Genomic DNA, 258,334 nt, shown 5'->3' with positions numbered 1-258,334 from the left:
AGACAAGATTCTCACTCTGGTGCTTTCCTCTACCTCTTTTTCCTCCATGGTTCTCTTTAATTAGATACTGATATGGTCTACAGCTTCTTCTAAGCTGAACATCCCAAAATCTTCAATCCTCCCTCCTGCCAGTGAAACAAGATGTTCTTATCAACCTCATCCTATCAATGTGGAAGTTAAAGTGACTCCCCATGGTCACAGGTATTAAGTACCTCACAGAGCAGGGCCATCAATTAAACCAGCAGAAAAACCTTTTGGAAATTCTGGAGTAGAAGGCTCCCCAGAGAGAACCTAATTATCACAATTAATTAAAGTGGTCATGTGGCAGGGTGCTGTCACTTTGCCAGCTTGACCAGTGAACATCCCTGTGGGATTGTACCTGGGTGGAGGGACACGAGTTAAGGATATAGATTCTGGCTGCATAAATTTGCCATTAGAATTTTGTGAAACCTTGGGAAGCCTTGTAAAACCTTGGCCACAAAATATCTTCCAGAGCAGGATAAAAGAGGGTCCTGGTCCAAGAGGCACCGAGAACGCATAACTCCTAATGAAATCTATGAATGTTGCAGTTTCTCAGCCTCATGTAGCAGAGGTCAGGGGGCTGGGAAGATCAGGAGAAAACTGGTAATGGAGCTGAGCAGAGTCAGTCTGGCTCCATCTCATAATATAACTGGAGAACATCTGTGTGTTTAGTAGCAGACTGTGATACAATGGTCAGATGTATATTCTCTGTTCACTTTCTTTTGGGATGGGTTTGAACTGCCTGAGCTCCCTCTGCTGCTTTGTCAGGGCAAATGAGAGACACCCACCTTGGGGAATGAGGAATCCAAAGTCAGGTACAGCTGCCATATGGCACAGGTGTGCATTGGATCTAAGAAAACTGAGCTCAAAAAGTCTGGGCTGGATAATCTGACCCCCCCTGAAGCTGCTGAGTCAAACTGAAGTCAATGTCCTGGAATGTGCTGCAGAGGCTGAGAGGAATTTAGCACTGAGCAAACACCTTGGACAAAGCTGCCCTGAGATGAGTTGTCTTCAGCATCCCAGTGTTTCCAGGGCAACCAGAGTTCGAATTCAGTTCTGTTGAAAGTTCACCAAATCCAGGCTTTTTCAGACATGATGTTTTTCACTGGCTGAACTAGCATCTTTGGAAGTTGTTTCTGAACAGTGGCTCTAGTGTGCCTGGCCATGTCAAGCATCAGCAAGGGCACAATAGGCAGACGTTACACATTTCTGGAAATGAGAGGCAGCTCCTTTGCCCTCAGTACTGTAATTGTTGCTTGGGAACACAGACATCTCTGTACTGTTGGATCCATGGACATTTGGTGGGATCACTTGTTTCTGAGAGTGTTTAGTAATGGAGACATCAGTAGAAGGTGGAAACAAGCCCTGATATCTCTTTTTTCCCGATGGTGTAATATAATTCCCTATATAAAATAGACACTGAAGTATTTGTCTCTCTTCTGGCTTTTGGGGGTTAAGTTTTTAGTTTTCAGTGTTGTAACTGTATATGTTCCTGTTACCACATCAAGATTTCTCATGTTCTGGGTTTTGAGTGTTCTCTCATTTGTAACTATGTCAAGCAAGTCATGCTGTAAAATCATAATTTGCTATTTCTCATTTCTTTGAATGACATTTTGCTCTTTTATTATATGAAAGAGAAAACAGGCACTCTTAATCCATGTGTCCTAGACTGTTCATAGTTTGATTTATTACATCTTATCCTTCCTTCCCAGATAAATGGTTCCAATCCTTCAGGTTTTTTGTTCATTGCTGTGAGAACGCTGCTTGTCCCTGAACTCCCCAATCCCATTATTTATTTTTGAAACAGACTAACAAGCACTGAAGACCGTCTTCTGATGACAGCAATCACATACATTGTGTAACTGAATTATATAACCCTTCATCCCATCCTTTATATAGATTCATCTATGTTTGCTTTTTGGATGTGGCCACACAGTGAATGCAATTCTCAACTGACCTTTCTCCAGTAACAGCCAAGGACTTTTCCTGAGTCAGTGCTTATCCTAATTTATCGTGGCACAAAGGCACACTGAACTGTGACAGCTCCACGGTATAACTCCCAGCTGTGCACATGTATGCCACAGCAAGGCTGTCCATAGAGAGGAGCTATCCCAAAATCTCTGGAATGGACTCCCATGCAGATAAGTCCTAATTTAAGGCCACATTTCAGTCTCTAGAGTCAGTTTGGGAAGAATTTCGGATCTACGTAAAGGAAAAATAAATGTACAAGCCATGAATGTTGCCATGGATAGTGGAGCAGGGAGTGCACAAGGCTGGTGTGACAGGGTGGCTAAATAAAGTGGAAGTGACACAATGAAAGACCTTGAAACATGCAGCACAAAATAAAGTATTTCCCCAAAAGACAGATCACTCAATTAAAAAAGAAAAAAAGCCCCATTTCTAGGCAGAATGAGCTGTAAATCTCTGTGAGAATAGAGACAGCAACGTTCGTCTCAAGTTACAGTGAAGGGCAGTAAATCTGCAGGTAATTCTCCTAGCGACCGTTCAGCACAATGATGGACAAAGGTCTGCAGGGCTCTGCAGCCTGGCTTGCAGCTCCTCCTGCTCGTAGATTTAGCTTGGAGAGTCATACACCAGGTCAGGCTACTGGGATTGCTTTTAGGTACTGCAGGCTGGAGAGCACTGCCTCAGCAGGCAAGACCTGTGTACTGAGATACAGGTGTTGACAAAGATATGTGCCCTGCCAGTCCCAACACACCACATACCAGAAATTTAAGAACTGAAGGCTTCAGCTGAAGCATCTCTAGAGAAAATCAGCAGAGCTCTGACAAGCACTGAAGCTGCTTTGCCAGCATGTTTAATTATCAGATGTAATTTAAATGGCTGGGGAGCTGCAGTTGGAGGGGGAATCAGTGAATCTCAGGCAGACAATGGGGTGTTATTTCCTTCAGGGCTGCTCAAGACTGAATTTTTCTTAATAATGTTGTTAAATGTCCCCAGGACTGCTGAAGTTTTGTGTTACCATGCTCCTTTTTGCTGCCCTAAGACAGACTGCCCGATAAACCTTTTCTTCTGCTGTAATTTGGAACCTGTGTGGAAATTCTATTCTTTTGGGAAGGTGCAAATAGTGGGATCAGTCTCTTACATTGCTGTTCACTGGCAATGGTCCCTGTGGTTGGGAAAACCACATGTCTGAGTACAGAGGCCAAGCCAAAGAGAGAGGAGATGAACTGATGGACTGGGGGGTTTCTTTATGTGATGTCTAGCCCCTTGCTTACTGGGAAGCTCTGGATACAGCAGCACTTCCCTCAGCAGCTGCAGTTATCCTGTCCCAGCCCATATCTCCAACACAATCTGCTCCTAAAATAGCCTGTTCCTCTGCACAGAAGTAGGAGATCTCATTTTCAAAGCATTTCCTCTGCTGGTAGCCTCCCAGCTTTTACTCACGGTGCTGGTATCCAGCACTGCTGCTGCGAACAGGCAGCAATGCCCATGCAGAGGGAGGAAGAGAAGGGACCCAAGGAGAGGAAAAAATCACCTCCCTCCACAGTGCAGGAAGCAGGGAGAGGCCATGTGCCAAAGGGCCCACACAAAAAAGGCAAGGTCTGGTGCTGCCTGGAGAAGGATGGAGCTGGGGACAGGTGGTCTGGCAGGTGTCTCAACACAATCCATACAAGGTGCTCCTGCAGTCATGTGGCAGTTCACAACCACAAGCATCAAGTGCTGCATCTTGTCCAAAAGCCGCGTGAGAGGTGATGCAGGATGCTACCAGCAGGAAATTGTTTGTGGTGGGCAGAAAGAAACACATTTGTCCCCAGGAATGAGCCCCCCATGCTTTCAGCAACAGCTCAGGTAGGAGACTGCCATCTCAGCTGCAATGGAAAGGACAGCCATGCTCAGAATCTCCCAGGTCCTGACCTCTTACTCAAATCCTTACTTTCAGTTACCTTACTCAAACCCTTTGGTCCAGAGTCATACATCCTTGACCAGCCCATTTCCCTCACCTCATATTTTCAGTCCACTATAAAATTTAAGCAATTTAAAGCTATTATAGACCATGCTTGCCATCTCTCCAAAGTGCAAAACTAACTAACTATCTATCTATCTATCTATCTATCTATCTATCTATCTACCTACTATCTATCTGTCTATCTATCTATCTATCTATCTATCTATCTATCTATCTATCTCTGAAGGTTTTCATATGTGTGGACACAGTGTTTCTGATTTCAGCCCTGTATTTCAGGAGCAAATTTCCCACCACTGCACAGGACTTTGGTAAATGCATCTTAAACAGGATTTATCTCAAGCCCCTAAAAAGCACATGTACACAGATTAATATTAATTACTAAATTAATATTCATGTTCTGCCTCTGTGGTGATTTATCTTCATAGACCTGGGTTTGGCACTGTCTGCCTCCTTCATGCTGGGATCCTTTCTCTCCACCTGATTAGTGTGCTGATATGAGGCTTCAGGTAAATGGCCAAACTTTAATTTATCTGTCCTTTAAACCAATTGTTCCTTCACAACTACAATTCTGTCTTTGTTATGAAAGTCTTGTGGTTTTCTGTGCTCTTAGAACATCACTGCTGGCTAAGCATTGCCTCCATGTACCATAACACTAAAGAAATTGCTTCTGAATCTAAATTCTCATGTCCTGGTCCAGCAGGAGCTCATCTCTTCCCTTCCCATCCACCTGTATGGCTTGTGATAGACAGTGATGGATTATTCATGGGAAAGAAAATGTGAAATTTTGAGCTGGCCTTTTTTCTCACTTTCTCTGCTAAAATGACAATTCAAAATATTTGTATAAAACCCAACCTATTTCCCCAGTAGGTTGGGTTTGGGGTTTTTTTTGTAGCAGAAATCACTTTGTAGTAAAATGTGTTCTTTGAAGCTAAGGTAAGATTTTGCCAAGTTGTTTGAATGCAATCCAACTGTCAGAAAACAAACTTCTCCCTTTTATAAAAATACCAAATCCACCATCTCCTTTCCTCTTTCACCATCCCTCTCTGGGCAACATCTGGAAACAGTCTAATTAATGGTCCTGAACATAACTCAGCAAAATCCTTTCTTGGCAGAGTGCTAGAGCTGGACCATAAACCAAAGGCCCTGTGATCTCCTGATTGTAGCCAGATCCTTGCTCATCCCACAGATCCTGCTGCCTGGACAGGGCTGCCCAGCAGTCTCCTGCTCCCTGTAAAATGTGGGTAGCCTCAGCAGTGAGGTAGCAGCTCCTGGTGGTACAGGAGGGAGATTGCTGAGGAAGTGGTGGGGCTTTCTCATCACACCAGAGCCATCTGCATACCAGCTGAAATCCCACCAGGGGTTGGGAGGTGATTTCCTTCCTGGCAAAATATCCTGCTCCAGCTGCACCAGGGCAGCATGAGGGCTGAGAGGTGGTCACGTCTGGCATTTGTGCATCTGTGGTTTGGCTTGGCTCACAAGGGCTCCCCACAACCTGCAAAAGGGATATTTCCCTCCAGTTTTCCTTCTCTATTGTACCTTGGATGGTAAGAATTTCACAGCAAGGACTTTGTTGCAGGCCCCCACAGCAGGAAAATGTTTTAGTGATACAAAAATAGACAGATGCGAAAAGAATTCCTTCGGATCCTTGAAGATTCCCTGCATTAGAGGTAGAGATGGGTTTGAAGTGAATTTTCCAGAACAGAAATGATTAGTGTAGAAATCATGGAAAACAACTCAGGAGCTCCCAGTTGAAGGGAATATCCAGCAACTCTGGCTTTCAAAATGTAAATAGGAAGCAGCCACAAAATCTTATCTGTACTTTGCAGCTAATGAAAACACTAGTTTCTCCTGGGAGCCAAGTCTTTGCTCTAATTTTAATGCATTTTCTTAGGTTTTTCCTTAGCTGTGACTAATTTGTGCTGTCAGGTGTGCCTTTTTTGAAGTTAAAAAGCATATCTGAAGTGCTACAACCTCCAGACAGAATATTTAAATTAGTGAGTATCCACATCTCAGAGCCTGTCAAGTGAGGGGATGGCACTCAGCTGCCCTCATGCTCTGCTGAGCCATGGGTACAAGCAACCTCTGCACCCACAGGAGCCTGGAGGGAATTCTTCCCAGGTGCTGGGCTGGCCCCTGGCACTATGTGGGCTGTGCACAAACAGCACTTGGACTGTCAAGCACAGAACATTCTAAAGCTAGGTCTCAGCAACCTCCTAGAAAGTGTTTAAATAGCTATAATTTGGTATATTTAATTATAACTTCATTATAATATATAACTTCAAAGACTTCACCCACCTGCTTGCTCTGGCTGTGTTCATGTCACAGATTAAACCTGGCCCTGATGATCACACCATAAAACCTCTATCCCCAGGCCCCAGAGCCTTTCAGCCAAGGGTCAAAGGCTTTAGGAGACCCTGAGGTTAAAACTTGGTGGAGTGGGGTGGGCTGGAATGGCACTGAACTATTCCTGATTGCTGCTGCTTCCTCTGGTACAGCTGAACCCTGTGCTCAGCTCTGCTCAGTGATCCAGGAGACAGAGAAGAGAGGGCTGGAGGAAACCACAAGCAGGCACCAGCCCCAGCTGGGCAGCTCACCCTGCATGGCAGGTGTAAAATACAGTGTGGACATATCTTATGGTGTCAGTGACAGATGTAATCACAGGGCACCCTGAGTTCAGGAGAGCAATTCAGGGCACCTGCTACCCACAACTACCAGGCCATGGGGGCCAGGCTCTGCCAAGGCTGTGTAGGAAGTGTCTGAACTGTTGTTAGAAGTAAAGATGGTATAGTAATGTAGTAAAATGTTTTTAAGTGCACTTCCTTCTGTGGGTAGTTTGGGATCCACATGGCTTTTCCCACCAGTGGGACTGTAAAAACCAAAGGAACTATGGTCTGTTATTACTCCAGTAAAACCAAGGAGAGTTTCAGTTGGGGTGTTCTGTGCCACGTAATGCTGTACATTCAGAAATGGGAGGGCAGGCAGGGATGAGGGCCAGAGATGAGATTGCACATGATTTACACTTAATGTCAGGCATGTGACTTGCTGCCTACAAGGCGAGGAGTTGTTTGCACATAACTGTGTCTGCATTGTCCCTGCAGCTGAGCAGAAACAAATGATTGTGCACTTGTCTGCAGACATTAACCCTGCAGAGTAGGGAGGCTTGTTCCACCAGAGCTGGATCTGCAACAGCCAGAATGAAGTCCTGCAAAAGCACAAAAGGTGTGGATGTCTGTGACACAATTAATACCATGACAGTGAATGTTTTTCTACTGGGAATGCAGCAAAAGGAGGCTTTTGTGTCTCCACAAAGTTGTCAGCCCTTCTCTCCATCCCTCCTCAACAGAACTTATTTTCTCTAAACAGGGAAATAAAGAGCAGATTTTGCAAATTTACCTATCTATCCTTGCTTTTTGACATGAAGATCAGATAAAGACATAGGTCCTTCCCAAGCACAGCAACAGCATATGTAAGCTGAGCAAAAGATCCATTCAGTGCTGGATTCCAGAGGAGAAGGTTTGGATATTCTGTGCTACCTAGAAAAAAACCTGCAGAGAGTGAGAAACAGTTGTTATTTTGTACCATCAGAGGATTTTCATTCTGTCTAATGATAGCTGTGTCTTCCTGTTTTTCTCCAATGCTGGCTGGAGCTAAATTCCTTATTTTCTGATTGATTTTCTGTGGAGACTTGCAGAACCATGGCACCTGATGAATTTTCCCATCCTTCTTCTTCTTGCTAACAATATTTACATCTGTTTTCAGTCAAATAAGACAAAAGGGCAAAATGCTGAGCAGAAGTTCATGCCGCCTTTGTGATACAGGCAGAAAAACCAGGGTAGAAAAACAAAGCACCTGTAAGCATGGCTAGTAAAGAAAAGGCTGCAAACTCATGCATCATTAGAGAATCCAGGTGGAAAGGACATCTGGTAGGTGCTGCTATTATGGGAAAACCTTCACTTGGTGATTTTGCTTGGAAGTCAGTCAGTCTGGGCACAAATCTTCAGGAGACCCGGATTCACTGGTGTTGGTGCTCAAAAATTACTTGTGCAGGTACATTACAGGTTTTGCAGGTTGCTACAAAGAGTTCTCTTTGTATCTGGTTTAGCAAAACTTGGTGCACAGCTACATTACTGCTTCCTCTTAGAAAAGGCCATCAGTGTGTCCACACCCCTTGCTGCAAATGCAGTCTGATCTTTGAAATAATTCATGTGCCACTTAACAAAACATCCAAATTTACCCCTCTAATCAGAGGTTTGCAAAGCATATAGATTCAGACCCACATCCAAACAGCACACAATGGTCACTCTCTTCCACACCCTTCACTAAAGATGCCTTCAGTGCTGCTGCTTCTCATACCTGTGATTGTAGCAAGGGGTGTTTGGCTCATACCTGTTGAACTCTAAATCATGGGATCAAATTTCAGCTGTAGGTTATTCAGGTGTTCATTGAGTGCTGCTTTTTATGTGAGTACTGCACAGCTCTGCAATTTTTTTGCATCACACAGAAATTAAATACGTCTTGAAGTGTCAATTAATTAATCTTCCCATTCACATTTGTGGAGTCTGGGAGATATGAGATGATGGGTTTCAGCTTCCAGGGAGGTGGCCAGTGTAGCCGAGGCTGTGGAAGTTGCTGTGATATATCATGCCCATATTATCTAAAAATTTGTATATTATTGACTTCCTCAGATAGCAAAAAATGCAATAAAAGTATTGGCTTCTAAATAATTTTCTGATATTTTGAATTCTGTATCAGCAGATTTGTGTGGGCATAAATTGGTCACACTGGACAGAACTTGATTGAGGAAAACGGCAGAGATCAGGATTTTTTTCATTAAGCTTCTCATATTTTTAAGCCTGTTTGGGAACCAGGCAGTGGTTAGAGAGATTCCAATCATTCTGCAGGTGACCTGGCATACTTTTCAAAAGTCATTTGGGATATCTGAGCTTTGAAATGGTGAATATCACCAGAGTGCAAAATCCCCTAAGGGGGAACATTCCAGCTTTGCAAGAACAGGTATTTAAAATAATCAAATGCCAAATGTCATCAGCTTTTCAGGCAAACAGAAGGAAAAACTTGTATAATAACCCACAGCAATTAACAATCCCAGCCAAGCCATGTTTGCCACCACTCCAGAGCGTTGTGAAAAGAAGATGGATGAAAATAAAACTGGCTCTCTAGCTGAAGTGACATCCTGAAAAGAGTTATGGCTACAAACCCCTCCAGAACCAGAAATGCCTACAACCCTCTTTAAAAATATTGCTTAAAGTTTTTGAGTTAAGATTCAGCAGAACCACTTCTCCTCCCTCTAGCTCTGCCACTACTGGCTGTCTCTGCTGGGTGTGATGGGATTGCACCGGGAGAGCGAGGAAAGCCAGACTGGAAGTAGAGCATAAGCTCTAGACTTTAACTGGTTGGGCTCAGTGATTTTGGAGGTCTTTTCCAATCTAAACGGTCCTCTGATTATCTGATTCTATTCCTCTGACCTAAGTGAGAAAATTTGTCAGATCTGTTACAGGCGGGAGATGGTCTGAATACGGCTCCTAGTGGTTAAAGACACCCATGACACGTTTCATATGAGCTCGGCTCATATTTATGTGCTCTTGGGAAATTGGATGAGGAACTCTTCCCTTTCCCTAGAATTATCCATTGTAATCTTCTTCTTCTTCTTTTTTTTCCCTCTTTTTTTTTTTATTTGATTTTCATTCTTGCTAGAATGCCTGGACTTTCTCTGTAATGAGAAGGATGACAGCTGTGAGAAAAAGGATGCAAACACAGAACGATGAATAGTGCCCTGATTCCCAGCTTTCACAGGATATTTTAAGCAACTCGTTTTGCCTTTCCCTATCTGTCTTCCCCATTTGTTCACTGCTGTGCATGTTGCATTTTGGAATTTCTGTCACAGAAAATGATCCCATTGTGACTGAAGCAATAAAAATCTGAAATGAAAAGCTAATCCTGCCCCAAATTGCTTTTGAGGTGTAAGACATGAAACAACAGATGGGTACAGTCACGGAGGGGAATTTAAGGCAACGGTGAAGCAATCCTGATGAGTGTGATAGGCATCCAGCACAGGGTATGAGCTGTTGCCAAGGCTTCTCTATTGTTGCAAAAGAAATTTTAATGAAGGATTTGAGAAAAGCTAATGAGAGAGCTCTGTAAATATTTTTGTAAGCCCAAAGCATGAGAGAAAGCGTGAAATTGATTGTTTGAACATCTAACAGTAACTAATTTGTGTAGTAAGTATGATACCCATGAATTCGTAATGGAGGTTATGAAGGTTAATTCATGACCATGTCTAAGTTGTTTAAATACCATTGAAGAGTATTGTTAAATGAATCAGGCCAGGGAAAAGTCTTAGAATAATTTTTTTAAAAGGCAGCATGATTTTAGCCAGGCAATGAGTGCAGAAATTGGAAGCTGCTAGGCCATAACCTTTTGATATCAGCCAAGGAAATCATTAAGATGAAAATTGCCAAAGGGATTTTTTAGCAATTGCAGCCTCTGCTGTATCAGATTGGGTTTTATTTTCATTTTCAGTGGCTAAAATACTGGTGGCTGCTCTGACTTCAGTACAGTATGTGTTGATTTCAAGAAATAAAAGACATCTCACTGGGGGTGACAGAACGATTTCTGTGTGTTGGCACGGAAGAACAAAAATACACGGCAAGACTTAGAGCCAACACTTTCCTGTCAAAGCAGTAAGCCCATCTCAGCACAAGTGAGGAACTGTAATGAAGGAAGCATCATAGCTAAACCCACATAAAATTTGGGTTTGAAACTATTATTTGGAACAGAAAATAACTGTCAAAGAACTTTGACTTTTAATCACATAAAACTCCTCAGAGGCAATTCCTGACATGGCCCAGTGACCCTGAACACTCTTCATCTGCTGTAGTGAAGACAACTGGGAGCACCACTCTGAAAAAGGCTTTGTATGAAGTTACAGTTATTTGTGACATGTAACAGCATCTTGAATACATTTCCCAGAAAACAGACCCTCCAGATTTTGTATGCTTTTGAATTTCTGCAAAGATTTGTCTACTACTATTTCTTAAACATATGAGATTTTCTCTGTCCTAGTTTAAAGAGTTGAATTTGAGGTTGTCAAATCTTATCTCTTTCAAAAAGCCTTTAGAAAAATCTTTCTAATGTGATTTGTGCAAGATAATTCAGGCCTGAGCAAATGTGACCCCTCTGTGCCCTATTCCTGCCTAGACAGAAGCAGTTGCCTGCAGCTGTGTCCATCTTGCCCTCAAAGGCTTGTTAAAGTGCCACTTGACACACTAAATGTATTTGAATGAATATTTTCTGTCATTACCAATTGAAATGACTCCTGTCTTCTCCTCATGACCTTCAGAGCTGGAGCCCATAGAAGAACAGCATTCTTCCTCCCTCTTCCAGACAATTATGTGTCTGATCACCCTACACCAAAAGGGAAGTTTATGACATGGGAAGTATTTCCCTGTCCTTGAAGGGAGGTGGTGGGTTAGATGATCTGTGTAGGCTGATGTTAAATTAATTTAACAAGTCCTGAGCTCTGGTTTCAAGCAAGCTCACAGGAGCTCACTCTGTGGCTGTGGACACATATGCTGGGGTATTTTATCAAGTCAATTTTTTAAAGTCTCTTGAAACAGGATTGCTGAATCTCAGTGAAAATCAAATAGGCAGTTTTCCAGGGGTATCTGAGACTAGGCTTACCAAGAGTTAAGTGGCCAGAGACAAAAGGACCTGGGATTTTCTCAGCTGGAAGACACTGCACATAAAAAGGAAGATAAAAGGAGTACTTTGTGGTGGGGGAAACCCCTCAGTTACAGGAAACAGTTCATTGCAAGTAGATCCTTCAGAGAAAATAGGACTTTGATTTCACACACTGGCAGGAATGAATAATTGTGGCTTTTTCTCCTCTGTTATCAGCAGCAGAAGAGAAGGGATGGGAAGTCCACAGTTCAACTGCACTTTATCTGATTTCTGTTTTTTAGAGAGAGGGTAAATAATTTTCCCTGGAGTTTCCTCAGAGATGTCCTTAGCTGCCAAGAAGCCACATGGCCATACATGTCTAATTTATATTGGCTGAAACCACAGTCACAGAGGCAGCCTTTCTGATAATTTCTATTAAGCTACTCCAAACTCAATATATAAAAACATAGTCAAACCAGTAGGTACTTTTGAAATTCCTTGCCTCCATTTAGGATGTGCTTACACTCCAGAGAAAGAATAGAAGAAGAAGGTACACTCTTCATCTGTGCCTTAAAGATCTCCTTGTTTATTAAATTTGAAGAGCACTAGCTGAATACAATATAACAGAGGTAATTACATGTGTACATCTAGTTCAGCCTTTTACCTTCCGTGTTCCCAGTGTTTCTTTGCTTTGAACAGATGGAGTAAGGTAAATAAGCTGGATAAAATAAATCCTGTGGAGCTACTGTATCTATTTTATCTGCACAGATATGAAACAAAGAAGAAGGCAGTTCAGGTCCTGAGTGTCAAGGCATGATGGCAACAAACACTGTTTGCCTGACAGAGAAGAAAGCTGCTCACTGATTTTTCCTTTGTGATATTACAGACATGAGACATGGTGAAGAGAGGTGCAGATAGAATTATTTTATTTCTAAACCAGAGGAACCAAATAACAGCATTACTGTGCATCATACAGAAAATGCTCCTGGTACTACTCAACACAAGTGGGCTGTCAGGGAAGGCAAATCCAGTTTGTTAATTTTTGTTCATCTGAACTATAAACTTTGAGCTAACCTATTGGGCAGAGTCATTTGCCAGTCTTAGTAATTGTTAGCAGTCAAAACAAAAAGGTGCAAAAACCCTCCATAATAATCTGCTTAGTTATTCAAATGATAGACTAAGAACTGAATGCCAGATGACTTCCAGCATGGGGTTTCTCCCTCATCAGTTGTAGCTGGAAAGATGCAGACACACAAATGTTTCTTGAAAAACTTGCATTTTTTCCATATGTATGTATTATTTATTCTTGTATCTCTGAACCCTTATTAGAACAACTAATCTGAGATTTATCACATCAATCTTTCGGTACCATCTGAAGTATCCAAGCTGAAATCCAGTCTAAGCTCCTTCTGTTCTCAGTGGTTTCATCTCAGTGTCAGTTTGAATGCTGCTCTAAGTTGCTCCACAGTTGTTACAAGTAGGAAGTAACTTTCAAAACTTTGCAATCATCTTTATATCCTGCTGGGTGTAAGCAGTATCTACAGGCCTGAAGCATGACACACAGGAGAGAACACTTGCTTTGGCCTGCTAACATAAAAAAACTACTTGGCAGTGAAGCTCAGAAACTCAAATGCTGTGGAGCATCCTTACCTGTCACCAGCTTTTGCATTGTTGGTTACTTGTGGGTAGTCTTGGAAGATAGGCATTATCTGGTTATGGAGTAACAACTGTTTTCTTATACCACATTGGCCACACCACCAATCAAAAGGGGACCTTTGTTTACAGTTCCATGATTTGTATCCAGGATATTTGTACACCCTTACAAAGGCAGGCTCTTTCCAGGAAGAGCATGCATGTTTACAGGGTGCCACAAACAGCTGTCATATCTGTCATATAAATGCATCAATAGCATACAGAATTTCCCCTTTCTTTCCCAAGAAAATCATTATCACAGAATCACAGAAGAGTTTGGGTTGGAGGGGACTGTAAAGATCATCTCGTTCCAACCCCTGCCATGGACAGGGACACCTTCCACTAGATCAGGGTGCTCAGAGCTCCATCCAACATGGCCTTGAACACTTCCAGGGATGGAGCATCCACAGCTTCTCTGGGAAACCTGTGCTAGTGCCTCACCACCCTCACAGTAAAGAATTTCTTCCTAATATCTAATTGCAAATCCACTGTGACATTCTTCACTTGGCATTGCTAATTCCATAGCTGTCATTGGGCCTGTAACTGTTCTGCAGCTGCTGAGGTTTGGAAACTTTGTTTCTGTTTGATCTGCAAGAACTTTGTTTCTGTTTGATCTGCAAGAACCCAGTTTGAAACATTCAAAGCACTTTTCATCAACATATGCAAGATAAACACGGCGCAGTACTCACCAGTAAATGTGTGCAGCCTTTTTCCAAGCTTGTACTTTGCTTATTCCTTTCAGTGTTACCAGAAGTAATTTTTTTCCTGCTTCTGTTAAAAAGTGGACAATGGTGAGAGCAGAGGATTAAAACTTAAAAAGAAAATAGCTGCAGTGGAGGAAGGTAGATAGCAATGACTCGTGCTCACCTTTGGATGTGAAACCAATCAGTACTTCAGTTTGCAGCAACTCTGGTTTGCCAGCCTTTAGTACTGTCTTGTTGTTGACTTTTTCTTAACCTGCTGAGAAATCATCTGTGTTACATGTATCAAGATTGTATTTATTTACCCAAAAAAACAGCAATGAAAGTAAAGAACTTAAACTGATAATTGAAAGAATTTAAATTGACAACTGAAAGTTTTATTGTTTCAGTCTCTGCAGTGGTGGATTTGGCCTTGGCTGGCTGACAAACACCACTCAGTTGTTCTCCCTCTCCCTCCGCAACAGGATGGGGACAGGAATGAGATGGAAAAACTCAAGGTCAATATAAAGACAGACAGATCCCGTACCAGTTACCATCATGGCAAAACAGACTTGGGAAAACTATTTTAATATATTGCCAATTAAAGATAAAGCGGGATAGTGAGAAGAAAAGATAGAGCTGAAAACACCTTGCTCCCACTCTCTCCTATTTCCTAGGCTCAACTTTGCTTCTTTCTTCTGAACTCTTCTACACCCCTGTCTCTCTCTGTTCCATGCAGGGGGATGCAGAATAGGGGTTGTGGTCAGCCCATGGCACTTCCTCTCTGCTGCTCCTTCCTCCTCACACTCTTCCCCTGCTGCAGTGTGGAGTCCCTTTAACAGGATAGAATCCTTCATGTACTTCTCCAAGGTGGATCCTTCCCATGGGCTGCAGCTCTTCAAGAGCTGCTTCAGTGTGTGTCCTTTTCATGGGATACAGACCTTAAGGGACACAGTATTCCAACACAGGTCCCCCACAGGCCACAGGTCCTGCCAGAAAGCTGCTCCTGAATGGGCTCCTCTTCACAAGCTGCAGAGTTCTCTGGTGTGGATTCTTCACAGGCAGCAGCTTCCTTCAGGGTACAGCTGCTCCAGAGGGGCCTTCCATGGGCTCCAGGAAAACAACCTGCACAGTCTTCTCCATGAGCTACAAGGGAATCTTCCCTGGTGCCTGGAACACGTCCTCCCCTCCTTCTCCACAGAACTTGCTGTCAACAGTGTTGCTTCCGTCATATTTTTCTCACTCCTCTCAGCTGCTGTGCAGATTTTTTGTCCTTTCTAAACTGTTTTCCCAGAGGTGCCACTAGTATAGTAGATTGTCCCAGTTGTGTCCTGTGGTGGGTCCATTTTGGAGCTGGCTGGAGCTGGCTCTGACACAGGGGAGTCCTTGGCCTCTTCCCACAGACATCACCCCTGCAGCTCCTCCACTGACAACACCTGGACATGGTCACTCAATACACCATCTCTTATAAAATGTGGGATCAAAGAAAAACTCAAGTTGGAAGGGAACTCTGGAGGTGTCTAGTTAATCCCCCTGCTTGAAGCAAGGCTAACAAGGAAATAGGGTGCTCAGAAATAGGATTTTCACCTCTCTTCATCAATTAGAAGGAATTAAAACTGGATGGGTAGATGACTTGCAGGAGGGGAGACCAGAGATAAATTTGCAATTTGGATTTAATCTTACTGAGGGTGGCTGAATGCCATGAAATTGTAAATGTGAAATCAGTATTGGCATCCCCACAGTTTGCAGTGAGATGTGTTCACATGACAGCAGTCATGTTACAGCTACCACTAACTGCTTCCATTCTGCCTTGAGGCAGAATATGCAATGAGGGTGAGGAAAGATGGAGAGAAAACATTCCCTAGGGGAAAGATTTCGAGTTTATACTGCATTTAACAAAATCTGGATCCTGATGGCTTTAGGCACCATTGGAGTACAAGTTCTAATGACTTCTGTAGGAACCATTGAGAGCTCCATTTCCAAAGGTAAGGGTCAGGCAAACTGTAAACTCTGTAAAACTCTGTACAACTGAAAAACCTGATCACCTCAGCCTCCATCCTGACCCCTTGCTTTCACAGAAACCTTGCATGTTTCCCTGTGGCAAATCAGAAAAGGTCTTGTACATGACAAAGGACAAAATTATTCACTGGCCATTTCCATTATGCCTTTCAGTGGTGCTTTAACTACCGGGTGAAAACAACCTTAACAAATGTTGAGCACAGAAACCAGAGGATACTTTAAAAGCCCCTATTTTTCTAGTGTGCATAGTTCAGGGTTACTGTGATCACAGGCAATCTGACCCCTGTCATCCTAGGGAGTGAGAACAGATGCCTGGCTGAGATGCACCACTCCCTGGCCTAGGAAACAGGATGAATGAGATGTCCTGAGCTAGAAATCTCATGGGAGAGCTGTGAAGAGCTGGGCATGCTTTTTCTACCTTAAACTGAATGGGAAAGCAGAAGTCAGTATCTGTTGCTTATGAACTGGCAACCTTTGAATCTTCATCTCATTCACCTCTTTTTCCTTGCTGGCAGCTGGAGGGGTAAGCACACCAAGTCAGAGCTCTGCTGTTGACTAGAGAGGTAGCCATGGATGTTGTGTTATCATAGAGTGGCAAGGTGTTAGAGCTGGCTTTGCTGTCTGAAATGAGACAGGTAGTGAAAGATAATAAGGAGAAAACCTTGCCTGATGATCTAAGTGAGATGCAGTTAAAATTAATATGAAAGCAAGGCCACAGACTTTGCATATTTATGCAATCACTTGTCTGGAGGATGTGGCTGTTATATTTAAATTCTGATATTTATTTTAACTAAGCAGAACTGAATGCCATCTGTACTCAGAGAATAAAGACAAAACAAGCCCATGTTGCTTGGCTGTGGGTTCTGTAAGCTCTTCTGTGCCATGGGGCTGTGGGGCACTGAGCATCAGTGGTGTTATAAGCCCCATGGGGTATTTAGGTGCTAGGAAAAATAAATTCAATAGTTGGCTTAGTGCTGAATTACAAATTCCACTCGGTGCCAAAGCTTTAATGCTGTTCATGTTTAAGGCTTGCTTTTTGGCTGTGCTGAAAAACAGAAGGCTTGGCTGTTGTTACTTGACAAGAATTAGAAAGGTCCAGATCACTTGGAAACTCGAGGGTTGCAGTCTCACAAACAAAATTTGCTGCTTTTTAAAGATGTTAATATTGAAATAAATGCAGCCTTTATATCTTATTGTAACTCTATACTACAGCACAGTGCCTTGTAGCACTTTTCTTGGCACTGCTTTAATTATAAAGTCTTTGATTCCTTCCTGGTTAGCTGATTGGTCTTGTTACAGTTACTCTAAAGACTTCCATACTGAGATTCAGGTTTTGCTCCACAAGAGACTGAAAGTTTCTGGACAGTGCATAAATAAATTACCTTCTTTCCTTTGAAATCTTTATCATAATTGCATGATTTGCAGGGGTAATCATGCATGTCATTATAAAGTGGTGATTGTATCTTGTTCAAGTCAGTCAGCTCTCTACTGGTGCTGCAATATATTGGCAGAAAATCTCTGTAAGAAAGCTTCCATGAAAAATCTTGTTAAATGTGGGAGAAAACCCAGAGAAATATGAATTAAAGAAGAGACTTTTCAGGAAAATCTGTTTGTACATTCATTTATGAACTCCACTAATGTGCTTTCTCAATTAAACAATGCTGCTTTTTTGTAATTATAGCCAGGAAAGGAAGCAGAAATTCTGTTGAACCAGCTTTTATGAGCAGCATGTACTGTGGTCATCAAAGACACATGGATTCTATCAGTGTATGATTGGCTTTTTGACCTATGAGCAACTTGCAGTGCCTGAAGAAAGGTCTGAAAAGGAATGCCTCACACGGCTGTGCCAAACTGCACATTCCTAACATGCTCTAAAAATCACCTCTCCTTTGGTGCAACAGGGACAATGCAGAATGATGCATTTCACAATTTATATTCATGTCCTTTCCAGCCATGTTCAGTGAAGGGGCCAAACGGGGCAATCTGCCGAAAGACGTAAACCAGCTTTCCTTGAAAACAATGGAGAACTTTAACAGAGATAGCAGAAGGCAGTTGGTTATTGTTGTGCTGTTTCCGCAGCCTTGGACCGGTGCCCTACTCTGCAGGATGACTGAGCTCCACTCGGAGAAACGCCTCCCGCCCTCAGGCATTTCCAGTCTCAGGTTTCAGTGCGATAATGAGTTGTGTGGGATTGATCCTGAGGAATAATTAAAAAAAAAAGAAAAAAAAAAAAAAGAAAAAAAAAAGAGAGGTGAACACTTAATTTTAGGAAAGATGCAGCAAGTGAACTTGCCAGTGCAAAAAATGGAGTTGGGAACAGAACAAATAAGAAATTGTTTATGTTGTTTATCTGTTCAGTCTGCACAATGTGAAAACTCTAAACAATCTGGATTTTTTAGACAGGACATAAAAGCAATTACCATTCTCTAGAAAAGTAGTAATAACTTTATTTCTAAATCTAGCTTGGGCTATACCTGGTTTTAGTTTTTCATACTTACTTAATACAAACTATAATTCTATATGTTTTTATATTACATCACTTCTACTCTCAGTAGGTGAACAATATTACAGGAGCTATGAGCAGTGTTTTCTGAGTCATTGCTTCTCTTAGGAGGAAGCTTTCCCAAATCATATGACAAACTCCTTTTCCACCCCAGTAACTGTCTTTGCCCTCACAACAACTCTTAATAAAATAAAAGAGCTCTTTTTTTCCACAGTCACCATGAACACTCCTGTAACATATTATAACTTGGCAGGTAAACAAGCTGGGCTCCTGGTGTTGTGTGTGCTCTGCAAACACAGAAAACTAAGAGCCACCCTTCAGGAGAATCATCCTGCACTAGGAAGGCCAGATGTCATTAATGGTTTGCTCTTTCTGACACTTGAAAATTGGACATAAGGTTAATCTTTCTGGACTATGAACCCACTCTTATAATTTTCAGTAATTTCCATTTATGTCAGTTTATGTTATTTCCTCATGTAAAATATTATATTTTATAGATTACAGGTGAATTAATTCTGAAAATTTTTCTAACTACCAGAGAACAATAAATTGAAACAAGGAAAACAACATTAGATTCAACTGCGCCAGAAAAGGAAGCCTAAATTGCTCTGAAAATTATTTAAAATATTTTTGAGGAATAATTCACCCTGGTAGGTGAGATATTCTCTCTGCTCTTCAACTAACTGGATGCCCCTACAGAAAACTGAAATAGCCACTACAGAGGAATAAACAAGAACCACAGACAACAAGACATTGAGGACACGCTGTCAGTTAAGGTTTCCAACCCAAAATTTGCTGGGTTTTTTTTTGTTTGTTTTTAACATTAGAAGTACAACATGGAAAACAAGCACAGACTATTGGGTAGTGTTTGTACAAAAGCCCTTTTCTCTGTAAAGTCAGTTGTGCAGAATCCTCCTTGTTCTAACTGTAGAAGTTGACACATGATTAACTAGGAGTTAATTATTTATGAGGTTATGTTCTGCCCAGTTTCAGTCATACATGACACAGCAACACATGCCTAATTCCTATATTTGATATGTCAGGCAATATTTAAATACACTCCCTTTATAGTGCTATACCAGTACACCTAAAAATATGTTTAGTCATGCAAATAGTTGAACTTTGTTCTCTGTCTGCTGCACTGTTAAATCTCTAAGGAACCTGAGATGCAAATAAAGCAATATGGGCTTAATAATAGAATCAAAGACAAATGTTGTTTAGAAGGGACCTTTGGAGGTCTCTTGTCCAACTCTTTGCTCAAAGCAACAACAACTTCCAAGCTAGATCAGGTTGCTCTGCTTCTCATCAAGCCAAGTTTCAAAAATCTCTAAGGAAGGAGGTCACGCTGGCTCCTTGGAGAACCCGTTGAAGTGCTTAATCATTCTCATGGTGAAAACATTTTTCCTTGTACTCAATCAAAAATCCCTTGCTGCAACTTTCAACTGTTGGCTCCTGCGCTCCCACTGCGTGCCTCTAAATTTGTGTTGCTCTTTATGACCTCTCTTTGGGACAATGGCACTTGGATTCTCCTTAATCTTCACTTACAGCTGCTCTTCCCTTCAGCCTTCACCAACGGTGGCACCCACAGCTTGCTGAGGACATCTTTCACCCCATGCTCCACATCAATGGGGAAGATGCCAAGTATTTTTAGCCCTGCATCAAACACTGAGGAATGCCATTCACTCAGGTCAGATTTCAAGCTGTTCACCCCAACCCTTCAAACTGATGGTCCAGCCAGTTTTCAACCACCTTGTGGTCCATCTGTCTGGTCCACATCTTCCTAGCTTTGGATACAATGGTGTGAGATTTTTCTGTCCCTTCCGTGCCTACAAAAGATTTCCATGAGGCTTTGCTCCGCAATGTAGCACTGTCTGCTAGGAATGAGGAGTGGCAGCATGGAATGCTGACAAGTTGGGATGGTCTCACATTACCCACAGCCACACTCCCTAATACCTGTGAATTCTCTGTATTAGGCTGTTCTAAAGGATACTTGGTATGTGCTGCCTTTCTGTGGTTCTTCTTAAAGCATTTTTGATCTGAAGATAAGCAGAGGTCACTTGGAAGCTGGTTATTTTACATGGAAAATAAGATGGCTGGTTGGATCCAAACTTGGATTAATCTTCTTCAACAGCTTTGTTATGTGAATATTTAAAAATGAAAAACCTTTTCATATATAAAGAGTTCACCAGCTTAGAGAAGATTGTTTCTTATATAACAAAGATCATTTTGTTTACATATGCTGTTTTTCATAACAAGAGTGATGTAAGGGCTCCTACAAAATAGCAAGAGGGAAAGTGTTTGGCCTTTAATATGTATTGAACTAAGCAAAAATTAATTAAGGGTGAAGTTTACTATATGGTGCTTTTGTTCAGCTATGAAACTGCTGAAAGATCTTTTCTGAACACAGTGGAGTATCTCAAGAGATTCCCCAGATTCCAAGGAGAAAAAGCAAGCATACTTTATTACTTTTAAAAAAGCGAAAAGCAGTTCATAGTTATGAATGATGATATCTATGCTGATGTATTTTAAGGTTTCTTACAGTGATGTATACAAGAAGCTAGTACACAAAACCTGGTCTATCTGAAATTTAATTTTCTGTACCTGACTGACAATCTTTGTGCACTACTTGATCTCTTGTCTCTCTTGTCCCACCACTTCAGGAATTCTGAGTCTGCATTTCTCTTACAGCAATGCTGTAAAAGAACAAATGTTATAAAATCTTAATGCTACTATAAAAAGCAGCTGCAAAATCTCCTTGGCTGCCTCAAATTGTGCCAGATGGTAAAGAACTGGAAGTATAATAAATGTCATATTAATCCAGTCAGATTTGAGGGACACATTATGCATCCCACATAAATAAAACACCACTAAAACTGCCCCTGGAGTGATGAGATTCAGGAATAAGCCCTTCTGTAGCCTCAGGAATATCTCACAGTATCTACATTGCAAAGTGTTTCTAATATTCAGAGCACTCACATTAATCTGGTTCTTTGCCAAGGCCTGACAGCTCTGTGTTGCTACATCTCTCTAGATGCGGGGGCTGTGATAAAGCTAATCTCCTTTTTTTCCCTCCTAGGACTTTCACCTTTTTTTTTTTTTCTTTAAAAAATAAAATTACAGCCAGCTTCCTTATCGGAAATATAGAGGTGATGAGAAATAAGTACTGTATTGACACCCAAAGCTATTTCCTTGGGACTCAGTTATCCCATCACAGAAAAATTGTGTCTGTCTGAAAGGTCATTGACAGTACAACTGGTTGAGGATTTTCCCTGTTTTGTTTGCTATAATTCTAACATCTTGTTTCCTTCATACACAAATTTTTAACCCTCCTGCTGTGTTAGTACACAGAGCCCCTGAGAATGGCAGAATCATCCATGCCAGAGAGAACCTCAGGAGATCTGTAGTCCAACCTCCTGCATGAAGCAGGGTCAGCTGTCAAGTCAGCCCAGTTTGCTCAGAGTTTTCTTCAGTCTCTTCTTGAAAACCTTTGCGGATGGAGACAGCACAGCTCCAAGCCTCTGCTGCCTGATTCTAGTACATGCTCTGCCTTTCTCAGAGATGACAGAGAAACACAACAAAATCCTTTGGCATATGGGGATAAATCACAGGGATCTGAACTTCAAGGGGCATTTCCCTAGAAAAGGTTGAACTGGGGGTACATTTCCATAGGTCAGGAGCTGAGGAGACAGGAGGCAGCAGGTGACTTCTCCAGCACATGGGCAGGTTCAAGCTGAGAACACAAATCCCACACTGACACACTGTAAAACCTGCTCCATGTTGGCATTTTTCTGTAATGCCAGTGAAACACAACCAGGTATTCTTAAAGAGATGCATGACAAATGACAGGCAATGTTGCAGAAAATTTGTATCCTGTAATACCGTAAATGGTGACAGCACAAACCAGACAAGCCAAGTAAAATAGAAAGAAGATGCAAATAAAACTGTTAATAGGTTCAGAGATCTCTGAACTGTCCTCCTTTCCCTCTGACATGTCTACGCTCAACCTGGTGATCTCTTACAGAATAATTGTGAGGCCAAAGTCGTTGCACTCAGCTAGACAACACCTGAAACAATAAAGAATTCTCATAGTAGGTTTTTGTAGCATTATTAAGAATGGCAATAAGTCTCTGAGGCACTGAGAGAGAAATTTTAAGTCTGTGCAGAGCTCTAATTTGAAAATCCTGATTTGATTTGCATAGTCAGTAGTTGCTTGGTAGCTAATTTCAGTGTAAATTTAGAAAGTGAATTGTCCTGAATGAAAGAAATGTTAGGTCTGTCAGTAAAGATCTTTCACTGCAGATTCCCAGAAGTCTCCTGCTTCATTATTCTGTAAGAAGGAATATAAAATGAGAAATGCTAACATGAGAGAGAATATGTCAACCTGACTCTCTGAGTTTTGTTCAAAATAAATCCCTCACCCTATGAATGACCTTGATGATAAGAACATAAGAACTGTATTTAGAGATAAGGAGTTTAAAATCCTGAGAGGTGGTGTTTTTAAATGGACTCCCAGACTGCAAAGAGTTGTCTGATATGTATTAGAGCAGCACAGGTCAACCTGCGTGTCCTGTCTTCTCTTTGGCTAGAACACACAGTTCTTACTGGACAGAATAAAGATTTCTTATTTATGCAGTCGTGCTTAGCATGGACACAGAAATCAGAATTATGGAATAGTCTAGGTTGGAAGTGACCTTTAAAGGTCACCAAGTGCAATCCCCTTGCAATGATCAGGGACATCTTCAATCAGATCAGGTTGCTCAGAGCCCTGTTCAGCCTGACCTGAATGTTTCCATGGATGGGGCACCCATCACCTCTCCGGACAATGTATCTTCCTGTAAGCCAGGCAGTGGAAGGCAGCAGTGGTCTGAGTTCCAGTTCTTACTTACAGACACTGCTGTGCCACAACCTTGACCATAAGCCCAGGAAAAGGATTTAACTATCAATAAACCTGCTGAACATGAGTGATGTCTGTATTCAGTTTCAAAATGAAAATTCCTGCAGACCTTACACCCATCATGGTGAAACATGATGCTCTGTTAGTCACTGTGTAGTTTTTAGCACTGTCTGGAAAGGGGCAGAAGCATGAGTGAAAATCAGACTTTCCCATGCTGGTTTTCTGCAGTTATCCTGTCTTATTTATCTGTATGTGTTGGGGGTAGGGGGGGGGAGGGGTGGGGGGTGTGGACTCTTCCTTTAATCTTACAGTTTTGGCCAACATACCTGTAAAGTCCCTTGATAAATTCAGCTTCATTTGTGCTTTTGGCTTTCCTGATCCAATCTCTACACATCTGGGCAGTGTCCCCATACTCTTCCCAGGACACCTGTCTCTGGTTCTACTGATTGTGCATTTCCTTCTTACACTTCAGGGGAACCAGGAGGTCCTGACTGACCCAGGCCATTCTCCTGCTTTCCTCACTTCATTTCTTACACATGGGAGTTAAACGCTCTTGCATTCAAAGAATTTTGTCCTCAGAGAGCTGCCAGCTCTTTTCAGCTCCTTGAGAGCAGTTTCCCAGGGCATGCCATTCACTAATTCTTTATGGAGCTGAAAATTTGCTCTCTTAAAATTCAGAGTCCAGACTCTTCATCTGGCCCACATCCCTCAGGACTGAGGTGTTTGCAGTGAAGGTGTCTACAACTCAACAAGTCACTCATTTTATAAGCAAGATCACACCAAAGAAACACAACTAGTGAAATTATTTTCTCCCCTAAACAGTCTGGCTAAAACAGAAACACTGTATTTGGAAGGTAAATTAGATTCTATGCCAAGAGAATTTTTAATTATTTAGATATGGCCCTGTAGGTCTGATAAAGTCTTTCCCATGTTGAAGACATATCAAAAACTGCAGTTTTTTCTGCATTTAGCTGCCAGTACACCTCAGAGAGTTAACAAACAAACATTTACTGTATTTGTGATCTTACAAAAAGAAAACACATATTAAAAGCTGGCATTTCTTCCTCAGCTGACAATTTTTCTTAGGAAGAAAATTACTCAGCTACATGAATCTCTTTTAGCACAGAGGAATTCTTCTCCCTGTGAATGATTCTGTCTCTTACCAGTGACCCCATACTGCAGGTTTCCTGCTTCCAGGGTTCTTGAGATTTTACCAGATTCACATTAGTACCTTTCATCTTGGAGCTCTGTTTTGATAATAACCTCACTGTATCTTTGCTTTGAGTGCTACATTAATTATGAACAAGAATCATCCAGCATTTATCATTGCAAATAGCAGAGAAATCAGATGATCATGATACAGATTAATTAAGTATAGGTGACCTGAATTGCTTAACAGTCTTGGTTCATTTGTAATTTTCTTATAATATGGTCAACTGCTTGGTCATAATCATAGGTCAAGCAATGTAAGATGTAGGATTGTCATGTTGGAAGTAACAACCCTAAGAAAACTGAATCCTGTGGCAGTGGATAACTAATTAAACACTACACCCTTTCTGAATGATTCATGTATCTGTCTGTCTCTGTTTTAATTAGGTGGGGATATCAGTCAGAAACAGCAATGGGATTTACCACTGAGCATTCAGCAATAATACAGCTTTGGTTTTGGTGTTCCTAATTCAAAAATAATACCGGAAAATTTTGAAATTTTTGAGAAAAGATGCACAAAAGTGATTAGGGATGGAGTTTTAAAAATATGAGATGCATAATCTTTTAGAAAGAGAGATTAATAATTTTGAACTCTGCAGAGAGAAATCTTTTAATAGTAAAAAGTCTGTTCAAGCAACAGCCAATATATGTAACATGATCCAGTGCCGAAGAGCTAAGCTAAAAAGTAAAACTAAAACTGAGATGCTCAACATTTAACAGTGACTGTTAACAATTCCTATGGCATGGCCTCAGCCAGAAGTTACTGTATTAATACAGGATTCACTCTGATTCTGTGATCTGGGCTACACAGGCTAAACAGGATTGTTTTAACAATCTCTTATGACCTCAGAGTTCATGAATATAAATCTTTGAACCTTGGGTCTCCTTCTACCACTTTGGAGAAGTGATCCCTGAAACTTCCAGGTTTTCAAGAATTTTCTCCTTTAAATCACTGCTTTATGAACAGTTTCCTATATTCTGGATGTGTGTCTTCCTCAAAATTTGAGACAATCAGAGGCCGTATAATCTTGAGCTTTAACATAAAAATTCAGATAATAAAACCCACGTGAAATAATAAAATTACCTCGTTCTTTATACTTTTTGAGGAGACCTGATTTGACTCCTGAACTGATAAGAAGTTCATGAGATCCTGGAGCCATTTAGACAGGGAATGTTTTTGCATTTAAAATACCAGAACACTAGTCCACAAAAAAATGTTTGTGGTTGTGATGAAACTTTATCTTGTACCTCCAGTTTCAGAGAAACCGATCTCTGGTTTCGGGTACTTTACGCTCCGGTCCCGGAGGAATTACATTCTCTCAGTGCAGATCTGCACAGAGCCAATACATATGGAGTGACTCATGGTGTATTTAGATTAAGCAGCTCAAGAAGAAACCTCGGAGTTCCCTGTGCTGTGCCTCTGCTGCTCCAGAGGGGAAACACGGCGCAGCCTGTACTACCTCTGTGCTTACAGCCCGTGGAAACTGTGACCCGTGGTAATGTAAAGAGAAAACTCCCGTGTAGTGGCAGTGATAGTCCTGATGAAGTGACACAGTCCTGCTGAGTCACCTGCAGCAAACAGCAGGGAATGGCTGTGCTTCACAAGGAGCCAGACCATGACATCATCCACGTCTGACAGGGTGACAGGCAGCCCTGAGGCAACTCAGCCCCTGTTGGCCAACAGCCCCACGAGGAAAACAGCCCGTGGAGAAAAATTAACTCGACCTTGAGTCGGAAAGTGTCTTTCCCAGGGGCTGTCCCGGTGAGACAGTGAAACGAGGTGAGGAAAGAATGACGGAACGGTTTGGGTTGGAAGAGAACTTGAAGATCATCCAGTTGCAAGTCTCTGCCATGGGCAGGGAGCAGCTTCCACTAGGGCAGGCTGCTCAGAACCCCATCCAGCCTGGTCTGGAACACTTTCAAGAGATGGAGCAATTAAGTCCTCACCTTGTTGCTTAAAACCAGCAAATATTATAGTCCTTGGTTATGTCAACGTAGAAATCGAGTGACTGTAAATCACAAACCCCATCACTATTTTTAACGGGGCCAGGGGTATCTCAGCCGCTGAGCCCTGCACCCTAAGCCCTCAGTCCCTCAGCCTTCAGCCCTAAGCCCCTCAACCCCTCAGCTCTCAGTCCCTCAAGCCTGAACCCCTCAGCCCAGAGCCCATCATCCTCCAGCACTTCATCCTTACAAGTCTCAACCCCCAGCCCCTCAACTCCCTCCTCTCATCCTCCATCCCTCAATCCCGAGCCCTCAACACCTCGGACCGGAGCACCTCAGCCCTCCGCCCCCTCAGCGCGCTCACCCCAAAGCCCCGCCCCGCCCGGCCCACCGCACACCTTACCGTTCTGATTGGCCACGGCTCCTTAGAGTGACAGGGGAACAGCCAATCAAAATGCGGTGAGTGGCGACAGGCGGGGAGGGTTCCCCTGCGCCGCGCGGGCGCTCCTCCCCACCCCGCGGGGCGGGACCGGGCGGCGCTGAGGGCGGGAAGGCGCCGCTGTCCCGAGGGCAGGAGCCGCTGCCCGCAGGGAAGGAGCCGCCCTGTCCCGGCTGTGCCATGGAGGACGTGCTGCCCTCAGGCCTGCTGGAGATCTGTCTGCTGGTCGGGGCGCCCACAGAGCGGGTGCGGGCGCTGCTCCAGGTGAGCGGGGTTCGGGCGGGCGGTGCCAGTGTGCAGGGCTGGGTTTGTCAGCGCGTGGAGCTGAAATGTCCCGACAGAAAGTTGTTTTGACAGGCGAACGTCGGCAAAACAGGGAGAATTTGGTAGCGGTGTAAGGTAGCTGCACTTTTCCAAAGGTCTGAGTTTAGCTGGAGAACTCACTGTAGGTTTATATAAGCAGGGACAGCAAAACGCTTAACGATGCGTTCTTTACTGGGTGTTACTGCACGACCTGGCTCCGCTGGAGAGAAAGGCAAAAGAATAAAGGCTGGTAACTCTTATCCTCAGGAAAACACGAGATCTAAATCTCTGTGAGCTCAAGTGCTCTGAGTTTGGCGTAACCTGAACCACTTGGATACGGCAGGAGCTGGTGGGTCGGTTACTGCTTTGAATACGTGGTTTATAATTTGTTTATTATTTCCACATGTGGTCTCACAATGACAGCCCTCTCCTCCTGTTTCTGCTCGGTTCGAGTGTGCTGATGGGTTTGTTCTGTACCTACGAGCTGCCCCGCTGTGGGAAGAGCTGTGCTGCCAGCACGTGCAAAAAAGGCCAGACAGCTCCCAGGGATCTCAACTGCTGCGTTTGAACTTGAATTTGATTGTGCTCTAATAGCATTAGATAAAGAAGTCTTTGTTGGACTTGTTGCTTGTTCACTCGCTCAGGAGACAGCTTTTGCTGATGTCAGCTTCTTAAGTGATAACAGCCAAGCAGAGGTTCACATTCCAGGATCTCATTCATGTGTACTTCAGAATGGGAAAATAGTTCCTTAATGTCAGCACCAGACTTCTGAAATCTGTGTGTACATGGTATTTTATCAGAAGCATGAGAAGTGAACCCAAAGGAAGGGGAATTTCTTATTCATTCCAGTTTGCTTAGTTCTCACTGCTTTCTGAAAAAAAACTCTGTGGAACAACAACAAATAAGAAATTTGCTACAGAAAGCAGAAGCCATTCTGATATTCTGATCACACTGCAGGTTCTGAATTGTTTCTTTGCTCAAGATACAAAAAGGTATGAGAAAACAAAGTAGTCCTTTCTTTTGTTAATATGAACTTCAGTAAAGTCCCTGCAAACTGTTGCATCACGGGGTTTTCAGTCACTGTTTAGGGAAAGCTTACAGATTTACTCCACTTCCTTTTCCTTCTGCAGCACTATCTACATGAGAAGAGTGGAATATGTTTTTATGGCTAATTTTAGTGATTGTAGAAAGAAAATACTTTACTGAGAGAAGATAACATTCTAAATGAAAGTAGTGGATCTCTGATGATATTTACAGATTAAGCAGTGGGTAAAAATCCTAATAGTGCTTCAAACTGTGGTCTTCGCAGTGTGTTGGTGCATTCTTAACTGTATTTAAACATGGAGTGATAAAGTAAATGAAGTCAGTGGGACAATGATATAACCCACCCCCAAGGTAAGAAAAGTTTTGTATGACTGACCTGTTGTCAATGGAGACTCCAGAAAAAAAAAAGTAGTTTTCCACTGAGGCTCCTGAAAAAGAAATTTCCGGGCTGTCATCCATTGCTTGTCCTTATTGCCAAGAAAATTGTCACTCTGAGATTTTCATTTGAAAAGATCAAAGGCTGCTATTTTCAGCTAGAAATTTCTTTCTTAGCACTGGAAGTGTGTATTTTGTAAGAATGAAATGAACAGAAGTGATGCTTCTTTTCCCTAAGTTATCTACAGCTATAAAGCTGGGTTTTGGCAAGCGTGTGCAACCTGTCTGTGACATGTCTCAGATCTTCAACAGGTTCCATCAGTGGGTTCTGTATCTGCCCACCACAGTCAGTGGTACAGAGCTGTGTCGTGCTCTCTGGCCCTGCTGATGCTGACAATTTTTCACCAAAACAATTTTTTCTGCTTCTGTAATGCCTCCTTGGCTGTCAAGGTGCCTGAAAGAAATGAAGTGTGATCACACTGAGCATCAGTCAGCAGTGTGTGCATGTTGCAGTGAAAAGCAACTGGAAAAGCTCTAGAAGTGAATCCATGGAAATCCTGGAAATCAACAAAGCCAAGTGCAAGGTGCTGCCCCTAAGTCAAGGCAGTCCCTGCTCTTGGTACAGACTGGGTGATGCAGGGAGCCCTGCCAAGGAGGACTTGGGAGTGCTGGTGGATGAGAGCTTGGACATGCAGTGGCCATGGGCACTTGCAGCCCAGAAAGCCAAACATGTCCTGGGCTGCATCCAAAGCAGTGTGGGCAGCAGGGGAGGGAGGAGATTCAACCCCTCTGCTCTACCTGGAGTGCTAATCCAGCTCTGGGGTCCTAAGCACAGGAAAGAGACATGGAGCTCTTGGGGTTGGGTCCAGAGGAGGCCCACAAAGATTATTAGAGGAGCACTTCTCATATGAGGAAAGGCTGAGAGAGTTGAGGCTGTATGGCCTGGAGAAGAAAAGGCTCTGGGGTCACCTTATTGTGGATTTTCAGTACCTGAAGGGTCTCCAAGAGAGCTGGAGAGGGACTTCTGACAAGGGCATGGAGTGGTAGAATGGGAGGAACAGCTTCAACTGACAGAGGGCAGGGTTAAATTAGATATTAGGGAGAATTTTACTGTGAGGGTGGTGAGGCCCTGGCACAGTTTGCTCAGGGAAGCTGTGGATGCACCATCCATGGAAGTGCTCAAGGTCAAATCGGGTGGGGCTTTGGCTGGCTCAGTCTCGTGGAAGATGCCCCTGCCCATGGCAGAAGGATTCAAATGAGATGATAATTGAGGGTCCCTCCCAACCCAAGCTGTTGTGTGATCATCTTATAGGTAACTGTGTTATGGCCTGCATCATCAGGACTGTGGCTCACAGGCACAGGGAAGCGATTATTGCTGTTACTGTTACTATTCAAAACCCTTGAGTTCACATCTAGAATATTGTCTGACCTTTGGGTACCTTTATACTGGAGAGCTGCTGGCAAACAAGAATGAGACCAGAAGAAGCTGTGCTGAGGGCTGAGGGATAAGGGAGGGAGAGTCTCCTTCCCAAGGGACTTGTGAAACTTGACTGGATGAAACCCAGTGCAAGCAGACCTAATGTCAGCCTTGTCATTAGTTTGAGCAAAGTGTTGCACAAGAATCTGCAGAGATCATCCTACAATTGTTTGGGTTGGAAGGGACGTCAAAGATCATCCAGTTCTGCTACCCCTGCCATGGGGCTGAACACCTTCCACTGAACCAGCTTGCTCAGAGATCCATCCAGCCTGACTTAGGACACTTCCAGAGATGGAGCATCCACAGCCTCTCTGGGCAACCTGTTCCAGTGCCTCACCACCCTCACAATAAAGAATTTTTTCCTAATATCTAATCTAAACATGCCCTCTGTTGGTTTAAAACATTCCCTTTGTCCTCTTACTACAACCTAATTGTCCTGCCCAATCTAATTTTCCTGAGGCTTCAGACTTTCCCTGTCTAATTATTTGTTAAAGAAACCAATTCTTTCATGACATTCAAAGTGAAATTAACTTCTTCAGTGATGGGAAGAGGAGAATGAGGTCAAGGAAACACCAGATAGCTGAAATCATGCTCTGATTTGTGGTTTCAACACACTACTGTTTGTGTCTAAATAGTGCAGTCATTGTAAAAGTCTGTCTTGTATCACTGTCCTTTACAGCAGTGCTGTTACAGGAACACCATCAAATGGGGATGGAGTGAAATCCCCCACTGCTGTTGGTAAGAATCTATGTGTGATGCACGGAGATTTGGTAGCAAGAAGCTACAAAAGGGAAGTATTTCAAAGTGAAGAAGTAACACTAGCAGCAGAAAAGATAAAATGTTCAAAGAATAGCAGAAACAAGTGAATATTGTTCTGTTGCTATTCACTATCCCTGAACTCATGGAATAAGAAAATGTGACTTTGGCCAAGACATTAATATGAGCTGACTCAAGTGCTGGAGACTGAGTCAGTGGGTCAGTGACAGTGCTGACAGAGCTGTTCTGTGGGGGAAAATGGTGTTTAATGTCTCTATAGTAGTTCAAGACATCAAGGATCTGCCATTTCAGGAGCTGTTAGGCTGTGAGGCCATTAAACTGCTGGCTGCCATCCAGCACTTTGGAGCACAGAGATGCCTCAGTGTAAGGCAGGGATTGCCCTGTCAAAGCAACTCTGTGTGAAAACCTCAGCAGGGCAAATCTGCCAAGTTGAAAATGCTGCTGTTGGAGTGTCTGTGTTCTTCTTGCATAACTGCCTCAGGGCTGAGCCTTAATTCTTAATTTCCTCCTGAAATGTTTAGCTGCATGTTAGTTTGAGGGTGATCATGGTGAATTTATCTGTGTTTCCAGTTTCTTCACTGCCTTTGTCAGCTGCCAACTAAGGAATGACACTTGAAGTTCTTAGCATGTGAGGATGTGGCACCCAGTACCCCCAGTCATGATATGCTTTTTAAAGTCACTGCTATCTTTTGACTGTCCCACTGGATACTTACCTGAACTTTTCCACTCCAATTTACTTCTAGTTCAGGCTCTTTGTTCATTAAAAAGTGTGTTTTTTCACTTCTTATTTTTAGTGAACTAATTTCTTTAGAATATCCTATTATAATTACAGTTTAGTTTATGGAATTTAAGAGACCATAACTAGCATGTCATGAAGCATTCCTTCACATTTTTCCTATGATGCTCAAGTGTGGGAAAGAAAACTATTAGTGGACATATCTTTTGGGATGTAAAAGCTGAGACTTCTGTCTCAAAAGCTGGACAGTGGAAGACTGGAAACAGAGCTTTCTATGTTGTAGCTATTTTTTTTTTTAATAGGAAAATGATGGGTGAGGCCAGAACTGGTTCTCAGGGGGCATCTTGCATCATATCTGGTGATAAAAGCAGCATGTATGCTTCACCTCCTCTGACTTTGAAGATGTTTGCAAAAAGTTAAAAACAAAACAACTTTTTACCACAGTGGGGCTCGCCTTTCCTGTTTCCAAATATCCGTTGGTTAAACAAAGCTTTTACTTGTTTTTTTAACCTTGCAGGAAGAATTAAAATTGCAATGAAGTAATTGGAAATGCAGCTACTTGGCTGGACTGTATGGTCAAGAATACAAAAAGTGCTCCTCAGTATGAGGAAATCTCTGTGATCACTTCCTGCACAGCTTGTCATTGCAGGGCAGTGAGGGCTTTCAGGCCAGTCACACTTTGCAAAGCTGCCTACAAAAGTGTTGTAATTTCAAACGTGCACTTGGGATGCCTGTTACATTGAGTGATCAGTGTATGGAGGGATTCTCATGGCTTCAGTGTCTTCAAGTTGTATTTATTGTAACAATGATTGTAGTTTTTAATTGTGCTTTGTTAATTGCCTTATAAAATTAAGCATTGTCTTGTGAAAGTCTGTGTTTGTGTTGTTTAGGGTTTGTTTTTGGTTTTTTTTTTTTTGGTGTGTGTTATTTGTTCTGAGTTGAAAGGAAGCTTTTCCTGAAGTCAAACAAAGACTTATCTAAGAGGCTCAGCTGTTTCTGTTTCTTTTTCATTTATTTACTGCCTGTTTTTTTGTTGCTGTTGCCAGTGTTTATTTTAAATATAATTTAAGTATATCTTAACACTGAAAAGGAGGAAATATGGTATTTGGTATCTGTTAGTTTCTTTTGCCAAAGGCGTAATACTGATATGGGATATTTTGAATGATGAAGGATTCCTTGCCTGCTAAAAATGCCCATTTTCCTTGCGTTAACATACATAAAACAAAAACTTAAAAGGAAAAATCAATTATTTAGGAAGCAGAAAAATATATTTGACACCCACAATTTTAGGGGTAGAAGAAAACCAACATAAAAATTATGAAAAAAGCCCCACATATTAGGAAGAGTGTCATCTTAGAGTTTGGGGTTTTTTTGTTGTTTTTTTTCTACAGGGCACTCAAAGAAAACTCAGAAATCTTCCTCCCCTTGATCCAGAAGTTCTTTCAGTATTTGTGCCTCCATTTATCAACAGAGATGATGTTCAGATGATTCATGCTGGTAATAATTTAAACAAAAGCAAACGCCGCTCCTTCCGAAAGAAAAAAGAGAGACCCAAGATTGAAAATGTCAAAACCTTCAATGGGGAGCAGAAAACACCTGACACAGAAGATGTGACAGTTCCAAAGGACATTGATCTTATTGCTTTGCCACAGCTCTGCTTCCCAGGTACATGAGGGTTCACACTTCTTGTTCAGAACTGTAAATATTAATGTAAATATTTCTTGACCTATAGTTCAGCCCTTATCCTTTGTTGGTAAATCTTGGTTTGAGTGAAGTGCAAATATGCACACACTTGAAAAATTATTTTTTGCCCCAAAATGGTTGAGTACTCTCTCACTTTTCATTTGGTGTTTTGATATACCTGAAGTAGTGAATATTTCCTCCATGTTTAATTGGAGAAATTCTAATACCTGTGTCATTATTGCAGGCCTTTTTAATATCTTGGGGAAAAAAGTTATTTAAACCCATTTCTTGTATTTTGCCTCTGAAAATGCAGAATAATTTCATCTTTGCTTCTTCAGTAATGTGCAGCTTACAACCTCTGTAACAACCCTTACTTCAAATGGACTGTATATTACATTTTAATCTCTTAAAATGAAACATTTCTCTTGAAATGAAGTGGCAATGTGCAGTACTTGTCATGAATTGTCTTTCACACAACTGTACTTCAATATATAATTCAAAATATGATTGCTGCCCTCATTTCAGGAGGACTTTATGTAACTTCTGAATTAAAAGAGGACCACATCCATTTCCTGGTCTTCACTGACGTCTGTGGTAACAGAACATATGGAGTTGTTGCACAGTACTACCAGTCTATGCAAGTATGTTATTTAACTCATTCTTCTATTAAAATTTATTAAAAGATATAAAAACAAAACACTTTGAAAATAATGTCAGATTTAATTTATCAAATTAGTTAACAGGTGGGTTTTTATGTTAGGAGGAGTACAGGACAAATCATACTTTTATGGTGCCATTTTAAATGAAGTACTTTGGAACACACTGCATTAGGAAAAACTGTTATGGATTTCATTTAGGAGATTTGGATATTGAGGAGCAGACTTTATCCCCTGGATTTTTTTTTTGGTAAAGATTGTTCTTTCCAAACAATGAAAGATGTTCTTTCTAAATACATTTTGTGCTGAAATTCTTTTGAATACATGTTGTTTATGTCTCATAGACTTTTTCTGAAGACCTAAAGGGAGATAGACATCAAAATCCCTTTGAAATATAGAGGGAATTAGATATCACATCTCTAAGGTTCTCAAGAAAATATCAGCCATAAATTCATGATTAACATAAAGTCATTAATGTGCAGTTTTCTTGCAGGATGGTTGTTCCTCCTCCAATGGGCAGGGCCCTTGGGAATCTGCACAGACTGGGAAGGTGCCTGCCTGCTTTGTACCCTGTGCTGTTTGTGTTATATCCAGATACCCATATTTTAGTGCCCTCAAGGATTGTCTCTCTTGGTAAGATTTGCTCTCCTGTGTGTTTCTGCTGGAAATGACTGCAGGTTTTTAATACCTGAATTTTCTTGATGTGATCAGGAGAGCTGTGTGATGCTAAAGCAGTGGTTAGTTTTATGTTAAGGTAGTGTGGGAGAGGAAAAGAAGAAATGCTATGTCAATGTTGCCCAGACAGGAAGTGGAAATTCTGAATACCAAGAGTATTAGTTATGGTGTTGTCTTCATTTTCTTTGGGGGTTTTTGCTAATGTGTAGGGAATGGATATTTTACAGATATTATTGGCTTTTTTTTGGAGTGGTTTTTTCCACTCTTATGAAAATCGCTTTCAAAGCACAAAAAGCTTTTTATAAAGCACCAAATAAATGTCATAAGAACATGAATATATGTATTAATAAGCAGTTAATGACACATTAGGGAAATAATCCAAGTCACTTGAGGAAGTAGAGTGGTTACTTGGATGTTGTAGAAATAGGAGAGAAATTCTTATGATACGCTGGTTAGAAACAGTCAAATACTCTGCAGTGTAGATGATGTAAAAGCTAAGTGAACATGGATCTATCTTGTTATTAAGTAATTTCTCTTATTTTGGGGTTTCTTTACTGTTAAATTGTTAAGATCTATTTGCATCAGTTTTGGATTAAAACCTTCTCACATCAGGGAATCTGCCTGGGTACATTGGCCATTACTGTGTGTCTTCACTTGCAGACCTGTTGTCCAAAGGTAGAAGAGGTTTTCTTCACTAAATTTCAGTCAAGCTTTCTAGAGTCAAATCTGAATTCAGTTGCAGGTGTTTGCTTCTTGTACATAGTTTGAAAGATGTTGGTATTTTAGGCTGGAGCTTGAGTCTTCCCCTTTGTTCTGCTGGAGCTCATATCCAGAGCAGATGAGCAAGGGAGCACTCCCTGGGTGCCAGCTGAGGTTCATCCCCAGCCCCTAACCTGGCTCCAGCCCAAATGAGTCCTGAGCACTCATTTCTCCAGCCCATGCACCTCTTCTTCCCTGTGCTGTGGATTTGGATCTTGGAGCACTGACTGGCTTTCCCTGGGCTGCATGAAGAGAGCCCTGGAGGAGCAAAGCAGTGCCTTCCTCCTGGGCATTTTAGACATTGACTCCAAAAGGCTGTGAGATCAGAAATTAGTCACTCTGGCAGCCCTTTTAAGGGCATGTACCTCTGCTCTGTAATTTTTAAAGTATTAGTGGAGGGGTTTAATGTGGACAAGGCACTTCAACATAATGGAAACAGGGTGTGCACAGGTCAGTGTGAAATCAAAATAAATGTTCAGTGAAATAAAAAGGAAATGTTTGTTTTCCTTTCTCCTTTCCTGCCCAGATCACTCCCCCCTCCCTTTATATTTAAGTGAATTACATCAGCCCTTGGTATTGCAGGAACTGATTCACTGCTGCCTTTTATTAGTCTCAAATCTCAAGTTGCTGCTAATCTGCATATGGAACCCTTCCAGCTGTGACTACAGCTGTGGCTACTGTTTCCATTCAGCGTTTATAGTGGGGTTCCTGCTGCTTTGCTACTGTCAGCTCAGCCTGTGAGAGGACTCACCTCACACCAGCTTTCCACCGGGTGGGAAATGGATTCACTTTGACAGTTACAGTACTCATCAGTGGTTTATGTAGAGTATTCATAAATGAGTAATTTCTTCTCTGAAGTGAGATATCCTCTGAGCTGGCAGAAGCAGTCAATTAGCAAATGGATTTTAAAAGAGCCTACTGAGGGAGAAGTGGAAAAATCTTCAGGACAGCCTTGGAAAATTCCAGATGTTCTAAAAGTCTTTCTAGTTCTTGTATCTGTTTAGAGGAGGCAGTGACCAGATAGAATTAACCCTCTAGATCTGCTTCTGCCTCTGGCAGGGTGTTTTAAACTTAGTAACTATTTAAACATTATAATTAAACACCTCTGCCCTGATCTTATATAGTAGGGCTTGGCACTCATTTAAAGCATTAATGTCTACAGATGGCTTTTCTCTTTTGAGTCTGTATTGGTTTCTGAGAGGAGTTCAGTTGATCAGTACTGTACAATCTCAGCTTCAAGTGATTTGTAAATATGTGAATAATTATAGGGAAGTTCAACAGGACAATAACCTTCCACTTTAGTCTTGTGTGTTGTCTTGGTCTTTTAACTGGGGAATTTTTCACACAGCTGCACAGTTCTTCCCCTTTTTTGCTGTTGCATCTGTGAGATGGGAGTGTGTGTAACTGGAGGGGGGTGAATGCCAGTAACAGAGCTGAATTTGGTGTTGGCATTTCCCATGGTGCTGGAAACTCAACTGATTAGGTTTCCATTAAATTTAATTCTTTTTTTTTTCTAATTTCCTTTTTATTGATAGTATTTAATGGCTCATTTCAGAATGTCTGCCCTTCTGGTTTTGGTGTTTTGGGGGTTTTTTTTAGAAAAAGTGTTTCACTGTGCTAGAGTACACTAGGGTGGAGGGGAGGAAAGCGGTGGAGAGGTACAGGTTTTCCTTATTTTGGCTGTACTACTGAAATGTTTCCATGTGGCACGAAACAGCTGCTGGGGCGTGTGGCTGTTCTGAATGCAACATAAACAATTGCAGCCAAGACCTCAAGGAGATATTTTGAGTGTAGTGCCCTGTACAGCTGCAGATGTTCTGACTTTTTGGGACATTACAAAGCACTGACATAATGTTTCTGTAAACTAGAAAGGGACTTACTGTGTATCATCAGGTGACCAATGGGTTAATAAACTAATTAAGTGGTTTTGTTGCTTGAATGTACTCAGGTAGCAGTGCCTCTTATACTTAACAAATAATAACACCTTCAACGGCACACTTGTATCCTTGGTATGCTGCAGAGCTGTTTTGCAGGATGCTTCAACTGATTAATCATTCTCCAGGCAGGAGTTCTGAAAGCATTTGCTGGTGGACCTCAAACCACCTATTTCTAGTGTGTAGCCCTTTCATTGTGATACCTAGTGCAAGAATGCTGTTGCTCCTGAAGATCTGATGTTGAAGTGGCATTTAAAGGGGTTCTGCTTCCATCCAGGATGATTTTTTGCAGCAAAAGATTTTTTTTTCCTCTAGAAATCTGTGTATAGATTATTTTCTTCAGTATCTAAGTGCACAGAATTGCTTATAGGTGAGGTGGTACTTGTTTTCAGTCAGAACAATCATCAAAAGTATTTTTTAATGTAAGTATTCCTAGATAAAATCCAGGTTCCTAAACTTTTTCAAGTGGCAGAGTAGAAATCACAACTGAAAACTGAACCAAGCTGAGATGCACAGACAACATCGAGCTATAAATCCAGGTAGGTGCTTTGAACTGCGAAGGAATCTGCAAGCTGTCATCATTGTAATGAAGGTCTTTGTATTCTGTGCCATTAATTGTATAACTAATTTCCATATTGCTAGCACTCAGTGCTTCCAAATCCAGAACATTTTGTGTGGGGTGTGTCTGCCTTTCTCCAGAGCAAGCAGATGTGTACCTAAATGGTTTCACAGCACGGTGGCTGTTGGATTATTCTACATTTTTTGAAAAGGTTCAGTTTAACTTGAGAGGTTTTGGCACTTTGCACATGTAGTATTACCTCAATCTGTTATACTGCATGAAAAGTGAAATATTCCTGGCAGTAATCTCCGGGATGAACTCTTGTCTTGGATGGATGAATAGGCTCCATTCAAACAGTAAATCTTCCAACCTGTGTACTTGTCCTTTCAGCTGCCTTGAGAAAAAGTGGGAGTGTGCAAATTGCTCCCAGCACTGAAGCAGTACAAAGGGCCTATTCTGAGCTGCTCTTGCTTTCTGAAACACCTGTCTGTGGACAGTTAATAGCAGTAATGAAAGGTTCATAAACTCCTTAGCTCTCCACTTGAGTGTTTCAGAGATTACTTCATTTATTTCTGCAGACGTTTGCAGTGCAGAGCTGTCAGCTGCGGTTAGGCTGCATTAATGGGGCACCATGCCCTGAACAGGGAGCTCTGACTGTCCTCTCTGTACATCTGCTGCTTTCTCTGTCATGTTGTGTCTGTTTTGACATTTACTGTCTTGATAAGAGCTTTTTGTCTCAAAGGAAAGAAAAAAAAAAAAAGGCAGGTCTCCTTACTCTGTTTGGCCAAATCTGAGGCATCACTAATTGTGACGGAGTATTTGTTTAAATGATTGGTTCAACTGTCTGGTTTTCTTTGATAATTCTTAAACTCCCTCTTCTCTACACCCCTGAAGAGCTGATGGACTTTTTAGGAATATTTATGTAACAGTAAGGGCTTTCTTCAAATAGGAAAATAGTGAATTTAAATATTTCATTTGAAAGGTCAGCAGAATATGTTTGGTTTTTTTCTTGAATCTAAATGCTGTACACAAGTGTGGTGTCCTGGATCCTTATATATCTCTTAACCTATTCACTTTCTTCCTTCCTGAAGAGCAAGTGTTCTTCTGCAGGAAACCAGTAAAGCTGCAAACTGAAGTAAAACCTCCAGGGAGAAGAAAACCATATTCAGTTCCTAGTTTCTCTATATATAGATTTGCAGGCTTAGATTTCTGATTTTGTAAATATTTGGGGATTTTTGCTATAAATGTGTAAGTGAATCTTCTACTGAACAAAACACCCTTTATGACCACAAATACCTAACTTGGTAATTGCTACATTTCAGAAATGCTGTGGGAGTTAGTAGTTTTCAGTCTTCATTGTGTGTACATTTAAATGTAACAGAATTTATTTGGTGTGCAACATAAACCATGTGACCTTTGCTAGGGTAATACAGTTTAAAACCAGAAACATTTAGCAGGTTTGGACAAATGTTCTTACTCTTTGTGTGGGCAGGAGTGACAGCAAAGAGCAGTGTCCATACAGGCTTAAGCTTATGCTAAATATGGCTCTTGTTTCACATTCCTCTGCAGTCAAACTCAGGTCCACAACCTCTCTTTTCCTCTGGTGCTGTTTTCCATCTCTGAGCTGGTGTCTGATGCTTGGGATGGAGGAGCACTAAGTGTTGAGGCTGTGGGTGTTGGTTCCTCAAGCAGTCTTTTGAAGACACTTCCTGTAGCTACACCTCACCATCTCACCTCACACATGGTTTCCTTTGGCCATCAAGCCACTGTGCTGTGTCCCCTGATGGATGTAATGCAGCAGTATGTTATGCATGGGAGTAAAAAAACCTCTGCTTTTGACACAGAAGCATCATTAAAATTTAATGAAGCTGCTCAAGTATCTAATAAATTAGAAATTAATTAGCTGAAATAATAGCTTCATTACTCATAATAATTTTTTCTAGATTATCATCAGAAAGAGTTTTTTGTGTTTGCATGTTACTATTGATAAGTAATTTCCTATCATTTAATTACAGCCTACTGGTGCAGCTACGACCTTTGAGGGATTTAGATGTCGAGGAGCACATAAAAGAATTTGCAGCAAAGCTGTTTTTAATCCCCAGCCCCCCACCAGGATCACTCCACTTGGTAATTACTCCTCCTGAATTTCATCATGATTTTAACATTATGTCTTCTAAGATACTAAGATGCTGTTTTCAATAAACTGGGCGACATTCATGAGTGTCAGGTCAGAGATTACTTGGTGATGTGAAACTGATGTCAATACCTGTGCTTTAAAAATCAGGCTGTGCATTATTAGTAGAGAAGATAACAGTGTGACCAGGATTCAGGCTGGAGTGTTGGCATACCAGTCATATTCTTTAGTTTTCAATACTCCTCTGGGAAGGCTTTGGCTCATGCCAACTATTTGTGGTGTGAGATGATGCCTGGGCAGGCCTGGGAGCAGCAGAACAGTGTGCAGTGGATGAAATGTTGAGTTGGCTGCTGCCTGGATTAAACCAAGCTGAGAGGGGAAACTCACATCAACATTTGTATTCAGTGCTGTGTATTTGTTCCTTTCTGACCCTTCCCAAGTTCCAGCCGGATGTCAGCAGGGTCAGTGATTTCAGCACACACTGATAGCTACTGCAGTGGCTTCTAGGGAAGTAGAACTTCAGCCAAGAGCTCTTCCTTAGCTGCTTTCCTTGACCCTGGGATGAGGGGTTAGGAAGGGAGGAAAAATAGCATAGCTGGAAAATATCTGGGTGATTGGCTAAACCAGCTGGGAGTGCTGAAATGTGCAGCACGTGCAGGACCTGACCCCCAGAGATTTGAGCTGAAGTATTGAAACACTGAGACCTCATTCCTTTTGGTTTGTTTTATTTTCTTAGCATGACAACCTATGCTTATTTATTTTATTCATATTTTTTGCTGTTTCCTGTATGAATTTTATCAATAGTTTTGGTTTCCCAGTTGTATCTACAAATACAAATTCAATTATTTTGTTATGCTTATATTTATTTTGTTAGGCTTATATTTGCATTTATTATGCTAGAATAAAGCAAGTTGTATTATGTTACAAGATGTTTTTAAAAAAATGTACTGGCCAATCACCCTATGAGAATAAGAGGAGACAAGTACACATTAATCTTTCAAACTACTCATGTCTTTTAATATTTTCCTCTCTTTTTATTTTACTTTTCTGCAGTTTGCAAATACCTGTCTTCTTGCTCTCAAAGTTAGTATTTTGTAGTTGGAACTAAAATCCTGAATTAAATGTGCTGTGGGAACATTCTCATTAAGGAGTAAACAGAAAGCATGTGTTATTTCTGTTTCTATATTATCTGTTATAATACAGGTATTTCATATGAAACCACTTCAAATAATAATTCCTTCACGAGAGGATCCAGACAGTCCAATTATTGACTTGGATCTCCATCTTCCATTGCTGTGTTTCAAGCCAGAGCAGGTGCTGCAGGTAAAACTAATTCATACTTTTAAATGTTTTAGAGATTGACAGTATTGATAATTTGCAGTTTAGGAAAAAGAACCAAGATGTTTATTTACTCAAAAAACTTTATAAACCCAGGAATTCAGAATAGTCTTAGTTCTGAATATTAGAGCTATGGGAAAATAAACTATACTTCTCCTTAAGATACTTTGTTATTGATAGACCTGATTAGATTCAAGGATATTACATGTCTTTGCCTGTGGTCTAGAAATAGGTGCTGATTTTTTTAAGAATATATTTTAAAATGTAACTACCCAAGCCAACTGACAGATCTTATTTTGAATTTTCACTATATGCATTTCCACAAGATTTGTAATAATTTTTTCATGTTTAAGAAAGGAGCCTGTGGGAAGGATTGATGACAATTGGCACTCTCATACAAATAAGGTGTAAATGGTGTGGAAATACAAAATACAAAAAGCTATTTGCAAAGAATTTTTTTTCAGTGTTTCACAGAACCTTACAATAATGTAAGCTGGAGTGTCCTTTGTAGGTTTCCTGATCCAATTCCCTGCTCAAAGGCCACCTGTTAAGTTAAATTAGGTTTTTTAAGGTCATCAGTTTTATCTAAGCCACTTTCTCTAAGAAACCTCCTCAATCATGAGAGTTGGCTGCTCTGCCTTATTTTTTTGGGGTTTTGCCCAAACATGCATGTTATGAATAAAAGTATCTCAAATCCTAAATGGTGCAGCTGATGCATCTTGAAATGGGCATTATTTCATTTTATACATCTGTAAGGTGACTACTAAAAATGAGAATTTTGAGGTTGACTCTCACAAACAAATGAAATATTTGCATTTCTTGTGTGCTCTAAATACCTCTTTGCAAACATTTAACATTCTGGCTTTGTTTTCCAGATCATGACCTGTATTTTGACTGAGCAGAGAATTGTTTTCTTCTCTTCTGACTGGGCTCTGCTGACACTCGTTGCTGAATGCTTTATGCTGTACCTTCACCCCCTTCAGTGGCAGCACACTTTTGTGCCCATCCTGTCCAGGCAAATGCTGGATTTTGTGATGGCTCCAACATCTTTCCTCATGGGATGTCATATTGATCATTTTGATGAAGTGAGCACGGTATGTTTCACACCATTACCACTCTTGATTTTTACTTGCAGTGCATTTGTCCCCTTCCATATTAGGGCATATTAGATTACTAAGTGTTTTATGTACTGGGATTAACATCTGTTAAGGCAATTGCATTTATTTTTCTTGAATGTAATTGTTTAGTTAACTGCACCATTTTCTACTTGTGGAAAAAATTTCAGTCCTTTTCTGGCTTACTTCCTTGATGAAATTAATTGTCTGAGAAGTATGTAAATAAGAAGTAAATATTTTTGCAATAAATGTACAGTCATTCTATTTTCTTTTGTTAAAAGGAAGGTGAAGATTTAATTCTAATTAATATAGATAATGGAGATATTTCACATTCAAAAATGGTTGAAGAGGAACTTGAGATTCCAGATGTTCCAGCACAAGCAGCAGAAACTTTCATAAAAAGGTAACAATATCTTGAAGATGTGTCTATCTTAGTGCATTAACCATGCTTGATGCTCTAAGTTTTTTATTTTCTATTATTTATTATTATTATATTATTTCATTCATATAAACCCCACTGTATTTTAAAAAAGGGCAAATGGAAAATTTCAAATAATTAGTATAGAAGTGGCTTTAAGCAGTCATAATCACCAAATTATTTTGCAACAACTGGAATGCATGTTTCTTTTCTATTATTGATGCAGATTATACTCTGAACTTTACAAAGAAGACTGAGTGCACTGTGATTTAATTGAGTGGGGCTCCCTGCAATCTTGTTAGCTTGTCAGCACTTGTAAATCAATCTTGCACTTCTCTAGCTGTAAGATGCATGGACCTAAATTACTTTTTCTTTTTTTTAAGGGATGAAAAAATTGTTGGTGTTAGGATGTAAGTTAATAGTTTTCTTCTGTGTGTAGAGTGGAGGGTCTACAGCTGCACTTTGATTTGGAGCTCTGCCATCTCCGAGCCAGCACAGACCTTGGTGAGCTCCAAAGCCACAGGAGGGCTTGGCAGCAGAAACTGAACATGGATGTGCAGCAAACCATGTTGCAGTTAATTGTTAATATCTTCAGGTAAGTGGGTGTGGTATTTTCTAGAATAAGAGCATGTGGTACTGGTTAAGGCACTTTGGGCATCAGTGAAAATATTCTCATGTTGTCTTACTTTATAGATATTTTGTGGAGCTTAGGTTTTGTTAGGGAACATGAGAAGGAGGTCCTGTAGCCTGATGGAATGTAAGTCATTGATTTTGATGTATATAAACATTATTAGAATATTTTAGATAAAACTCTTCTGCTTTTGAGCTTGTCTTTTGTAGGAAGATTTCAGGAAGAAAAGTGCAGTCCTTGGAAAAGCTTAGGGATATCAGTCAAGTTTTGGTCCCTCTTGTTAGAGGCACATGAATGCAAACCAGGACAGGGTAGAAGAGCTGAAAGCAGGAACAAGAGTTCAGAATACCTGAGTATGTTTGGACTGAGAATGGATGAGATCCCTCAAGAGTACATCACCTGAGAATGAAGGAGGGAGAGGAGCTGTTTAAGCTCAAGGGCAAAGTGTTGGCACAAGAAGGGACAATTGGCCAGGAGCTGGACTCAATGATCCTTGTAGGTCCATTCCTGCTCAGGGTATTCCATAATTCTATGGTAAGAAATGTGGGGCACTGGCTATGTTTGGGACTGTCATTTTAACAATGATGTGGCCTCTTGCTGGAGGTGGTTCTTCCCTTTGCATCACTTACTGAATTGCTCACAGGAATTCTCCTTGACACTTTCAGTCAGAAGGAGCTGGGTTAATTTACAGAGTCCAAATACCAGGTGTCTATTATTGGATCAGCTTAAAGGGGTGTTCTTGCAGGTGTCTGGACCCTCCAAGAAGGGCAGTAGCTGCTGGGTGGGGGGAATAGAACAATCTTTACAGATAGCTGATTATGGAATCTGAGATGCATTTATTTCCACAGTGGGAATTTGTGTATTTCGGTGTTTGGCAACGATAATTCCAGACAAAGATGAGGAGAAATGCATTTTTGCTCATAACAGCTTGAACTCTTTAATGCACTAAACATTTGGCTGCATAAAATGAACAGATGCTTTGCTCTCTAAGAGATAATATGTATCACAAAGGGGTTTATTCTTTTGCTTTCTTTCTCCTTTCCTTCAAACTTTTTCTTTGTTCTTTTTTTCAGCCTTATTTCTTCTATCTCCTAATTCTGCCAGCATCCAGGAGTGAAGGAAAGTAACTTTCTGATGCAATTGTTCTGTCTTCAGCAAATCATTGTAGTGATTTTGTGTGTGGAGGTTCCATGTTTAAAGCAGACAGTGCTAAATTATACAGAATTACATAGAACTATGTACTTTCTTTGACCATTTCCTGACCCCGTATGGTTGGATAAACTTTAACAAGATGTAGTAAGAACCCTGTTTTTCATGTGCCTGTTACAGATGCAATGTGATGGGACAGTATGAGGTCAGGTCACATTTTTCAATTGCCCATGATAGGTGCACTTGTGTTTTGTGCTCCAGTGGGTTGTGAGTGATTCAGGAACTGTGTATGTAAACAGGATTCCAGGATTGAAGCCTAAGTCGTGATTTACACAGATTCTCCATCATGGTTTACTAAGTCTTAGAGAGTGTATGTGAGTTTGGCAGCAGATAGACTACCTTACTTGTAAGCATTTAAATTCTTTTTTCTATGATTCAGTAACACAGACTTGTTCATTAAAACTGAGTTTGCTTTCTAATACTGCAGCACATTTCTATTTTGTCTTCTGATGCTGCAGCATATTTCCAGTAGTACCAGTGGGGGCTGCTGCTATTTCAAAAGTATGACTTGCTTACAAATCTCCAAGGAGATTTATCTATTTATTTATTTTTGTCTCCAGGGAGGTAAAAGACCATCTAAATTATGAACACAGAGTGTTTAACAGTGAAGAATTTCTGAAAACAAGGGCAGTAGGAGACCAGCCATTCTACAAAAAGGTAAATTCAGTGCTGTGATTATCTGCTATTAATAATTTTTTATTTCAGGATTAATGCCAATATCTGCAAATTTAAAGGTAACAAAGTAATAACTCCTATATGAGAAACAGTGTTTGTTGGATAAAGCTTCCAATGGAATGTTGTTGTGATGTGCAAACATTCTTAAAAAGAAACAGACTTAAAGGAAAATCTTAATAATACATCCTCAGGAGAGAAATTGATTGGAAATCTTAATGCTATAAATGAAATGGTGCCAATTTTATGAATTTAAATTTAATATTAGTTAAAAACTCAGATGTACATATTTAAGAAGAGCTTTGAGCAGCTGACTCACTTAAATACCAAATAGTAAAGTGGCAGGTTTGCTTTCAAGTAAATCTTAGAAAATAACACACTATGGAGTAGTTACTAGTGGTGGCAGGAATTATATTAAGAAAACTCAAAAAAAAATCCACTAGAAAGGACTAAGATTTGGAATCTCCTGGACATACAATCGCTGGCAAACTATGCCACCTACTGGAGGAATATTGGAAATTGGGAATCCTAGTGCTTTTGGAGATGGTGTTTTACATTGTGCCTTGCAAATGGATTAGTAAGAGGCATTTGAACATTTATATAATAGACGTGTTGTATTGCCTCAAATTCCACATTTCGTCTTGTTTAACTGTGCAGTGATGAGAAGTGGTGGCTTTCCCTCTTTTTAATTCCTGCCTGGAGTTTTTTGTTGTGTCCTCTATCCTAAAAGTGGCAATTTGATCTTTTTAGAAAGTTATTTCTGGATGACACCACAATAATTACCTGAGCAGGAAACAATTTTGGGGGTTACCAGAAGAAAAGATGATTCACTTGTCTTTTCAGTATGATGGCATAATGTTAATTTAGATTACCTCCAAATTCTTATTCCAAACCATACACAGTACTATCAGCACTTGGTTTAAGTAGAAAAGATAATAATAAACTTGTAGCTCTGTTTTGCTCAGTATTTCTCATTTTCATTTGGTTTCATCTCTTGGAGGGCAGTTTGAGATTACCGTTTGCCACTATGCAAGTATCATCAAAGTCCAGAAAGTGAATGGAAACTTAATTAATTTTCTCTTGAAGCTTTCAATCTTTTTTTTGTGATTGCTTTCAATCTTTTTTTTTGTGATTGCTAAATAGTAAGGTCTCAGGTTTGCATGTGTAAACGTAATAAAAATGAGCAAGACATGCTAATAAAGATGTAAATTTATAAAGGATCCACAGTTAACTCCTTTGTGTCTCACAGGTTTTAGAGACCTACATGTTTCACTCGTTCCTTAAAGCTCGTCTGAACAGAAAGATGGATGCTTTTGCTCGCCTTGACTTGAGTACCCAGTCTGAAGAGGATAGGTCGGTAGAGTTTTCTCTTTTCTTATTTTGGTTTTGAATCTTCTGGTGGTATCAGTGATAGAAGTCCTTTTGTCTCTATTGGTATGAGTTTTGGTCATCTACAAATAAGATTATGATTAATTGCTAACTCTTTTAATTATGATGACTGTAAAAGAATTACATGAACAGATGCTGAAATTGTAGATTTAATACTATTATACAAAAAAGAAAAAAAAAAACCAGGCAGTAATTTAGTGTGTACGTGTGAGTTCTGAAACTAGTGATGTGCTGGTTTTATTTTCCTCAGGTTAGATTTGATGTTTCCCACCCCCAGAAGGCTGACGATAGAGAAAATGGCTTCCAAGCGCATGAGCGCCGCGCGCAAGGCCAGCCGGCGCATGGTGATCAGCATGCCCAACCTGCAGGACATCCAGCTGCCAGAGGGCCCCTCCAGGAACTCCTCACTTCGAAAAGTGCAAAGAGGTGTTGGTAAGGGAACGCTGTGATGGACAAAGACTCTGCTGTTGTCTTTTGGGGTGGCATCACTGAGTAATTTGAGGAGTGTTTGAAGGAGCTGGGGCTGTTTAGCCTGGAGAAGAGGAGGCTCAGAGGTGCCTTTATTGCTCTCTACACCTTCCTGAAGGGAGGCTGTAGACGGTGGGGGTTGGTCTCTTCCACCGGACAGAACAAGAGGACGCTGTCTCTGGCTACGTCAGGGAAGGCAGAGGTTGGATATTAGGAAGAAATTTTTCCCCAAAAGAGTAATAAAGTACTGGAATGATCTTCCCAGGGAGGTGGTAGAATCACCATCTCTGGATGTGTTTAAAGAAAGCCTGGACATGGCACTTGGTGCTGTAGTCTAGCTGAGGTGTTAGGGCATAGGTTGGACTCAATGATCTTAGAGGTCTCTTCCAACCTCATTATTCTGTGATTCTGTAATTGTCACAGAAACGCTATCAGCTGCTGGGAAGAAATGATGGCTGAGTCACTTTGGGCTGGGGCCTGTCTGTGCTTCCCCTGGCTTGTGAAGTCAGTCTGTAGCCTGCTGGAAGTTTTGCTGGACCACAGAAGAATGATTGGTCCCAGCGGGATTGATATTGGAGAATTGATTTCTGTGTCCTCACCCACCTTATGTCCAGTTGTCTATTACCTGTAATTTAAACACAGGCTTAAGTTTATCACTGTTCAATGAGGGTTTTTTTCTTTCCTTTTTTTTTTACACTTTTCCAGAATTGATGTTATCTGATGAGGCAATATTCTCATAATAGAGGCGATAGATACAGAAATGTATTTGTGTCCCTAGCACAGCTGTAATCCTTCTTGTTTCTTGTAATTGATTGTTGCTGTGATGGGGGTTCTGTTTGTTGTTTGTAGTATTGCAGGTTGCAAAGATATTTACACTTCTGCTCCTTTCCCTGATCAATGTACTCTCTTGCTGTTTGTTTCTAGCTATGAGAACACCCTCCAAATCCATCACCACGTTCAAAATCCCTGAAATTCACTTTCCTCTGCTGTTCCAGTGTGTTCACTCCTACTACACAGACTTCTTCAACCACCTCAGCAAAGCGATCAGTACCTTACCCCCTGAGAACTCCGTTTTGCTGGCAAGGTACTTCTACCTCCGGGGCCTTGTTAGCTTGATGCAAGGGAAACTACTAAATGCACTTTCTGACTTTCAGAACCTAGAAAAAACAGACTTAAGAATTTTCCCTACTGATCTTGTAAGAAAAATAGTGGAGACCCTGCCTCGCTCGGAGCGCTTGCAGGCAGACCGCAAACCTGAGCTCAAGAGGCTGATAAGTCGAGTGATGGAAAAACAAAGGGAAGTTCTGAAAATGGATGACCATGTAAAAAATTTTGAATTGCCAAAAACACACATGCAGCTGGATGATTTTGTGAAGAGAATTCAGGAGTCTGGGATTGTCAGGGATATAGACACTATCCACCGGTTATTCGATGCCCTTACAGTAGGTGAGTATGAGGTTGTTGGGGTTTTTTTGATTATTATTTAGCACTGTCACTTGAAAAAAGGAGATTTACTCAAACTCTTAGTGTTGTTTGGTCTGTCAGTGCCCTGGGAGAGCTGAGCCTCTTGTGCCTGACCAGTCTGTCAGTGTTCCATTGTGGAAACCCGTCACTGAACAGCTGCTGCGTGGAGGGTCCCCTGCCAAACAGAGAGCCCCCTCCTGGGTGTCCTTTACCCACTGCCAGCACCCTTGCAGGACTTATATTAACAGCTTAAAGAAGAACACTCTCTATTAGTAAAATTATCAGAGGTTAAAGTCTGAGAATTTCCAGTTGTAATATTTGACTACAAAAATACATTTAAAGCAATATATTAATTCAAAGCCTTATATTGACAAGCTCTAATCCCCATTAAAAGCCAGCTTGAAATAATGATTTGGTGTGCCTAGAGTATGATTCTTACCCAGCAGGTGATCCTATAGGGGAGAAGACAAGTTCAGCCTGTTGGCTGATCCCAGAATTTATATGGAATCTTCTCTAACTTCTCCCCATTCTTAACTCACTTTTATACTGTTCCTTTATATTTAGGTGGAGGTGGAATAACTTTAGTCACACTTTTTACTCAGTAAGGAGAGGTTCTACCTTTGAGGGGGGGAATCTCAGGAGAGTGCCTGAGATAACCTTGGGATGGGGACATGTGCCTAGAATGTCTATATTTATATGCACAATAAAGAGGCACAATCTGACAGTTACTGTCTTTCTAAACCCATCTTCCTGTACAAATCTGTGTAATAGTTTCTCACACTAAAGGGGTTTTAAAATTTTTTTAGGACAGCAGAAACAAATTGATCCTGAAACATTCCGAGATTTCTACAACTACTGGAAAGAAACTGAAGCAGAAGCTCAAGAGGTGAATCTGCCACCAGCAGTAATTGAGCATCTAGATAAAAATGAATGTGTGTACAAGTTATCCTGCTCAGTTAAAACCAGCTATGGTGTGGGGAAAATAGCTCTGACCCAGAAGCGCTTGTTCCTGCTGACTGAGGGAGGCCGTCCTGGCTATGTCCCAATTGCTACTTTCAGGGATATAGAGGTGAGCATCAACTTCCTCTCCTCTGGCATGCCTGGGGATATAGGTTATGTCCCATTCTCCAGAGTGAGCTGGCTCTCAACATAAGGTTTCAGTAAGGAGAGTAGGAAACAGTGCTGAAGTCACTATGAGAGTGATCAGGTAAAATTCTGGGGGTTTGGACCAAAAATTTCATGACTGAAAATCAAAAGGTTGTACTCTCAGATAAATAGATACAGAGTGGATAAGTTTAATAACATGAGCATTAAATGTGCCCATGTGACTGAGGTATCAGTGGGTCAGCTTATATCCACTGTGGAGCCAAGGCTGTATGATGACATTTAAACTTATTTTCATAAATCCAGCTCTGTTTAATTTGGTGTATGGACAACTGAAATAATTAGCTGTAATTAGACAAAGCTGCCCTGTGGGCTGAGTGCTGAATCATCTGTTATCTGGGTACATTCTCTTTGTTTTCTCTTTCCTGTAACTTTCCAGGATGTTAAGAGTACAACTGTAGCTTTCCTTCTTTTGAGAATACCTACTCTGAGGATTAAAACATTATCTAAAAAAGAAGTCTTTGAAGCCAACCTTAAAACTGAGTGTGATCTCTGGTACCTGATAGTGAAAGAAATGTGGGCTGGAAAGAAAATGGCATATGATCACAAGGTATAAATATGGGAATTTGTAACCAATAATATGAAGAATATGCTGTCTGTCTCTGTTCTAAGTAATTCATGCACTAATCTTAGAATTTCATGGTGCTTCTCTCCCATAAAGAAAGATCCAGTTTGGAAATGGGTATCCATCCTATGTCTGCTTTTCATATGGTTTTGTTTGCACATCCTGTATCAAGGTTGTGTCAGATCTGAAGTATTCCTGTAATAACACTGGCTTCTGACTCCCTGCTCCAAGACCTAGCTTGGAACATGGGATGTGGGAGTGAGGTCTGCCAGCAAGTGGCAGGAATTGTGCTGCAGGGCAGCAGCAGCCTGGTGCTTGTGCTAAGTGTTGTGATTTTGAGCATGGTGTCTTGTAAGAATAATGAGCAATAGATAAACTACAGTAAGACTTCTGTCTTTAGGATCCTCAGTATATCGAGCAAGCACTGACAAATGTTCTCCTGATGGATGCTGTGGTTGGTGCCCTGCAGTCCTCCAAAAGCATCTATGCAGCCTCTAAACTGTCTTATTTTGACAGGATGAAAAATGAAGGTCAGTGACAGCAATGCTGCAAAGCCTGTTGGTATTGCATCATCTCTTTCTGCTCTCCCAGTGTGTATGTGTTCAAACTAGTTATGTGTAGAAATACTAAAAGACATTTGCCTGATTGCACTTTCACAAATGCAATTTATTTAATAGTAAGTAGAAAGTTTAGGGTTTGAGCTTTTTTTTCCTTTTTATCCCCCCCCCTTTTTTTTTTTCTTTTTGTTTGGTTTGGTTTTGGTTTTTGCTTCTGTCACCATTTTGGATGCTGTGTTTTGTCTTGGCTTTTTAGACTCCTTGGGTGGTGGATGCCTCTGCTACCAGAATTCATACAAATGGTGTTTGGGCTCTCAGCTAAAGCTAGAGGGAAAGAAAAGTGAAAAATGTGAATGAATGGTATATAATTGCTATCTCATAAGAATTGGAGTTCTGTTTCAGGCTTAAATGTGCGCTTCATTACCTTCTAAAAATCTATTTTAGTGCCTATGATGGTCCCCAAAACAACTTCAGAGACACTAAAGCACAAGATTAACCCCTCAGCTGGTGAGACATTTCCACAGGCAATAGATGTCTTGCTTTATACCCCAGGTAAGGTGATGTGTTGCTCTCTTTAGGTTAGCCCAGCTTTAATTAGCCTATAAAGTGCATTATCTTATAACACCTGGTATTATGCCTGCCTGATGTGTTCATATTCTGACATGGATTGGTTGTGTGTTGAATACTAAACCTGAAAAATAATTTAAAAAGAACAGTAATGTTGCATATTAAGATACTCCAAGGCATAGTTTTCACTGTCTTAATTTGCCTTTCTCTGCACATGTGCCTTATCACAGACTTCAATTCTGTGTTAATGGGCTGATTTCTCATTAAGATTTCTGGCTCACTTACTGAGCCAAGTGGATGGATGGATGATGCTCCCCCATTGATCAATATTCATTGTTAGGTTTTTATTTTTCCATAGAGTCCTGGGGGGGAGTTAGTTTGAACCACAGTGCAAGGAATGCTGGGGAGGGTGTTGGATGCAGTGGTGCTTTTCTTTCTTCATACTATGAGAGGCTCTGATGGAGTAGACAAGAGTGAGTGAATTTATTAGTTGTATTTATAGGGCTTAAAAGCCTTACTGCAATCTCAGTGAGCTCAGCTCTTAGTCATCAATGAAAGGGATTATCTCTGCTCTGAGTATCTTGGAGTGTAAGATTAAATCATTGGGTGAGCTCAGCAAATAGATGACAACAAGCACAATGCCTTGTGAGAACTGTGTCAGTCCATAAGTGATGATGCAAACTCCAGAAGATGCATTTCATTACAAACCTGCTCTGCCTAATAACGGCTTTCCCACAGGTCTCCAAAAATATTATGTGTTCTTTGACTTCTCTCCTCTTCTCTGCTTTACTTCTAGGGCATCTTGACCCTTCAGAAAGACTAGACAATGCTCATCCAAAACTCTGGTGTGCTTTAAATGAGGGGAAGGTTGTGATCTTTGATGCCTCTACCTGGTCTATCCAGCAACACTGCTTCAAAATGGGCCGCTCTAAACTGGTAAGGCTGGCACAGGATCACAGTTCCTGCTGCAGCTGGGTGTGCATTTGTTGCTGTAGCCTGTCTGACCCCAAATCACATCATTCCTTAAGAGTTGTTGAGTTGTTTTGGCTTCAGTTAACCTGGAAAAGTGGAGATTTTTGAGAAAAGCAGAAAGGAGGCTAAATGGATTAATAGTAAAACAAGTCAATGTGGTGAGAAGTGATGGATTGGATTTAGGAGGGCCTGATGGGGTTCTTGGAGCAGGAAAGCAGGGTTGAAATAATTGAGGAGAAAGAATAAAAGACAATTAAAGAGAAGGGGAATCCTAGGAATAGATAAAAATTCACCCATACTGAAGAACTGGAGATTGGGAAGAGGTATAAGGAAACCAGGTAGATGGTATTAAAATAGAGATAGAGCTCTAAAAGAAATGTCTGAGCTAGCAGGTGAAAGGGAGTGGTTTGTCAAAGACCACCTGAAAGAGTAACTCTCTCTGTGAAAAGGGAATCTCAACCAGGCATGAAACCTGGGTGAAAAACACACAGTAGAGAGAACACACAGGAAGAGGGATTGGACATGTCACTTGTGTGAAAGATGAAAGAGATTGCTGTGGATGAGTGTGGGAGAGAGTTAAAAAGGGAGGGGTAGAGCTGATGGTGAAGAGCTGGGTGGAGGAAAGATAGAATTCCAGAAGAGTCAGATACCTAAAAGAAGTTAAAAAAAGTTGCAAGTGATGGCTGGAGGGAGGTAAATGAAGAGTGTGTGATGAAGGAGAAGGACATTCCAGAGACAGCAGAGGAGACAGTATTTTCTTAAACACTACTTTTAGATGAACTAGGAAGTGTGGCTGTATTGGACAGTTTGATTGGCTTCCAATCCAGAGAAAAGGAGCACACAAACCTCTCTAGTTCCCCTGATGCCCTCTGTAACTTCTACTTTGTTTGGGCAGGAAGCACACCTTTAGTCAGTCCCTAAGATAAATTATTAATCCTATTTACTGAAGGATAAACTTTGCAAAGAGATCTGTCCTCTCACTATTTATAGAGCAGAGCAAAGGATAGAACACTGTAGAGCCAAGTCTTCATCTCCTACAGTGATCACCAGCAAACTGCAGCATCTGAATACAGCCTTTTCCATGTTACATTAAAGACTGATTTCTCTCCTAGGCTTTATTTAACCTGAGCTTTTTCTCCCCAGACTTGCATGGTCATGGTGGAACAGAGTCAGGTGTGGATTGGCTCTCAGGACTCCATTATTTATATCATCAACACCCACAGTATGTCTTGTAATAAGCAACTGAATGATCATCGCTCTGATGTTACAGACATCATTGTGGAGAAGAAGAATGGAACACCCAGGTAGATCTAATTTGATTTTCCTAGATCTTGAAAGAATTTATTGTTTTAAATGGGAGGGTTTATCCTGCTAATAAAGTCTTCATTTAGCTCATTTTCGTAGCTCCCATATTGTGTATGTCAACTCAGAATTTCCTTTTAAAATAAAGAGCCCTGTGTAGTTTGGAACAAAGAGGATAAAGGAATGCTCTTTTGGATGAGGATGAGAACAGCCAGGAACTGGCAGCATCCAGTGAAGAACTGATACAGATGCAGTTTAAAGACCACTTCACTTTTGCTTTGAGCACTTCATTGACTACATGTTTACAGCAAGCTTCTGGATTTTTCCTGCCTGTTTATAAAAAACAAACAAACAAAACATTTATTGTTCTGTTCAGGCAAAATGCTTTTCATCCTTTGGTAGCACTGGGAAAATGTTGGCTGAAGGCCTTAACCTGCTGTCTTCCCATGGGAAAAGCAGCTCCAGTGGTGCAGCAGGTGTGACTGGGTTTCAGGAATAATTTGTTTAAGTGTTGTTGGAACCTTCTGAAAAAGGTTTGCTCATTTTAAAACAACAAATGTTAAAGGTAAAAAGAAAAGGGACAGTATAATTTGTTTTCTCAGGTGCAGTAACAAATAAGAACAGTTTGAGATATTTTTGTTCTAACTCAAGAGAAAATCCATCAGGCAACATTGTTCAGAGGAATTATAGGGAATGTTTTGTTGTGCTCTACTCCTCATGCCTGATGTAATGTGCTCTCATTCACTGAGCTCTGAGTTAGCCTGCAGTGTTTCTAGATGATACAGAGTTTGTAAAGGATAATCTTGAAGGTAATTTAAAAATCAACATTAATTTAGCTTACTGCAAAATTGGTTATTTTGCAATTCTCTTCTGTATGTGCACTCTTTTCTGAACATGAATGCACACTATACATCTTCATTTTTAAAATCTGTGCCAACAGTGAAGCATATTCCAGCAGTTTAGATGGAATGGTGATTGCTTGGAACATCAGCACTCTCAAAGTGAACCGTGTCTCTCAGCTGCCCTGCCAAAATCTCACCTCTATGAAGCTTCATAATGACCAACTGTGGTGCTGTAAGTGCCTTCCTCAAATTGTAATAATTACAAAAATCATCTTCACATAAAGAAACAAGACAGTTTTTGGATGTTCCATTTTATTTTGCTTTTTTCATCCATGTTTTGTAGAGATGGAAGAAGTAGGCACCTGTTACTAACTATATATCTTTAATATTGAAGGTACCAGAAGTTGCATTCTTGTAGTGTCAACCCAGGAGTTTGGACCGCAGATGAAAATCGAGCACCACCTGAAGGATGTGTGTTCCTCTTTCCTTGGCTTCCAGCTCTTTCCAGAGGTATTGCACTTACTCTGGTGATACAGTTTAATGGAGGCAGGGCCATGTGACATTACAAGCCCTGGTTATTTTGATCCATTTTGACATTTCTGTCAGCAGTGCTGAAATGTATCTTTCTGTGCTTTAGAGAGATGAAGTGTGGGCCTCTTATTCGGGGAGTAGTGATCTGTACATTTGGAACACCAAAGACCTTTCAAGTACACCTCAAAAGATTCATCTTCAGGATTGCTCTGAGATTACTTGTATGATAAGAGTTAAAAATCAGGTAAGAGACATCTGGGCTGGTTTTTGCCTCTTCTGGATTTTTTTTACTGAAGATTTGTTTGTTTGCAGCTCTCATGGGCTCTCATTGCTTCCTCACTGGGTGGGTGCATAAGTACTCAAGGTTTGGAATGTTAATTCCTCTTTGAAATCGGAGAAGCTAAAGACTGCCTAACACAAATGGCTGCTGCACGTGTACCCCAAAATGCATGGCAAGCAAAACCCCTCATCAGTAGTTAAATGTCTGGTGACATTTATTAGGCATTGACATTTCCAGGGAACTGTAGAAAGTTTAGGTCCTTTGATATTTTATCTCAGGGCTCCTCAGACTAAGCCTTGAAAAAAGGTTACCAGACAAACAACAAATGCCAATTAATTGGCCTGTTTTTGTAGATGACCTTTTCCTTGATTAGTTAGCACATTCCTAATTCAGGACAGACCAAAGGAGCCAATGGATTCCTGCCTTGGCCTCTTGTGTCCATGTCACTATTGGCCTCTGTGTACCTGCTTTTATGTGGTATCAGGAGCTGTGCAAATGATTGTAGCTGTGCTACCACAGGGGCCCATTCAAGGTTACTTTGCAAATAAATAGCTAATGTATATCTGCTGGGAAAACAACTTTTGGAATCCTCTTCTCAGATTTTCCCTCCTTCCTTCCTCAAAAATGATTTTTTAAAATGGAATAAGGAGGTTTTCTCTGTATTCAGCCTCTGATTAGACTTTTGTAGTAAAATGAAAAATCATTTTAGGATATTCTTCCTCAAAGCAGAGATTGATATATTTAACCTCTGTAAGGGAGTGAGAGGATTGTTTGGAACCCCCCCAAGGCATTAAGCTCTCTTTTTTTCTACTGAAGAACTTTGTTCCTTTTTCTTCTCTTCTTTAAGTAATTTATGAATAAGTTAATACTGAGCCCAGTACTGACCCCTGGGGGACACCACTAGTGACAAGGCTCCAAGCAGACCCTGTGCCATCACTCACACTCCTGTTCCCTCTACACAGCAATGAGTTATGGAGAGTGAACTTGCAGCCTGGTAAAGGCTGACAACAACATTGGTAGGACTGTCAGTCACAGGCTTAAATTAAAAACAGGCCATTGTTTTTCTTTAAGAAACTGGGGAGAAACTCCAGCATGCTGTGGCTGTCTGAAATAGGATGTGTTCTGTCTGGCACCTTGGCCTGTATCTTTTATTACCTATTATTTGACCCAGTCTCTGTGGCTGTGATTTCATTTTGAACTTGCTGGTGCCACAGTTCCCTGGAGAGCAGCAGGTTCATGAATTTCACTGCCAGCCCTCTACAGAGAAGTACTTTCTTCTCAGTGAAACGGAACTATTTCTAGTTCCCACGTGTCCCTGACTTCCTTAATTTCAGGGTGGAGCAGTGGTTCTACATTCAGCTTATCTGCTCTTCTGTTAGTTCATAAACCTTTTGTAAAGGCTTCTTAGCTGCCTTTTTTCCAACCTAAGGAGTCTTGGCTTTTCCATCTTCCCTGTGAGGGTGATGAGGCCTGGCACAGATTGCCCAGAGAAGCTGTGGCTGCCCCCATCCCATTCAAGGCCAGGTTGGATGGAGCCCTGAGCAGCCTGGTCTCATGGAAGCTGTCCCTGACCATGGCAGGAGATTGAAACGAGATCTTTAAAGTCCCCCTCAACCCAAGACATTTTCTGATCTTTGCTCATATGACCCCAGGACACAACTGTTCCTTTCTCTCGGCAGTTTTAGTTGCTCTTCCCTGGATTTTCTCTGCTCTTCAGTGCAAGGGCACATTGTGCCTTACACAGGGGTGAGGGAGAGCAGCTCCAGAGCTCGCACAGTCGGCAGCTGAACATTCCAGCATGGGGCACAGGGGCTTTCCTGAACTGAGGGAACCAGAGGGGAGCAAAGACAACCACCAGGAGCCCTCAGCTCATACCACAACAGCTGAGGAGACTTGGAGGTGGCCAGAAGCAATGGTGGCCAAGCCCCTTATTTATACTGATAAGGAAATTTTCAGTGTTTCCCTTTTCCAGCCAAGCATGAGGGAGCCCTCACTGTACCAATGTGCCACATAAACCTCCTTGACTGTGTGCTGGACTGAAATCTGAAATAGTGAAAATGTGGGTTTGTTTTCTTCCTCCAGCTGTGGGTTGGCAGCAGTGGGAAGCTGCAGGGCAAGAGCAAAGGGAAGGTCTACGTGGTCAGTGCTGAGAGGAAGAGTGTGGAGAAGGAGCTGGTGGGCCACGCCGACGCGGTGAAGGCGCTGTGCTCGGCAGAGGACAGGTACGTCCTCAGCGGCTCGGGGAAGGAAGAAGGGAAGATTGCCATTTGGAAGGCCGGATAGCCACGCTATTCCAAATGGGTCTGCCTCCTCTGGGGAAAGGCAAAGACCTGGGACTGTGTTTACTTCAGCATTTTGCATCTACTTCAACCACCTGCCAGTGTTATTGTCTTGTATTTATTTGGTTTCCGTCCCTGCGTTGTAGAAAATGGAAATCAAAGCAAATCTTCCCTTACACCTTGTCCTCCTCCTGCACATTTGGTAAAGGAACAGAAATGGGAGAAGACAGGTCACTGTCCTCTAACTGGACATGAGGTGGTGTGGAGGCTTGGGGTTACCTGCCTGGGGCAGGTCACGTTGGCAACACCAGAGCCAACTCAGTAATTCTATAGGAGCTCTCTCTCAGCAGTGCAAGGTTGATTAAAAAAAGGATTTCATTATGTCTTTACAGCCTGTAATAGGTGGAAAAGGGCACTGAAAGGAAAAAAACAAGTGCACTTGGACTTACCGAGTTGTTACTGTGATCATCTTACTGAGCTCAGAGCTGTGGGTGGGCAGTGTCCCTTACCCTTGGTGGGATTTCTGGAGCTGTTTTGTTTAAAATGCAGGCACAGGCAGGCTCTCCCCACAGCACTGAAATCCCCTCCAGCTGAAGCAATGTATTTCAAATGAATATTTTATTTTTTTAAATGTATTTTTTCTTTGAAAACAGTGCACAGCACTTGGCATTTGGAACAGTTTGTGAAACTGATATTTTTTTTTATCTGAAGCATTAATTTATTTAATTCCTGTATATATTATACTTGCTTTTGGAAGTACCTCTCAGCCTCTGTGCAGACCAACCTCTGCCCCTCCTCCCTTCAGTTCTTGTTCCTGCAATCAGAGGAACTGCTGTTATTTTGGGTAAAACCTGCTTCATTTTTAAGTTCTGCACAGTCCTGAAGCCCCTACTCAAACCCTGGAGCAAGCACCAGGGGCTGCAGCTGGAGGAGTCTCCAGAGCAGCATTCCCTGATTGGTGCATGATGCACGGTGGTTTTTCCACTGGTGACTTTTATCTGCAAATAAAACAATACATCTGTGCAAAACAGTTCTGTCTGCATCAGTGCAGAGTGGAAAACACTGTCTAAAAGACTGTAAATAGAAGGACAAAATGGGCTACTACTTTTCTTAATAAATATAAACCAATGTAGGGCTAAATAGAAGGGTATAAACAACTGGAAAATATTATGACTAGAAATTTTATGACTCTGTATAATATTTCTGCTGATAAAAGTTTTTATCATAGCATGGTAACAAAAATGTCACTTTTTTAGCTTTTATATCAATTTAAGAATATTAAACAATATATTGATACTCTGGCCTCTGTACTTTGTTTGTTTTCCTGTTGATACTCACAAATGATGATTTTAGCACTGACTTGCTCTTCTCTGTGTGCTGTAACAAATAATTGCCTGGGATTTTTTTCTCTGCATATTCTCCTTTCTGAAACAGCTTCTGCTGTAACATGTCCCCTTTTGAGCCCCATATCTGTGACTTTCAGACTCCCTCTTTCCTCCCCTGGCTTGGTCAGGCTGCTTGGGATAAGTGACAGGAATTAAATACTGAATTTACTGAAGACACAGGAGCTCTTGTTAATGAACTTTCCCTGGCTGCAGAAATGAACCAGCTGTACCAACCTGCTGCCCACCTGTTGCTGTCTTTATTGATTTTCATTCCTGGCATACTTTTTAGACCTGGTTTTGTCTTCTTAGCTGGTTTTTAGGTGCTCACTGACCATCTCAGCTTTGCTCCAGGATTTCAGCTGTGGGAATGGACCCGCAGTCACAGCACTGTGAGGTTTTGTTCAGTTTTCAGTAGAGTTTCAGGTACTTCCCATGGGCCCTTTGGTGGTGGTAAGGCACCTCTGAGCTCCTCAGAGCTGCTCTTTTCCATCTGCCAGTGAGAGCTTGGCCAGGTGTAGTTGCCTCTGTGAGTCACTGTCTCCCAGAGGAGGGACAAAGGGAGCAGGAGCTGCCCCTGGCAGGAGAAGGGAGGCTGTGAGTGACCAGGCTCAGCACACCCCATCCCTGTCTGGCCCTAAGGCCGTGCTGCTGTTGGGCTTGGTCAGCCTCTGTCTGAGTCTGAATCCAGCTTGTGCTGCCATCCCCTTCCCTTCTCTCTCAGGGAAATGTTGTCTCTTACTTGGAAACCTCAAATTTAATGTTTGTTCAGCTCCTTTTTGCTGCTGTTTTTTTTTTTTTTTTCCCTGGTCTCCCAGCCTGAAAAACTAGAGAGGAGTAGAGAGACCTGCCAGGAGCCCATGGCACTCTTGGTCTTAGGGTCCAGTTTTTGAAGGCACTGTGTAGAGCAGGGACTTGAACTCAATGATCCATATAAGTCACTTCCAAATTGAGCTGTTCTGTGATTCTTTGATCAAACCAAGGGATGGCAGTGTCTGCTTCCAGAAATAACCCAGCTGTGGAGATGGGAACTGCTTGGAAATTCAGGTTCTTGTGTGCTGGCTGTGATCTCCCCAGCAGGGCCATGCAGGGAGGGAGGAAACAGCCCCTTCCTCTGCCTCCCAGCCTGTGCTCACAGGCTGCTGGGGGGTTTCATGGGACCAGTCCCCATTTTGCTTCAGTGGCAGCTGAGCCCTTTTGGAGGCAAATGGAACTAAACCCCATCTTCACCCCCTGATTGTGCATTCCTTAACTGCATCCATTTCATCTGCCACTGTAGCCTCCAGGTTTCTTCCTGGCTTCTTGCTTCCCTCTCCATGGTGAGTTCTCCAGTGTCTTGGCATAGGTCCCCTGCTCTCAGAGGCAGTGGGTGACCCTGTGCCACCCCAGCTGTCAGGACAGTGACACTGCTGCACAAATGCATAGGATGCTACCACCAGCCACCCTTGTCCCCAGGATTTGGGGCACTGTTCTGCTGAAACTCTTCTCTGGCCCTGCTGGGTGGCTGCTGCCCCAATGTGAGGGGGTGTGGGATGGCACCTGGAAGATGGGGAAATCCCACAGGCACAGCCTGTGTCCCCAGTGAGCTCTGTGTGCAATGAGTGTTCCACAGCCAGGCTGACACTGCTGCAGGGTCTGCAAATGCACGAGGTTTCGGTTGGGGATAGACATGGGGACCATGGGGATGTGGGGATGGGAGCTACCCTGGCTGCTGCAGAGCCTGGAGAATGCAGGGACTCACCCCACTAGGGCAGACTGGGCTGGGGGAGGTATAATACTGGTTTTTGGTTGTTATTGGTCCAGACTGAGAAGTTGAGGCAGCACTGGAGCAGCTCCTCTCCAGGCTGTTCTGAACCGCTCCAAGGCCACTGTGAGTTATTCTGTAACAAGCAACAGCTCGGGGGCTGACCCAGATCCACTGTCCTCACCCCCATCCCAGCACACTCCAGCCGGCCCAGACCCAGCACCCTGCTCCCAGCCTAAGCAGGAACCTCCTTCTCTTGGACAAGGATCACAGAGTCCCACTCCTAGGGCCAGGGATGAGTCACAACCCCTGAGCAGAGCAGGGGGATCACCCTAAAGGAACAACAGACTGCAGAAGGTTTCTGCTTCTTGTCCCTCTTTCCAGGCCTCATCCTGCCATGGTGCTGGAAGGGATCAGGGAGGTTTCCCCTCTTCCTACACGTGGCCCCTTCACTTGTGATTGTGCCAGGTGAAGACAGGGAGGGAGGAAAATCCCTTGCACCTAATCCCCCCCTCACTTTGGGCTCTCCAGGTACACGTGTCCCTCAAGGTGAGGATGAGCCCAAGACTCTGCTGGGCAAAGTGGGGCCAGGAGGGGAGGCTAGTAGCTACTAGGAAGTAACTCAGCTCTATCCCACCCAAACCCAGCACAGCCCCTCTCTGGGTGTCCTGCAGGTGTCTGGAGAGATTCCTGCACCACTATGGAAAGTCCCCATTCTCCTCTCTGTACTGATGAAAAAGCAACTGCATAGACTGTACCTGTACGGTTTATTTTAAGTTTTCACATCTTCCTTAAACTCATGTCCAGGGAAAAGTGTATGGTTGAGCTTTGTTTGGCCAAAAGGGGACTGAGTGCAGTTGCCAGAGTGCTCACTTAGCATGTGAGAGGTAGTAGCATTGGTGGCTTCATTCCCCAGTGTTTTTAAGGCCAAGGGTGAAAACACCAGCTTGGATGGGGGTGCCAATGTGCTGGAGGGTAGGAAGGCCCTGTGGAGGGATGTGTAGAGGCTGGATGGATGGTGCAAGGCCAGCAGGGTGAGAAAGAGCAAGGCCTGGGTCCTGCCCTCATGTCCCAAGAAATCCCAGCAGTGCTCCAGGCTGGGGGCAGAGTGGCTGGAAATCAGCCTGGCAGCAAAAGCCCTGGGAGTGCCATCCGCCAGCAGCCAAACCTGAGCTGGTGCGTGCCCAGCTGGGTAGGGAGGCCCGTGGTCTCCTGGGCTTCTGTGTCAGCACTGGTATGGCCAGCAGGACCCAGGCAGTGACTGCCCCTCTGTGCTCGGCACTGTGGAGGCCACACCTCGAGTGCTGTGTGCAGATGTGTGGCCCTGTTGAGATGGGATTAGCAAGAGATGATTCAGCCCAAACTAAGTTGCCAACAAGACCAACTGTCAAAATCAACAACAGAGATTTATTTCACTGTAAATGTGGGGATACCGAGATAGAAAGAGACAGGAAAGAGGAGGGTGAGAAGGAAAAAGGGGTAAGTGTAGGGTGCTTGGGGTGGAGAATGGAGGGGTTGGGCTTGGGAGATCTGGAGTGGGATGGGGAAAATTTGGGGTGGTGAGGCACGTGGAAGAGCAGGCCTGGAATGAGCTGAGGAAGAGATTAAACAGACAACAGTCCAAGAGGCTGGGCTCCCATAGTGTCCTGTCCCTCACCCTGTGTTTCTCTGCAACGGAGGCCAGGTGGTGCCTCTAGAGGTGAAGGCGCCAGGTTAACATACAGATTAACATCCAGGGTTAACACCTTTATACAGTCCTTGTTGCAGGTATGCAGAGAGGCATTTTCCTGTCTACCTTGTGAAGAGAGGATAGCTTTGCCTTCATTTACCAGCAATGCTGAGGCCCAAGGAGCATTTCTCAACTCCTAACCCTAACTGAGGGCAGGGCTGGGATGCCACTTGAAAATGCAGGCCAGGCCTGAATTCAGCTGCTCCGGGATTCTACAAGGCAGCACTGTCATCCTTCCTCAGCCAGCTCTCCTTGACCGGGCTGCCTTGCTGTTGGCTTGGGGTGAAGGGCTGGGGCCGGCAGCAGGGCCTGCCTTTGGCAAGTGGCTGCCTTGGCCACCATCCTCCTATCCACCCATGCATCCCGCCTTTTCATCTCCCAGGTGCCGTTCCCTCTGGGACCTGCCGCTGCCCCAGGGAGTTGGGCGTCCCCAGGGTGAGCCGGCATCTTTGGCCACCGTCCTGCTGCTGACCCTGGGCTCACTCCTCTGGCTGCCCCCTGAGGCAGCTGAAGGAGAAAAGGCGGCGCAGAGCCCGCCGGGCCCTCTTGGCCATGGAGCGCCATGGCCGTGGGGCCGGGGGCTGCGGGACGGCTGCGCTGCCAGCGGGGCAAGCAGGAACACTGCGGGCCAGGGGCTGGGCAGGATCCGGGCAAGCTCCTGCCGGCGGCTCATCCCCGCAGGGCTTTTCCTGGGGAGGGGCGGCCTGGGCACAGCCAGCCTCCATGCCTCCTGCCTTGGCCTCATCCGCGGCATCGGCAGGCGAGGCACAACCCGCAAACCCCTTTGGCTCTTGGGGCAGTGCCGTGGGAAGAGGCTCGCTGTGCCCCCTGCCGCAGGGATCACTGTCCAGAGAAGAAGGTGCTGGCTCATCGTCTTCTTCTCCCGGGGTGGGAAACAACGGGATCTCTGACTCGCTGTCCCCCTCTCCTGCCGCTGCTCGGCCAAGGAGCTTTCCTCCCTCCCGCTTTGCTAGGAGCTCATTTAGAAGAGCATCACAGGATGGCTCATTGACAGAGGCAGAGCGCAGGTGTGCCAACCGGTCAGGAGCTGCCCTTTCTGTGTTGTTTTCTGTCTCTCCTGCTGAGTCTTTGGTCACACCTGAAATGCTGTGCAGCCCCTGGGAGCCTGCAGCAAATTCCGGGGTGACACTTGATGCGTCTTTGAGGACACATCCTGCTTTGACTTGCTGCGGGAGAAGCAAGGCACTCTCTGGCTCTCTGTCCCTCTGTCCTGCTGCTTCTCTGTTCAGGAGCTGTTCTCGCTCCCAGTTTTCCAGGAGCCCTTTAACAGGAGCATTGCAGGACAGAGAGTGATCAGAGACAGGGCACAGCTCGACCAACAACTCGTCGAGAGACACAAGCTCTGAGTACTTTGGTGTCTCTCCTGTGACATCTTTGGCCACGCAGGATGTGCTGCTGTGCCTCTCTGAATGGCCTTCAGCTGGCTCCAGGACTTGGTTTGGTGGATCCCTGAGAATGCTCCTGGACAGCATGGGGCTTTCTTTGTTCCCTGTGCCTCCTGGAGGGCCTTACCCACCTGGAGATTCTCATAGTGGACCTGTTCTCCCACAAATACGGGCCCAAGCCTGTGAACAGGTCACTGCAGGTGTTGCCCCCATGCCCTGCCTGCACCTTGATGAGCACCTCTGTCTCACAGAGCCCCAGGTGCTTCCAAGCCGGCTGAGTCACAGTGCAGAGCGGCACACCATGTGCAGCTTGCACAGGTGGCAGGCCATGGCCTCCTCAGAGAGCTGCTCTGGTGGGAGTGGCCCCTGCAGGGTATTTATAGCCCCAAGGGCCCTGACATGGACCCGCGACACAATGGGCACCATGTCACTGCGGGTCACAAAGGCCTGGTGGCCATGGCCGCCCGTGGTCCCCGAGGCCTGGTGGGTTCCATGCAGATGCCCCTGGAAACAAAGGTCTTTTTTAGGCCGTTCCCCTCAGTTTGCCTACACTTGTTCTTCTCTTATTGACCTGCAGCTCTCTCTTGTCCCACGTTGTGTGATCTGGCACTAAACATCCCCAAGGAAGCCCTGTGCTGTGCCCAAGTGCTATTGCCACCCAACCCACCATGTGTCCCTGCCCTGATCCCAGGTGGAAAGGTCATCAGAATTGCAAAAACCTGTTTGAATTTCATCTGGCCACTCCCTTTAAGGACAATAAATGGTCTTTGTTAGGAAAGATTAGGAACACAGGGGTGCCAAGGAAAATCACCCTTCTTTAATCGATGTGGGGATGAGGGCAATATGGTCACAAGGGACGAGGAGAAGGCTGAGGTGTGGAATGCCTTCTTTGCCTCAGCCTTCAACAGTCAGGTGGGTTCTCCTGAGGACAGGCAGTCCCCTGAGCTGGCACACAGGGACAGGGAGCAGAGCAGACCCCCTGCAATTCTGCAGGAAGTCTTTAGTGACTTGTGCAGCCACTTAGACCCTGCCAAGTCTGTGAACCTGGCCCAGAGTCCCCCAGGGGTGCTGAAGGAGCCCATGGAAGAGCTCACTAAGCCTCTCCCATCCTTCATTGTCATCATTCCTGGCTAGCTGGGGAGGTCCCAGATGACTGGAGGTGGCAGAGTGACACTCATGCCCTAGAAGGGCCACAGGGAGGCTGTGGGGAACTGCAGGCCTTGAGGTCAGCCTGACCTCGGGGCCCAGCAAGGTTCTGGAGCAGATCCTCGTGAGGGGGATCACAGGGCCAGAGAGGGCAGCTGAGGGATCAGGCCCAGGGAGTTTGGGTTTAGGAAAGGCAGGTCCTGCCTGAGCAACCTGATATCCCTTGGGCTGTGGATGACCCGCCTCAGGCCTGAGGGAAAAGTGGGGCATGGAGCCTCCCTGGACTTCAGCAAAACCTTTGACTCCATCTTGCACAGCAGAGTCCTGAAAAAGCCGTGAGCACAGGGCTTGTGCAGGGGCACTCTTTGCTGGGTTAGGAACTGTCAGCATGGCCGGGTCCAGAGATTGGTGGGGAATGGTGTCACATCCGGTGTTGTCTGGTCACTAGCTGTGTCCCCTGGGCCCAGTCTTGTTTGGTGTCTGTCCTGTGGATTTGGACAAGGTCATATAAGTACCCTCAGTAGTAAATTTGTGATGATGTCAAGGTGGGTGGGGGTGTTGACATGCTGGAAGGTAGGAAGGCTCTGCAGGCTGGCTGGATGGTGTGAGGCCAGTGGGGTGAGGTTCAAGAAGAGCAAGGCCTGGGTCTTGCCCAAGAAGCATTTGCAGTGCTCCACACTGGGGGCAGAGTGGCTCAAAATCTGCCCAGGAGGAAAGGACTGGAAGTTGGCAGTGGCCAAACCTGAGCTGGTGTGTGCCCAAGTGGGCAAAGGGGAGGGTGGCATCCTGGGCTTCTGTGTCAGCACCAGTGTGGCCAGCAGGGTCAGGGCTGTGACCGTCCCTCTGTGCAGGGCAATGGGGAGGCCACTCCTTGATGGTGTTTCTGTTGTTTGGCCCCTTATGGGAAGACAGACATTGAACTGCGGAGGTGTGTCCAGGGATAGACTATGGCACTGGGAAAGGTCTGGGACACAAGTGTGGTGAGGAGTAGCTGAGGGATCTGTGGGGTCTCCGTCTGGAGGAAAGGAGGCTCAGGCAAGAGTTTGTCACTCTTGAAAACTCTGTGAGAGGAGGTTGTAGCCAGGTTGGCATCATCCTCTTTCTAAGTCACAAGCATAGAATCACAGAATCAACTAAGTTGGAAAAGACCTTGGAGATAATCAGGTCCATCCTATGAACAGGACAAGCTGAAATAGCCTCATTTAGCACCCGGGGAAGTTTAGGTTGAGTATTAGGAAGAATTTCTCCATGGAATGGGGTGCCAAGCACTGGGAGGGGCTGCCCAGGGAGGTGGTGGAGTCACCGTTCCTCAAGGTGTTTAAGGAAAGACTGGATGTGACACTCAGTGGTCTGGTTTACTTAACAAAGGTGGTGATTGGTCATAGGCTGGATTCAATCTTGAAGGTATTTTCCAGTGTAATTAATTCTGTGATGATTCTATGAAAAATGAACCGAGAGCTGTTGATACTTGTTCTGAGGAATTTACTTTAGGAAGAATCACAGATGAAATCTGTAAAGGAAACTAGAAATCAAATGGGACAAGTGAGCTCTTCACTGCAAGTTTACCCATCAGCTGGTGTTCGTGATCTGGCTCCAGCTTTCCCTTCCTGTTTGCAATAGTCCCAGAGGCTGATGAGTTTGGATGTGAACTGATGTCTTTGGGAGCTGCTTGTGGCTATTAAATCATAGACTCAGAGGTGACTGGGGAGACCCTCAGCTCTTCAGCCCTAGCGATGGCATGAGTGGTGACAGATTCTGTGTGACAGCCACCACCCTTTGTCAGAGCAGAGCCTGGAGCTGGGGACACATACCTGCCCCAGGTATCCCCATTTTGCTCCACCTGTGCTGTCTCCTGGGTTACACCTGAACCCTGCAAGTGTCAGGTGAGTTTAGAACCATCTCTGAATTGCAACACCTACATTCTTGCCAGGCAATGCTTGGCAGTAGCATTTTTGGAAATACTCATGAAGCTTTGGGGTACAGATGAGTGTTATTTGCCTTGCACAGCTCAGGGACCAGATGACCCTCTGCTCACCTTCCCTAGAAACACCGCAGGGACACGAGCCACCAACTCTTACTGAAATGTTTATTAAGATCGAACTTCGGAACAACAGATTGGAACACAATGTCTCGTGGAGTAGAATATTTCTAAACTGATTTTTTTCTTTTCTATGCATAAATGAAAAAAAATCAAGATTATACAAAAAGAACAGAAAGTGCAGAACACAATAAAACAGTTCTCATGCAACAATTTTTTTAACCTTTAAACAGAATATAAGCTCAACAGTGTAGAAATAAAAATCATACATACATTATGCCGTCTACGCACTCAAACATTCATCTGTGACATCACTTTTCTTTATCCCTTTTTCCTCATAAAACAACATTATGTGTTTAACACATGCTTATAAACATTGCTAAACTCAGCAAGAGCTATTATAGTGCCCCAACTTAATAAGTTGATAAAAAAGTAGTTGTCATATGGCCAGTTCACAAAGGAACTAAATATTCTCTTTTTTCTTTTTTTTTTTATTTTTAATTTTTTTCCCCACTATGAGATGCCTATATGCAGCTTTCTAGTAATACGAGGCATTTAAAATAAGCTGGTCATTTGGCTACTTAAAGGGCTTAGTGTTCATGTTACATCAGGCAAAACAAATTCACATTGGGAACTGCCAATTTGTTGAGAGAAAAGTCAGGATTTTGGGGTAATTTATTACAATTTGGCTGTCACTAAGGTCTGAGTAGATGCACAGTAAATAAGTTGACACTAAGTTTGATTAAATGCTCTCAGAGCTTCACCCCAAACTTCCAAATTTAGGAATAAATGTGCCAGAGCAGGTCAAATTGAACCATGCTCTGCATTTTCCTTAAAATTTTAGCAGGTCGCAAGGGCATCAAAAGCCCATTAATTACAGCAGATGCTCTCTTTTGGTGGGGGGTGTATTTGTCCTCCTGGGCACCCCTTGTACTCCCATGGGCGAGGGAAGCTGAGGTGGAAATTCAGGTGAAGCTGCTCAGGTTGAGGAACCAAACTAAATTGGTTTTCCAGGAGGTGATTTTAATTTAAACGACAGGAAAACCTGGAACACCTTAATGAGCAGATCACTGGGTGTGAGTGCCATGCCAGGAAAAAAAAATTGAGCCTTTTTTTTGTTTTCTAAGGCAGTTTCTGAACTGCTGAGCCTCAAATTCAAACCCCAGTTGGTGTTTGAGCTGCTGCAGCTCCTTTGGATGCAACATGACAAAGAGAAAACTTTGGGTAGCTCCACTTTTTCCAAATGACCATTTTGTGACATGCTTTACAAACGTTCAGCTTTGTCATTTAAGGAAGGAAAACAGCTAAAGGACTCTCTGGAACCATAAAGTTTCTGCAAAGAAAAATAAAATTTGGTATTTCTTCCACACAGTCATCAGTAACATTTCTGTGCAATATTTGGTGTCCATTACATTTATTTGGCCTATTCAAAGGAAACGAGGACAAAACAGCTGCAAAGAAAACCAACTTCTCTTTCACCACAGACACTTCCGATGCCGAAGCTGCTACATGTGCTTGGAGTATCATGCAGGAGTTAATTTGTTCATTTAAATAGGATACATATTTATAGCTGAGCTTGTCTTGCATTGGACTAGGATGAGGGAAACCTGGAAGAACTCAGTTGAAAACATTGTGGAGTAGTGACAGCAACATAAAACCCCCAAAGGTATTTTGGCCCGAGCAGTGTGTCTGGAAATGTACAAACACAGAGGTACAGATGCACACACGTCCCTAAAAACCCCCAAATCTCAGCACCTGCCTTCTGTGATTCCCTCTGCCCAGATGTCCCAGCTCTCCCAGGAACAGTGTGACCCTCTCTACCTTTACTCATAGATGTGGCCTCAACCTGCATGGCTGTGAGATCTGGCAGCCAGGAAAATCCTGCTTTTCATGGTGGATGCTGGAGGAAGCCAAGCTCATCCCAGACCAAGGGCAGGGGACATGTTCTTAATGATGGAAGTGAGGTTTTAATGAGGTACCTGGCAAAAAGCACCGTGGTTGCTGCTGTCATTCCAAGTGCTGGAGAGTTCAGATGAGGTGGGAGAGGGATAAGAAAGACTCAGTCCTTGCCTGTGAGGAAAACCTCATGCAGCCTGCTCCATCCTGGGGTCTGAGTGCCAGCATTGGCATTGATGTGCTGGGAATATTTCAGTGCCTAGAAAAAGGCTCCAAATGAAAGGGGAAAAGGACACTGTGTGTTTCAAGAGCACAAACCTCCATTGGATTTACTGGCCTCCTCCCTCCTGATGATGAACAACCCCTGTCTTTCCACAACTACTCATAGCCAGCGCCAGCAAAACACCATATTTGTGTTATTAAAAGGCTATTTAGGCAATAAATCTCTATGAAAGTCAACCAACCAGCAGGAAGGGAAACTAAGAGAAACTAAGAAATTATTGCTTCTGGAGTCTGAAATTGCTGTCCACAAACAGCACAGATCTCACTGGACTGAAATAGCCCAACAGGGTAAAACCCACACTGCGCCTTTCTGAGGGGTGAAAGTTAAAGCTCCTCTGCTCTCACAGGAAACATCTCGAGATCTGCAGCTGATCAACCCCAGCCCCTGAGGGTCTGGGGGCAGTGCCTAGTGTCACATATCACTGCAGCAGAACATGTTAAGCAGAACATGTTAAAATTGTTAGTATTGAACAACACAGAACTGAACCCCTAAACCTTAGTCCTCCTACACTGATGGTCCAATGGGATGACTTCAACTAGACAGGTATACAAACAAAAACAAAGATGTTAGTTGTCACCAGGAATAACAAAAAAAGCCACCTAAAACTTCTCTTTCCACAAACTCTACAACAAACACATAAAACTGTACTAGTTTAATTATGGCCAAAAAAAATCATTTCTGTATGAAAAGACAAAATAAGGGACAGGTGAAGAAATAAATCATTGCCCACTCTACACTGAGCAGTGCTGGGGCTAAAAGATAACTTTCACATCCAAGCAAAAGCCCTTGGGACACCTCAATGGGGGAAGCCAGTGTGGGGGTTTCCAAGGCTGGCCCAAGGACAGGGGGAGATGCTTTGGCTGGGGCTCCCTAAGTTAATTCTTCTGGCAACACTACAAAAAACTTCAGCACATTTACAATGAATAATTATTTCCTTTGCCTTTACCAGGGAGTGAAATCAGCTTCCTGCTGTGGCAGTGTGTGTATTCCTGCATTATGAGCCCCATAAACAACTCCAAACACAGATTTTAACATCCAGCTCTTAGAAATGAAGCCATGCCAAATGCTGACAAAACTGGCCCTGCCCTGCCTTTGCTTGAAGCTTCTGGGTTCCAAATGAAAGGTCCCTCCTCTGTCCTTGCCCTTCCCTGGCTGAGAAAGCTCCATGAACATGGGTGAGCTCACTCCTAAAATGGTTTCATGTTCCCTCTGTGGGATCTGAAGTCAGAGGGAGCTTCAGCTTCTCCACCCTCTCTGCAGCTACTTGGTCAGTGTGACGGTGCAGTGAAAGAGATCTTGGCTTAGAAAGTGCAATGTGGAGTAATGGAGATTTGATCCATGCTGGTCCATGGAACCCCTGGGAAAAAGGTAAGGCTGGCACCAGTCAGAAGATGCAGGTTTTTAAACTGTTGAAGAATCTTTCCAGCAGTAGAGATTAAAATAAGGAGTACTTGACAGCGGTTATTTAACCAAAAGCAGAATCTTCAAGGAGCTTCAAAACTAAAATATTAAAGCCACTTTAAAATGTGTAACTCAGCATGTAACTTACATGAATGCCAGTTCTAGGGTGAAACACAACACTTGTCTCTCACACATGAATATCACCAGAATATATTAAATGTAACTGAGATGATAAAATTCACGGCAGAATTTCTCACAACTGTTTTCTTCAGTAAGGTCTCACACTCTTCAGTAGTATTGCTCCCCTGGCTGAATGCAGTTCACAGTACATGTTCTACATAAAAAGTATTCACCATAGAAAAAGAAAGACTTCCTCAAGACACTTGGAAAAACAAATACAACCCCAAGTCCTGTGTGATTACATGTACTTCAGTGCTCTGTGATGTCACCAGCCTAAAAACATCATCACCCTTGATAGCAGAGGCCATAGGCATTGACTGGAAAGCCTTCAGAGAAACCCACGGATGCCACCTACAAATACACTCAAACATCCATTTCTCAAAAACATTGACAATTCAAGTAATTAATTAAAAACTGCTTTTCATATTGAAATATAGCTTCTTTGTCTGAATGCCTGGACTGCAGCGTGATTGACACAGGCATTTGCAAGTCTTGGAGGAGGAGGAGGAGTTTGAGGCAGCAGGAATCTCACACCGTGTTGTATTTGCCTGTCCAGCACACGGATTGAGGCAGCCTGGGGGGCCCAAGCCAAAATGAGTCAACAGCATCACAAACATGTCTTACAAATGACAACTGGAAGTTTGTGAAACACAAGTTTCAAAACTTGCTTTAAATGGCTGCTGGATAATGATCCAAACCTATTTCAAATCAAGTTAGCATAACTCTCTGAACCTCTTTCCAGAAAAGTATCTTTGCACTGCAGCTGTGTCCTGAATCACAGAAGGGGACATGGAGGATGCGCTGACAGCATTGGTATGGCAGCTCAGAAGAGCTCTGGCCTACAATTCCTCCAACACAGGGACTGGAACAGCAACGTTTGAATTTTAAGGCCTAAAAACTGTTTCTGACACAGAGTTTTATACACCCAGACTATGCCATAAAGTGACAGAGGTAGGCCTTGGGTTCTCCTTGTTGTACTGACCCCGTGCCTTTACCTTGGCTGCTGCATTCCCAGCCAAGAGGTTAAAGGATTGTAAAAAGTGCAATTAATCAATGACTTCCTTTCCCTACGGAAGAGAATCCGCACGCCCCCTTCTACAAAGCCGACCCCAGAGATGCCTTTCTCCACGGCAGCTTCATCCAGAGATGATCAGGTTTAAATGCTGAGAAAACCCCCGAGTTCACCAGCACGTGAAACTCTCAGCTAAAAATTGTCACAGCGTATTCCAACGACATTCATAAAATGCAGCACTTGTGATAAAGAAACCTGTGAGTGCTGGTCACCTCTCCCAGCTGCTGCTCCTTCCATCTACAGCTGACATCCAGCACCCAGTGTCACCCTCTCCTGACAAGCAGCAGATTTGGGAGTGGTTGTGAATAGTATGACTAAAAGAATTCACGGCAGTTTCTTAGAAACTGCAGTAATTGCTTTTTTTTTTTTTCCTTGAAAATAATTGCAAATAAAAGGAGTCTGCAGTAATTGCAGTATGAAAAACATGAAATCTAAAATTAACGTAGCTGTCAGACCAGTAATATCATGCTCGTGAAAAAAATCGATTGATGTCTAAGCATAGTGAAATCTGAAATGTTCAGACAAAAAAATGGCAAGAGACTATAGGTTGAGATAGCTTCCATTTTCTGTTAGTTTAAAAACAGCTGAAAACTTAATTTTTCTAACTGCTAATTGTATACACTGTGAGTCTCATGCAGATTAATAAAACTTATTTGAAATCTAAATGTATTCTTAATAAAAAGTGTTCAGAAATGATGTTTTTAAGTTGTAGAGAAAGCAATTAGCATCAGAGCGACTTGCTCAAACCTAGAGGAAGGACTACAGAATTTCATTTACATTTTTGCATGAAACTGCCTTTTCTTCTGCAAATTTTAGCTACAAGTAGTGAAGGTCCTAATTTGCTTTCCTGGAAAAAGAAAACCACAACAGAAGTTCTTGATCCTGCACCTGCACTCCTTGGAATGTGCGTGAACAAGAGTCGGTGGCCTCACACGGCTGACTCGCCCTCCGGCTCCGCCGCCGCGGCTCCTTTGCGCGTCAGCTTCAGCACCGTCGGCTTCTCTGCGCCCGCGCCGCTGCCCTCGGCTGTCTCTGGAGGACCCAGTCCCTTTGGCTCTTCCTTTGGCTCTTCGTTGACTTCAGGGTAAATCACCAAGAAAGTCGCTGTCAAAAAACCCAGGAAGGATCCCACCGAAGCCACCATGGGGATGACTCTGACCGTGCCGACCATGTCCACCACGCCGCCGAGCGCGGAGGCCACCAGGATCTGGGAGATGTAAACCTGACACGACAGGATGGCGCAGTCGATGCCAAACCCTCGCTTCGAGTTCCCAGGGCTGTGGTGAATGTACTGCGAAAAGACAAGAAATGTGGTAGGAGGTAAAACAATGGATGAAAGCAATACTTAAACACCAGAACTTTCCTCAAATTTCTCAGCCCCATGGTCAACTTTATAACATCTTTGTGCAGCACCATGACACAACTGCAGAGCAAGAGCCTCCTTATCTGCTCATCAACAGCCACCTCAGGACCCTGCAGCACGAGGCAGGTCTTGACAAAGACACTTCTAGCCCACATCAGTGCCAAGATTAGGTTTGGTAAAAACAACTTTACATGAAACATTTGGTGTTACATGAAACATTAATTTTATGAACATAACAAGCAATCCCCCCCCCCCCCCCCCCCCCCCCCCCCAATCGCAATTCAGGAACTCATAATAGAAGTTCCTCCTGTAGTTTGTGATCCAAATGGAGCAGTGGAATGACACTGTTGGGAAGTAAAACTGTCCTTGTTTCCAGCAGAATTGTTTTGCTTTATGCATCCTTAAAATAACAGCTGCATTTCCAGACTCATTTCAAAATCTAAGACTGTGAAAAACCTGAGTAATGCTACCATACCACATCAAGACAGGAGTAACCACTAGATATATAGTAAATATTCACTCCAATAATAATTAAATTTCTCTTCATCTGCCATTCACACCCAGATTGTATTATAGGAAAAGCACAGGAAAAAGCAATCGTGATCTCCTCTGAGCCAACTCAGTGTGAAGACTATCTGATTTCAGCACCAGCTCCTGTTATTTACTATTCATTCAAGCTTTGGCACACATCCCAGCCAAGCAGGTATCTTCAATAATGGGATTTAACAAATCTATTTTGCCACCGTGATTTAAAGAGAAACATGGATGTTCTGCCTTGATTCACATATATACTCCAAATATTCCACATACCTGTTTTATCTCATGGTATTGTCCCAAAAGCGCGTAGGGGCAGTAGGAGATGCTCATGGAGACTATTCCCATCGTGCTGATCATTATCATGGTGACATACACATTGGGGAACATGGCCATCACTGCAGTGCCCAGGGAAAAGCCCAGCGTGCCCAGGATGTAGATCACTTTTATGCTAAGGTCGTAGTTGTCCAAGTATTTCTGCAACAAGGCTGCAGAGATAAAGAATAAAACAGGAATCACAGAATGGTTTGCGCTGGAAGAGCCTTAAAGGGCAATCACCCCTGCCATGGGCAGGGACACCTTCTACTATCCCAGCTTGCCCCAAGCCCCATCCAACCTGGCCCTGAACACTTTAGGGATGGGGCAACCACAGCTTCTCTGGGCAACCTGTGCCAGAGCCTCACACCCTCAAAGGGAAGAATTTTTTCCCAGTATCCAATCTAAGCCTACTTTTTTTGGTTTGAAGCCATTTCCCCTTTAATATCAATTTACTCAGTAAAATTTTAGGGGATTGATGTGGCCATGGCAACCCTATATCCTGTTTAGGAGGTGGATGCTCATAATTGGGCTGTCTGACCAGCACAGCCCTGCCCTCACTGGGAACAGGATGTGTTCCTGCTTCAGAAAGAGCCATCCCCACAGTACTGAGCTGAGCAGGCATGCCTGCTGTGTGCTGCAAAAGGCAGAATTTAACTTTGGCAAAAACTCTCAATTCCAGAGTCTATTGCAAGTGCAAATTATCTGCAGAATGCTTTTCAGAAATACATATTTATAATTTTGATTTAAAAACAGTCTTTGCAAGAACTCTCTTGCATAAATCTACCAAGCATGATTTTAATTTCCTGAAGGCTTGTTAAATGCCACTGAATATCCTTTGATTTCATTTTGTGCTTTATGCCACTTAACCATCTGTTCATATTTCCACCTCTACATTTGGAGGAACTTTTTAATATTGATTCTTAAAGAAGCACTTCTCCTTATGACCGCAAGAAATGCTTTTCCAAAATATCCTTTACCTTAACCAAGGAGATGGATACCAACTGAAGCAACACTATTTCAGGAGGGCAAGGTGTTGGATGATTTTTGTGGGTCCCTTTCAACTCAGAATATTTCATGATTCACTTTCACCTTAGAAATACATGCATGAGGTGCATTCCACTGTGTGACTGCACAGTCTCTTACCTGAACAAACAGCAGCAGTAGCAGCATAAATCACCAGCCCCCAGCATCCCATCTGAACCCCAGCATTGTAGGCATGCAGCTCAGTTGAGTTTGAAGGGGCCTGCAACAGACACAAACACCAACACCACTTTGTTGTACTGAGCACATCTCAGAAACGAGGGACTCTGAGCAGGTCTGCCCATGGGAACAGCTCTCCTACCTTTGGATCGCCCTGGAAGATGACCTGTCCCATGAAATCTGTATAGAACACAGCTTCAGCAATGATGGAAAACCAGGTCAGGAGATGGCAGACACACAGCCTCAGCAGCTCCTTGGGCATCTTCAGCATCGACAGCCACAAGAGCCTGACAGTGGTTTCGGTCTCGCCCTCTTCGCTCTCCGTGTCCCCGCTGGAGTTGGTGTTGCCGCTCTGGTTGCGGTGCCGGCAGCGCTGCCGCTGCCATTTCTGCATGTCGTAGATGTCGTTCATGCTGCGTGAGGACTTGATCAGCAGGATGGCGTTGGCGCGGCGGAAGCGGTACTGGTGGGAGCCGATCTTGCCGTAGTAGGAGAAGGTGTAGGACGGCTGCCGGTAGAACATGTGCCTGCGCCGCCGCATGGAGTTGGAAGTGCTGGATTGCTTCATGCCTATTCTGGCGTGGCCGTTGAGGAACTCCTTTGGCAGGGAGCCGTTGATGTTTGGGACTTTATCTTCATTTAAACGATTATCAAGCAACATTTCCTCCTCCTTCTCATTCTCCCTGAGGAAAGCAGACAGGTGGTTGAGCTTGGACTTCATGATCTCCTGGCTCGTGTTGTGGGGAGTGTTTGGGTATGAAGTATCCTGAAAAATGGAGGGTTCGATGTCATGCAGGAAAAGCAGCTCTGATTCAATTTCCAGTGTGGCATCAGGCATGTGCAGAACTGAGTCACTCTTGCTTCTCACAATGTTCACCTCAAGGAACTCCATATTGAGGTCATGCTCCGACTGAACCTCATCATGGAACATGGAAGCTCCATAGGGCTCTTCCTCACTAATTACATTCAGCCGATTCAGAGGGGGGAGACTGCCACTGAATTTGGCACTGGAAAGTGTGTCTCCTTCGTCATCGATCCTGTCCTGCTGAGGGTTATATTGCTCTTCTTCAATGCTGAAAAGGTGGAGAGCAACGGAGACAGAGAAAATAATGGCTGCAAAGAAAAAAAGGACTTGCTCTTGAGACTTAAAAATGCTACCCAAGAAGGTCTGTGTCCAGTCCAGCCCTCCTAACATATAACCAATTGCTCCTCCAAGACCTGTGGAACAGAAAAAAGTGAGATGTGAGTTCAGGAATAATTAATTCAGCCACAACCTGGTCTTCAGGAAGACTGAACAGCTGCCAAAAACATCTCAGCTAACTCCCTACCAGCTGAAAATGCATGGATATTCAGGGCCATGTCTTGTTCTTCACTGTCCACCACATCCAACAAGTAGGCCCGAATTGGCCCTTCAGTTGCATCAGCGCAGAAGTCCAACACCACCACCCCAAGCACCGTGAGAACTATTCCAATGGGCTGCTTGTCCGGGACATCACCAATAGCCAGACCTGGGGAGAAATGGGAGAGGTGTCTGAGCATCTCACTTAAAAAGGGCAAACTCCTAAGAACAAGCTTAACACCTTAAGAGAGAGGTGGCCAACATGTTCACTGCAAAAACTTCTTTATGGAACAAAATGGCAATTTCAGCTCTTTGGCACAGCATCATGGAAGGCCTGGGACACAGATGGTTTTTATGTTCTTCAGACTGACATTTATCAAAATGTTATTTTATAAAGCATCTCTTAAACCTCTGGGAGCACTGGATATTATTCCATATTCATCCCATGTATTTTCATTCAGATGCTGAAGGCTATTTTTATAAAAGACAGCCATGGTGAGAAAGGGGAGCATCCAAAATGACATATTTCATCTGTCAGACACATCCACAGGTAACTGCACTGCTGGCAGCACTCCTCACACAATGCTTAATGTGTAGCAGTCACAGTACACCAGGATAAAGTGAAATTTAACCCCTTCATTGCTCTCTTTGCTTTTCTTAAACATTCCTATTTTCTAGATCGCTTTTTATAAGCAAAACTTTTAAGGAGGAAGCAACATGGATGTATTTTGCATTGCAAAAAGCATCAGTCAGCTTCTGTTGACAGCATAAGATGAAATGCTTTTTGTCTACAGAGTAGAAAGGCAGTATTAGTGCAGAGCTGGATAATTTGTCATGAGATGAACCAGTGACAAAAGCACGAATTACTCGAATCACAGAGATTTAGAAGTTACACATGTGAGGCTGATAAAACCATTAGTGTAACTGATTAAAATTTCTGTGGAAGGAGATGAACTGGCTAAGCCACCAAAAATCATCTAAATCTCAAGTGCTGATTCCTGCATATTGAATCCTCATTTATATCAAGCTCCTTGAAGGCTAAAGAAATTTATAAATGTTCCACATTCAGCTGAACCCTACAGCAGAAAACACCAACGCCGCTGTAGATCTGCTGGAAATCGGAACAGGGCAGGAGAGAACAGGAGTTGGGTAAGGTGTTCTCCTGGGACATGACTGTATCACAATCGGGATTAGCAAACCTCTGTGCTCTTGGTTCCCCGCCCTATGACTCCTCCTGACAGAAGTCACATTATGAAAGAGGTTCTGGTACAGTTTTTGCAGCATCTCCTGTTGTCCCAAATTGCAATTAGGATTGCAAGTAACTGGAGACTGAGGATAGGCAAGCGAAGAAGAAAACTTGACAATATTTTGTGCTGATTTATTAAAAGGCTTCTAAATAAGCCTATAAGCTGAGCCTGAGGTTTGCTTGCTGGTATCAATGACTTCTGATCTAAACTACTGTATGGAACTGAGAGCTCTCATCACTTAAAATCTTGTAAGGGGGTTGCAGCCTAACATCCTGCAAACATCTGGAGGAAGATGAATAAGTCTTGGAGACACAACAACTAAATAAAATTGATGACAACTAAATACAATTGATATCAAACCATACAGTCACCCCAGGACCATGCCATATGATAACAATTCAAATAAATAATATTTATTCTTTGGCTAAATTAAAAAAGCATAAACTAAATGTCATCTATTTGAATAGTTTGTCCACTTCAGTTTGCAGAGAATTGAAACCAATCCTATGACATTCCAGTCTGGCTTCAACAGGTTAAGCCAAGGTAACATTCCACTCATTTCCCTCAATTAGTAGACCTGTTTCACAATAGAGCTGCATCTAGCCCCAAAAAACAGAGCCAAGAGGATGTTATTAGGTGCTAAGTTTCTTTTGTTTGCATCAGTCCAATCATTTTGTAAACATTTTCCTAAACGTACTTGCTGTCACCTCTCCTACAATAAATTTACAAAGAGATTGTAGATTAAATTCGTAGTAAACTATGTTCAAGGGAAACTATTTTTACCAGCTTTGATGGGGGCTCAGGAAAAATTATTTTCCCACATAGTTTTTGATAAACAAATATTAACTGTGCTCTGGACTTTTTCAATACTGGGTCTAAGAAAAGCACAAGAAAAAGTGAAAAGATAATTTTTGAAATAATGCTGGAAACAGGATGTGTTGCCAGATATGCATTAAAGGGAAAATGGATCACAACAGGAAACATTTCCCTGTGAACAGGTTGCTACAATTTTCCCATGTCAAGGATCGACCAAATTCGTCTCAGGGACTGCAAACATTATGCTGGCAACCATTGTATTAATAACATTGTTATTAATACCAGTTACAGCTAGGATTGCACAATGCTCAGCACAGTGCTGTAACTCTGAGTCCAAATAATAACAGGCAAGATGGACAGAGCTCAAGTGCAGGGTTGTGGAGATTTCTAATGATTTTAACATTAAATACGAGGTAAACCAACTGCAGAACATTATCTTTATTTCCTGCATTAAAATCTCAAAGCAGGTACATTAGCAGGGGATGCATGTAGGGGATTTCCTTGTTATTTACCTATCACAGAGCCATTAAGGAAAAGTGCAACTCCAAAGAGGACCCCAATGCAGAGAGCAAGGATAAAAGGCCGCCGGCGGCCCCAGCTCAGAGTGCAGCGGTCACTGGCCGAACCTATGAGCGGAGTGAAGATCAAGCCCAGGATAGGGCTGAGGAACCAAGTGAGGCTGTAGTATTGTTCAGGAAGACCTAAAATGAAGACAAAAATGATGGAAAGGTTATGTGGTACATACCAAACATCTCACTCTATACATGAAGCTTTGTTAAAGCATTGAAAAGGGTAAATTGAGGGTAATTTCTCTACAGTGAATTCTCTCCCAGCTTAAAAACTCATTTAGGATTCTTTAGCAATGGTTAAAAAACAGCTAAGGAAAGCACAGATTGTTTGCCTTTCAAATACCTGGGCAATAAGAAGGTAACAATTGAAATATTTCTGCTACTGAGTCCTCCTATTGATTTGTGGAACATAAACCCAAAGATTTTAGGGTGCTTGGAAGCTGCCTGGCTGTCATATATACAGATCCCCTGCTCAACAAACTTTTAAGATTCAAAATTGAACATTATAGTGGTACTGCTTTCATCTAAGACCAGTCCCCCAAAAGGGTTAATAAAGATTTAATGGACTTGAGAATGAAGGACAGAATTTGAATGTCTGGTGAAATGTCCCATTTCTAAGCACAAAAATGTTTACTTACAAAAATGAATGACAGACAATAAAAACAACAATTAGCAATTATTCAGCAACTTTGATAAATCCAAGGTTTCCTTGTCCCCACTGTCTTTGCTTTCTTTAAGAACAGAGATGACTATTCATAGGATCAGACGGGAAAAATTTAAAGTTTAGTACATAGCACTTACAAGAAAGCAACAACTTGCTAGAAATAATTAATTTCTGGAGAAGAAAGAGCTCCCAAGCCCTGCTCTGCACATCTCCAGCATGGAGCAAAGGCCTGCAGATGGCAGACTGGCCACAGCAGCAGCTCCTCTGGGACCTGCCTCCTGCTCGTTTATCCACACTGAGCAGGTAACACTCCGGCATGGTTCTTAGAATAATGTTGAAAACAAAACAACCTATTTCTTGCAGTCCAACTGATGCCAAGACAGAAAAACTCAGTGTCTTTATCCCAGGAAGGAAAACCATTTATTATCCAAACCCATATTTGGTGAGTGCGAGCAGCACTTGACCTTTGCTGGCGAGATCAACCTGTACCTTGTGCTCCCTGTTCAGCACATTGAGGCATCCATTTCCAAGCAGGATTATACCAATCCCTGCCCAAAATAGCCTCTGATGCAAATTTGGAAGTCTAATCTGCTGCTGTTTAAAAGTAGCACCAAATCTTGACTAGCAGCACTGACTTCTTCCACGAGGCAGATCAGATTTTCCCAAGAGTGTTGTACACTCTGTGGTGATGCAGAGATTATATTATGGAAAACAAAGCTATTTTTTGGCATAAATAATCAATTTCATCATCAGGATTCAAAATCCAGGTCTGAGGCCAAGGTCTGTGTGATTTGACTCAACTTTGGCTAATGAACAAGCTAACAGTGACAACTGCCCTGAGGAGTCCAGGGTTATTGGAAGGGACCTGCCCCGGCTGAAACTCCCCAACCTGTGTTTGCCATGAACCTTGTGCCACAAGGAATGGCATCATGGTTCAGCCACCTCTCCTTGTTACAGGCAGCTGCAGGCCTGCACTGAGGCCAATACTCCCCATCAGTACTTACCATGGAACTGTTGATTCCTTTTGCACAGGATTTAGATCTTTAGGAAAGGGCTGTGTTTGTACAGGTGGCACTGTGTTCACATCATGATTCAAATCACTATCTCCTGCTTAGCTTTTCCTGCTCTTTGGTGATGTCTTGGCTGACATGGAAGTATTAGCTGAGGCATAACTCTGTGTGTTTACATATTAGACCTAAAGCTCTTGTTCCAGAAGCCACAGTGCTTCCAGACTGCAGCATTTATTTGCACCATGCAGCTTCTCTTCAGGAACACTATCCCCATCAAAGATGCAAGTCAGGAAGCCAGCAATTCAAGCAGAAGTGCAAGGAAAACTTCCATCCCCTAAATGGCTTTAACATTCCCTTTAACTTCACCAGGTTCAACAGCTTCCCAAGCACACAAGCAGGTTCAGGCACCTCATGTTTAACTGGCACCTCACCTGCTCCGAGATGTTGACACTTATGAGTGCCTGAGCTGGCTTAATGATGGGGAAGACGAAACATTTAGTCCAAGGCAAGTAAAACTAAAGGCTAGCCATGATTCATTTAGGGTGACTGATTTTTCTGCAGGACACAGAAGAAATGGCAACATGTAAATACTCATCCCATTTAGCCTGCACAGAGCCATCCTGGGAGCAGTGGTTCAGCACCCAAGGTTGCTACTGTGTGAGGCCAAGTCCCTGCAGAGTCTGTTTCAAACACAGTGAGAAGCTGCAGCTTAACCAATGTCATGGATCTTTACTGTAGTGATCACCAACATCTGGAATAACTTGATGGCGTTTCACTGCACGAGGGCTGTGTGTTGAAAGCAGACACTTCTTTTCTGAATTATGTTGTGACTTGTGAGTTATGAGCTGGGATGTCTCAGTCGAGCTCATCCATCAGTAAACACTTGCGAGACGCTGGGACGGTTTGCAGTAAATCATACAGAGACTAAATAAACACAGGAGTGAAGGCTGGCAAGAGCTCTGTCATCAGCCTAACAAGCCTCATCACATCTTATGTGAATAAACAATCAGACACATTTAAATAAAATGGACACAAAGATTCTCTTTTAATAATCCAACATTCATTGAGACAAAGAATTTGTTTTAATAGAGACTGTGAGCAGAAACAACAAGGAAACACTGGTATAGATCAGGGACAAGCAACAGAAGGGCAAATCAGGGATACCAGGGGTTGGCACAGCTCACTGTCCCTCTGTCTTTGAGGCCACCACTTTGTCTCCAGTCTGCAATGCCACTTCTCTGTGGTGTCTTAACAAAAAAAAAAGAAGTTTTGGAAACACACAAACCATTTGAAATGATGATTTGAAATTACTTCTGCAGAGAACTAAAAAATGTTTACAAATATTTCTCCTTCAAATGTAAAACCTGCACATTTTTAAACTGGATGGACAGGTATTTTTTATGCTTTATAGCCACAGCTAACTGTCAGAAAAATGTCCTAAAATTATTTAAAAAACATTCAGTACTTGACTTAAGTACTTTCAAGATCAACTTTGCATGTAGTAACTCAAAATCAGATTAAGGTCTGGTTTGATTTTACAGGTCAGTAAAAGGAAGGAAAAAAGGTTTTTTACCTAACCTTTGATGCATGACTAAAATTAATGAGTTTTATCTTTCCATGTGTGAGTCAGAGGACAAAGACTGAAATGCTTTCTTGGGAAGAATTTATTTTTACTTATTGCAAAGGGTGATCTTCCTAACATCTAAGTATTATAAATAAAAGCCTAAATCTAAATATTTACAGTGAAACTGGCTTACTTTGCAGAAGACATGAATCTCAATGATTTCAGAACAAAGCCATGGATGTAGCTTTTATGGAAGGGTAAAAAGGACACTTGAAACCCCAAGAACATTATGTTTCAAGATTCTTTTTTAGAAAAAAAACTTTGATTTTTTTTATTGAACTACTCATTACCAGCCAAAATATCTATCTTTAGAAAAAGATAGATAAAAATCTATACAAGAATTAATAGCCCCATGCCAAGAAAAATGGAAGAATTTCTAAAAAGCTTTGAGTGCTCCCCCAAGTAAACAGGAAAGGGATGACTTTCAAGTGAAACACGAGCCATTCCCATAGATTGGGTAATGGCAGGAATCACTGACATGAGCACAACCTGCTTTCTCTCTTGCTGGAGAAGCCATGCCATGGGACTGCTTCCATAAGCTAAATGGCAGGGCCCTGATAAATTGCATTCCAAGAGTAAGCCAGCAGTTTATAAAGTCATCATGTGTGTTTTACATACAGTTATGCAGAATTCCAAACTGTTACCATTTATTAAGTGATGTGTATGGCTTTACTTTGTAAGTATGTAAACTGTGAGTTTGTCACATCAGAATGTAATTGGTTACTCAAGTGGAAAACAACTGAGTGGGGTTAGAGAAGACTCCTGGTGGGAAGCAGGCACACATAAAAACTAAAAGCAGTACAAGAAAAAAAATTAATCTGCTGTTGGGAGAATTCCCTCCTCAACCTGACAGACTCTTCATCTGAGCAATGCACAGGCAGACAGAGCTATCATTGTAGCAATGGGCAGGAAAATGAATTATCCAGAGTTTCTTTTTGTGTTTGCTTTCTAGATCTGAAAATTGAGATGTGCAATTGATAAACTCAGTCTGCCAAAACTCTGAAGAGCTCTAGTGAAGAGCTGTAGTGCCCAGAAGATTCTTTCTTTGTACAGATTTAGGTGTCACCTCTGATGTCTGTGCTCAGCATTGTTGCTGGGAAATCAGACTTTTGTAAAGCTCACAGCCATGTTCTACCAGGAGTTTCCAGGAAAGAGCTTTCTGAGGCACTGAGCACAACCTCCACTGTCCCATGAAGTGAGACTTCAAAAGGTACCTCACAGATGCTTTTCCTAAAATTCACCTTTCATGCTGGCAGAGTCTGCAGGACCTTCATCATTTCAACAGTAGCTTGCTTTAGTGCTAGACATTTTTATATAAATGAGAACATTCCAGACAGACAAGGAGAACTCCAACCCCAAAATACTATTCTTCCCTTAAAAGAGGCTATTCTGGTTTTAGTATCTTGAATGTCTGCACACATGATGTGTGTATTTAGGTTGGCGAGTGTGATTTGGCAGAAGAAGAAAAAAAAAAGGCTGAAAATTGAAATACTTAAAGAAATTGTGTGTGTATGTGTGTATGTCCGTATTAAAACAACAGAAACCCCTCCTAAGTCTTCCAGAAGTCTTCTGCCTCACAGAACTCCAAATATGAAACTTTATAGAAGTTCTGTCTGCTAGAGCATTAGAAAGTTGTGGAAGGTAATTGTATATCCTAATGGTTACTTTCTCTGTATATGTATGCTGCTAAACCTAGAGAATGTTACCATTTTATGCAATATTTTAAAATGGGAAGACAGTTCAGAAGGCAGCTGAGGCAGGAAAGACAACAATAAGCAGAAATGTAGACAGAGGGAATGTTTTGACACACCAAGAAGTTCCTTCTTACGCCCCCATTCAGTGGCAAGGACTCAGCTGGGGGGTGTATTTTAAATAAACTTGGCTATGGTTACGTGCTGGGCCAGCAGCCCTGCACCATCCAGTCTCTGACGTGCACAACAGATGCACAGATGCTGGCTTGGACTGGATTTCAAGGCAGCACAGCCATGACGTTGTCATCCATTTGACAGCCTGTCCACAACCTCTTGCAGCCAGAAGTGAAATGTCCCAACTGCTGAGAGCTGCTGTGTCTCCCTAGAACAGGCCACAGCTCAGCTGGGACTGATTTTGTATGGCCAAGAGTGGTTTCACGCAGCACATGCCTTTACCAAAGGTTGCTGAGACACACATGCAGACTCAAAGGCCAAAGCAGCTGCGTCCCATTACCAATTTAATGCTGTTCCTTTATTTTGTCTGTAATTTTCCACCTCCACACTTGCCTTGCCAGGTAGCAGCTCTTAGAGCAAACCACCATCCACCAACTTGGAAAAGCAGCCTGGTGGCCTCACGGGGGAGGAATAATAACTGGAGGATTATTATTTAGCCTTTTACTGACAGCTAATCTGAGGAGGGAAAAAACATATTGGATAAACAAGGTTAGTATTTGTGGCAGAATGTGAACTGAATGTGGAGCAGGTCACAAGGCAGACTCAGAAGTCTCATACAAATCAGTGAGAAAAAGAGCAAAACACAACAACAGCTTCTGTTAGGAGCGACGACTGCCACTGAGACCCTTGTAATATGGCATTTCCCAGCCAGCTACAAACAAACAGGACACTGGCTTCTAGTAAATAAGGGTTTGTTTTTTCCCAGACAAAAAAAGTGCCCAACAATAGTGGGACCAGCACTGCTCACGGTTCACAGGAAATGCTCACTGTGTCACCATCAGTCTAAGGGCTGCGTGAGGTCACGAGTTACATGGAAGAAAGATTAAGTCACATACAGCAGTTTCTATTCAAAATCTCTTTTTGATAAGTTCTATTGGGGGAAAAATAGTTCTTTATAAGCTTAACAATAAGATCTGATATGGGAATAGGATGCTATGGTCCTATTTTCATTTGTTAGAAATCATCACCTAGAGACTTGTTTATACACTTTAAATAAACACCATACAAATTTCTGAATGAACACAAGAAGCTGTCGTGCCCTGCAAATGCTTTCTATTCCACACTCTCATCCTTGTATAAAATACTGTGTGCTGCTAAAATTATTTCACATTGATCTGTTTAAAACTGCATTTCTTATACTTCTTGTTTAGACTATTTTTAAGGAGTGCACCAAGCAGAACCAATCCTTATCAAAAAGCTGTGGAAAAGTTTGAACTCTGCTATCTGTTTTTCATCTTATACATAAAAATTATACGAACCACTGCAAACTGAAGCAGTTTAGTTTTGGAGGATCTATATGAGGAGTAGGGGCTTCAGAGCAATTTCATAAATTCAGCCAAATATGCATTCTCTTATATTTAAAATGAAAATATGGACTTGGCACACATTTGTGTCTCCCAGAGAAACGGCAAACAAGCTGCAATGCCTGTTCTGGCACCATGAAACTGACCATATATTCTTTGCTTCTTGCTATCTCCGCTGAGATTACAGGATTTTTAATGGGTTCGAGTGGGACCCTGAGCTGCCAGAGAAACCTGAGCCAACATATGTTGAACCAATGCACTGGAATAGGCCTGACTGGTGGTCTGAGCACTACTGAGGAACAGTCAGCACTTGTACATAGAGTTTGCTGCACCCTTGAGAAACCACATTCTAACTTCTGGATTGAAACAGGAACGCTGACTAACAGGGAATGGCTAAAAAAAAAAAGCACAGAAAGCACAGTAATTGGTCCTGGTGCCCATTACCATGATCTGAGCAGTGAGAGTACAAGCTTTTAAGAAGGAAATAATTTAAAGTACTTCTTGAAATCAGAGTCTGGCAGCACATGAGACGAGACAGCCTCTAATTTGCAGCCCTAATGCAACAGTATCTTACAGCTGCTGGGGTGAGAAGAAATGAAGCTTATACAGGACTTCATTTTTAGACTAAAAATTTGCTTTCATTCAATGACTCCTGCCCAGCCTGCATAAGGCACTTGCTCAAGCCAAGTGCTTGTTCAGAACCTGCTTGGAAGAAGCAGCAAACAGCACAACAGTGGTGAAAAATTGACCAATACTTCTGATCACGGGGCTCAGTTCAGTTGCAAGAGAGCAGGTGGAAGAACTCAGAACAAAACTGTGAGGTTTTTCACTGCTGCTTAGCATCTTACATTAAAATGATTGCCCAGCAAGGTGTCAGGCATCTTGATTTGCTCAGAGTCTCAGGAACAACCTACTGCATAAACAGCATCTCAAAACTGTGGCTTCAATCTGGTAAAATTCACATGCTGAAATTCCTCTTGTGCCTGTGGAATCAGAGCTCTTGTGCTTAGCCTGCAACATTCAGGAGCTGTCAGCACATTATCCCCATCTCACAGGCAGGAGTACTTGTGCCCTGCAAGCCGAACACTGCAGGAGCACAAACATCAGCCCCTTGCAAGAAATCTCTCCTCTCCCTCATCCTCCTCCTGTAAGGCCTTGTTGGCAGGGATGGCTGCGCAAGGGCTGGGATGCTGAGCTCTCAGCTCACTCAGCTGCTCTGTTACTGCTCTGGAGGATATTCAGGGCTGCCTCCTCTGTGCAAACAAGGAATTTTTTGTGGGACACAAGACCGGAGGGATAAAGCACAATTTCTCCATTGGATGGGGTTATGGGCACTGAGGAGAGTGATAATCAAGAGAACAAATAATTAGCAGGAATCTTGCAGAGACATAAAAAACATGGCACTGCATAACCTGACATCCAGGGGCAAAAGGCAGAAAATTCATTCCAAAACTAACAGCAGAAGTCAGCTGTTAGCTGCAGCTACTCTGGAATGGTCAGGAAAAACCCAGAGGACCAAAGAGACACTTTGAGGGGAGAGGGCTGGCGCACTGTCTTCTAGGACAGGAACCTGCTTCCTGCATTGCTGTGATATTCAAACCTACAGCACATTCAGACCTTTAAAATGCACCCACATTTCTGCTTTAGTCACTCCCTATCATAAGGACAGGACTCAAGACAAAATCTGCATCCACATTAGAGACACAGGAACAAATAATTAATAGGAAAATTATGATATTAGGTTAGAGATGTAGGAAAACTGACGTTTTCTTAAAACTTGTATTTGAAATTTTTGATTTCATTAGGAGTTGGATGCTAACAAGTCAACACTGTTACAGCGGAATTAACTCCCAAAAATTTGGAAACTATTTCATGCCATGTCTGCACCTAGACTAGAGCCATGCATTTTGAAAGACCAGCTAAACTGGTAATAAAACAAAGCCCTTGCCCTTCAACAGCTTCAGTACAGAAATATTACTGTGGTGTTTATCACAGAGAATTCTGGAGGTGTTTTTAAGCTGCAGAAGAGTAAATCTCCTTCTGGCAAAGTTGTTCTGCCTTTTGAAACTTCCTATGCAATAGCATGCCAGCAGCAACCACGGTGGGTTAAATAACACTTCTGGAAAATGGAATTAAGGAAATAAGTGACAGGCCTCTTAAAGGATTTCATCATCCCGCTCTCCCATTTTCTGTCTCTGCTCAATTATTGCTTCTCACCCTCCTACAACTGTCCTCCCCTTCTCATATTTGGCAGCTCTGGGAGTCGTCAGTGTTTCATTAAGCTCTGCTGCTGCACGGCTGCTCTGCCAAAGTTGTAGAAAGGTTTATGTGGCTTTCCTGACAATTTCTGGTTTATAACCCAGTTTTATGGTACTGTGTCAGGAAAGAGAAGCGTATGTTAAGAGAAGCGAGCCAAAGGTATGTGTGGAAGGGGGAGAGGGGAAGCAAAAGCCTGGGAACAGCTGAGGTTTGAGGAATCAGAGAGAGAACACATGGGCTGATCCGTAGGCAGGCAAATGTGATTTTCCTTTTAGCATGATCACAAATGCTGTCAAGCATAGCTTTTAAAGCTTCCATTATTTATTTTAAAGTTTCTAATCCTCCTACTAACCTACTTCCACAGGGGTAACCTATGGTAATTCAGGTAGAAGACTGTTTCTAGCTTACTGCCTTTATAACAATTCAGTTTCCTATTTCCTTATCCAATATTGACACATGTGTCTATTACTTGATTTATTTGGTACTCCTGCTGCTGCAGAGGAGGAGGAATCAAAAGCAATGCTTATGACCGGCCCTGCTCAAGGAAAGGCCACAGAATCAACTGCTGCTGTAGATTTTTTTTTTACTGTAGCTAATTAGCAATTTCTACAGGTTTCACTGAATTATATCCTTATCAAACCCACAGTATTTATTTTTGCCAGGGTACAGTGTAAAGTGACAGCTTTACTTAAGACAGAAGATGAACCTTTTATGCTCAAATACTGAGAATGCCAAACAAGCTTTCCCCATGCTGCAGCAGGAAAATAAACTGCAGAGAGAGCAAGGAAACACAACATTGCCAAGAGCTCCCACCTACTGCTGAAGCTGATTCACTCACGTTTGCCAGATTATCTGTGCTGTCCTTTTTGGCTCTTGGGAAACTTGTTTTTAACTTTTCTTGCCCTCTCACTTATTAACCAATATTTAGAAATATATCACTTTGACACTAATAAGAAATTTGCCTCACAGTGTTTAACAAGCTGAAATGGAGTATAGATTAAATCTGATGCAACTTCCAGTGTGCTGAACCAGCACTAATAAAAAAATTTCTTTTTAACCACCACTGTTGAGCAGTTTTAAGGGTATATCAGAGGTGTTTACATCAAGTAAAAAACTGAAAACTTTCTTCTGTGTTCCAGAAAAACATAGGTGGTGGTCTGTATCATAGAATCACCCAAGGCTGACTTCACAATGTCAGGGTATTTATTCCCAGCCTGTCTCCTGTTGATGGCTGGTTAAGCAAGCTGGAGACACAGGACTCGAAGGTCACACACACAACATCAGCATCCATTTCCCTTCACTACTAAGTGTCTAAATGTATGCAGGCCCATGTATGAATGCAGCAGTCAATAAGCTGTTTCAGCACACTGATCCTTCCCTCGCCCTTATGGGATGTAATTGAAAGGCAGCAGCCGTCCGTGATGCCCCACTTGGGCTCGGCGCATTACGTAACGCTGCAGCACTTCCCGCTCCTCTAGCTGCAGGATTACACATCAATTACTGTGACATGTGTTGCCTGAAGAGATGCAGCATCCCAGTTTATCCAAAGCTCAATAGGGTTTTTCGTCACTGTTTCTAGAATATTGACAAATTTATAAACACAGGACTTTGGCTTGAATTCCTTGAAAATTCCCAGACCCAAGAGGTTCCTACACACACACAGAAAATCCTTCAGCAACCTGTTCTGTTAATCAACAGTGGAGCTTTTGTTGCAGTGATTAACACATTAATACCCTAGAATATGACCATCTACAAGGCTGTGTAATCCCAACCAAAAACTCATGTTAACCCCTAGCTCTAACTCCAAGTAGAGTCAAACCTGAACAGTTAATTCTGGGTATATAAACCAGACTGATGCAACCCTCCCACCTCCTAAAAAAGTCTGGTCAACAAACAACTTTTCACCTTAAGAACAAGTTTTTGATTAAAAACCTACTGACTTAAGAGAGTCCAATTCAATATGAGGCTGCCCAGCAGCACCATGAGGCAGCAGTAGATGCAGCCTGTTCCCTCCTTGCTCTGGTGCTGTTCTGCTCCACAGGGCAGAGAGTTTGTGCCCAAAGGAAGCTTTGAGTACCATTCCACACTGCTCTACCCAGACCTTCAGGGTAGGTGAAAGCCTGATTGACATAACTAAGCAATGGCAAGATGATCAGCAGGGCTAGGAGATCCCAAATGTTCTGGGATTTGCTCATGGCCAAGACTTTTTAACTGCCATTGTAGCAAACACTGGGCTAGAAGGCATCACCAAGATAGTAATTCCTTTCCGCTGCAGAAGAAGTTTCCCCTCATGGTCTGTTCCACTCCACCAACTCCCAAGCCCTAGGGAATCATAAAGGATCTGGTTCACCCTGCCAAACAAATGACTGGCATATACATAGTCCAGCATGGCATCTGCTCAGTGTATCCAGGAACAGAACTTGAAAAAGGATGGCAAGCAGACTCGAGGGTAGCCAAAAAAGTTTTTTTTTTTTGTTGAGTAGGCAGCCAGACAGTCGGGTCAGCACAATATTTGTGCCCTTGAATTGCAAGCAGCAAAGAAAACAGTTCATTTCCAGCCTCAAGAGTAAAATGCAAGGAGCTTGTCTCTGCACATTGATAAAAATCATTCCTTCCTTCCCCAGTTTTTAGACTTGACTACATGCTTGGAAGTCACATGAAAACATTGACTTAAGGAGGTGTTTTTTGGCCTGTGCAGCCCTGCTGACACCATCTGAGAACTTTTTTCTTCCTGGGGATTAGTGACCAGACAGTTGATCTTTAGCTGGGATCACATTTTCATAGTCCTTTTAAGGGTCAGAAGGTGGTGCAGGCAGCTCCTTCTACAATTACCCTGGTTGACCCAACAGAAAAAAATGTAATACCTAATAAATGTTATAGCTACCCAATATACACTTCATATTCCAAAAGTCATTTCCCCCCAAACTGCCAGAAAAGAAAAAAGCTGAATTGATCCTTCCTACACTCCTTAGCCCATTGACATCACGCAGTCCTCAAAGTGCTTTACTTCCCTTTTCAATACTCAAAGCCTCACAAAAAAGCACCATTCTCATGACAGGCTTACAAAAAGTGCATTGTTAATTGTTACCATGCTGAAAAATCAACCTTCTGGACTTTCTAAAAGCTTTTGGACCACAGGTTTGTTTATGACAGGAATAAACACTCTGTCTGGGATCATTTTGGTCATAACTGTGCTACTGGGAAGCTCTACCAGAAAGTCAGCAGAGAGTGGTAACACAGCATCTGATTTTTAATTATTTTCTGTTTTAAAATTGTTGCTGAATTATATGAATGAATATATAAAGAAACGTGCTGATTCTTTTAACTCATTATTCATTGTTTGCTTTAAAAAAAAACCCAAACAGGCGAATTTTGCAAATAACCTACCCTAAGCCCCTAAAGAGAAACTGCATTCCTCTATGCAGTTGCCTTTATTGAGGTTAATTCCTCATGTGGCTACATCAAGCGGAACAGAAATCCTATTAGTGCTTTGCCTGTTTGCTGCAACAAATGAACAGCATGTTGGAGTTTGCAGGCAGTTTTCCATGTACACTGCTCCAGGAAAAACACTGCACTTCACCACAGGCTGAACAATCTCTAGATATAAGCATGAGGACTATCAGACAGAGAGTTTTAATCAACTGAGGATTTTCCCTGCCAAAAAATGTGGGTTTTCTCTGTAGCTATTCATGCCATCAACCACCTGCCTTGTGGTAAAGCATTATAGAAAACCATCCTCTCAGATGAAATTCTGGGGCTGATTAAAGACACTGTCGGTGTTTATGGAACCTGCCTCAAACATTCAAACTTTCCTAACTTGCATGTTTTGGCTTGAACATTAACTTACGTGAAACACGTTCTATACGTGTACAGGGGAGATTTAAAAGCTGAGTTGCTTTCACCTAGCAGTTTTCTAAATCCTAGTTAATAAAATCCTTGATCGTAATATTTTGAGCTTGCAGGGTCATACTACAGGGCTGCTCTCATAGGAAATTTTATTAACAAGTGCAGAGTCTCACGCATCACTCCAAATAACTCACTCACTGTGTCCCAGAGAAGTGGCTCCCCACCCTCACTCAGCTGTTTAAAAATTATACAACTGCATTTGTACGTGAAGGATAATGAAATCCATGGAGTCCCTCCCTTTGCACCAAATAACAGGAATTGATAGTCTGGAATAAAATGGAATAATGCAAGATGAATATTACTTCTTACTGCAGACTCTTAAATGTGATCTTTACTCACCTGTATTATGTTGCCCAATCAGTGAAGCTACATGTGGAAAGATAAATTTACCAATAAAACCTGAAGTTAAACAAGCAGAGCACACCAGCACAAACAACAGCAAACATTTCCTTTCCAAATGTGCAAGTTATGAGACTTAGACTCCACTGGAGAGGAAGCAGAACAGAACAGAACTCTATCCCAACAACCAGATAAGTGTTTTTATATATTGTGAAAACCAGTTTTTTAAATATCACTCTCCAGATAATTCGTTCTTGCCATTTAACCTTACAAAAGAATGGAACCAGTTATATTTTATATATACATGCACACATACACACACACACACACACATATATATATATATGTATGTATGTATGTTATTTATACATAAATTACAGGTGTAGCAACACAGCATTATTCAGTCATCCAACAAAGACCCTGAATAATTTTTAAGATTCAAAAGTAAATAATTTGCAAGATTTGGCAATCCTGTCATACCTGACAAAGTTGTACCAAACTGTTCTCCTGAATGTTACAGCTTAAAAACATTTGAAAATTTATTTTAAACACATTTGCCACATCAATAGTGTAGAATGCACAGTGCAGAAAAATAACCTTCCTCTTCAATTATCTCCACAACCTTTGGCACATACTGACTCTCTCCAGACTGATGGAGTCCCTGGCACAAAATTTATGATGCATGACTTTGACTACCTCAGAGAAAGGGGAGCACTTGGTGCACTATGGCTTAATTAAATTACAGAGAAAGAACCACCCTCAGCCTTTTAACTGATTACAAAATTTTATTTTCTCATGCCAACCTCAAATATTGTGAAGGCTCCCCCATGCACTTCTTGAGCTTCTCCAAAGTTACGCAGTGAGACCATACTGGGGGGACCCAGGAAGTCATTGAGGAAGGGATGTCAACACTGCTGCTCACCACAGGCCCAGCCATGAGCTCTGAAATGTCAGCCAGTTTGGGCTTGAAAGCTCTGTTTCTGGCATACTTTTGTTGCTTGGAATGGAATGGAAAGGAAATAATTTCTGTTTTAATTTCATACAGATGACAAAGCTTCCTTCTGCTCTTATTTAAGGTCAGTGTTAAGTAAGCATTATTTGCTTTGTGTTAGAGGGTAGGTTTAGATTGGATATTAGGAAAAAATTCTACCCTGTGAGGCCCTGGTGCAGGTTGCCCAGAGAAGTTGTGGCTGACCCATCCCTGGAAATGTCCAAGGCCAGGCTGGACAGAGCTCTGAGCACCCTGATCTAGTGGAAAGTTCCCTGCCCATGGCAGGGGGATGGAACTGGATGGTCTTGAAGGTTCCTTGCAGCCCAAGCCATTCTGTGATTCTATGTTATGAAGGCATTAATATCAGGAATACCCAAACCCTTTTTTATAAAACAGCAAATGTAGTGCAGAACCACTACAGAGGTGATAAACTGACACCAAAGTCTAGCAACCAGAAATTTATTCCTTTAAAGTTTAGCAGAATAATGACTTAAAGGGAGGAAAAAAGAGCAAAGAACACTGCATCTGCTCTTCTTTTCTGCTGCAGCTTGGAAGAAAACAGCAGATCAGATATTTCAGTGACATCCAATCGCTGCACAAATTGTTTAAATTGCAGCTGAGTATGATAAACAATCATTTTGAAGTCACCTGATGCAGTCCATATAAGACAGCAGGTATGCCTGTAATGACTCTTCCTTGCCAGAAAATGTCTGGCTTGGTAGGACACTGACTCTGACTTTCCAAATCAGGCAAAGAAAACATAATGAATACCACAACTGTTTCCACTACAACTAATTAACCCCAGTAAACAATCATTTATCTGAATACCCAAGACACTTTGGTTTAAATTCATGAAGATTCTTCCCAGAGTGCCCAAGTTTAATAACTAATTTTAGAATATGTAATTTAATATTTTTTTTCCTGCCACCTACATGAACTCTTAAGGGTATGAACTTGATCTCTATTCTCCAAAGAAATACTTTACTTTCCAGAAGTGTCCAGATATAACATTTGTAAGAGGTATTAAAACACTTCCAGATCAAGAGCTCATTTAAAGCAGGATATTTTTGGAATTTGCAGATTATCCTAGGGGGTGTGGGGGCGGGTAAGCTCAATTCTGATAGACTGAATTATTGAAAGACTATTGTTTACAGAGCAGCACAACAGATAAAAGCAGGAAATTCATGTTTTTATACAGCCAATACTGAGAATACATAGAAAATGATCCAGCTCTGTTTATCACTTGAGCCAGAAAGAACAGACACTGGGATTCAGGGGAGAATAGAAATTCAAGGTGAAGATGATCTGAGCAGAAGTTATACAAAATTTATGGGCATAATAAAAGCAATTGCACTGCCTCATGATGGGACACTTGCCAGAGACAAAGCTTATACCAAGGAGAGAACCAGGCCACTGTAGGGAGTGAGCCTTTCTGTTCACCCTTCCCTGTACCAGCACCTCCATGGGGAAAAGCATTCTTGCTCTGGAAGTGTGTTAAGACATTTTTGAGCCAAGTGTGGAAGCTCTCTCCTCACATGGAGCACTCCCAAAAGCCTGGAAAGATGATACCAAACTTTACTGTGGAAAACTGTAGCCCAGAAGTCACCACTCCCTAAAAACAGAAGCTCAGATTCAAATTCTTCAATTTACGTGCTCTGTATCTACTACCCTGGAAAAAATTCACCTAGAGGTTCCATATGTTAACAGAGTTGGGTTCATCTGTTTTTGGAAAAATCTGCATTTGTGCTGCTCTGTACCCAGCTATTCAAGACTTCAGGGAGAGGAAGATGTTTATGGAGTTACATGAGCTATAGGAGATTTATCCAAACCAATGCAGACATAATCCATAACATGGATTTTCCCTATTTAGTTAAATGGACTTGTATTAAATATTATCAAACTGAATCAGTAGCACAAAACATTTCCAATAATTTCTTGCAAAACAGCCTGCAGGAAGTGTATCTGAAACCTCTTCAACCGTTGTTTGGTGAAAAGAGGATGAATAAATGGGGTCCCAGAGGGGCATCACAACAGAAAGACTCTTGCAACAAGCACACAGGAGACTGAGGGGAACAGAGCTCACAGGGCTGGCTGCAGCTCTGAAAATCCTATATTAAAACATTACATGAGTTGGCCTGCTAACAGTCTTAATTTCCAAAGTAGCTTTAATCCTATTTCCTTGAAAAGTAAGACTCCTGTTCACTGACAAGTTCCCAGCTATTCCTTTTTCATAACTTGTCTCTCAGTCCACATTGAACAGAAACCCACTGAAGTCAGCTGTGGGGTCACCAGTTCCAGTGCTGGGCATCCAAATCTCAGTTCTGCATCTGCAAGTCTTTGCCACCAGAACCCCATGCAAGAGCTGAAAGGTTTCTTTTTACAGTAAAGAACAGGCAATTGCCTGCTGGAAAATTGCCCTGGTGGCAATTACTTTGTAATAAAGGAGCATGGAAGCACTATCATGTTTCACCTGTTATTGCTATGGCAAAGTTACCTCAGTCAGAGCTGAGGGTCAAACTCAAATTCTGAGCAGAAAAATTCATGTATGTACAGTCAAGGCCTCTCCTGACATCTTGTTCCAGATGAGGGTGTTTAGACAGAAGTACAAAGAGATATTGGGCATGTAGTGGAAAGCAGATTAAGAGGAAGGGTTTAAGCGAAGAAAGATGTTGTGTAAATGCGTGTTTAACACCACTCAATTTTAGTGCATTTCCAGGAGGCCAAAGTCTGTCTCTACTTCTCTCCTCTTTTCCCCACTACTCACAGGGAATCTTAGTAAAAATCCAGGGATCCTGCAGTTCCTTTATTCCTATCTGTTTTCCTTTATTTCAATCTCTAGAACTGCCCTTGAAAGCAGCAGAAAGGCTTGCCTTGTGTCTCACAACAAGGTGGGTCTAGTATGTGTGAGAAGAAAGAATTTCAAGTCAATTTGGTGATGCAATAAGAGAAATATAAAAACCCTGTTTACAATAGACAGAAAAAAGAATTTAATGGTATTGGCTGATAGGAAAATTTTTAAAAAAGTTCTTTATTAATATGGTCCCATACCCAGTTCACCAACTAAACTTCCACTTAGTTAGTTAGTAACTGAATAGTTCTTATTTCTGTGTTTTACTAGATCTTTGGGCAGGAGAAAAGGAACTTGGGAAAGAAGGGGAACAGAGATCTCAAAGTATACCTATGGCATGACAAACAGTTTACCTCTCCTAACCGTTGGCTACTCCAGATAAAAAAGTAGGAAGCATGCTGGAAATATCTACAAGTAGGAAACAGCAGCTACATAAGGATAGAGATGTACATTTCCTTCTTAGAGAGTGATTATTTTTGGAGGCTTTAAGCTCTTCTGACAAATCACAGACTAAAACATCTATTGCTGCAGAAAAAAAAAAGTATTTGAAGAAAAGAGGTGACAATGAAATCAAAAATTGCTTTTAAACCTCCATCCTTTGCTGACAGCCTGCATTTTTACACAGTTGGCTTTACCCTGCACTGTGCTGCTTCTATCAGCCCACAGTTTTCAGATCTACTGATATTTCTTGTGTCATATACTGGTCACTTGCTCTATCCTCAGACCACACAAACTCTAAAAATGAAAACCTCTGAGGATTCAAAGAGTGTTCACACAACAGTTTTTACTGTGAACACTCTTTATGCTGGGGGAAAAAACCCCAAACCACATTAAAATTCCCACAGTACACAATTAAAAGCTCAAGGAATTCTGTTAAAGATTTGGAATGGGAAAAAGCAGCACCATAATAAATACGAACCTTATTTTAGAAGAAGCTTCTCCAGTGAGCTTTATTCAGCCAAAAAAAAAGGGAACAAAAAGTTTCCTACTGGTAAGTAGCAATAGGAAACATATTTAATGCTATGGAAGAAGCCTCTGAAGCCATTTGCACTTAACTTCCCTCTCCTAGAATGGCTTTTCATCCAAACTCACAGTCTGTAGGACCCTAGAGCCAGCAGGAATCCTCACATTACCCAGCTGAAAATCTGCCATGTGTTATCAGTGGTGCCTCTGAATGCCAGATTCAGTGTTACTTAAAGAAAAACAGAACATTGATATAAAAAATGCTGTAAAGAACAGCTCTTGCACAACTGCCAAGCTGCATGGCATTTGCCTTCATATGGAAATAAAGCACATGCTCCTAACTGGCCCCAGGATTAAAAATCTTAACGGTTCCATAGCATATTTTTTTTAAAAGGGCTTTGACTATATCTTCAACCCAACCTTCCACTAAGGCTATCTGTGCTCAAAATCTGTGCTGCTATTGCTTCGAGGTTAAAAGATATTTTATGTAAGAGTGATACATGATATGAAAGCCTTCTTGCTTGTTAGTTTAAAAAAAGTACAGTAAAAGTAGTCTTACACAATCCCTTAGCGAGCATAAAATTAGTCAATAAGTAAAAAAAGATGGGTGGGGAGGTTTTATAGAGCAATTAACATGTGCCTCAGGCACAGTATTTGCAGTCTTATACATTCCACCACAAGAGATGTGAATACAAACTTTACAGGATCTTACAGACTAACTAAAGCTAACAAGGCTGAAAAAAGGATTTAATTGTTTATTATTCCAGGTTTTCTGGATCCACTGTATATTCAGTTCCTGCCCTCAGGTTAGCTGTGTTACAGCCCTCTCTTGGGACAGGTCAGCTCTCCAGCCATTAATTCTTCCAAAGAGAAATTCAGATCCTGCAATTCACTCTCAGCATCAAATGGAGCCATGCCTGGGAGCACAGATGCAGCTGGACTGAAGAGGAATTTAACTTTGGAAGTAAAAGGCCAGGTTATAGCAACTCAATTTCTTCCTGGTAAGACAAGGTAAGGTAGGACACAGCTGAAATGGAAGATGAAGCTTTGCAGAAAGGCAGTTAAAAATACATAACCTTAATGTAACCTCTGGCAGAGATGAGGAATAAACTCAACTACTGGAGCTAAGCTGAAAGAGACTCAGTGCTGCTTTGTGTTGAAGAGCTTCCTCCATCTGCAAGAGGCTTTCCAGCCACTCGTCTCTTTTTCATTTAAATTACAGGCAGCCTCTAACAGCCCATGCAACCCTTTGCTCCCTTCTTTCCCAAGAAATCTTTCAGGTTTTTAGATTTCCTTTGATCTCAAGCTTAGCCTTAGGAAGGCTATCCGCTTCCACAGGAATTGAGTCAGCAATTGATACCTTAATTCCTTTGAAGAAACAGACCTAGAAGCCAATTCATCTGTAACATTTCATGCTTGGTTTCTAAATACATCTCCATAATCTCCCGTTACCTACAAGCATTCTTCTCAGGCAGGTATCAACACTACATTTCAATGGAGAGAGTCACTTCAGCAAACTAAAAGAATTCACTCTGGAATATTGAATCTCTTCTGCATAATGAGTTCTCAGCTACCACAGAGATTTCTCAAAATCAGCAGTTTGAGTTATTGCTTAACACACTTTTTCCATACTGGCAATTTCACATGAACTACATTTCAGGACCCTTAATGCATAGTCTGCTAAGCTTTAGGCTGGATGAATTTTGAATGCTAGACAATTTCTTTTTTAATGAGATATTATATCTGCTTTAGCTGTAAAATAACAGCCCAAAGCCCAGAACAGCTTTCCTATGTATATGAGACTAGAGCAACTACAGCATTTTGCTGATTTGAAAGAATCTAATGAGAGAAATAATTTCCAAACAAAAATAATCTATGATATTCTGCTCTGTGTAGCTCAGCCTTTCTTTTTAATGAAATCTAATAATTAGCAGTGACATATACAATTTCTAGAAATTCTATTTTTCAGTGTTGTGGCCTAAAAACAACACTGATGATCAGGGTTAAGCTGAAAATGACCAACTTCAATATTTAATGGTAGACTAGCCAATGTTTACTACAAGAACCCATTAACTCTCACAGTAAAACAAAGTGATGCCATCACAGAGAGGCACTCAGATATAAAATGCATAAAAAACCACAGCTATTCCTGCAGCATACCACACAAGCATCCCTAAATTTAAGTGACATTATAAAGGCAAGCAGCACATGTAAACTCATTTTCCTTATGTTCCTTATGAAACTATGTAAATGTACATAGATACTTTTAAAGAGCACCAGTGTAATATATTTAATTGACTCAGGAGAACGAGGAACAGCTCTGGTGCTGACAGTCAATTCTGGATCTATTAACTATTCATAAAAAGCTCAATAGCATTGAAAGAGCCTTTGAAGCAACAGTAAAGGCTTGACAAAGCTTTTATCATATTAAATATAAAATGTGAATTCCATGTTTACAGCTACCACTACTCAGACAGTGAGTTTTTCATGCTGAAAGCAGCAGCCACCCCAAGTCACAAAATACAGATTTTTTCTTTCTTCAACAGTCCTAATGAAACAGGTACATGGATCCCACCTTTCAGAAGAACTGAAATGAATTTACATCTTGTATTAAAACCAAAATTTTGTTTGAATAAAAGTAGAAATAATCTGAAATTACCAAGTTATGTATTTATTAATGGTTTAAAGTGTTATTAACAGAAGTACTGTATTGTTGTTTCACTGAACAAGTTTCTTCAAGAAGCAGTTTCTCCAAGTTTATGCCACACCAGTCTTTGGTTTCTCCTCCTTTTACTTTTATTCACACAAAGTCCCGTGCAAAATAAATTTATCATTTATCCAAATCTTCCATGAACTTATGAACTGGGATGATTTTAGAGATTTAATCCTTAGAAGCCAAGTTTAATGATGGAAGAATATACACTGTCATTTATAAACAATAGCAGGGATTTTAATTCTCTCTCCCAGATAAGCAGCATTAAGTACCAGATGTTTTGGAAGACAAAGGCCTCATCCTGCTCCTATGGAATTTGTAGTTTCTGTGCAGGGGAAGCAAACAGCAGTGTTAATAGTCAAGAATAACATCAATCACTCAGTTTCTCAAAATCCTTCGACTCATGAACAAGTAAAACTTAAGTTCTGAAGGTGCTGAAAGCTTATTTTCTAGTAAAATTTAACAGTGGCTGGGAGAAACTGCTTATTGAACAGGTCCCACAAAGGTTAATGGAGATTTTTAGAGGGTATAACTTCTGCAAGTGTCAATCAATATAATTTCATCTGGACTCTAACTAGAATTCTCATATTTTTTTACAGTTTGAATTCTAAACAAGTTCACTGCTTCATTTTGAATTCTTAAGTTGCAGATACTAAGAAACCAAAGAGCAAGCTGTAATTAAAAAAAACATGTAATATATATTTGGCTTGTACTTGTTGCTAGGCTACCAAAGCCCAGTTATGGCTACAAGGCTATAAATTTGTAGCTGCATTTCTGACACAGTAATGTAACATCAATTATAGCAATAAAGAAAATGATTAAAGTCAGAAATTAGAGTTTCTTTCAGTGGGGTGCCGTAAATTGGGTGCTTCAGCACTTTTCTACTTCACAGTATGCAATGAGTCAATGAGTCAAGTAGTTTCCACTGATGCTTTAAAGTTCTCTTGCTAAAATTTCAGAACTTCAGGAAACTTAAACATAATGAATTCAACGACCACTGAACTGGAAAGGGACCGTCCCAGTGACCATCTCCTTCAGCTGATAAAATCTTGTGGGTTACAGAACAAGTAGGACAGGTTGGTCATCTGCCAAATCATAACTACACCTCTGATCCAGGGTACTCAAACTGCAAAGAAAGTCAAATGCTTGCAAGCAGCACCATATTAATGTGGCTAAGGTTTTTATGGTGATATCTGATAAGAATCTCAGATTATTTCAGTGATCAAAGTTTTCCCAGGTACAGAAAAGCACAAGCACACACTGTAAAGTTTAATTGTTAATATTCAACACACTCTGTAAAGAGTCATCTTTTTTTGCATACCCAAAAGGCTTCTTGTTCTTCAGTGTTTTATAAGCAAAATTGGTTGAGTCACCCCACTTCCCCAGGTGCCAATTCTCAAATATAGTTTCTCGAGCCAATTTAATCTCACAGAAACTGATCTTTGCTTTTACCAAAACAAGAAGCAAAGGGAATATTACATTAGTTCAACAGCTATATTGCAACCCCCTCCAGTGAGGAATAAATATAGTTCATGCTGAGACAGACAGATGTTGAGGTTGATAAAGGTAAACAGAACCATGTAAGAGGTAATTAACAAAGAGGCCAGATAAGTCACCCGTGAATAACTTAACCCTTCAGTGAATCCAACATTGTTTTTAGCCCTGCTGAGGGCACAGGAGCCAAGCAGAAAGATTTCAATTAGCTCCCAAAGCACTGACATTTGTAACTGCTACCTCCGTTTCTTATCTCTGTGGCTTGGAACATTACTGCTGCATGCCCACAGACTTTGACATCTTTGTCAATTTGCAGCTTTTCTAGAAATGGGAGCCCTCTTCTTCCCTTTCCCCAAATCCCAATGTTATTTTGATCACTGGAGTTAGGGAAGGAAAGGAAGAGATATTTCTCAATTATCTGGAGGAAACAGCTAGAAAAGCTCACAAAAGAAATGTAAACTGGAAGACAGGTCAGTAATTAGGAGGATGGTATATTTACACTGTCTGACCTTACCCTATGGTAAGGTAAAGTCAGCTTAGCCAGCCATACATTTTAATCATCCAAATGCCAGCACAAACAAAGCAAACAAAAATGTACAGGTCACTTACAAAACCAGGGGTCTTCTCCATGCAAAGCAGGATGCAAGTTTTTGAGTTTATGGTAGACAATTACTGAATCAATGCTGCTAGTCTCTAAATCTCAACTTATCCAAAAGGCAAAACCTCAGAACAAGTTATAAACATTACAAACATTCCTAGATGAATCTTCATGTGTTTTATTTAGCAAGTCAGGTTGATCAGAAAAGCTCTGTTTTTGGAGCTTTTTAGAATCTGTTTTAACTATGCAAACAATAGATCCATGAAGACCATCTGAGGAGGTCTGAAAATCAAAAATTTCAGGAAAACATAGAGGCTTAACTCTTCAGCATCTCCCACGGCACTAACTGCATTGTTTATTCACTCCATTCACTCAAAATAAACCAACAAGCAATTTAATATGAAAACACATTTTTAACTGCAGCAAGACTGCATGAAAGGACTTGCATATCACACGCTCACAAGTTGAATCTAAAATGCCTTTTTCTCATGTCAAACAAACAAAAACCCCCCATGTATTTCATTCAGGATGCTAACCTGGAAATTTTAAAACAGTGTTGTAAATAGTATTCATTGAACATTATTATTTAGTTGGTTGAGCGTTTCTGTTTGGCCACAGCTGAGCAAGCTGTAAAGCACACCTGCACAGCTAAGCCAAAGCACACATATAATATACAAATATATGGACAATTATACAGTGCACACGCATGGTTGGTTTACTCCCCACTCAGTCTGGCATTTCCATTCCGTGTTGTGTCATATTTTCTGATATATGATTGATAAGTTTCTGTATTTGATAAAGGCAATATCAGATCCTCTTAATAATGGAAACAGTTTATTTAAAACCTAATGACAATACTCACCATGAAATTTAACATTGACAACCCATATTCTAAACCATATCCCTCCCCCCATTATCACCTAGGCTATTGGTATCATAGTTTATTCATGTATATATTCACATGCTGTAAACTGCAGATTAATCACACAAAACAAGACTCTCTAGTGGTTAGAAATAAATGCAGTAGTTCACTGGAAAAACCAATTTTTCTAACTGTTTAGATATTGTAAAGTACTGTAATCTGAAGCATTTCTCCATAAATTAAAAAAATGCTTCCCTGCAATCCTTTATAGCCTAACATTGTTTCTAGGACACTTACCTTGTAGTAGGAATTTTAGAATTACATCAGTTTACATTTTTTACAGAGGGAAGCAATATTAGACAGAAGATGAATGCATGATTACCACTTAAACATGATCACACAGTTGAATCTGTGCTACAGGCACTAAGGAAAAAAACCAAAATCCTTTTTACCTTGTGTACCTTTAGCTGGCAGACGTATCTTCCCTCTTTGCCTGGCTTCAATCAATGCAAAAATATACAGAAAGCTTTGATTCACAGAAATGAGAATTACTTACCAATTTGTAACAATACAGGTGTTACCAAAGCTGTCTCCATGGCATAACAAAATTCCCTGCCAAACATTACTGCACCATGCATCACCCACAGGCGTATCGGTATCCGGTCTATGGATCCTTCACTAATGGTCTCCTCCCTACTTTCATTCTCCTTGTTTTCTGGTTTCTGAAGCTGTGCCACAGGTAGATCTTGAACTTGCATAGATTCCGAGTCAGCATTCTGAGGAGCCATTTTCATTACCATAAAAAATATATATATTTGTTATATCTATATAAATAATACTACCATAACTCCACGAACAAGTTAGGGTGTCTTCTCTTTCAGCTTCTGTTCCTCAGGCAAGTAATGCTTATATTCCTCTTGTACAAACAGGTATCTTGCAACTTCTTGTAGAGATACGAGACATTAAGAATGAAAAGCTATTTGGTAAGAATTTCAACATATGGCTTGCTGGTTTACTGTGAGTTAGAGTTAAAAATCCATAATTGCCATTCAGTTAATACCAGTTTCATAATTATTATTGAAGAAGTGCTGAAGTTGTTATTCGTGCTACACAGAGGTGGAAAGGCGACACAAAGAGGTGCTCCACTGTTAATCCCCATCGAGTGGCTGATTAATCTGCAACAAAAAGCAAGCATTTAAAAATTTCAATAGGCTTTTTCAGGATATTGTGTCCCCCCCCTTAACCATATAACCTATTTCCTGCTTCATGCTTTCCATTGTCCTTGCCTAGAGTAGGGTCTTTTATTCCACGTTCCCTCCTACCTCTGCACTTTCCATTGAAAAGCAGTTGTGCCTTGTATTTAAATGATGCTTTACTGTACTCCAGTTCCTCTGGTTTGTGATCCTACACAAAGCCACAGAAGAATGTCAGGGTACTTGTCCAAGATCCTCAGAACACCGAACACAAGACTAAAATTCTGGGAAATTTAAAGCAGGTTGCATTTGAGAAATAGCATAGGATATTCCAGTTCTATGCCAGGAAGATGATTCATCAATTACCATGGTCACACACACATCTCCATTTAGATTTTTGGAAGTTGCAAGTTACTTTGCAGCAATGATCACGCCATTTTATACTGAACATATTTCTCAAGGAAGCATGAGCAAAATAAGCCATGATGAATATAACTAAGGATTGATATTTAAATATTTAAACTTCAATGAAGATATACACAGCATATGAATTCATCTTCTTTCTGCACACAGGACCAGACTATCTTACTCCCACATCCTGTGAGGCTGCTGAAATTTGTGGAAGCAGAATGGTACAGTATCTTCCACATTAAAATTATTAAAATATATTCTAAACAGGTAAGACAAGCTTCGTCTGTACCTTCCCCTCCGTTGTGCCATAGACAAAATCTAAGTAGATGTAAAAATACTGAATCATGCCAATCAAAATGTGTTTAAGCACTTAGGAGAAGAAAACAAAGCATCTTATAAAAAGTAAGATTACATAAAGTTTGTATTAGAAGGATGCATGTTTACATCTCTGCACACAGGGCAACTGAGCTGTGACCCCAGGACAAAACCCCTCAGGGATATGGTTCCATGAAATGCTGGCTCTGGCAGCAAAGCTGGCCTCAGTAGAAGTTCCTCACGCTGCAATTCCCTGTCTTCAGTTGTGGCAACAAAACCTCTTTGTGGGCCTGAGCACACACCAGATCATTAAGTGGTGAGCCTAAAACTGAGCCTTAGGAAAGGGATGCCAAGGTTGATGTTTAATCACAAGAGCAGCTCTGTTTCAATAGGACCTGAGACACTGTTCTACTAAAAGTGCATCATGAGAACACCATCTTGAGCACTCCCTCTTGCTGACACCCTCCTTAGAGTTGTTTATTGCACATATTTTATTCTTCCATTCAAAAGCATGTTTTTGGTACACATCTTTTCTTCTTCCAGACTCCCCAAGATTACTGGAACTCTCACATTTCATCACCTCAACAGCAAACTAATGTTAAAATTTTATTTTGAGCTGGACAAACCTTTAAATAACAAGAGAAAGTTAAAATAACTTACTGAACTAGAGTATAAAGCAAGTTTTAAGTTCAAGGTTTTATCTATAAGCATTAAATAGCTCAGAACAAAAAGGACTTGGAAAGTATTTCTCTACCCACTCAGAATTAACAGAAATTAAGATGTAAGTAGTTTATCATAAATGTAAAGTACTCTGTGTATTAAAAAAAAACACATCCACCTTACATAACATGAGTTCTGAGAGAGTAAAGCCTACAAAATACATGTTCTGGAGTAGGAGCAATTATTTTAATTACAGACTAGTCATAAAATGTTTAACTGCTGGCAGACTCAGGCATCACGACTTTCAGTCGAATTTGAAAGTATACATGTGAGCCCTTATTATCCAAAACAACAGAACATCTATGTTGCATTACAGACTAAGGGTCATGGATTACTCTCCTGCACAATCTAGTTTAAAGTCTCTACAATTTTCTCATGACTGATTTCCCCTCCTGTGAATTCCCTTTCCCTAACACCTCCTTCCATATGCAGTTGCAGGGTGAGGCATTGAGGAAGGCAGTTCATCACTCCAGAATATTCTGTGATGCACTGGGGCAGCCTGCACATGGCAAGGAGGATGACACCAAGCCAGGAACATTTGTTCTGAGAAAGGATAAAGAGGCAGGACAAAAGCAGATACCTGAGATTTAGCCCATTTGAGCAAGGCTCTTAAAGGATGAATGAAAAAGTTATTTCTGAAGTGGAAGATGATGGGGAGTGATCAGATAATTTAAGAGCCAGGAATAATGGGTGGTAGATGGAGGTAGACTTTGAAGCTGTAATTGACACAGATAAGAACAGCATATTTTAAACATGCCAGAAAAAGCAGTTACAGTGTTCAAGTGCAATAGAAGGAGGCACAATGGACAGGTTTTATCTAAAAGAACAGAGAATTACTGTTCCATTATGTCAATTTTGTGGTAAGCATAACGCTAGACTTCCTGCAGCACTTTCATCTGACTCCAAGTGCACGTCTAATACAAGAGCCAGAGAATAACAAGAGCCTCTCAGAAAGGTCCTCAGTTCTTTCCTAAGCCCTGCTCAGTTGTGTTTATGTTCATTTTAGACTGATATATATTCTGCTTCTTTTTTTCCAAGTTCATTTTGAATCTGGCAAGATTGAATACTGGCATTCTTTCTTCTGAAAGAGGGAGAGAAATTCATTTACCTGATGGAAGTAAATATAACAGAGGCTTTTGTGCAGCAAAGAACTCCAAAGTAAAGGGCACCTGAAGAGAAGCTGGATTAAAATACCAACGCAGAATTCTCTGATGTCTGCATCCAGCGCTAATTGTTTTTCATGGCTGGTTTTCAAGGGTATTTTCATAACTAACAACAAATAAAGCAGAAGAATGAAGAATTTCATCCATGGGAAAAGATTCCTGTTGGGCATTGTACAAAGGTTGGGTGGAAAGAGAACATTAGATACAGAAATATTTCTGATCTTGCTGAGTGTTTATGGGAGGAGGGGACTGATGACACTGGCTCTTTGTCAGCTTAACTGCATATATTTTACCCTGACCTTTGGCCATGTTTTAGCCATGACAAAAACATATAAAGCAATAGTTAATATTCCAACAAAACAGGTGAGTAATATAGTCCAAAAGCTAATCTGTAAGCAAAATTTTATAAAGCTTTGCAAATTGCTTGCAATCTTATCTTTGTTGTACTTTTACTACCTACTTTCCACTGAGGCATAACACAAAACTGAGTCAACACAAAACATGTTACAGGCTTGACAAGTCAGTAATCCTCAAATAGGTACTCTTCACAGACAGAGCCTGTGAACCATCAAAGAACCAAAGGAAAATCACTGCCTTTCCTCAGGGTTTGCCAAAGAAGAGGAAGTGTTATATAGGTCATATCTGTAGCCCACAAAATCACATGGTTTTCTTTTCCCTAGGGAGCACTATGATGCTTAGGATGCACAAAGAGCTCATGCTACATAATTATCTAACATGATGCCTCAGGCAAATTACTTCTATCACACATCTCAGTGTGTTTTTAAGTTCAGGACTTGGGGATTTGATAAGCAGTGTTCCTGCATTTGTGATGCCACCATCTGGAGGCCAGGAGACTGGTAGCACACCCAACAATACCAAAATAAAATGAGGCTAACAGTGATCCTGCCCAAATTGTTTAAGACTGTACTATTTTTGATGCATGTTTCCAGATCGCTCTTGCTAACGAGGAATTGGAATGCACTGTTTGACAAGTAACTAGAATTTCTGAACCAGTGCCAAAGCACATGACTGTAAGCTGTGGAGTACACAGCACGTTTCAGGTAATCACAAATGTATTTTTCTGAGCTGTAATACAGCTGGCAAATAGGAAATAGTTAAATGGGCCCAACTGCATACCACGAGAAGATTTCAAATCTTTCAGATGGTTTTCTTCCTATAAAGCCATTGGGCATTTCCTAAGGCATTTACTAGTGTAGGAAACAATCTCAGAAGAGATGGTATGCACTAATTGTAAAAATCCAAGACAACGACAAAAATAAGCACAGCCTATGAAAAACTGGAATGAGCAAACTGAAAATGATGGAAACACTTCTGTCCAAGCATTACTGAATATCTAAGGAAAAAAGGAGAGGATTGAACAGAGATAAACTACCCCTTATCTCATCCTCTTCTTTGAACTTTATTGCATTAACTTCCAGTCATTCATGTAGTTATCTCCTGTCTTCAAGTTCTGCCTTTTCCATTATCATGACTCTCTTTTACATGCAAGGATACAGACTGACCAAAGCTGTCTCAAATCATGAAGAGCTGCATTCAGTTGTGCTCACAGGAATTATTTTCTAATGATGTTGGAATTACTCTAACTCAAAGATTCTACGGTTTAAATTAATTTTACCTTCTTAATGAGGAGAGGAAGGATGAAGAGACACCTTGAGCCATCATTGCATACAATGACTTTTCATTGTTAATCACTACCTTCACAAGGGAAAATAGCTAAGATTCAATTAATCAGTTATTACAGAATTTAAATAGGTTTTAATAATTCTAGTCACAGTTGTCATCGTCACATTAGGACCTGTCAGTGATCCATTCTGCTCAACACATCAAAAAGCCCCAAACAACAAAAAACCCCAAGTAAGTGTACTTCTTCATGAAATTTTCAAATATTTACATGGAAAAAAAGTGTAAGACTGCAGAAGCAGCTAGTCTAATAGGAGAGGATTTTCATTCCTCCCCAGAGCCTTAAAAGTTACCCTCCTCCAATGAGTGCATCCCACAGACATCCATGCTAGCAACCACACTATTTCACCTGTGAATCATGTCAGATTGACAAGCCTGTAAGTGCCCAGTCATTCCATTTATTTGTCAAATACTTTTCTGCCAAGTTGGTTTACGTTCAGGTTTTCAAGTAATCTGGTCATATCTTGAAGAGTTATCTAGATTGATTTAAGTTTAGCTTTAATATTAGCATTAGAAAGAAAGGTATTCTGAGTTTATCTGTCTTTTCTTCAGGCTGAATAAATGTTTGGCTGAGCACTTCTACCACCATGTTGCATATAAACATCACTTATTATTCCTTCCACAATTCAATGCAAGTGGACAATGGGCATCTGACTGGCTTGTGGAAGGACACATCGTTTGGGCTTGTGCCTTTTCAAGAGTAAAATGGCTTTTGTCCAAGCATAACTGCTGGTGTTTTGAGTTCAAATGTTCAGTGCTCCACCACACCAACAGACAAAGAGAATGCTACTGTAAAAGAGCAGTTCTTAAAAGTAAGACTGACCTTCAATCCCTTCTACAAGCATGGCTGCACCACCTTACAAAGCCTCGTCCATTCTCAAAATACATTAAAAACTACTCTGTAAGATCAGGCACCTGATTTGGTAAAGAAATATCACATAAAATCCATTACCAGCTTATTCCACTGCTTACACTCTAGGTTTCTCATTCACTTTAAGCTGGTATGAACAAGTACTTCCTCTAAGAGCACCATTCTGATCTTCCTTTTCTTTGCCCCTTGTTCCTTACTCCCACTGCTTCCTGTGCAGCCACATGAGCAGCACAGCAGTGAACCAGACACTGTAACTGATCCAGGCTGAAAACGAAGCTGACAAAAACATGTCCAAGCAGCTAAAGAAATCCTTTCTAAAATCCTATTGGCTGCAGGGATCCATACCACAGTAACAGGGAGGCACAGGAGTGTCTGGAAATGTCCCTTTGGGCAGCAATACCCAAAGCCAGAGTGAAAGTGCAGCTCACAGAGGAGAGGAGCTGTTGGTGGGTCCCTAAGGCTACAAGATCAAAAAGCAAACTCATCTGCCCAGCTCCAGACACCTGCTGTGCAGAAGGCAGAAGGATCCTCAGGCATGCTGGGAGAGTTCTCTTGTATTCTCCTTGTACTTGCCAGATGCAAGGCAGAACACCACTTGCTTGGCCAACAGGCAGCTATTTTCTCCCTGGCAGTTTTGTGGCTCCGTTGCTAACAATTAGCTGCTGTTTATAGTAACAGAACTGGTGACAAGGGATGTTTTTTTGGCATACCTGGAAGTTTTGGCCCAGCTGGATAAATGTGCTCAACTACCCTACTCGAAGTTCAGAGGAAGGGCTGTATCCTTCTGTGATCTGATGAAGTTCTTCCATCATAAAGGTGTAGACAAACTCTATGTCTTTCTATATAGGTGAGTCATTTGGTTCAAAAGGGCAGCAATTATAGGAAGGCAGTTGTTTCAATCCTCTTTAAGACTTCTGACAGCTAAATGCAAACATTGAAAGCTTTGTAGCTACTACTTTCTAAAAACAGAATTGTATTAACCCTATCGGAGGGAGAAGACTACACTTGGTCAGGAATCATTTTTTTTAAAAATCAATCATACTACGTATTACTTAACAACATTTCCATATATGAGATATGTTACCTCCAAATCCTGAAAGTCAATCTCTCACTTTAAAACAGTCTTACGTTACACTGGACTGGCCTGTTGTGAATCACTAAAACCCTGCCAAAGGAAAAAGTTTAAGACTAACTGGGTGCAATAAAGAACCACATTTGACATGTCCTAACATCTAATTAATCATTTAGGTAATCAAAGGCATTGAAACACAACAGCATAAACCAGCTTCTTCTACAAGGACACTGTGCCCAAACAACCCGATGACTAATACCAACTGCAGGTCAGCAAGTTCATCTTGAAACCTGAGATTTGAAAAAAAGAAAAAGAAAAAGAAAAAAAAAAAAGAGAGAGAAAAGAGCCACTGGAAACAACACGGTGCTTTTGCATCGTGACCTACTTTTGAAGCTACCACACAATTTAGGCCACAGAAGCAAGATCTGGACAGGGGTAAGTCATTCTGCAGCACGTTGTGAATTAAAACAAATATGAAGCAATCCACCTCACACGGAGAAACAGCATTTTTCCCCACTTCTTCCAACACAAACTTTTGCCTGCCTTCAGGACTCCTCACATACTCTAATTCAGTTGATGTCTTTTACAACCTTGCTGTTTAAGCCAAAACACAATGTTTCTAATACAAATTCATCTAAGAGAAGCAGATGACGCTGGCAGCTTTTCTACTCTAAACGCTGAACATCTGACATCCTCTACTCCCCCAACAAATAAATATCCAAACCACAATCTAAAACATAAAAGGAATGGTGTGAACAGCTTGATTTTGGAAGGGTTAATGAAGACTTGTTGCACTCTTTCCTCGGTATGTATACAAAATTCCAGAAATTATTAAAGCCTGACAGGCTTACAAACTCCAGCCCTGCCTAAGTTAAATCTTCCATAGGGTTTCCTGCTTCCTTCTTTCTATAAAGTGTGGCCTTGATTAGAACCCCCTTGGCTTTCTTGGGACCCTCTTTCCACCCCCTCACAGCTTACTCAGAAAATAACCAAGAGTAAGATTTTGGCTCCTGCTGGAAGATGTGGTGATGCAGTCACAGATGGCAGTCTGGGCATGACAAACTCCCCTGGTGGGAATTTTCCTGCCTGGACACATGAGGAGGAATAGAAAGCTCAAGAGGTAAGGTGGAAAGGTGAAGGTGCTTGTGACATCAGGGAAAGAACAGCTTTGTAAGACAGCACTACTTCATCATTATTTGTATTTGGGGGCCAACATAATTTCTCCATTCATTACTGCGAAAAATACATAGGAAATCATGGGTCTTTATGCAATTTCTGAAACAATTCTGGGAAGCCATCTTTTTAAGAGGGATCCAGAATTTAATGTGAGACAGACTTTATTCAGTGGATTGGATATTATACTGCTCCCTAAAGGCATAGCCTGTTACTAATATTAGATCAGATTACATTGTTAAATCACGGCTGCTGCTGTTTTTAGTAGGAAATACTTCATTTTGTTAAACTGGAAAGGTGGTATTATCTGATTTAACTTGTATTTTGATTTACTGATATGTAAAAAAGTCATATATACTCACATTACCTTCATGTTTATTAATACAGATACATTAAACAAGTAAACAGCTAAGGGCATATGTGCATAAATAGCAGCAGAGAAGCCTTCAGAGCTAATGGAAAACGTAACAGCTGAGACCAGGGATGCTGGGAAGAAAACAAGCACTAAGAAGCAGTTTCACAGCATAGCAAACACGTAGGCATGCTTGATTTGTGATAGCTGCATCTCCAGTTAGCAGGTTCTACATCCAAAATTAGGTAAAGGGCAAGACAGCAAGCACTAACAGCTTTCAAAACCAAAAGCTAACAACCACGTCACCACAAAAGCACAAAACTCAAAACCTCATGGGGAGAGAGATCACTCAGGCCAGCGTGCAAACATGGTGTTATGGGCTGACACTGCTGCAAGCCACTAAGAAAACTCACTGATTTGGTCAGATAGGCACAAACTCCAGTCTGGCCTGAGCTAAAGCTATGGTCCAGCTTGGAATGTCCTATTAAAAGATCCTCAAGTTTTTAAACCATGTTGACCCCAAATGTTATCTCCCATCAGAATTAAACAGATTTGTTCCCTCTGTCTCTATGAAGTAGAACAACAGACAAAAACAAAATTAAGACTATCATCAGCAAGCATCTTAATCCATAACCAAGTGGGTTAACTGCACCAATCCCACCTTCCTGCAGAAGGAAGGGCAAGGTCTAACCCAGCTGGGCTGGTGGTGCAAGAATAATCCTACTGGGACATTGCTGCCAGTAGCATTTTTTTGCAAGTTTTTTCACCAAGGCTGTCCTCTCAAATGCAGTGGGGAAAATGGAATACACCAGAGCAACCTTTGCTGATTCTCCAGAATAAGAAATACTATCTATAACAGGTTGAGACTACAGTTTTGCATAAAAATAGTCAAGCCCGGACTGTAGTTAGACTGTATCTGTGAAGTTAGACATCCCTTGCAGATGCTACTGAGAAAAGCACATTATTTCCACATACTGGCATTTAAACTAATCATATTCGCTGCCTGAAAATTCACAGGCTGGTTTCTTTGGGCTGCAAATACTTAAGAAACCCAAATACTGACAGAATATGTATTAGACAATTACAGAAGCTATTCAATAGATCAAGACAAAAAAAAGAGCACAGCATAGATCTTCATAAGCTGACTTCCTCTAGCATATCATTAATGTGTGCAAAGTCTAATTCATTGGAATTATCTTCAATTACCAGTCCCTAAACGCATTACCATCATTCAATCTCAGAAAACTCTGTTAAAGGAAGCTTTTGAAAACATCCATAGAATTTTGTTCTATGTCCCTCCAACAAAGAGGGGAGAAGTCAGGTTTTGACCGGATTTTAGTAACTATGAGGAAATAATTACTCCCTCAGAGAAAAGCCAAAACATCTCAGAAGAGGGTTTCTCACATTTCAGATTCTCCAAAGGGTTTGTAAACAAGTATATATCACTGTTTATATCATCTTGCACTAAGTGCTCTCATTTTGCCTTGTTTGAGTGGACTCACAGATTAAAGAGGAACCTCATCACCATGATTGCTTGGTAAAGAAACCAGCATTTACAGCCTAACCTGCAGTTTGAGCCCACACCGACTCAACATGATTGCTGGAAATTGTCTCCTGTCAGCACAAGGGAGAGAGATTCCTTCCCTACCCCACGCAAGCTTTGCCGAGCTTCCCTCCATCCGAGCCAAGGAAAATACTCTAACATCCCCTGATGAAGTATTAAATAGAACTCAACACTTCAGTACTGAAAGAAAAGGAATAAAAGGTGTTTAGAGATAACATTTATTTCTTACTTCCTGGCACCAAAAGAATACCACCTCCTCCAAAATCTACTGCAAAGGGTGTGGTAAAAGAGCTGCTTTCCACCCCTCTGGCCCCACACCTGCGATGCATGAGGTGGTGCTAGTAGAGGAAACTGCAGGTTTAGGGCGCAGCACCTTCGGTAAACATCTCCAGCGCCTCCCTTTAGCAGCACAAATCATTACAAACAAACGTTGAGAAAGCACACTCCATAAAAAGTACTGCAGAAGCACTTGAACAGATCCCTGCTCCAGTTTTTGAGGCTGTCCCAAATACCAGTGTGACAGACGTGTTTATGTACACTGCCATGAAGTAGAGCTATTTGATTTAGTTTCTCAATTATTTAAATAAACATTTGAACGGACCTAGCAGTGATGCACAGCCTGTATATTTTAAGTAAGGTGTAAGATTACAAAACAAGACAAACAAAATGAAGAATTCCCTCTTAACCCAAATAACTATTAAACCTTAAAATCAGAGAATTTGGTCAATAATAGGGATAAATCAGCACTTAAAAGGGTTGCATCACCACACTGATTTCAGACCTCATTTACAGCATTTAGGATCAATACAGTAAGAACTTCCACAACGAGTACTTTTAACAAAGTAGGGAACCCACACCACATAAGTTACACCTTACAGGAGACAGAAATACAGGTAATAAACAGACTATATTTTGGCCAAGTTACAAACCATCCATTTTAATGCAAATAAAATGCTTTAGATAGCTGGTTTATAAGCAGCCCCATAGAAAGCTGAAGGCCACATTTAAGAGCAGCTTGATCAGGACATTTTGATTTTGGATGATGAACAAATGCTATTTTAGAATGTGTTTTGCCAAGCTCTAAGCCTGTTAGAACTGTCAGGATAAGATATTTACTGACATGTACACTAAATAATAAGAGGTTACAAGTGCTTGGCACTTGGACTTGACACATGAAGACCAGCTAGCAGGGCAATATTTAGAGGACACAAACCTCTTCCATTTGTGACTCTGGAGAACTATGAAATACTTGGCAAAGGCTTGCCAGAATTTGGCATTTTTACCTAATTTGGGAATGACTGTCAGCTGCTCTCCTCTTAGAGGATGCACAAGCTCCAGCCTCCATGCCACTCCAACAGCAGACATCTGGACCACTCTGGGGTGAGACCAGCAGCACTCCTGCACCAGAGAAGTGTTTGTACCCTGCTGTCACATCAGTGCAATTACTACAGAAGTCCTTGCAGGTGAAAATATTTGAAAGCAAACACAGCTCCCAGTCTAGGTTTAGCCCTGTCACAGTCAGACAATTCAGTCATGCTCTGTCAGCCTCAACAACTTTTCCTGTGTGCTTCCAGCAAAACACACAGCTGCCATGCTCCAAGGGAAACTCAGTATATAACCCAAGGGACAAAGCTGCTCTGTGAGATGGAGGCAGATCTCACCCATGGAACTCTAACCATCCCCATCCTCATTTCATCCAGATCATGGGTCTTGCACCCCTCTAAGTCCCCACAGAGACCAGTTTCCAAGGCAGAGTGGTTAAGAGGAATCAATGGTTTCAGCAGCTGCTCTATAACTATTTGTTACAAGGCAGCTGGGACTACCACAAGTAGGTTGTAAAGGCAGTAGAGATGCTAATGTACATTTAAATGCCTTGAACATTGGTTGCCCTTGTGAGCTATTATTCCTATCTCCTGCCAAACAAAACCAAAACCAACCCACCCAAAACAACAAGCAAATGCTGTTTGAAAGGCATCTAGCCTCCTAAAAGCATTTTGTTGGAGGTTACTATCAGATAACACAGATGGATTACCTAGAACATCCTTGGTGAATCAATCTTTCACATGCTAAAGCTGCTTTTCTTGAATATCTATAAGAACAAAAACATTGTTGCAATAGTGTCTACAGGACTAGGCAGGCTTCTTCTAGGAAGGGGAGAGTTTCTCTGCATTAAAAAGGTATTTAAAATCAACAAGTCATAGCCAATGTTAACTTAGCTGTAAGATTCAAAGTGATTGCATTGAGTCATTCTACAGATACAGGGCTGCTGACATAAAGAACAGGGCAGTGAGAGGTTCAGCCTATACAAGCACGATTGATTGTTTAGAAAACAAAGCTAATCTAATGGTTGTTTCTTTATGCAAGGCTAATTGCATACCAGCTGGAGTGCCTTTCCAGATCATTCTCAGAGGCAGAATGAATTTGTGGTCAGATAATATCACAGGTATTTCTCTAAGTAGGCAGAGCTGCTTTAATGTGTGCAGGCACTCTGAAAGCAGCATAGGTGAAGAGCAAAACAATGAAGGAAACACCAGAACTGAAGTGCACAAAGTAGTTTGATACTGAAGGGTAACAGCTGAGCTGGCAGGTTATCCTACTAGACATCTAATATCCCTCAGAAAGGGATGGGATCCTCTCTGCAAAGTGCACTTAGAGAACAAGCAATCTCTTTTGCTCATTCTATTACCCTGGATAGATCCTGAAATCTCAAGCCAAGGGGGATATCCAGAGAAAGAAGTAGAAACCTGAACAGCCGACAAGATGAATTTGGCTTTGTGCCTTTATTGTTTAAAGAGACACCAAAATACACGTGCAGTTAGTGTAAGCTATCTTCAGAGGAAGGAATATAAAAGGGACTCCACAGACTGAGTGTAAATAACAGCTATAGCTGCAATTCAGGACTGAGTATTTCCTAATAATTTTAAAAGGCACACCAACTACAGCTTGGAGAGTGGGTGCTGATTTGAAGGATAAACAGGAACAGCAACATCTTGCTCAGATAAATCTTTAGAATTAGTCTAGAGGCACCTAACATTAAAGGACCTCAGCTCAGGGACTGTAGGGTAATTCACAGAACAGAGGAAGAGCTCACTAAACTGTGAGCTGATCAGTGAATGCTGCCTTCAGTGCTCTGAGGCTACCTGCTTATGCATCTCACCAGACTGACAGGAACATTCTCTAAACTTGAGTAATAGCAACTAACAAGAGTGTGGGCTTCATGAAGAGAGTTAAGTTAAATAGCTCTCTTTCATAATCTGTCATCCACTCACCTTTATTATAGTGCTTAAAGTCTGTGGTTCCATCACTGACTTTTCATCTTGTTCCACTCACATTCAGTCTGGATTCATGTCTGCTGCTCTGCTCAGATGGCAGAAGAAATACCAGAACAAGAGTTTTAGGCTCTACTCTTTTCTGTGGTTTAATCATCTTTATGGTTTGGCAGCAGCTGTTGGGAACAGGCACACCACAAGACAGGGACTCAGCTCTGTAAACTCTCAGAGCTTTCTATTCTCTGATCCTAGAAGTATCATGGATGCAGAGTCTTCTCACTGCTCCCCTGGAAAGCTAAGCCTGACCTCACAGAATTCCAGATGTTACATTTCCAGCTGCCTGATCTGTCAACTCCTAATCAACTTGCAACTTATTATTGCAAGAGTCTACTTGCAGTAATATATTAAATTTCTCAATTTTCAAAACTGTCTTGATGTTTGTCTTCCAGGAGATTGCCCACAGCAGACTGTTTGGTGTTTCTGACTAGATAAATTTCAAAGGGACGTTCTCTTTCTGTGCTGCAGAAGAAATCAAGGGTTGCATCTATTGTAAGAAATGGGAGAGACCAGGAGAACAATTGTCATATCTACCAGGGGATGAGTTAAAGTTACAAAGCTAAAGTCAGGTACTTGAATGAATACTGCACATATTACCTAATCCCAATTTTGCAAAGAGTTTTACATCTTCAGACTATTTCTTTAAACAACTGCTCTACTTTCTCTTATCAGTTTATTCTGGTACAAGATAGTGGCTTGGCTTCCACCCCAGTTCCCATGAAGATAGTTAACACAGATTCCTTTCTCTACCATCACAACCAGCTAAATCCATTTATCATACATGGAATTGATAAGGGATACAACATTCATTCCTGAATTATTTTGCTGTCTCATTGTCTGCAAGGCATTTATAAGTAACAGTTTGTTGAAATTAACAGCTGTCATTCAACTTTACCACCCCAAGTCCTTGAAAAGCAGACAAAAAGTTGTTACTTTCATATAGTGACACATATAGTCCTAAGTATTTGAAGTGCTACACCTGCTTGAAGTATACAGCTGTTAAGAGCAGGCAAACCAAAAATATGAAGTGAATGAGGCTTTAAGCAACTGGCAGTTATTCTGGTGACACTAACTTTGCCTAGAATTTAAAAGCCTTGTGTAAGCATTTTTGGCATATTGGATAGCTTGTTATAGGCCTCTGGTTCAAGGAAGAGATTTTAGAATTGATACTAAACAAGTAGAATTGCCTGAATTGGGTCACTCAAGAAGTCTTCCAAGGAAATCCTACTCTGAAACACTTGAAGGTTTTAATAAATTAGCAATCACATAGGATTTCACAAGTCTTAATAAGCAGTAGGATGTGCCACGCATTCCTGAATATATTCAGGCTCTGTCAAACTTTTATGAAACCATCACTGAAGTGGGTGGGACACTCAGACTCAAATGACATCACAACAGCTCCCACAAATTTTGCTGTGAAGAGTAGTTGGAGTGTTCTTTAGTAGCTGGAGTATTCCAAAACAGCATTCCCAAGAAGGGTTTCAGGAGCTTTCTGGTATTGGTCCAGAAATATTATCAGCCCATGCACTGAGAGCAGGTTTACTGAACAGGGATCTCTCTGTAAGGATTCAACAGCATAATGTGAAATAAAACCAAAAACCTTACAAATATTTATTCAAACATTGCTTCCTGATAGTGGTTTAGAGAAGGGATTGCACATTTTTTAGGAAGACCTGTGGATTTCAACAGAGAAGCACAACCCAAGTCAGTACATCCTGTTGAAAGGAGATATTCTCACTTTTGTCCCAATGTTCTTTCAGAGGTGAGGATCACCTCATATGAGAAATGATTCCTCGTCAAGCACAACAATATTCAAGCCAAACACTTCAGTGAGCAAAGCATGCTGTACATCAAATTGAACCAAACAGAAAAAACTGAGAGAGGAAATAATCAAAAGGACAGGAACCAGAAGACATGACTACAAAGTCTGAAAGTCATGAGATTATTTTCAGACAAAGCCTCGACAGAGGGTTTCAAATGTAGAAGCTGTTAAAAGAACAGCATGACCTGATCTCTCCATCAGAAAGGTAATGATGGGCCCAAGCTGTAACAGAATTAGACAATATTTTCTAGATGTGATGGGAACAGAAGTGCTATTATCCATCACAGGGAGGACAACCAGCAGGTTCACTCCTTCCTTGCCCCATTCATGGATCAACTTCTAATGACTCTACAAGCTGAGGTTGCTCCCTGCCATTTTTTCATCCTCCTTGTGAGCACACACAGTTTCCCATCTCCCAGAGCCCACAAAGGCACAGACATTTGCATGTGCTGCGTGTGTAGGTGTGAGTCTTCAGCACTAACACAGGAAGCTGAGGAAGAAAACTATTCATTTCTTGTACCTTGTGAACAGGAAAATACATTTAGTATTTGACTAACAAAATCTTAATGCAAGTTACTGGTCAGTTCACAGGTATTTGACATTTTACACTTTAGTCACTTGTCAGAGTGAGGAAGCCCTTAGGGTGATAAATTTCACGGTTACTGAACCTTATTTTAATGAAATGCATGGCTTGCCCTTCTGGGCTGTGTTTTATTTTGGCAGCTTTACTGAGAACATTGTGCTTAGTCATTTTACTTTTTCAATTACAGGACCAGCATATGCAATAAACTAATGTTTTTATCGTTTGAATAATCACCTGACAGATTTTCAAGAGGAATAAGATTTGATTAAAGCAATCAGCAGTTAACCATAATATATCCTTAACTGTTTTAGGTTTTGAGAGCCTAAATAGATTTGAAATAATTTAATGTTGCTTTATACAGCAGTCAAGATTTAACAGATAAAACAGGGGCACCACATCCTTGTTATCTCATTTAAGTGAAATCCATTTATCATCCTGTTAAGTTTTTATTCTTCCAGTAACAAATTTCAAAGTTCAATGTATTGCCTCTATATAAAGATTTCTCCAAAATCTTTATATAGTGGGCAGACTTTTGACCCATAGACTTCTTTACAGTAATACATATGATCATATAGTAAAACAGGCATAATTCAAAAGGTCACTTCCATTTTGTTTTAAACCTTTCCTTTAAAGCCCAAAGACATTTAAAATTAAGTTTCAATTCCACATTAAAACAGCTATGATGTGACACATTACTATCCTTAACTTGTATTCTGGTTTTCAATCAAGCTGCAGTCAGTTTATGTTAACTTAATTGGGGTAGAGAGTTAAGGAATAGAAATGTCTTAGTTTATCAGGAAAAAGTACAACCTGCAGGAAAAGAGTTCACATGGTGCCTGCAAAATTCTTCCTACTTATCTGTAGTAATGCGAACAGCAGTGTGCGTAACTCAAACAAGTTTTTGCTATGAAAGCTTTTTCATCTTCCTCTGAGTACTTTGTGTGACCTTGCTCACCACTCATACATGAAGTCTGGAAAAACACAACGAATATAAAATGTGCAACTGTATTCTGTATTTTACCCAATGAAAGAATACTTGTCATGTTACAATGAGCATCAACCAGGCTTAAACCTTCACTGGCAAGAAGAGCAAAACTCAGCCTTCAAAATGTAGAACTGAAATTTACATAGACAAATTTCCCAGGTATGAAATGTGAATTCCTTCTGAAGAACAGAGTAATCAAAACAGACTTCAGTTTACTTTAGGACACATGGGCTAAATCAGCCATCTGGGTAGGATCTTCAGAGGCTTGATCCCAGATTTCTTTGCTGAACAGAAAACAAACTGCACACATGTATGTGCCTTCTCATATGCTTTTTATTAAACACTCCCTACCATGAGGAGCAGGCTGGACAACCATTTGCTGAGATTAAACTATTTCAGAAACACTGGCAGTTCAATGTTGCAGCCACAGCTGAATCCCACCAGTCTGTGAGCAGTGACACCTGTCTGCCACTTTGGATACATCCTCCCCACATAGGCTGGGAGTGAAACCCCCCCATCTACCAGATGAAAAAAGCTTCCCAGACTTCCAGGCTTTTGCTGCAAAATCCACAGTTTAATTTTGCACCTAAACTACTTAGTCTTAGAAGAGAGCGAAGATCTAACATGAAATTACAGGCTCAGATATAAACAATGCAGGATGTATTCATTGCTCATGTAAGCCTGCTGTATTTTCATTATTTCCTGCAAGGCTGGAAGGGTCACAGCATTATTACAAGCCTAAGCCCTTTCAGATGCAAAAAGACAGACTTGTGCAGCTTTAGTCTTAGCTGCTCACATCAAGCAACTTAGAGCTCCAGTTTGTCGTGTGAGGCCAACAAATTAATGAAGGAAAATTCTGGGCTCTTGCTTGCTTTATCAGATAGGATGGAGTAGAGAAGTTTCCAGCCTTGGCTTCCTGCTTTCCTCTCAGTCCAGCCCAATATTTTAAAAATTTCTCTGGTGAAAGCCAAGAATTGGCCAGTGTTCTTGTTTTTCTCATTCTTTGAAAAGATATGACTATTACCTAGACAATGAGAAAGGAAGTTATTTAAACCCTACATCAACAGTGAGTAAGAAAATGAAGTATCATAATGGCATGAGCATAACTGCATCAGGTAAGAATTAAAAATTATGCTGGACAGTCATTAATGCAAAAATAAGGAACCCATTTTTATTTAATATTTTGACATAGGCAGGCTTCCACTAAGTTACAGGGAAATGCAATATTAATGAACTGAATGCTGCTACTGGAGATAAACCAAGTGTTGCTTTCATTTGCACAGTACTTTCACCCTGATCACATTCATTTAGATGCAAGAAGGAGAGGATAGTGCATAGTGAAGGTATTATAAATACAGAGTTGAAATATTCAAACACATGCCCTTATTAGAAAATATACCTTTAGTATTAAAGCTTGGAGAACCACCACCAACACCTCTTTATTTCAGACTATTTTTTTCCACAGAAAAAGCAATTTTACTGTGAATGCCTGAAGCACAGAACTGCAGCAACTTTCTTATCCCATCTTCGAGGGCAAGATCTCCAAATTTTTCTGACAGCAGCAATTTCTGCATGTAAAGCTGAGATCTTATCCCCTACTTAAAGAATTTGTCTTTTGTATGCTATGGTGTGTGCGTGTATATATATATATATCTCCAGTGAATACAATAATTATATGTAGGGACTTAAAGCTTTCTCTGGTAGTGATGTTTGACCATGGGGCATTTAGAGCATGGCTTTGTCAGTGGGTAGCCCCTAAAACTTCAAAGGCCAGAAAAGGCCATCAGGGACACACCAGTTACTAAGTTTCAAACAGACAGAATGAGGCTGTGATCCACAATCAGGGCAACTCACCAGGTTCATTGAAGGACCCTGCAAGTGAGATACTCAGCAACACACAGACTCCTCACAGAGCCACCCAGACAGGGAGTCTGTTGACAAAGAGCTTCTTGAAGAGGCTGAAGCACAGGGAACAGCGTAGCCAGTATTGTAGCAGTCATAAATTAAGGCATTAATTACAGCCAGTTATTCAGTAACCAGCCTTAACAAAGAACTGGAACTGATCTCTTAGAATGTGTTAATTTAGGAGCATAGTTAATGAGGAAAACTACTAAGTGCAGTTGAAGGAAATACCATGCAGTGTTGGGCTGCTGGAATGAGCTGGAAGTTTGTAGTCTGATGAATGTACCTGTTTTGTAGTTTGCAGTAATTGAGCACCAAGTTTCGGTGTTTTTTTATGTGTATCTTTACCACAAAGAGGTAGGCTGATGCAGTGAAATTGTTCAAGGTGCAGAGTCAAGTTTATACTGTATATCCCTGAGACTCATTAGGTTTTACAATGACAAAGTGATGTTACAGACATTTAGCCACAACCAGGCTAAGAATACTCCGGGACAGAGTAGTGAGGCTTTATCCTAAGTCATCACACCAAGGCCATTACTTGTCCACAAATATATCCTGCTGCTCCTAACTAGTAAAAGACTTACTAACAATGTAATACCAAACTCACTAGACACACAAGCATCTGATGTTAGCACAAAATTCACTGTATGGGAACCCAAACCCTTTTATATACAGCTTAATTGGGGGCTACTACACAATTGAACACCCATGGTAGTGTCAGGTCATATGCATACAAAGGAGATTAGAAATCCCACTAGTGCTTTAGGGTCAAAAGGCTTATTTTCAACCAGCACCCTGAATTGTCACACAAACTATTCCAGAGCAATTGTCTGGAAGGGGGCACACCTTATCTGATTCAATTCCATTTCTTCAGTAGACTGAAAGATCTGCTATGCAGCTGCATAGTGAGAGTTTTGAACACACTGTACCTGTAAGATGACAAATTAGAAAGGTGATTTGAAAACAAAGCAGCAGAAAAAGCTCCAACTGTAAGGCCAGAAATGACTGTAGGAACATGAAGGGAACAGGTAACTGCCCATTCACTCTCTTTTTTCAATTCATTAAGGGAATTTGACTTTTAGGGAGGTTGAAGTGCTATGATGTTGGAAACAATTAGGGTACCTGTGCACTGAGAAGTGGAAGCCTTTTCCCTCCACACCAAAGTTAGAAGCAGAACAAGAGCCAAGAAAAAGAACAAGCCTACATCACAAGCTGATTCCTCCAGCTATGAATCAGACAGCAAACAGTACACGCACTAGAAGTGCTAGTGTTAAAGCAAGCTGTGCATTTGTTTTGGGTTATTTTTTGAACTCTTGGGAGTTAGCTGGCCAGCCACACTACTCTAAGGAGCAATAGTTCAGACTGTCAGATCACTCCTCTGGGAGTACCCGGAGCCAGACTGCTCAGGCAGTGTACTTGCTCAGATATTCCTCTCATGAAATGAGAAGGATTTTTTACCATGCCTTCTTCCCCCGCCCCCCCCCCCCCTCAAAAAAAAAGAACAAACAAAAAAAATAAACCCCCTCAAGTTACCTGGAGGCCCAGATCCAGCATCAAGACTATTTAAGAGTTGACTCCTGTTTCTGTTATTTGTACCTCCACGTGATTGATAAGGAAGTTGTAGGTTAAACAGTGCTCATTTAAACATATTCTGGAAGACTGTTTGCTGTGTGTAAGTGATGATAGGAAATTAAGTGGCACAGAAATCTGACTGCTCTGCAGTCATCGCTTGCTGGGTTAAGCCACTGGTTTCTGGATGTGGTCCAGAAAGATTGATCATATATTCAAGGGCAGAACGCAGAAGATAAGAGTGACATGCCGTTGTGCTTTTGTAAAAGAACACTGGGTTCGGCCCCCAGTTAGATCATTTATTTATCTGGCACTGAAGGGTGATAATGGCTTGTTTTCAAGTCTCCAAAATAAATGAACTACACTGCATGCAGAAGTAGTCCAGGCCAGCCAGCAGAGGATAGAAAATATGCAGGGTCAGCATAACACTGGTTTCAATTTCAGTTACAAAAACATTAGAGCTCTCATTTAAAACAAGATGAGGAAACTAGGTCCTCTCTCCACTCTGCTGAGAGAACCAACCTTCTCTCCCCAAAATACTGACAAAATCCACTTCAAACAGAGTTCAGCAAAACAATTCAGGGTAACACCGTTCTGCTGCCATTTACACACTAGAATTTTCTTTAAAGTATCTTTGGCTCACTCTAGAGACGAAGCCTTATCTCCTACCCTTTTGTGCCTTGCTATATGAGCAGCAGCTATTGACTGACAATTTCAGTCGTGCAAAGAAAGTATGTCTCAGTCTCCTCCCAGAACACCTCAGGCCACCAGATTAGTCAGTCTTCATATAACACTGCAAAAGAGATTGAGTCAAGCCTGAAGTGTCAGGCCAGACAGGTCTCCTAAAGCTGAAGTTTAATAGTCTTTATCCTCCATAAATGGGAGTCCTGGAAATCAAGTCTTCCCCATCTTTAACTGGGTCTTAAGTTTTGGTAGTGGTCCACATTGTAGAGACCAACTTCCCATCATCTATAGATTGAGATTCATGTTTTGAGCAGAATACATGCCAGCAAGAGCCAAACCAAGGTCAGGAGCAGCTCTTAAGCCAAATCAAATCATTACCCAACAAAAGCCTTGTGTCCTGATGCTTGCCAGAGTCACTTGCCAAGAGCAAGTTTGATGAGGAAACCTGGCTGCTTGTCCCGAGTTGTTACAAAGCCGTATGCCAGCTGCAGTCTAAATGACCGCACAGCACTTGTTGGAAGTACCAGCAAGAAGGGGCTTTAGTTAATAGCCACCATGTGCCAGTTAGGTCACAGCACAAACCACTCCATGGCTCAGACACTGCAGTGCTCTGAACCCATCACTGAAATGCCCAAAGCCCAGCTTTTAACTCAAGGCAAATTCAGTCTTGGGCAACTCTATTGGAGGTCTAGATTTAATAGCTGGAAATCAGCTCTTTTTCACGCAGAGTACCTTGGAGGAATATTATGCCTCTTTACCACACTAAAGAGTAATAATTTTATTTAGAAGAGCAATTACTCGGTGCTTGGATACAAGAGTCCCTCACAGTCCCAGAAGCAGGATATTATATCTGTTTACCAGTGGAAGCTTTGGGTAGTTTCTCTGGGCAGGGCTGTGACCCAACTGCAAGATGTGTGGGTAACTGATAAGCTGCTGACCGTAAAAGTCACCTGACAGCAGCAGCTTACTGAAAGCACGCAGTCCCTAGTTCACAACACGCCACAGCTTAAGAATGTCTGCTGCCATGCTTGGTTTCTGGGCTGCCCAGGATCTCCTGTCTGAAAGGTGACCCTCAGGTTGAAACATCAGCTGTCAAGCTACACACATGGTGTCACTCATCCTGACAGCATTCTGCTTCAACTTTGACAACTGGATTGTTTTCTGGTTTTGCATGGAGCCTTAAACACACAACAGCTAGAAAGTTTATTGGACTTGATACAGCCATTACTGGGCAGGTGTAATGCTCTGCTTAGGAAAAGTATTGTTTCACTCATGTCATGTTTAATGCTGATATATTAAGCTAAGCAATGCTCTCTGCACTCTGTAATCCCCAAGTCAATGGACTGCTGCTGAATCAAAGTCTTCAATAAGGCTGACACTAAGCTGAAGGACCCATGAGCTCCAACAGAACAGGTATCAGATCAGTTAACCCATCTCTAAGGGAAACAACTGCACACAAGGCTGTTCTGTTGGCAGTTTTGGTGAATCTTATGCCTGTAGCTGGGATAGGTCACAGCCTGGCATCTTGCAAGTATTACAGATAAAAAGGTCTTGGGAGTGACCCTTGCAAAACTAAAACACAGCACAAACAGTTCTTCACATTACTCATTACTCCACAAGCTGCTAAAGCTTCCTTCTCCATCACGATAGCCTTGTCACTTCCACACGACTCTCCTGGCAGACCAGCTGGAAAGCTCCATTAGCTTTGCCTCTGTTCAGCATGCTTTTACACTATTAAAAGTAGCCTATAGCATTGCAGTCAGTTTGAAGGGCAAGTGAAGCTTGTTTTTATGTCAAACATGACACCAGCACACATACACTGTTGCTCAACAGATACTGCTTGATCATTTGATGAAATTATTTTAGGATGGCTTATGTTGTTAGAGGGGCAGAGGAGTTACAGACCTCAAGTTAAGCTCAAAAGCAGCTGCCAGCTCCAGCTTCTTGTGATGAACAATGTGAAGGATTTCACTCGTTTTGCCTACCATGCAAGCAGCAGTGCCCACATACTGCCGGTGGACCTGGCTTTCTACTCTAGGAATTGATGCTGGAAGTCATAAGAAGCTCAAATGAGCAGTGCATCACAAGCAAAGTTTACAGACTAAGCTAGACAAGATCAAATGCTCCTGTGTAAAGGAACTGTTTATAGCTTAAATCAGTGCCTACTGAAAGTCCTGAAGTGTTACATGCAGCTGTGTTCACAACTGCAGGCATCACCTGGCCTTTCCAGCCATCATCTTCCCACCCAGGAACTCATGACCCCTAAAGCTTCAGCATCTTTTCTAAGCCGCTCAGTTGGCAACATATTTTAACTGCAAGAAAAGTTTTTCAAATGTTAGATGCAGGTTCACTGATGAATTACTCTGCAGGTACCATCCAATGTTAATAGTCTCCTTGCTTTTAAAAATGATCCATTTAAGTTTATACAGGGATAGAGGAAGAGTTCATGCATTCCTGCCTCAGCATATAAGCAGAGCAACATTATATTACCAAGTCTTCACTCCTGGATTCTCTGGCAGCTAGAAAGTTGAGTGAGTTTAAAAGTAATTAACCTTGGAGGCCACAGCCCTGTGAGACAGGTCCAACTTCAGCCTGCTCTCTCAGAGCCTGGATTTCCACCTGGAGGAATCAAGGCAGTTACTTCAGAAAGCTCCTCAGACAGGGTCAACACTGGCTTCAGTGTGAAAACTTGAGGTCACATGCACTTAGACATACAAGTATGTGCATTGTTTGAGTCAGAGTTACACCACGCTTCATTGGAAGCCACGAAAATATTCCACTTGTGCCACCCCACTGAAAAGGCACATGAACAAAGTTGCACTTCTTGAGTTTTGCTATAACACAACACAGAAGGAACAGCAGGTTCACCAGCTGTCAGTCAGTGTTCCTGCCACCTTTTCATGACTAATAAGGACACCTCCAGCAGAAAACAACCTCCCAAGACAGCACAATAAAACTGTACTTAAAACAGACTGATTTTTTTAGGCACATTTCATCTTGGAGGGAGAGGATTGCCCTCGATTGCAGGCAGTCCCCACAGCATCCAAGCAAGATCACGTCAGCAGATACTGCTCATTCCTTTCTCAGCAACAGACTCCCAGAGAGCAGCAGGCTCCTGCAGGAGTTAACCCACAGCTACACAGGAGGGTTTATCTGTAGAACCACACGTTTTCCTTTTGCTGAAGATGCCTCAGTCATACATAATTGAACACAAGAACTGCTATCATTTACTTGCTTGGAGAGGCACAAGCCAACCCATGTAAACCAGCCTCTGACACTACAAATAGCAAACTAAAATAGAAGTTGTTCCACTGATCCCACCCATTGCATCATGGAAACTGTTATTTTGTCATGAAAACTCCCTTAAGTATCCAATTTAATCTCATTTATAGAGGAATGAAGCTCTCACTTCCAAGACAGCAGCTGCCACTACCTTTGACATAAACAGGAACTCACAGATGTTTTTGGATGCATCAGAGACTACTGGATGCATCTTTAGGAGTTTATAGGTAGTGCAGCTCTTCAAACTTACAGTAAAAAGCACTTCTGTAAGCATTTATAGCCAAATTGTCAAGTAAATAGCTTAATCTCCTGTTTGAAACCTCTTCCCTTATTTAGGTAGGGAAGAATTAGGCATGCTGAACATTTGATCAATCCACTATAATCACTAAACAACCCAAGCAAGGAAGACCTTATCTTTCACAGTACTGGTAGGAGGGAAGAAGTCACACAAGCTATAGCAGTGCAATCACATCAGCAACCCCCCTCTGCCAGATATTTACAAAAAAGTCTGACTTGGGGAGGGAAGCAGAAAGTATTCAACAGCTCACTCTTTGAGCTCAAGCACCTGCTCAAGCCGTATTTCATTAAATATTTTAGTAGCACTGTCTGATCACAGCAGTGGAACATGACGCAGCTCACACTGGAGCAGTTTTTGCAGAGCAGAGGATACATGCTGTAACAGTGCAATTCCTTCCCACGGATCCTCATAATGATGCAGTTCTTTGGCTGTGCCCTGTACCTAGTGCTGCCTCTCCTTGTAGATCCAATTCTTGTAAAAGCTCTTTTCCTGAAGGAGAAAACATCTCCTCTAACATTCAATATCCTGCAATAGCTCTCCTATGCTTTCCCACTTGTAAGTCCCTGAATTAGCCAGGCTCCAGAAACATTGATTCACTCACCGCACCCAGTGCCAAGTCAGCCTCGGCAAAATCTTTTCCTCCCCTCCTTTTCCCCCTTTATACCTACAGCATACTGAAGGCAAAGCACTTCAACAGAAAACTGCCCCATGGAGAGAGTATTTTTCAAGGTCAAGCAGAGTTTTTGCACCTGCTAAAGGTGCTAAATTGAGGCATTTTAAGAGTTGCAGATCACTGATAATATGATCTTAAGAAAAACTGCTGCATTCAGTTTTAAGAGCAAAGTTGGAAGTAGTTTCTATCCTCAGTACCCTCCCACCATCATATCAGGCAAGGAGAGACTCAATTGTTTTGTGATAAAGCTTTGAGATCAGGTGACAGATTAAGTGTGGAATTATTCAAATGGCAGACCACTGAAGTTTAATAGTCTGAAAAGGCACACTAATTTCCATCTTTGTGCTGGAAGAGGACTTGACAAAGGGACCAGTCTTCACCCAACACAATCCTAAAGGGGCACTTAATGAAATCTGATGAGAAAGAGGCGGCTATCTCAGACACCCCAAACAAGTCTCTCCAACATCACCTTACTCATTCCTCCATTCATTTCTCATCCCTTCCCAACCTCTGCAGCCCAACATCTCCTTTGACCTGATTTCTCACCACAGCACATGGCACTTCCAATTTCCACCCCTGCAGCCTAACATGTCCCAAGATCCTCACTGTCTTCCCATCTTCATGACTTCACATACCCACACCCCAAAGCTCCTCAACCCTCTCACCTTTCCAGTCCCATAACTCCTTCACCCTAAAAGCTTTTCAGCCCCTAACCCCAAACCTTCCTCATCTTCACCCCAAGGCTTTCCTCACCTTCACCAGCCCCTCACCTCCCTCACCCTAAACCCTTCCTCACCTTCACCAGCCCCTCACCTCCCTCACCCTAAACCCTTCCTCACCTTCACCAGCCCTTCACCTCCCTCACCCTAAACCCTTCCTCACCTTCACCAGCCCCTCACCCCAAACCCTTCCTCACCTTCACTAGCCTCTCACCTCCCTAACCCATAACCCTTCCTCGCCTTCACCAGCCCCTCACCCCCGTCACTCCACAGCTCCTCAGCCGCCCCTCGCTTCCACACGCCGTCCTCACTCCAGACACCTCTCACAGCCCAAGCTCCCGCCGCCCCCCTTACCTGCCCCCGGGTCTCCCCCAGCACCCGGGACCTGCTCCGTGCGGCGGAGGGGGGAGGCGGCAGCGCCGGGGAGGGCGGGGGGAATGAGGGAGGGAAGGAGGGAAGGGACGAGGTCACTGACGGCGGCGCGAGCGCGGCGGCACTGGGCAGCGGCGGCCGCTTTATACCGGGTCCTCGGGAACCGGCACCCGCTTCCGCTTCCGCTTCCGCCCCCTCCCGCCCCCGGGGTCATGAATATGCAGCGAGTGAGGCGTGGTCTCCCGGGGATACGTGAAGTGTGGGTTATGAATATGTATTAAAAGGCGTGGTGTCCCGCAAGTTATGGGCGTGGTTTATGAATATGTAATGAGGGGCGTGGTCTCGGGGAGGGTGGGGACGGGTGGGGGGCGTTGCTGGGTGACGGCGGGCGGGCTACGGGGGTGCCCAGCCCTCCGCCGCAGGGATGCCCACGTGAGGTGAGCCGAGGCGGGCGATGGCGGGGCCGGTGTTGGAGGGTGACGGCGTCGCAGAGTGACACAGAGTATTCACCAATCGAGTCCAACTCCTGGCCCTGCGCAGGACAGCCCCAACAATCCCCAACAATCCAAACAAACTCTTGTGCCTGCGAGAGCTGTCCAAACACACCCTGAGCTCTGCTACGCTTGGTGCTGTGACCGCTTGCCTGGGAAGCTGTTGCAGTGCCCAACTACCCTCTGGGTGAAGATCCTTTTTGTAATATCCAGCCTAAACCTCTTGGACACGACATCAGGGCATTCCCTTGAGTCGTGTCAAGGGTCACCCACAGAAAAGAGATCAGCCCTTCTTCCCCTAACAAGGAAATTGTAACTGCAATGAGGTCTCCCCTCAGTCTTCTCCAGGGTGAACAGACTGAGTGTCCTCAGCCATTTCTCATATTCCTTGTCTCCTCAAAGTCCTTCACCATCTTTATTACCCTCCTTTGGTCGCTCTCTAATAGCTTTCTATCTTATATTGCGGCACCCAAAACCACACACAATATTCAAGGTGAGGCCACCCCAGGGCAGAGCAGAGCAGAACAATCCCCTCCCTTGCCCAGCTGGTGATGTTGTGCCTGACGGCCCCAGGACAGGGTTGGTCCTCCTGAATGCCAGGACACTGCTGACTCATATTCATCTTGCCATCAACCAGGACCCTCAGATCCCTTCCTGAAATGCTTCTTCCCAGCATCTCATTCCCCAGTTTGTGTGGCAGGTTTTCTCTCTGCCCAGGGTTGAAGGATGAGGCTGTTGGCACTGCCCCCGGGGTGAAGGGGGGCTCTTGGTTGGAATGGGAGCGCGAGTGGCAACCTGTGGGTGGATGGAGGCTCTACCTGCACTGTCCCAGCCAAGGTAGTGGACATTTGCACAGAAACAGAGCACAGACCCCCTTGCTCTTCTCAGGCAAAGTTGTGCCAAGGACAGGTGCAAGCCAACAACTTGGAAAGTGCAGGAGTGGGTGCTGTTCTCTGCCTGAAATACTGCAAACATGCTGGCCCCAAGTTGCTGAAATTGTCCTTCATCATGAAGGACAATAATAGCTTTTCCTCATGTTTGGCTGCAGTCAAGGTCCCATCCTGCCTCCCCACCTTCCCCCTCTCCTCATGTCCAGCCCAGCCCTTTGACAGGGTATGTGCCAGGCCACCATGGAGAGGGTGACATGTGGCATTTATTATGTATTTGTCTGCAGAGCACAACCGTCAACACACAGCACCCAGTGACTCTCAGGACATGAAAACACTTCATTCCCCATGGCAGCCATAGCCCTGCCAAATTGGAAGAACCCTTTGCAAACTTGCCATAAAAGACTGTGTTTTTTTAGCGCTGGTGTGTGTTTTTTTTATTCCCAATTAAAGTCTCCTAGCTTTAATTGTGCTGACTGCATTGTGCAGGCTAGCATGATATTTAATTTTCATTACTTACATAAACTGGGGACACATAAAGCAGCCTGCAAGTGGCATGTAAAAATGCACGTTACGTTGCATAAGTGTAATTGTTTTCTGTTTCTTGACACACCATTAAGTAGATATTCCAAAACAAGTTTTTTTAATGGTGAATTTTTTTTTCTACAACTCATGAATAAATAAACCGCAAAGCATACCAGACTTCAGAAAAGGAAAACCACAGAAGGCAAAATGGAAGAACTGTACACATCTATTAAAAAGCAAGATGAATCTTGAGTCTAACAGAGAGACTCTATTACAACTCCTAAAGAAAAAAAATAAAATTGAGCAATATTTAGTTCTATGATGCTGTTATCAATATGTTTTTGGTTTTAGGCTAATTCAGACTGAGGGCTGAAAAGCATGCATGACCAGTCATGCACAACTCACTAAATTAAACATCCTCTGGTGAGGATGTCCAAAGTCCGTTCAAAGAGTGATGGTTTTTAAGACATACTACAGATGTTTATAAACACAAAAAGTGGCCAAATAATTATGTTAAGTAGCCAAATGGTGAAGATAAAGGATAAACACCCATAACAACCCAGTGTAACACCTACTCTTGACAGCAAAACAACATCCATTGTATCAAAACTGATACACATGAATAAAACATTAAAGGTTCTTCCACAGAAGAAACAAAATATACCTATACTTATAGAAATGTCTAATGTTCTGTGGTAAGAAAAAAGTATTTAATGACTTTAGTGGAAATACTGAGACCATAACACACCTAAAAACACCAAGAAAAGATCTCAAGATATTATTACAACTTCTAAGATGTGCTTCTTGTTACCCATGAGTTTGTGGCAGCCCCAGCTACCTCATGTTTTGACACCTCATTCTAAAATAACTGAAAAAAATTTAAAAGTACTTATTTTTCAGTCCTTTTGTTGCCTGCTGTTGCAGTGAAGCGTGATCCTTACCTCAGCCTGACATTTTAGACCCGTTCTGGCAATGTCCAGACATGTCCAGACGTGTCCAGATATTTCTCCATGGTATTTCCTCATGTTATTTTCACTCAGGAGTTGTTAATTCTCAGCTTTTAGCTGAGCCTAAAGTCAGAAAGGGGATTTTTCCATAAACCAAACATTTTAGTTTAAAAAATGTGATTTTTCATACTGAGTGAGGGGGTAGAAAAAATCCAAGGAAACAGACCCACCTTTTCCCTTTGAGGTTCTTACTCAACTCCAAATATTTAACCCATAATAAATAAACGCACTCTCATGTCTTGGCAGGGGAGGAACGAGTGTCAGTCAGGAGCCTGATGTGCTGTCCAGACGTGTGCTACGTTTGCCTGGGCGAGGGGAGAAAAGCCCCTGGACCGAGGCTGAGAGCAGGATTGGAGACAACCCCTGAGCACTCCCCTCAGGTCCCTCCTCAGCAGGGTGACGAATCCTGTTCTTTGTCCCTAGGCAACGTGTAGGGATTTGAGGCACTTCAGGGAGAGCTTTTTTTAAAGAAAGCATCCAGAAGTCACCTTAAGATCTCTCTCTGGCTCTTGGCGTGAATGTATCCACTTCATGAGTCACCTAGTAGGAGAACCCCCCCAAGGTACTGATCCCTTGCTTACCCTCACTTCCCCTGGTTTGTTTGGCATGGAGTACCCCAGGACTTTAAAAGAGAAATAACCTACCAGACCTCAAACCACCGGAGAGCAGCATCCTGCTCCAAACACCTTGCCTTGTGTCTTGGCATAGATGCTGAAGCAAGGGGTCTTCCCTATTTAATGAGATGTTAATCAACCAGACGGCAGGCTCATCAACAAGCTGCCATGAGTTCTCTGTACTCCATTTCACAGGTACTTGGCTTACCAAATTGTTATGAAAACTCACCATCCAGCCAAGCCAAACAAACACCACCCCCAATATTATTTTACACGCGTGTCAAAAGAAATAACTTGCCGCAGGCCAAGCGGGTGAAGGAATTTTACGAGGCTGCGGCTGATCCTCCCTTCTCCCCTCCCTTAGACAGTTAAAGAAACGTTTGCATGATGAAAGGGGTAAGGGAGCAGAGGACAGCTGGTTAGGAATTAATGAAATGTTTGAGCATTATCAGGCGATAATGGATTTAGCTGACTGTTTGCCAGTGTTCAGATCTAGTGTGAATTGCTTTATATGAAACAAGGGGATTCCTAGATTATACAAACCTCCTGAGAACGCTGCTGCTCCTAAATCCTTTCAAAGCTGCGATTTAAAAAAAATAAATGTAATTCTCCCCCTGGATGGACAGAAGCCCTTGGGATTGTTTTGACTTGCTTTCAGACTTAATGATATTTGACACAGCCAGCTCTCTGAGGTGTCTCCTGATTGGGAGTGGCCGTGGGTTTGGGGAGCCTGAGGCTATGCTTGAAGCAAATCTGAACACCCAGAAACCCAGGTGAGGTCTCCCAGCCAGGACATTTATAAACAGGACATGAAAAATGAGTCTCAACTTTTACACATTTGGCCTGTAACTCAGCCCCGGGGTGATATATCTGATGGGAGACCCAGACTCTGGACTTGAAACTGCTGTTTATCCTTCTTCCCACTCTCCCTCAACACATGCTGTCATGACAATGGAACTTTAATGGCTGTACAAAATGGGCCATGTCCCTTGATGCCTAGTTGTTTGTTTTTTTCCCTAAAAGCATTGGGATGCTTCTGTTTTTTTCAGATGTGAACTTGTGGCTAGTCAACCAAAGATATTTTATCTGGACACAGACAAGTCTCAAGAAGGTTTTATGAGGAAGAGCAGGAGATTGTGTGAATTTGTGACTGGCACCCAGACAGGCAGATTTTCAGATCCATCCAGGTTGCCCATGTTAGCCAAAATTGACTTCTAATTCTTAGAGCCAAAGGGCTTCCAACAGAACTCAAGGTGTAGAGTGTGACTCAGCCCTTTGCCCTGTCACCAGCCCAAAGTCCACCCATCCCGAGCCAGTTGGTTCATGCCACCCCAGAGCAATGTCAACAGTCCTGAGCAAACAGGGTGGTGGAGGTGTAGGTTCCCTTTGCCCTCCTCCTGCACTGAAGCCTGGAATCCCCCTGTGCTGGGCTTTGGTGAGGTCACACTTCAAATCCTTTGTTCACTTTTGGACCCCTAACAACAAGGACATTGAGATCCTGGAGTGTGTCCAAAGGACAGTGGAGCTAGGGAAGGGTCTGGATGACCTTTCTGGATGAGTGGCTGAGAGTACAGGGGGTGTTCAGCCTGGAGGAAGGAGGCTGAGAGGTGACCTCATCACTGTCTACAAGAGAGATGATGGAGGTGATCTTCATCACTCTTGGGGAGATAGTTCAGTGGTGCACTTGGCAGTGCTGGGTTAATGGTTGGATTTTATGTTCCTAAAGGTCTTTTCCAACTGAAATGATTGTATGACTCTAAAAGCAGTAGCTATAACTTCTCTCACATCACCCTCATATGGGAAATAAACAACTCATGATAGCAGTTCTGTTACAAGGTGCTCCTACAGGCTCTAAGATTGGGTTTGGTGTTTCTGCCACTTGTGAGGTCTCATCATGAGTTCATGCCTTGAAGAATGAGAGTTCCCTGTCATTATTTTCCTGGCTTACACAGCTGAAACCTGGTATTAATGGCTGCAGAAATTATCCTGCCTCTTGAGTTTATGTGGTCTATAATTATCTTCACAATCAAACTGTGAGGAATTAAGCTTCAGAATAGTTTATAGGTGTCAAGGGGTGATGTGACAGTCCTTCTAGAACTGTGGCTTTCAGTCCTCAAGTGCCAAGAGCAGTTAAGATACTGCTAGACAGCACTTAAGAACTGCAGGGCTTGTTCAGTTCAGTCACTGCTTCCCTTGTCTTGGAGAGATCAGAACCTCTATTTTTAATTTTTTTTTTTACTTCTGTTTACTTTTCTGAAACTTTTCTGTTTCTCTGCACTTGGGCAATGAGCTGAGATTAGTCAGTTTTCCTTCTGAGCTGCCTCTTATGAAATATGACTGTGATGTTTATGAGGTTTCCATTGCTGCACAGGGATATTTGTATTTTGGTTGCTCTATTTTTATTGAAAAATGGATGTATTTTCATCATATTGTGTGTGCAGAGAACCAAAATCCTGAACCAAAGCCTGAAGTACAGGAGACTGCTTAAGTCTGAGATGATTTTCAAGTGACTTAATTCACGTTAGCTTTACCCTGGTGAAAGTTGACTGGTAATATTTTCAGTTTACACTGGTGAATGTCTATAAAAAGACCGGTTACTCTTCTGCTTGCACAGACTCCTGCTGCCTCCCATAAAGCCAAATTTTCTGAAATTTCACCTCAGAGATCTTGTGGCCTTTCAGTACTTGATGGAAGCTTATAAAAAAAGATGGAGAGGGACTTTTTATACAGACAGAAAGCGATAAAACAAGAGAGAACAGTTTTAAACTAAAAGAGGGGAGAGTTAAGATTAGGTATTAAGAAGAAATTCTTTTCTGAGAGGGTAGTGAAGCACTGGCATGAATTATCCAGAGAAGCTGTGGATGCCCCATCCCTGGAAATGTTCAAGACCAGGTTGGATGGGGATTGGAGCAACCTGGGATAGTGGAAGATGTCCCTGCCTGTGGCAGGGGGATTGGAATGAGATGGGCTTCAAGGTCCCTTCCAACACAAACCATTCTGTAGTTCTTGGTTACTTAATGCTTTCTCATAATAACACAAAATTTTATGGATTAATTAATAGATGATAGGCAGTTGAGCTAATCCAGAGAGAAGAAAATACCATTTCTTACCTGATCACCACACAAATGCTTAGTTTGTAGCTCTAAACACTAAGTGATGACCTCTAGTTAACTGAGCATTTATCCCTGTTCACACTGCCTGCTTGTTTTGCAGCCTTGTGGCTCCAGCTGGATGCAAACTGTGCAGGTGTTACTGGGCACACTGTTTTGATCACCAGGTGGGACCTGAATCCTCTGTAGCCTTCTTGGAGGATTTGCTTTACTCTCTGCTCTGCTAAGGCCTGTTACAACCACGTGCTTTGATTTATCTCATCTCTCCCCTTGCTTAATCAGTCACATACCTAATTGGTGTTTGCAATATTTTGGGTCCCAGCATAAACAAATTGTTTAGCCCTGTGTCATCAAAACTGCATCTGGACAACCATCAGCATTCTCCATATTTTTGGAAAGTCCTAGGAAAGAACTCAGAAGCTACACCTGTTTTAGTGACTTCTGCAGATATGACTCAGTGTTAGCAGTCACAGAAATGGACACTGTTGTGCTGACTGTATTCAGAGTGTTTTCACATTTCCATGAAAACATGAGTAACACTCACCTGGGTGATGGAAAAGTGAGTTGGATTGGCACTGGTTGGCAATGGGATGGAAAATTAGTATGTAAAGAACCTAGTGATTAAGATAATGAAAAACAATGTTAAGAGTCTTAGGTGAAGCCAAGTTTTGTAGCCCTCGAGCTTTTAGTTGTGAAATTGTTGGCTCTTGTGTTGTTTCTGAAATAGAAATCTATTTAAATTACTTAAGCAACCCAAGTTTCAAGAATAACCCCAAGCAGGCTGTTTTACTTGTGACTGAGAAACCAAATTGGTGAATACTTTTTATTCTAATTGCTTGAATTTCTAAACATGACCAGAGAACCAAACAGCTGCAGACCCTAAAGTGTTTGTTATGAAACTAATTTTAAACTTTGAGTAAAAAATGAAATGCCAAAGTTGATTGGAATGGAAATCCCCTACAAAATACTGAGATTTTTTTAGGATTCTTTTAATCATTCCCCCCCACCCCCAACCCACTGTTCCTAAAAGCTGAGTGTAAACTGAAACATTTGCAGTTTTTGGAATTAACTCAAAACACTTGTTTTGAGTTACTTGTGTTTAGCAATTTCCCCTTTTCCTAGACCTGAATGTCACCCCAGTCATTGATTTTCATGGAGTGTTGGACTTGTGAAAGTCCCTCTACCTGAAGTACAATGTGGATAGTTCACACCACTGTTCTATGGCTCTAGTTTCGCTTTTCAACCTAAATGATTTTAAAACCACTTACTCCCAAAAGGAGTAACTTTTCCTTTCCCTTTCATCTCCTCGTGCTCTATGGAATCATAGAATATCTCAATTTGGAAAAGACCCATAAGGGTCATTTACTCCAGCTCCCTGCTCCTTGCAGAACCTAAAACTAAACCATATGACATTGTCCAGGCACTGCTTGAACTCTGTAGGGGCCCTTTCGAAGAACCCCACAAATACAGTGCTCTCCTTAAATGACTGCACTGGATAGAAGCCTTTTGGAATGTGGGATAGGTAATGCAATTTGCAGACATTTTTGTGGGGATAAATACATGGCAATACACTGTGGAACACCAGAACTCTGCCTAAGGAATTGTAAGAGTTTAGTCTTGCAACGAATCAGATCATCTAATTGATTTGGTAGAAAACCCTAAAAAAAAAGAAGTATAATTTTCTGTTGAAGAAACTGCACACATTGACTTGTGCCACGGTCCTACACCTTGTGTGAGTCTGCCAAGGCTGGCAGGTCATGGTCAGGCGCTTTCACAGAACAAATCAGCCTCCAGCTCTCACTTCTAACTCCTATAAAAACAGCTTCATTTTCCAGTTTCTCCTCAAACAATTTCATAATTTTCCCTCAAACACTTCCCAGACCTTCCAAGGGCTAGAACACAACCTGCTGAAGAGGGACCTGAAGGTGTCCTGTGTGCATGAACACTGCCAACAGCAGAGGCCAAGAAGATTAGGATGGAGTTGTGCTTTCCTGCTGCTCTTCTTCCTTAGACAATCCTATTGGTTCAGCAGCTTCTTTCCTTATTTATATCGGGAGCCTGGCAACTAAGCTCCAGATTTAAGCACCTCAAAGACTCAAGGCTGCTTTGGTAGGACCAAAAGTTTTGTATTACTGTCAGAATAGGAATAAAGAACCTTTCTCCTTGAACGGGTTCCAGCCCATTTCTTTGGACTGGTGATGCATTTACACTGTGCAGATGGATGCTCTCCACAGGGATGTGTTGGCCCTCACCTGGGCCAGAGCACAGAAGGACAACAGATGATTTGAATGGAGATCATTTGCAACCTGGAGAGCAGACTCAAGAGGTTACAGCTGAAGATAAAGAAGTTTGTAAAACTGAGAGAAAGTTCCTAGCAATGGGGTTATTTGGGAGGATTAACAAGCTCCCCAGGGAAGCATTGTTCCTGTGGATAACTTTGAGAAGAGACTAGGAGAAATGTTTTTGAGGAGTTTAGATTTTTTCTGTCAAGTAGTCAGCTATATTTCTGCCAGGAAAGGCCTTCCCCAGTCCCAATTAAACAAGAACTGGCCTGAGTGGATTGCCCCAAATTTGAACAAAACCTTTTTCTTTTTTTCAGCTGGCAAATATTTTATATCTTTTCCTTGCTCTTTCTCCTTTCCCCACCCCCCCGCCCCACCCCACCATTAGTGGTTTTGGTAAGAGCATAGGCATATTGGTAAGAGCATAGGCACGTGGTTGTAGAATCTGCAAGAAAAAAATATTTTCACAGTTGATGGATTGATTTCCTAAATGCCTTTAAAATATTTTCAGTCAGTGCCCAGGTAGTTTCCCACTAACCAAGTATTCTCCCAAACCATTTCTTAAAGGACCGGGCCTTGTTGTTGACTGCAAACTTGAACCTGTTTTCCCGTGGTTTGAATAGGTACAAGGGCTCTCTACCACATGGATTTACTCACATCAAATACCACAAACCCCATATTTTAGATGAGCTACAAATTTCCTCCTCTAAGAGCTAATTTTAACAAACTTGCACCATTTCATCCTTTCTGTGGTTTTGATGTCTCTCTGAAATGCAGCTGAAGCCAAGATATTTAGAACTTCGTAGGACAAGGGATGCACTGTTTGACCAACCTCGCCTCCTTAGATTACTGGTGTAAAATTCAGAGGCAGGGACAAGCCTATAAACTGGAACCCCCCCAATATTTCCAGGGCTTGAAGGCTGAGTTTTGAATGCTTGAATGCTGAGTTTTGCCCCAGCTCCCTGAGCTTTGTCTGAATTTTGCACTTGAAGCAAGCCCTGTGGAAACTTAGAGCTCTTCACACCTTTGCTTTTTGTTTGCGGGTGACAAAAAGCACAGAACTGGTTGTAGTAGAGTTCTGGCAGCTGCACTGTTAATAAGAAAGAGAGGAAGGAAGGAAGGAAGGAAGGAAGGAAGGAAGGAAGGAAGGAAGGAAGGAAGGAAGGAAGGAAGGAAGGAAGGAAGGAAGGAAGGAAGGAAGGAAAAGAAAGAAAGAAAAGAAAGAAAGAAAAGAAAGAAAGAAAGAAAGAAAGAAAGAAAGAAAGAAAGAAAGAAAGAAAGAAAGAAAGAAAGAAAGAAAGAAAGAAAGAAAGAAAGAAAGAAAGAAAGAAAGAAAGAAAGAAAGAAAGGAAAAGCTGTTCAGCTGATCCATGACCATCTCCAATTCATCCTGAGATGCATTATTTGAACCACAAAAACCCTCCACACATTTTGTGCCTTGCAGGGATGGATGTTCCACCGCCTGTCGCACTGGTGGTTTGCAGGATTTACTTTTTTTTTAATCAGAAAGAGTGCAGAGGTGCAGAAATACCCGTTATTTTCAGAGTACAAAGTATCTTCTGCGTGTGTGTGTATTTCATTCACAGACTTTACTTTCTCTCAAATGACCTATGAGTATCTCTTGTCTCATGGAATTGAGTGTTGTTTGCTTGTTCACAGCTTCCTTTCCTTCCGTTATCCAGCAAAGAAAGTTTGCTTAAGTGGCTTTTGTGAACTCTTTCAAGATCCCCAGAAGGATGATACAGGAAACAGAGAGTTTCCTTTCTATACAAACTTCTAGGGTGTTCCCATAATAGCCTGAAATTTATCTGCCCTCAGCAGCCTGCAATTGGACAAAAAATTAATGGACTGTCAAGGGATCAGGCCAAACACAATTAACATATCAGAGACGACAGTTTGGAATAAGAAAAAAATCCTCCACTTACACACCACCTTTTATCCCCTGCTGCCAGACATTTTCTTTCTGAGTTTCCAGTTACTTTACATGCTGGCCATGCTTTAACCATCCAGCCTGAAATTTTCCATAATTGCTCCCTGCCTCATGTTGAATACATTTTCAGAGAGCAGTGAAGGGGGAAAAACTTCAGAAAAAAACCTGACCCTCTTAAAAAGATGCAGTTATATTGCACTGAGCTTGAAGCTAATGAATTAATGTTAGGGGTGTTTAAGTATTGTCCCTCTTTATTTTCAAGAGCATGTTTGCACCTCAAGAGGCCAGAGTGGGAATGAGACTCCTGGCACAGCAGCAGTGCTGGGGATGAGAATCTGTCACCATTGCCGTGAAAATGCATCTGGGTTTGTCCAAAGATAAACCACAGACAAACCCCTATTTCAGTGTTTTAGAGGCAGGTTTGTACCTCGGTTTTATTCCTTCTGACTGCTGTGCCTATAGTTTCTGCAGCCCCCTAAAAAGCAGCCCCTGTAAGCAGAACATCTGGACAGGGTGCTGACAAAATGGATTCTCATCCTTCAGAGTTTCACCTGGTATGACCTGGCACTGTGGGTGAGATCTGGGAGGATTGTAGCACTGGGAGGGAGGGCAGGGCCCGTGCTGAAAGCTGACAAGGTAGAAATGTGAGTCATTAAAAGGCAAAGACCAATCTGTAAAGAAACAATTACTTACATATTTAAAAAAAAAAAAAATCTGATCTGGAAGACACGTTCACCTGGTGGTTGACACTCCCTACAACAGCACTGTGTTGTTCCAAAAGTCTCCCATGAGATGAACAAACCTTGCCAGGAATAATCACAGATCTGGAGTTGTATAATTGCTCAACTAAAGGCAGGCAGGGAACAGATAGGGAACCTGTGCTTTGCTTTTTCTGCCCACTTCCTTGTTTTCATGGCTGTGCACTGCTCTGGAGCACTGGGGCTTGTATTGGCCAGAGTAGTCAGGACATCAGGGGAAAAAAAAAAAGCTTCTAAGCAACAGCTTCACGGCGTGTGCTGTTTTTAACTCCATTCATAAAAGCAGCGAGCTGGGCTGTGTGAGGCAGGCCGGGGCTCTGAGCTCTTGTGTCTGTTTGGAGCAGAAAGCTCTCAACGTGCTTGAGCCGAGCACCGGCAGTTTCATACCCTTCCAGCACTAATCCAGCAATAAAGAAAATGGCTTTAAGCCACTTCACACCCATTAGTACTCTGCAGAATGCTAATATAGCATAGAGATGAAAGGACTGCAGTGAGGGGAATGAAATGTGGGTAACAACTTTGCCTTCCCTCTTAGGGAGGTTTGGTTCATTCTCTCAAGGAGCAGAGGCCAAATTTGGGGAGTAGATGCCGTGGCAGCACAGCACAGCAGCGCTCCCAAATCATGGTACTCTGTCAGCATTAATGACAGGGCTGGGGTGCTTTATTTTTTAGTGGTAATTCATGGTTAACCAGAAATCTGATACTTGATCTGCAGCAGCCTGGAATGCCAAGACCATTTTTATGACTTGTATTTGTGTGGCCACAGGTGGGAGATGATGTGAAAATCATTTGGTAATAGCAATTAGCACAGCAATAGTTTTTCTTTATTTTCTAAATAGGCTTGGAAAAATTAATCTTTTTTAAATTAAGAAGCAAGGTTTGTCACTTTTAAAATCAAGGGGCTCATGTTTACTGAGAGGGTCTATGTTTAGTGCCAAGAGCCTATATTTTTTCCCAACCCAAAAATCCTCTGTGAAACAGCACTATTAAAAAAGTCCCCGAGAAAAGGTAAAGAGGTTCTGCTAGAAAGTCTCAGGATGGAGGGAAAGAAACTGAGGAGGATGGTTGATGGACCATCTGGGACTTCACAGGTTTGGAAAAGGACTGTGGAGCTCCAGGATGTTTACACTGCAGTAGGGAAGGTGAGAAGAGATTTTGTCCAGAAATACCTGCAGTAGAAGAAGGTGCCAGTTGAAAGCAGGCTGCCAAATCTATTAGAGCTGTTTGCTGGAGATGAAAACAAGAGATGTTCCTGCTGAAGACCAGGACCAGAGGTTAATTAATTATAGGAACATCCTACTGAGAAGCCATCCTGTGAATTCCTATGTGATGGCTCAGGGGCATTGCCATCAGATGCTTTAGGTGTCCCATGAAGCTGCTCACCACGTTGTTGTGGAGATAACCTGCTTTTCCACTGGTTCCAGATGGATGCCAGCACTCCTGCTGCAGATCCCCAAACCTCAGGACTGTGGATACCCCGGGTGCCTGCTGCAGGACTGTGCCCTACTTTAGTGTTTCTCAGTGAAAGAGCCTCATCAAGGCTCTGGAAAAAAAAAAGCAAAACAAGGACAAAGTTCTGCCCTTCCACTACTCTGTTTTCATTTACAGCCAAATTCTGCCAATCTTTTAGTGCCTGTTTAAGACCTCCATTTCCTTCCCACCAGCCCGTTTCCGTGCTGGGGTGCATGTTCCCTTTTTCTTTTTCTTTTTCTTTTTCTTTTTCTTTTTCTTTTTCTTTTTCTTTTTCTTTTTCTTTTTCTTTTTCTTTTTCTTTTTCTTTTTCTTTTTCTTTTTCTTTTTCTTTTTCTTTTTCTTTTTCTTTTTCTTTTTCTTTCCACCTGATGATACTCATCACTTATCACTCCAGACACACAAGGACCCTGAGCTGAGCCCAGTCTATGTGCAGACACTGTTACATGAGGTGTCAGAGCCTGCTGCATATCCAGGGGAGGAGACTGTGCCTGATTCTCCTTGGCTGTGACACTGTGGCTCAGCCTGGAACTGACAGCTGTGGAAAATTAATGGATGGGCCCTGTTTCCAAGGAATGGCCGTCAAGGTCACGGTTTTAAGGCTGTAAGGGCATAGCCCTTTCCTACTTGCAGCCAGTGTACATGCCAGCTTTGCTGTCCCCTCTTCAGATGTCACCATGTCACCAGATTGCTGTCACATGAGGACACTGTGGGTGAGGGGGTGACTTTGGCTGCCCAGCCTGTTTTCATGCCCAGGGACTCTATGAATATAGCCTGATGATGCTCGAGGTGTAACTGAAACCTGCTCTGCAGACACAGCTCCTGCCTGAACTGTCCCTGCCCCTGCAAGGCTGAGCAGAGGAGTTTGTCCAAAGCAGCCTTCAGGACAGGGTCACCCCGTGCAGCAGTGTGTACTCTCTGCTGAGGGTGCTGGCCTGTGTAGGGCTCTTCTCCATCTGTTTGGTGGTAGGCCTACTTGAGTGGAGCCAATTTGCTTGCAAAGAAATGGAATCTTTCCCAGGCACAGAAGCCAGAGATGAATCCTTTTGGGCATGGAGTGTCTGGGCTTGGAATACATTGAGCTCTGTCTCTGGGCAGTTTAATCTCACCAGCCAGAAACCTGTATGGATTTACACTTCCATATGAAACTGTTTGATAATCATGTTGCCATGGCTACATTTGAATCCTGCAATAAATGTGTAATTTCACACATTTACATCAAAAGGAGCTCCAGAACATACAGCTGCCTCACAAAGCAGCTGATCTCTCGACAAAAGCACTTTCCATTTTTAACTCCATATTATTGTACTCACTGGTGTGCTTCTTTTGGAAGGGGGGTGAGGTCTGTAGGGCAGGTTTGGCAGTCAGGTTCTTGAAGTCTGATCCATACTGAGGTTCCCTCAATGTTGGCAGCAGGGCAGTTGTCCTGCTGGGGTCAGAGCAGCCATTTCTAGGGCAGTGCTGGTTCTGCAGCCACACCAGCTAGGGGGACCGAGATCCTTTGAAATTAAAGGACAAAATTAAACACAAGGTGCTGGTGTGCCCAAAATGCAGGGACAAGGACTGAGAAAGAGGAGTGGAGTGTGAGGCTCTGCTCAGGGATGACACCCACCTCTCTTGGCAGTTTGGTCTCTTCATTGCCTTTTCATCTCACTCCTCTCAGCTCTTCCTCCCTGGTTCATTGCCTCCTTTCTCCCACCCCCTGCCAGCCTGATTGCTCCTTATCTCACCAGCTAGCTTGTCCCAGTGTCTTGCCCCCAGGCTACCTTTCCCTCCAGTGCTCTCTGTCCTACTTGTGATGGCTTCTTGTCCCACAGACACCCTCTGTTAATCCCGTGGGCAGCTTTTTCCTTGGTCCAAGCCTCTTTCTCTCCCTCTGACAAGAGGCAATGGGCAGGGAACTGTTAAGAGGGGCAGGTCACAGGGGGAGCAAAGAGGCTGTACCAGGATACAGCTTCAACCAGCAGCAGCTGAATGAAGTGGTAGCTGGCACCCACTGATCATCAGATCTGGAGAGAAATTTGCATCCAGATTCTATCCCTGCTGACTTAAACAGATTTTTTCAGGAACTTGAAACTTGGACAGTTCTGCCTTTTTCCTATAGCAACAGCAGCTGGAACAATGTTGGCACCAAGGCAGGGCTGCAGCTGGTCTCCTCCTTGCTCAGAGCAAAGAGATGCTGGAGAGTCTTCAGCAGTCACAGAATGTGGACAAAGCAAACATTTCAGTTCACTCCATGAATTTACTGTTGTGTGGAGAGAGAGGAGATTTGACTGTGACAAGTGCCCAATACTGACAATTTCTGTGTGCGAAACTGGAAGAAGGAAAAATATTGGAAAAGCATAAGATTCTATTTTTTTTCTCAGCTGTTTATACAATTGGAAAAGTTAAGTAAGTCTAATTATTGAGGTTATTGGTTTTAATGAGTCACCACCTTGCTGTTATTATTCCTGGTTCCTGTTGCCATAGGACAAGAAGCTGCAGCTGGGCTGAGCTGTGCTACGCAACAAATCCTCATGCTTGCTATTCCAAGATTAAGACATAGGAAAATGGGTGGCTCAGACAAATGGGAACATTGAGAAGGAAAGTGATATTTGCCAGTGTGTTGTGTGGCAACATGACCAGTATGCAGATTTTGGGAGCAAAGATAGGTTTCTATCAGAGACTGATTTTTGGAGGTTTTTTGAGGAGCATTTCCAAAGACACGATAGAAAGGAGGTTGGCCACCATTGTGGGCTGGTTGTTGGTGGGAAGGGCTATGGACAGAGAAGTCACAGGGTGTTAGAGTAAAGACCTGAGTTTGGTGTTATGGGAAGGGATGAACCAGTGAAGGGATACAGCCTGAGAAACAGGCCAAAAGAGAAAGGTTAGGAGAAAAATCTCTGTGGTGGTGTCATGAGTGGGTAAGAGTGAAGTGTGACCAGGGGCCACGAGAAGTGCTTCAGTAACAGATGAAGGAAGAGCTATGCAAGAGATTTACCTGCAGAGCTGGAGAAGCTGGGCTTGAAGAATTCTGCAAGGTTTAACTGCAGCCTAAATTCATGGGCTTTGAAGGAGAGGTATGAAGTGGCATCAGGAGCAGTTGCCTGCATGGCAGATAAACCAGCATGTTGCCCACTGTGTTTTGAGAAGATTTAGGTAAAAGGTGTGGGAGAAAAGGGATATCAAAAACTCTGTTTTATCCAGGCTGGGCTTTAGATAATAATTAAACACCCATGAGATATCCTGGAGGATCAGATGTCTCTGGAGGATCTGTGCTTGAATGTGCATTAGCATGGGAACCAGCTCTGGGCTGCTGTTGGGATCAGACAGAGCCCATGGGTTGGAGGCAGGAACGTGCCAACCCCCAGTGTTTCATCGATTGGTTTCAATTGATCAGTTGTGTAGAAACAAAGTGAATGAAGTTTCTGGTCTCTTGGATGTTGCAGAAGGTGTCAGGTTTGCTTGCAGCTGCTTGAGCTTGCTTTTTCAGCTGATCATGCACTTTCAGTTCTTTCTCCAGGATGGCAAATTCCTTTTGAGCTGGGCTCAGAAATGAAAGGGAAGATCTACTAGAGCAATGGGCTGTCCGACAGGTTTTCTTTCCCTCTCAAATGCATGCAAGGGTGCCTGCTGAAAATTTCATGGGAGAAGCACAGGAGGAGTAGGACCAAGTATGAAAGTCATCCTCAAGCCATTGGCTTTTTCCCAGTGTGGCCTCTCCCTGTAAGCCCCACAAGGAGAGTGGCACAGTCTTTTTTCACCCAGTTTGGACACCGTGTCCATTCAGTTGTAGCATCCATGGCCTGGGAGGAGAGGGAAACCCTCCCCTTTATCTCTACGGCATGGGTAATGTGTGTCTTTCCTTTTCACAGCTACCAAAATCTGGCATTTCCTGTTCTATTATCCATTTCCTAATACTTCCCAGGACTTAAAAGCTGGACTCGGCCAAGACTCCAGAGAGGGATTAGTGTGGACTTGCCTTGGCCGTGGATGACCTTCATTCTCTTTAGCATTTATTTTTTCTAGAGGATTGAGGAGGAGAAAGGGAGGGTGAGCCACAGCTAAATCCTGTTCTTGGATCTCCCTTCAGCCATTGAAGAATGAGCTGAGTGCCTAAATGAACCCAAAAGGCACCATGGGGTGAGGCACATCACATCCAAGCTGGACGTGGTGGCCTATTCCCAAGTTCCTGAGCTGCCACACGCTCCAGCCGTGCTTCAGCAGGCAGAACAGCCCAGGGACTCTGGGGACTGTGACAGGGCTGCTGCCAAGGCTCTGAGCTCCCCTCTGGGTGACTGAAAAACAGCAAAGACACAGGTCATGAATGCTGTCTGGAGTGAGTGACCTGGATGTGTCTGCCCAGACTCGGTACAAAGAGGCAACGTGGCCCCGGCTCCGTTGCTCCCAGGGCTTTGTGCTGGAGGCTGAAGTGGATCCTGTCCAACGTGTAGAGAGCCACAGCTCTTGCCCAGTTGCAGGAGAGGCCTCTGTTCTCTCTGGTACCCAGAGAGGCTCTGCAGACCTGGCTGCACAATAGACTGGTCGAAATGGATGCCAGGAACATCTCTGTCATCACTGCCAAACTTCCTGATTACAGACTGCTCTGCAGCCTAACGCAGCTCATGAGGGGGAATTCGGATGCTCAGATGAGAACTGCATAATATACTGGCAGCTGTCCATGTCTTTTCACTTTTGGGGCCACTTAACTTTTTCACATATCATGCCAAGCCCCCCCTGTGCAGCACCACTGCCGTGAATTTTGTAGGTTGCTAAAGTTAAGCTGTGTTTTTCTTTGTGTGCTGATCATTGCTTTCTCTGTAGACTTGTGTATATGAGAATTGTTTTCCTAAGGTCTCTTGCCGCTCTTCCAAAGCACACTGAATCCTCTGGCCATGGCAAGAAGAACCTGGCTTACCACCCAGCTCATTCTCTCCCTCTCCCAACAGGTACTCGCCTGAAGTTTGTGAACACAGGAATCAAACCCAGAAGTTCCCAGCTCACAGCACAGTCATGATCCCAGACAGAAGTTGCTTCTGTGCCTGACAATTAGGTAAGAATTACCTCAAATACCCTCAGATAGGTCTGACAGGACAAGTGCAGGAGGCATGGGAGAGGTTGATCAGATTGACTCCAGTACTGCACAGGGCTCAATCCACTCTATCCACTGAATCCATGGCTATTGGGTTTGTTTCTTCTCTGCCTTGTAAAATTATATGATGAAATGCTTTTCCCTAGGCATTTGCTGCTTCTGAACATTATTTTGTGCATTGCAGTAGAAATAAAGGAAAATACTAAATTTCTGCTCTTTTTTTTTGTTGGCTTGAGGGTCAAATTTTATATCCCCCTAACCTTTTTTGGCAGGTTAAAATTAATGGACTTTTCAGGGTGATGAAGGGAGAAATAGAGTATCAGTCTCTTACCAAATGAGACAACATGGGAAATGTTAATTAGATAATCTTGAATAAATACCTTTTTGCCCTGGTCTTCCCATCAGATCAGTGTATGGGGTACCAGGGCCAGACAAGTAGAAACATCCTTTCATCTCTGCCATGTGGGAAGAGAGGGATTTTGGCCATTTCTTTCTCTTAGTTATGAGCAAATAGCACATGGCCATCACTCACCACTAAGAAGCCCAGTTAATGTATCTGGTGATTACACCCTGGCTGCCCTGAGGTGCTGTTGTGCAATGGAAGTTGATAAATTGGGCCAAAAAAATGCCTTAAAATCTCCTTGCTTCCACAGTAGCTTAAACTTCGGGTCAGAGTGGGCTCAAAATACAGTGGGCCATAAATGAGACTCTACAGACACTATCTATTTCCCTCCACATTTCTTTTTACCACCAAGAATTCAGCTAATTTAGCATAACATCCCAAACAACAGGAGTTAGTGTCAGTGTTGAAGAATAACACTGCTTCTACAACCCCCTGCATGCCATCTGAGAAGAGTCAATGTGCCCTTCCTGGAAAAGCTGTCGCAGTGATAAGAAGATGAAGGATGTGTTATTAGACTAGTATGTATATGCAAGGTCCAGGATGTCAGATTTCTGCAGAAAGGTGTGACCTTGTCTAACTTAAGTTTGGAAATAGATGATCTTTAAGATCCTTTCCAACCGAAACCATCCTGTAATTCTGTCTTCAGGAGAACTGGTGACATGAAATGGTTTAGTGCTTGATTTTCCATGAAGATACCCCTCAGACTCCGTGCCCACCAGCACAGACACACCAGTGCTACGTGAGAGCCCTCCCAACCCCTGCCATTAGGAAAAAACAAGAGCTGGCATGAGATGGTAAATGCTGCCGTGCAGTGTTCACAGAAAACCTGTTTGCGTGGGATGTGCTGGAAAAATTGCTCAAGAATGGTGCATTCTCATAAGAAAAATGATCTGGCTGCTGTTCAGGTCAGTGGTTTTGTATCAGGGCTGCGGGCTGTGTGGTTGCTTCAGTATATGGTGCAGCCACTGACAAAGTGTTTGCTGTGCGTGTGATACAATTCCCCTTGTTCTGGGGTGTTGGAGGCCCTTGCCCTCACCCAGTTTTGGGTCTGGGTCCATGTTCTCAGAGCAGCTTGCACTGACACAGGGCTCCATGGCAGAGAAAGGCACCCTGTGGATGTCACCCCAGAGGAGAACAGGGCAGTCTGGATCTGTTTGCTGGTGGGGCTTCATCTTTTCATGGTAGGATGGTGTGAAGGATAAAATGCTATGCCCATGTCAATAGCAAGTGATAGCCAGGATTCTGACCCCTGCCAAGCAAAACAGTGACCCTGCTTGGAGAGGTTTCTGAAAACACAGATCATGAACCAGCGTTAGTAGCTGGAAGAACTAAATTACAGGAATGCCTAAGTGTTAACTGGTTCTTCCAGCCTCTGCCTAACAAGCTGTCAACAAGGCACTAAGGGGGAAGCCTTCACTCCATCTCCTTTTTCACCTTAGATGAAGGGGGAAGGAAAAAACCATGTGGAAGGTCTCCTGCCGGCTAGAGAGCTGTAAAACCTCCCTCCCTCATCGTTCTTCCTCTCATACCAGCAGACCCCCTGACTTTGACAACAGCAACATTGGTCTGTGCTTGGTTCCTGTACCCTTCAGGACTAGAACCATCAGCAGGACTGCCACTAGCACCAGCCAACCCCTGTGATTTCATGAGGTGAGGTCTAACAGGCATGTTTTAATAGGAATGCTCAGTAGAGAGGGCCCTTTTTCCTCAACAACATTAAACAAAATAATACAAACAGTAAATTTAATGAATGAAAATGAAGTAGCCCTCCAAGGTAGCCTGCTGCTTCTGCAGAGGATGTGCTCTTACAAGAATGGTTTTGTTCTGGTCAGTCCTGAAGCAGCCACTGGGAATGAGACCAGAGTAAGGTTGTATCAGAGGAAGGTTGTGCTTTAGGTTCCTTGTGCTACTGTTTTTTAAAAAAATAAGCCTTCACAGCAACTGCTCTTTTCCCTCTGGAAATGTTTGCAATGCAAAATTTAATAGAGAAATGAGGAAGGAGCATATTCCCCTTTTCTTGCAAACACACAATATCTCTCAATTGTGGCTTTGTGCATTGCTGACAAGTACAGACAGTGATGGGTTAGTGCAAGGAGCACTCTCTGCCGTCACAAGCCCTTGTCCCCTTCACATCCCAGACCTGTCCAGCACACACCAATGCCATCTCTCCCTTTTGATCCCTGGTCACCTTCTCTCCAGGAAGATTCACTGCTATTTGCCTGCCTTTCCAATCCCCATCCTGTATAAATCAACCCTGCCAAGTTGCCCTCCATGGCATTTTCGCTATGCCACTCCAGCTGGAGCTGCGAATCAACTCAGACCTTGTGTCCTTGCTGTGTCCATGCAGGAGATCCTATGGGAGCACTAGGCATTTGACACCAGCTTTTGAGGAACAGCCACCAGTTTTATCCATGAGATGCCCAAGCCCATGAGCACTGAAAGCTCTGGGAGGGATCACCATGTTAAACCCAGCCAGGCTGTCCTTTTAAAAGCACAGCCCTGCCTAACACTCATCATCACAGCTACAGTAATTCCTTGGCTGCACAGCCAGGTTTGGGGTACAATGAGCAGTTCATGTCTCTTCTCCCCAAACACAGATGCACTTTCACACCCACACACAAAACTGGGGTGGTAAAAACTTCCCTGTGGTGGATCTTTCACAGGCAGCGTTTCTGGGAAGGCCTGGCATTCAGATGACAGGCAGGACAGCTGGTATCAGCAGCGCCTGTCATTGTGGTGTCAGGGCTTTGCAAAGCCAGGTCTGTCTTTGAAAATATATATATATTTTTTTTAATTTATTAAGAGTAGCCCTGTAAGCTAAGGTTTTCCTGCTCCTGACTATCTCAGAAGATAAATCATACCAAACAATGTTCCCCTGCCTTGGGATTATTGTACCATTTCAAAACATCAGCCTGGTCTGGTAATTGTGCATTTTAACCCCTCTGCCAGGCTGCCTCCTTTAGCTGCCAGCAAGCATCCTTTTCCCAAATTAACCCGACCACAATGAGCTGCAGCAGAATCCACATAATTGCTCTTTTTTTGCTCCATACAGCCCGAGTTACAAAGGGGACATTCCCTGCAGCAGCCAGCCCTGCTATATTCATTATTCCTAAATCAGGTTGCGGTATCTTTATGCTCAGCTACCGCCTTTAATCTCACACTCTGCCTTCAGCGGCACCGCTGGCTGCAGCAATCCCTAAAGATGCCCTCTTTCCATCCTCTCCCAGGCAAGCAAGCCAGGACGCTCCCGATGGAGCCGGCAGTCACCCAGCCAGAGCTGCATCCCCCCTTGGAGACCGGCATGCAACTTCCACCTGCGCGGGCAGGCGCGGAGCACTCACGTTGGCGGCAGCGCGGATCCCTTTCAGCAGCTTAACTGCGGCTCATTTTTTAACCCCGGCCAGCGGATCTAAGCTGCTCTCCGCAGGGCTCAGACGGAGCTGCCTGCATGACACCGAGGCATCCAGACGCCGGCTCGCCAGCTGACATGTCAAAGCAACGTCGTGGTTAGCAAGCTCATAACAAATCGACTGACAACCCACACATCGGCGGGAGCGGGTCTCTGCGTTCCGTGCCGCCGCCGCCGCTCCGGGTTCGTGCAGCCCCGTCGAACTCGGTGTTGCTATCTGGCGTTTTCTGCCGGTGTCTAAAATAGCATCAGGAACGTTCCCTGTTGATTTCCCCGGCAGTGCTTGCTGAGCTATGCCGGGGAGCACGGCTCCCGCAACCCGCCTGCACGCAGCACGTTAAAAACATTTTCTTGCCTTTTCCCTCCAAAGGAGGTGGAGGGGGGGGGAAAGCCCTGTTGATGTTTTTCTGCCCAGCTACCAGCAAATCCCGACCTTAGCTAATTCTGCTATGGCTGAAAGCAGAGGATGTCTGCAGTGCATGAAGCTGATTTGCTGACTTACCCTTCATCTCTCCCAGGAATGCCAGGTGAAGAAGCCGGCCTCTCGCTCCAGGAAAGAGCCACGAGAACCTGGGTAGCAGCCACTGCAGAGCCGGATCAGAAGTTCGCTCCCTCTGTCACAGTGTGTGCAGCTTGCCAGGTATAGCCGGGATGAGAACACCCCGTGCTTTTCCCAGGATGAATGAGATCAGCACATATTCAGTCAAGGAAAAAAAAATAAATATATGTGATGATTTAAGACCCAGAGGAGAAGTGTTGGTCCACAAGTTGCTCTGCTTTACTATTCAGGATTTTCTGGGGAGAATTTCATCGGGAGAGGAGTTTCTCCTCTGCATTTGGTGTTGTTAGATGTGGTAAAAAGCAAGCAAATGGTGGTGATATCCATGGGGTAGGCAGGAACCCATCCTTAGCCACATGAGGTGGAGGGCATGTGAAGGGCACCCTTACAATCAGCAGAGATGCCTTTATAACCTGCAGGCTGATGCCTTCTGACTCAAACCAGCACCTTGTTACAGGCTCCACATGGGCTGTGCAAATCCAGACTCCACTGGTCCTGGCTTTCCTGAGTGGAGTTGTTTGGATTAAAATCTCTTCCACTTGGCTGCTCCATGACTCCCCAGGTTGACAAAGTCCCTTTCTTCTGCCATGTCCTTCACATCAAGCATCTCTCAAGGCTCACCTGCCTGTCAGGCTGGGGATATCACTGAGCTGAAGCTCTGGGGTGACAGGGAGGCAGAAAAAGGACAAGAGGTGCTCAGAGGACTCAGGTGGACTGAAACATTTTGGTGTCAGTGTTATGTCAAAGAGAATCTTGTATCTCTGGGTCTCTATTTTGTGCTGGGGGGATCCTATGCTCCAGTGCAAGAAGCTCATGGCATGGCAAGAGTTTTGTGTCTGCCTTGGTCTTAGCTAATGGCTGGGAATCTGTGGGGCACAAGGAACATGGCATTTTCCTTTAGTCTTGGAACTAGAGTGACTGCACTGGAGGAAAATGAGATTATTTACTCAGGATCAGGCCCCAAGGCTTGTGTGGCTGGGAACCCAGCTTGTGTCCCCAACTCCCTGGCTTTATCTACTGCCAACCCCCTCCCTTTCTCTCTCCCAAAGCCCAGGGCTAGGAGCCACTGAGGTACTGACCTCTGCCACGGACTCTCTGCATAACCCTGGGTGTGTCCCTGCACCTCCCATCCCACTCATTTGCACAAAGTTCCTGTGCAGCTCATCCGTGCAGGGAATGGGTTCCCTGCCTCCCACACCTGGCCTCATTCCCTGCTGACAGCCAGACTGGAATGTGGGGTTTGATGTGGCTGAGACAGTCCCTGTGAACAGGCTGAGGGGGAAGCCTGGCTCCCCCGGTGTCACCTCAGCAGGATGCAGCAGGGCAGTGTGCTGCGCTCACCTGTCATCTCCCAAGGCCAGGTTTGTTCTCCTGCATCAGCACAACTCATGGGTGGCTGCCAGCCAGACCCCAAGGGAAGGTTTATCCCACCTGCACTCCAGGACTGGCAGAGCCTTGGGCAACTTGGTGCTTGTCCAAGCAAGTTGGCTTCAGCTGGTGGATGTGCCCAGGGCTCACTGGATGGGAGAGCAGGGAATGAAGAAATCATGGAGAGCTAGAGAAGATGCAGGAGAAAAGGCCATTTGAGGGCAAGCTTGGCAGGAGTCCTGGGGACATGGGGACATGGTCCCCTGGGCCCAGTGATCTCTGAAGTCACAGCACAGAAGGGCAGTGCTACACGGGTCCTTCTTTGAAGGGTGGGCAGTGGGGATGATGGACCTCCCGTCATCTCTGCAGAGCTGCTTCTGCCTTTGACCAATGAGGCGGCAGTGGGCATGTTTGGAAGCTACACACAAGACTGAACTAACCTACCTCAGATAAGGCTTGGATTAATTAGTCAATACATGTTAAGTGCTGCAAAGATTTAAGGCTCTGCTTAATTGTTAAGTAACTCAATCATCAGTGGCTGAGTGGGATGCCTGAGGCAGAGAGTGGATGAATCAGCCCTTCTCTGGCAAGTGGAAGGTAATGAGGGAGGAAACTTTTCGAGGCTGGGTGACAGTAGGATGGGTTGGTTAAGGGACAGCAGCAATTACTGAGGTCACTGGGACTCACACGGGTAGCCCAGAGAAGCTGTAGCTGCCCATCCCTGGAAGTGTTCCAGGCCTGACTGGATGGAGCCATGAGCAACCTGATTTGGTGGAATTGAAGGTGCCCCTGACCATGGCAGGGGGCTGGAATGAGATGATCTTAAAGGTCTCTTCCAACCCAAACCATTCTGTGATTCTATGACTGGGAGCACTTAGGACATAAAAAAATGGCCAGGTCCTGCATGGAGCAGCTGGCTCTAGGGAACAGGAGTCCCTTAGGTGATGGAGGGAAAGACAATGATTTCATACAAGAAGGAGGTAAAAAGACCATGAAGAACTTTATTGAGCTCTTCAGGCTTGTTTGGCCAAGTCACTCTGAAAGAGGTGGGTTTGGGGCTGAACCAAAATGCACTGGGGGACGTGAGTGTGGTTTGGGTGAAGTGGGGAGCACTTAATGTGCCATGGACTCACCTGTCTTCCCTGCAGGCACTGGCCCCATGTTATAGGCTTGGGTGGGACATGGATCTGCAGGGGCAGCCAACTTGTCTCCTACAGGGGCAGTTCTCCATGCAGTGATTACAAGCTGAGAGGGTTCCCATCAGGAATTTTGGTGAAGCCCATCACCAGCCTGAGACATCTCTTCTGCTGCCACCATACAACATGTCCTGTTACTCAGGGGTGAGTTTCAGACCTGGACCTGTTGCCTTGTTTCTGTGCGAGCAAATTGCATCTTCCACAGTCTCTCTATTTGCCCCTACCCTGCTGAGCTTTGTCCTCTACTTCTCTCCATGTGGAAGCTTCCCAGGTATGTCATGGAGTCTGCTCCCAAAGACCTTTGAACAGGGTAGGAGTGTCCTCAGAGTCAGCCAGGGTGTTTTCCAACTCCTTGTGAAAAAATGTCCCCCCTTGAAGGTGTAACTTAGATACTGAAGCTTTAACCCCTGGGTTAATCCCTGTGCAGAGGTGACTTCCAGCCATCCATGATCATGGCAGCTCAGCCAGGTAAGATGAGGGACTCTTTGGCATCGTGCCTCATCCACACACATATTCCCAGGGCTTTCTATGAGGCTGGATGTGGGAAAGACCTATTTACCTGGCATCACTCTGGCTGGAAAAAGCCTCTGAGCGCAGCCCTGGTGAAACATTAATATTTTCGGAAACAGGGAGCGGGTAGGAACAGCCTGTACTGTTGTGACAGAGCTGCTTGCACGAGATGAACCTCACTGCCAGGGTTGGGATGGGTGCACGGGGCTCATGTGGGATGAAGGTATGAGCTCTGGAAGGGCCAGCAGGACAGCATGGAAGCATTAGCAAACAAGCCATAACTGCTTGCTGTCTTACCTGGCAGGCTCCCACATCCCTGATCCCAATCCTTGCCCTGCAGCTCTCTGTACAGAGCAGCACTGCTGCAGGCAAGAAGCCTGGATAGGTTGCCTGGGTCTTGGATTAGACCTGCCTTATTCTTGGAGAAGCTGAAGTCGCCAGCAGGCAGCCCCCTGTCCCAGCACCAGCTGCGGGGTTTGGCGTAGGTTTGCAAGGCACCCCTTGACCTCAGCATCGCCCACGTCCTTACAGCCTTGCTTTAATCCTTTTTTAATTAACTGCTGAGGGGTGTGATGGTATCAGAAGGGTGGGAGGGGGGTGGCCTGGGGTGTTTTGGGTTTGGTGTGTGTGCCAGCCAGCTGCGTTTGTTATGAGCGTGTCAGATCTCACAGGCGAGAGCTCTCCCTCCAGATCCGGCTGCAGCTCAGGCATTGCGCGGATCATCCCTGCGGCTCTTGTGCTGCTCAGGGATCCTGCCGTGTCCCACCTGGCAGGTGCTGGCAAATCAAAGATTCGCGTGAAATCGGCAGCTGAAAGGCACAGTGGCTTCTCTGACAGCACAGTATGCTGGTGAGGAGGTTTGACTTCAGTCAGAAAACCCTGGGGAGATAACCAGAGCAGAGATGGAGTGGCCACAGGGATGTCTGAGATGGGAAGGGGGGTGAGGTCAGCAGTTTGTTGGTCACTGAGATCATGCAAAAGGCTCCTAAGGGGTTTGGGTTTATCAGTGCTTGGTGGTGGATTTTCACAGGGATTCAACAACCTGCTTGTCTGGGGTTTGACTTGAGGACAAGGCATATCCCAGCTTTCCACACCCCCTACATCTCCACCATGGGGCACCTCCCTTGCCCAGAGTGTCTCCAGGGATCTGATACTCCTGGGGAGAACAAGTTGCACACTGGACCTGAATGCTGTGAAAGTGGCTGTCCCCAGGCTTAAAGCAGCCCCTGGCTGAAAGGATGAGGTGATCTGGGGACAGATTACCTGCCTCTACCCATGGGCCTGCAAAAAGGCAGGATGACGGGAACTGAGATCCCAGGCTGCTGGCACTACCAGGATCACTAAAGACGTGTGTGCTGGGGGTCAGTGGAGATCATGAGAGCACATGATGTGGAGTCTTAATAAAAGTACAACCAGATAATAACATCCACAGCTCCTGTGTGTCTGTCCTGCACCCTCACTGTGATTTCTTTGAAACTTGTCCAGCAGATGTTGATTTGGCCTTTCCTAGCCCTGATGTGGCTGTTGGTTTTTAAACATCTGAGAAATTTTGTGTAACACGGCCTTGAGGGGAATCAGGGGCATCAGAGGAGGGAACAGAGCACAGCTGTTTTAGGCCATTGTGGATGATGAGACACAGCTGTGCCCAAAGCAGCAATGAAGTTCAGAAAAGAAGGAGCTGACCTGGATGAGGTGGATGCAAAGACTTTTCAAGGGGTGAACAACACTTCAGTCCCACTGGGAAAAACAAACCACGTCCAGTGATGTGGAGCAGGGGCCAGATGTGTTCAGTCAGTCTGATGCCCTCCTGGCTTTAACTGGTGGAGGCTGCAGACCACTGTGAACAGCCACCTGTGGTAGCTGGTGCACAGTAGGTTCTCCATTGCTGGAAATCTCCAAATCAACACAGAAAAATTATTGCTCAAAAGGAAATTGTGGGCTTGGCAGAAGTGGTCAGTGCTGGATTTTGCAAGAGGCAGATTGCTGAGCACTGTTCATTGCATGTGCCTTAAACCCTGTGACTCTGAACCAGATGCTGATCACTGGTCCCTCTTAGCCAGAGTCATGAGAAGCTTTGTGAGCATGTTACATAGCCAGGAGGTGCTCTGCAGCATTGCTTACAAAATCTCTGCTTCCTGTGCACATAAATTTGGGGAGACTTTGAGGGAGCCATCCTCATGCCTTGTCTTTTCACTGACCTCACACAGTGAAAGAGGTGCCTGAAATGAGGGAGACGTGGATGTGCAATGTCTCTGCCTGCAACACACCTGTTTCCCTGCAAGAAAAGCATGCAGGGGTCCTGCCCACCCCCGTGTTTGCTGTCCCCCTTCCCAAGCTGGTCCCTTGGCACTGGGATGTGCACATGAAGAGCAGAGCAGAGCAGAGCACCAGAGAGGTGCTTGGTGGGGGTAACCTGGGCTTTAAGGAGACATGCTTAATCAGAAGCATGACCAGAAGGTGGAGGGCAAGGAGATGGATGCATAAATTCTTGATGCCTCAAACTGCTGTCCTCTGTTGAAGCTGAGAAGTTTGGCCTTGGCTGGAGCCTTGCCCCAGCAGAGGCTCCAGCATAGGAAGAGATTGCTCACAGCTGGGTCACCTGAGAATCCTCCTTGACAGAAAGCTGTCAAAATTGTTTGGCCAGATGAAGGTCCCCTCAGCTGCTGAGATTTCTGCCCTCCTTTTGGTTATGCTAAGCCTAAGGTTTAAAAAAATCTTGTGAGTCAAGGCCTTATGAAACCTCCCTCCAAGTACAGGAATGCTTCACTTTAAACTTTTGTTGTTGGATTACTTTTTTTTTGCCCTCAAGATCCACTGGCTCTGGGGTTGGCATAAAGTCAAATGCTCTTCAGTGAAGTCAGCCTTTAGCTGGAAGCAAGTCCAGTTATTCAGCCCCTTTTCCCCACTGCAGCCAGATATGTGTTGCTCTCCTGAAGCAATGCTGCTGGTTTTGTATCCCTACCCCACAGCCCTGCTGATCTCCTCTCACACAGAGGAGCCTCAGAGTCTGGCTCAGCACTCAGCAGCAGCTGGTTCAGCTGGTGGCAACGTGGAATTTTGCAGGCACTAGACTGTGTGAGGGATGGGAAGTAACTCAGAGCTAACCTGCCTCTTTTTCCTGGGGATGAATCATGGCAGTGTCTAAGCTTCAGGCAGCAAAGAGGGAGTGGAGCAGGGCAAATGCAGGGTCACAGAAAATGGGATTTCTTCATTCCTCAAACAGTAGTTCAGTTGTGCAGAGCTGTAGTGCTGCTCGGCTGCTGTTTTTCTGCACTCTCCATGGTTGTTCCCCATGGGGCTCATTAAAAGTGCAGGGTTTGTCCCCATGGCACTGTTGGTTTGGAGAAATGGCCACAGCTCTCTGCAGAGTGGAGCAGAGCACATGTGCTCACTTCAGTTCTGGGGTGGGAGAAAGGATGGAGCAAAGGAAACATGGAAGGCTGGGGAGATTGGGAGGTGCTGGGAGGGGAAGGTCTGCCAAGAATGGGCCACGGGCACAAAACCAGAGCTCCTGGCATGTGGGCTGTGGGATTGACCAGCCTGGCTACACATGGTCTGTCTGTGCTTCCTACAAGCTGGGCCTGTGTAATACCCTGATGGGTGCCCACACAGCAGAAGGGATCTGTGGGACACAGCAGCCCTGCTGCAGACTCTCTGCCAGCTCAGACCAGAGCTGGAGGCATCAGGAGATGCTCAATGAATGCAGGCAGTGCTCAGCATGGGGAATGACAAGGCAGCATGGATGAGACAAATGGGATGTCCCTGCCAGAGGCAGGTCGTGCCTTGGCTTTGTGCTGTTGAGCTCGGGCAGCTCTTGGCTGGTCACCCCTGGGAGAAAGGCACCTGCATTGCAGAGTGTGCTCAGAGCAAAGCAGCCAGGCTCCTCTGCACCCTGGTGTGGTGGCACTGGGGTGTGTGTCACCTGTGGTGCTGTGTCACCTCTTTCAGTTCCTCCTGACACTGCTTCAGACAAAGGGAATTGTGCTGCTATTCCCTCAGACAAAGGGAATTGTGCATTAGCATGGAGAGCTGAGGAAGGCACAGAGAGCTGGCAGGGGAATTTTTTATACTCCAGAGCTGATGGCCAAGTCAGCTTTGGAGATGTTTCTCAGCTTGTCCAGAGTGGAGTTTTGGTCATGCTCTGAGGGTTGGAGAACCTCTGGGGTTGTTCTGCCTGGAGAAGATAAACTTGGGCTCTGGGGAAACCTTGGAGCCCCTGCCAGCGCCTAAAAGGGCTACAGGAGAGCTGGAGAGGGAGTTCTGACAAGGGCCCTCAAGTGATAGGACAAGGGGCAATGGCTTCAAACTGACAGAGGGCAGATTTAGATTAGATGTTAGGAAAAAAATCTTGACTGTGAGGATGGTGAGGTACTAGCACAGGTTGCCCAGAGAAGCTGTGATTTCCCCATCCCTGGAGGTGTTCAAGGCCAGGCTGGATGGAGCCCTGAGCAACCTGGTCTGGTGGAAGGTGTCCCTGCCTATGGCAGGGGGTTTAGAGCAAGATGATCTTGAAGGTCTCTTCCAACCCAAACCATTCTATGATGACACGAAAACAAGATGTGAAAGAGAAGGGCTTTTTAAGTGCCTTGATTCTTCCCATGGAAGGCTCCTGTCATGCTGGGTGGAGAGGCTCTGCTCTGGGATCTTGGTCTACAAGGGCCACATGAGGGGAGGAGGCAAAGGTAAGCACAGGCATCCTGGCAGGCCTTGAAAACATGAGAGAGAATTGCATGTGCTCAGTGAGAAGGAAGAGCTGGCAGAGAACCTTCCCCCTCCCCTTGCATCTGTCCAGTGCTGAGCAAACACCAGCTAATCTTCCTGACACTTGCAGAAGACAAGGAAGCACTAGAGCACCATAGTGGTCAGTCAGTGAAACCACAGCTGCAGTGACATATGCTGCATAAACCACCCCTCAGGCAGGCTCAGCCCATCAGGAGCAGGGCTGAGCTGTGTTTCCCACAGCAGGTCTGGGACAGAACCAGAGGGGAGTCCAGACATCCTGTCTTGCAGCTCCTGCTCTTGCTTCTGGGCCTCAATGAGCTCAACCAGCCAGAGAAATAACTTCCCAAGGGGGCTGTAGGGGTGAGGAAATAATTAAAAGCTGATCTGGGCTCCTGCTTTGGAAGAAGAAAACTCCCCTCAATTATTTTCTTAATGATTTAAAAGCACCCTTTCATCTCCAAACTGGCAGGAACCTTCTATTGTTTGTTTCTCTTATGTTTGCTCCTAATCAGTTTTTGCTCAGCAGAGATGGAGATGTGGGAGCCAATTTATCAGGCAGAGCAGAGGAGACACGTGAAATGGAGTGGAGAAAGTTAGTTATCAGCAAATACTTAAAGACTTGCTGCCAAAGGTGCAGGAGCTTGTTCTTGCTGCTCACGCAGATATTTGACAAATAACAGGAGGATTTTGTCGGGAGTTGATTACATTTTAAATCCAAATCACAAGAAAACAAAATTTATCACTTATTGCATCCAGACTTTCATGTCCACAGCAGCTGTGTGTACCCACCAGTCTGGCACCAAAACACTCGAGGCCAAGTCATCTGTCCAGGGCTCCCTGCAAAGCCATGGAGGACAAGGGGTGTCACCAGCTGAACCTCTCCATCCTGTCCCACATCTGAAAGTCACCAGGATCTACTCACTGGCCTTTGTGTCCAATCCTGAATGTCCTGAGATGGTGTATGGAGATGTGCTGGGATCTTGTGGGCTTGTTCTGCCAGCTGCCACCAGAATGTGCTGCTTGTGTAGCCCTTCCCTGCCATTTGTTCCTTCTGGTGCATCCACACAGAACATCCACCTTCCCTCCAGTCTGAACATTTCTGTTATGGAGCCCTGCATGGCAAAGGAAACCTTTTTCACTTGGAGGGGGGTCAGGTACACAGGACTGTGCTATCTCCACACCTGGAAATAACCAGAAGTCACCTGGGTAAGATCCTCACCAAAATTTGAAGATGACCCTTCTCAGAGCAGGAGATTGGACTGGAGACACCCAGAGGACCTTTCTGACCAAAATTATTCCATTCTCCTCAGATAACACACAAAAGAGAAGGTCTTTGTTTAGACAAGAGGAAAAGAAAGAGAAGGAGCATTAACTTCAGTGTCCTTCACTGACCTTGCTGATACACTTTGAATCATCAGCTGTGTATGTGACCCTGCTGGCTTCAGGAGAAACTGTGCCTTTTCCCTTCACAAGGCTCACAGGGACAGGCCTGGGATGGCTAATGAACAACCCCTGCCTCCTTCAGCTGATTTCAGAGCCCAGTGTGGGGACAGAGCTGTATCCCACGTTCTGCCAGTACTGGAGGCATTAGGGAACAGGCAGCTTGCCCAGCTCTGCAGTGATGCACTGGCAGCAGCCAGACTCCAATCTCTCAGCCCTCTCCATCTCCAGCCAGGCTATCTCCAAGGATAGCCCTGTGCCAGACTGCAGATATGGTTCTCTCCAGGTCTCTCCTCTGCACAAAGCCTCAGAGTGCTCACCAGGGTCCCAGAGCAGGCCCAGCCCTGGCTGCAGGCAGGCAGAGATGGTCCCCACCAGATGGGAATGCTCTCCATCTCCTGTCCATCTCTACAATCTGAGGTGTGTCTGAGGGTGAGCATCCTCTGGCTTTTCTACGGAGATTTGTCCTCACCTCTGATGTTATGGAGGGGACAGAGAGACTCTGAACCCATGCTTTGCTTAAACCCTTTGATCCCAAACATTGTGCTCTCCTCATTCACCATTTTCACATCACTGTTGAAAAAACCTTTCTTTGCATTGGTGAGGTAAACAACTGTTGGTCAGGAGCAGAGTTACAGTTATGCACAGTGATTGCATAAGAGGATTTCCTGGCAACTTAGGAAACCTGACAGAAATTCAAATCTGAGAAAAAAAATCCCTTCTTGACATAAGGTTCCTCAAAGAGTTCAGGGATGTGGTAACTGGACAGGACAGACAGAGACAACGACCCTGACCTTGCCCCAGCTCAGCCACCCTGGTTCCCTTGGGCACCCTCCCAGCCTGCCCTCCAGCACCAGCTGAGTCTCCAGTCACAGAAGGGATTTATTCCCCACCTGCCTCAGAAAGTTTTAGTCATCACCCAGCTGCTGAATAACCCTCTTGTTTGAATTCCCCTGCAGGCCCAGAAGGACTCTGCTTATCTAACGCTCATTTGACCGGATAATTCGAAGGCAGTTCCAAGCACTGTGGAAGTGACCTGCTCTAAGTCAGTTCAGCTTTTCAATCCCCTCAGATGCAGTATCAGCAGTTTTCCTTGTATTTTTTTCTTCTGCCTGGTGCAGGCTCTGACATTTCTACTGTCCCAAGCATCATGTTTACCCTGCTGGGACTCAGAGGATGAATGGTGGCCCTGGTTCCCACCACAACCTGTGTGTTACCTTGCCTGGACCCATGGAAACTCCATCACAGGGGATCTTTTGCAAAGTAATTGATCTTAAAAGCCTTTTTTTGTCTCATTCTCAAAGGCTTGAAAGTGGCTCCCTAGAGCAGGTCTAGCCTCTGAGTACAGTAGTAATAGCTTGTTCCTGCACTGTCTCCTTTTTGGGTGTTATTAATTAACCCTGCTGCTGTTTGATGTTTTGCTGCAGGGCTTGTGTTGCTTTCTTGCTGCTGGGGAGATAAGCTGCAACCTTGCCATGGGCAAAGCACAACAGGTATTTAGTTCCAGTGCTAATACTTTCCAACAAAAACTTTTTTTTCTATGACCAGTCTCGTGCCTGGCTTTGAAACACTTTCAATGGGGCCATTCAGTGCCCAGCCTCCTGCGTGAACGTATGTGAAAGTTACTCAGACAATCGCCTTGTGTTTGCTCTCCTCCTCCCACTGGGTGCTCAGCTTTTCCTGAAAATGCTAATGGGAAGTGGCAAAATCATCCTGAACCTCTGAAATTACTGAGCCATCTTTTCATACCTTTCAGGGGCCAGTTCCTGCAATAAGTAGCTAAGGATGCTGATTTCTGATATACTGGAGATTGGAAGCTAATACTGCCTTGCTTTCTTTTGATGTGCCTTTCCTGCTTCATCTTCCATACCTTTGAATCCTTTCCCATTTCAGCCAAGTCTGGTGAAGTGCCAATGATGGTAGATATCAAAATTCCTATCACTTTTGCAAATATTAATTGCTGGATAAAGGTAAAGGCTCTTTCAGCGCCTCCACTAATGGAAATACAATGCCATGAGGACACTACATATTACCCCAGAGCAGAAGTTTCTAAAAATCTCCAAAATCTCTCTGTAAAAACCCTTTGAATCTCTTTAAAGCAGGTTTCATTGATCCACTTCTCCAAGGACAGCTTGTTCATTGCAGTGAATGATTTGCAGGGGTTTGTTAGGTCGTCTGCCTTGCCTTGTTCCCTTGTAGTTTCCCAGTTTGGAACCTGGACTTGAACTGAGAGACAAAAACTGCCACTGCAGGAGGGTGGGTTTGTGTCCTGGGTCATGCTGATGATGGAGGGAGAACCAGAGCAGTATCCTCCAGCCTTGATATCTTTGCTGGTTAAATCAACTCCTTTTGCCACTCATGAGATCCACCAGCAGCCTGAGAAGCAGGGATTTATTTTCTCAAGGAAAGTATTGAAGTTGGATGGGTTGTAGCGGGGGGACAGGGAGACAACGGGAAATGGCTTTAAACTGAAAGAGGGCAGATTTAGGTTAAATATTAGAAAGAAATGTATTATTGTGAGGGTGGTGAGGCCCTGGCACAGGTTGCCCGGAGAAGTTGTGGCTGCCCCATCCCTGGAGGTGTCCAAGACCAGAGCAGACGGGGCTTTGGGCACCCTGGTCTAATGGAAAGTGCCCCTGCTCATGCCAGGCAGTCAGAATGAGATGATCTTGAAGGTCCTTTTCAACTGAACCATTCTGTAGTTTATGACACTTCATTGTTTTACACTTGAGACCCAAGAGGCCTGAACTGAAGCCAGAGAAATGGCAGTGAAAGATAATGTGGGACTTGGAGATCACAAGTGGATGAGCCTAAATATGAAGTGGGATCTTTTCAGAAATAAACTCATCTGGTTTCCTGTTTTTGCTCTGTAAGGAAGAGCCTTTAGGAGACCCACACACACCAGCAGGTCACAGCTGTGCTGTATGTCTGTTATATGTCTGCTCCTGGTGAGAACTCTCTGGGGACACCCATGTCCTGCCCCTAGTTCTCTATCCCAGTTATTTCTTGGTCCATCTTTTTTTTGTTGTGCTTGCTTCCCTTCCCTTTCCAGCTCCCAACTGTCCTGAGCTGTCTTGCCATCATGGTCTCCTTCTCCTTGCTCACCATTTGCCTTCATCCAATTATCATGTTGCCTTCTGCTCTTTGAGAAGACTTCTGTCAAAAATCCTCCCTCTGTGCTGTGTGCCTGCCAGGTCTGAGCAGGAAAATACATTTTCCTGCTATTTCATTATCAGCAGTCAGGAAAGTTTCTCCCGCTGAGGGAAGGCACTCCAGTGAATTACATCCCTCCTCAGCTGACTCAGAGGAGATAATGTGTATTAAATCCAGTTCTTTCTGTCCCTAATTTTCCCTTTGTACCTGCACCATGGATGGCAATAAGAAGAACAGAGACATGAAGTTCCTCTCAATTCCTGAGGGGCATCCTCAGAGACCCTGCACAACTTGGCCTTATCTCCCTTGAGGAGAATATATATGTTCTAATCTGAGCTGCCAGCTCAAGGGGAAGCCAGAGTGAGGGCAAGAGATCCCACAGCTTTCCTGTGAGGGAGCAAGCCCAGGATCTCCCAGAGTCACTTGTTGGGCAGCAGACAGCAAGGATCTTTTATTCCAGGTTAGCTGGCCCATTTGCTGGTTCTATAACTGGACATGGTTCTTCATCACATGTATATGGCCCTTGATGTGATTTTTCCTGGGACAGCTGCTGTGTGTAGTACCAGAGGAGGTGGTGACAAAGCTGCCCATTGCTGTATCTGTTTGTAGAACTGATGCAGAGGTGCTGCAGATTGTGACAGATTCACCCTCCACAGTCAGAGGGAAACAGGCTTGACTAGGACATCTCATCCTAGGGAATGTCTCCTCATGGATGCTGTGGAATCTGGATGAAAGGCCATGTGCAGACACCTGCTCCTGTCTGCTGTCACCTGAGGATTCAGACAGGAATTGCTGTAACTTGCAGATCTCATTGCAGTGTAGGATAAACTGGGAACTAAGAGCCTCTGGCAGAAGGAACAGCAGAACTACTAGTCCCTAAGGGAGCTTGGCTGAGCAGGATCCATTTTGGCAAGCAGCTGGTGAGGTTTCTTTGGCAGTTCTGCACCTGTAGGTCTTTCAGCCAGACCCATTCTCCTTTGCAGGCACAACCCTCATCTGTTAAAAAGAATGGGACATGTGTGACTGTAAGCACAGTGTTGGGGTCTATGATTCATGAGTCAGAGCTAGAAATCAACCAAAGAGAATAGCCAGCAGGGGTGAGTCACTGCAGGGTTAAAATCCTCTTTCCAGGTCAGTCATGCAATTCAATCCTGCCACCTTCCCTTCCTTCCCATGGATGAGTGTTTGTGCACTTACACTACAGCATCTTGTTTAATGAAAAGGATTTATTTTGATAGATGGAAGACTTCTGGTTATGTAATTGCCCTTGTAAGGAAGCACAAAGGAGAATTTTAACAATATTGCTGGCTCTTATGCAAGAGTGTTGCCAGTGTTTACTCTGCAGACATGTGAATCTCCTCTGTCATTTGGGCAGAAAATGATGCCTTAATCTTCTAAGACATTTATGAAACATTGGATTACGCCAGGATCAGTGTGCTATCATCTGTAAGAAATATACTGGCTGATTGGATTGCACAGAACTTTTCAAGGCAGGTTTTATATTTAAACTTTGCTGGTAGAACAGCAGATATCAAGCTCTTAAGAGCCTTGGATAAATCATGAGGTCCTGATTCTCAGCAATTACTATCAGTGGAAAGCTGGGCTTGTGCATCTGTCAAGAATAGAAGCTGTATGGCTGATTACTGGTCTTCTAGATACATTTTCATCATATTTCTTGGCTAAAGGGAATTATAGAGACCTAAATTGCACAGCAATGCTGAGAGGCCATCCTGAATCTTATCTGTTCCCCGGAGAGCTGTGAGATGATTTAATGACACAGGTTTAGTGTATCAAGTCACTGGCTGAAGCAGTGACTTGAGAGCTAAATTAGGAACATAATAAGATATAGGACACCAAATCAACTTCAGCTAAGTTTGCTCTGGCATGTGCCAAAACTATTGTTCAAATTTGAGAAAAAAATCCTTTTTGGTTTTATTTTTTTTTTCCTGCTCCTTTGTCATATTGGAGGTTTCTGGGATGTATGTTGTAAAGCTGTTATAATGCATTAAATGGGCTTATAGTGCAGGAGAGCATCTGGGGTTAAAAGCCTGTTTTACAGCCTCCTTTTGTTCATGGCTCCTCATGTTTTCCAGCAGAGGTGCAGCCCATCCATGGTTTCAGACAGCTGAAATAGGTTTGTGCCTCTGCATGAGCCCCAGCACCCAAATTACTTTGATACCCAACAGCCCAACAGCCCAACAGCCCATGTTGGAGCCTTTGTCACCTCCTGTCTTCAGAGTCTTCTTGACCAGAGAACTGGACACACAATAACCGGTTTTGGAGGCTCAAGACCTCTTTCAAGACAGTAGAGTTCAAATCTTGAGGTTGTAAGTGCCATAAAATTGCTGTCCTTTTAAAAACACCCTTTTGGGTGTACTTGGAGTCATGTGCTCAAACAAATGTCAGATACATGTAGTGTTGGACACAAATAATGATCCTCTTGCCACTCTGCTGAGTGCAGTTGAATGCTGGCCTAATCTAGCAAATGTTGTGCTTTCTTAGGAAGCCCAGCTCTGTGATTCCCACACTTCTCCACGCCCAAAAATAAACCAAAACAACCAAGGCTTGCTGCAAGTTAAAAGGAGATACCTGGTATCCTCTGGAAATCTGGTCACAGTTCCTGCCCATAGTACACAATAGTCCAGGATTATTTACTGCTTTTCACCAGATGTTTGTGAATCATCAATCACCAGCCAAATGTTTCCCTCCTCACTTCTTTCCTCTCCAGTAACACAGCAATGGATCCACTAGTTCTGACCATTCCTCCTTTTATAGGCAGGGAAACTGAGGCAGGAACTTGTCAGAGCTGGAGGCAACAAATGTTGCGGGCCTGGATGTTCCAAAGGCAGGTTAAACTGGGATCTCTCAAGACTGGTTCAGGCATGCTTGCTCTTGCCTTGGGGCAGAGGGAAGGACAAGGTCACCTCCTCATGTCCTTCCCAATCCCGCTCTCAGTGGTTTGAAGATCCACCCAGTTACTCTGGAAACAAGGCCCTCCCATCAGTGACACACAGGTTTCTTACCGTCTGCTTGTTTGTCTTACCAATGTTCTTGTTCCCACAGTGTTTTCAGTGCTTGGGGCTCTGGGGCCGTGAGTGGAGGATTCAGGGAATGACACGCACAGAGATCCTTGAGCAAGGCACTCACCCAGGAATGTGAACACCCCCAATGCATGGCAGTGGGGAAGTGCAGAGGTGCTCCTGACCCCAAGGGAGGTACTGGGATGCCCACTAGCACGTTTTGGGACTCAGAGAGAGTGTCAGCATTGTGGACAGAGATTGTGTCACCAGGAATGGCCAGGGCTTCCTAGGTGAGAAAGGGAATTTTGCCGTGGGTGGGAAGGAGTTAATTTCTTCTTGGGTGGGGAGGGCAAAGAACTGGGTGTGGGTCAAGTAGGCACGTAGTGTGAAGCAAAAGAATGGCATTACCTGGGAGATCTGTGGCTGGATGTGGAGTAAACAGTGTTTTGAAACCCCTTTGAAATAACTCAGCCTTCCCAGAGAGCTGTGCCACAGCAGGGGAGGAGTCCCTGGGTCAGCCTTGTGTGGGGCTGCTGGAGCAGGATGGGCAGGCTGGGAGGCTCTCCGGTGTGACACCTCCCCAGGCACTGAGAGCACAGGGACACCATGCCTGCCTCACCTTTGCCCTGCTGTAAATGATTAAACAGGGTGCTGAGTAACAAAGAGTCCTTCCCATGGCCCTGGGCCAGGAGGAAGAAATCACAAACTGCATCCAACAACCATCACCAATGGTAATTCCTGGGATGGGGATCCAGGCTGGCTGTGTAGTCATAGCCCAGGGCTCCAAGTCACCAGCCTAAAGAAGCACAAAAGGAAAGGCAGCTGAAATGGAATTGATAGAATCATGTAGGTTGGAAAATACCTCTAAAATCATAGAGTCCAACCATTAACTCAGCACTGCCAACTCCACTACTAAATCACCTCCCCAAGTGCCACATCTACATGTCCTTTGAATCCCTTCAGGGATGGTGACTCCACCACTTCCCTGAGTGGCCTGTTCCAATGCCCGACTACTGTTTCCATAAAGAAATTTTGCATAATATCCAACTGAAGTCTGCTCTGGTGCATCTTGAGGCCATTTCCTCTTGTCCTGTCACATGTTATTTGGGACAAGAGACCCACTTCCACCCAGCTACATCCTCCTTTTGGTGAGTTGTAGAGGCCTAGAAGATCACCCCTGAAGCTCGTTTTCTCTAGGCTGAGCCCTCCCAGCTTCCTCAGCTTTTCCTCACCAGACTTATGCTCCACACCCTTCCCAGTTCTGTTGCCCTTCTCTGGATGTGAGTTAACTGCTATTTATCTGTCTGACTTACAAATAAATACTGATTGTGGGTCTTGTTGCCAAAACCCCTGCTCAGAAGCAGGAAGGTCAATGACCTGCTGGAGGGGGGCCAAAAACAATGCTCTGGCCCTGCTGTGCTCTTGCTCAGAGCTGGATGGAGGCAGAGGTGTGCCCCAGCCACGCTGCCTTGGCAGGCTATCCACAGCCAGGTCTGTCCAGGGTATCCTGAGGTCTGTTGTCAAGGCAGAGCCCCCCAGACCTCCTGGCACAGAGGAGAAATGAGAGAAGGACAAATGGCACAACTGATGTTATTCCAGAGTCAACAAAATCTGCCCCTTAAAGAACTCTTCCTGACATGAGGCCACAGTGGTGGGCACAACATTCACATCATGCATCCATGCTTTGTTGCAGGAGTCTGTGATGACAGGATAATTCAGGTTGGAGTGGATATGGGAAGGTCTATGGTACAAGCTGTGTCATACCTTGGGGAAGGACAAGGAATCTTGTTTGTCATGTGTCACTCCTGGGGAGCAGAGGGTGGCCAGCAGAACCAATGCTGGTTTCTGGAATGTTCCTAACTGGAACAGTGAATCACTGTTAATGATGTGGTCAGCATATGTAGCTGGGCTTGTCTTCTCATTCACAGATATTAGAAGCTTCCAGGATGGGTTGAAATATGTAAATATATTCAAAATATAGATGTAATGTTTGGCTCATCTTGAGATTTCCATGCAGATGTGAGATTTGTATAGAAGCCCAAAATTGAGTTAATCAGGTGCTGACATTGTGGCCTTGCCACAAAGCAAAACTCCTGTGTTGTTACTGATGTAACTGATGTCTCAGTTGAGGACAGAGCCCTGTGCTCCTCTTGTCATAGGGAGTGGGATGTCAGAACACTCAGCTGTAGAGGAGCGAGCTGTAATATCTCCATATAACTGGTGGGGAGCTGCACCATGAAGAGATTCAGCAGGTTTCAGTCAGAGATACACTCAAGCATCTCAAATAACATGTGGTGCTTATGTTTAGGCAAATGGGTTAGCTGTACATTCACTCAGTTAAATTGCTAATTAGTCTGCACTGACAGTGCTGATGAGCTCCTTGGTGGCTGTAATGTGAGACCAGGCATTAACACACAAGGAGACACCTGCAATTAAGCATTGTAAGCTACATCTGCCTCCTGTCTCCAGTGGCTTTTCAAATACCTCTTTGGAGGTCATGCAGGAAGGTTGTGATGGAGATGGGAAATGCTTCTGGATCTCTCAACTCCTTGACTTGCACACTTTCACCATGCCAGGGTGCTGACATGTCTCATGTCCCCACTTCTTCACCTCTGTCCAGCATTTCCCCAAGAAGCCTCTTGGCTCGTGCTTTGAGGCTCAGGCCACCATCGCTGGCTCAGAGAAAGTGGGGAACAGGGTGTACTCTCCCATAATGAGCACTCTCATGTGCTTCAGGGTTAGAGGTCAATGACAACAGCATATAATATCTGCAATAACTCTACTATTCTTCTAATTGACAGAGGAATAACAACAATTGCTATAATTAATATTAATAACAATGGGAGTAAAATTAGGTGTTAATATCTACTGTTAGTTAGCATTACTGTGAGAACTCATGAAGTTCAACAAGGCCAAGGGCACAGTTCTGTACATCCACTGGGGCATTCCCAAACACAAATACAGGCTGGGCATAGGATGGATTGGGAGCAGCCTTGGTGGTGGTGCTGGTGGATGAGAGGCTGAATATGAGCTGTCAGTATGCACTGGCAGCCCAGAAATCCAACTGTGTCCTAGGCAGCTACAAAAGCAGTGAGGGCAGCAGGTGAGGGAGGGGATTCTGTCCTGTGCTCTGCTCTGGTGAGATTCCACCTGGAGTGCTGCATCCATCCTTGGTGTCCCCAACACTAGAAATATATGGACTTGTTGTTGTGAGTCCAGAGGAGGCCATGAAGATGCTCAGAGGACTGGAGTACTTCTCATATGAAGACAGGCTAAGAGAATTGGGGTTTTCCAGCCTGGAGAAGGCACCAGGGTGACCTTACGGTGGCCTGCCAGTACCCAAAGGGGCTACAAGAGAGCTGGAGAGGGACTTTTGACAAAGACAGTGATAGGACAAGAGGGAATGGCTTCAAGATGAAAGATTATATCTTACATAGAAATTCTTTACTGTGAGGATGGTGAGGCCCTGGCAGAGATCGCCCAGAAAAGCTGTGGCTGCCCTGTTCCTGGAAGTGTTCAAGGCCAGACTGGATGGAGTTTTGAACAATGTGATCTGACCAGGGTGGTCAGGCATCAGAACAGGCTGCCCATGGAAGTCATGGAGTCATCATACCTGGAAGTATTTAAAAGATGTGTAGATGTGGCACTTAGGGACATGGTTTAGTGATGGGCTTGGCAGCGCTGGGTTATGATCTTAGATGTGATATTCAACCTAAATGATTCCGTGATTCGATGATTCTCTGTGCAGGGGTGGCAGGGATATGGTAACAGTGGCAGCTTTACCCACAGTGGGGGACAAGGCTTCTCTCTGTTCCCATTACCAGGTGGGTCCTGCAGGTGCAGGACAGTCACCACTGTGGCCATATCCCACCCTGACTGATGTTCTGTCACCAGTAATTCATATCATGGGTGCTTTGGAAACTGAGCACTGCAGATCAATTTTTAATTGTTTGGGGATTGTGCCAGCTCTGGGATTGTATCTGAAGCTCAACAATGTTGCAGCTTGCAAGCTGCACTACTGGCATCTGCTGCTTGCTGCTTAGTTTCCTGAATGTGCTTTCAACAGTGCTGCAGAAAGGACTGGATGTGAAGGGAAATAGCCTTAATTCTCATTGCCCTGATGGAGCTTGAGCACTCAGTACTGCCAGGCTTGTTGCTCCCTATGGAGCAACATAGGGAGCTACAGCATAAGGATGCCCTTAACCATGCTCCCACTCCACAAATTGCCCAGCAGTGCCATGTGCTGTGAAACTAGTGGACATGGAGCATGTTACAGACCTCCCCAGGATGGGGCAGAGAGAGCTTCTGCTCTGTGGAATGGTGCTGGAAGAAGGAAGGCAGGGTCACTGTTGTCTTACCCCTCTCTGGAATAAAGTCACACCAATCTCTGCCACCAAAGATAAATGTTCCCCTAGGGACAACTTGGTGTGATCATGCAACCCTTGGCTCAGGGTGTTTCTCGGCTGATTACACCAGAGTGGTTAAAAGTTTACAGTTGTTTCTAGCAAAGGGATTTGAAGAGCAGTAGCCTGAATTTGTTGATTGTGCAGTATTTCCCACAGGAACTTGGGACTGTGTTTGAAATGTCTCAGATGATGAGGTCTGTGTGGGCAGACTCCTGTGTGGCAGCATCTTGTCCCATCTTGAAGGTGTTGTTACGCTGTCAGCAAGAGAAGAGATTTTGTGTGTGTTGGGGAATTATAATAGAAATGCTGGGACTGGCAAGAATGGAAATTGGATGAAGATTGGTGTAGGAGCACCAGAAGGGTCAAACAGCAGAGGGCTGCAAAAATGGCAGGCGTAGATGGCCACTAGATGAGCAAATCAGTAAGATCCCAGCACAGCTATGTGCAATGTGTCAGGACACCAGACTGGGAAAGAAAAGCCAGTTAGTAAATCCTGATAACTTGCAAAGGTAGTTCAAGTTGGAGAGATCAATCACTAGCAGCTCCTTGAGGGATAAATAGGTGCATCCAAACCCAGCACACTGTCACCAGCCTGGGAGAAACCCAAGAAATGTGCTGAGGACTTGATAGTCATTGCCCCCAGTGCCTAGAGCAGAGAAATGCTGAAGGGTGATGGATACTCATGGCTTAGGATGTGATGAGATCCCAAGAGTGTGCTGCAGTGGGAGTTAGCCTCATCCATTCATATTTCTGTAACCAGTGAAGAGCTGTCCTTGGATATAAAATTGGATGTGAAATTGCCTTTGCCTCTGAGTCATTCCTGAATGTCTCCCCATTGCTATTTGTCAGATGCAATCACTCCACAAATAGCAAGTAGTGGCAGAAGCAGCAGCTGTGGCCCAGGGAATACACTGTAGACTTCAGGAAAATGGTGTCTATAATGTGCCCAGCTGATGCAGAATTAATCAGGTTTGAAAAAAGAACACTGCTCTCACACCCTGGGGGACTGTACCTAAAAATTCCTGCCTATGCGGATCTTCCCATCCTTGACATAATTTCTAAGAGCAATAAATGAGTTTATCTCCCACATTGCCTGCAGACCTTTCACATGGAAATAGTGGGATTAAGGAGATTAAGATTTAGCTTCAACTTGGATAAAGAACAACAAAGAATGATTAACACTTGAAATGGTTCCCAGTCATCAGATCTGAACTCCGGTCTCCCTGTATTTCCTCCGGTGAAGAGCTTTTCTGTTGTGTTCACTGCTGTCACATCTGATCCCATAAAACACAGGAGTAAACCAAATTGTTCCCTATGTTGGGATGGGCTGGCTCTAAAACACCCAAGGTTTGGGCCGTGAAAGATGTAGAAGGCATGAAAGAAAAAGAAGACTGGTGAGCTTTTTTGAAAAAGACTAGGAATCAGGGAGAACAGGGTCAAGGAGGTAAAGAGTAGAGTCCAACTTTTGGGAACTTGGTTTCAGGTGAGCAAGAAGAAGAAGTTGAGAGGCCATAGCCTTGGAGGGGATCTGAGTGATTGCTGGGATTTCTACCATTCAGAGGAGATCCTACTCCTGCAGGATTCAACCCTTCCTACATAATCCAGGCTTTCTTCCTGAGCAGCTGCCTGCTTACACAGGGTGATGCTCAGTATCTTAACTGGATGCAGCATGTGAAGTCAGGAAAGGACATGGGATCCCTGTTCCAGGCCTTGCACATCCTCATACATTTAATAGTGTTCTGGAGACTGCAGATCAGTGTAGACCAGCTTAAAGCCTTCCTTGTCTTGGCCTGACCATCAGGTTTCTTTATAGAATTACTTGATCCCTTTTTGTGCTGCCCCATGTGTTAGGTGAGACACAGATGTTTGCTCTGACAACAAATCATTACCACAGCTGTATCTGTCAAGAAAACTGGTGGTTCTTGCATCTGGATCAGGGAAAGTCACATCCTTTAGCATACTTCAAACTGGAGAAGTTCATATGCTTTTTTGGGAGTCTGGGATCAGCCAGACAGATCAGTCCCAGAAAGGAATCTTTCTCTGTGACTAGTGCAATAATAAATTTAGAGTGAAGGGGCCTTGAAGCCCTTCTTCCCCTGCTCAGCACTGCCTGTGCCTGCTCTGCCCTCTCTGCCCTGTCAGTTTATCCTACTTTGATCACGGATTCACCTCATCACCATAGGACAGTACAGCAGGGCCTTGCTGGCCTCTAAGGTTTTCTGGTGTCACTACAATGGCAGTTCTAGGGTCACCCCATGTGTGTGTGAGTTGTATTTTCAAAAACATGGGGAAAAGGGACTTGGATTCTTCCTAGAAAAACAATTTGTGCTAATGGCTTTTATGGTGCGGCGACTTATCTGCAGGACCTGACCTTCACAAAGGTCCCTGGATACACCTCTTTCTTACTCCCAACACAGCTGGATTTTCATATCCTATTCCTGTCTCCTCTAATGTTCACTGTGGTTCTGTAATTAACAACTGTTTGTCAAAAACAAATAACATTTATAGACCATTAGAAATAATTCATGAGCTTTTAAGCCAATGCAGTCTCTGCATTTGCCCCTTAGGGCCAGACCCAGGTGAAGGCAGTGACAGACAGCATGGTAAGAAATGGGAAAGTGGTAGGAAGAAGCAGAAAATTTAGATCTCTTGAAGAGAAGTAATTTTCCTGGTCCATTGCTGTCATGCTGTCTAGTCAGTGCAGATGTGTTTTCTCTTAGGGAAGAAATGCAGCTCCTGGAACACTTCCTTCTCTTTACAAGGGAAGTAAAAAAATAGCCTCTGGGACTTTCAGGGGTTTCATGTGTTTCATTTAGAGGAACAAGAGGATACAAGTGATGTCACTGCTCCCTGCCATGGGTGTGCACTGAGAGCTCACATCTTCATATAAGTATTAAAAGCCTTAAAGTAAGAGGATAACTCTGAGGATGCTGGAAAAAAAGAAAGGGAAAAATACTGAGTTAAAGCTGTGTACATGTAAATAGGAGTCAGAGAATTGAGGGAGAGTGACTTCTTGCCCTCATAAGGAGGACATGGAGATCTCCAGGGTGAAAGCAGAGGAAAACGGTACATGTCCCAAGGGAGATTTGTATTTGGCTCTCCTGGAGAAACAGCCACTGCAAACCTAAAGAAGGGAAGTTATCCATAACCTAGAAAATTCAGGGAAATATTTTCCATGCCGCTCTGGGAGACCAGGAAGTTATTTTTGGTTTCTGTAGCACAGTGAGTGTCGTTGGGAGCATATGCAACAACAGAGTTTTCAGCAGCTACCATTGTAATTGCTTCCATTGACCTTATCACTAATAAGTGCAGGATGTGAATTATAACGGCAAAGATGTAATCGGAGAGGCCTGGAGACAGCTCGTCTGCAAGGGACGAGCAGTTGCCATGACAGAGCCTCTCACACTGCTCCTTCTCAAGTGGAACATCAGGTAAAACAAGGACTCTGCTGCTTCTGCTGATTTCTGTATAATTCAGGGGATAAGTGACTTCACTGTTTCCCTGGATGTGGGAGGCGAGGACATTTTTATGATCTTGAAGGACAGAAGAAAGTCGTGTTGTTGCACTCCTGGTGAATTACTTTGATATTCTGCACAGCACTCAGGCTGGGAGGCTAAATGTTATTCTTAGTTATTGCTTATAAAGTCACGACACATGCAGGGATGCACCAGAGGCAAAGGATCCAGATCCTTCCTGATTTACAGCAGCTTAGAGACCTTTGATGGTGCTATAGCCATTTGTAACAGCTCAGAGTCTGGGCTGAAGTTTTCCATGAGGTGTAGTACCAGGGGTTAGGAGGGGAAAAACAAGCAGCCCCTGATCCAGCAGCTTCCCCATGCTGAGCAGCGCAGCTGAGTGAGCAGTGCCTGACACTGACATCCTTTCTTATAAACAGGCCAAGGCAAAAAGATCTGGAGCTGTGCAATGTGTGCTTTATGTCTGCTAGAGGAGCAGTACGTCCTTTCATACCCTCTGTGCCCAAGGTGTGATGAGAATGCTCAGCTAGGGAGAGATGTTCCACAGGTTTTCTGAAGGGCTTGGAGGCATAGGTGTCTTCCAGATGCCTCTGCTTGATCCTAAGGGCTTGGAAGCTGTTAGGGAAAGGAGTCACTGGAAGTTTCTGTGAGCATCTTCCTTCCTCCTGTTTTGCCTCTGCCATAAAAGCATCTTTGAAACAACAGGAGCCACTCTTATGGCTGTGGAGCCATAGGGCAGGCTAAAGGCTGGTGGGAACCTGCAGTCTCAAGAGAGAACTTAGAAAGATTGTTTGAAATTTATCAGCAGTGATGGATGTAGATATTTTTCCAGGGCATAATGGTTTGAAAGGAAAGAAGAGGTAGAAAACATTCCTTGCAATGATACATGTGGCTACCTGGTTGACTCTGGGAGATTTATCAAAAGACAGAAAAACAGAATTATAATCTGCAAGTGTTCATGTGTCCAGAAGGACAGTGGGAAAGGAGACAGTTTGAAGGGGAATGGGATCAGCAGGCAGTAATATTCTAACTGTGAAGTATATCAATGCCAGGGATTCTTGTTTTAAAAGGAAGGGATACATTGTCATTTTAAGAGGACAGATTGTTATTCCTTGACAGCATCTGATTCACATCACAGCACCTGAATCCAAAAGTGAAGGTTTTCAGATGGAAATGAAAAATCAGCACAAAGGAAGAGCTAAATAAACAGAAATTAAGGGATCTGGGGGTTTCAGACCTTGTGCACTTGGAATAAAAAAGGCCTAGCCTCTCCTTTTGATCTGAGAAATGCTGTTGAACTACCACATGCATGCACCAGGTAAACAAGTCCCAGACATCTTACTGTGTCTTTTGCCAAGACTCCACATTATTTCAGGAACATCAAAAGATCTTGATGTTTATCTGACTGTGGTTTTGTAAGGAAAGAGGCAAAAGAGAATTTTGTCTAACTGTTGTCTAAGCAGACATCTACTGTAGCTCAGCCTGTGCTCACCTCTGAGACAGATTTCTGCCACCTCCCCCAGCCATCATTCAGTTTGCTTCACTTTTATGGACTGCTCAAATTTGCTGAGTGGGTGTTATCCCCAAAAGAGGAGAATGAAGGTTGGTGTCTCTCAGCAGAACTTGTTTTCCATCTAGGCCACCTTCGACTTTTGCGCTGTGTCTGAATTTCTTTAGCCAGATCCCAAAGAGCCTTGTCACTTGCTAAAGTTTTGTAGCACATCACTGGTGATAGCAAGGAAATTCTGCAGAGCTTGGTGTGGTGAAGCTTAGGGTGTTGTGCTGAACAAGATCTCGGAGATCTGGGAAAGCACAGGGCACGACTCTGTCCTCTGCATCAAGTAATTTTCTCTGTTTTCTTACAACTGCAGATCTGAGCAAGGTATTGCTGCCAGCTTTATGGCAGCCATAGAGATGTGGCCATGATACACCCATAGCTTTATTTTGCAAGAATGAAGAATTGTTGGCATTGCTATAAACAAACTGCATCACCAGCTCCTGAACCTGGCTGCAAAGAACCAAACTCCCAGGCTCTCCAGAGCACCACTGACTTTTCCAACTGCCTGTGTCTCTCAGTGAGAAAGGCAGTGGGACTCAGTGGGTGAAACTGCATCTCTGAAGGCAATCCCAGTGACCTCTGTGTCATAGAATGATGGGAATTGTGGGGTTAAAGGGAACAATTTGCAAGCATTCTAATTCTTCACCTATAGTAACCATGTGTCACATGTGAATACAATCTCTATGCACAGTAAAATCTTGTGCTGTGTGTGGAGAGGCTTGCATAAAATCATAGAATAGTTTGGGTCAGAAGGGACCTCTAAAGGTTGTGCTTTAATGTAGGCTGAATCTGAGCTTTACATCTCAGTAGCAGGCTCTTATTTTTATTCCTATAGTCTCAGACTATAAATACCACACCTATTTATTTTGATCATTTGGGCTTTAAAAGCCCGTCAGAAACACTCCTTGCCAATTTGCTGTGGAAATAGGAAGAAGGAAGAGAAGCTGATGGTAAGTGCTCATATATGCCTTTGTCTGCGTAAATGTTATGTGAAGTATGAGCTAAAACTGAAATGCAAATCCATGGCGCTTGATCCAGTGCCAAGGGAAAGCTTGAGTTCAATTGCTTCAAGGCATGTCTGTGTAGACAGAGGCAATTTGAGGTTAACTGAGATGAAGCCACTGCTAATTTCACTTATTGGTTATAACCCTGGGCAGACTTGAACCTTCTCCCAGAACCAGGATGTCAGCTGAAACACTGTGGCTGCCTGTACTGAAGCAGAAGGATGAAGTCTTGGAGCAGTTTGCCTCAGCTGGGGGTGATTTTGGAGAAGTTTGTGTCTGGAGTGCACAAAGAGTTGCTTCAAATGATGCATTTCCCTGGATTAATGAAGACTAAGCTTTTATGGAGATACAGATCAGCTTGGACATTCCTGAGAATGCAGTTTCCAATCTGTGGGAAATATGATGTGCAAGCAGAGGCATAATTTACACTTTTAAATATACAGTACCTCATTTCATCTCACTGTGAGCTTCCCTCTGCATGCTTAATAGCCCTCTTGAAGACATTAATCATGTTCTCTGTCTTGGTAGGGTTTACATGCAAAACAGGCTGGAAGTTGGCAAATGTTGTCCCAGTTTTTCAGAAGAGCAAGAGGAATGACCCTGGTAACTAAACTGGGAGGAGCTGTTGATTCCCTCAAAGGCAGAGAGATTTTGATGAAATAGAGGGCTGGACAAACACCAACCATACAGAGTTCAACAACGGCAAGTGATGGGTTCTGCACGTGGTATGGGAGAACCTTGGATGTATGGACAGCCTGGGATCAGTGCTGCAGAAAGGGACTGTGGGTCCTGGTCAATGGAAAGCTGAATGTGAGTCAGCAGTGCCCTGGAAGCCAAGAGGGTCAGCCGTGTCCTGGGGCCATCAGGTACATCATCACCAGCTGGGCAAAGGAGGGGATTGTTCTACTCTGCTCCGCACTGGGGTGGCCTCACCTTGAATATTGTGTGCACTTTTTTTGGGCACCACAATTCAAGAAAGACATTAAGCTGTTAGAGAGCATCCAAAGGATGGTGAAGCATCTCTAGGGGAAGTCCTACTAGGACTAGTTGAAGTCACTTGGCTTATTCAGCTTGGAGAAGAGGAGGCTAAGGATAGTCCTCATGACAAACTACAGCTTTCTTAAAAGGGGAAGCGGAGGGACAGGAGCAGTGTCTTTCTTCTGGTGACCACTTACAGGACCCAAGGGAATAACATGAAGCCAACTCAGGATATTCTATGATTCTGTGATTCTAAGCTTTGTTGGCTCCTGTACTCTCAGCAAGGAAGATTATTTGGGATGCAACAGGGCCTCTTCATGAAAGTCACTAATGCTTTTTCTTCTTCTTTGTCTTTGGCTGGGACCACCCTCTACCTGATGAGGTTGACTTGGGTGTTGTCTCCTCAGGGACGGAAGGAGGAGCCTCTCCCACCACATTTCCCTACATGCAAAGGACGGACTCGGAGTTTTGAGTGAGTCAGACCAGAGCACTCTCTCTATTGCTCTCTGAGCTGTTAGCACTCTCCTTTTCCCTTCAACCACCATGGCCCCAGACTTGACAGCAGCCCCAGAGTCTCAGAGGGACACCTGCTGTACCCAACACCCCTGCCCCATTCATTCTGCTCCTGCTGGCTTATGCCAGCTCCTCTCCCTGGATGGCTGTAGCTGTATTTGCCCCTCTCCCCATGTCTCCCTGCCTTCTCACACTTCATCTTTGGTATCAACTCACATCTGAAGGGCTGGGCTAAGCTCACCAGATGGATGTGAGTGGGAAGAGGATTAGGGGGGTCTTGTGTGAGCAAATGCAGGGGAGAATAAGTACAGTCAACATTAATGTTGAAATTGTCTCGGCTAGGATGTAGATAGCACCCTACAAATACTAGCCAGGTTAGTCTTTCCTGCTGGAGTTTCCAGAGCTTCCACTTCCAGAACCAGGCTTAACTAAAGTGCAGAGAAAGAAACCTGTGATGTGTGCCAAGGCAGTAGCACAGAGCAGTTAGGTGGGAGCTCATGTCTGCAGAGACATCTTTGCATTTTAAATTGACTACCCCAGGGGTGAATTGAAAGAGCACGTGCATTAAACCAGGACAAAATGAATGAAACTGCTTAGAAATAAAGTTAGTTTAGTTCTCACAGTGTAGACATAGAAACATAATGTGGTCTAAGCAAGATGTCAGTATACTGAGAAAACCATAATATCTACCAGGGTAGGTTAATGTTTAGGGTAGAGGGTATAGGAGACCCCAGAGCTCCGATGGACAGCAGTGCTGAGATGGTAATGATGCCATTTCTCCACATGGATATCTATCCAGATGTAGCCACTCACTGCACTTCCTCCATGGAGTTTACATTTCATCTGCAAGGCCGGGGACTCCTCTGCCTCTGAAATAACAGCCTATGTTGACCCATGGGACACAACTCTGCAGAGAAGAGGGGAAGGAACAGGTTTTGGCATTGCCTGGCTGCTGCACACAACTCTTTCTGACTGATGCATCACCGCGTTTTTCTGCATTGACTTGTCACTCAGAAACAGATCAAATCCCCAGCCAGGTGAGCTGCCCCCCTCCTTAGGCTGGGTTGTAAAAGAGGCTGCTTATGTCAGATCTGTGCTCTGTTTTGGACTTGTGTGAATTGCTGTGTCACCATTTCACTGTGGATTTGTTTGGATCCAACTCTGCAGCTGCCTCTCCTTCTCCTGTTTTATTTGGAGCAAAAAGCGTTGTCCTGAACCATTTTGAGTGTTCTTCCTTTGTGGCACTTTGCCTGAGAACGAGATGAGTCACAGGCAGGTTACATGCCCTGTCCTTGTAAGTGTGAATTAGAGGGAAAGGCTCCGGGATTACTGGTGATTGTCTCCCTGAGCACCTCACCGACTCACCAATTTCACAGGGCTGGAGGCTGTTGTGGCCCCCTGATCGTTTGGATCCTGCTTTAAGGGAGATGAGCTCTTCTGTTCTGCTCTGCCAGCTGGGAGAAAAACCTGTTAGGTCTGCCTGACCTGTCAAATTGTAAGAGGTTCAAATGGATTAGGAAAGGAACGTCAAAAAATGTTCCCAGCATATGGATGCCTCATGGCTTTGCAGCAAGGCTGTGTCACTGACAGAGCTATGTGCAATGAGGGACAGAAGTCAGAGAAGGGAAATATTGTCTCCCTTGATGCATTTTGAACCACAGAAGTTTCTGCGCCAAAGGAAAAACAAGGAGGAATTAATCACTGAGTGTTACAAGCAGGTCCACAGAGTGAAGCACAGTCTCAGGAAATTCAGACTATACTTGGATCAGGGAAAGCACAATGTACTTTTTGTTACAAACATCTGAATCATTTAGTCAACCAAAGCTGAAAGATGCTGTTTGTAAGCAAAGCAAAAGAAGTCTGGGTGAAAAAGAAGTATTTTTATTAAACATATTGTGGTAAAAGAGGTATTTATGTTAAAAGGTAGAACCAGTGGAGGATCAAGTAGGAATAAATTGGACATGGACGTCTTCAGCTTGGGAAGGAGAATAGTGTTTCTAAGCCTCTGAGACTTTTTAGGAAACCTTTCCAAAGAAAGGCATCAGGCCTCTTTCAGTGTGCAATAGGTAAAGTTGAGGGAAGGACTGCACAGGGAGTGAGGGTGTGGAATTCATCAATATTCTGAGGAAGGCATTGGAAGGAGATGATCATTGCTGTTCTGAGTTTGTTACGTGCCATTTTGACTGGGTTTAATTATTCCCATGTTTTCAGGTTTCTGCCAGGAGGAATGCAGAACTTTGCTTTAGGTTCAGTTTGTTCCCGGGATTTTTTTTCTCTTTTTTACCAGTTAGCATTGGATGGACCCACATCAAAGTTAGCTTGAGGCAAGGCTGAGCACTCCACTTGTGCTTTTAGAAGAAGAAAGATATGTTTGGAGTGCCCAGCTCATTCTCACACCCAAAAATTGTCCCACAGTCAGGCCTAACGTCAGAGAGGAACTGGGCTGGGTCCTTCCTTCTCTGTAATGCAGAGGGTGGGTGACATCATTTGACATGGATCCATGACCTTGGCAACATACTTGCTGTCTCTTGCCTTTCTGCAATGGCACATTGTACTTGGAGGCTTTTAAGTTCTTTACATTTCAAGTCTTTTCTTGATTGTGAACTGCTGGGGATGCCCATGAAGGGTTGTAGTTGAGCAAGACCCTGAACAGAGCTTTTTGGGAGCTTTTTCAGACATGCAGTTACTGCCTGGGGAGAATACATAAGGTGACCATGGTGATCTGTTCTGGAGCTCCGTGCCCCAAGGTAACTGGTTCCCAGGACTGGTGTGTGGTGACTTATGAGAACCTTTTCCTTCTGTAGTGACTTGGTAACCCAAAGGACATTCCTGATGCAGGCATTGCCTAACCAGGAACACTTTGTGTTTGAGGGTGGAAGGGATAAGTCATAGCATTTTTTTCCCCTCTGATTTGCTATCAACTCAAGAAGATGACAAATGAAACAATTTCAGACAGGAAACTGTCAAAGTCTAGTGCAGTGTGTAACTGTGCAGGTTTGTATTGGAGATGAAAAAATATTCCCATACATGCTCCAGTGATGTGACTGACCCAGAGCATTTCTCAGTCATGGATACAGCAGTGCACTCATGCTGGATAACCACAGTTCTCATGGAGGCCTGGGCTTGGACCAGTTGTCCTGCAGTGGATGCGTTCCAGACCATGACAGCAGCTCTAGCCAGGTGTTTCTGGGACATTGAACATGGCTCAGCAAACAAGTCAAGACATAGATAGTGACCTCCTCATCTGGCTACAGGATGAAAGGGGTCTTTTAGACCAAACCAGAGCTTCATCAAATACAGAGGAAGGATTTGTAGTGGGAAAGGTTATCCCAGGGCTACCCCGTGGCAGTTACACAAGCATTTGCAAAGGCAAGAACAGGGAAACTCTTGTACAGTTGCCAGCACCACCCATACAGGAGAAGGGCCTATAGCAGGATGACATCCCTTCCAGTGCTTGGCTAGAGGAGCTACCCCTACACAGCATCACCCAAAGCTAACTCCCAGCTGTGACCACGCCCAAAGACAATTCCCAGCCCTGACCATGTCCCATGCCTGACTGCAGCTGGTTTTGGGAGCATGTAGGCTGTTCAATGTCCACAGCAGCCAAGTGATGGGGCCACAGCTCAGCTATGTTATGTGTGGGAGTGGGCAAAGAGAGGACAATGTCCTCTTTCCTGTGTCACAGACTGAGGGAAGTAGGGTTGCTCAGAGCATCTGTGGACTCCCTCTATTGCTGAGCCTGTGCTTCTTACTATAGCTATGGTCATAGTGATTTTTGCCTTGGCCACAGCTGTCAATATCTGGTCTGGGTCCTGCCTCTGTCCAGAGAGCTCCAACACCCTGGGGTTGGTCATCGAGGGGACAGAGTTGGGGCCCTGCCTCTTGGGGGAAGAGGTCTGAGCCCTCCACCGAGGGACGGAGCAGAAGTCCTGCCCTTGAGGAGATGTGGTCTGAGCTCCACCACAGGGCAGGGTGCTCCTGCCTCTTAGGGTACACAGCACTCCATGGAGAGTCTGCAGGTTCTGGCTTTGAGGGGTCAAGGACTGAGCCCCATCATGTGCCTCATGTGTGCCTTGAGCCTCACTGCAGAGGAGGGGTATCCTGTCCCTCAGGGGACATGATCTGAGTCCCCCCCAGCTAAGGGACAGAGTGAGGGTTCCTCCTTAGAGGAGGCAGAACTCAGAGTAGTCAGAGGCCCTGCTGCAGAGAAGGGGCGTCCTGCCACTGAAGGGATGGGGTCCCATCACTGAGGGGACGAGGTCTGAGCCCCACCACTGAGAGAATGAAGGGTCACTGAGGGGACGCTCTGCCCCGCGTCAAGGGACCAGGGGTCCTGCTAGAGAGGGGACAGGATAGAGGAGATGCTGTCTCTGGAAGACGACGAGCCCGCCCTGGAGGGGCCATGTCCCGTCCCTGAGGGGCCGCTGCGCTCCCGCCTCGGCCTCTCCCTCAGCGCCATCTCGCGGCGGTCGCGCTGCCCGTCCCGCTCCGCTCCCCTCAGCCCGGCCAGGCCCCGGGAGCCAGCGCCGAGCTCCGGCTGGGGCTGAGGAGAGCGAGGAGCGGGCACGGCTCAGCCCCTGTGGGGAACCTGTTGAGGGGCCCGGTCCCGCTCCGCTCCCCTCGGCCCGGCCAGGCCCCGGGAACCAGCGCCGGGCTCCGGCTGGGCTGGGGCGGAGGAGAACGACCAGCGGGCACGGCCCAGCCCCTGTGGGGCACCTTCTGAGGGGCCCCAGGGGGGATAAGCCCTGCAGGTCCCCCTCCGGGACAAGGCTGAGCATCAACCCCCTCCCGCTGCTGTGCCCGAAGGATGCTTTATCCAGCACCAGGCTGCCCCAAGCCCTGTCCACTCTGGCCTGGAACACTTCCACGGATGGGGCAGCCACAGTTTTCTCTGGGCAATCTATGCCAGGGCCTCCCCACCCTCTGTCTTCGCCTAAATGCAGCTCTGATGACTATTTCCAGCCATGCTAGAGGTCCTGAAGCAGGCAATGCCCTGGGGCAGTGGTGACTGACCCTCGGGTATTTGAGGACAAGCTCTGTGTGGGACAAGAAACCACAAAATCATAGAATCATTTAGGTGGAAAAAGACCTTTAAGATCATTAAGTTCAACCATTAACCCAGCCCTGCCAAGACCCCCACTAAACCACGTACCTAAGTGCCACATTTGCATGTCTTTTAAATGCCTCCAAGTTTGTGAATCCTTCACTTCCCTGGGCAGTTTGTTCCAAAGTTTTACCATCCTTTTCATGAAGACATTTTTCCTAATATCCAACCTAAACCTATGCTGGCACAACTTGAGTCCAATTCTTCTTGTTCAGTCTCTTGTTACTTTGGAGAAGATGTTGACCCCTACCTGGCTCCAACCTTCTGTCAGGGAGTTGTAGAAAGCGATAAGGTCCCCTCTGAACCTCCTTTTCTCCAGGCCGAGCCCCACAACTCCCATAGCTACTCTTCACAGGACTTGTGCTCCAGCCCCTTCCTCAGTTCCATTGCCCTTCTTTGCACTTGCTCCAGCACCTCAATGTATTTCATGTCATGAGGGGCCCAAAACTGAGTGCAGGATTTGGGCCACAGTCTCCCTAGTGCTTACTGTCCAGGCCCAGGAACAAACAATGCTGTTGGTTGTCAGCAGTGAGCTGGGGACCCTACCAGGGATTTCTGCAGGGTCCAGCACACCAAGATGTGCATGAGGAAACACCCAGGGCTCCTTGAGCTCTTGTAGTGAGGGAAACTGAACCCAAACTGCATTAGTTAACAGAGTGACTAATATTCTGAGGTTGAAGGAGATCCTTAAATGAGCTATAAAGATGCATCACTGCAGCAGGCATACGACATGGAAGCCATGACATACAGGATTTTGGCAGCTGGCCTGAAGGGAAGATTCATGAGCTAAGGGAATAGTTTGAGTTTTTCCATCCTGACAGCAAAATAGGATTTTCACCATAATTTTCTGGACCACTGGGAGCTCTGTGGGGATTCTGGGCTGTGTTCAGCAGAGGGCAGTGGTTGGTTTGGTCACTACTTGGCTGGCAGCGTTGGGCCTCTTAAAACACTGCCATGCTATTTGCTGAAATGATTCTGCTGCACAATATCCAAAAAAGCTGTAGAAAAGGATGGTGCAAGCAAATCCTCCCTGCCTTGCATCAGTGTAATGCAGAGGTAATGGTGGGTCACAGAAGTCTCTTGGGGAAATTCAGCAAACTTCCCTCTTCCCATCGTGTATGAGTTTACAAATATAGACTTTCCAAGGAAAAAGATGATGATTCCTTGACCTTGTTTAGATCTTCAGATTTACTGCTGTTTTTTGAGAAGTTTGGCATTTTGTTATCCACAAGTACTTAATTAAAATAAATAAAAAGAAAGCTTAAACCTGTTGTATGTGTTTATAAAATTTCCCTAAACAGTAATTGTAACCAGTAATGCTCATATGAGTGAAGGATACAATACAGTGTCTTGTCATTAGGGCATCCTGTTCCCGTGGGAAGGGAAGAGATGTGGAAAAAAGGAAAGATTCCTTCAACACAGGGATACCAGCCACCTGGACCAAGCAATGTGTCCTAAGTGGTCCTGGGAAAGTTACTTAAACACAGCAAAACTGGTGTGGAGGTGCTCTGAGCTGCTCCAGAAAGCTGGGGAAGGGGATGCTGGGGGACAAGTCCTGTGATGGTCTCCCAGTGGATGCTGGCATGGCAGATGCTGCTGTGGGAGGGAAGCCAAGGCTGGGGATTCCTGGCCAGTTGCTGTGTACAGGACTGGTGGCAGCTGACATGACACTGAACTTATTGGTGCAGAGCAGCTGTGGGTTTGCTGGAGTAGCCCCGTTTTAGGGTCCCACCTCTGTGCAGGAAGAGCTGGGTTCCTGGATGTACTGGTGTGAGTGAAAATGGGTGAGAAGAGAGGGGGAATGACTGTAATAGGTGTCTAAGTGCAGAGCAGAGCTTGTGAGGAATTGGGAGCACTGGAAGTGACAGTCAAAAATAAAATCAAGCACTTGGTCGTGATTTGCCTGCCCAGCTGGAGCCCTTTATCCCTCTGTGTGCCTGCCATGGTCCTGTGCCCCACCCCACACAGGAAAAGTGAAAGCTAGGTCAAAATCTTGTTCAGTAAAAATTAACTGCACATATTAATAAAAATCAATATATTTTATAGGTTCTATATGGGAAGGGCTCTGAAAACATTGAAAGATGAAAGGACCTGAGCCAAATGGAGCATCTGTTCTGGTGCAATACCCAGGACAGTTGTAACACCAATTCTGTCTGGTGCTGAGCGTCCTCTGGTCCTACTGCAGGCAAAAGGGATGAGACCTCACAGCATGAAGCCCAAGTCTAAAAAGAACTGATAGGATATTTACACCTGTGTCCCAGCAGCTTTATCTTTTCTCCAGTTGCTGAGGAAAGCCCTAAGGCAGGCTGTTTCCTATGATTTTTTGCACTGCGAGCTGGACAAAGAGGATCCCCTGGAGAGCTGTTAGAACTTATTTAATCTGTGAAAGATTTTTGCTGATGGCAGGGAAAAAAATTGTACCTTGCCATGTACGGGAAAGAAATTTTGTCCTTGAGGGGAACTGGAGGGAGAATGAAGGGCTCTCCTTCCCCACTAAGGTTGCATTAAAAAGCTCCCTCCCCCACAAAGTTGTCTTGTGGTTTTGATCTGCTCATGTCATCTGCTGGTGCCCATGCTGCTGTGTGCTCTCCCACCACAAACACTCCTGGCAAGGGGAAACTCCCCAGACCCCTTAGGGACACCCTTTGATGTGGTATAGATAAACTCCTGCCATGTTTCACTAGAGCCTGAATGCAGAGACTGTGCCTTAATTTCCTTCTTGCTTTCACCCCACACCTCCTCATTGTACCTGTGTCCTGCCTCCTACCAGACCTCTCTCTGGTCTCTTCAGGTTTTGTGCCTTCATGGTGAGTTCATTCATATCTGTGAATCCTGTCCCTAGTCACATTGAAGCATTTCTTCCTCTTACCACATGCACACACAAGCATATTGTTGTAAAAACTTATCCCTTTGGATTTATGGTGCATTTTTTTTTCCTGCTTTTTAGGGGCTTGCATTCGCAGGTGTTCAGCCACATGCTGGGGTCCTTGGGCAGGAGATATTGCAAAGTCCCCAACTGCACAATGCCACTGGAACTGCAAGTGAGAAGGGCTTCCAGGAATAGATCAGAACAGACACCAGACACTCCTCTGAAATCCTCCATGGCTGCTAGTGAGTGCTGGGTTGGGATCTGGGTGATGTCTCATCTGCACCACGTAACAAGAATTTGAGGGTATATTAAACAACCCACAGGCCCCTGCTGCCTACCACAGAGGAGAGGACTTCCCTGCCTGCAGCTGCCTCTGCCAGCTCCTTGCCCTGTTTGTCCATCACACAGGTACTACTGCAAACACACATTCCATATTTGCCACCCTTACCTGCACAGCTATATTCTGTGCAGGTGTCCTACCCTCCTCTGGGCATCCCTTCCTTGGGATTCTGCTGCTGCCTTGCTCAGCATTGCTGACAAATAACCCTCTGGGATGCTCATGGCAGAACCAATTGATTTTTCTTGCCTCCCAGCATCTCGCAGCACAAACAGCTGTGCTATTGATCATGAAAGTTAAGTTACAAATGGCACATCCACATCCCTTGCACTGACAGCTATTGCTGTTGATATTAGACATGGCAGCTGGAGAGAAAACATACAGAGAGCACCCTCCCAGCCACTCCTCCAAACCGTCTGGGTTTGGGAGGGCTTCACATGTGGTTGCCAAGTGCAGAGTATGTGGGCTTTGCTGGGCAGGTCTAGACAGATAGTGTGGTGGCTGAAATGAAGCAAAAAATGTTAAGGATGCTCTTTGATGCTGGCAGATCTGGAGCTCTGTGTGGTGGGTATGGAAGCACCATGCTCCTCTGTCCTGGAGCATTAACTATGTTCCTTGGTTCATTTGTACCACCCTGCTTCTGCCACAGTGTAAAGAAGGGGCTTAAGCTATTTTAAATTAAATGGTGGGTTAACTCCTCTCTGTTCCCCATTCCCATCTTTCTCTCATGCCTCAACCTGGAAAAGGCAGCTGAAACATGTGAAGAAGCTCAGCAAATAACCACCAGAAAGACTAACTCTGGAAACACGCCTCATAGGAAGAGACAGAGTAATTTATTTTTTTTGGAATGCAGGAATAGAGGGTTGTTTACAAATACCTTTGCTGGGGAAAAAAGGTCTGGCATCTCAGGGTGTAGTTATCTGTTAGACAAAGAGCAAATATCTGTGGCTTTGGAATGTAACACTGCAAAGACAAAGAAGGAGATGTATCTTCTCTAAACCCAAGAGAAATTAGGGCGGAACTGAAGGCTTTTTGTAAAAGGGACTCCAATTTAAATGGGTGGATGCTGGGATGACTGGGAGAGGCTTTCTCACCTCCATTAGTCAATCAGTAGCCTTAGAAAGATGTCCTGCTGGCTTCCAAGTCCTTCCAGCCTTGAGAAACAGCAGTGTCGTGCCTGTTTTAATATTCCATGGGTTAATACACCCTACAGTGACTTATTGAAACCTCTGCAGGTCAGGTACAGTACAAGCAGTGGCAGAACTGTTAGGCTTGTATGGATAAACCATCCAATCATTTGCTTTAATTATGACAATACAAATATACTTGCTTTATGCAGTGTTTGTCATAAGATGAATCATGGTTACCAAAATTATCGTGTAGATGATTCTGTGTATAATAGCAGGCCAAGAGGTTAGAAGAGGAAGGGTTTCCGGGTTGGGTAGGAGGCACAAAGTAAAGCTACCAGATAAACAAGCCATAACTTCTGTCAAGAACCTATCAACAGATTCCCACCACATGCTCTGCAAATGGGCAGCTGTGCAGAGGAGTCTGTCTGAACCAGCGTCTTGAGCACACCGTGTTTTCCAAGCAATGTGGGCAGGGTGGCATTTCCAGCTCTAAATACTATCAATCAAGAGAGACCTTCCCTGGGAAGACAGGATTTGGGCAGTCTCCAAGCTATCCAAAACATCAGGGGGTTGGATACTGGGCTTTGGTCTAAGCTCCTGTCTAATGAACTTCAGGAATGAATTTATAAAGATCCTTCTCTGGAGAGATGCTGACTTGTGGGATCAAAGGACAGATGAGCCAACAGCTGGGCTCTGGCCCAAGGCTTTCATGCCATGCCCTACTCCCATGTGGACTTCCCCTAGGCAAGTCTCTTGGGGGAATCTGTTTAACTGATCTGCAGCAATTTCCATTTTTCTCCCTCTGCAGAGACAAACAAGCACTTCTAGGCCTTTTTTAGAGTCCTCTTTTGGAGGAGATGGAAGTAAAACTGCTCTAAACAAAACCTTCACCACTATTTTGCTCCTGGGTACTTGAACTCCTTAGAGGGAAATTTGTTTGGTTGCTTTAAGGTCATGTCAGTGAGGTCATATTAAGGTCTACTGAGGGATCAAAAAGAAGTCAAGGTGTCTCCTGCAAGGCCTTCACGACATCCCCAAAAGAATGCATCTTTTGGGACTGGAGTTTGGACTAGTCCTTGCTCTTTGGCTTTTCCTACTGAAAAGATCACAGGTGATGTGCTTGGAGGAGATATGTTTAGATCGGATTTCTTGACACATGAAGTGTGAGTCTCGGGGATGGTCCTGTGCAGGGCCAGGAGTTGGGTTCAATGATCCTTGTGGGTCACTTCCAACTCAGAGTATTTAATGATTCCATTACCTTCTCATTGGGATGGCAGAAGCTCCTTTCTGTGAGCTTTCCCTGAGATTGCTGTGAGCGAACAAAGACTTTCTCCTGCATGTAAACGCAGCTTTATTTCATCTGACAGGCTCTTTCTTGTTGCATAGCAGCTGGAAAGAAGAACCTCAGTCCTGAGCTGGGCTGTTAGCTTTGCATACAGCCATGAAGGAAGAGCAAAATCCCTTGTGTTAGAATTCAGACCCATACCTCCATACCTAAATTAATCTGATCTCTGACACTATTGACAAGAATCATAAAGAAGGGCAGTTTCAGGAACTAAGACCATGATATCCTGTCAGCATTGGCTGCTTAGAAGAACACTTAGAGAAACTCACATCTCTGCCAGAGGAATTTGGGTGCTTTTTGACACATTTGAAGTAGGAATCAGAAAGATGGGAAGTGTGTGAGTCATCATCCCATGATGTACTTGAAAGGTATGTAGATGTGACACTTAGGGACATAGTGGTGGCCTTGACATAGCTGGGAGAAGGGTTGGACTTGATGATCTTATGCATCCTTTCCAACCAAATGATCCTGTGATTCTATGGTTGCAGTGGATATTCTCCCTGGCATCCCCATTAAGCTCCAATAGCTGAACAGGACCCGCTGCAAAGCACGGAAATACTACAGTGAAGTGATTGATTATTTCTTGTGTTAGGGGACATGCTGCAATCCCAGTCTGCCGTGCCTGGGGTGCCCTGCAGAGCATGGGACGTGTGCTGTGATGTGACATTTCAGGTGGCACCACCTATCATAAGCCTCACTCAGAACTTCCCATGACAATCCTGCTCGTCACGTAGCCAGCATTTACAATGGATGCTGATATGAGTCCATGAGCACCCACACCACACCAGATCCCCTCCTGCATCCCCAGCACCCTCTTCACAAGAGTGTAGGGATAAAGACTCTCTTCCGCTTTCTCAGCACACTGGAGGCCTTCCTGTTTTCTACTGCATGACCACAAAAGCTCAGACAAATGTGGGAAGATCACACTTGTCCCTTTCCTGGGCCTCACCATGGGAAGGCAATAAAGTGCCCTGCTTTAAAAGCTTTTTCTTCCTAAAATGGGAGTCTTCCAGCTCTGATCCAAGCACTGGCACCCTCCCCAGAGCTCCTGTTTTGGGACTAATTGTGTCCAGAAGGGGAAAAGCAAGCCAGCCCACATTTGTTTTCCTATGTCATCCTTTGCAGGGTATCATGTCTGTGCATTCTCTGTCTGTTTTCCCTTGTCCTACTTTCCTCATCATTGTTCTTACTAGCCCTGCCCTTCATGGAACTCAGCTTGTTGTTTGACCTGTTGGGTTCCTCTCCTTTCCTTCCTCCTTTATTACTTTGTGGCTTGGGTTCCTCTGCAATGTCTTCCTCATTTTCCTCTGTCCCAGAATAGCTGGAGAGATCAGACCTGTCTTCTCCCAAATCCTTGCCCAGAGCTACTCCTGCCCTTACACCTGGAAGACAGATACAGAAGAGCAGAGTGACCTGTGCTCATATTCCTAACATGGCAATTCCATTTTCCTCAGCCTTTCTGCCCACAGAGCCCACACCTGCTAGCAGTGCTTACTGATGTTGATTAGCCTGTCTAATGAGACTCTTGTGCACATATCTCTGAGAGACCAAACCCCAGAGGGACAAGGAAGGAAGAAATTGCCCTTGCATGTGGCTGTGTTGTTTCCTCTTGGCAGTTACCAAGAGGTTGCAGAGGGAGGGCAAAGCTTGCTCAGAGCCCAGGAGGAAGCTAGGCTGGCAGATAACCCCATGTGTGGGGTCAGGGGCTCATTTTCTGGTGCAGAATTTGAGATCTTCAGCTTTGCTGGGCCCTGATATGTTTGCAGTATGACTGAGGTTTGGCTGTTGTACCCATTTGCCTTGCTACAGGGTTCTGGGCTTTAACAGAAAAAACCTTTCAAAGACAGAAGTGTTTTGAATCATGGGCTGTGCTGGATACAATACAGGTGAGACACACAGCAGGGAGAGAAAGACACTCAATTGTTTCTGGATAGCCTTTCCCTACCATGTCAACAGACTGCAGATATCTGTGTGCTGTGACTCAGGCTCATGGTCAGAGATTTTGTGTCCCAGGAATGACTGAGATTCTCAAGAAATACATGAGAGATTTTTCACCATCTTTCTTTGCTGGCCTCTGGGCAGCTGGTAGAAGAGGATATTTCTAATTCGCTTTATAGGATTTTAGATCCACAAGAGAAGCACAGCACATCAAAGAGGAATGAATGCTGTAATTCCCTGAAAGGTCGGGGCTTTTTACAGAGCTCTTTATTGCTGTTAAGCTCTTTAGGGGACACATTCTGTCTACCACAGACTCGGTGGTGGTAGTTTGACATGCAATGCCCATCCATCCTGATTACTATTTCAGCCTCTAGGGAATGATCCAGCTCCTCAAAGACTGCTAAGTACTGGATTGAATTTGAAATCATTGTGAATTTGGCATCTAAATCTTTAAATACTATGCATAAAGGACTGCCCTGCAAAAGCTGACTTGTGTGTGTGTGCTTTACCTTGGCAGTCTCTGCATGTATTCAGTGATGCATGGAATCACTCACATTGTCCTTGGAAGTGTCCCTATTTTGTCGTGTCTGGCTGTTCTCATTAGAGAAAGGGCAGACTGGAATAGGAACAGGACAATTCCAATCCCTGTTGGTGATTAACAAGAGGCAACCCAGGGAGATACCCTGAGCAGAGGGATGGTGCAAATCAGGGGGTGAGAGACCTTGCCCCAGTCTCCAGAAACACAGAGGGATGCTTCAGCAGCAATGGGAACTGGCAGATGGAAGGTGCCCCAAAACTGTGCCATTTGGAGAAATATTTAGGAAATATAACAGAACTATGATGATAGCTGTGGTTTTGGTTCTTTGTGCCCTGAGCACAAATGGGTGATTTTAAATAGGACAGAAGTTTAGCAAGTACCACACCCTGAGGAAAAGCAAGATGATAAACAGTATAGATTAAATAGAAAACTCAAAAAGTCACCAAAAATAGGTTAGTTTGTGAAAAAATTGATATCTTTCCAATTTTAAGAGACTGTGTCTTTGATAAGGAACCAGACCCTGTTTTGGAGCTGCTATAAAATGAAGAACTGCTGAAAGCTCTGGATAAGGCAATAGGCATTAAAACTGAAAAGAATTATCCAGTCTCAGGAGGCTTTTATGGGGAGTGAATAATACACTGACAGTAACGAGAATTCAGACTACCACAAGTGAAGTTTACAGCAGACAGACAGAGCTTTGACTGAGATGTTATTTAGGAACTTTAAAAAAATCTAAGCAAATCCTAGAGATTTTATACTGACCTCAAATGAACAACTGAACTGAGAAAGATGTTAAGACATTTCTGTATATGGCAAAAATACTGTTGATAGCAAGAGAATGGGAGGTGCGAATCTGTGGGTTGTTGGAACAAAGAAGCTAAAATAAGCTATGCACAAGGCCTGCACATTTTCTACTGTTTCTCTGAGCCTTGGCAAAACAGTGCTGTTAACAGCTCTGTATATGTGACACATATTTCATTACAAGCAGCTTGGGAGGCATGGACAGATCTGAGCATGTGTGGTGGGTTGGTAGGCTTGAGTTTTTGGGAGTTTGCAGGGAAGAGCAGACCTCTGAGGCAAAAAATTACTTTCTCCGAGAGAGGGACTAATGGAAAATGGTGTCAGAAATGTGATGTGGCCAGCCTGGCTGAGAAGTCAGAGCGCGATCCATGTGTGCTGATGCATCAATTGACAGATGTTAGCTGTGAGGTGCCTGTATCAGTGATTTACAGGAAGAAGGAAATAGATGAGGCAAAAGGAAGCCATGGTACAATTGGGCCCTGGGAAGTGAAACCACAGTGCCATAGTATTGGTGACTCTCATCACCACCCCTGGAGGGAAAATCCTCTTCAAAGGAATAGAGGTTGCAGCAGAAGGGCACTGACTCAGCTGCATTGCTTGGGAAAGAGCTCACATTGCAGGTACTGGCAATTTCAGACTCCTCTGGAACAGGTACTGGAACACCCAGTTCCCTGTATTGCAGTGATATTGATGGTTCAAACTTTATACCCATTGGGTTGGCCAGGGAAATAGGTTAGGTGAAACATATATGTGTTGTAAGAAGCAAACTCTTGCAAACCCTGTTGCAAGAGGCAGTTTGAGGCATTGTTTATGTTGTGTTCCTTTGGAACTGAGAGGGCTGTACCACAGTCAGATCTCAGGGAAGCAGAGTACTCCAGGGTGCTCTAGCTTGGACCAATGCCTGCTCTTCTGACAGGTAACACCAGTGAGTGCTAGGAAAAGCTGATCACTAGACTTGATGGATTCATCGTAGCCTTCCAGATAGAGTGGCCATAGATGTGAGTGAGGAAATGTGGAGCAACAACAACAGTTATTGCTGTTCATGCCACAGGTTTTGCAGTTTTCCTAGGATTTTTTTTTTTTTTTTTGCATTTGCATTGTTTCATTGATATAATGCAATCTAAAACATTCCCCCACCACTGGGGCTAGAATTTTCAGCATCGTTAGCCTCTTTAAGCCTTTAAGAGCCTTTAAACATGGCTCTTTAAAGCATCCTGGTGAGTTTGTCCTGGGGTGAATGATTTCAACGTAGATGCCTGAGATGTATTCTTTTTCTGAGCTTGGAAGTATTGGCTTTTGAGTGACTGAGTGGATGGACTGCTGGGGGAATTAGGACATCAAGCCCTGATGTTACAACATGCCTGGAAGAAAAACCAAACCAGAGTAGTATAGCATCATAGTTTGGTTCTGGTTTTCATCTTGGCTGTTCCTCAGGGAGACAGAGCACAACAGCAGAGTTTGCTGGGATTCATGTTCATTTTCACAGATTTTTGTACACTCATCTGCAATTCAGGGGATTTAGTGATCCAAATAGAGGTGGAATATATCCTTAACCTCTCCACAACACAGACAATGTGTATGAAAATGTATATATTGACATGTATTTTTTCTTATAGCAAAGAGATTTCAATGCTTGACTTCATCTCTTCCCTGAGAAGGTTCAGACTTTTTCAGGAAGGAATGAATAGTCACTAGTGACATGTGGGCTAGAATACTTTCTTTCCCATTCCATTGGCATCTAAAATCTTTGTTGTGGCTAGCTCTGGAAACATCCTTCTTGTCCTTTATTCTTAAGTATATAGGCACAAAATCTTTTATTACAAACCAGAGCTATCCTGCTTTCTAAGTCATCCTAGAAGTGTTGCATTATGATGACACACATGCAAAGAAAACCACAGTAAAGAGTTTGTTGCTAGCAAAATGTCTGTATTAAAATACAAAGAAAACTTCCCTGCTGGGAACAGTAATTAATGGACTCTCTTTTGTGTGGTACTAACAGCATTGTAGGTTCCATTTCCAAACAGACCACAATGTTCTTGAGGAATAAATTCCACCACTGTTGGTCTGAACCTCAGCCTAAAACACAAAGAGTTCAAAAACTATAGTACTGTGCATTCTATCAATATTCCAGCATCATGGCACTGGCTTACTGCAACGTGTCCCATCACATGTGGGTTATATCTGAACACTGCTTGGTGATGGCAAGCTCAGAGGGTTTCCTATTGTGTTTGAGAAGGCGATGTTTGCGTTGGAGCCCTTGGAGTTCTTGTTCATACCCAGGATGTCTGCATTAGTTTGCTCTGGCTCGGTTTTCCTGAAGATGTTTTTCATGGTTGACTGGAAGTTATTGGTAACAAAGCAATAGACAATGGGGTCCATGCAGCTATTGAGGCTACTCAGAGTCACTGTCACGTGGTACACGAGGAGGCTGACGTTGTGGGGCATGTCTGGGTTGATGGAGATTGCGACCTGTAGCACGTGGAAAGGAGTGAAGCAGATCATGAAGATGATTAGAACGGTGATAAGGAGCTGCACAGCCCTCATTCTCCTCTCCCGACTCTGGTGCATGAGGCTGGGCTTGGACAGGGCACACATAATCCTGGTGGTGAAGAAGATGATTATAATGAGGGGGAAGAAGTACTCGCAGACCATCAGGACCAGGATCTTGGAGAGGCAGCACTCAGCAAACCGTATTGCCATGGTCAGGATGGAAAAAGTCACCACAGTGGCAAAGATCCAAATGAAGATGCAGATCCCCTTGGCACAGGCGGGGTTCCTCCATTTACGTGAGGCTTCCACCTGCACTATTGCCAGGTAGCGGTCAACGCAGATGCACGTCAAGAATAGGATGCTGCAGTACATGTTGACAAAGTAGCCAAAGATGTGAACCAAGGAACAAGTTTTGCAATCCCCTGCACTGTAGAACATGATGAGCCGGACAGGCAAGGAAAAGCCCACCAGGAGATCAGTTACAATCAAGTTGATGGTGTAAATAACAGAGGTGGTTTTTGTCTTGGTACGGAAGCAGAAGACATACAGTGCCAAGCTGTTCAGCACAACACCCACCAGGAAAATGATGGCATTGACTACCATCAGGACAATCCACAGTCTATAAAAATCTGTGAACAGTTTTTTGTCTGAGTGGATGAACTTAGAGAACAAGTTGATGTTGGAGTTAGGTTGCTCGGTGGAGTTGATAGAGTCAAGGGCTGGCATTTGAGTGGAGGAGGTCGGCATGGTCACTGACTTCCAGCAATCTGGAAGAAAAGAAATGGAGGTATAGTGATAAATATGTCAGCATTCCTTAGGGCTCAAAATTTTGTCACTTAAAAATATTTTAACCAGCATATTTGCACATCCTGAGTAGTAGATCCTCATCTACCAATATGGGATTACAAATAATTGCAAGGAAAATACCTGGACTTATAAATACCAGTAATTGCAAGGAAAATACCTGGACTTAGTGTCTTGCAGTGGTTCCAGATGCACGTTTTAGGGAAGAGACACACACCCCACTTCAAGTTTCTCTTCCTCCTCCTTGTACAAAAATGATTTTAAGGCCAGAAGACCTTTGCATAACCATTACCCCAGCATTTGATTCCCAAAATATCATAACCCTTGCCTTGGGCAGGTGATCCCATTAGAGAGTTACATGCAGCAGTGTTTTCAGGAGCGGTAAGATTTCCCTGAAATCAAAGAAAGGCTGAATTTTGCTGAGAAAGCAGAAGCAGGTTGTGTGGCATCTTCTACAGATCTGTGTTCACTGCAAGAGCAGCCAGAAGATTTCAAGCTAAGGGTGTAAGCCACTGGTCCTGCCAGGGTTTGACAGTTTAATTTGCAAATCATTCCTGACTTATACACTATTTTAAACTGATTTGTATATTAAAAAGATTGAAAAAAAAAGACCCAATATATACAGAGACTTGGCTGGCTTCAATAAAAATAAATGGTTGAAAAATGTCTGGAATATCTCAAAGTGGCTGGGCAGGGCTTTGAGGTTAAAAAAATCAGCTTGGATCAGCAGAGAATAATGCTGAAAGAGTTGATTTATGAGGGTTTGAAATTCCTGCTAATGAGGCAAATGCAGAAGGACTGAGAGACAAGGAGCTGCAAACACATCTCCCAGTGCTCACAGAACTGCAGTGGTATCTCAGTATGGAAGTCTGGAATTGCTGAGGGAGTCTGGATGTCCAGCTCTCCCAAGTATACCCCATCCTCGGGCAGATTTTTTTCCCGTCCTCTGATCTTTTTTGCTGCTTATGGGGGTCAGGAGGATGGACCAAAGGTGCTGAATCACCTGTGAGGTGCTTCAAACTGTTGGTGGCTGTGTACAAAGTGGAGGAGGAAGCTACTTAGGACAAAAGTGAAAAGTAGGTCCTGAGGAGAGTCCCTGCTGGCTAAAAGAACTTGTTCTGCAGGGACAGTACTAACTCAGTCCAGAGAACACCAAAGCAGCTCTGAGCCTGCCTCATGAGTGCCAAAGCCTTCTTCTGCCTGCTCACCATGTCTCTCTGCATTTCCTGCATACAACACCCCTATTGTATCTCACCAGTGTTTGGCCAATAGTCATCATTCAAGATCAACAGTCCTCATGGGATGATACAGCCTAGTTGTGATTACTCTGCTTGGCTCATTCAAGCCAGGTGAGAGTGAAGCAGAACATTTGTTGAGAAAAAGCAGAGATTAGGACTGAGAATTTAGAAGACCAGGTGTGAAAATTCTTGGAGAAGTGACTTTGCCATCATGATGGATCTTGGGTTTGTCGGCCTGGAATCTGGGGATTGCTCTACTTTCTTCTTGCCTGTCAGTCTGTGGAACTGGTTCGAAGGAAAAAGCTGGTTTTTAATGTCCTTGAGCTCAGAAGGATATTTCTAACCAAATGTCATTTTTTAAAATTTAGATAGACACTGAAGCCCAAGGAGTTGAATTGCCTATTGGAATGACTGATGCTCAAACAAAAAGCCCTCCTGAGATCCAACCTAGTGCCAGAATACACTGCAGGACTGAAATCCTGAAATCTGGGGTTAGGCCACCTCTAATGCCCCAAAGAACTGGGCAGAGAGGAACAATGCTAGTTTCTGTCCCCTTTTCCCTCTAGGCTAACTCCAGCAGAAACCAGACATTGAGACATCATCTGTTTTGGGAATGACCAGATTACCTCACCCTGCACTGAGCTCCGGTGGCAGCCAAAGTAGCACACATGTTCATGGCGTTTTGTCTGGGTCTGACTGAGCCTGCACACTCCTGAGGGAGAGTCTTGTCTCTTTGCATTTTGTGCCAAGCACACTGTCAGAGAAAAACAGGAAGAACTGGCCCCAAAATAGGCTGAAGGTAGTGGAGTTGGAAAGTCTGGCACCCGAGAAAGATGCATGGAGGTGGGGGGGGGGGGGGATGATGCAGAACCCTGGCCCGTTTTCTACTGATTTCCTAAAATTCTCACCGTCTTTGTTTGTTTGTTTCACTCTTTAATTATGAAAACAAACTGAAATGAGCAGATGCCTGGATCTACTCCCAGCTTTCTCTTTGCAGATGCTATCAAGAGGAGCACTGTGGAAGCCAAGGAATAAAGAAAGACTGTACACTCCCCTGGAGTGCAGTGTGAACTTGTATATCTGTGTTCAGACACATACCTGAGCAAGGGAAGAAGACAAAATTATTCATCCATCTCTGAACTTGCACTAAACTCTGTTGAGTTGCACATACATTTGTCTTCTCATTGTAATTCCATGGCACTGGCCGTTTGCTCTGATTTTGCCTCTTGTTAGTAGCTTGCCTCCTCTTGAAGACTTTTGTTCAGTCTGAGATCCCTTATTACAAACACCTGATATTCATCTTATTTTGCCTTTCTTGTCTCAATGAAATCAGCAATTTCAAATACATTCAAATGTTCCTTATCCTCACAATGCCTTTGAGGGATGTAGGACGTGTTACAGACAAATAGAAAATTAAAATTATCAACATACACAATGTCTTGGCTTACATAGCCACCTTTTCTACTGAGCCCCATGTGCAAGGAAATAAACTCCAGATATTGTAAACTGCTGAAAAACAACAGGTAACATTGTCTTTGCCAAATTAAATATGCAAAGAAGTGCTGCATTAGAGTTTTCCCAGTCTATCGCTGCCCTATCTGAACTCAAAATCCAAACAACTACATGAAAGAAGTCAGCAAATTTAATTAATCCTGAAGATTTCCTCCCTGACAGTCTGTGGAAAAGCTGCCTCTTGGGCTGTGGTGGGAAAAATCTTCCTCTAATCAAATTGTTACTGATGGATGTTTGGGTGAATGGCCTCTTCCTTTCTTTGTGGGACTGCTCTCATCTCATGGCTCACAAGCAGAAAGGATGAAGAACTGGACTAGCAAAGCAACAGAATTCTTCTGAGTGTTTTTAATGAGATGGAGCTGGACCAAACCCCCAGTTTACAGCTGCTAAAGATTTTTCCATTGTGGGACTCCAATATGAAAGGTACATTGCCCCATTTTGCAACACAGAAAGGCAGCCTGACCTTGTGTCTGAGCAAAGATAAACATTTCCAAAGATTTTGAATTCTTCCCTTCTCCAAGTCCAAATACTATCTCAACCAGGTCTCTTTCTCTACCATCAGACATACTCATGCAGGTGTTAAAGTGAGTCACTTCAGCTACTCATCACCATGACGTGGTGGCATATGGAAGTCAGTGAGGGGCATGGCTAAATTAATGAGAATCTTTGCAGCCTCTGCAAACCTTTATTTTGCTGTGTTTTGCACTATTTATTACTTGTGACTATGGCATGAGCTCATGCAGAGCTGCAAGAACCACCTTTACTAACAGTGCAAATAGATTTTGAGTTAACCCCCTTCCTAAAATCCTCAAAGAGCTTGGAGCTTAGTCTACTTCATACCTTCCTGAGCTCTCATCCCCCTAGATTTCCATGCAATCCCTGTTTCTTGGAGCCGGCAGTCTGCAAAGCCCAAGAGGGGTAAACATGCATCCTTTTGAGTGCTGTCTGACCGTGCCAGTTGGCCTAGGCTGTTATATTATACCTCTCAGGCTGCATTTTGTCTGTCTGGCTGGGAAACTGGGGGTAGCATTTCCTTAAAAGTACAGCAGGAATCTGGGTAGAAATGGGATAAAGGGAGGGAGAGAGAATGGAGGTTGACCTGCTTTCCCTCATTCTGATAAACGTCCCTGCTCAGTACTGGGAGAGGGGGACTTGCTCTGAAATACTTTCTCATTGTTGTGTGACGCAACCAGTTCCATCATTCTTGGGCCAAATAGGAAACAGATGGTCACTGTGCTGAAAACAGGTCCTGCAGCCTCTTCCCTTGCTCACTCACTACTTGGCATCACATTTGTTAACTTAGCATGGGCAGCTCAGTGCTATGTCTGCTCCAGGAGGAGATCCTTGGCCATCCCATATTCCACTTCACCCAGCCTTGTGCCTGGTGGCAGCCTTAAGGCTCACTCTGACCTTGCTGAAATTAATGGGGTTCACCTCCTTAGCCCAGGGGACTTTTGGATTTGGCTCAGTAATTCAAATAATAGGATACAAAAGAAAAGGCAAGTCAGACAACTGAGTTTTGTCCTAACTGCATGCCAAAAGGATTATTTATTGGTGTGCAGAAAGGATCTCTGTGTGCAGACTCAGAGAACACCAGAGCCACACACTGGGATCGGAAAGTTGAAAAGGACGTTAACAAGCATGAGTGTAATTTAGTATAAACAGCTTCAGCTTTTCTCATCTCCCTGAACTGGAACATCTGATATGGCAACCTGGCTCCTCTATCATCCTCCCTGCTCCCTTCACCCTGTCCTGCCTGCTGGTGTTATTCTGCTGCCTGGGGTGGCAGCAGTGTGTGTTTAGCTTTTCAGCCTTCCTGTGTTTAAAGTTCCCTGGGTGATTTATCATCATATTTATAAATGAAGGGTTAAACTCACTCTCTTTCAATTTAAATTGTATGATTCTTCTTCTGGCAAGCTCTCATTCAACTCTGGATCAAACTGGCCAAATATGGTGTTTTTGTGCATGTTGACCTTGCTCTATATGTGGTAGAGCTTGCTCTATGTGTCTTGTGCTCAGCCTGGGGAGGGTGGTTTGCTAACAGGGGGAACAGAGAAAAAAAAGGAGAGAAAGGAAATTAATCCAGCTGCTGAAAGGAAAAAGCTGGTGCCCATCTGACCCTTGTGCTGTGAGAAGAGAGATAATTCTGGGGGAGACAGATTCTACTCCAAAGCAGAAATGGGGCTATCCTCAGGGCAGGTAAGATCCCATTTTTGTGGGCATCGGATCTCTGCTCTCACTTGATTCCTGGGCACTGAGTTCTCCTTTAAACCTCCAGGTCTGAGGGTGGCTGGAAGAAGTGTGTGAAACCCCCACCTTCTGGGGAACTGCAGTTAGAAATTGCCAAATCCAGAGCAGAGCTGGATTATTCCTTCCCCTCCAATGCCATGGACATAAAAGGGACTTTGGAGACACAAAACACATAGTTTTATGAGTGTCAGATTAAATGACACCTGATTTCTTGCAGTCTCATGTCTCACAGTGGCTCACAGGCTGGGGGAATGCTTTGCCCTGCTTGAGATGCTTATTATAACTTTTTCCCATGTGGACACTTGGCTGCCTTAATGAGCACTCACATTCCAGCTCTTCCCTTGGCTTCAACACTTGTTTGACTTTCTCCTTTCTTTGCTGCCTAATTTCCTGAAAATTGAGGTGATCTTTCCCTTCTGCCAAATTCTAGTTGAAATTAGGCAGCAGATTGAAAAACATTAGGAGGACAGAGGAAATCGGAGCTGACAACCACACAAACAGGCACTGAGAGTGATCCTTGTTTCCTCTAATGTGAACCTGCTAGTAATTTGTTAACGCTCTCCACTACACATCCTTTCATTTAGGTCCTATTCCCTGCAAATTCACAATTGCTTTGGCATTGAAACACAGCAAACAGGGCTGGATGGTTTCTGTGAAATGGAGTATTGCCTGCTTCTTGTTGTTTTCCTGAAGAGAAATAATTTCAGATCTATGCCAAACCATGGGAGAACCGGCCTGACTGGGACCCATGATAGCTAATTGCTGAGTGTTGGCACTATTCAGCCATGGTCTGCTTGCCTATGTGCCATAAAGAGTGTGATGGCCAGCAACTCCTACTTTCTCTGGTGGTTTGAATGGTCATGGGCTGAATTACAGCTTTTGTCTGGAATCACAGAATCACAGAATATCCTCAGTTGGAGGGGACCCACAAAGATCACAAAGTCCAACTCCTGCCCCTGCACAGGACCATCCCCAAGAGTCACACCATGTGCCCAAGAGAGTTATCCAAAAGCTCCTTGAGCTCTGTCAGGCTTGGTGCTGTGACCAGTTCCTTGGGGAGCCTGTTGCAGTGCCCAACCACCCTCTGAGTGCAGAACGTTTTCCTAATATCCAGTCTAAGCCTACCTGGACACCAGGTCAGGACACTACCTCAGGTCCTGTCAGTGGTCACCACAGAGAGGAGATCAGTGCCTGCCCCTCCTTTCACAAAGAAGTTTTAAGTTCAGTGACTTCTCCCCTCAGTCTCCTCCAGGCTGAACAGACCAAGTGACCTGCTCCTCATACAGCTTCCTCTCAAGGCCAAGAGAGATTAACCCTGAAACTGACTTTTGAATCTCTAATGTTGCCCACAAAAATCAGAGTTCCCATCTGGCAAGGGGGAAAACCCGTATGTTCAGTCTCAGGCATAGGGGTAATCCTTCAAAACCTGTAAGCAATCACAGACTGAGGATGTGTGGAGGCTGATGCAGTGCTGGTTGTTGGGTTGCTGATGTGCTGTTGAGCTGTTTGCCTCATGCCTGAGATGCCCAGTTTGCCTCTGTGTGCTCCTCCATCTCCAAGGCCCTGCTGTGGATGGGCAATGGATATTGCTCTGTGCTGTGATCTGAGCTCCAGCCACCACACCCAGTTCAATGCTGTGCGCACACACGGGTGGATCCTGTGCTCTCCATGGGCCCAAGGCCAAACTCACATCCTTTGAAGGTGAGGCACCCACATTCCTAGCTCATTTCGTGACAAGAAATAGTCTGTGGGTGCCCAAGCAATGATTTAGTCCAGCAGGTCACCCTAGGTCATGAGGGATCACTGCCAGTTAGATGAGGCAGAGCACTGCTCTCTAAGTGCATTCCTCTTCTCCATGGAGCAAAGTGACCCAGATGGGACTGATGCCACTTGGCTTGGACCAAATGCCAACTCTGCATCCAGGCTTGAACCTGCTGCTTAAAACCAGGTGACAGATCACAGTCCTGGACACCCCAGAGACAATCTATTTAAAACTTGGAAAGGTCTGCATGGTTCTTCCTCAGCCCTTGTCCTGAGAAAGCATGAAAACACTGAAATGAAGCCCCCAGAGATACACAGAGGAGGAAATTCACATGCTGGCAGATTTCTTATGAGTTTATACCTCCTCTATGGCCATTTGCAGCAGCAATGCCTCAGTCTTTGAAAGAAGGAGACCTGATGTGCATGTGCAAGCAAAAACAGAAGTGGGATTGTACATACTTTGCCTCTCCAGACCTACAAATATCCACCCAGCAGTGGTGGGCATCTAGAGGTCCCCCAGCACATCTCTGATGAGGCTTGCTAGTACTGGTTGCCTATAAGAAAGGTTATAATAACGGGGGGTTTGCCTCTTTTTGCTTGTTTATACCACCCTATTTAGAAAAGTCTCTCCTGAAACATTTGGATGTCTACGATGCCTTATCAATTCCACTGTATTTTTCATGTCCTTCTTTTCTGTGTTATCAGATCTTGGCCAGTGACAGAAATGCCAAGTATCCTGGTGAATGCTCTATCAATCATCCTGCTAGCATTTAAAAGACCAATATCTCATGCCCTGTCAGGGCTTGTACCAAGTGCCATCTGTCACAAGGGAGCTTGGAGTGACATCTCTGCAGTAGGTGCTGTGTATTTCCAGCTCAGTTACTTTCAGAGAAATCAGAGCATGACTTCCTGAGTGTATCCCTCTCTGTCCTTTGTGGACTATTATATGTGAGGGGAAAACACATATTTTTGAGTGAATTTTTTTCCAAGATGATCAGCATTTTTTTTTTAAAAGTTACATCTTAAACAAAACACATAGATTTGGGCTCTTATGGGTCCAGCCAGTAAAGGTGGATTTGAGTGCGTCTTCTTGGGAGGTTGTAACAGTAAAAGAGAAATGCGTTTGATTTTATAGGGATTACAGTAATCCATTGAGCATTTCCAGGGTGCCTGAGACAAAGTGCTGGAAATGTCAGTTTGGAATAACAGCTATTGTGGCTGTGTGCAAGGAGAGCTGTGCTGTGAAAATTGCCATATAGGCACATGCAGGAACTTCACAGGCAAGTGCAAAAACAATAACTGGCCTGTGTGCTGCTGCTTGCTTTTAAGAAGGAAATTTTTAATTGCAAATTTAGCACTCTTTGAGCACTTTCTCCTCTTTCTGCCTTCAGCTACCTGCTTGCTCTGTCCTTTGAAAAGAAGGTGAGAAGGGCAGTAAAAGAAGTTCTACTGTTGGGGAAATACCTGGGCTCCTGTATAGCCAGGGAATACAGGACTGGTGAAACAATGCTGACACCCCAGGGAGCGCAGGGCACCAGTGCAGGTAGAGATGCAGGGGTGATACAGAGGGGTCATGTGTACCAGCTCTGCCTCCCAGCTCTCACTCCAACCTGTGCTGCTCTCTTGGCTGCAGGGAGAAACTGAGGCACAGAGCCATGTGTGGTCTTGGCCCAGGAAATGCAGTGAGGTGGGAGACCCAGTTAGGGAGCAGAGAGTTTTTGAGGCGTCTCAGGATGGACAACCATGTCTTAACCCTTTGGGAGGTGGTTTCTGTGGTTTCTTTAGCAAGGCACATATGACAGTGCTGTACAGACCCCACAGTGCCTTCAGAGTTCCACAAATTTTAGATTCACCAGGTTAACCTGGAAAAGCTCAGTGTTGCTGAATGAGCGTGCTGCTGTGAAAGCAGGGAGCATTTCTGCAGGCGTCTGCTAAGGACCTTGGAAAGGATCTGCTTTCTCCTCTACTAACCCAGCAAGTGGGCTCAGAGAGGGAAGATAGCACCTCTCCTAGAACTGAGCTTGCACCTTGCTGCATTGCCAAACAGGTAAAACATCCCCACTTGCAGCTGACCCCATTCCAGGCAGTGCACCATCTCTTTTCTTGGCTTCCAAAACCTTTCTGAATGCATTTCACCAAAACTTAATTACACCTAGGATTACACATATACAAACAACATCACCCCCCACCTCACAAGAGCTGTCACAGTACTTTTCAAGGAGGGAAAGCCTGAAACTTTGCACACTTCCATTACCCTCCATCTCGTTGAAGAACAACCAAATATCCTTACACTGCCCCAAATCCCAAGAGCAAAGAAAGTCACAAGGGAGAAGCTCCTTGCAGCCCCTGCTAGCTGCTGGCACAGCCTGGCTTTTTGGGTCAGGCGCTTCCCAAGGGATTTCCACACCTGCTGCATGGACAGAGCCAGAGATTTCCCGAGGTGCTCATCCACGTGTTCAGTGCAGGACCTTTCCTGCTCGCACCCCTTTCAGGGCTCCCTGTTGCAGTAGCCAGGACTTGGAGTCCAATATCCAGCAAATCCTTCCTGGCCCCTCACTGTATCCCATCCCAGGCCCCCCTCTTTGTCTCTGACCAGTATCCCAAAGCATTCCCTGCAATGGTCCCTGCAGTGTATTCCTGCATGAAGGACTGACTTACCTCCGGCCCGATCTCCCTTCTATGTTAGAGGAGCTGCTGGTAAGAAAATTTCCTTGTGGACCTGAGTGCTATCAGCCCAGGAAAGAGACATCTGTTCCTACAAGCAGAACAACTGGAGTGGCTACAGAATATGAAGAAATGCCTAATCTGTCTCTTGCGTTCTCTCCCTCTCTTCCCCCTCCCCACCCCCCTTCTAAATATAGCCTTGCAACTAATGGGAAAAAATATACACTACCAAAAAAAAAAAATTTCCACTTGTCTGTAGTGTTCAGAATTTCTCCCCAAACATCTGGCTTCTTGCCCTAAATCTCTCTGAAATTTATGAAGTGCTGTAAATGCTGAAGAGGGCTCCAGCCGTACTCACGGTGCTAATGCCTGAACATCTCTAGTAAACTAAAACTGCCCCCAGGTCAATTTTCTTGTGTCTCTGTGGGAACGAAATCTCTTTGCTGGGAACTTGCCAGCTCAAGGCCACTGCAAGGCCACCACCATGTGTGACATGAGGAAAATACCCCTCTTTTTGTCTTCTTGATGTGAACTGGGATTAGAGAGAAGCATCCCTGGCAGCTGCCCGAAGCTGCTGAACCAAATGCCACAAAGCCAAAGTGATGTGCTTTGAACCAACCCAGCTGTCCAGACCCCGAGAAAACCCCTGGCACAGGGAACCAAAGGGTGACCCTGCACACTTTGGTAGTGCTGCTGCGGTCATTTGGGAGAGGAGATAAAGATATCTATCCAGGGCTGAAATGGCTGAGCATGGGTGGCAATAGAGAGTCTGAGGTCCACCAAGGAGCCCTTCAACATGTTCCTCCAGCCTCATACAACCCTTCCCTACTGGTGGTAGAGTCATTGTGGGTGTCAGGTGTCTCTCAGAGTGGGGGTTTAAGTATCTCTACACCCTTGGCTACATGAGAAGAGACTGGCATTGTACAAAGCAAAATGAATGATCCCAGTTTTGAGATGGGTTCAAATCACATGGCTAGAGCAGCTTTTAAGACACCTCTGATAGTTGATGCACTAAGGATTCAAAATCCCCCAAATTCCATCTCAAGTTCCAATTCTTGCTCTAAACTGGTACCAAAACCCAATCTTTTTTTGAGATTTGCACAGATGTTCTCCCCAGGAGCTTTTCAGTAGCTTTAGAGATTTCCTCTGTGAAAAAAGGCAGAAAAAATGTGAGAGCTTACATCAAGATTGGTTGTTTAGAAAAACAGAGAGGATGGATGCCGGATTTTAGTATCAGCCCTGGCCTGCATCACACTTTAGATAAAGACAACATTGGTGCCAATGCAATAAACACGCAGGATATGGCCTGTCACAACATGACAGGATCAACTAAGAGGCATTGAATTCCAGGTCAAGAGGCCAAATCCATAAATAGAGGAGAGGTAAACTCCACACATGCATGTCTCACTGGAGCACAAACAGTAGCTGTGGTTATTGGAGAAGGTTGACCTCATTTTCTGGAATTACTTTTTCACCCTTGGATCTTTCCCAGGAAGACTGAGCTGATCCTTTTTGTCTGGTTATTTTATTGATTTTCTATTTTGAGTTTCTGCACATTGAAGAGCAGACTGTTCCCCCAGTTTCAGGAACATCCTCCTTGGCTTTATGAGCCCCCTGATCCAGGGGACCTGATCCAGGCATTCCACAACTGACTTCAAGTTCAGGCATATGCCTGAACTTTCATTTGTTTCTCACTTCCTTATGCTTGGGAAGCAAGTGTGATTGGAAGGTCTTCATGACCCTGTCTAGGTGATCACCTTGCCTTCAGTTCCCTCCATCCTGAAAGTTCAACAGGGGTAAAAACAAAGAGAAAAAAACCAACCCATAGTTTAATGTTGGGCAGGGTGTGTGAACTTGGACCCTATCAAGGCACAAGGACAGGTTTCCGAGAGAAGCTGTGCCTGCCCCATCCCTGGAAGACTTCAAGGCCAGGTTGGATGGGACTTGGGGCAACCTGGTGTAGTGGAAAGTGTCTCTGTCATGGCAGGGGGTTGGAACTAGATGGTCTTTAATGTCTCTTCCAACCCAGACCATTCTAGAATTCTATGGTTCTGTCATTCTCGATGCCTATGGTGGCAAATGCTGAAGTTTCCCCCAGTCTGTCAACAAAATTTTATATTTAGGGAATGACTCTCTGAAGTTACAAATGTGAGACTGTAAGAAAGGGATGACTTTTGTCCAGGATGAGCTGTTGGTACCTGCACTCTGTCCACCTTCTCTGGGAATGTCTGGTTCTTCCTGTGTGAGGACTGGTTTGGTTTTATGCTTCCATGTGATACATGAGAGCTGCGTTCCCATCCCTGTGCATGGGATAATCAGTGCCCTGCACTCCCCCACTATCCCAGCCTCTCCCTCCTTGCTGGATTTAGAGCTAGGCTCTGAGTGGCAACAGCTGCAAAGTTTCAAGTTGTGCCTGAGATAGTGCAGAACATGCCATATTGGGAAGCAGATGCTGCTGTTAAGGTGGAGAAGGCACATCTGGGCTCAGGGCCATGCTTTGTCCCAGACCCGGTTCCCACACTCAACTTCAGGAGGAGTTGCAACCATAGCTGATAAATGAAGAGTTTCTATCATCTCTTGATTTTCAGTCATTTATCACCCTCCCAGAGGGAGCGAGAGAGGCAAAAAAAAAAAAAAAAAAAGAGTAAATCTTTAGTAAGTGGAAAATTTTCAAGCTTGTTCATTGAATATACAACAATATTAAATATTGGAGTGAGATTGTAGGTGGAAGAAGGTATTGGATCAGTCAAAATCAGCATGTAGAAGGACTAATAATGACATCAGGGAAGGATACTACTAGCCCATGGTAATTCCTAGCAATCCCTTAACCTTGCTATATAGAATAGGGTTCTGGTTAAAATCTTCTGTGGCACAGTGCAGAAAAGCAGGAGGCCAGACAGCTCTGGAGGGAGGTGGAGAGAAAGCTGATACCATACATCCCTCTGGGGAGATGTGTCCGGTTCTTGTCAGGAGAGGGGGGTACTCTTCCAGTCCTATTCAAAAAATGGAACTGAGCATCCACTGATCCCCTGCTGCGGGAGAAGAGATTGAGATTGGGTATTGCATAATGAATTTTAAAAGAGCTGAGATGGGCTCAAGGCACATAGCTAGATCAGCTTTCAAGGTGTCTCGGTTGACCAGCTCAGCAAGGACCCAAATCCAATGTCCAAACATGCCTGTGACTTTTAAGGAAGCTGAATTTATGTTCTGTTATATGGAACAGATCCTCAAAATGAATTATTTTCTTCAGCACTGAAGGAGAATTCTTACTCAAGAAAGTGCTGAACACAGAAATAACAGTTCAGAAAACTGAGGAGCCTTTACCCATGATCGTGACTGTATGCAGATCACCTAAGAGTGGGATCCTCACATTGAAGAGTGGATTCTTCATTGTCCTATCTGGAAAGCCTCTTTTTAGCAGCAGGCTTGATGGAGAGGCAACAATGTGAACTTGCCAGGGAGTAACCTTTTGTCATGGCAGGTAAAGTCAATGGCATTGAGGAGAGTTTACATTAATTTTACCCTTTCCAACTACTTCTCCTTCTGGTAAATCTGGTAAATCTGGTAAATCTGATCTACCCTAGAATATCCTCAGGCCTTAAAAAGTGCTGGAAAACATTCATGTATGTCTCAATGATATGCACTGCCAAGGAGCCCTAAAATCTTGATTGTTCACAGTCTCCAAGGCCATTATGGGATGCTGTGAATCAGAACTGACCCAGGGAACCATGTAGGTTCTCAGAGGTGGACCAGGTGTGGAGAAATTTCTGCACTGGACCACCCTCCAGGAGTTACCTTTGATTCAGGGGGAAATATGTGGGCAACAGGGCTCTCCCCAAATATGTAGGAACTTTCCACCTATGTCAGGTGTTCTTCAACCCCACCACACTTCCTTGTCATAAGAAGTGACATGTGTGGGAACACGCTCCTCTTTGGTGGCTCCTGAGCTGGTACTTTATGGAAGTAATATCATGGCAAATGGGCAGACCCTGAAAGCAGATCCAGGGTTTTTCTGGTGCTTTTGGTAGAATCCAAGGGAAGTCCAGTTGAAAGAAACTTGAAGATTGAGGCTGGCATTGTCTCCAGCCTGGCTTTTCGCTTGTGGCCCTTGCTTATTTGGAGCCAAAGAGAACAATGTGGCTTCATCTGCTAGGCTGTTGAGAGGTCATTCTTTGCTGTTCTTTTGGTGATCCAGGTGTGTCATGCTGGGACATCTGGAAGATCCAGGGACTGCTTTGGGATCTGAGCCCTGAGACATTCAAGCTGGTTATGCCTAAGGTGCAGCTGGAAGGACTGGAGGAAAAGATCAGAGCTCTCTCAATTCTTAGACAGAACCTGTTTCAAGGGATGACCTTTGTCCCTTTCCTGCAATGCTGCGATAGAAACACCAAATAGACAAAAAAATGTGAACTACTTATCCCTGGAGAAGGAGGGCTTGGATTGCTCCCCCAGTGATATTTGATACCCCCAAGGCTTTTTACCTGACTGTCAGCATGGGCAGCAGAGGCTGTGGAGAGCCACAAAAGATGGTCCAGCTGGCTCTCTTGATGGCATCTCAGCAGGGTCCAGAGGCAGCTGTACCTTCCTGACGTCAGCAGCTCTGCAGGACACAGTCTGTGTCCTCTGCCAACTGCTCAGGATCACAGGCACTTCCCAGCACTTGCTGGACTGTCACTTGCTGTCCTCAGAGGACTGCAAGGGCTGGAGGCCACCATAATTTTGTATCCCTTTCTCTGAACAAGCTCCCCATCTGTGTGTTTGTGCAAGGAGGGAGATTGGACTCTCATCACATGAGGCCTCTTCTGGGATCCAGCTGTGATTCATCTGCTTGATGAGGGACAGGGAAAGACAAGTGATGCCTTAAAATGATGGCCATGGCTCCTGTTGGGTGAGTCAGGCACGGGGGAGGAGGAGTGTTGGAGCCAGTTTCCTGCCTGCTTGCTTCATATTTGGGAATTGGCTTTGCTGACCACTGGCTGCCCCTCCATTTTTCTCCCCAGGCTGTGGCATTTTTGCTGATGGACCCGTTGAGCTGAAAGAAAAATTAAGATGTCTGCAGTGCACAAAGAGCTGCTCCTCTGGGCAGCCATGAGGTCTTTCCTGTGTGATTTGGAGCACATTGGTCCTGCCTGTCTCCAGTTCTTGCATGACAAGGGGTGTGAAGTCCCTTACATGTTATAAATGCACCCTGTGAGGATGAGCCAGGATCCCTCTCTTCATCCCAGTCTGCCCAATTTACCACAGGTCTCACAGCTGTGAGGGTTCTGACAAGGTTCCTCAGTTCAAGGCACCAGCAAAGTGAGCCACCAGGACTCTCTGGCCACACAACAGAGCATATCATGTCTCACCTGCCTTTCCTGATCCAAACCTCTTTGGGATCCTTTGCTGGGTCCCACTGTGATCTTTCTGGCCCCCCAGTCCAGGTCTGGCCAGTCACCTCTTGTACTCTTTTTGTTTTTTGCTATTTTTTTTCAAAGATTCAGAAGCTAATTGCCAAGAACTCAATGTCCAGTGTCATAACCTCACTGCAGAACTCTCCCCATTCCCAGCAAAGTATTTCCTGTTGGTTTTGTTTGTCACTGGGCACAGAGGGACACTAATGCTTGAAGGGGAAAGCTACACAGGCTTTGGGCTTTGGCATTACTCGGGCACCATGCCCTGGGAGGTCAATGCTGGGTGGAGTGGCTCTTGCCCAGTTCTGGTTTGAAGGCTGCAGAGCGGGAATTGGCAGGATTGTTGGTCCTGGATGGTTGAAGAGCCCCCAGAGAGCTCTCAGCGCTCTGCTCCTGTGTTTGTGGCAGTGGGAAGTGCAGTGTGGCAAGGCTGAGCTAGAAAACCTTGAACTTAAGATGTGCTGTGCCCTGCAAGGATGCAGAGGCCAGAAGAACATTTGAAAACCCATGGAAAGGAAGTTGTGGGGAATTTAAGGACCCAGTCTGGTATCTCTACTTGCTCTGATTTTGCAGTGACCACAAATTTGGAAAGGGGCAGCAGGAGGCTCCCAGGGCCATCTGTTCAGCTTTTGGGGTTTTTGCTATATTAGTAACCTAGCCCAGGAAGAAGGACACCTGCAACTTGGAAAATCTGGTACTTGGACCCACAAACCTAAAAAAGGCTTTAGAGAAAGACATCCTCTCCCTGCTCACTCTCAGCAAACATGTTAATCCTCCTCTCCCATTCCCTTTGTTTGCCTGGTTTGGAGAGATTTGGAAGGGCTCAGGGCAGGGCTGTCTTTTGTTAGATGTGCACAGAGCTCAGCAATGCTCTGATCTGGAACAGGGCAGCATAAATCTGGGGGATTATCATAGGAAATGCCACAGTGATGAAAAGCCCTGTAGGAACGGGAAGAAAAGAAAGGGCCCCATTTGGGAAGAAAAAAACTCCCAACAACCATGCTGCTGCTTGCTTCCAGTGATTCCTTACATTGCTGCCCCTGGAAGAAGCTGGTTCATTTGCTGATTTTTTTTCCTTTTATTTTGGAGGGGGTGTGTTCCTTTGTGTTCTCAGCTGTTTAGAGTTACAGATCCTGTCCTTGAAGCAAGTTCTGTGTGAGTGGCCTCACTGGGGACAAAAAATCCCCATTTTCTGGGGACGTGCCTCAGTTTCCTTATGGTTGAAACCATCCCTCTAAGCACAATCTGCAGAAGTGGTCTGGGAAATATTCAGGAAGGAAAGGAGAGAATCACATGTATGATTTACTGGAAACTGCAGTGCCAAAATAATAAGTTTTCTCCTAAAAGCAAATGGAACAGGGTGCTGGGCAGCAGAAACCAGCTGGTACTATTTGTGGGTGTGGTGGTATGTTTGGGTATGGGGTCATGGACCCTTTTGTCTCCCACCTGGAGCAGAGAAAACCTGCTGATACCTGAGTCAGGTGGAAACAGGATGGTTCAGAAATCCAAGGGGATATTTTCTCTGTCTGGGATGTGATTACAGACAGCACCAGGTTGTCCCTGCTGGTGAGGCACTGAGGTGTGGTCAGTGGATGGCATGATGGAGGGAGGACCAAGCCCCTACTCTAGTTTGTGCTTAGTCTAGTTTGTGCAAATTTTTTATCAGGAGCAATGTCACTGCTGAATCATTCTTTTCCATACCTTTATCTTGGTACGGATAGCTTCAGTCTTTGTTATGTTTGGAGTGCTGCAAAGTTTGATTTGCTTTTCGTGTCACCTGGAGGGGTTATTTTCTACAAAAGCACTTTTACATGTAATAAATAGTGTTAAATTGACTAATGAAAGGGGATGTGTTTCTGCCTTGGAAAACATCCAAACCAAACCAGCTGGAATGACCTGAGGGCCAGCAAACGTGACCCATGAGGGCAGACCAGCAGAATTTGGCTTGTTTAATCTACAGAAAAGGCAACAGAAGGCAAACCTGATAAGAGCTGTGGAGATGTCTGGAGATGTGCCAGGCAGCTTCCCTGGGAATGGTGCAAGGTGGGTTTTTCTTGCATTATTTAGTTCATTAACAACAGTCTGGACCAGATGACCAGCCCAGTTTGTGATAATCTCAGTGTAGAGATTTCCTTTGGGTAAGAGGAATCCTATTGCTTGTGTCTCCTTGGGCAGGGATGTGCAGTCAGCATCCCTGTCCTCTCTAATTCAGAGTCAGAGCCACAGCAGCAGCAAGAGGTTCCCCCATGGTGCTGGAGCTGCAGGTTAATCCCATGGCTGTAACACAACCTAAGGTGGCACCTTTTTTTGGGCAAATTCTGCTGGCTTCTTTAAAGCAAAAATCCAGCCTGCTGTGATTGCTAAACTGGGCTCTGCTTCTTTGGGTGTCTTTCCATTTTCCAAGAAAAATAAACTGCAGGCTCTGTATTTTTAGATATGCCTCCTGATCATAGCTAGTCATATATCAGTCCCAATCAGTCAGTGAGTCAAGATGCTGGGCTCCATTGCTGAACTCCCTTGGGCAGGAAGCAGTGGCTTGAGCCATCCTGGGTGTATTAAAAAACCAGAGTGTTTAAAATAATCTTACACTTCCTCAGGTAAGCTACTCACAAAGAATAATACAGTTGGGAATTATTAATGTCAGCATCTTAGGAGCTCTGATTCTCTGGGGGGAACTTGATACTGTTGTGAGTGGGAGAACAGCCCTTCTGTATGCCTAGATTAGATCTGTATGAGACAGATCTAATCTAGGCAGGGGACAGAGGCAGCACGACTCCTCTTCCTTTCCCTCTCCTGCCAGTGACTCTGATTCCTGACGTCTGCCCCTTGCTATTTCAGTCCTGGGTATCCTCTGAGGCGGCTGCTGGTCAGAGTGAGCTTTATGGTGGCCCCTTCAAAAAGCATCTGATCAACCTGCCTTGCACAATAGTGCACAAATGTGGACTAACTAGTGTATTTTAAGCCTCTTTCTGGTTTTCCTCAGCCTCCACAAGTCCGTGTCTCTAACACCACTTCAGCCTGCGCACAATTTTCTGTGTGTTTGATCAAAGCAGTGGGAAGCCTCAAAGCTGGTGTGTGAAAAATGCCTGGTTCCTGAAAGTGTATTTGTTGTGCTACTTTATCACTCTAACAAGAATCAATTTATCCACATAATTGGTAGCTGGAGACAGCATAACACAGCTTGGCAGCCTGGATTTTTCTCAGAGATGTATTGCTTGGCATTTTCAACCCAGGCAAAAGGAGCCAGCCTGGCTGCCGGGGAATTGCAGCTCTGTGAGTGCCAAGCAGGTGAAACCCAGCGTGACAACTCAGCTTTCTTTCTCTGTCCTGACAGAAAAAGACTTTGGGGATAAAGGTGAAATTGCACCTGGCTGAATGTCTCACTTAATGTCTCTTCCAACCTGAGCTGCTCTATAATTTTATACTTTTTGAACAAGGAGTTACTGATAGGACAAGGGGGAATGATTTTAAACTGGGATAGATTTACATTAGATATGAGCAAGAAATTCTTCACTGTGAAGGTGAGGAGAATCTGGACTGGGTTGCCCAGAGAAGCTGTGGCTGCCCCATCCCTGGAATTGTTCAAGGCCAGGTTGGACAGAGCTTGGAGCAATATGGTCAAGTGGGAGGTGTCCCTGCCATGGCAGCGGAGTTGGAAGTAAACCCCAACTTTTAAGGTCCTTTCCAACCCAGACTGTTTTGTGTTTCTGTGATTCTGATATGCCTAATAATGCATTAGCCTTTCTGTTGAGATGGATAATGACCAGTTAAACTGTGGTGGGTACAGGAAAAGGTGTACTTTGCCTGTTCACTTTGCTCTGCTCAGGATCAACTGCTGGAACGTGGCCAGACCATCAAGAGGGTGGCCATACATCCCACTGAGAGGAGAGGCTGGTTGCACACTAGTGGCTCTGTGTGGTGGACATGTGTGACCTCCAGCAGTCTCCTGTCCTCTGCACTTGAGTGCTAGAAACCTCCTTCATGTCATGCAAGAAGCTGGTTTTCCTGCTGAGGCTGTCTCAGTGCCCTCTCCTGCTGTGCCCAGGTACCCACTTTACTGCATCCTTCTGAGTTCACCACTCTGAGAGGACCCTGTTGGGTTACAAATGCCAGGGCTGGTCTCGGTGTGGGTCAGTGTGCTCAGAGCTGTTTCTCCTTGCTAATGCCTACCTGCAGCAAACAACCTACTCTGATGTGTAGGTCTTTGCAGTTGTTGGTAGCTCTGATTGAAACAAAATTTTGGCAGACCTCCACAGGCATCCCTGTCCTTGTCTATGAAGCTAAAGACTACTTGTGATAGCCTCAGTATGGGGCAGCTCCCCAAAGTGACCCAAATTCATTTCTCTAGGTGTCCCATAGACAGGATGACAAATTCAGTGCATTCAAGAATGGGAAGTTGTCTGCTGAACCAGCACACTAGAAGCCATTTCCCTACATTTTCAGCCTTAGAGGCATTTTCCCAGAGCCACATCTATTTGGCAGGTATTTGTAGAGAAGGTGGTTGGAGCCATGAAGAGGAAGGGACATTTGATAGTAAATCTTTTTTGCATCAGCATGGAAGCCATCCTTTCTGTTGTGTGGTAATGGCTGTAATGAGATGTACATCTTTTATAGATTATGTGTAAGAGGTAATAAAGAATTCAGTTTTTCTGTGTCTACACTAATGGTGTATTGATCCCAGTAAATATCATGCTGAGACTGAACAGCAGCATCTCTGGTTAGTGTCATCCTGATGGGTGACATCATTTCTTTGGTTGTCACAGCCAGCTCAGCCTCATCCCATCTGACCCCCACAGCTTTACTGATCCTTCACTCTGGCTCTGGGCTTCACTTTTCTATTCCCCTGATTCATCCTTCACCTCAGCACAACTACTTCTGTCTCTGGACTTTGTCATGCTTGGCTGGACTCTGCTGTGCTTCTCTGGGATTTAATGGATGGGAAGTGTCTCCCTGCTAAGCCATCAGTAGGATTTGCTCAGCTATTTGTGATTTGCAAATATGTACAGCTAAAAGGAACAAATTAAGATACATGGATGAAAAATGGATGAGAGGCAAAAGGGAGAGCAGGAAGGGTCCTTAGAGTATTTACAGATGAGTTGGCTAAGCAGTAGCAGACATTCCTCAGAAGGGGCTGTAGATTTTACTATAGATGTCGTGGGGTGTTCACTAACATGTACCTTTAGGTAATAAGTAATCTCACCTCCTCCTAAACCTGGTGACTGGACATTTATACAAACCTGCTGTAACAGCCCAGGGTGGAAAGAGAAATCACAGAATCATCAAACTACAGCACGGCTTAGGTTGCAAGAAACCTTAGAGATCATCTAGTTCCAAGCCCCCTACCATGGCAGGGACATCTTCCATAGACCAGGCTGTCCAAAGCTCCATCCAACCTTGACTTGATGTCCAAAAAATGTGAACTTTGAATGTTACTCCAATTGGGAATTTTTGTCTCCCATTTTAAAAAGGGCTCAGGGATTTGGATTCCTGATTTTAGGCATCAATGTTCTAAATGGGTGAGGTTTCTCTGAACATGATGAGCACCTGCCTGCTAAACATCCCCCTTTACTTGTCTCCAGCTCCTTAAAATGTGGACTGCCAAAATCCTGCAGCCCTTCTGACAACTTGGAGTGCAGGATTTGGTCTTCTCCCTCTGAAAGGGAATATAGGGCCAGGACAGCCTGCATCTCTGTGAGAACCACGTCATCCCAAGGGCATGATGCACTTGAGGGGGAGCAGAGCTGTGGTGGTGCTGTACGTGCGCCTGGTGGGATTTATTGCTGTGTTCAGCAGCCTCCTCCGTTCTGCTTGGTCTGCCTCGTGGAGAACGTGCTGTGAGAGATGTTTCATTTGCAAATTCTTCCTTGGCCTTTGCCTTCTGCTTCAAAACTGGGGAAGAAAGACTTTTAGGGTGCTTTTGGCACCTTTAGGCTCTGCAGGGAGGGAAGAAATGGCTCCATGTCTGTTTTTTATCTCAATGCACTGAGGACATGGGGAAGGAGGCTTGAGCAGGGTGAGGGAAAATGCTCTGAAATAGATTAATAAAGTAGCTGCTCAATTGCATTGTTAAGTTGCCATGTGTCCTTGTAAGAAAGGATGGGGGGAAGATGGGGATTTTCCTTCTAACTGTGGGTTGGCAGAGATGCCTGTGCACAAAGGAGATGGAAAATGTCTTAGTAAAGAGGTTTCTGCCAAAGGGAGGCTTCTGCCCTCATTTTTGCTGGCAGATGCTACAATAGGAGGATGATGGGCATTTCTGCCTCCTTTTTCCATGGCTGCCCAACTTTCCCCTGCTCAGGGAGAGATTTACAGAGTGAGCTGAGATGCAGCATTGCATCTAATCGTGGATGACAGAGGTTTTCGCCCTGGTGGTTTTCAACTGGGACCGTCACGCGCAAGTAATAGGGATTAAACTTGTATGCCCACTGTTTTATTTCTGAATGGGGGAATTTTGGCTTTGCAAAAGGAGCTGTCATTTCAGGAAAAGGGCTGGCTTTTTGCTGAAGAAGAGCAATTGGCCCTGGCATGTGAGAAATGTTAGAGGAAAAGGCGCCTCCTGTCACTAAAACACAGCTGAAATGATTCCGAAGAGCCCCGTTGCCAATTCATCACACTGCCACTGAGTGCGGGTTGTGTAAACACTGGGAGATGCTCTCTCTGAGCTGTACTGTGGCCAGACATGTCCCAGTTGGCAGAGACTTGCCAACAGACCTAGTGAGGCCATTCATCCCTTTCAGCCATCCCAGCTCTGGCCCAGCCACTTCCCCCACCCACACAGCAATCTAAGTAAGGACATTTCCATATCATTTCCCTGGGGAAAGTTTTCTGCTTCCTAACCTTAAACTATAAAGTTCATTTTGAGCCTTCTCAGATCATTTTTTCATGGCCTGAGTCTAAAAATCCTGTGTCTAACTCTGCATCTCTATATAGGGACACTTGTGGGATGCACAGGTGTTTGTGCAGCTGGACTTGACACAAGTAATCTGTATATGGAAGTTTACCAGAAATACTCAAGTTTTCATGCAGAATCCCTCACAGGACTCTTGACCATCCAAACAGATAATTCAGTTTATAGAAAACCCAACATTTCCCTCAATGATGCACTTTTCCTTTGCACCAGCTCTGAACTCCCCAACCTCCTCTATCCCTCCAGCACCTGGTGTGGAACACTCTCCTTCCTCTCCAGTGCTATTCCCACCCACGTGGAGCCATCTCGCATCCAAACCCACGTGCTCCGCTCCCGACCCAGCTTGCAAGGACTCCCATCCCCACCTGGATTCCTCCAAACTCTCAGCCCAGCCGGGATCGGAACACGCTGCCTTCCCAAGCTGCCGCCGGTGAATGTCCCTCCCTCTCCCCCCTCTCTCCCAGCCCGAATCACGCCGCAGGCAGGACTCACCCTGCCGGAATGATAAAGCTCGGCTGCCGAGCCCGGAGCTCGCTGCAGATTCCTGGAGCGAGTGGCCGTGGGCTCGCTCCCGGCGCTCGGCGCGGCGCGGGGATGATACAGGAACCAGACCTCCTTGGTTTACTTTTACGTTGACGTCAGTGTCTTTTGGAGCCTCCACGGCTCGTTTTGGTAAAAAGGATGTCTTCAGGGGAGAGGGGAGGGGTCGGGAGGGGAGAGAAGCGAGGATGAGCTGGAGATGAACTTTTGTGATATGAGCAAGCAGTGGTGGGAGGTTTTAGGGGCTCATGCTGAAAGAAGAGGTGCTTATGCAGACCAGGTAATCCTGGGTGTAGCTCATCACCTGAAGATGGGTACACTGGAGACACACAGAAATTATAGAAATCTTAGAGTGGCTTGGGTTGGAAGGAACCTTGAAGACCATCTAGTTTTAACCCCTTATCATGGGCAGGGACACTTTCCACAAGACCAGGTGGCTCAGAGTCCCATCCAGCCTGGTCTTGAACACTTCCAGGGATAGGGCGTCCACAACTTCTTTGGGCAGCCTGGTCCAGTACCTCACTACCTTCTACATAAAGAATTTCCCTCCCCCAGCCCTGTGCAATCACTGTGCAGCCAAAGTGTGCATGGACATTTTTGGGGGGTGTGGAAAGGGCTGATACTTGTGAGGGATTTGGAGAACATCATCAGAAAGCAGAGCCTGCAAGTGAGATCACTAATGCCAAATTGTTCACAGCAGATCAATCACACCTATGTTTAGGGTTTCTTTTGGCCACGAGCAAAGCCAGATGCCTTTGCATGACCACATAACTTCCAGGAATTCCAGACTCAGGTTTTCATGCCCTAAATGCTGGTGGGTTTTTTTTAGGTTTTCGTTGAGTAGCGTAATGCAAATCATTGAGCACTTGGATCTCAGAGCCTCAGGTAAGGCAAATACAGAATTTGCCCCAGTGCTGCTGGACCAACTGTAATTAAACAATTAAACCTGTGCTCTCTTTGAATCATGGATCACTTTTCCAGCTCTTAACACAACTGGTCTATCATCCATTATTAGGCTGTCTGTACCTTGATACAAATAATTTATTGCAAACTTTTAGGAGCAGGCACTGAGATTGGTCTGTGTGAATCCAGGTACCAGACTCATAAAGAGCACCAAGGACCTGATGACATTGATGTATTTGGTTTGGAGGACACTTGGCTGTGCCAAAAACAACCCTGCAGAGAACAGGGGTTATAGACAGGGAGGCATCATCTGGTGTTTCCAGGATGATTGGTCTGTATTGGTTTGTTTGGAAAACATAAGTGAAAAAATAGTTTTTTACTCTGATGTACCATCACTGCAGAGAAGAATAGACAGAAAGGGAAAGCTTTTGTTGTTCAGCACATCCATGGCAGAGCCAAGTAATAAGTCCAGTTTCTTATCCATTGGATCATGCACTCCCAGCCATAAATAATTCTACTCTCAAAGGTTCCTGGCATCCTTGTCAGAACCAATACATTGTTCATGGCTGAAGAAAGACAGAGTCTTATAAAAACCAGAAAAAGGTTTCCTTGTAAATCACCACATCTATACTTAGAAATGTGTTAGACTTTTCTAAGCTTCAGTTCAGAGCATATAAAGTGTTTTTTTTCTTTTTCCGAGTTGAAAAATCCATCCAAAGGTCAGTCAGAAACAGGAATAAAACTGTCTTTCTAATCTCAAGCTGCTGTAATAGCATTTTTGGCAGTGAATGATAAACTTGAGCAGTTGAGGTTTACATGACAGATGAAGTGAACATGTCTTTGTCTATACATTAAATGACCCAGCACTGGCCCTTTTTCATCTCTTCTCCCAACCTATCAGACTATTTATAGATTTTTACTACAAATGGACCTCCTGAACAGAGGAAGGCAGATCAGCTAGATCTGAAGAAAGCATCACGGTGGAGCTGTGCCCATAAAGCCATCATTCCTGGGCAGGAATCCCATTTTAGTGATAACCTCCCAGGAATATTAACTCTTCCTTTACCTGACAGGGATTTTTACAGTCTTTCACAGTTTTTAGCGAGTGAGAAGGGTTGTTCAGGAAGATCTCATGGTCATGTAGGTGTTAGACTGAAAGAAAGTGCCATATCCTGGCTAGAGCTCTCAGAGACATCCAGGAATTGAGATCTACTGCCACTACACAGATTGCACCTGGCTGCAGGAACTTGAAAGCCATGATTCAGAGCTCTCAACTTGAATGAAAAGCGGACACTTCTCATTACATAGTCCTTGATGGGTAGATGGTGATAACACTCAAGGATGGCAGAGATGTGGGGGCTTTTCTCTGTCAAGCCTCATAGATAAGAAAGCCTTGCTGGAGACCTGCAGTCCTTGCTCTGTTAACTCTGGAGGAATATATTCAGGGTCTGTTTTTTTAAAAATGTCTTAATGTTCATTAGAGTGGAGACTCTTCCATGACCTGGCTATGGAGCTGCACAATAATGTGTCCTGTCTGTGCAGGGAATCCTAGTGGAAACCAGGAAATTTTTACAGCAGTGAGTATGAGGCTCTCATCCCTGGACATTTTGTCTAGGTAACTGAGGGTCAGCTCCTGTGGATTTGAATCCTGCTGTGTACAGGAGGGACTTTGCAGTGAGAAAAAGAGTTCTCTCCCTATTTTGAGTGAGTTTCCAAGCTATTGACTAAAAAATATTCGAATAAGCAGGCTTTTCATCTTTTGCTGCTCTTCTGCAGGACTGGTTGTGCTGAGGTGCATTCTGGGCTGAGCTGCCACTGATCTCATCAAGACTTGGTGGTGAGGTGGGTCTGGTGTGCAGAGCAGATCTGAAAACACAGGTACCTCTAGGCTTGAGAAGGTGTCTTCACCCTCACAGTGAAAAATATTGTCAAGCCTCTCCTAGGTACACTGGAGACTTCAGGCTTCAGACCAGCTGATGAAAGAGATGTTTAGGACCACAGTTTTTGACATATAAGCCTGAGCTGAGAGCTAGGGAGGCTGTAGGCCTCCAAACCTTCCAGGAGGATGGGATCCCACAGGTCCTCTGCTGGGGGGCTGCAGTCTGTGGGATGTTTCTTCTTCAGAGTTGAACAGCAGCTCTTCAGGCCCTGCAGGGAGGATTTGGCTGCTCCTTGCCTTTAGGATGCCCCAGTACATATTCAGCTGCTCATGGCTCCAAGCAAGATGCTCCTTTCCCCATCTTCCCTCTTCCTCCAGGACAGGGGCCCCAGGCAGTGCCAGACACATAAGGCTTCAAACATCCAAGTGTTTTAGGTACTTAGATGAGCTGATGAACTTTCCAATCCCATGCTGTGTAGAGGAACACAGAGCAGCTGGGAGAGTGTAGATTTAGCCTGGCACATATCTGAGCAGTTTTTGAGGATGGAAGAAAATATTTCCTGCAGCTCCTAGGCCTGGGAGCAAAGGTGGCTCTTGGAGCCTGCAGGAGCTTGGCTCTGTACTTGAAGACATGAACATCCAAGGTATCCTGGGGAGGGAGAGCAGAATGGGCTCCCTCTGCTCCAACAGCTGCTTCCAAACAAATCTGCATCATTCCAGAAAGAGCAGAGGCCTCTCCAAAAGTGAGCATGCAGAGGTGGAGACAAACAAGAGTTCAGCCCTTCATGCTGCCAAAGAAATGCCTCTCACCCAGCAGAGGACAGCACACCACTCTTGGAATCCTTGTGAGCACAGTGGGAGCTCTTTCCTTTAGTAGCATTTGCAAAAAGCATCCCTTTCCCAGCCATTCTGCTGTGTCCTGCTTCGTAGCCAGGCTGGGCTATGAGAGGCATCAGAGCTGGCAGTGGTGCACAGGACCTTGTGGCCTCGTCTCCATGGCTGGTCCTCAGCCCAGCCTGGCATCCTGAGTTCTGCATGTCAGTGCATTTCATGGCACGGGCCAGCATGGCTTGGCTGAGAGGAGAAAGCAGAGAAGGCAAGCTTGGTACTGGACTCTGTATGTATGTCTGTATGGAGGTGCCTGGTCCTACCTGAGATGCTGAAAAGCCACTGAGCTCACAAATCTTCAGCAGGATTTGTCCCTTGTCTCCCAGCCCTGTGAGGGGTGTAGGTTTTAGTAAAACATCTCAGGCATCACTAGACATCAGAGCACAGATTCAGTCTGGTGTGAAGAATCCTAAGTGTTGGTGTTTTCCTGTTCACTGGGTGTCCAGATTCCTGCTCCAGTCACTGGACATCCAGTCAAGACAGTTGGGTAGCCTACACAGAGACTCAGGCACAAGCCAGGAGGGTTCCCAGTCTGTTGCCTACATGTAGATGCCATTTCAGACTAACTTCATTTCATGCTAACTTTGTGTTTGCTCTTCTTTGTTTGCATGGGCTTCCACATGCCATGTCTGAGTGCCAAGGGACTGCTCCAGTGGGTCAAGGTGCCACCAGGTGCACAACCAAATTGAACCCCAGCACCATCTCTCAAGCTGGTTGGGCAGTGGTCTTGTCACTTGGCCAAGTGATCAATGGAGGGATGAAAGAGAGCAGATTTCAGCCTCTTTTGTCTTCATTTAAACCCTTGAGTAGTGCTTGAGCCATGTGATCAACGTGGGCTGTGTTGGTGGGATGGAAAGCAGAGGAGCTGCTAGAGGTGCTGTAGCCAAACTTTAGCTCCAAAGGGAAAACTTCACAGCAAAGTTTACAGGCATAAAGGACAGAGGCAGACAGCAAGAGGATTTGTCCATGAAGACATTTCAACACTGTCCACACAGCTGTCTGGGGTAAATAACAGCTGGATTCTCACAGTGCTCCCATGCTACCCTGACCACTCAGAGATTCACTTATGTGTTTCCAAATGTGTTTTTTCCTCTTCCCTCACAAAAGCAGCTTTTTGTGAATGAGAGCAGGTCCATCAATGGGAAACAATGGCTCATAAAGATGTAATGGTTCATTTGGAGCCCTGCCAGGGGTTATTGTTTCTTCCAGTGAGCTTTTGCCTGAGCTGGAGGTTGCATTCAGAGCCTACAGTTCCTTGCTTTGCACCTCTGTGAAAGGAGCTTCAGTGTGAGGATACTGGGAACTTGGCTGAATTAATTTTGCTATGAACTTTTCCTTTTATTCCTTTCCCATATTACAGAAACTTAGGCATGAGACCAGACCCAGGGAAACACAAAACTGTATCCGAGGATTTTCCTTACCACATGAACATGTGGATATTTTTTCCCACAGTGACCAAGTGAAGGAGCAGTTTACAACAAATCTGTGTCTTCACTTTTCCTTTTCCTCTCCTGTGATGGGAGCAAATCTTCAAGAGTCTTTAGTCAATATCTACAAAGGCATTTGAACATACAGGACTGCAATGCCACTGTGATAACCACGGTGGAGCAGCCTGGTCCTGTGAGCTGTCTGGCTGTGTGATGGCACATCTCCTCCTTTCTCTTGTGTAGGAACACATGTTCCCTTCCTTCTAGGCTTGCCACAGTAAATACTGCCCTGAGAAATCATTCTTCTAACACCAATAAAATCTGTCATTTCAAATTTTTTAAAGCAGTCTGTTTTGTAGCTATTTTTGGGAGCTCTACCCTGTGTAAAATTCCATGCCCATTTCAAATACACTTACTACATTTCTTCCATCCTCTTGCTCTGCCATTCTGGCTAAAATTAAGATTAAAAATAAAAATAAAAGCCCCAAAGCAATGTTCTGTACAGGCCAAAGTGTCTCAGACAAACTGGCAAAACAGAGAGATTTTGAGGCTCAGTGGCCCAACCTTCAGAGTCCTTAAGGCTTAATTTTCCATTAGTCAACAGCACAACTCATGTGGGTCCTAGTTCAACTGGTCAGAGAAGGGCACACATGACTGATTGGTTAATGGCAGATCATCTGGCACTTGGGAATTTTCCACAGTTTAACTTTTGATGGAGGAGGTTGGGTGGAACCACCTGCTCCCATCCCTGCAGAGCAATGGGATGGGTGCCCAGCAGCATAGCAGCAATGCCAACACCAGCTGGGCTGGTTCCCAACCTTGACAAGGGCTACCACAAGCTGTGTATCAGAAAAATGCCAGTTCAGTGCAAAAAATGCCCCTTTGTGCACTTGCACCTTGCCTGCTTTAAGTGATTTTTGACAGGTAACATGCAATTCTTCACTGCTAGGAATATTAAGTGTTGGAATGGGCTGCCCAGGGAAGTGGTGGAGTCACCACCCCTGGAAATTTAAGAAACAGCTGGAGGTGGCACTTAGTGCTTTCTTTTACTTAGTATGGTGGTGTTTGGTCAAAGGTTGCACTCAATGATCTTGGGGTTCTTTTCCTATTTCAATGATTCTGTGATTCTATGGTTTCATTTAATCTGTGGGTATGTAATCAGTGACCATCTCTGATAATACATGAGCTTGGACATTAGAGGGATTTATCCACCCTAGAGTAGAAAAAGGGAGGGAAAAATTTATTCCCTTTAATTTCCAGCTTCATGGACACATGTTCTTCCTGCTCTACTCTTGTTAAGTGTGTCCTTGCTCTCTCTTAGTCAGTTTGCTCTAAGTGTGTAGCAAACTCAAAGGTCTGTGGCTGGGATGAGTTGAGATGTTTGGAAAAGAAATAACACATTTGTATTATATAGATCAGCACAGCCAGTGGAGGAACTGCCAGGACTTTATTGGGCCAGAGTCAGCTGGCTGGAATTAGGTGGACTTCTTGGCAATCTCATCATGTTGATGAGTAAGTGTCAAGAATCTGAACATAACTGATGCAATCCAGTGGGTTAAACTTTTGCAGCAAAGTCTCCTGTAGAAAAAGGTGGAGAGGGACTTTTGACAAGGGCATATAGTGATAGACCAAGAGGGAATGGCTTTAAACTGACAGAAACTGGATATTAGGAAGAAATTCTTTCCTGTGAGAGGGTGGTGAGGCCTTGGCACAGTTTGCCCAGAGAAGCTGTGGATGTCCCATCCCTGGAAGTGTTCAAAGCCAGGCTCAAGAGGGCTCTGAGCAACCTGGTCTAATGGGAGGTGTCCCTGTCCATGGCAGGGGTTGGAACGAGATGATCTTTAAGGTCCAAACCCAGACCTCCAAACCCAGACCATTCCATGATTCTATGATTCTATGAAATCAGTGGGAGTCTTCCTTTCTGTCCTTTGGCTTCTAGGCAGGATCTTCCACACAAATTATCGTAGGTCATGTGTTATGCAGTATGACAGGAATGCAAGAGCTGTCACAGGACTTTATGGTGTCTTTACTTGAGATGCATTAGCTGTTCTTGGTCTTCTCCAGAATAGTCATTTTGGATAAAAGAGTTTCCCAAAACAATTTGTTAAAAACCAACCAATTGAAACCTGAGATGGAGCTGAAATTATTTTAATTCCTCTTCTGTTTAAATTCCAGGCTGCTCCTGGTTGAGTGCTCCTCTTCCTGTGTGTATCTACTGAGTAGCCTTGTCTACACCCAGAGCAGGGGGTGACAGCAACCTGCCTTGCAAAGGAAGCTCTCTGGGCTGACCCTGAACTACAATTTAAAGTGATCAAGCTCTTGTATGAATATTACAAATCATCAACATGCTCTGTGGTATGTGCAGGAATATGTTCTGTAGACAAATCCACTGGGGAGCCTGAGTCTGAAACATGCAAAATTTCCTCTGATGATGCAAAGGAGCCCTAAAAGGATCCAAATGCAGTATTTTTTTTTTTTTTAATGTCTGCTCTGGCGTGGAGGAAATAAAGATAGTAACAGAGAAGGTAAAAAGGGTCTGGTGGTAGTGACAAAGTTACTGCTCTCAAGGAACTGTTCTCTAGAGCTGGAGGCCACATTCTGAAGTTGTGTCTCTGTCTGTGGGTGGACAGGAGCCATGCCTGAGTGATGCCTGGGGTTCTGTTTGCTTCCTCGGCTTCGGTCAGAGCTCTGCAGCCTTTTCACCCTCCCCTCCCACCCAACTGCATGTTTCTCCCGCCCCAATTGCACTGGGCAAATGCTGGAATTGGTTCCTAGGAACTGACTGAAGAGAATTAGAAGTGAAAGGGTCTTGGAAAAATGAAAGCTTGCATAATCCCATGCTGGAGCAGTTCCCCAACCAGCCTTTCTGCAGAATAGGAGCGTGGGAGCTCATGTGTGCCCGGGAGGTCGTGGCGGGTGAAGCAGGACTGGCCTTTGCAGCAGCAGTTTGGAGATGACTTCAAGGCCACGCTTGGGCAGATGCTGGTAAGGACACAGTGCCATGGGTCATTACCCTTCTGAGCTCAGAAAATGCTTCTTTTCTGATGTGCACTTGGCCTCTGGCATCACCCCCTGCACTGCTGTACCAGCCTGTTGGAGGGGATGTGCTGTGCAGACTTGGCCGATGTGAACGGTAGCATCAAGATCCCTCCATCTACTTACACAGCTGGTGGTAGCCACCAACTTGCCTTCAGCCAAAAGCCTGTCAAGAATATGCATTGACACAATATTTAAGGAGTAGTTAGTCCATTGGTATTTTTTATATTTTTAAAATTTGCACTATATAAACCTTTCTGTGGGCTTGAGCAAGGAATTGAAACTCTTTCTTTTAGGTGTTTACTAGAAACAGGTATACAGTTCATTCCTGGAAATTATTTCAGTCCTGTTATTGATTTGTTTCTATTGATGGCTTTAGGAGCTTTTGGCAAAAGACCATGGGTGGAAAAACAGGGGAAAGAAGTAGATCTCAGCAATATTGTTTTGATTCCATGCACCCAATGACCATGTGGCATAGATTAATGGGAAACTGATGTTATTTATCTTTGTCTGCCAGCACAGCTCTGAGACAAACACATATCAAGCACTGAGAAACAAATGGGGGCTGTGCAGCTGCTCTGTGCTGTTACCAGAATCAGCCTCCAGTTCTAAGGTCTTCCAAGGTCACTTCTGACTGCTTTGGATGGGACACAATGGCATAAGCATGACCTCCCATCTACATGATATTTGTTATGACCTGTCTTTTATGTCTTTGATCGAATTTGGGCTATTGTGATATCCCATTATTTGTAAAGAGTCTGTATTTGTAAGTGATATTCTGATCTTTGTTCTTAGTTTCAGTTCTGTTCTTTCACTTTCAGCATTACTGAGTCAAAATGACTCCTAAATCTCCTCTTAAGTTATCCTGGATATTAAAAGTTCCCTGGTGTGCCAGCAAGGGCAGATGAGGGCTCAGTAGAAGAGGAGAGTCTCCAAGACCAAGTGTAGAACCTGGTGGTACTGAGTGTGTTGCTGCAGAACCAGCTCACCCTAGTCCTTTCCAGGTATCCCTGCTGCTCTTCCCATTTCCCACCTGCTCTTCCTGTCCTCCTCCTATAGGTTTATAATAGTTATTTACCAGAAAACACTTTGACATGTCAAGTGAGGGAGATCCTACCCATCTGTGAGAGTGAGGATGAGGAGCTTGTTTGCTCCAAGGGAGGAAGAAAGAAGCAGTGACTACCTGTGGCTTGATGCTGATCATCTCCTCTCCTGGCTTTGGTGGTTCAGCAAAGGTGAGGCATTTTCTCCCAGATTTCTCCAGAGCCTGGAAAACAGTGTGATCTTGGGATGTCTGTGGAGAGTGTGATGTTCCATGTTCTAGGAAGTGCTGGCACTGGACATGCTGTTTCTTTGACTGGGATTTGTGCTCTGGCCAGTGCATTTACTGCAGAGAGCTGCTTCAAGGACAGCATACCATGGGCTTTACTCAGCCCTTGCTTTGCTTTTTATGGGCTCCCAGTCCAGTAGAGCCAGGATGGTTGGCTAGCCCAAGGTCAGCTCCTGAGGTACTCAGATACTGCAGAGAAGTGCAAACCCCTTCATTTCACATGTGGAAAGTGGATTTCTGTAGAGGGTGAGTGAATAGCCAGTCCCAAATCACTCTGAAGGAGGCCAGGTGTGGTGCATGTTGCCTTCTCTCTCTTCCATCAACCCTGCTCTGGCCTGATGCAAGAAGTCTGATAACCTTTTTCAGAGTACCAAAGGGAACAATCTGAAACACTTGAAGATGAGTCAAGTTTGAATAGATTCCCCACAGGCAGGCTTGGCCTAGCACCTTTGCAAAAGGATTAACCTGTTCTGTCCCATCACAGCAAGTGGGGGAAGAGCTCTTCTCAGAGTGGCTTGTGTTTCCAGACTGGAGCCCACCATGGTCTGCACAGCTGAGGGTTTTTGGGGAAGGCACATCAGGTGCCAAGTGCAATGTTCCTGGCAGCTGGGGACACACATGGGGTCCATGTGCTTGAGGAGTAGGCTGAGGTGAAGGGGGCAATGATAGTGGTCTGGAGGAGCTTTAGCTGAGCTGTTTTCTGTGATTTCCCTCCTCGCTCCTTGTCTTGTGATGCATTTCCCTCCACCAAGGGCAGTGACCTCTGGTTCTTCTCTCTGAGTTCAGTGAGAATTTTGCTATGGACATAAAGGGAAGAAATTCCTCCCCATTTCAGGACTTTGAGCAACCAAGAGTCACAAGCTAAACCTCCAAATCTGGTACAGATGCTGGGTTTGGGTGTATGAGAAGATCATAGAATATGCTAAGTTGGAAGGGACGCACCAGGACCATTGAGCCCAGCTCCTGGCCCTGCACTGGTCACCCCGAAGATCACAACATGGTCCTGGGAGCGTTGTCCAAACGCTCCTTGAAATCAAACAATTGGAGTCAGATGATCAGGAATGGTCAGGCTCCAGTTACCTCAACAGGGGCTTTTAGTGGTATTTGAGATACTCTTGGAAATACTGGCTGATCAGTTGGTTCAGAAGGTCGTGGATCTCCTGTAGTTCCTGAGGGGACAAATCTTCCATTCCCAGGTGGACTTCCCAGACACTGGCACGAGACACTTTTGGAGCTTGGAGCTTGCACAGGTTGTGGGATGGAGGGCAGTGGCTCTCATCCTTCTGAGGCTGGGTGACCCAATTTCTGAGCTTGCCACTTCTGGTAACTTCTTCTAGCTCTGTAAGGGAATTTTGGGCAGGATAGTCTAACATTACATGGATAATGCTTGTATTTGGGAAACAGCAGATGTATCTCTTCAGCATGCAATGTATTCCAGCTTCACAAGCCTCCTGGCTGGAAGGCAAGGTCAGGTGCTCACATGGAGGTTCTGTACATGCTCATTGGACTTCTTCTTTCTCACTTAAGCTCTTCCACCTTCAAAGGAGCTGAGCCTTTGGGTTGAAAGATGAATTTCCAGGAGCTGTGTCAGGTAGGACATGCAGCAAACCCAAGCTACAAGTGTTCTTCCCCACTCAACCCTTGCTGTGTAATTCTCATGGTATCCACACCCATAAAACCCTTTGCTCAGGTGGTTGGAAATTCATCTCACTGTCTCCAGGGTGGGATTCAGCTGTGGATGGAGACCCAGATGTGTGGGAGTCTCCATGTCTGTGTATCCATATGTACTAGCTCTGAACTCCCATTATACCTTGTGGAGAGAAACCAGCCAAAAAAGTCTCAATTCATTTGCAAATGTGTGGGTTCCGAACCCAGTTTGAGATGCTTCCCAGCATCTCCCTTAGAATCCTGGAATGGAAGAATCATTAAGGTTGGAAAAGACCTTTTAAGATCATCAAATCCAACTCAGCCTTCAGCTGCTCACAGGGATTGGGTTTTTCAAATCCTGGCTGCTTGTTGTCCTAAACTTTCCACCTCTCTAAAACATCCCCAAGGAGCTGGGAAAAACAACCTAGGTATCTCCAACTTTCCTCCAGCTTCTCAGAAGCAAAGGAACAGCACAGGCTGAGCCACTTGTCCCCCTCCTTTCCCCAGCTTTTCCAAGGGAACACTCTGGCCTGTCCTTCTGCAGCGCTTCGTGACACCAGTTTCTCCGAAGGCAACACAACCGCAGGGCAGAGGCGAGGCACATTCCTGATAGGACCAAGATAGCTTTTTCCCATAGCTCCCAGGCAGTGGGAACAGGGCACTTTTTCAAAGGACTGCTGTGCCTAAAGTTAAAACAACAGGAGGAACAGAATGGGAGATCCAAGCTGGATTAGAGTGCTTGGGGCTCGATTCCTTCCAATTGAAGTAGAAAAGAGAAGATGACAAAAGGATGCACTTGGTGAGTTTCCAAAAATACTTGTGTGACCATTTTGATATCTCTTTGGTCTCACAGCACCACGGGAATAAATCTGCCTGATTTGAGTTTGTACACACAACTGCAGCTTTGTTTTGTTAACAGGGATTACCCAGGCCTGTGGTTTTGTTGTTGTTTCCAAAAGATTTCTCCTGCTGTTGGGGTAGATGAGTCCCTCTTCCCACTGAGTCCCTCTTCCTACCCCCCCATGGAAGAACAATATTGATATAAAGTCTAAAACACTTAAAATCAGATGGGCTGAGTGTTGTTTTACGACTTGGAAGCCCCAGGCTATCTTTGTCCCTCTGATTTTTCCATAATTTTACAAGTAATGGAAAATCTTGTCTGCTTTCAACCTATAAATCTCCATCAGCTACAGAAATGCCTCTCATGAGAGAATAAATATATGGGTGCTCTGGGGTCACCATGGTGTTGTAGGTGACAATCTTTGAAGCTTTTACAATGGAGCCTATAAGAGCAAGGAAGGGGAAAATGAGCTCCTTGTTATTTTAAAGCTATATCTTGAAAAACAGGAACTTGTGCCAGGACAGTTTATTTTGGTTAAAGTCAAGTTGTGCAGCAATTCCCCTGAGGGAAGACTGAACTTGAGAGCAGAGAGCAGGAGAGAGACAAGCTTGGGGGGAGGCTGAGTGTTTAATCAATGCTGAGTGATTGTTGATGCTTGGGAGCATCAGCACCAGTTTTGGATCAGGTGAGCAATGTTCTCCACAGATGTCCAGACAGCTGTAAGCCATGAAGAACACTGGGAATTTAAGTCACAGCTGAACTCACCTTGTCCAACACCTCAATGTCACTGCAGCTCAGACGTTGTGCTGTTTTGTCTTCATGTGTCCACCACAGCTGGAGCTGAGGGGATGCACAGGCTGTGTCTACAGCAGGAAATCACTCAGGAGCATCCCAGGAGCATCTGTGGAGCTGTGGAGTTAAACTGGATGGGCTACAAGGCAGGGACATGCTGAGAAAAGTCCCTCCCACTGTAGAACATCAGGTGTGTAATGACCTGAGGATTCTGAACGTGCATAAGTCTGTGAGATCTGACAAGAGGCATCCCAAAGTCCTGGGGGATTTGGCTGAGGCAGTTGCCAAGCCACTCTCTAAGATATTTAAATAGTCGTGGCAGTCAGTGAAGTCCCCAGGGACTGAAAAAAGGAAACCATTTAACTTATTTTTAATGACAATAAAAAGAGTGGCCAGGAGGACCCTGGGAATGACTGACCTGTCAGACTAACTTCTTTTAGCACCACAAAATCTTGTGATGAGGATTTTCACAGTATGACCACATCTCACATGAAGAACTGACTTGCATTTTGCCTACAAGATTCCTTGTTTTAGTATTGTTAGATTTCCCTAGATTTTGCATTAAAAGAGACAGTGAAAAAATCCCTACCCTTTCTGTTTGTTTCGTGGTTTTATAAATCTCTGTCATCCTTCCTATTGCTCTCTCTTTTTTTTTGGCCCAGCCTGAAAAATCCTGGCGTGCAATTCACTCCTAATTTTCAGCATGCCGAAATCCAAGATGATGTTTTCATGATGCTTCCAAACCAAGATCTTGTTCCAGCCCATCATTTCAATCTGTGTTTTGAAACCCCTCTTAATCCACTTCCGATCCTTCCCACATGGAACTAGCAGCACAGCTTGATCCTCAGAGCAGCTAAATTTTCCATACAGAGAACTGTGATGATTTCATGAAGAGACAGAAGGCAGCAGAGATAAATGTCAGTGGCAACATGTGGCTGTTAAATGTGAGCAGCAAAAGCAAAATTCGCCCAAGGCCTGTGAGAGTACGTGTCACCTCCTCCTTGTTCACCTGCCAGGGACATGGAAAAGCAGCTGCAATTCAGGGAGGCAGCACAGACTGTGGGATTTGAAATCACACCCTGGTCTTTGGAGCCAAATCTCTGCAACTGCAAACTCCAACTGAGTGTGTGAGAGCTGCGAACAGGAATCACCCTGGCCACACATCCCCACTCCTTCCAGGAACACCACGACTGCAGCCAGGGCCCTGGGGACTTCTGCAGTGTCTTCCATCCCTCTGAAGTCCTTTGGAGAACTGGACAAGCTGGCTTTGCCTGGAAAGGGAAGAAGGCTTATCCTACTGGAAAGCAGCTGGAATGAATGTAGATGAAAGCTACCCTGAGACACAGCAGTGGAAAACATCGGAGGAGGAAATTGCAGAAAACTCATTCTACCCTTTGGATAAGAGCCAGCAGGATCAATTTTTCCAGTTCCTCAGACTTCTCTTTGCGATGGTTCTGGAGTTGTCACTGTGGGTGTTGTGCCTGTCACTGGGTGGGAGGGAATGGATGAGAAGGAAATGTTCAATGAGAAGCAATGATCAATGTTCAATGATGCTCCATCCTGCTGGGCTTGGGTACCCACCTGCTGGATGCTCTTCTGCCATCCAACATGCTTGGAAAAAAAAAAGTTTTTCCTTTTCCAGAATTCCTGACCAATTCATTCCCACTCCACACTTGTTTGTCCCTTTGTGTACCCTTCTTTTATTTTTATATTCTGGAGAAGCAGATGTTTGGAGTGAGAGCTGGTGCGTCTGAAGTGCTGCATCATCTCATCTCATCTCATCTCATCTCATCTCATCTCATCTCATCTCATCTCATCTCATCTCACCTCCAAAGGATTTTCTGTCTCAGGAGACTTTTCCTTTCCATCCTCTTCTCACCAGCCAGATTCTTTTTTTCTGGGAATTGCCTTCCTGAATCTGCCAATCCCTTTTTGCCATATCTGCTGTATTCCCTGACTGCAAAAAGAGAATTTTCAAGCTGCTTTCCACAGTCAGGATTGACAAACCCTTGTCAGGAAATCGCTAGACAAGAAAGGGCTGCTGAGAAGGCAGATTGTCATTACAGACCAAAATATTCCCATTGAGGACTTTGGCAGTTAAAACCATGTAGTTTAATGGCTCTAAGAGGTAATTACTGCACTCCTGTGCTTTTATTTTATTTTATTTTACTTTATTATATTATACTTATTGCTTTATTTTATTATTTACTTTAATTTTATTACATTTTTGCTCTCTAAAAGAATCCTCAGCCTTTTTTTTTTTTGCCTTTTTTTTTTTCCAAATAGAAAAAAATCTCAACTCAAAACATAAAAGCAAAAATTCTGATTTGGCTGCCATTAAATGAAAATGAGCACCTTAGTCAGGATTAAACAGAGAGAGGTTGCTGCACCACAGCCACTTCCCATGTCTGGGTCAGCAGGGATGTGTTCCCTGGACAGTCTGCCCTGCAGCACCTGCACCATAATTTGGGGACATGGGAATGATCAGGGGTTGCCCTGTGGGGAAGGGACCTGTGCCTGTGGATGGCATCTGCGGGGTAGGGGATGATGTGGGACAGGGGCACCCCAAGGGATCCTTGTGGGGAGCACTGTGGGGCAGGCTGGGTCTGTGCCCAGCATGGGCAGGGGACCAGGGGAGCAGACAGGGCTGCTGGCAGAGCAAAGAAAAAGGCACTTTTTGGCATTGGCTTTCCTAGTGCAGGAAATGTGAAGTTCCAAGTCCCCTTATAAGGAAGAGCAGAAGAGGAGCCATGAATCACGGCAGGGCATGAGCTGGGGAAGGACTGCAGGGCACACGTGCTGGAGAGCTTGAGCTGGGAGGAGGCACAGCAAACCTGGAGCAGCATGAGATGCCTTTGTCCTCCTACAGCCTGGGAGAGCCCTGAGGACATGGAGATGAGGGTGTGGGATGAGAAAGGTCCCTTGAGTTCCTTGGGTGGGACCACAGATCTCCTGGGAAGGGGTGAAGGAAGGGTACTGGGCTGTGTCCAGCCTCAGCAAACAGGGACTTGTGCCTCCTCCCTGTGCTGTTTTTTTTGTGGGTGCTTTGAACAGGGTTACTCTGACACACCTGAGCCTGTGGGGGAGCCTGACCCCAGCCCAGGTGAGGGATGAACAGGTCACAAGGACATTTGGAACAGCATCCCCAGGAAATTGGGCACAGCACCAAGCCTGACAGAGTTCAATAAGTGTTTGAACAAAAATCTCAGAAACTTTGTGGGATTTTTGTGATTGTCCTGTGCAGGGCCAGGGATTGGACTTGATGACCCTTGTGGGTTGCTTCCAACTCAGGATATTCAGTGATTCCATGGTTTGATCTCTCTCTTCCTATCAGGACTAAAACCAGACTGTAAATCTTCAGGGTCACTGGCAGATCTCCTCCTGACTTCAGCAGCCTCAGGATTTTGCATCATTGCTGGGTAATTTGCCCAGAACAATTACAGTTTTGGGAGGAAGTATTAAGAAAAAGGATCCTGTAGATGACCAGTGGCTAGCCATCACATATTAGTCTCTGGATGCTCTTATTCACCAGCTGTATTAACTCCAGATGTGCACAAATAGAAAAATATATTTGGGGAGCATCTACTGACCTGACAAAGTGAAATAATTTCCTCCAGACCTCCCATTTTATATTATTTGTTTCCATCTTTCTGCTCCTTTGTAGCAGACCCTGTGGATTACAGTTGGAAGGGAGGAGATGGGGCAGCTTGATGGCTTGATTAGCATTTTTTTTCTATTCCTAACTAGAAAAATCACTCTCACCACTTCCAAGGCAGAAGTTCATGAGAGAGCAGGAGCTCCTGGCAGCCCCCATCCAGTGCAATGGAAGGTGTGCCAGCACTGTGGGACATGGGAATGGCATGGCAGTGTGGACCATGTCTCACACAGTACCTAAATCCAGTTCTGAGCCTGAGACTGTGCCACCAGACCCAGCCCCGGGACTGCTCAAGGTCTGTGCCACCAACAGCTCTGTGCAGAGCATGTTTGGAGCCAGTGGCTTCATAAACCATACAGTCATTAAGGTTGGGGAAGATCTCTAAGATCATCAAGTCCATTATCCCAGCACTGCCAGGTCCACCACTAAACCACGTCCTTAAATGCCACATCCATGTTTTCTGAGCACTTCCAGGAATGGCGATTCTACCACTTCTCAGGGCAGCTTCTTCCAGTGCCTGACCACCCTTTCAGTGAAGAAATTTTTTCTATATCAAATCTAAACCTGCCCTGGCATGACTTGAGGCCGTTTCCTTTCATTCTGTCACTTGTCACCTGGGAGAAGAGACTGGCTCTGGTCTCTTTTCAGAGAGTTGCACAGAGTGATGAGGCCCTCCCTGAGCCTCCTCTTCTCCTGGGGTCTTGGGTTTGCTCTTGGGAAAAGTGTGGATGCTCTTGGCAGGAGCATTGCACAACCAAAGGGTTGGATCCAGAGGGAAGTAGCAGCTGCTGGTTTGTGTTGGACACAGGATGAATGCAGCCTTGGGGGTGTTTGGGCTTTGGGTTTTACTTGGTCATATCTGGTTTTCCTCTTAGCTGGTGCCAAGACCAGTGTGAGCATGGTTCTGCACTGGCTGCAAATCCATCTTTCCTGCTTAGTGAACCCCCCAAATCTTCCAGAGTTTGTGGCAAAGGGTGTTTCAGAGAGCATCTCACTTGTCCTAAATTATGTTTCACTGGAAAAGTTTTTTGTTTTGGTTTGAAGCATAAAGAACTGGCAAATCCACCCCTTCCCATTACTGACTTGTTTTAATGTTTTATTATCTGTATTGTTTAAGCATGTGCTTAATTTTTCTTTTGAACTTGTTTGGTTTCCTAAACACAAGTTTGAGCCGTGCTGTCAGACATTAAATCTCTCCTGCAGACACTCCAGAGGTCTGTGCTGACCTTACCTCACTCTTCCTTTGCCTGTAGACAGCTGACCACTGGGGCAGAACAGCTGATTTATCCTGATGTAAATCATAGCACAAACATTGCCCCAACCTATTTTTATTTGGCCAAGAGAGATTATTGAGTACAACTGTGATTACAGGAATGCCATGGGTGACCTGTGTGAAATCTGGCTTGCTGAGAGGCACAGATAATCCTGCATGATGCTGTTATAACTCTCACCATCACAGCTGGCCTGTGGTGGGCACAAAGCCAGTGCAGGTATCAGGCAGGGTCAGTGTGCAAATACACACAAGCACAGGGAGCTCTGGTATTCCCAGCTTTCCCTGCTGAGCCCAGAAAAGGTCTGGATGGGTAAACAGAGTCACTGTCCCCATTGCCCCATTTGTGCCTCTGATTTTGGACTTGTATCCCTGTACCTTGCACTTTCTCCAGGTTCCTGTAGCTCAGTTTTGCCCTCCAGCAAGCTGTGATGCATTCCTCAAGCTCCTCTTTATCCACTGAGGAGCCAGGGACCATCCTGAATAAAAGCTAGAGAGCAGGACACCTGCCAGAGAATTGCAATTTTGCCTCGAGTAGGTGGGTATGAGCCAGATTTGCCCTGTCTCAAATCTTGATTTTTCATTGTACATTCAGCACTGTCAGCTAACCCTTTTACTTTTTATTTCTTATTTTATTTATTGCTGTTTTGAAAAACCTGAGACTACCCATGGCTTTGCTGTGGTTTTCTCCAACAGCACCTGCCGCAGAGGGAGTTGGAAGCTAAGAAGAACAAAAATACTGATCCCAAAGCCTCTAGCTGTGCTGGCTTTCCATCCTTGCCCTGCTGCAGCAAACATCTACCCCTTTGCAGTGCAGGAGAGGTGGTTGAGGCAGCAATCTCTGGTTCCTGTAGCTCATGTGGAAAGCTTATTCTGCACCCACTCTTATCTAAACATGCCTAAGCCCCAGCAAGCTGCTTCAGCTCCACTGGCTTTACACTTCAGGCTGTTTTGAAAGTGAATTTGTAAAGACATTAACATTGTTTAAACAGTTTAGCCACAGAATTACCCAGTGGTGCGATGCAGCTGCCAGAAGAGGAGACACAGGGCTCTTTTGCACTGTGGATCAAACAAAACTTGGCCAAAGCATGTGGGCCCTGGAGGGTGCCAAAACCAGGGGTGATGGAGGGAGTGAGAGCTCACTGGCTTTCCTCTTGGCAAGAAATCTCATCAAGTGTTGGGTTGTAATTTTTTTTTTATGAGCTCGTTTGTGTCCAAATCGGACCAAAACCAGATTTGTTTCCCCTTGAAGCTTCTGGAAGACTGGAAGGAATCAAGCTCCTGGTTGTCCTGATGCAGCTGGCTTCCCATGGAGCACATTTCAGCTGCTGTGTCCAGGGCCTGGGTTAGGGACACGTGGGGAGATCAGGGTTTGCAGACAGGGCTTTCCTAAATCTCACGGCACACCTCACCTCCTCTTGGGCAACATCCTCCCTGCTCCTGGTTTCCTCTAAGCTCAGGAAAAGTCCTTTTACACTGCAGAAAGTATTCAGGGGGACCATGCTCAAGAATTTGGGGGAAAGACTCTGGAAATGGAGCTTTTTCAGACAGTTGCAGGTAATCAGTTCCTCCAAGCGGAACATGTGACAAGGGTGATGGCAGTGGTGAGGCCCTGGCACAGGTTTCCCAGTGAATCTGTGGCTGCCCCATCCCCAGAATTTTCAAGACTGGCCTGGGTGGGACTCTGACCAACCTGGTCTAGTGAAAGTTGTCTGTGCCCATGGCAGGGGATTGGAACTGGTTGATCTTTAGGTTGCTTTCTAATTCAAATAATTCCATACTCTGTGACTCTAGGGCATGGTCCTTGTCCTGATGCAGCTATAATAAAATAGATAAAGCATAGAGGAGTGGAGAAACTGAGGCACTGACACTTCATATGATGTCTCTGAGAATTAAAGTGGGTTTCCTGCAAAAGTCAAGCTTTCCTCCTGCAGACCCCACTGTATGTGACATTCAAGGCAAGATCTTTCATATTCTGATAATGCCTAAAAAGGCAACTGGTTAAAAACAAACCAAAATTGAGTTGTCAATCTTGTTGAGGAGTCTGAATCAGGATTGCTTTTTCTTACTTCTCTTTTTCTCTTGGCTGCTGTCTTAGGACAAGCCCTGAAATTTGTCTTAGTTTGCAATAAAACATTATCTTATTTACCAGTATTCTTCCTTTTGAGTGCATTGCCTTTCTTGGCTATTTGATTTCATTCCTCTGAAGCTTTCAGCTGTGCAGCCGGGAGAAACAACAGGTATTGTTTTATGTTTAGACTGAATGTTAAAAGCTGGAACATGAAAAGCAACAGCAGCTGCTGGAAGGGCTCAGGCCATCAGCTCCCTCTGCTGACCTGCAGTGGGTGTGTAGCAGTGCAGCCAAATTTGGGGATTTCAGGAAAATTGAGGATTGAAAGGATATAGGGCAATATTACTCCAACAGCACAAAGGTGGGGACTCAGGGATGACTCTCCAGAGACTCTGCCAGTTCAAGAACTACAGGACACCAAGAGAAATTACTGAGAGCCACACCTGACAAGAAAAGAGGTGGTTGTTCACACACTGTGTTATAAAACCTGTAGAGTGCCTTGCTGCAGGAGGCTGTGCATATGCAAGGTTTGTGTACTCTCCAAAAGAGACTGGAAAAGTCAGGGAGAAAAGTTCACTGATGACTACAAAATGCAAAGATCCCCTTTCTTACCTGGGAAATTCCCAACCCACAAGCTGCTGAATGCTGGGAAGTGCTTCAAGGAAATACTGTTACACATTTGTTCTAAGCCCATGTTCTTTCTTGGGCGTCCACTGTTGGAGGCAGGATGCTGACTCACACGAGTTGTTCTACTGGTCCCAGGGGATTGCTGAAGGGTCCAGGAGAGGTGATGTATGTACAGCTTGGTGCACCAGAGCCAGGGAACAAGAGTGTCTAGGATGGAGTCAAAGAAATCCTTATTTTAGTGGGAAAATGGATGCAGTTATGTTCTGTTGCTGTCTCAGCATCCGTGCTGAAGGAACTGACAGTGTGGAGACATTTACCCCAAATGGAGACATAGAAATAGAGGATACAGACCTTGGGCTCAGACACAACCTGGTGACTCAGGGTTTTCTTCTGAATCCTTTTTTTTGAGCTAGTGGAAACAGGCTGGCATGACTGACTTTCAAATGTGGCCTTGTAGGATGAAGAAACCCTTACCAAACAGGGTGATCATAATTTGTACAGAGGTTCCACCATCACTGGTGAAGCCCCTGCAAAGAATAGGTGGGAAATGGTGCATAAATAGAAAGAAGCCCAAAATATAATGAATGTTTCTGAAAATCAAGAGATTGTCTTAATACAGCATGACATTGAGCTGGAGAATGGGGACTGTTTTCAGGTGTCTCCTCAGAGCTTTTAGGGGAAATGCTGCTCTGGCACCCTTGGGAGCTGAAATGTTTGTTTTCCTCTGACCTCACAGGAAAGATGGTACAGTTGCCTAACACTATCTCCAATCTTTGTGCAATCATTTAGGCAAACACAGCATTTATGTTTCCCTGGGGACAGATCTGTACCCGATTTGTCAATGTCATTGACCCCCGTGGAGCAGTTCTGGATAGGATTGAGTTGCTGAAACACTCTTTATTTAAAGTAGATCCTGTGTCTTTTCTAAAGAGCCTCACGTGGATGGTTTGGATACCCTTGAACACCTTTGTGGGTGTCTCCTTTCAGGCAAGTAAATCCACCCCAAGCTGGGAATCTACTGGAGGTTGGGCTGGATCAAGTCCTAGGGCTGTTGACTGTAACTTCAGTGCCTATAGTGGAAATTCAGACACCAAATTTACATGGGAGCACCCAAACAGGGGTGTCCTCACCTGGAGGGAGTCTCAAGCTGCTGTGCCTCCTAGGTGGCATTCATGCAAACCATTTCATCCTGTTTTCATTCCTCTCAGGCAAACTTGGGAGGAGAGAGCAAATATTTGTTTTGTTACAGGATGATGCCCCCATCCTCCACATATGAACCCCTGGGCACACAAATGAGGGGTGATGAGGAAGGACTGGCCTGGAGTACAATTTTCTTGGTGCTTTTCTGTCCACTGACGAAAATGGTGGTACTTGTGACAATATGGGTCAGCAATTAGGTCTCTGTGGCCTTTCCAGGCTCTGTTCCATTTTCCAAAGACCCCTCTGTCCAGCAGGACAAGAGCTTATTTTGCTCTCAGAGCAGGCAAGGTAACTGTTCTAGGAAGAATTTGACATTTTTGTCATGGTTGGCCCCAGCATTCCTTTGTTTATTTATGGTGACATCAACTGTGACGATGGCTTACAGAAAGTTGTGCAGCTCTGGAACTGCATTTTCTTTTTTCCTTTGAAGAGCTCTCAGGAAAAAAAATGTTACATTCCCTGGGACATAAAGCCTTCACTTGATGGATAAGAGTTTTGTTTATACAAGAGCTGGAGATGAATGCCTGAAAACCCCATGCTCTAATCCTTCTCCTTACCGCCACAGCTCTGTGAGATGAGAGCTCATGTCACACCTGCCTCCTCCTTTCATCTTATAAAATATTTATTCTTCCTTTCTCCATAAAGGTTGTCAACACTTCTCTTCCTCAAAAAAAAAAAAAAAAAAAAAAAAAAAAAAAAAAAAAAAGAAAGAAAAAGAAATTGGCATATTTCCAAGAGAATGGCATCTCCAAGAGAAAAGTTGCATCTCCAAGTCTACCGTATTCTATTTGTCTCTGCAGGACTTTCAGAAAGGAGGTGTTGTGAATAGATAAAATGAGAAATCATTTCTGCCCCAAACTGCCCAGGTGATAAACCAGACAAATAAAAAATAGTTATCCTTAGGTTGTATAATCCAGACCCTCCCATGGCTTGGAGCATTGCATGGCACTGACATGCCAGCAAATCCAGTTGGGCTGATAAAGCTCCAAGCAAAATGAGCTGCAGTGCACGTCTGCCTGGTTCCTGTCACATTTATCTGCTGCTTAATGTGGGGGCTCCTGGCAGCCTGGGCTTTCTGTGGACCTTCAGGATGCTTCATAGTTGCAATGCCCAGAGTTGGAGATTCCAGGATGCTTGGCAAAATGCCTTGGCACCTGGCCTCTGTTCCATTTCCTGGGAAAAGAAAGAAGCCTGAAGAAATCTGTATTTTGAAACAGCACCCCAAAGACCCTTCCCAGTACTATCACCTTCATTTGCACAGAGTCAGCAGCATGGGGAGATGAGGACAGCCTCTGAAATCAGCAGGGAAGGAGCAGCCATTGGATGATGCTCCCAGCCCCACACCTGATTTACCTCATCTGTCTCCTTGGTCTGGCATGATGGGTTAGCGAAAGCCACTTGTCTCCTGAGCACTACCTAAGCTGTGGGGCCTTCTCTCTGGGCAGAGCAAGGTTCTGATGCTCAGCAGCTCCTTGATGTACATCCACCCTGCCCTGAACAGCCTGAGGGCTCGTGGTCACAGGGGGAGGTGGGCTCACACAAGGCCTCTGCAGATAGAAAGCTGATGTGCAGGTACATTTATGGCAACAGTGCATTTGCTGCCTTTCTTTGCCCTTTTTTCTCCTAGGCTATTTTCTGCTGCTACTGAAACCCCTGGATGTTTTGTTGTCAGCTGAGATAGGAACATGATCTTCCTTTGAAGAGGAGTAGCTTTCATTCATGGCTAGAGGTACAGAAGCACAAACCTACCAGGCACAGGGCAGCCCTAATTCCTTCTGCCTTTGCTGCCTCTGTTTTTCTCAGGGCCCAGATTAACAGGTCTCAGTTTCTTCCCCTTGGAACCAGTCATTTTGGTGAGGGCAAGACATTGCATAGACTGAAGACTTGACTGCTGGGTTTTTTGCCTTGGCTTGGGCAGACCAGGCAGCACTGTGCACTTTCTGGGATAGCTTTCCTGGGACTGTGTTGAGAAATCTGTGCTGGTGGGAGCATCCTACAGCCAGGTCCTTTGGAGAGGTACAGCATGATCATCCCCACCTCCCTGAGCTCACTGCCTGCCTGGTGACCTGCTGGTCAGCTTGTCTTCCAGCTCAGTGTGGGGAAAATCCTGGGAGAAAGAGCATGCAGTTGTCTTTTCCTTCTGTGGAGTCATTCCCCGCCTTCCCCAAAAATGCATTTCACATTATCACTGATAACTGATCTGATTATTGCAGAATAACTGTGTTGCTGAAGGGTTGTCAACCTCCAAAGCCCAGTCAGGCTGGGTGGAAACTCAGGACACAGTCCAGCTGTCAAGTGCTGAGACTGTGTGGATATGGGAAGAAAATGCCTTGTTTTTCCACCAGGAAGGACTCAGCACCTTCCCAGGCCTTGGGTGGAAGGGTGGGGACAATGAATATAAGCACAGCAGGGCATGGAGGACATTCTCTTTGTTGCCTTTTTTTCAGGTGCATGATGTGGTTCTGTCCAAGATGGACACAGATCAATCTGCACTGAGAAAGGTACAGGGAGCCAGGAGTACCACAGAGTCACAAAAAGGGAATGGAAGGGTTGGAAAGAACCTCAAAAATCCCTCTGCCCATCCCCAGGTCTGTCCATCTTACCACCTGTCATGGTACCAATGTCTACCAAGACATTTTCTTCATTCAACTTGGATTTTTTCACCTCTGATTTTGTTGCTCAGTGGTCTTCTGAGATAACCCCATATTGGATCCACACCTCACCTTCACCATGGATTCTGTGAAGGCTGGACAGGAAATGGCAAATGAAAACCAGGGAATGAATCAGGAGAGGAAAATCCCCTATTTGTACCCCAAAAGACCCCTTTATATCTCATTCTGAGATGTCAAGGAATTGTTTTCTGGTCTGAAGTTGGGCTAGATGGAGGTTTCATTATTGAATCATGCAGGACTATTATGGAACAGATGTAGTAAGTCCTGTCCAGGATTCAGAACCCTCTGTGGGTGAGAAAAGGCCTGGAAAAACTCCCTAACCACTCTTGCTGCAGAAATTATAATGTGTGTATGTGCTGCTTAACATAACTTGGAAGCTCTTATCTTTTTTTTCATCAGCATTTTCCCACCATTGATTCCTGGGCCTCTGGCCCAGTGGGGCATGAAGGGGAAGAAATTCTCCATCAAGAATTGAGGGGCAATGCTGGTGATGACAAATTCTTGGAGTTGCCAGACACAGGACACAGCAGGTTGGTATCAACACTGCTGTGGTCTTGTTAGTGGGGCCAGCGTATGGGGAAGAACTTGGGATGTGCTAGAGGGCCACCTTCTGCCCCCAGATGGGCATGTGAAAAAAAGGCCATTTTCTGTAAATTCATATGATTTTTAGCACCTTTAAAGTCCCCTTTTCCATGTTTGAAAGCTGGGTGAAAATAATTTTCAGGTTCTTGGCAACTTACTCTGGAGGGAGAAGGTTGAACCATATAACCCCACTAGTTCCTTCCAAACTCAGCTATTCTGTGATTCTGTGACTAAATTGATAACATCCATTAGATAGACTGAGATGTCTGTCCCAGGGCATTTTTGAAGGCCAAAATTATTGCAGAAAAATGAGAAACTTCTTGTGTAAATTACCAGTTGGACAGAAAATAGTGGATTTAATGCAAATAAGTGGTTTGTCACAAAAAAAAAAAAAAAAAGAACAGGCCTAAAATGTTGTCAAATGCTTTCCCCAGACTGGAAGGCACATATGAAAAAATTGAAATGAAGGCTGAGAACATAATTCAGTTAAAAAACACAGGCCAGGAATTTAGGCTCCTTTTCTGTTTTTAATTTGTTCTCTAGGGGACGAAGGTTTTCTTGATTGTACATATTATAGGACATAATTTTTCATCTTGTGGTGGTAAACATTTCTCAGTTTGTGGCAGCTTCATGTCTGGTTAACTTTTTGCAGGGTACACAGGTTAATCAGCAAAATATTTGATCTTTGTTGAGATTAATGACACTTAGGATGAGGCTGCACCATGAAAATTAACCCTCTTGAATTACTTTTGAATGTTCACTTAATGTGTGCTTTATACACCAGTTTTCCTGCCAGAAAAGCCATCCACTGGATTCTCACTATGATCTCAGCAAAGGGGAGACACACGAGAGGCAGATTCACTCCTTCCTTTGCACAAATATTTGCAAAATAAGGGTGGGAGGTTTTTGGTTTGGTTTGGTTTTTTTGGGGATTTTTTTTTGTTTGTTTTTTTTTGACATCTTTGCCCATCTCTCTAGCATTAGCACCCTTGATTTAACCAAGTCAGCCCACATTTCTGAGTCAGACAGCTGAGAAAAAGACAGAAGTGAAAGCAATTCACATACTGCTGGAAAAATCACATCATTAAATGCCAAGAGGTTCTGACTGAAAGGATTGAGAAAGAGGCAAATGCCAGTAATTGGCCCCGAGACAAATTTATTTATAGCAAAGCTTAAGCAGGGTGAAGTCTGGTCCTCTGGGTTCACCTCTCAGGATCAGGCCCTGGGTCCTGTGGGATTTCATTTCTCAGAGAACCACAGGGATGGCAGATGGGAAAGACTTGTTAGGTCACCCTGTCCACATGCCCCGGCAGGAGCAGGACGAGATTGTCTCTTCTCTGCGTTCTCAAGCGCCTCATCCAGATTTAAACTGCTCCAGCAAGAAGACTGTTATTGCAAGAAAATTCCACTGCCCACATGGCCTTCTGCAAAACCACTTTTTTAAGGCTCTTGACGTCCATTTTGTTAATTTTGTCCGAATTGCATCACAAAAGAGAAAAGTGAGAGTATCAAACGTGACCTTGGGCACCTCATCTATATGATGACTTAAAATAAAATTACACCACAGTGAAATGTGGACTTCCTACAGTGAGAGTTAATTTTTTGCCTATCCTTTGTGTTTCTTTACATTAAAGTGGTTGGATTTTTTTAAACACAAAGTAACCTTGCAGTGTTTGCAATGCTTTTGTTTTCTTTTTGGCACCTGCACTCCCTACTTGCTTACCTGAAAGTTGTTGATAAGTTTTCAACCTTGACTTCATCTGGGTTTAAGTTATTTTTAATCTGTGGTTTTATCTCCTGTTTCCAGGCTGTCTGAAATAACCACTTTTATTAGCTGTGTGGTTATGTTATGCATGCTTGGCCCTTGGTTGGGTAGGAGAAGTTGCACAGATATCCGTGTAAAATCAAGGACAGGCACATAAAAGACCTACTGTAGCAACTGGAAATATTAATTTTTTTTTTTTCTTGTGCTAAAGAGTCATGGGAAAATATCAATTCAGCAAGCACAAAATTCTTCATTTGGAAAAAAAAAAAACCTGGGTTAAAAGTGATTTTACTGAGTCCAAGGTTAGGCTTCAGTGGAAGCTGGCCAGGATTGTGGGCCAGGAACTCTGGAACCTGCCAGATTTGGAGCCCTGGGTGAGTTCTCAGCGGGATTAAACCCAGGAGCAGGGGAACGTGGGTGCTGCCTGTGGCACTGCAGCACAGTTGGTATCAATTTCTGATGTGAAACTGATAAAATGCCAACTGTGGTGGGTGTGCACCAAGGTTGGAAATTTTCCAGTTTGTAGGAAACTAAAAATGAGGCATTTACTGATATGAATCCAATTTGGACAGGAAATTTTTTTCCTGTCAACTTGGGAACTGAGCTCTCCTGCCAATTACAGTCACAATTGTGTCATTTTGTCTGTGAAACTCTCAGTCTCACGAATGCAAATGAAAAAACCTGTGCAACTTTAGTATCTCTGTTTAGTTTGTAATACAAATGAAATTCATATCTCTGGAGATGAGCTGCTTAATTTTCCAGGTGTATATGAGCTGCTGTACCACATTCCCTTCCATGCTGTGAAAAAACCCAGAGAAATCTTTTTTTCAGCATTATTTTAAAAAGAAAATTATTAGACTCTGAATCAAATTTTTCTTTCCCTGCAAGGAATTGAATTCTATGCCAAAGCCAGCCCTTGTTTACTCTAACCCTCGTTGTATGGCAGATATGCAAACACTTAAAGGAGAAACTTCCATCTTTATAGGAAGGTATTTTTATCAGAAATAATTAACATCTGAAAAGACTCAGCTACAATACACATGGGATGGTCTGTTCAGATGCTAATAAGAGAAAGATTTAAATGATGGACTCATCTTTAATGCTTAACTGTTGGAGGACTGTTGTAAAGTGAAATGAATTTTGCTCTCTCTTGTTTTAGTACAGCAGTGCCTACTTTGCTTTTCAGAGTTGGCTTTTCAGAGTTGGCTTTTATTCTACCAGAAAATGTCAATCTATGGAGAGAGAAGTTCATGGGGTGATAGAACAAGGGGTAAACTGAAGGAGAGCAGGTTTAGATTAGATATTAACAAAACATTTTTTACTGTGAGGGTGGTGAGGCCCTGGCACAGGTTTCCCAGAGAAGCTGTGACTGCTCCATCCCTGGAAGTGTCCAAGGCCAGCTTGGATGGGGCTTGGAGCAACCTGGGATAGGGGAAGGTGTCCCTATCCATGGCAGGGGGTTCAAAACTGGCTGATTTTTAAGGTTCTATCCAACCCAAACCATTTAAGCATTTTCTATTTGAAAATTTGGGAAGTTCATACGAGCTGCCATGAGAAACACAGTCAACACTGCCTTGGGAAGGGAAGAGAGAGCTAAAACTGCAGCCCACACGTTTCTGCTGTGGAGAAGCAAAATGCCTGCTTGTGCCTTCTCTTTCCTGCCTCAGGACCAGCCAAGGAAGGTCTGTTTTGCAAAGATTAAAAGGAAGAAAATTTGGGGAATACAAACAGCACAAGGAGCAGAAGGTGGAGGTAGGAAAGGCACAGGCTGAGAGATGTCTTGGAGTTTCTAAAACCAGGGCTGGGTGTTGGAGGGTGGGAAGCCAGAACAGCTGTGGAGGAGGACAAGCAGAGAGATGGAACTTCTCTGATCACAGAGAACAGGTCTGCTGGTGACAGCAGCTGGGGGTTGCTGTGAAGGAGGAGTTCCAGTTCTGTAGGCAAACATGGAGCAAAGTCCCTGGCTGCCACACTGACTCCTGGTCCCGTTAGGAATATCCTACAAAGCTCTACAGTTTGAGCCATGCTTGGGTGAGAAGGGCAGCAGATCCAAGGCCAACTCATCTGCACAGGCCACTGATGCCTGCAACTGTAAATTGTCCTGAGTCAGGGAATTTCCCACTGCCCTGAGCTCTGTGGGAATGACCAGGGCGTGGCTGAACTCTCCTTACATCCAGGACAAGGTGGGTGTGTGCAAATTGTCTGGTGGGAAAGCCTGGCTTAAACTCCTGATTTTTGTGTTAGGGAGAGTGCTGGCTGTGCCAGTGGTTTGACAGTATGGAAAATGACATTCCAGTGTGATCCCAGGAGTTTTTCCCTGCTGACATAGCAATAGGGACTGTTTGGCTTGGGTTAAGAAGGGAAGCAGGATCAACTCTGCTTGGCTGAGCTCTTGTGGGTTTTGTGAAGATCCCTCTCTCACAGAGTCCCTTTCTAGGTACTCAAAGGTGGTAGAAAACCAGCATTAGTTACATCAGGTGTGCAGTTAGGGATTATTCTGCTCTCTTAGCTGAAAGCTCACAGGGTGCAAGCAAGGAGACCCAGCAGCCTTCCCTGGCTCTGGGGCTTCTCCCAGTCCTACTGAGACACTGCTGGTATGGGGCTGTGAGGCAAGGTGCAGGGGTCTGGAAATGGATCAGTTCTCCTCTGGAATTAACTTCATCCATGATTCCTTTGAAATCAGCCACTAGGGATTGCCTGGGGGAGGGGCTGGTGGGTCCCATGGTTGGGTGGGAGCAGGACAAAGCTCAGCTCTGATGGCAACAGGGTCTCACTGGGGAGTTCCAGCAGCAGCTGTGTGCTTCCAGCTCAGGCTGGGGTCAGCTCTGACAGGCTGATTTATGGGCACTCTGGTCAGATGGAGGTCTCAAAGGAGGTCATAATTTCAATTAAATGGTGAGTTACAATGCATGGGGCTCTTCACTCTTCACAGGGCATATTATTATTAGCAACTGCTTCTCCTGGCAGGTTTTTCTGGTAGGTTCTCCCCAGAGAACAGGCCAGCTCACAAAACCTGGCTCTTCTTGTTATTTTTATCCGGGAGCAGCTGACAGTAAAAGTGACAAAAGAATTGATGGGGGAAGTGGTCCGGAGCGTGAAAAATCCGGTTGTAAAAGGCAGAGTGTTTGCAATAAAATATCTATACATAAAGGGGGTGGGGGGGATTAGAAGCAGGGCTGGACAGAAAGCAGAGATGTGTTGTGAAGCCAGAGGAACAAAGTGTAAATCCAGCTGTCAGGGCTATAATATCCATTGGCACCTTGGTGTCCTTTTCCTCAAGGGAGCTCCTGTCCATGCCAGTGTCCACCACGGGGCAGTGCTTGAACCCACAGGGATGACAGGATGCCATGGGGTGAAAAAATGGGCTTGGAGCCTCCCAGGGGCATAGGCAGAGTCAGCAAACCCCTCTGCTGATGTCTGTCTGCTACAAAAGGTCTTTCCTCTGATGATGAACAGGATTTCTGCAGGGATTTGGGATTGGGAGATGCTCTGGGCTGCAGAGCAGGGCAGCAAACTGTGCTGCAGGGTCAGCAAAAGCAAATCAGGAAGAAAAAGCTGAGCTAGTTGAATGGATAAAACAAGTGTGTTGTTCAACTGGCCCAGCTTTTTGGGGTTACTCTCAGTCCTTTGCAGGGTGTAAGGCTCAGGAGAAGCTGCTGTTTTGTCCAGTTCTGCTTGGGGACAAGGAAGGGATCAAGAGCTGGCAGCAGAAGGAGCAGAAACCAGCCCAAAGGGAGGTGAAGTGCTTTTTCACATACATCAAAGAGCAAACTGGGTGGCATTAGACAACAACCTCCTGGTGAGGTTTCTTTTGGTGCAATTCCTTGGAAATCGATGCTGAAAACAAAACTGAGTGTGAGGACGCCTCAAATCTCTCTCTAGGCTTGACCCAGTACCCTACTCTTCTATTTCAGAGGTGGGAGGGGGCTCCAAAGCATGCCTAGGAAAGGAGGTGCTCTCAGAGAGCACAGTGGTGCTGTCCTGAGATGTCAAAATGGGAGTGAGAGCTTCCATAATCACACAGCACTGGACATTAGAGCTGGCACTGGGGAAAATGAGTGTGATTTCTGGTATCAAGCAGGGGACTTTCAGTGTTTAGACTTGTGCTCCTGGCCTGTGCTGGATTAGAGATGCATCCATCCAGTGGGAACAGGGGAGAGAAGACAAATGAACACCAGAGGAGACCCTGAGGTGTATCCAGCCAGGAAAATGTAAAGAAAGGAAGGAAACTAAATTTTTTTTTTTCCTTTGGCAGCCCCTTCTGAACTGCAGGATGTTTAACTCTGAAATATGTCTCTGTTACATTCACATGGAGTAGCCTTGGCTGGGTGATGGGATCATACAGGGGACAGGAGCTGCCTGTGGCATTTCTGTCAGCATTTGGACTCTGCAGGCTGGTGCAAGTGGCCAGGGGGGTGGGATTCACAAGTCTGGAGGCAGAAGGAAAGCTGAAATGCAGCACAGTAAGGATAATGCCTCTGAGGCTGATGTTTCCCACTTTGCCTCATGTAGCTGTGGTGCTTTGGGGCACCCTCCTGCAGCCATTGCCCCGTGGTGTGGATGGGCCAGCTCAGGCTTCACCTTCCCCATGCACCCAGAGTGATGCCCAGCATCACCTCCAGCCAGGCAGGACACCCAGGAGATCTCCTAGACATCAAACTCCTGGCAAAACCAAGTGTGATGGGTTCTGGCATGCACCAGGGGCACCTCTGAGCCTGCCCTGGGCCACAGCTCTGCCCTTGGGGTGAGGATGGTCCCTGCCCTGAACCCCCTGACTCACACAAGGAAAACCCAGAGGGGGATCTTGCCTCTCATCCCAAGTAATTTGGCATATGATGTCACCTCTGTGGGGGATCTGTGCTAGTCAAACCAGCAGAGAAAGGTCTGAAATCTCCTGTTTTCCATGGGCTGCCACCATCCCAGGCCAAGTCTGTGTCAGCCACAGAACTTGTCAGACAAATTGTTCTTGTTTGGAGGCAACCTTTCTCCCTAGCTGCCTCCAGAAACTGAGTCAGCTGGCATAAATCCTTCAGAGCAGGAACAGATCTCCTCTCTAGGCATCATTTTCTGCTGCTGGGAATTGCTTCAGTGAAATGGGGTATCACAAGGGGTGGGAAGTGAGGAAGGCAAAGCTCTGGAGTGTTACATCAGCATCTGATCCTGATCTGTGATGGAGCCATCTGTCCTTGGAGAGCCTGGGACCAGTTCATATTATGGATATTAGAAAAGTTTATTTAGGGAGTGACAGGGAAAGAAACCTCAAGATGCTTTGAGATGGTGGCAAATCCTGCAGGAAGAGATCAATCTGTCCTCTGGGAAGGGTTGGGGGCTGCCAATCAGGTACCCACTCTGTGCTTAGTATGCACAGTCTCCTTCTGCTGGCAAGAGAGGGTTTCTGCCTTTATTTCTGAGGCCTGGCTTTTCTTATCATGGTTAGTTTAGAGGATTTATACCTTTCTCCAGCCTCTCAAAGTCCAAGTGGCTGGTGGATCCCAAGAGGTGCATGTTGCTCATTGCTAAATGAAGTCCACACTATCAAAACCCTCCCAAACCAGCTCTTAGCTGCTCTTGGGGCACTTCTAAGAAATCCTCCCCTCCCTGCTGAGGGCAGTTCTGATGGGAGAGAAAAAGGTTTAAGATCAAGGGAGAAGAGAGGAAGGTGCAGGGCTTGGCACTGGAGAAAGGCTCCTTGGCTTGCTCCCCTGCGTTTGGATGGTGCTGAAGTGCCTGAGCTCCATCAGGCACCTGCATGGGCTGTGTGGGCACAGCACTGAGCCAGGGTCCTGGGAACATCCAGAGGTTGAAGGGACACGAGGAAAACTCCAGCAAGCCTCAAGAGCTTTGCCAGGACCCTTTGCAATGCTCTGGGCATGCTGGAAATGGATGTCTTTGCCAGTCAGGAAAAGACAGAAAGAACCACATTCCTGGGAAAGGAAAATCTCCAGAGGCTTGTGGAAAACCAGGAACACAAACTGATTTACAGCAGTTGAAAACCTGTTCTCCACATCCTATTAAATATAGAATTATGTCCTTAATCCCCAATCTTTCCTTGTCACCCCAGTAAATTAATAACTGCTAAACTCTGCCAGTGCTTCTCTGTCTGCTGCCCCTTCAGTGGATCTGAAACACAGATGCCCAGACCAAGACAGACCCTGCCTTTGTTTTTCGGTATTTTAGGGATTTCCAGATGTAGAAGTCACAGCCAGACCACTGTGCTAAGTTATCCCAATGAAATCCTCCATAATTTTTTATAAATCCTTTGCATCTCATGCATAATGTTGGCCTTCATGACCTCCTTTGGTACTGAGTCCCACAAATGAATTACATGCATTGTGTAGAAGGAAAGCCCTTTCCATTTGCTGGTATCAAAAACCCTTTGCCTGCCTGACTCTGGATACTGGTTGGGTTCTAGCATGATCAGCTGTCAGAAAACATTTTATTTTTGTCCATATTTGGCCCTAACTGGTTCCCAGTTTAAGGAATTCCACCTCAGAAAGCACAAAGGGCTTTATTTCCAAAAATCTGTAACCTTCATTCATGATAAAGACCGGCTTTGACTTCCATCAGAGATAATTTAGGCTGAATGGGAGAAACTGAGAAATGCTGTCCTAGAAATCAAGAAATTTATGTGGAGTGTTCACAGGAGAATGATGTTTTAATCACTGAAGTTTTTAAGTCTACGAGTAATTTGTGTTTATTTTAGCCTATCTTTATCCAATGAATAAATAACACTGGGAGGAAGGAAGTCTTTATTAAGGATTCAGCCTCCTTTCCCTGTGCAGATGAAGAATTTAGAGATTGCAATAAATATGCCTTTGAATCCAGAAAAGGCTTTTTCAGCAGAACAAAGACAGGCCAACACTAACACTCCTAATCAAGGAAAGACAGACATATTAAAGTCATCAATCCAAAGACTTTCAGGCCTTGTTTCTACATCAGAAAAATTTCTGGGTGTAACTTGAAAGCCCAAATATCTCGATAATGAGACCCAAGTCTGCCATGAGTGTCTTTTCTGGGTAAATATTAGCAAATTTGTCTAGATTTGAATGTAGAAGTGTTGATATAATTGAAACTGAAACTTTCCATGGGAACATATCCATTTCAATGAAACCTCAGTTGACAAAAATTTCTCAGGTCCCCATCTGAATTTCGGGCCAAAACCAGAGGGGAAGGGAGTTTTTGTGCCATTTGATCCGAGCCTGGAGGATGTGGAAATCCCACAGCACAGGGATCACAGTGATTGGAATCCCTGCTGCTGTGAATATCAGCTTTTAGAAAGTGGAGCAACACAGACCTGACAGTAGAGATTCTTTGCAGTGATGATTAACCATGTACTGGGCTCTGTTATCTTGACTCTGAGTCCAGTTTGGGAAAGGTTGGCAGCCTTCCAGACTGTGGGATTCTGGAATAACAGGGGTAAATACAGTTTCACTAGTGGCAGTGGTTGGAAGTTGGGTAGCTGGGTTGGATCAGGGTGGAACAGAGATGTGAACTCTGTTAAGTGACCTGTCTGTGGGCTGGGTGAGACAAAGTAACCACATCTGTCCCATTCCCTCTGATTTTCAGGGGATAAAAATGATGATTTAACTTTTTTTTCTCAGCCAGAAGTTCAGAGAGTGTGGAAATCATGGTATTACCCATTGCATGGAATAGAGGGGGGAGAGAGACAACTCTGTGCAGTATTTGCCTCTCAGCTGCCTTTATCCTGCTCTCTGTTCCCTTCATCTCTCTTCCCTGAGCTCTTCCTGTGTTCAGATGTTGCTTATCCTGTCGTGCAGGGGATTGACACCACCTGCAAACACATCTGCCTGACTGAAGAGATCAGCTGGGTCACGGCTGGATTCCTTGAGAACTTCCAGAAGAGAAAGGTGGATGAATTCCCAGTGAGCTCTGTCACCAATTAATGTAGCTTGGATCCATAGCTGCTAAACAATGACTGATCAGGGTTTGTTTGACAGCCTTGGTCTAAACCTTTGCACATGTTAATGTTAGGAAATGTTTTGGTTCTGATGCAGAATTCCCCTGGGATTAGGCTGTGCTTGCTGGGGCAAGTGGGGGATGGAAATTTTTGCTGGCTGTGACCTGGGCTGTGAAACCATGGCAGTGTAGAGCAGGTAGTTATAATTGCAGTAGCAATGGCAGATGTCATGTCCCAGTGAGGCCAGACTGCTTTCCTCAGCTCTGCCACCTTCTCCCTGCTTCCCCCCAGAGCCTTCCTCCACCTCTGCACAGGAGGGTGACCAGGCTCCCATCTGAACAGGTAAATCACATTCACAGTCTTGTTCAGGTGGAAATAATTCCTAAAAAATGCTGGACAGAGATGGGCCAGGCTGGAAAGCTGCATCTTTTGACCAATATTCATCCTCTGCATCCCCAGTGTGATAGTGGGACCAGTCCCCTCTCGCTGGCTGCTGCTTTTCAGACCAGCATGTCAGAGATCTGTGCAGAAACAGCTCAGTTTTCCCAGAGAATGTCTTGACAGGTCTGTTTTGTGTCCAGCTCTGCTCATCATGCTGTTTTTTGTCCATGCAGGTGTTTCTGTGTGCAGCCCACAGCCCTGCTCGTGCTGCATCCCAAACCAAGCCAAAGGATTGGCAGGAGAGGAGGAGCAGAGCTCATGCAGGAGCTCTGCCTCCCACCCTCTGTGCTGCAGGGCTGTGATCCCACCTGGACAGAGATCAGATGGCACGTGCAGGGTCTGTCCTGTCACCCTGCCAGCACTTCCCATCCAAGAACAAGCTTTGTAAACCCAATTGCTCTTTACTGAGCAGCTTCCTGACACATTCTGGGAGCACTGGGAACATCCATCAGGGTGGTGAAAATGCTGGTGGCCAGGCAGACTGGGATGGCTGCAATCTGCCTCTGAGAGTGGGCCCTTGGGAGATGCTGAAGGGGACCCCCAAAAAACTCAGAGACTACAAAATCTGCTTAATATCACTGCAAAGTCAGTGCTGCAGCATGTGGAGGATCAGTGATCAGAGATGTGCATTTATCAGGGTTCTGTGCAAGCTGCTTTTAACCCCCTGAGGTGGGAGTACCCACATGTCTATTTGAGGTCAGGGTGGTCATGGCCTGCCAAGAACCAAAGGAGCATTTGGACAATGCTCTCAGGCTCATGGTGGGATTCTTGGGACTGTCCCATACAGGGCCAGGAGCTGGACTTGATGATCCTTGTGTGTCTGTTCACATTGCAAGGCAAGATGTATTCTATTGCCATCTGTATGGCAGTTGTCTGGTGTCAAGTGGGCAATTCTCCTTCTCTCTCTTCCTGAGTGATCATAATCAGGGTCCCTCAGCAGGGGACATCTGCTGATAAGAGGCTATTGAATGTCACCACATGACTGATAAGAACTATAACATCTCATGGTGAGATGCTCTGCCCAGAGGGAGGAGCCAAGCATTCCTACCCAGATATAATCTGGAGATTCTGACACACCAACACAGCTCTTCTCCACTGGACTCCCCAGAGGAACAGCAGCTGCTTCTACTTCAGGGATCTGCAGAGGAAAAAAATACCCCTTTTCTATAGGACACCCCTGCTCCAACAGAACCATGCCTGACACTCCAGGAGGACTGCAGCCCCTTTTCCAACTGGACTGCTACCAACATCCTGACCCACAGGGTGTCAGGTTGAGTTCTGGCTCTGACAGTGTTGTTCTAGTGTATTGCATTGTTTTCTTTTATAATTTATTTTTTTCCCCCTTCCCTATTAAAGAACTGTTATTTCCTGTTCCCATATTTTTTGCCTGAGAGCCCCTTAATTTAAAATTCATAGCAATTCAGAGGGGTGGGGAGGGTTTGCATTCTCAATTTCAGGGGAGACTCCTGTCTCCTTTAGCAAGCACCTGTCTTTCCAAACCAAGACAGTGTCCCTTCCAACTCAGGATATTCCATGATTCTGATTCTGCTGGGCCAGTGGACAGGACAGTTTCTTCTTTGGCTGCTCAGCCCTGACCTTGCTCTTGGCAGCTTCCATCCCCCTCTGCTCTGAGCCCTTCCATCCAGCCATGCTATGATCCCTGTGAATGTTTCCTTGTCCTGGACCAAGTGAAGGCTGTTTCCTCTCCTACCTGTCTGTTCCCCATAGGATAATGACAAGACCCAGCAGTGAATTCCCATGGGAGCACAGCTTAGAGGAAACACTGCAGTGGGACACCTGCCTGGCTCAGGGATTTCAGCAGGCATCAGCCACAAACACACAAAAAAAAACCCCAAACCAAACAATCCAGGGATGAAATCCAGAGTTTGCCTTTTCAGGGATGAAGCTGGAGATGGGCTGGCATCGCCATCTGGTGCAAGTTCCCAGAATTAACCGAGCAGCTCCAGCAGGGAAATGCCTGCCTGGGATTGAAAACCTGATCAGAACAAGGGTGGTGTGGCTGGTCCCACACCAGCACTGCTGCCCTGGACGGCTCAAGGAGAGATGACCTTCATCCTCAGCATTTCCAGCCTGATTCTCCCCTCAGCAATATTTGGGGAGCAAGTTCATGAGTGCTGGGATAGAGGAAAGAAAGAAAAGTAATGGGCAGTGGAGGCTGGACCCCTGTTTTTCATAGGAAGCATTTGAGTCTCTGGGGTTGCTAAAAGTTTTCTAACTTATTTTTAAGATAAATGATCTTTTCTATTTAAGATGGACAGCTGAGATCACACCAGAAAAAAAACCCAGTTTTATTTTCTAGTCATGGGAGCAAATAACTACAGAAGTTGCTATATAATATAACTCAGTAGCCAAATAGCTAAATTTTTATTTTCCTCAGTCTCAGTGTTTTCATCTGCTTCTTTTCTCTTAGGAGAAAGCAAAACTGTATCCACAAGGCACCACCAACACAGCTCTGCTGAAATAAGGATCTGGGGCTCTGTGTGTGTCATGGCACAAAGTTAAAAGCAAATGTTTGGCACTAACCTTATTCAAATGAAGATATTTTATTTGAGTTTTCCGGGAAGAAAAACAAACAAAAAAATTTGAATTATTTGAGCAAAACCACAGCTTTTTCTTACAGCAAAACTTGATTTTGCATAACTTGCCTTTCCTGCTGAGCAATTGTTCCTGCAGACAATTCCTACAGCCCTTTCAGAAAGGCAGGGGATCACCAGCTGGCATCTTCTGGGCTGTATGTAGTCAATTAGTTCAAACCAATTAGGCAATTACTGGGTGTTACTGAACTGGAGTTCATTTCAACAAATTGGAAACAGCTGAGGAATTTGGCATCAAAAAAGCAAATCCAAAGGATTTCCCAAACCAGGTACTTCCCTCTCTCCATCCCCTTTCAGAAAACTTACCTGTGATGTTGCCCTTGGCCTTGAGACAGTGAAAGAACATCATCACCTTCCTGGGCAGGGCATCACAGAGGTGTCTGAATTCATCACAGAATGAGGCAGAAAAGCCTGTCCTGAATCCTCTCTGGAAGGGTGGATCAGTTGTCCAGATTGCTCCAGCAGGGTGCAAAACCAGTCAGATTATTTGGGGAGTAGACTGGGATCCCAGTGATGGGCACCCATCTGGATGTTGCTCTAAGAATATTTTCCCTTCCCTCGTGTGGCATTCTTTCCAAGCAGGAGCTGGAGCCATAAAAAGCAGAAATGAGGCTTGGAATTGAGGCTATCCCCAACTTTACAGTGCAAGGCACTAAAAGGCAAAAGTTTTTTTCCAAGTTTCTGGGGGTTTACAGAGAATTACAAAGTTGCCTAAACATCTGGTACTGTTCAAAATACCCTACAGATATTTATGGAAGGCCACCAAACCCTTCAGGCACTCATCTTCTTGTGGCAGCTGGAGGTTGATGGGAACACCCAGTCTGGTCTGAAAAAACCTGTGTTAGGACACTAAACTGCACCCTTAGCATGAAGTAAAGCCCTTGTGGACAATTCCATAGCCAGTCCTAGGACATCCTGAGTTGGAAGGGACCCACAAGGATGCTGGAGTCCAGCTCCTGGCCCTTCCCAGGACAGTCCCAACAATCTCACCATGGATCCCCAGTCAAGCCCTCCTCAGCTCTGTGCACTCCTGGACACCTCATGTTGTGCTGGGCTTGGTCTGGACCCTGGGAAGGAGCAGAGTTGTTCTGGTGGGACTGGAGAAGAAAGCACCCAAAAAGAAGTTGTGGGTTTGTGCCAGATCACTGTAAGGAATGATCTGAAATGCAAGGAGGTTGAGCTGGAGCAGCAGACAAGCACATGGCTGCTTCCCAGCACTGCCTTTGCCCAGGGTCTTCAAATGACCATATGAAAAAAATCATACAAGATCCCAAACATCCTCATCTTCCTCCTGATCAGCTGAGATGTAACCACTGAGATTTATTTGAACTGAAGTTCGCAGATGTTGGTGACCCTCTGTACTGAATGTCCTCAGGGAAAAACCCCAATCCTGTTGGATCCAATAACCTGGTCTTGAACAGGGTCCTTCACCATTCTGTGACACACTGGGTGGCAAAATGTCTCTTGAATGCAGTGGCATGGGTTTGAATGGTTGTG

At 44.3% G+C, this 258,334-nt stretch overlaps 3 protein-coding genes across 8 annotated transcripts; 1 reads left to right on the top strand and 2 right to left on the bottom strand.

Annotated features, from left to right (window-relative positions):
* Window positions 1-27,183: 27,183 nt before the first annotated feature.
* DENND3 (DENN domain containing 3) lies at window positions 27,184-59,107 on the top strand. Of its 3 annotated transcripts, none has more exons than XM_084220474.1 (23): window positions 27,184-27,273; window positions 33,113-33,386; window positions 33,930-34,045; window positions 34,554-34,693; window positions 40,003-40,114; window positions 41,325-41,444; window positions 42,335-42,553; window positions 42,856-42,977; window positions 43,432-43,587; window positions 45,393-45,489; window positions 46,754-46,857; window positions 47,171-47,325; window positions 48,286-48,807; window positions 49,632-49,894; window positions 50,369-50,539; window positions 50,955-51,084; window positions 51,556-51,663; window positions 52,475-52,614; window positions 53,794-53,954; window positions 54,893-55,026; window positions 55,189-55,304; window positions 55,432-55,569; window positions 57,688-59,107. In XM_084220474.1, the coding sequence occupies exons 1-23, from the start codon at window positions 27,190-27,192 to the stop codon at window positions 57,886-57,888; spliced, it is 3,783 nt and encodes a 1,260-aa protein (XP_084076600.1). In that variant the 5' UTR covers window positions 27,184-27,189; the 3' UTR covers window positions 57,889-59,107. The 3 variants fall into 3 exon arrangements, with proteins under 3 accessions (XP_084076600.1, XP_084076599.1, XP_084076601.1); XM_084220473.1 differs by having other exon boundaries at window positions 47,144-47,325; XM_084220475.1 differs by lacking the exons at window positions 27,184-27,273; window positions 34,554-34,693 and having other exon boundaries at window positions 33,253-33,386; window positions 47,144-47,325.
* An 8,252-nt stretch (window positions 59,108-67,359) lies between these two features.
* Window positions 67,360-152,363, bottom strand: SLC45A4 (solute carrier family 45 member 4). 4 transcript variants are annotated; one of them, XM_084219246.1, is made up of 9 exons: window positions 152,257-152,363; window positions 151,687-151,827; window positions 103,604-104,222; window positions 79,491-79,679; window positions 76,905-77,084; window positions 75,719-76,794; window positions 75,520-75,619; window positions 74,335-74,546; window positions 67,360-73,452 (listed from the first exon to the last, which is right to left on the bottom strand). In XM_084219246.1, exons 3-9 carry the CDS (start codon window positions 103,845-103,847, stop codon window positions 73,090-73,092), a joined length of 2,364 nt encoding a protein of 787 aa, XP_084075372.1. In that variant the 5' UTR covers window positions 103,848-104,222; window positions 151,687-151,827; window positions 152,257-152,363; the 3' UTR covers window positions 67,360-73,089. The 4 variants fall into 4 exon arrangements, with proteins under 4 accessions (XP_084075372.1, XP_084075374.1, XP_084075373.1 ...); XM_084219248.1 differs by lacking the exon at window positions 151,687-151,827 and having other exon boundaries at window positions 152,257-152,357; XM_084219247.1 differs by lacking the exon at window positions 152,257-152,363 and having other exon boundaries at window positions 151,687-151,870.
* A 43,531-nt stretch (window positions 152,364-195,894) lies between these two features.
* GPR20 (G protein-coupled receptor 20) lies at window positions 195,895-196,956 on the bottom strand (the record flags this gene model as incomplete). The annotated part of the gene is made up of 1 exon (XM_084209371.1): window positions 195,895-196,956. One exon carries the CDS (start codon window positions 196,954-196,956, stop codon window positions 195,895-195,897), a length of 1,062 nt encoding a protein of 353 aa, XP_084065497.1.
* Window positions 196,957-258,334: the final 61,378 nt, after the last annotated feature.

Source organism: Fringilla coelebs, assembly GCF_963513975.1.
Source record: "Fringilla coelebs genome assembly, chromosome: 1".
In the NCBI taxonomy this organism is placed as follows: Eukaryota; Metazoa; Chordata; class Aves; order Passeriformes; family Fringillidae; genus Fringilla; species Fringilla coelebs.
The sequence above is the reverse complement of the archived record's forward strand: the minus strand, read 5'-3'. Positions and strand labels throughout refer to the sequence as shown.

Bases quoted from the DNA above. Each gene is read 5' to 3' on its own strand.
- DENND3 (XM_084220473.1), top strand. From the start codon at position 27,190: ATGGAGGACGTGCTGCCCTCAGGCCTGCTGGAGATCTGTCTGCTGGTC. The intron at 45,490-46,753 runs GTAAATTCAGTG...TGTGTCTCACAG, and splicing joins ACCAGCCATTCTACAAAAAG to GTTTTAGAGACCTACATGTT. The intron at 51,085-51,555 runs GTCAGTGACAGC...AATCTATTTTAG, and splicing joins TGACAGGATGAAAAATGAAG to TGCCTATGATGGTCCCCAAA.
- SLC45A4 (XM_084219246.1), bottom strand. From the start codon at position 103,847: ATGGTAATGAAAATGGCTCCTCAGAATGCTGACTCGGAATCTATGCAA. The intron at 77,085-79,490 runs GTAAATAACAAG...ATTTCTCCCCAG, and splicing joins CCTTAATGGCTCTGTGATAG to GTCTGGCTATTGGTGATGTC. The intron at 75,620-75,718 runs GTAGGAGAGCTG...TGTCTGTTGCAG, and splicing joins TCTTCCAGGGCGATCCAAAG to GCCCCTTCAAACTCAACTGA.